This window comes from Cydia strobilella, chromosome 16, assembly GCF_947568885.1.
Source record: "Cydia strobilella chromosome 16, ilCydStro3.1, whole genome shotgun sequence".
Lineage (NCBI taxonomy): Eukaryota > Metazoa > Arthropoda > Insecta > Lepidoptera > Tortricidae > Cydia > Cydia strobilella.
The window spans coordinates 3,512,009-3,800,366 of record NC_086056.1 but is presented as its reverse complement, the minus strand read 5'-3'; the positions used below and the strand labels follow the sequence as shown (position 1 = coordinate 3,800,366).

Sequence of the window (288,358 nt, the reverse complement as noted above, 5' to 3'; positions counted from 1 at the left end):
TATTTTCAAAGTATTTTGGTTGATACGCACGCATTTAGCAATCACGTAATATAATATATATAAAAACATATTTCTAGTTTTGCTACTCGCCACTAGGTGGCGTTTGGAGTAACGCTCGCATATTTTAATTTGACGCAGGTGCGAAAATGTGGCTACAACAAGGGTGCATATTAATCGCTTTCTGTCCCGTACAACATCTTTATATATTAACATAATACTGAAAGTGTACAGATGCGTGGCTCGTAGAGATTTGATTGCAGTTTAACTTAAAAATTCAAAACAAATTGACTTTATATCCTAGCAAGTATATTAAGTTCATTTTGAGATCTAAGGCACGGTACGTTTTGGTTTGCTTGGTATAGTTGGTATCTATCTATCTTTCTATTTTAATTATATATTGTTATGATGCGTTATTAAGTACCTTAATACCTTGCCTTTAATACCTTATCTTGCATTATAATTAGGTAAGTAATGGAATAGTCTGTGCGGAAAGAGAGGAGTCGTGGCAGAAACGGAAACTAACTGAAAAAGATTTTTCGGGTTCCGTACCCAAAGGGTAAAAACGGGACCCTATTCTAAGACTCCGCTGTCCGTCTGTTCTGTCCGTCTGTCTGTCTGTCCATATCTCTTGAACCTTGAAATTGATTTTGAATTTTTACATGGTACAATTACGGAGTCTACATGAAAAATGGATTGTATGACGACGGCTAAGTTCTTGTAATGTGACTGGCATTCAGCTGAATTCTCGTCTAAGTAATTTTCAATTGTTTTCCAATTAAGAAATTAAACAGCCTTCCTACGTTAGACATAATGCGTAAGCGAATCGTGAAAATGTGTATAGGTTAGGTAGACAAGACAACACTAAAATACCAAATCAGTATCTATGTTTACAAAAACAATTAGGAATAATTAAAGTTATACAATTAAACTTGTACAAATACTCCAAAATACGTCTACAATTCTATCTTAATACGAAACATACTAACTTATTAGGAAATTCCGTGCACTTACGACCTTCTGATCTTAGAGCGTCGAATACAATGCTACAACTCCATTTAACAGGACTCGCTATTTACACATTTTATTGCCACCACCGCTACAGCACAACTTAAACTAGATCTTAAAAACATATGCATATGACTCAAATTCATCTGATTGACATTCGAGAGCATTATGCGAATAATTTACGCAAGCTCGCAATTCACGCCACAATGCACTTGGAAATGAGACGTTATTTAAGAAGCCTGAAGGTTTCATTCAGTTTGAAGTGAAAGCATGGAATGAACCACGAATTGCTTAGACGCGACATGGCGAAAGGAGTTGTTATAGTGAACTCTATCGAATTACTCCGATGTTCTGTGGATATGGGTCTTATTTATAATGTATTTCGTTTCATCCATTGTTTACATAAGTATGAGAAAAAATACATGAAAACACTAATTTTATATAAGAGCAAATAAATATAAACATTACTAAACTATAAAAAAGGATCTAGTTGTTTCTGCTCTGACAGTATTTTAGGCCAACCTAGAGTATTTGGTGAATCTTAAAATCTTAAAGTACACTCTTTACGCATCGCCTTGCGCTCAAATAGGGACAAAGCTAAGGGGCCGGTGCTAAACCCACACGTTTTGCGTAATCATCTTCACCCCCAGCCGGGCTAGCACATGATTGGCGCGACAGTATCTCGCCGCGAGATAGACTACCCGTCCCCCATTAATTCATACAGTTAGTAAAAGACGGGTAGTGTATCTCGCGGCGAGATACAGTCGCGCCAATCATGTGCTAGGCCTACAGGCCCTAGTGCAAGATACTAACTCGTAGTTTGTCGCGTTACAGGGGCCGACAACCTTTTGGTAACACTTTTTAAGAAGAAAAAAAAATCGTTTATTTCCGGTAAATATTCACTTGGATACAGATTTTGCTGACCTCCACACTAGGCAACGCCTGTCCCGTGAAGGAGATTGAAATTTTTAAATAACAAGTCTAAATTCTTAAATAGCTAAAAACGATTAACAAGTTTGAATTATATATTATTACAAAAAGTAATATTAGAGAGCTTAACAAAAGGTAGGTACTGTTATTGCAATAAGTCTAAATACTAAATAAAGGTGCAAAGCCGATTTCTTGATAGGGCAACACGGTGCAGCAGCTGCACAGTGCTTCCACCGCTGCCACTATATTAATAGGTACTTAGTTAATATTGTCTTCGGTTACCGCGATAGTTACTCATGAAATAAAACTATGAAAACGGATTATATCGCGTATATTGAATTTATAATACATCCCGACGTTTCGAACTCTTTACAGCGTTCGTGGTCAACGGGTGACTGAGGAAAAATTACAAAATGCAAAAAAAAAAAAAAAAAAAAAAAATTCAATATACGCGATATAATCCGTTTTCATAGTTTTATTTCAGGTACTTAGTTCTTAAATTAAATTAAAACTGTTAATATTAAAAATATAATAGCTGACTTAAGTTTTATTAAAAAGTAAAGCTGTAGAATACGAGATTGTACTTATTTATTATAATTTAGAGTATAATTGAGTACGCGACAATTAGATTTGCGATGAGGGATGCTGTGAAACGCGACAATTTCATTATAAGACTTTGCATATTTTGTAAATTTCGCCGACGTTTCGACTATTTAATTCTCATAGTTATAACAGGTACTTAAGTTACATTATTGTTTTGAAAAAAGAAAAAATACCGGCCAAGTGCGAGTCGGACTCGCGCACCGAGGGTTCCGTACATTTTTAGTATTTGTTGTTATAGCGGCAACAGAAATACATCCTCTGTGAAAATTTCAACTGTCTAGCTATCACGGTTTATGAGATACAGCCTGGTGACAGACAGATAGACGGACAGCGGAGTCTTAGTAATAGGGTCCCGTTTTTACCTTTTGGGTACGGAACCCTAAAAAACAGCAAATGACGTCAAACCAGGACTGGCAGATCACCATCTGCCAGTTCTGTTTGACATCATTTACTGTTTTTACGTACGCCTACTTCTGGTGCGCTTTTATTATAATAATTTAAAGATCTCTGATTGATACCAATGACATCCGCTAAATATTGCAGATGTCCAAAAACTTTATGTAACTTTAACGTCACTCATCTACAATCATGACTTTCCATATAACATCCTGCCTAAAGTATCAAGTTTAGAAACGTATTTTTAGAAAAGGGACTTTATTAAGAGTACACGTACAATCTGACATTTTGCGCACAAGGGAAGGGATAGAAGTAATCATTATTTAACCCGAAGGTTGGCGTCCCCTGCGAAGTAATAGGTGTCCGTGATCAATTAATCATCTTCTCGCCTCGTCATGAGCAGTACATTATGTACATTTATATAAGTAAGTGGTGTCTCTGTAGGCGAGAAATCTCGGGTATATAAACAAGAAAAATGTGCCCTAACAGTGCGCGGTTGCACGATGCGGGTGAGCGGGTTCACGAAAAATTGTATAAGCAACGCCATCTAGCGGGGACGCGGGCGACGGATTTTAGAATTTACCTGCAATGGCACCGGCGCGCGTGCGCCCGCTGCGCGCCAACGGACGATCAAAGATTATTACATTTTATTCTAATATACGATGTTTGATAGGGATGGCAAAAAAGTTTGAAAAGATAAATACCCAAATTTTTAAACAAGATTAAACTTATTTTAAAATACAGGGTTACCCCAATCCAATAATACGTTGTCAATTTTTTTTACTGTGGCATTTTGTTGGGAATTTTAACAAACGTCATCAATGAATCGTAGTACATTTTTAATTTTATTTTGCAAAAAAACGTTTACAAAATGCCTTTTTTTATCCGTGTATAAGCTTAAACTCTGCGTCTGACCCGCCACGTCCCGCCCGCCCGTCTAACCGCCGGGCGTTTTACCCGCCCGTCTGCACCGTCACCCAGCACCCACGTACCAAGATCATTATCTGGCCGAGAAAGTTGGGAGGAATCCAGTTAGTCCCTCCCCAAACTTGTTATGGCCAGTTTAGGCCAGAGTTTAGCCCACCTGCGTTACGGGCGGCCTTACTATTGATTAGTGGGCTTGTTTAGGTAGAATGGTAATGTTGTTATGGTAGTTTTAAATGAGTTATAGGTAGAACTGGATGGTAAAATAAAGACGAAGATCCAATCAGAATGGTTTGGACATTTTTTAAACATAGTACCTATAGATTCCGACGAATTCAAAACCTTATTTTATTGAAGTCGGTTAAAGTGCAATGAGTTCAGGTCCTTGTTCGAACGCAGCTCGCTGAGCACTGAGTGGACGGCCGTGCATGCCCGCCATCGAGTATATCATTGATAGTTTTAGTAATTTTTAACTTTTAATCGTTGAGTTTGATCGAAAATAACATTACGCATTTTTATAAGCAATTTTCATGTTAATAGCTTTTGTGTAAAAATAGTTACAATTTTTTTTAATGGTGCGTTTTATTTTATTTTCTATCGAGCGAAAGTTGTTTAGATCAGCTTTCGAATCGAAGAAGTTACTAGAAAAAGCCCTCAAAATTGCCATTCATATTTTTTTGCCACCGTATTGTGATCTAAAAAAGTGCTACGATTTTCCAAAAATTGCCCAAGTGCGAGTCAGACTCGCGCACGAAGGGTTCCGTACCATTACGCTTAAAAACGGCAAAAAAAATCACGTTTGTTGTATGGGAGCCCCACTTAAATATTTATTTTATTCTATTTCCAGTATTTTTTGTTATAGCGGCAACAGAAATACATCATCTGTGAAAATTTCAGCTGCCTAGCTATCACGGTTCATGAGATACAGCCTGGTGACAGACAGACAGACAGCGGAGTCTTAGGAACCCTAAAAACTGATGTGTGAACCCATTGCACGATTAATCGTTGGTTCGATCCACGTTCGATCCCACGCAGACGAAGTTGCGGGAAGAATCTAGTTTATTATGAGAGTCCAAGAGACACCATCAATTTTTAATTCACTGGAGTTTTCTATTTTCACCCGCTAGACTACAAATTAAATTTTCTAAAAGAATATGCTAGAAGAATATTCCGTACGTGCTGTCACTGTATCCAAGTCCATTCTATATTAAAAAGTAATAACCGAGTATCAAATAATTAGACACTTAGGCTGTTATTCCTTCAAAGGTGTAGGTGTCTGGCTCATGAAAATTCTATTTATGTCGCTATGTCTGCTATCGTCTGTGATATAACTGAGATAATTGGGCTTCATAATTATATCGCTTTTCATTTTATATTATTTTGGTCTGAGAAGGAAGGGAAAAGCACTTTTAAGTGTGCACTGAAAGTATTCTCTTGTAAGTAAGTAAGTAAATATTCTTTATTGCACCAAAATTATACATTTTACATACATGTGAAACTACAAAGAAAAATTTAAAGAAAAAAAATAGAACCAGGTAACAACAGGCGGTCTTATCGCTAAAAAGCGATCTCTTCCAGACAACCTTTGGGTAGCAGGAAATGTAGAACTCATACAAAAGTCAACAGGTAGTGCAAAGAGCTAAATATGGAGACTATTAAACACAAACACATACTACAATTACTACTTATACATATAAGTATTAAAACGAAACCTAACACACAAATAAATATACAATACAATATATATTATATATATATATATATAATATAATATATATTTATACAAGCATATATACAATATATAAAATGGCAACTTAAGGCAGAGATAGAAAGTATAGTTTTAGCTGATTTTTGAATATGGGGAGAGATTTAGCTAATCTAATCTTGTATTTTTCTAATATAATTAAGTATTTAGTTGAGTATTAGATACAACTTTCACATGCAGAAAAGTTTTTTATTGCTGGAGAAGACGCTGAGGCCGATTTTAATTCAACGATTTGTTGTGGATTTGATCTTCTTTTAATACAACCCTACAATAACTTTGTGAGAAAGAAATTGGAAGTCGCGTCTCGTGTCTAGAAACTTATCACACTGACGATTTACGAGAGAGTTGAAAGCTAGGCGAGTGCGAAACGATTTCGCTAGCGTAGCTCGCTTTCAACTCTCCCGCAAATCGCCAGTGTGATAAGACTCTTATTGGTGCGCGTGAGATGCACTGCTTCGTGTCAAGGTCGCATCATAACAAGATCAAAACCATGACAAATTGGTTAATTGGAATGGGCCTCGCTGACCACACTGAACCTTGAAAACGTTTCAATTGTTTTTCTTCAGCAAGAAATCCCAAATAGGGTATTTGACTACTAGTCAAATCAGTTTCTTTTTGAACTATTACTACTATAATTACTATTATTACTACTAACTATTTGCTACTATGGAATTTAAATAATGTTATGTAAATACCTAGTCATGACGATCATAATATAAATTCATGTAGATTAGTCTAGCATAATTTATAATGTAATTTCATATTATGAGAATAAATATCTTATCTAATCTAATTTATATGAAACACTAGCATGTGACGTCACTATCAAATTACTTACTCATTTTTATAATGGTTTTAAAATAGGATTTGTGTCTTAATTATTTCTTATATTATTCCTAGCGGTACCGGTACGCTCAAGGCGGTACCGGTACCGCTTTACGCGTACGCGCCCTAGCTTTACACTATGACGTAATTACTCACGTTTTATTGCGTCCGAGATAAGCACGGTTTCTCTATCTAATACTTTATAGCAAAGAGAATAGAGTGTATAGAGGGTTATTGTCATAGTAAATTTTGTAGTCACAGTAAATTTACTGCCATCTTTCGACACAGGATAAAAACTAGAAATGGAAAAATATAAAAAAATATACATATATATTATACATATATGGATAACTATTTTATTATTATTAATATTTTTAGAACACCATATGACTTTGACCCATGTTCTTCCACATATGTGTTAAAATTGTAAAATATGTATCGGTGTCGCCATCTACCAAAGTATAGGCAAAAGGTGTGACGCCATCTATTCGAGCATAAATTTTTCTTGATTTTCCGAGGCACGTTTTTTACTTACTTATCTTATACGGAGTTAATATATATTTGCTTTATAGCTACGCTTCAAGAATAAAATTAAATAGTCGTATCGTATAAGTGTGGGATAATAGCGTTTATACGACGGTTTAGTTGCGTGAAGCTGGTAATAATGGATATAAACGATGCTGAGATGTATAGGGGTTATAAACTACATCATCATGTAGGTACCCTTTTTGCAGGACATTCTTAGCAGAGAGTACATGCCATGTTTATATAAGAAAATATTTCTTAAGCGCCACTTGCACCATCTCACTAACCCGGGGTTGACCGTTTAAACCTGGAGTTACCAGAAGTACCAGAGTAGGCATCAGAAAAGAATTGCACCACCCATGCACCACCTTATCTCGTCCCGTGCCGTGGGTGTCGTATAAGGCGACTAAGGCAAAACTGGCGGCAGTAATGCATATGAGCAAGGCTCACCCGTATCCTTCGCGGGATCCTTGCTCACAAGACCTGTGCTCGCCGCCACCACAGTAAAAACAACCTGAAGTTACCATGGTTAACAGTACAATTTGACACTAAGGTTAACGTTTAACCGGTTAACCCCGGGCACAGGGCGGACACACACACACAGCACAGACAGGACAGGCGGACACGGGGTCAAAAATCACTTGCGTTTCTATGTGTGAACGGCACGTACACGCAGAATGCGTCATTGTGTGAGTAAGTTGCTTAAAAACAGTACTGAGCGGTCGGCAAAAGGTCGTCAATCTGCTGTCGCGGGGCGAGGTAATTCGAATCGGGGCGGGGCGGTGCTCGGCCGTTCTGTATGATAATACTATTACTCATTCTGTTCCCCGGGTTAGTGGGATGGTGCAAGTGACGATAACCTAATTAACATCAGAATAATGTTCAAAATTGCTACAGTCACACAAAAAATCTATGCAAAAAATACTCATAAGCCTTCCAATAAATTCGAAGTTTAAAATAGACATTCAAAGTAGGCTAAAAAACAAGGCTATAATGGCCTGTATGTAGGTTCAAACGAGAAAAATTCAGGCTCAACATAAAATTTCCAGTAAATTAGAAGCTAAAGAGTTACGCCTTATTAGGCATGCGTAGGATGAGACTGTCTCGCCGAAGTAAAAACGCGTAAGGACAAAAATAGCAAGATATCACCCTTCGTCCGGATGGATGGTTGTGCTCGGCGCTCAGTCGCTCACGCCTCACGCACCGTTTCGAAGCAGACTTTATAACATTCAAATCCTTCGCGCTTTGAACACATAATAAATCACATTTATAGTCGGGTCTATCGCGAATTTATTTTGTTACCTTTATTTACCGACGGTTACAGGTTATAATGGCAGGCTGTGTCGAAACGTCGGTAAATAAAGGTAAGAAAATAAATTCACGATAGACCCGATTCAAACATCAAACATTTATTCAGCAAATAGGGCACAGGGGCACTTTTACATGTCAATTTTTACAAGCAATAAAATTAACCTCTAAATTAAATTATTTTTTAAATTATAGTATTTGTTGTTATAGCGGCAACAGAAATACATCATCTGTGAAAATTTCAACTGTCTAGTGAGTCCCGTTTTTACCCTTTGGGTACGGAACCCTGAAAATGCTCCTCGTTATGGAGCGAAGCATGTCGAGCAATCATCGACTTTATAAACGTGAGTAACCCGGTTTAATGTATTTAATATACCGTCAACTAGGGTGAATAGGGATGGCTGAGGTGAATAGGGACAAAACTTAAAATGTGTTTTACAGAAAAATTTCTTTAAAAATACCCACACAAATTGTATCATTCGATTGAAAATAATAGTAAATTTTGTATGATACTATTTGTGTGGGTATTTTTCATGAAATTGTCAGGTAAATCACATTTTATGTTTTGTCCCTATTCACCCCGGTTGACGGTATCGTAAGATATTCCTTAAATTTTACGTAAAACAAGCACTTGTAAATTTAAAGACAATGCGAGAACTAGTTAACACTCGTATAAAGCGCATACTAAACTGCGGCCAACTGCACTGCTAAAGCGAGACAAATGCAACGCTATACGGGTCTTGGTATGGGAGAGAAAGGGATGGACTGTGCAATATACTTGGAGTGAGCTCTAGGGAGATAGTCTTTTTGATGACACTCTTGTGTGTTGGGGCTAAGTTAGGATGGAAGGTTTTTTTTTAATATAGGCAAACGAGCGAATCCCCTGATGATAAGCAATTACCGGCGCCTATGGACAACCGCAACACCAGAGGGGTTGTGAGTGCGTTGCCGGCATTTAAGATGGGAGTACGCTCTTTTCTTGAAGGTTTGAAGGTCGTAACGCTCCGGAAATACCGTAGGCGACAGTAACGCAGCGAACTACGTGTCGTAGGCGAACAACACGCGAACGCGAAGCAAAGCGATGCGGCGCGGGGTGAATCAATCCTTTGATACCTATAGAAGTGTCCTACGTGGGCGATCTTGCGAAGCCGAACGCCGTGGGCCCGCCGCGCCACTTCACTTTGCGTTCGCGAGTTGTTCGCTTACGTAAGACGCAGCGTTAGTTCCACACTATGTTACTGCAAAGTCTGCCAGTCTGTGCTTTTTTTTAATGATGTATAGGCAGGCGTTTGACCACGATCCCACCTGAAGGTAAGTGATGATGCGGTCTACGGTGGAGCACGCTTACCTATGAGATACCTATTAACTCTTGCCTTGAATAGCCCCAGATTGTACTCTTGCGGAAACACAGACTCGGGCAGGGCGTTCCACTCCTTGGCAGTTCGCATAAGAAATATGGAAGCAAAACGCTTCGTGCGTATTTTTGGAGTTCCTACCATGAAGCGCGGCGGAGTGCCGTTTGTCTTGTAGTCCGATGGTAAAAATGGGACGGAGGAATAAGGTTGTGCAGTTCCTCGGCACACTCTCCGAAATGTGCCCTATAAAAGATTGTTCATACATGTTCATACTAAAGACTGGTCTTACGGATCCCCACCATTTGTGACGTTTTTAACCAAAAGGTACCACATTGTCGCTTGTCGATAAGGTTGATTTCGAATTGAAGTTATATGGAAATAGCTCCTTATTGACAACCGACAATAAGTACCCTTTTGGTTGAAAATGGCACATTTGGAGGTTAAAAGCCTTTGCCATATTATCTAAGCGTTATTACAGTCGGCAGTTCGTACAAATTTGCATCGCAGACGAAATCGAGCAGTTAGCGAATAAAACGTAAATATTTGTCGTCGCGATAAATTATCTGTGGACTAGCCAAGTTTCCTGGTTTATCGCCATGGACTTGGATTACATTATTACTATAGATAAATAGACAAAGAAATTGTAAGACGAATGTAGTGGAGTAAAATGTTTCAACCTAATCTAGTTAGCGGACATTTATTTACTTAATTTAAAAAAAATTGGGTGCGCATATTTTTTGGCCACCCTGTATAAATTATAAACTGAAATAGATATCATTGTGACCAGTCTACCGGTGGCCGAGGCGGGAATCGAACCCGCGTCTTCAGCTTACGCGGCTAACATCCTGACCACTAGACCACACCACGGTGGTACCCGTCCCAAATTATCTGGTGTATGCTATCTTTGAAAGGCTAGGCGCCTTTGACAACTCAGGACTTGGTCACTTTTTCTTCAGTGTTATCTATTTCAGTCAGGGGTGCGAAACACCTCGCTTCAAGCAAACCCGAGCCGGGTTTGCCTGAAGCGAGGAGTTTCGTTTCGTTCGGCTCAGCATTGCTCCGAGCAATTATTAGGGTTGGCACAACTTGACGTCCCTTTGCGTTCACGACCACAGATAAGATAATGACTTGAATTTTGACAACCCTAAATAGCCGAGAGGAATACTGCCATATATTAGAAAGGGATAGCATGATTCGACCCTGAACCGCTGTCAAACTTCGGTTTTGTAGGAAGTTTCCTTTCTGTACGATAGTAATAGTATTCATTCTGTGTTTCAGTTCATATAAAAACTGTTGGCCACATTTTACAGTACCTACTCTTCAAATGGATAGTAACGGAAGTAGGCAGTCATAGTGGTACCTAGCGTGACTGTGAGAAAGACCCAATCCCAACATAGTTACGTTCCTCCTTGCGAGTCATTTCCTGAAGCAAATTGTCTGCCACCGCGCGCCCGCCTACCTCGCCTTGCCTCGCCTCCTAAGTTCTAAGTACTAATTGACCGAATGAAGCGATCTCTGCTGTAGCTTGGACAAAAAAGCTTTCGTATGTGTCCGAATGTTGTTTTAGTTATTCTTCCATTTCAGCTTAGGAACAAATGTTTTCGTAAGGGGAGACCAAGGAGGGTTAGGAGAGTTGTGACTGTGCTAGTTTTCGTACATTTTCTCATAAAATATAATACTTTTATTCATGTTCGTAACAGGTTTTGGAAAAGTATGAATTAAGCCACACATTATTATAAACTTCATAGTGATGGTATGCTTTGTTGCTGAGATATGTTGGTTAAAATAAAAATTATCACAACGCTCAGTCTCCCTATTATCCTAATGGAGAACATTCGAAATTCTCTACAGGTCGGATATCTCAACCGATTCTTTTGAAATTTCCTGAGCAGGTTCGTAATTATTCAAAATGGCGAACCCGTGGCGGTTTGCGAAGTCTATCAGTATCTTTGAGACAACCATATACTTACCTTTTTTATTTAGGATTCGAAAGAAGCGTGCACCTACCTTAGTTCTAAATCAGGTTTTTTGTGCTCAAAAATATTGAAGTAAATAATGAATAATAATTGTGCTAGTTGATAAATATTTAATTATAGGTATCTAATACCGCAGTGTGCCTGAAAAATTCATGGGTTAGTTGTATCAAAGTCAAATCGTTGACAACGCTTAGTCGTGCCAACTGCATTGCTGAGTGGAGACCATTTCAACCTCACATCCTTATCTGTTAGTTTTGTATTTTTCACCTTTGTTTTTTTCTTTCTTGTTGTTGTTAATGAATGTTTGTAATGTAATAATGATGTGTTGCCTGAATAAATATTATTCTATTCTATTCTATTCTAAATCAAACATTTATTCAGCAAATAGGCCACAAGGGCGCTTTTACATGTCAAGTTGATTACAATTACAAGTATCAATTTAATTAATTATTCGATAATTACTTAGACATGTATACAGTCTCTAAATGTCGAAAACACAAAAAAACTATAATTTAAAAATAACAAACACAGTACCACAAACACAGTATTCATAGCTAAAGTAAAAAATGTAATACATAAAAAAAACTATTACCTATCAAATTATCCTTCTATTTAGGATCTTTGAATTCGTATATAATTAAAATGTAAGTATGTTTATACTTAATGGCTTGCATATTGAAATTCCAAATTAACCAACCCGTCGATATCCGTTAGCAAGTCGGACGGCCGGGTCCCACGGCACCGGCCAGACGCTAAAATGGCCGGGTCAAAGTGGCCAAGAGTTCACATTCGGCCGAAATCGCTAGGGATGCTGCGCGTGCGTTCCCGTTGGTTGCGAGTCGAATTTCGAATTGGACAAACGTAAGGTGACCAACTGACCATTTAAATCTGAAATAAGTAAAGTGGAATATAATAGAAATAGCACATTAACAAAAATGCGTCTGGGTTAGCCTTGTTCATGATTATTCCAAATTTCAAATCGATAGCGTAAGTAGTTCTCGGCATATTTAGCAATGTCCACGGACAGAGTCGCGCCATAAGTTCCTTCTTACCTTTTTAGTACGGAACCCTAATAAGGAGTAGCTGATTTGAACCTCATTTTTTTTATACTACGTCGGTGGCAAACAAGCATACAGCCCGCCTAATGTTAAGCAGTTTCCGTAGCCTATGTACATTGTATGTGTATGTGTCATTTGTTATAATTAAAAAAGATTTTAACTAAAAATTGATACAGATACAAGTTTTAAGTGAACAAAGAGGCATAGCGTCATTTCGTTCTTTAAACAGTGCGTGATTGCGTAAAAAAGTATCTTTAACAGCATTCCGTACTAAGCAATATTGATTAAGTTTACATATAACAGCTGTCTATTTTTTTTATGCCCATATGGTCAACTTTCTCCGATTAGTACATGATCACTGTACCGTTATCAAGCCAGGCAATGTTTGGCATTGGTAGGCAATGAGGGCTATCGTTTTTTTGCTCACCAGTTGGCGCCTCTGTTTATGGTGGTCCAAAAGACTAAAGAACAGCTGTCAGTCATTGAAGTGACAAGTGACATTTGACATTTCGAACTATGGAAAAGACCACCATCTACACTAGCGCCCCTAGCGGCGAATTCATACGCGTTAGCCCTCATAGGCATTGTTGCCAATGTTGCCATCAGTAGGTATACTAATAGTCAGCACGTACCTATACTGGTTCCCATAACACTTCGACTCACTCGAAAGCGATCGAAACACCCTGCATCGGATTCATTCCGTATGCAGACACCTTTACTTTTCATACAACTTTATAAATGCAGTCACTAAACTCAAACCCATCAGACTTTGAACCTTAAGTAGAAGGAAATAAGGGTGTGGGGTGTTTTTAGGAATATTAAAGTTACTATGGTCTCTTACTCAGCACCCTTAATTTAGTACAGAAAACTGGTTTTTTCACAATAGATATATTAACATAACTCCTTGACCGGACATTAGTTAAACTGGACACTTATAAATATTTATCATTGCTCCAGATGGATTGTTATTGAGATAGTTCAGTGCGCGCTCAGATGCTGTGACGGTTGGTCAGTTGAAAAAAGTTCTAAATTCAAAAATATTAATGGGAAAAATGGAGAATCGATCTGGTAAGTCTTTTATTTATTTATGGAACGTTAATTTATTTATTGTCATCGTTTAAAAAAGACATTTAACTGTCTAGAGTCCCTGTTTACCTAGGCCTTCATGTTTGTTTTTTGGTTTCCAAATTACTTAACTTTTTTTTCATGTCAAATGTGTGGAAGTGCTATAAGATAATAACATACTCCATAATCAGAAAATCGCCTACTAAATGACATTTTTTTTTCGAAAAACAAATCTTATATTCATATTCTCTAGTCAACAGCTGCAATATATGAAAAATACCTTAAATCATATTGGCTGAGGATAGGGGAATCCATACACACGTATTCCCCATTTTCCTCCCTGGATATTGACATTATGGAAAATATTTTTACACAATTTGATGTATTTAAGCCATACTTACTTACTTTTTTTTACTTTATTATAAGTTAGGAGGAAATAAACGAAATAAATATCATATACAAAGGAAAAAAATACCAAGGCCTCCATCATCCTTCATCATCGGCCTTGGTAATTTTTTCTTTTGTAGGTATATAATATTTATTTCGTTTATATTTTAAATAGTAGTGTGACTACTTGTAAAAACACAAATTAAAATATTTTCATAAGAAAGTAATTTATGAGCTTTTAAAAATTTGTATGAGACCTGTTTTTCGCTCCTAGCTCTTATAATAATTAAAAACTCGAAAAAAATCAAACGGTCGGGCATAGCTATGATTAAAATACATCTAATTGTGTAGAAATATTTTCAAAAATGTTAATATCCAGAGAGGAAAATGGGGAATACGTTTGTATGGAAAACCGGTTTCGAGCCGGTCGTCGCCTTTCGTCTAGGTATAGGTAGGCATTTACATACAAAAACTCGCACATTTAGATAATATTTGCAACGCATGTAGTACTAAAGTACTAAAGATACCGCAAAGCAAATGGACACAAATTCACGTTTAAAGGATTCGTTTTACCGTATATCTAAGTGTTATTTCATAACACAGTCTAAAAGCATCATTAAACTGCTTGTTATAAAGTCTAAATTGCAACGTCTAAATGCATGAAGTTATTTCAAATTTCGAACGAAGAAGCGCAAAGAATGCGTCAAACTATTCCATTCCAATTTCAATTAGGAACTCGCGGCGTGTGTTTTTAATATAAACCATATTTAGTATACATTAAGGTTGCTTTTGAGTTGAATGGGAGAAATCTTTAGGTGATGGGTAGCGAAACTATCAATAAATCGATGCGCTGGCCGGTTCATCAGTAATTTACAATTTTATGGCTTGTGGGACGGGGCGGGCGGGTCGCTGGGCTCCCGCGCTTAGACCCTTTTGGAGGGTGTGCAAAAAAGGTGCGGTTTAGTAGTGCGATTATTTATTCTGGTTTATATACTATCGTTGGCGTATTAAGTGTATTGTAAGCAATCGCTTACAAATGGTCGAAGAGTTTTAAATAAAACCATTTATGATTTACATTGTATTTAGTAGATTTTCTGTCTGAGTGTTTGCTGTAATGTCCTTCTGAGACTGAGTAGAGAATTTGGTGACATTCTGTTATAATATATTTTTATTATTTTATTTTAGATGAATAGATAAATATACATATTGTTAAAATCCTAACTTAAGAGGAAAGATAAATAAAAGAAAATAAGCAACTAAAAATAAAATTAATCATAAAATCAAATGTTCTAGAATCAATAATGTAAAAAAAAGATCTAATTAAAAATAAAAATGTTCTAAAACTTAACTAAAATCTAAAATATGTTGTATATAATACTAGGGCTTTCCTAGGTAATAAAACGTCAAAAGTCATAAAATAATGTTAAAAATCATTACAGTAAAATAAAAATAATAATCGAAATTTAATGCCAAGTAAAATATTAATATGTGTATTGTTCACTATAGTCTTTAACTGAATACAGCGATGTCGATAATAATAGTTCTATAATGTCTACTTGCACCATTCCACTAAACCGGGTTAACCGGTTAAACCTACAGTTACCATGGTTACCAATTGCTACCAGTACAATTTCATCTTCCCGTTGGTTCGGATTTTTGCCACGGCTTTTGCGAGCCTGGGGTCCGCTTGACAACTAATCCCAAGAATTGGCGTAGGTGCTAGTTGTTACGAAAGCGACTGCCATCTTACCTTTCAACCCAGAGGGAAAACTAGGCCATAGATGGATTAATTCGGTTTCCTTCGCCGAAAAACGACTGGCAAACATCAAATATCGTACATAAGTTCCGAAAAACTCATTGGTATCTACTTATTGGGTTTGAACCTGCGACCTCCAGATTGAAAGTCACACGCTCTTGCCGCTAGGCTACCAGCGCTATTTACTCATTTGTATGAATTTATTATGGTAGCATGTATCTATTAATAGAATTTATTTAAACAAATAAATAGCTAACATATTAGCCGCTCGAGGGGATATAAAACTTAAAAACTAAAAATAAATAAAACTAAGCTTAAAATAAATAACTAAAACCTATTCCCCTGCGGTATGGTGCCGTAGATGCTGGCAGCATTTCCTCGCTGTATCGCAATGCTTGCTCTTTGTTATTTAAATTTATAATTAAAATTAAATATCGCTTTTTTGCAAACCGTACTTCCACGCCTCCTAACAAGAAACGCGTGCAAAGGAGAAAGGAGAAAACTGAGACCGGTCAGAGAGGGAGATCTTTAAGATACGTCGCCATGGCAACGCGCGCACACACCGACACTCGCCTAGGGTTGCCATGCGACAGGGTGTCCCCTGACTTGTCGGGATTTTTATTAATTTATTTCAACTTTATTGCACAAAATACAAACGAATTGTAGTTGTGTTGTGTGTGTGTAGTTGTGTATTGCGGACTTAATGCTCAAATTGCATACAACTGAAAATAATAATAAACTGCCTACAAAATACCCAATTAAAAATACTATCATATATAAAATTAATATACTACCATACTTAATAATTGGACAATATTTAAACTCTTGTGTCAGCAGATACTTAGGCGTTTTCTAAAATAAATATTGAAAACTAGATTCTTTCAAATCTGGACAATCTTGGGCTCATTCTACTCAGAATCGACAGCATTCTCCATCCTGCCATTAAAAAAAGATGTCCCAAAATGTCCATTCCATTACGTCACGTTTTAGTGCTTTTTTACTTGTATGTGCGTGACGTAGCGGAATGTAAAATTTTCATGTCATTTTTTTATCATCAGGATTGAGTGTGCTGGTGATTCTAAGTTGAAATAACCCAATAACACCAGGATCTGTGAGAATCAGGTTTCAATATTTATTTTAGAAAACGCCCACTTACGAGTATACGGGACCCGGACCCGGGTATGTCCATAAACTACGTCCGGACCCGGGTATGTCCTTAAACTATGTCCAAAAGAGAGGTATGGGCACTGCGAATGACATCTCGCTTTGTGTAGTAGGGACAGCGGATGTCATTCCAGATCTAGAGCCCAACTGGGGAAGTACCTCCACCTTACAGAAAACCGCAGCCAAATAACACTAGACCCTACTCATAGTGTTGTGTTCCTGCCGGTGAGTAAGGTTGCCAGAGCTCAACGAGGGAGACGAGTCTTAGGGTCGGCAACGCGCATGTAACTCCTCTGGAGTTGCAGGCGTACATAGGCTACGGAGACTGCTTAACATCAGGCCGGGCCGTATGCTTGTTTGCCACCGACGTAGTATTTAAAAAAAAAACCGCTCTTGACTCTTGAGACCAAGCTTGCTCGGTCGGCAGAAATTTTTGGTCCATTTATCAAGGATTACGGCCGCGGCCTTGGTTATGATTTTTTTGTGTGAAAACCCTTAAATAACTGCTAGAAGCTAGCTAAAAGTTTGGGTTACACAGAGGAAATGGAAGGGAAAGCAATAGCTTCAGCATATCGCGGCGCGTTAATGAGCTAGAGTTAAACCAAGAAAAGTATGCAGGTGTTATTTTAAACGTCAAACTTCTATAAAATTATGACGCTTAAATAACACTGGCACTGCGTGTGCTGTCAAAATCTCTGCAAACTTTTCTTGGTCTAACTCTAGTAACCCACCAACGTTTTTGAAATAAGATATTTTTTTAAATATTTTTTTTAATTCCACTAGGTATGTTTGTTTGTATTGTAAACCAGAGAGAGAGTTTGAAGCAATTTTCTTCCACAATGACTATCCTCTTAATTTCTCTTATAAAATATGTCAGGATTTTTAATAAGTCATACTTTTAGAGCGATGGGACTTTTGTCAGGATTTTCCTCTTTTTCATATGGCAACCCTGCTCCCACCCCCGAAGTTTTAGTTATTAAGCAAATGCTTTGTAAACATTTTGGGCCGGGCACCTTTAGTTTTGCTTATAAATAGGTTGGGTGTTAAGTTTAAGCTGTGTATTAGAATTCAGGGAAAGGTTTGGGTGGAAGGTCTGGGTGGGCTACCGAGGCTTATTCCCACTGTTACAAATACCTGTTAGAAATTTAAGAATTATTCACTGTATTATATTCTATTTTATAAATTCTTCTAGTATCTATAATTCTATATAAAACGTTAAAAAAAATCAATATAAAAACTACTTTACTGTGACATTAAATCCGCAATACAAAATTGTAGTAATTAAATATTTTAACGTAAATGCCATGAAAAATTTCACTTTGAAACTAAAGTTGGTCAAACCAAATTGTCAGTAAATAACAAAACAAAAAAAACTATACTCATACTTTTATTTTGGGTGCTAGTACTAGTGTAAAGGGGCCCACTGAGTATCAGTCCGCCGGAGGATATCGGCCTGTCAGTTCGGAACGGTCAAATTTTTGTTCTAACTTACAGGCCGATTTCGTGCGCCGGACTGATGTCAGTGGGCTCCTTAAGACAAATATAGTATGATTCTGTCTATGTTTGAAATGAGTCCTTTGACAAACTATGTTTGCAAGGGCAGACTCCAAAAACCAGTCATCATCATCATCAAATCACCCTGTAAATAAAAATAAATAGTTAAGAGAGAAAACCCAGGTAGCAAAGTGACGTCAGCGACGTCATAATGACGTAACTATGTCGTCATAATGACGTCGTTGACGTCATAATGACGTATAAATGCTGTTAGGGAAAGCTGATTCCATAATTACTAACACAGCGCCTACTTTTGTTAGGCCGGGATTACACTTGTAAGTTTTACTTACGTAAGTAGGGACACAGCTATACTACAGAACGAGATATGAATATCGTTATCTCATTCTAGCAAATAGCTTTGTCCCTACTTACGTAAGTAAAACTTACAAGTGTAATCCTGGCCTTAGGTACAGTCAAATAATTTATTTTCCTTACCATTTCGTACCTTCTTGTCACAGTGACAGTAATTATGAAAGTCGATAAGGACCTCCTACTATTGTCACTGTGACAAGGTACGAAATGGTACAATCCTTGACCGCACCTTACAAAAAAAAACGTAGTATTAGAGATAAAGAATAACTGGTCAATTCGAACAACGTGATAATACGAGAACAATACGAGATCTGATAGATAAGTTATAGTTTAGTTCTCAACTACATAGTTATCTTTTGCAGTTCGATTCGAGAAACCAATTGTCATTTCACGCTACAATTATTGCGACGTCTTGGGATATCCATTAGATATCCATTGGATGTCTAAGTAATATCTTAAGCAAATCTTAAAGATATCGTTTAAGAGGACATTCGGAATCGCGGAAATGTCAAATTTGACATGACTTTCTTAAATATCTCGTTATCGTTTCTGTTTCATATCTATTGGATATCTAGTTGAAAACTAGATCATTAACTAAAATTACGAACGAGCGTGTAAAAAAATAATAACAGTAACTATTACTCTAGGGTTGGCACTTGTGTATTGTGAATACAATGGTAGTACAGGGTTGGCACTTATCTTTACAGCGCGCAATATTCATAAAGCGACGCGCCAAGATTTTATTACGACGCCTCGAGCAGGCGCTGTAAACTGAGCGCCGCTGCCCGATAAACCACGCCAGGGGAGACCAACTGTTTTGACTTATGTTCAAGTTAGAATTTTAAATATTTAAAACTGTGAATAGTTAAAAAGGGTAGTAGATTTCAATGGTATGGTACATACGGGATCCCATTGTTTGACATAATTATTGAAAGTCATAATTCTGAAACCTTTAACTTTTCAGGATTTTCGTAAGACGTTATCCTTTAGATAGGGTAGGTTAGGTTAGGTCTATTTTATGGCAATCCTGAAAAGTTACGCGTTTCTGAGAAAAACCAAATTATGACTAGCGAAAATGTGAACAAACAATACATTTATGACTTAAAACTATATGGGAAACAATAGAGACCTGGTACATACATTAGGTTTTCTCGACGGGCTATCTTATAGGGTTCATCAAAAAAGGAGTGTACAGGTTTTTAAAGGGTCGGCAACGCGTATGTATAACCCCTGGAGTCGCAGGCGTCCATAGGCTACGGTGAACGCTTACCATAAGACTGACCGACGACGTGGTATTAAAAAAAATGGGGTGATCATTCTTAAGCATGTGCTTAATTTTAATTTGTTATGTCTTTAAAAGTGTATCGCAAAAAATATTTGAGCAATCCATATACAAGTAGCGAAATATCTTTAGATAATTGGAAATGGATTTAAAGGTCGTCGGTCTTCTTAGAAAAAAAATGATCATAGAAAATAAAATCGAAATGTTTTATATAGTCCAAATTAGTGACTATATTAGTTCATTCTCCAGAGGAAAGCCTATATCGATACGAGTTCACATCGTACTAATTACGCGGAATCTTTGGTTGTAATAACAACTTTACGTCTGTGCACTATGGTACTAATTTCAACAATTTCTTTCCGTAATTAGTACGATTGTGAACTAGGGTAACGATATATAAGTTATTTGGTTATTTTTTCTCGTTAGATTGAACCGAGAAGATTATACACGTTACAGTAAAAAAATCGCTATGACAAATAACAAAAAAACTTCTACCTACTACCTACTAAAATGTGTCCAAAGGTTGTCCTTCGCTGCGATCGATCGCCGGCGGAAGATCGCACGCTTTCTACTCGGCGATTAAGTCTAATTGCTCTAAAATTTATCGCCCACTGCAGGAGGATCTCTTATTTACAAGTGCCCACGCTGTAAGTGCTTATAGAGAATTTAGAGCCGGTAATAGCTATGTCGCATCGGGCATTATATTTACGTAGGTAGGCGTAAATAGATACGTGGAAGCAGGAGTAGCGACAGTCTCATCTTACATGATGATGAATATGTTGTTAAATATTGCTCTAAAATGTATCGCCCATTGCGATAGGATCTTTTATTTACAAGTGCCCACGCTGTAAGTGCTTATAGAGAATTTAGAGCCGGTAATAGCTATGTCGCATCGGGCATTATATTAACGTAGGTAGGCGTAAATAGATACGTGGAAGCAGGAGTAGCGACAGTCTCATCTTACATGATGATGAATATGTTGTTAAATATTGCACTAAAATGTATCGCCCACTGCAATAGGATCTTTTATTTACAAGTGCCCACGCTGTAAGTGCTTATAGAGAATTTAGAGCCGGTAATAGCTATGTCGCATCGGGCATTATATTTACGTAGGTAGGCGTAAATAGATACGTGGAAGCAGGAGTAGCGACAGTCTCATCTTACATGATGATGAATATGTTGTTAAATATTGCTCTAAAATGTATCGCCCACTGCAATAGGATCTTTTATTTACAAGTGCCCATGCTGTAAGTGCTTATAGAGAATTTAGAGCCGGTAATAGCTATGTCGCATCGGGCATTATATTAACGTAGGTAGGCGTAAATAGATACGTGGAAGCAGGAGTAGCGACAGTCTCATCTTACATGATGATGAATATGTTGTTAAATATTACTCTAAAATGTATCGCCCACTGCAATAGGATCTTTTATTTACAAGTGCCCATGCTGTAAGTGCTTATAGAGAATTTAGAGCCGGTAATAGCTATGTCGCATCGGGCATTATATTAACGTAGGTAGGCGTAAATAGATACGTGGAAGCAGGAGTAGCGACAGTCTCATCTTACATGATGATGAATATGTTGTTAAATATTACTCTAAAATGTATCGCCCACTGCAATAGGATCTTTTATTTACAAGTGCCCATGCTGTAAGTGCTTATAGAGAATTTAGAGCCGGTAATAGCTATGTCGCATCGGGCATTATATTTACGTAGGTAGGCGTAAATAGATACGTGGAAGCAGGAGTAGCGACAGTCTCATCTTACATGATGATGAATATGTTGTTAAATATTACTCTAAAATGTATCGCCCACTGCAATAGGATCTTTTATTTACAAGTGCCCACGCTGTAAGTGCTTATAGAGAATTTAGAGCCGGTAATAGCTATGTCGCATCGGGCATTATATTTACGTAGGTAGGCGTAAATAGATACGTGGAAGCAGGAGTAGCGACAGTCTCATCTTACATGATGATGAATATGTTGTTAAATATTACTCTAAAATGTATCGCCCACTGCAATAGGATCTTTTATTTACAAGTGCCCACGCTGTAAGTGCTTATAGAGAATTTAGAGCCGGTAATAGCTATGTCGCATCGGGCATTATATTTACGTAGGTAGGCGTAAATAGATACGTGGAAGCAGGAGTAGCGACAGTCTCATCTTACATGATGATGAATATGTTGTTAAATATTGCTCTAAAATGTATCGCCCATTGCAATAGGATCTTTTATTTACAAGTGCCCACGCTGTAAGTGCTTATAGAGAATTTAGAGCCGGTAATAGCTATGTCGCATCGGGCATTATATTTACGTAGGTAGGCGTAAATAGATACGTGGAAGCAGGAGTAGCGACAGTCTCATCTTACATGATGATGAATATGTTGTTAAATATTACTCTAAAATGTATCGCCCACTGCAATAGGATCTTTTATTTACAAGTGCCCACGCTGTAAGTGCTTATAGAGAATTTAGAGCCGGTAATAGCTATGTCGCATCGGGCATTATATTAACGTAGGTAGGCGTAAATAGATACGTGGAAGCAGGAGTAGCGACAGTCTCATCTTACATGATGATGAATATGTTGTTAAATATTACTCTAAAATGTATCGCCCACTGCAATAGGATCTTTTATTTACAAGTGCCCACGCTGTAAGTGCTTATAGAGAATTTAGAGCCGGTAATAGCTATGTCGCATCGGGCATTATATTTACGTAGGTAGGCGTAAATAGATACGTGGAAGCAGGAGTAGCGACAGTCTCATCTTACATGATGATGAATATGTTGTTAAATATTACTCTAAAATGTATCGCCCACTGCAATAGGATCTTTTATTTACAAGTGCCCACGCTGTAAGTGCTTATAGAGAATTTAGAGCCGGTAATAGCTATGTCGCATCGGGCATTATATTTACGTAGGTAGGCGTAAATAGATACGTGGAAGCAGGAGTAGCGACAGTCTCATCTTACATGATGATGAATATGTTGTTAAATATTGCTCTAAAATGTATCGCCCATTGCAATAGGATCTTTTATTTACAAGTGCCCACGCTGTAAGTGCTTATAGAGAATTTAGAGCCGGTAATAGCTATGTCGCATCGGGCATTATATTTACGTAGGTTGGCGTAAATAGATACGTGGAAGCAGGAGTAGCGACAGTCTCATCTTACATGATGATGAATATGTTGTTAAATATTACTCTAAAATGTATCGCCCACTGCAATAGGATCTTTTATTTACAAGTGCCCACGCTGTAAGTGCTTATAGAGAATTTAGAGCCGGTAATAGCTATGTCGCATCGGGCATTATATTTACGTAGGTAGGCGTAAATAGATACGTGGAAGCAGGAGTAGCGACAGTCTCATCTTACATGATGATGAATATGTTGTTAAATATTACTCTAAAATGTATCGCTCACTGCAATAGGATCTTTTATTTACAAGTGCCCACGCTGTAAGTGCTTATAGAGAATTTAGAGCCGGTAATAGCTATGTCGCATCGGGCATTATATTAACGTAGGTAGGCGTAAATAGATACGTGGAAGCAGGAGTAGCGACAGTCTCATCTTACATGATGATGAATATGTTGTTAAATATTGCTCTAAAATTTATCGCCCACTGCAATAGGGTCTTTTATATACAAGTGCCTACGCTATAAGTGCTTATAGAGAATTTAGAGCAGATAATATATGTATAGCTGAGCTATGTCGCACTGCGCTTTATAGCTAAAAATTCACTAAAAAGGTAAGATTATGTATAAAGTTTTCGAGTTTTAGGGAAAAAAGATGATTTAAATATTGATGTTCTTTTTTGATTCAGAACTAGTAATATGTCGAACTAAGATAAGTATATTATTTGTCGCCTCCGCCACCTACAACTTCAAACTATTATAAATCATCTTGAATCACTAGAAACACCCACAGCCTTAGTACGGTTCGAATCGGGGCCGTAATATGTTTGTTTAGAATTTCAAAGTACCTTAAATGGTTTTTTACACTGTGTGTTTTCTGTCAGTTTCTGTATACACGGTGGCAAAAAAATAAGTGTATTCCCGTTTCCAGGGAGATTTTGGGATTATACTGAGCAACTTTTACTATGGGACCAACCACGAAAACGCGAAAAAAAATTACCCTCCCATAGAAAATGGACCAGTCAGAATGTATGAAACAGCCAATTTTTTTTCACGATTTCGGGGTTAGTCCCATAGTAAACAAAAATTGCTCAGTATAATCCCAAAACCTCCCTGGCAACGGGAATGTACTTACTTATTTTTTGGCCTACGTGTATAACGCAACCGTTTTATATATTATTTAGATCACTGAATACATTTGAAATTCAAATCTCATGAAGATAATACGAAATCTAAGTTCGCATACAATACGATCTAACTTTGAGTCCTTCCGTGAACACAAAGCCTTTTACGGGCGACCCGGTATCGTAATTATTCAAACACTAAAACTAACGGAAACCCGCGGGTTTCGGCCAAACTAAGATCATTAAACGGTATCTCCCCCATCTATCAAACCCCATCTTTTGTGTAAGAAATTCATACGTACAACCCCGCAAACAAGTTTCGACGCCCGCCGCTATTCAAACGTGAACAGCGTACAGAGAAACTTGTGCTGCGGTGTTCTTAACTCGGGTGCTTCGGAGTGGTCATTCTGGGAAAATTGGAAAATTTTCTTGTTTACGACCAGAACCCAACCTTATTCTCTTACATTTAAAGTTAAAATCCAAATGTTCGCGACTCCTGCCTGGGTTAAAACTGTTCAATGTAAAATATGCTTTATTTACTGATGTTAAAGTATATTTTTGGTTGTAGGGTGATGTAACAGTTTCCCGGAAGGGTAGAGTCGTAAGGAAGTTCGCCGATTATGTTTAGTCAGCAGCGCTGGGTAATGGCAAGGAAGTAGGAATTGGGGGTAAGATGCGGTCGTATAAGGCGGCCATTTTACCCCCGGGGGGGTGTGGGGGATTTGTTTGTTTCTAAGGCTGGGGGGATTTTAAACGCGTCCTTGCCAAATTACGGGGTGTCTTTGTACGGCGTGTGTCTTGTATAAAGAGGTTTTCGTTTGTATTGTATGAGGGTTTGAAAATAAATCAGGTTTCTAGTCGAAAAACAAACTTGCAAATTGTTTGAATAAGTTAATAATGCGCAAACAATGTGTAGGCACTTTTGTCTTGCCCTTTACTTACATATAAAATGTAATATATAATGATAATGTTTTCCGTATATACAGGGTGGCTAAAAAATAAGTGCATTCCCGTTGTCAGAGAGGTTTTGGGATTATACTGAGCAACTTTTACTATGGGACCAACCCCGAAATCGTGAAAAAAAATTTGGCTGTTTCATACATTTTGGCTGGTCCATTTTCTATGGGAGGCTAAATTTTTATTAGCGATTTCGTGGTTGGTCCCATAGTAAAAGTTGCTCAGTATAATCCCAAAACCTCTCTGGCAACGGAAATGCACTTATTTTTTCGGATATATCATATGTTCGTTATCACCAAACACAAGACTACCAACTTATCTAAACAGACAGACAAGACTACATTGTCTACCAACTTGCACTGCAGTTAGTTCAGTTCGCAACTAAATGTGTTCGAACAATGTAACTGGACAAACAGACAGTTGGACGTACGTGGTTCTTACTGACCATACGCTCGAGTTTCTTCCTCGCCTACAAGTTGTACTTAATACCATAGAGTTATATATAAGTAGATCGGACGATTTTATAGATATACGAGTATGAGCGAACAAAAGAGATATAATTATTTAAATAACGACAACCCCACATAACAGTTTTGAATGATTCACGGTTAATTTCACTAGACTTATATTGACCGGGATATGGATATATATTTCGACGCAGTTACATGCATCTTGTTCACGGGTTATAATCTATCTATCTTTATAGCGGGTGGGTGTCAAAGATGTAACTGCGTCGAAATATCGGGAGCTCGAAAACAATAAGTGCAAAAGGGCCATATCCCGGTCAATATAAGTCTAATGACAACCCACATCTTATAATTTTCAATCCCATTTTCGTTTCCTTCATTATGTGCTGAATTAAAAAAACCTTTCTAAGCTGGGATCTACAAAATGTGGCTAATATTTTGTTTGAAATTTCAAGGTTACTGTTTATGTACGTAACGGACTTTATTGAAGTGGTGAAGTGAAGTTTTGTTAGCCACAATAGGTTGTAAGAGCATTAATACATACACATACCTTTATTTAGTTTCTAAAACTAGATTCAATCATATCAAACTACGGCTTCTTACACCCACATAATGTAGTACACTAAATATATAATACATATAGATACACCGCTGTAAACAGACGATCGACGAAGCCATGCAAGTTTTAATGAAAACGCTCCTCCGCAAACATACCTACTATGTGTACACTATAGCTAACTATGCCGGTATGGGTAGGGATCGTGTAGCTTACGTCAGCTTGGGCACTTAAAAAAGAGCTTAAAACTGTTTCTTTAATCAAACGCGCCTCCGCAAACATACCTACACTACACTATAGCTAACTATGCCGGTACGGGTAGGGATCGTGTAGCTTACGTCGGCTTGGGCACTTGAAAATGAGCTTAAAACTGTTTCTTTAACAAAACGCTCCTCCGCAAACATACCTACTATGTCTACACTGTAGCTAACTATGCCGGTATGGGTAGGGATCGTGTAGCTTACGTCAGTTTGGGCACTTGAAAATGAGCTTAAAACTGTTTCTTTAATCAAACGCGCCTCCGCAAACATACCTACACTACACTATAGCTAACTATACCGGTATAGGTAGGGATCGTGAGCTTACGTCAGATTGGGCACTTGAAAAAGAGCTTAAAACTGAACGCGCCTCCGCAAACATACCTACACTACACTATAGCTAACTATACCGGTATAGGTAGGGATCGTGAGCTTACGTCAAATTGGGCACTTGAAAATGAGCTTAAAACTGAACACTCCTCTGCAAACATACCTACACTAAACTATAGCTAACGCCGCTCACGCGAGGGTCCTATTCCTGCGTAGTTTGTCCTTCGGACATCTAAAGAACCCTAACGAACCTAACCTACCTACTATTTAAATAAATCTATATCTATAATTAGTTTCTTTTATAAAACCGTTACCCTACTGGAGGGGGCTCCTCTCCTTCGATCTCCTCTTTTATACGGTCTTTGTGGTTATGATTATGACTAAAGTAATATTTGCTTCATGGGTTCCTTACAACCATACATATTTATTATTCATGCATTGTAACATTTATGAAAAAACATATTATGACCACTAAATATATGACTAATTTTTTTATGCCTATATTAATACTATGCACTGCAATACTTCGAACGAAAAACAATTATGGATATCAAGCAGATGACTTAAAATTTTGTGCGAATAAAATTAATGACATTCCGAAAAACTCATTGATACGAGCCGGGGTTTGAACCCGCGACCTCCGAATTGAAAGTCGCACGCTCTTACCGCTAGGCCACCAGCGCTTACGCAACAACTCAGCAATAATACATGGGCGCTCAGGAATTCAGGAATAATTCTGACTAAAGATTTTTATGGCTTACTATTTTATGCATACAAAAAAAAATACAAAATACAAAAATCTTTATTTGTTTTAAACACAAATTGCCATGATTTAGGTGATGGAGCCGCCCGGTAAGCAAAAAATTGCTTGTGTCGGGAGGCACCGCTCTTCCCTAGGTTAAAGCAAACTATTTGTACAAATAAAAATTTAAAATCTAAAGATTAATGTAACTTAAATAATTTATAATAATAACTATAAATGCATGAAAAACGTGTGTGTGTGTGTGTGTGTGTGTGTGTGTGTGTGTGTGTATGGGTGTGTGTGTGTGATACTGTTCTGTCCGTTTGCCTATTATTATTATTTTAGTATTCTGATATTAGTAGTTTTTCCGTTTCTTCGTATGATTTTGTTTTTGCATAAAGTGTTATGACAATTAAAAATATGACAACAGTTGTTACTCGATCAGAGGGAGTCCGGGACACTGTTGTGGGATACCTGCAAAGAATGTTATTTATTCATTCATTCATTCATTCATTCATTTTAACAGTGAAGTGTCTGCCTATAAAACTGCTGTGGCGATAGTTCGGACGCGGGTAGAATTACCACAAGATTACTCTCATTCTTCAGCGGACCCTTGCCGCGCCCTAATTAGGGTTGATGACTGCTCAGGTAATTTGAGACGCTTTTGACGAGTTATTTTATGTACCTAAACATGTAAGATATAAATAATTAATTACGCTTACGTTTATAGGTAGAAACCTCCGGTTCATTGTTTCTGTTTTATACATTATTTTATACTCATTTCCAGAATTAGAAACAGTTTTTACGTCTAAAAGTTAATTAGGTATTATATTTACGTGGCCCTGTCCCTTTCTAATCATATTTTTACATAAATTTGCCTTAATCTATAACCTGCCAATTGAATTGATGGTATTTTATAGCATTCTACATATATGACAAAATGGCAAAACATGAGTCTTTGGCAAAGAATTTCCCAGGCGATTCTATTACGTACCTATCCATTATTTTTTTGACATCTTACATCATCTTAAACTTTTTTGGTTTTGTATATATTTTTATTCGTTTTTGCGCCAGTAAAAGTACCTACTCTAACCTAATTTTGTCATTAGATTATATACCAAAATTATGACGACTAACGGTCCAAATCAACTAGCAAAGTAACCCTCGCACCTATAACCCTCGATTTTACACAGATTTTTCGCTCTATTTCTTTCCTTTTTTTCACTCAAACTAACCCAACTTAAAGGGCCCTACGAGCAAGAGAGTACAATAATATCCTTACCCAAAAAAACTTTCCGCGTGCGTTCCTAACTAGGCCAAATAGGCACCCTAGCTCGACCTTCCCTGACTAAACATCGTAACTGCCAAGGATGTTCGTGCGACTTACGACGTTTAGTTAGAAACGCGTTACCATATCGCCGTAGCAAGTAGCCATGCCTTCCGTGGCAAAACGTCGTAAGAGCCTCAACTCTCATGTGACATAAGACATTTTTACTTAATGGGGCAAAGCTAGGGACGGTCCCTTCACGGCTGAAGGGCCTGCTCAAGAAAATTGGGTCATTTCATTTGTCCCTTTGCTTGCCTATTAGGGTGTATCGATTTTTTTCTTGAGCTGTTTCAAATGATAATCGAGAATACCCTTTTAAAGGGAATACGACATTGTATGGCAAAAGGCAGCCACTACCACCACCCACCACTTTGGCCAACCTTTTGTACAGTCAAGTGTAAAAATACGGGTGAATGTAACTTACTCAAAAACATGTCCTATTGTTCTTAATTCTCGAATTTAAACTGTTGTGAGACATACTAACATTAAATAATTTCACGGTGCTGCTCGCACTATTAGTGCTTGAGAAAGGAGACCTAGGCTCTCCGAAACATGTCGCGCGAGTGACTAAAACAAGTGTCTAAACCGTAATAGTACATTTCGATGCTAGTGCGGATAGTATGTCATTACTTCACGAGTACCGAGGGACGAGTGAAGAATGACATTTCCGCACGTGTATCGAACGACGTTTTTTAATACAGTTGCGAAAAAATAAGAAAAGCAACAAAAGCAAGCAAGAAATGGAATTCGAAACTTTTATATTATTCATTCTGTGAAATCATTGACATTGACATTATGAAGATGTGTTTTTATACAATATCGAATGTTGCCTTTGGAAACTTAAAACATTCTTGCAGTAAGAAAATACGCCTCTTCTTTGACAGGCGTTCCGTTCCATTCAGACAACTTATTAAGAACGGTTTTTCAACATTAAAAAATAAACGTGTTATAATACTTATAATGATGAAGAGGTAAGTAATAAAATATGAAATATGCATATTTCTTTGTATTCTTACATTAACAGTAGGTTTTTATGTTAATTACGACGTTTAAAAGAAACTAATATTAACACTCATCAATAAGTAGTCATGAATTGGAACAAGTAAAAATTTAAAAAAATTGGAAAAGTAAAAAGCACTAGTTCGCGAAAACCAACTTTCCGCACGCTAAACAGCCACGAAAAGTAGCACTTTTTGAGCAACTGTATTAAAAAATTATTTAATGTTCTTAATTCGCTGACATAAGAGCTATGGAACATATCTTTGAGTATGATGTGTGTGTGAGAGAATTTGGTACAGTCAAGTGTAAAAATAGGGGTATATTCTTACACTTGACTGTACCTAATTCTCTCCTATAGAATTTTCCACTTAGTTGTACCTATGTAACGTGAAAGAGAATTCGAGTAGTAAGAAGAACATAATTTATTTTGCTCGGGGCAAGAGGAACCGTATCAAGAAAGTCCCTCTACGGAAGAATTATTAGAAAAATATTAAAATCACTACGGTTTCATTCACTGGTATTTTGAGTCTCTTTCGGCGACATGTTTCGGACTCGTCCGGAGTCCTTCCTCAGACACGAGTGTCCGCGACATACCAATGAGTGAAACAGTAGTGAAGTTTATAATTTAATTTAGTTTTAAATATCTTTAAGTATCTCTGTTTATTTTCCCTACAAGTTTTTTTCTTGTCCCATAGTTCCTCTTATCGCAACTAACCTTATCATATTATAATGTCGCTTAAATATCATATGAATTGTGTTTTTCCTAAATAATTTAATAGTTAAGTTCAGTAAGTAAGTGTACCACACAGAAATACACCCCTGACTTATTTCGCTGCTATGTAGTTGATAATGATAACATTTTAATTTCTAACTACTTACAACTTAAGTATAATCTAGCTACTGAGGCTGTAGGTACGACCAGTTTTTTTGCTCGACCAAACTCAACACTATTTGTCACCTCTAAAACCTTGCCCCAATTGCAATCCCCTTTTTAAAGCCCTTACTATCGACCTCGTCATCTCGCCAAACTTGTTTTGCATAAGTTAGCGCCCCCTCCCTGGGGTACATTACCCCCTCGGCCCGCCTTCTTACCCCCTTCGATTAGGTATTTTGACGTCAATCTGAAGGCAGCAGACTGCAATAACTGAATTAGTTGGACGGATTTATTGAAGGAAGGATTTGGAATTAAGCTTTTAGAGAAACTGACCGATTTGATGGAATTATAGGTGCTGGATAAAGTTGTTTAGAAAATATAGAATACTTAAGCTATTTTTTCTAGTAAGTCATCGATAAATAGTTTTCCTTCAACCTTAACAGGATTTATCTAGGCTGTCTATAGTAATCCAGCGTGTAAATGTTGCAAGCATCATGGGCACCTTCCCACCGGGAACGGCAGGAAGCGGAAGCGGAAGCGGAAGGATTAATTTAGTTACAATTTTTAGTTGCAATCTTTTTATGTGTTGTACCTACCTATACTATAGAAAAATCAAAATATTCACAACGACGGGACTTAATCGCGTAAAATAAGTTTTAAATTTACCTCCGACGTTTCGAGGTCATTGTGAATAATAATGAATAAAAATCGTGAAAGTTAAAATCAGTGTAAAATCAAAATATTTTAATAATCATCCATACCCAAATTAAAAAGTGCAGTGCTATACATATAAATATACCTACGAAATAAGTTAGTGACCAAGGCCTCCAGTGCCCAGGGCTAGAATTGAACTGCAGCATTCGCGACTGACGCCATTATCGGCGTTAGCTCAGTTTATTTCTCCAGCATCTTCTTAGGATGATTGTATTAGGTACCTATTGGTATCCTATATCCTTCCTCGGGTCTTAAACGATCTCCATATCAAGTCTCATTAAAATCGTAGAGGTAACAGACAGACAGACAGACATTTACCTTTGCATTTATAATATTAGTAAGGATTAAGCTTTAGGTTAGCTGGGTCGATTTAACCCCAATTTTTTACATTACTCTTGCCAGTAAAATCCAATCCAGTACTGTCTGTAGGTACCTTTCACTGCGATTACACTCCAACTATTCTACATGCAAAGCCATCTTAATTTTCCCAAGCACATCCAATACTACACCCTCCTAACGACCTCCCCTAATACACCCCTGGCTTAAGGCGCCCTCCCCCCAAGACATATTTCATATCCTTTACTGCCGGCCGAACTTTCACGATATTTCACACCGAAATAAGATACGGCGGGCTTGGGGCGGCACGTCCTGGCTTAATAGGTACCTTAGATGAAACAAATACTATTCACGGGTAGGTAGTCAGTCACTTGCAATAACATCAAACATTTATTCAGCAAATAGGCCACAGGGGCACTTTTACATGTCAATTTTTACAAGCAATAAAATTAACCAAAAATTACAAAAAACAATTACAAATATGGAATCAATTAAATATTAAATAAACATTTATTTACATACAAGATATATACAGTGGTACTACGTAAACGAAATTAATAACTAGCTTAAATCTAAAATAGGCCCTTGAGGCATTGTACCAAGGATGCTGGTGGCATTTCCCCGCTGTATCGCAATGCTGATACGTTGTGCGAGAAAGCCGCCAGCTCTTCGGTCACCAGTTACGTCAACCAGACGCTTCGCGATTTCTGCAAACAACTTATGCGCGCTGGGACCCCATGGACCTAGAGTTTCAACTCCAAATGGAACGAAATGATACTCTCTACCGAAAATAAAATAAATATTAAATATTAGATACTTTGTTAGAGATTAAATGTTAAATTACACAAAAAAACTAATAAAAAAAATACAAACAACAAACAATAAATAAATATAAGTACAAAAACATATCTTGTGCAGTCTAAAACAGTCTAAAACACAAGAGTGATATGAATTTTGTCTTAGTGTTTTCTCAGGCATGGGCCGGTTGGCCTAAAAGTTAGCATAAAAAAAACAACAGTTGTAAGTACTATATTAGCGGTACTTAACCAGCGGGCTTATTTAGGTGGCCCGCCAGGTGCTCCTGGTACCTATAGATTACATAAATACATAGGTAAACTTGCATTATTTGGTGACACGCCTAATTCGGTGATACAACTTTTGAAGCATGACACCCAGGAAAGCTAGTGAATTAGGGCCTTTTAAATGGGCTTCACGGCTTCGGCGGCTTTGCCGTGTGGCCTTCTGAACGTCTGAACGTCACCTTTAAGCAAATTCATCTTGCGGCCCGGCGCTACACGTCTATGTGGCCCTTGTAAAAAAAGGTTGGGTGTGGCTGGATTAAAGTGTTCAAAATATACTGAACGGCGTTTTGCTTTCTTCTTCGTTTCATTTAATTCCAGGCGTCATAATAAAATCTTGGTGCGTCGCCTCATGAATAATGAATATTTTCCGCTGTAAAGATAAAGTGCCAACCCTGGCGTACCTACTACTGTTGTATTCACAATATACAAGTGCCAACCCTAACGTAATACCTACTGTTATATGTACTGGCTCCACAACTAAAGTTTTTCTTCGCGTATCATACAAACATTTTATTCAACAGCGGCAAATCTATATAATATACTTACTTAATCAAAATTTGCGGGGCTACAGCTCCGATCAATCATTTCAACGGACTTTAAAATGGTTTTGGGCAAAAATTTCATTTTTGGTACAAGCTTTTATCGCTGACTGTACTTTTTTTCCACAGGCACTCATCGGGACAACTAAAAACCCCAAACACAATTAGGTTTCGTTGTTTTATCACAGAGTTCCCTTGGGCACCTCCTGTCTTCATCATCAGATCAGCTCGATGGTACCATAATATTGCATTATCACCCAACTTACATATGTATGCAAATTTTCAGCTTCAATAGAAGTCGGCAAGTGGGTTTTAACTTGCAAGATTTGACCCGTACATACATACATACATACATAGGTACATTGCAACTTGTAAAAATAGGAGCTTCCATAGAAAAAAAACAGTTATAGTTTTTCAAACATTTTATATTAAATATAAATTGTAAACGTTAACCCGTTCAATGTTTGTTGGTCATTGTAAGTACTGACCCATGGCATGGTTGACCCGCGCGACCCACAGTCCCACACCATCGACAGGCTTACATTTATCTATTATCATGGTGTACTGAACGTTTTTATGATAGTAGTACATTGTTACGATATCTTACGGTATTATCATACATGTTGGCTGCTTGTTTTTTTTTAATGCAATTGCAAACAAATTGTAACTAGTTATATCTGTGAGCTGTAGACCTTGCGAGCATAGCTTAAAACTGAATCCGCCGTTTAAACAAAAAAAAAAACGAAAAACTGAATTGACAAAAAATCATTTAACTATCAAACCTGCTCCCAAAAGCTCAAACATCTAAAACATGTATTTAATCACTTTCTTTTCTACGCTGATTCCAAATGGGTGAAAATATAGTGAAAGCGTAAACTATCCAACCCTTCAAACGTCCCGTAACTATTGACCTCGGGTCAGAGCTGACCCGGGGACCCGCGTCATCAATGGCTCCCTGTTCCCGGTACCTGTTTAGTTGAAAATGTGTTTCCCACGACTGACATGCCTGCGTGTGCGTGCATCTGAATTTGTGTCTGTTTGTAAATGTAACCGCTGCCTCTGTCTAATAAGTCAAAAATATAAATTAAATTAAATAAAATACATATATGTAATTAACTTATAATATAGTATTTCAAATTTACCTATACAGGTGAATTTCTATAATATGAAGTCTTTTAATGAAAGGCCTAAGTTAAATTGTTCGTAATCGTATACGTATTTTCTACGTAAAAAAACTTACCTCGCTTTTTATAGTTAAATTAAACTGCATAAATATAATGATTTCATCAGGAGCTTCTATAAACTATTAAGAATATTATTTACGAGAAATTTTAACGGTCTTCTTAAAATCCGGTTCAGATGACCTACGGGTCAAAATGACCCTACTTACAAAGTTCCCACACAGCGTCCGAAGCATTCATCTCGCATCCAGTTTACATGACCTAGGGTCACCATGACCCTGCCGGTCTCACGCAGTATTCAAAGAGTTACCTTAGCCGAATTGACCTAGAGGTCAAATCTGGAAGATTCTAGCGTCTGGTCCCGTTCTCACGCAGCATCCAAAGGGTTACCTTCCCCGGATTGTCCCCGGGGTCAAATCTGGAAGATTCTAGCATCTGATCGCGTTCTCACGGCGTCTGAAAGGTTGAATTACAGGTTTTAAGACGTTTAAATATTGTTGTGTGTTCATTATTATTATCTTTTAGGTTTCTGAGAAAATGAATTTACTGGATATTTCTGACCGGTTGGTGCAAAATTGGATTTGTCTTTATCCGTGATTTAGATTTATCGGAACATTTCAAAGACCACAAGTAAATAAAAACAGATACTAAAATAATTTGATTGGATAACTTACTACCAGGCAGATAAGTTTGACAAATTAAGGCAATTGAAATGACTGATTTAAACTTTCACGATTTTTACACATTATTAAAATTTATTAATATTTATTAATATTTATTTACTAATATTTATTAATATTTATTAATATTTATTTACTAATATTTATTAATATTAATTTATTAATATTTATTAATATTTATTTATTTTGTTTTTTGTTACGCGATTTTACGCGATTAAGTCCCGTCATTGTGAATAATAATTGAAATGACATTGTAATTTTTATTCTTATTTTATTCTATTGATTTGTCATATTATTTTATGAGTTTTAACATTATAATACCTAGGAAAGCCCTACCTATAGGTATACGACATTCTAGATTTTAGTTAAGTTTTAGGTCATTTTTGTTGCTTATTAACTTTTTATTATTACCTACTCTTCTTTGTACACAACTTGACGATCTTTTTGTGAATTTCAATCAGAAATTAATATATCTATCTATATACCTATCTATCTATCGTTTTAGTACCTAAGCTATCTAGGATAAAAACAAGGTTTGGAACGCCCTGCCCGAGTCTGTGTTTCCGCATGAGTACAATCTGGGGCTCTTCAAGGCAAGAGTTAATAGGTATCTCATAGGTAAGCGTGATCCACCGTAGACCGCATCATCACTTACCATCAGGTGGGATCGTGGTCAAACGCCTGCCTATTCATCATTTAAAAAAAAAAGTTTAGTACTCACATGTGCCCAGCCGCTCATTGAGCTTGCCTCTCCCACGACTATATTCCTGTATACATTAAACTTTGCATCGTTACCATGCTATCCGTATTAGCAGGTATTAATAACTTGTGTTGCAAAGTTATAACTAAAACCAAAACACTAAACTAAGCTCATAACCCCGCACAGGGGGTGGTATATACTTACATACCCCTCTAAGACGGGGTGGAAAGACACCGGGCGAAGATGTGGAAATACACATGCTGTATTTTCAACCCTCAGCTATATTTTGCGAGGTAAATATACACGGTGGCTAAAAATAAGTGCATTCCCGTTGCTAGGAAGGTTTTGGGATTATACTGAGCAACTTTTACTATGGGACCAACCCCGAAATCGCGAATTTTTTTTATCTGTTTCATACATTTTGGCTGGTCCATTTTCTATGGGAGGGTAATTTTTTTTTCGCGATTTCGTGGTTGGTCCCATAGTAAAAGTTGTTCAGTATACCTAATTCCAAAACCTCTATGGTAACGGGAATGCACTTATTTTTTACCCATCCTGTATTAATTTAAGTCGCACTGAGCAACTTTTACCAACAACCAACCCTGAAATCAGGAAAAAAAGTTGGATCTTCCATTGACATCATATAAGCCAAAATACTTGAAACACTCAATTTTTTCACGATATCGGGGATAGTTGCTTAGTAAGACCTATAAAAATAAATCCATCCATACTAATATTATAAATGCGAAAGTCTGTCTGTCTGTCTGTGTGTTCCCTCTTCACGCTTAAACCGCTGAATCGATTTAGATGAAATTTGGCATAGAGATAGGTTGAGTCCCTGAGAAGGACATAGGATAGTTTTTATCCCGAAAATCATCCCTTAAGAAAGTAAAAAGCGGGGTGGAATTGAGATAATTAATGAAGTGTCTGCTAATTTGTGTGCATAATATGCTCAAGTTGAATAATTGCTATAAGACTTTCTCCAGGCGCTATTCTTACTCTTGCTGGGGTTACTAAATCCACGCAGACGAAGTCGCGGGCAAAAGCTAGTAATAAATAATTTATTTACTCAGACAATTTACAGTCCACATTTTGTACCTATAAATCAAATACTTGTAAACTAGGTTAACTCTACTTAAGTACACAGACCAAAATTAGATAAGTAGGTATTTTAACCCTTTACCGCATACGAAGCCGTATATGGCGGATATAATATTCAATCTTTCCGTCTTCCATTACACACTCAGTCACAGTCACATACACACACACACGAACACGCACACACAATCACTCAAAACACACACGTACACATGTTATGCAAGCCATATCTAGTTTGTATAGAATGCTTTTTTACTCCCTTCTTTTTTTTGTGTTTCCACTTAGTTATTGCATGTTAATTGTACTTTTGTGGACATCTGTTATTGGCTATGTTTTTTTTTCACTATGATTTGTATTAATTTTTGTATTGCTGTTGGTGCCCCAAATAAATAAAATAAAATAAAATAAACTCTATTGACAGCTATTAAAGTTAGAATTTAAAACAATTTTTTTTTTTATTACAAGCAGTACGGGGTTAATTTAAATAATAAACATCCCCAGAATGGGGGTTTATTAGTGCGGACATCCAATGTCTATGCAAAAGACTGTCTGGCCTATGCGCTAACATATTTAGAATACTAAACCTCGCAAAATATTGCTAAGGGTTGAAAAAATATCCTGTATAGAGCAGATACCCGCGAGATAGAATAACTCCCACTCATATGTATTCAAGGGGTGGTAGGTATATAACCCTAATACCCTTACAAGACGAAGACGTGGAGCTATATAGAGTTGCCCGCGATAGTTACACTAACTCCCACTCATATATACATACGAGTGGGGGTGGTATATACGCGATAAGACGAGGTGGGGGCGTGAAGACGGCGTGTGAAGACGGGAATGGAATTATAAAGAGTGGTACCCGACCGTTTTTTTGTGCTGGGACTAGGGCAAAAAAGTACTAGGGGGAAAGAAAGTCAACATATACATATAATGCCGAGAACCAATAAAATTAGTAGGTACATATATTAAGACATACGCCCAATACTTTGAACTTTGCAAAACTCAAACGCAAGCCGAGAACACCATTAACAAATGCTGTTGTCGAGGAGTAAATGTAAATGTCAGTTAGTTAGTAGTTAAATAGGTTTTAGGTTCAGATACTTTTTTATAACTGTTTAAAAACATAAGCGCGTCTTATCATCAAACGTGAAAAACTCAATGATTGTTCTATAGGTATCATCAATGAACTTGTTATAATTAGTTTTATCATTTTACTAAGTATATTGGTTGTGGGGGATAAACCTATCACTATTTAGCAGAGATCAACACAGTGAAACCAAGAAAGTGAATACTTGTAATTTATTCAGGCTTTACATGAGGGCTGTTATTGACCGACTGACTTATCTAAACGTAAACAAACAATTCTGGAACCGTTGCTATACAAATACAAATTTGACAGGGTTCCATCTACTGCCAGTACTATGGCTTCTTAAAATAGGCGCACATACAAATAAAACATTAACATAATATTTCAATACGCCCCCTTAATGTGCATATTCAAAATAAATTGGAACACAATAAAACATACAAACAAATCAAAGTGACATCAAAGAACAACTGTAAAAATAAATAAACAATTAACAAGCAATGCCTAAACCGCGCATGCACGTATAGTGCTTTTCTCTAGGCAAAGCCTTCGTTAATATGTCGGCAAGCATTGAGCTGGTTGGTAAGTACTTTAACTCAATACTTTTATTGTCCTTTAATACACTTCGTACAAAGTGGTACCTTATGTCAATGTGTTTACTCCGAGAATGGAACATTGGATCGCTCGCAAGACAAATCGCCCCCTGATTATCTACATGTAAAGATAATGGTGCAAACTTACATAACCCAATTTCAGTAAGCAAGCTGTTCAAGTAAATTGCTTCCTTCATTGACGAGGCCAAGCTTACGTATTCGGATTCACAGGATGAGGTACTGACACATTTCTGCTTCTGCGACTTCCACGACACGCATCCACCTCCTAACATAAAAACATAACCGGAGTAAGAACGTCTATCTATCAAACATCCTCCCCAATCAGCATCCGAGTAACCATGCAATGATTTACCTGTCTTTTTGTAAACAAGTCCATATTGTTTTGTATGCTTTAGGTATCGCAGCACACGCTTTGCAGCATTCCAACATTCCTCATTAGGGCAATCCAAGAATTGACTCAGTACAGCCACGGTATTCGTAATGTCAGGTCTCGTTCCCGTAGAGAGGTACATCAACGAACCTATAATTTCACGATATGGGTACTGTTCACTTTCACTGCACTTACTCGCAGGTTTTTCCATCTTTTGCTTAACTTCCATAGGCGTAGATATTGGTTTACTTTTATCCATATGAAATTTAATCAATAAATCATCAATGTATTTTTCTTGTGACAATTTCATGCCTTTGTCACATCTGTCAAACTCTATGCCTAACATATATTTCGCAATGCCATAATCTTTCAATTCAAACTTAGTGGCCAGTTCCTTTTTGAAATGTTCAATGCATTCACCTCTTTGCGAAGCGACGAGAATATCATCCACGTAAACTAATACAAGGAGTTTAGTTTGCGAATCTATATTTTTAAAATAAAGACACGGCTCATTTAAAGATGCTTGCAATCCCATGCATTTCAGCTGTTCGTCCAGTCTGATGTTCCACTGTCGACCAGCTTGCTTAAGCCCGTACAGCGACCTTTTGAGCCTGCACACACTGCCTCCAGACCTCAGGTCGCATAACATCTTGCTAGCTCTTTCATGCAAAACTGAACCTGGCTGCTCCAATCGTGTTAGATCTTGCAAACATTCGTCTAGAAGATCTGGCACCTTCATGTATATCTCCTCTTCTAGTAATCCATTTAAATATGCCGTATTAATGTCCAACTGATGAATTTCAAGATCTAGTTCCACTGCAAGTGCAACTAACAATCTTACCGAGTCAAGCCTAGCGACTGGCGCAAAGGTTTTCTGGTAATCGATGCCGTAACGTTGGCTAAAACCTTTCGCGACTAGTCTGGCTTTCTTCTTCTCAGTTCTATCGACATTCATCTTCGTTGTCAATATGTAACGGCAACCAACAACATTTCGACCCATAGGTTTCTTGACAACATCGAAAGTATCGTTTTTGATTAAACTTTTTACTTCTGAGATTATTGCGTCTTTCCATCCTTTTCGCTCATTACCGGATAAGGCCTCCTTTAGTGTTATTTCGGCCACTCCAACGAAATCCTCGCAGTCTGCATACTCATCACTTATGGGTGAGTCCACTGATGAGCCATCAGTCGACTCAACGCCTTCTTCCAAGGAAACCTGTGGCTCTACGTCAACCATGTTGTATATTTTCCGTGGACGCCCAATATGACCTCGCTCCAGTCGCGGTCGCCCTGGACCTCTCTTTACTATCCTCCCCCCATCAACATGAACGTCGTCTTGATGAGGATCATGTTGAGATGATTCCGCGATAGTAGCTGGATCGTCTGTCATTTGGCGGACTTCAACGGGAACATCGTCTCCTCCCTGAGGTTCTGGATCACGACCACTCGATGACTCGATGCACTCATCCTCGTGATTGGAGATATGTACGACCGGATTTCCACTAGTTTGAGTCGGATGGAATTCTATATCTACCGTTAAAGGTTGATTTTGAATATTTACTGATTCACTCTTATCGATTTCAAAGGGGTCAATCTTAAGGTTTATGTTTTCTTTATCTTCACTTTTCTCTTGTGATGCTTCGTGAAATTTCACATCTCTAGACATGATAACTTGTCGTTGTTTCGGTATCCATACTCTGTAACCCTTACGATCTCTGGGATAGCCTACAAAGATACCTTCCAGGCTTCTTGGTGCGAACTTATCTTTCCCGGTTGACTTGTCCAAGACGTGTACCTTAGATCCAAACTTGTGTAAGTAGTCTAACTTGACAGGTCGCTCAAACCATTTCTCAGAAGGTATCTCACCTTCAAGACTTCTGGTCGGACAACGGTTTCTTACGTGGCAAGCTGTTGCTACAGCATCTGCCCAGAAACCCGGGGAAAGTCCTGACGAAATCAGCATACATCTCGCCATTTCTACCAAGGTCCTGTTCTTTCTTTCCGCTACGGAGTTCTGCTGGGGTACTCCAGGAATTGTCAATCTTCTTGCTATTCCTTCTTTCTTCAGGAACTCATCGAAATCTCGATTACAGTATTCGCCTCCGTTATCTGTATGAAGATAAGTTATTTTACGTCCGAATAGGTTCTCTACGTGATTTTTATATACCTTGAATGTAGTGAAGACTTCACTTTTCTTGCTAAGAAAATATACTTCACACCATCTCGTATGATCGTCGATAAAGGTTACGAAATATTTCGCTCCATTTATTGACGTATGCTGCATAGGTCCTACTACATCAGAATGTATTATCCTCAACTTTTCATCGCATGGCCCACTCGATCTAGAAAAAGGCAACCTACTCATTTTTCCTTTCGCACAAATGTCACAATCGTACAACTCAGCTACATCTGTCATTTTTAAGTTCATGCCAGATTTGTTTAAGACTCGGACAAGATCTTTCGCATTTAAGTGACCTAAACGCTCATGCATCAACCATACGTCAACCTTTCGCTCAGAAATCGCTGACACTCCATCACAATGTTCCTCAACGTAATATAGATTACCTTTACGATTCGCGACAAGTTTAGTGTTACCATAGCTATCTTGAACACTAGCTATGTTTTTCTTGAACGTAACGCTATACCCTAGATCAGTAATTTTAGCTACAGAAATTAGGTTACATCGCAAATCCGGAACAAATAGAGTATTTAACAGTTGCACTTCAGTTTTAGAACCATTATCACATGAAGAAAATCTTACTGTCCCCTTACCTTGTACGTTTGTGCTCGAATTCGTCGCTAAATTTAGCTTACCGGACAACTGTATTAATGTAGTACCAAATTTATCTGCATCATTGCACAAGTGTGACGTACACCCACTGTCAACGATCCAATCTCCATTCTCGTTGCAAACAGCATTAACATCTGAAACACAATTGAATGTTACAAAATTGGAATCAACATTTGGTAAGTCACTTAAGTTCGACACATACTTTGCACTATCATTACGTTCCTTCTTCTTTTGTGTACACTCAGAGGCTTTATGCCCATGCTGGTGACATTTAAAGCATTTATACTTGAATTTCGAACTAGCCTGCCCAGAGGCATCATATGCTTGACGTTGCTCTATACTACTCTTGGGTTTAGAAGATCTCTTGCCTTTTACAAGAAGTGCCTTATCTACACTTTCTTTTTGGTTTCTGGAATGTTCCTCTTCTAATATTTTAATTTTCAATGCGTCTGGTTTTGGCAATGCATCTCGAGATTCTATGGCACATCTGAAATTGTCAAAACTGGACGGCAAACTATACAGGAGCATTATAGACGTCAAATCATCATTCATTTCAATATCCATGTCTGCTAATTTGCTTATTACATCGAAAAATCTCATGACATGTTCTCTTAAGTCACCACCTTCATCCAATTTTCGCAGCAACAACTCTTTTAACAGTGTAGCCTTTTTCGCAGGTCCCTTGGAAGCATGAATATTCTCTAACTTTAGCCATACATCTCGCGATGTCTTACATCCTCTCAAATGTCTTAACTCGCTTGGGGTTATCGATAAAATTAAGTCGGACTTAGCTTTAGAATCTCCTGTTTCCCATTTTGCTGCTTCGGGTACTGTCTCTGGTTTCTGGATACTCCCATTTGCGTATCCCCAGGCGTCGTTTTTTATTAACACTGCTTCAACTTGGATCTTCCATGTTTCATAGTTACTTTCGTTGAGTTGATCAATTTTAACAGTAGTACTACTCATTTCGGCTGAAAAAATTCTTCTTATTACCGTCAACACTATTCTTGATCACTATTCGTGCGTAGGCCCCATAACCATTGTGGGGGATAAACCTATCACTATTTAGCAGAGATCAACACAGTGAAACCAAGAAAGTGAATACTTGTAATTTATTCAGGCTTTACATGAGGGCTGTTATTGACCGACTGACTTATCTAAACGTAAACAAACAATTCTGGAATCGTTGCTATACAAATACAAATTTGACAGGGTTCCATCTACTGCCAGTACTATGGCTTCTTAAAATAGGCGCACATACAAATAAAACATTAACATAATATTTCAATATTGGTAACTTTTTACCTTGTTTCAGGTACTGCAGAAATGGGGATCAAAATAAATAAAATACTGTAACTGGTATTTAAAGCAGCATCGGCACTATTTAATAATAAAACAAAGGAATCCCATTAACAACATTTAAATACTTCCTTCGATCATTTTCATGCAACATGCAAAAAAACATGCTTCCGTACAAGACAGCTTGTGGCTTACGATACACCCCGTTGTATCATCTCGAGACATGTATTTTGGGGCACGCTCGACAGAAGCTACTTTCGAGGGCGAAAGCAGTTTGAAAGTCGGCGGTATTGATCGAGCGTCTTCCCCGCGCCCCGCCCGCAATTTTAGGGTGCTAAGAAAATTACGGTTCACACAATTTTACACTTATTTTAGCTTTGTACGGGATAAATATAACCAGTTGTATGACCTAATTACGAAGATAAGAAAGAGTAGCAACTGTGAAAAGTCAAAAATGTTTTTAGCGTTAAACAATAGACATTATTCCACTTTTTTTAGATACTTTTTATGTTTTGGCAAAAATAACAATAATATTGCAAACACAATGAACTAGGCCTGCTATTTGTTAAAGAATTGACCAATCAATAGGTACGGATCACGTTTAATTATCAAAACATATTCCATTCCACTAGAATGTCGCTTACGAAATGCCATTCTTCTAGAGTTAGACCAAGCTAAGTTGGCAGCGATTTTGATAGCATAGACTGTGCAAGTGCTATTTTAAACTTCTATGAAATTATGACGTTTAAAATAACACTTGCGCAGTCTGTGCTATTAAAATCGCTGCCAAATTAGCTTGGTCTGACGCTAATACTTCTGAGAGCGGATCAGCTACACGCTAATAACGCGAATTAAAAATTGCCTCCTACAGAGCACACAGTCGCTGTGGCCGAAATCGGTCAGGAGAGCATCATCAATACTTCTGAATATGCTGAGAAAGCGGTATTTGGTCTGGTAATATTTGGTAATAAAATATACAAATCGGCAGTATATTCTCGAGCTTTAGGCATTTGATTGAGGTTACATAGCTGTCATTAACATTTCGCATTTCGTAAGCGACATTCTTGTGGAATGCCCATATGAACTGTAGCATGAGTGAACAAACAGTAAGTACAGTCGCCATCAGATATATCGGAGCGGCCAGGGTGCTCACAAATATCTGAACACGCCTCTATTGTCAAGGCGCTAGAGTGCGTGTTCACATATTTGTGAGCACCTTGGCCGCTCCGATATATCTTATGGCGACTGTAGTGTACAGTCAGGGACATAAGTTGAAGTTTTTGACAAAAAAACTTATATAACTCAAGAACGGCTACGCTGTGATTTTAATGAAGTTTGATTTGTTGGATTTGCCTTTGCCCCGATTATAAGAATAGCTATTAAAATCATGAAAGATGATGAATAAAATTATGTCTGATATGTAAATAGCCAGTATTACAATAATATGTTTATAACGCCCACATTATATAGGCATACAGCGGCAGCGGAAAATAATCTATCATATGTTTTCAGTTAGGTACATTTGCATATTTATTTTGGTAATTTTTTTTTTATTTTTTTTTTATTTTTTTATTTCCACACATACAATTATCATTACGGGATGAACCCAATGCGATAATTTAGCAAAAAATTAAATGTATAAACATACAAAATACAAGTACCTATATCTAACAAAACCATTTTTTTCCTACATAACTACCTATTCAATATAACAAAGATTTAATATAGGTAATGCTACTTTTGTGAATTCACTCATCGTACAAGAGAATAGGTCTATATGCGTGGCTGAGGTTCCGGGAACGCACGGCGCGCGCCATCGGCGCCTCGCGCAGCAGTTTGGTGCGCCCGCGCGGCACGGCCAGCAGCCCGGGCTGACGGCGCGCCCCGCAAGTGCGCGGAACACAAATACCCACCGACCCCAATATATCTGCATTGTATATCTTACCCCTAAGCAGCTTAAAGATATATGTAACGAGTGCTAGCTCCCTTCTGATTTTCAGCTGATTGTATCCGACCATGCCTAAAATAAACAATGTCGGATACATCAACGGATAAATTTCTCAAAAATGGCTCCAGCGATTTGGATGAAATTTACAATATAAGGGGCGTATGAAAAGGTCAATTCGATCATACTAGGGTACATTTAAAAAATAATTAGTTTGCCCGAGTTTTCGCGGTAGCCCGGTGGATATTAAATTATAAAGTAATGATTCGATTTAATTTTCATACCAGCTAACGAGGGTGAAAAAGGTTTTATTGTTCAATATTTATAACATACATTAATTGGTGTGTGAAGCCCCCAATCCGCATTGTGTTAACGTGGCTGCCTATGTTGCCACGTGCAGTGGGACGTAAAGGGGCCCACTGACTATCAGTCCGCCGGACGATATCGGCCTGTCAGTTGTTCGGAACTGTCAAATTTTTGTTCTAACTGACAGGCCGATATCGTCCGGCGGACTGATAGTCAGTGGACCCCTTAAGTATATATACAATGTGTGGCCTGTAATAGGAGTAAAATTTTAAACTGTAGGCTGTACTCCTCATACCGACCAACATTTGTTCAGTGTCTTTTAAAAATAACTTGCGTTTTTATTTTTAATACACTTTAAAGTTTTTTTCCAAGACGCAATGTATTGCGAATTTTGTTATGTTTAAAATTTTTATGGTGTGACAGACGACAGACAACGTCAATCACAATGATAATGGCGTACATTGAAGATAATATTTATTTTGTATGAAAAATACGAAGTCTAAAGTCTTCATTATTTTTAAAAGTCGCTGAACAAATGTTGGTCAGTTTGAGGAGTAGAAAATCAGGAAAATTTGATTCCCGATCAGATGGCGCCACTAGCTTTGGCCTACTCTCGTATAGAGGGCGTTGACGGTTTCGTTTGATATTTATAATTTTAACGCATATCAGTGAAAGAACATGGGTCAAAATCATATAAAAATAAAAAATGCAAATAAAAAAATCATTTAAATGTACATATTTAAATACATTTTAACGTATTTTTATAAATATTCATTTTTAGTTTTAAAGGTCGATAGATATCAGTGAATTTACAGTGGTTACAAAATTTACTATGACAGTACCGCTCTATCTTATTATATCCTCTTTACCCCAACGCACCTTATTGCCGCTACTGTACCTACACCTACATGTCATTATACCCTTATAAATAATCTTAGCTTCAGCCCTATTAACAGGACACCTGAGCTGAAATATAATAGGAGATGAATGGCTAGGGTTGTCACTCGCCTCGAATTTACCAAGAGCGGACAATTCTGGTTAGATATTTAGAATATCTTTTGTCATTTATATACGACTAGCGACCCGCCCAGGCTTGTCACGGGTGCAATGCTGATGTATTATACATATAAACCTTCCTCTTGAATCATTCTATCTATTACAAAAAACCGCATCAAAATCCGTTGCGTAGTTTTAAAGATCTAAGCATACATAGGGACAGACAGACAGCAGGAAGCGACTGTTTAATATTATGTAGTAATGTAGTGATACTGTCTTTGGCCCTCGACTTTGTCAGCTTGGAATGATGATGATGATTGACAAAAACTTTCCCGGGACTCACACTTTCTCAATACCAAATTTCATCTAATTCTGTTCAGTGGTTTTAGCGTGAAGAGGTAACAGACAGACAGAGCTACTTTCGCATTTTAAATATTATAAGTAGGGACGAAGTGTGAAGTATATACTTTCAGAATAATTCAAACGGATTACAAGGAAAATAATTTTAAACGGTCTTTTTTCCGTTTAGTAGATTGTTTTTAGGGTTCCGTACCCAAAGGGTAAAAACGGGACCCTATTACTAAGACTCCGCTGTCCGTCTGTCCGTCCGTCTGTCTGTCACCAGGCTGTATCTCATGAACCGTGATAGCTAGACAGTTGAAATTTTCACAGATGATGTATTTTTGTTGCCGCTATAACAACAAATACTAAAAACAGAATAATATAAATATTTAAATGGGGCGTACCATACAACAAACGTGATTTTTTTTGCTGTTTTTTCTCCGTAATGGTACGAAACCCTTCGTGCGCGAGTCCGACTCGCACTTGGCCGGTTTTTTTTGTATTTAGATAGGAGATGACTTATCGATGTGATGTCTTATCGAGTTTAGACGGTAATAACTAGAAGACTCCCGTAAGACTTGAGGCACAAAGAGCAGTAGGGTGCGTTGGGGTAAGATTGAAGAGTTTTTTATTGAGGGGTAAGATGAAAAGTCGTCCGTAATGCTTTGGCATACGGATTTTTTTTTGTGAATCTTACCCCAACGCACCGTATGGTTTTAAAATAATGTAAAAAATAAAAAACCGGCCAAGTGCGAGTCGGACTCGCGCACCGAGGGTTCCGTACTTTTTAGTATTTGTTGTTATAGCGGCAACAGAAATACATCATCTGTGAAAATTTCAACTGTCTAGCTATCACGGTTCATGAGATACAGCCTGGTGACAGACAGACGGACAGACGGACAGCGGAGTCTTAGTAATAGGGTCCCGTTTTTACCCTTTGGGTACGGAACGCTAAAAAAGTAAAGTAAGTTTTTATCAATCCTCATCATTCCACGCAGACGAAGTCGAGGGTAGAAGCAAGTTTCACATACGTCTTTATCGTGGTACTTATTTATTCTGTAACTGATACGAGTACTTGTACTTACCCTGGCGCCGTAGGGTTGGCAACGCGACACCGCCCCCGCTCTTCACTTGATAAATGACCACTCGAGATCGCCGTCTAAATATGAGTTCGCGTACGACTCGCGGGCGCGGTAGCGGGCGCGGTAGCGGGCGCGGTAGTGGTCACAGACACAGAAATAAATATACCATAGAAGACGCAAATGCATCTACTTCGCGTGTCCGAACCCCGACCAAGCGTCGAGGTTGACCGTCGCTCTTTACAGTCCACGCGCGTCAGTTGTTGCAGGCGTTGCAGCCGGACGTCCGTGAAAACTTGAAAAATGCTTCGTTGCATGATAATTAACTACAACAGCCCAAAAACTGCGAGCACCCAAAGGCAAGAACATATTTCCTATCACAGATAAGTAATTTTAAAATTATATTATGCGTAAATTTTGTATGAAAAAGTCGGCACGCTTGGTTTCAATACAAATCGTGGTATTTGCGTCATCTAGCGTATATATTAAATCTGTGGTCACAGATGATTAGGAGATTACAAGTGAATACTTACAGAGGGCCTACCGCTAAAACCGAAATTCGCGAATTACGTGGATCTTTCTCTTTTACTCCAATGAAGACGTAATTAGAGTGACGGAGAAAGATGCCCGCAATTGAAAACCAGGATCTTGAAAAGGTAGCCGTCATGTGTGGGTCGACAAAATAACGGTCCGAATGAACTCTACGCTGGTGCTAGCGTTTTCACTCGAAGCGTTTTGTCATAGCCCTCGGGTTCTAAGCTAATGCCTAAGAACTATAGGCCACTTTCAAGCGGCTGCCTTTCTTCAAGGATCACCCGACATCCAATATTGGATCGACTTGTTACTTAAAAAACACATATCAAAATATTTAATAAAAATAATTTGATTTATTCCCTAGTTCATCTTTCTACTTACAAATTATTTACCAGCGTTACCCGGGCGCCGTAGGTAGTAGGGTTGGCAACGCGACACCGCTCCCGCTCTTCACTTGATAAATGACCACTCGAGATCGCCGTCTATTCATAATTATCACGATAAATATTAGACGATAAACACGAGGTTTGAGTTACGTCTGGAATTGTGTACATATTATATAAAGGGCTGTGGAATTATTTAATTGGAAATCAATAGCAGTGAATGCCAGGTTTCATTGAGTTTCGTTATGTTGACCCTAAAATTTGATTCAGAAGTTGACTGATTTATTTCCTTAAGGATAAAGTTTACACAGGAATATTATTGCTCAACTTTTTGTTTTGGTTTAGGTTTTTAAACAATGCATGAATGTGTGCAACGATTCAATTCTTTCCTAGTTAAGATTTTTTTAAAAGATATAATTTAATCAATATGAGAAGTCATTAAAAATAAATGGCTACACACTACGTAGACGCAAACCTTGATTCCTGACCCACTGTGAGACCTCTTCACATTTACTACGTCATTGGACTCATTGCCATATATCACATTGATTTAAAAAGTAAAATTATTGTATTTAGATATTTAGTGATGTGGACCAGCCCTAAAATCTATAACAACTTTTAAAAACAAATTCAGAAAGTCCATTCTCAAATTAAACGTTATTCACGAATTTAACTACAAAGGCGACCTCGCGGCGACCCATTAACCGTTCGGATTGGTTCCCCGAAAACATTTCAGTCTTCGCATAAATAATGGACATCCTACAAAGTGGGCATTAAGACGGGGCGTGGATCGATAGCAGGGTGACCACACTTTAAGGTTCGTTCCTTGCGGGGGGACGGGTCGGGTCTCTGCGGTTGTGGCGGGCGTTTCTTCTTTCGTTCCTTCGGCCCCGACGCACACATACAAGCAAACTCCACGACCAGTTTGCGAAGAACTTTGACAATTCATTCCGTGGCTGTGTTACTGGAGGGAACTTTACCCGCACGGGGGATGAGGTAGCTCTTATTAAAATAGTCGAGTTTATATCTTCTTCCTTTCCTTTAGTAGGGTGGGTGGGGGTGTTTATGTGTGTGTGGGTGGGATCCGCAACTTTAAGACTGTTAGTGGGGTCGCAATCAGAACTAGTGCTTTTCATTAGAGGAGATGGTTATCGCTGAACGCTGGTACGTGTTTTGTTTGACGAGAACGGCCGGGTATTTGCGCTTTGTTGTTTTTTTATTAAGATATTATAATGGAACTATAACAGTATAGGATGAAAGTTAGGAATGCGAGAGGGTTATTAAGTAGATGAATTAGGTTTAACTTTAACAATGTACAGTGAGCTGCGAAATTGCATGAAGAAATTATGAGTGAGTTCATTGATAAAGTCGCCATGCACTTTTAAGGCTGATTACATCTAGTTTTCGACCAAAAACCATCTTCTCCTGAAAAGGTTCTCATTTGACATTACATCTCTTGATATAACATCTCGCCTTCTTAAAATATATTTTTCTACTCCAGCACTCTTATTTATAAATTAAATGACTGTTAGGAGGATTGAAATCAAGTTCATAAGAAGCGGGGCGCGCGGGGCCCCGGCGCAGTGTTCTTAGGATCCTACAGCAGTGTTCTTAGGAATATTCATAGAATATTATGCAACTGTTTTTTTTTATTCTGACTTCTAGGCAAAGATCTACAAACAGTTATTTACTTTGATTTTATTTATAATTTTAGGTGTTTGCTGCTGTCTTAGAAAAAAATATTGTGTGCAACGGAAGGTTACCGTTGTACATTTATTATGTAACATTTTTGTATAATGTAATTAGGTGTTAAAATTCAGGGGCGTAAGTTAAAAAACGAAAAGAAGTTGAATTTTGTAGACAGGCCCTTGAATTTTAAGAACCCTTATTATGTACCTGTTGCACAAAATACTATTCTTATTCTCGTCCTGGTCCTGGCAAGATTTGAAGGAAGTTTCAATTCCTGCCCAATGTTCCCAATAAAGGACATTTTTATTTTAATGGATTATGACCACGGTATTAAATTTTAAAAGGAAGGAAGGAAAACAAATACATGGTATTAGAATTAAATTCAAATTCAAATTCAAATGTTTTATTCGTGATAAACTTAAAACTAAAATTACAGATATTAACTATCTACTAAATTGTTAAATTTGAAATTAATTTCGCCTTTCGGTTTGCCTTTGTACTTAGCTTTTCCTAATTATAAGTTACTTTTATTATGTGCTTTTGTACAATAAAGAGTTTACTACTACTATAGTATGAATTATCTCAGATGATTTTTTTGCGCTCGGGTCCTAATCTGTTAAAAAAAAAGCCTTTGTTTCTTTTAAGAGCGGTCTTCAGCACGTGCCAAAGCATCATGCCATTTAAAAATCAACTATCGTGATAGTATTAAGGTTCAAATTTATGTGACAGCTCATTCAGAGAACAATCAGGGTGGTCTTTTCTTTAACAAAACGTGTTCTCTCCGAATGGGCTGTTTCATGAATTTGAACCATATAAGAATGGTAAATTTGCTTTTCAAACGAGCTTGTTTCCGTTACTTGTTTCGGGGCTATTAGCAGTAAGCAGTGTAACCACTGCATAAAGGAAATAATACCTTTACAGTGCATATGGTGCTACTTTCTCGCACTAGTGCGTAAAAGAGCACTTTTCGTGCATATGTCGAAAGTTTAAAGGGCCATATGTACTGTAAAACGTTGTAAGATACACGTGCGAATAGGTAATTCGCAACTCGTGTCGATTTAAAACACTCCCTGCGGTCGTGCTTTAATTTATCGCTACTCGTTTCGAATTTCCTCTTTTCCGCACTTGTATCGTAAATAACTATTTTTATACAGATTATATAGGGCCCGAGCCCGAAAAAATCATCTGAGATAATTCATACCTACATAATAATTCATACATTCTGTACCTACTTTTGTATCCCAAAATATAATTACTACCAAGTCTGCTAACTCCTAATATTGCAAATTGCAAATATCATATTAATAGAGGGGAGAAAACCCATTCAAAAAATTAAATCCTTCATGAGACTAAGTTGAAAAGCCATTAGAAGTAGAAAAGGAAAGTAAATTCTCGGCAAAAAGAAACTCGACGTGTCTGGAGTCGGGAAATAGTTAGGGACGTCAGCTTGCTGCTAGGGTTGCCATTGCCACCCATGCGCTAATTTACTAAACCATAAAATCACACCCGTGGAAGAAATTATAAAAATATAGGAAAGTAAAAGACACCGTTTTATTTTACAAGAAAATTATTTTAATTCAGACAACGTCCATAGGTATGTTACACATTAAAATTAGAAATAAAAAATTACAATTAGTTACAAATAAAATAAAATAAAAATTGCAATTACAAATTATTACTAGCTTATTTACACAAATTAATACAAATTATCACATTAACATTAGACGCAATTTATACATATTATTCAATTCAACAACATTTTTACAATTATTTATTGATTTATACTTTATTGCATTAAAGAAAAACTTAGTGTACAAAAGGCGAACTTAATGCCATGAGGAAAAATCGATGAGATCGATGCAGGTATCGATGCGAAAAAGAAAAAGAGAAATGTGTTAAATACTTCCTAACCTAGACTTATCCATAAAACCAGTAGGTATAACAAAAGTTATTGATATTTCATATCAGTGACAACCCTAGCCGTGCTAAGTCCTAACGGTAAAAATAGTAGGAAGTTAAGCATAAAATTGTCTTCTTATGGCGGCTAACACCACGTGATAACTGCAATTAGTAAAGTTTTCAGACTAGACTTTAATTCTTTTGTCTCGGCTTTACCTAAGGTTTTTAAATCATAGTTATTAGAAGTTTCATTGCCTTTGATAGGGAATAAGAAAAACATTCCATCTATCTGTCTGTCCAAATAATTTCAGAAATATTGTGAAAATATTTATTAAGCTTATTAAGCGAGGTGCAGGTGTTATTTTAAACGTCAAACTTCTATGAAATTATGATATTAAATAACACTGGCACTGCGTGTGCTGTTAAAATCTCTGCAGACTTTTCTTGGTCTGACTCTAAAGCGATACACTCTCTACTGAGGCAAGTTATTGGTCCGAGCGCAGCGAGGACCAATATAGTCGAGGATAAAAATAGATATAAATGCCTGAGTTATACACTGCTTTTCATTTGTTACTTGGGCTTCATAGTCGCCTCCAACCTCCCCTTATAGCGACCCCTTTCCGCACACTAAGTTTACCTTAAGTTCATATGATGAGTGGTTACACTTTCTCGTAACTTAGGTACAATGTGTTCTATAATTCTAAATTACTAATATCTTGGGACGAAACCCTTCGTATAATTATGATTGAACTTCACTTACATTAGCCATGAACAATTCCCTCGGATCACTGTTGACACTGAATACTGATATCACAATGAATGTTAGTCACAATCTACAAGAGACACCTCATTATTCTAATAACACCATAAGAAAGTCCTTGAATAGATCCTAAAGCAAATATCACTCTTCCCGTAGCTTTGTTCGCACACAACCTCCTTTTCTTACTGTCGTTCGCGCGTATACCCTCTTGTTTTACCCTTAAAAATCACAACAACCTAGAAGCGGTTATTTCACTTAAACGTGACTACGAGCGCCATGACGTTGGCAGATATTAGCCGATTCGTGATATTCGCCACACGCCGGTCGGGAGCGCGCCGGCTGGCAGTTTGTATGGCAGATTTTGGACTTTATTGCTAAGTCAATAAGGGTCGTAATAGATATTACTTTATGCACTAGAGCTTAAAAAACGATTTCATATCGTCTACGCCGTCGAACTTTACGAGCATGAGAAGTGAAAAATATATTTCATATTTTACTTCTCTGCGACAACCCTAGCCGCGTTAAGTCCTCTCGAACGTTAAAAATTGTGAAAGTAGTAAGATTAGCATAAAATAGTCTTCTTAATGCCACGTGATAACTGCAATTAGCGCCGTTTTCCGTCTAGACTTTTATTCGGTCTGGGACTAGAATGTTATGATGTGGATTTAGGTTTCAAACAATCTTTAGCTCAACTTTACTCGTCTAACAGTCCAATTCGAGTTTTAGTTATTAGATCTCATTTCAATATGATACTGATTTGAAACTGATCTGATATAGTTAGACCAAGAAAAGACTGCAGCGATTTTCACACGCAGTGCAAGTGTTATTTATGGGTCATAATTTTATAGAAGTTTGACGTTTAAAATACCCGTACCCCGTACCATGACTCACTGACAGTGTCAAAACTGACATATACTCTAACGTCAACGTAATTTACTTTCTATACATCTCGCTCGCACTAATATGTCAGTACGAGCGAGATGCATAGAAAGTACCTAAGTTACGTTCACGCTATCGTTTATGTCAGTGCCGAACTGATGGTAGCCGTACTGATCTGTCAGTGTCAAAAGTGATGCTTTGGCACAGGGCGGACACGCTATACATCAAAAATAACTCGCGTTTCCATGTGTGAACGGCACGTCCGAACACGCGTAAAACAGTACTGAGAGTACGCCAGAAGTCCGCCAGATTTCTGTCGCGGGGCGAGGTAATTCGAGTCGGGGCGGGGCGGTGCGTGGCCGTTCTGTATGATAATACTATTACTTAATCTGTGCTTTTGGTTGAAGGTTGACATAATGCGCATGTGCGGTTTAGGTCCTCATGTCAGATATCTAATTGGGATCTAGATAATTGCACACAAACACACTAACACAGTACATCTCACCTTAAACACACAAACCTCCGTGCCATCGTAAAAAGCGAGTCAAGAATGCAAGCAACCACTAATGAGTTTCAAATAGTCGAGCGAGGCCGGGACTCGCGGTTAGCACTTTTATGTTATCGGTAACATAAACTACATCATCGGTGTTGTAGTTTTTAGGGTTCCGTACCCAAAGGGTAAAAACGGGACCCTATTACTAAGACTCCGCTGTCCGTCCGTCTGTCTGTATGTCTATCTGTCCGTCTGTCACCGGCAAAAAATGGGCAGGATCTCGTATTTACGTACGTCGCTTAGACACAGTTAGAAAGTTTCACTCCTTCTGCTGCACCGACCCTGTAATGCAGCTTACGCAGCGTACTACGTAGGCAAACAACACGCGAACGCGAAGCGGCGCGGCGCGGCGCGAGGTAAATCAATCCTTTGATACCTATACTGCGAACGCCTCGGGCCCGCCGCGCCTCGCCGCGCCGCGCAGCGCCGCTTTGCGTTCGCAAGTGTTCGCCTACGTAACACGCAGCGTACCTTTGTGGAAGATTTATAGTATTTCTATATATATAATTATGTAGATTGAATATTTTCCCCGCCTTATTTAATCCGCCCTAAATCATGGAATTTATGGAAAAAAAAGTATTTTACTTTTTTTTTTTTTTATGAAATAGGAGGCAAACGAGCAGACGGATCACCTGATGGTAAGCGATTACCGCCGCCCATGGACACCCGCAACACCAGAGGGGTTGTAAGTGCGTTGCCGGCCTTTAAGATGGGAATACGCTCTTTAACTAACTACAAACTACATAGTACATACATCAATAATCATCATAATCAGAATCGTTTTTAAATTACATAGTTATTGTCGCCGCAATGTCGCGAACTGTTTATAAAACATACAGCAACTACGAGGTCCGCATCTGGGAGGTCCATATTCCTATATCTATGGGGAGGTCTGAGGTCATATTTTCATTAATGCGTGTGCCCCAGGGGCGCGGGCTTGTCCGCTGAATCCCAATGTTCGTAATTCGTATTAAGTATATAAAATAATTTCAGGCGAACTTAGTTTCGTAGTAAGATTTATAGGTTTATGGCGTTATTCATAAACGCGTTACTGGCCTGAATTAGCTATGAATCGTTTGGTTTATCTCTCATCTTGACTTATGTATTTGTAAGAAAGGGATAAAACATAATTTAACTAAAGAATAAGAAGGAGAAGAAGAAGAAGATAGGTGTTTAGGGCTAAGGCGAATACGACTTTCTTTCGAGCTTTGTTCAACGTAAATATATCATCTTCCCCGCGTTATCCCGGCATTTTGCCACGGCTCATGGGAGCCTGGGGTCCGCTTGGCAACTAATCCCGAGAATTGGCGTAGGCACTAGTTTTACGAAAGCGACTGCCACTGACCTTCCAACCCAGAGGGTAAACAAGACCTTATTGGGATTAGTCCGGTTTCCTCACGATGTTTTCGTTCACCGAAAAGCGAATGGTAAATATTAAATGCTATTTCGTACATAAGTTCCGAAAAACTCATTGGTACGAGCCGGTTTGAAACCGCGACCTCCGGATTGAAAGTCACAAGCTCTTACAGCTAGGCCATGAGATTAATGCGTATAGTTGAGAGGAAACTATCAGGGTGCCTAGCCAAGATGCCAATCGTTTGCGCTAAGGCAAGCTAAGGTAACACACTAATATGTAAGAGTGATAGAGAGACAGAAAGCGTTTCGTTGTCGTAAAGCTTTGGCATCTTGGCTAGGCACCCTGGACGGAATAAGACTTTTCTTCTGTTCCTAGGTTCTGGCTTTTGCCCTTCCATTATTATTTTCATTTCATATATTTATTGCTATCATATTCATCATAATACAGGTGTTACAATAAATACATTTGTAGGTACATGACACCCTGGTAGGGCACTGCAACATTCTTAAATCTAGGTGTATTTTTACATTTGTAGTACTAATCATAATATGTATTCAATTAAAATAATATCAAAATAAATAAATAAATATAAATTGAATAAAAATCGAATTATTAAATATTAAATAATTAAGTATGCGTCAAAATATTGGCTTACAATCTTTATTGTTCATTTACCACACCAGCTCGTAAAGGCTCTCTTTATTCTTCAAAAACTGATGAGAAATTTTCATTTTATCCACAAGTCGCAAAGTAATTTGAATTTTGTAATTGTTTCCTCATATTGGCTAGTGGAATTGACTATTATGTTATTATTTTGAATCGTACACATTTAAATGCGTTCATTAACATTTAATTTGTTATGTTTTCCATTAGTATTTTCCTCGTGTTGGTCCGGTGAAAATTTTTGTGCTTCACAGCCTACTCAGTAGCAGTTTGTTAAACCTTGAAACCCTCGCAAAGCGCAAGACTCCACTTTTCATTTTGGAATCAATCGCTTGCTCGGGTATTCATTATATGGCCTATATGGGTATACATAGGATTCGAAATTAATAATAAATTTAACTAACTTAGTTTAGTCACTCGCGCGACATGTTTCGCAGAGCCTAGGTCTCCATTTTCAAGCACTAAGCGCTGTTGTTGTAGGCGGGCGCGATGGGCGGGATGTCACCCAACACTTGTAGCGAAACATGTCGCGCGAGTGACTAAAACACTTGAGTGTAACCGCTAAGTTAGTTAAGTGTTTGTTTTTTTGTTTCTTATCTTGTCTCACGATAGTTTAAATTCGATTAGTAATAAATTTACACTGAATTAGCCAGAATACTTACGAGTTTTAAAGGTGTGAGTTTCGAGATTTGACGTTCGACGAAATATCATTCGTAAAGAATTGTGCAGAAGCTAGTTTGTGGTAATTAAAATTGTACTTCAAATATTCCATTACAAAAAGCAATAGTTTCAGCCATATTATCTAACCGTCCAACTAAAAGCTAACAGAACATAATATGCCGTAAAGATAACCCGTCCAACTTTATATTGATAGAGGGCCAAAATTTAATATGAAATATTTCCAACAGAACTATCGTACACTACACGCACACATACAAGTTAAGTACAAAGTGGGGTGTCTTTGTTGTACATTAAGGAAGGGCTGAAGATGGGGAGGGGAGGGGGTGCGTTTTGTATTCGGCGCCCGTTTACGATTCGCGCCCGACGATTTCATGGCGTCACTGTTGGTTAGGAATTTCTTTATTAAGTACTGATGTGGTTAAATTTTTGGGGTTCGGGATCGATAAATTAATTTTGTTTAATCAAATGGTGATCGGTTCAAATTCTACTTAGTAGTACTAGTATGTAGTAGTAGTACTTTATAAAAACAGACTATAGGTATACAGTCAAGGTATTAATATTAATAAATATCGCCACGGACAGTGTCAAAATATGTACTCACTAGCTTAATATATGAGCAATTTGGTCGTGTCTACATATTTTTGGCACTTTGACCATGACGATATTAAATTTACCTAATATCTTGATTGAAAATAGTGGACTTTCCACTTTTTTCAATTAAGTACATACCTTATAAATAAAATTAACAAAGAGGAGGTTTGATTAGTGTAATTAATTAATTATGAATTAAGTATGAGGTATTTCCTGCGTAGCTTTTTCGTACAAATTAATTTATAGTTTATATTTCTAAAATTCTAGTTCGATTCCTTCTCTGAATCCGAATTTAGACCTTGCGAAATATTTATTTATATATGTACTTAAGTCTATTTTATTGATTTAAATTTTATTTTTAGTCATATGTACTTATAGTACTATGTAACTCGCACTGTGTAATTCGTACTTACCTTCTTCTGGTATCTATTGTAAAATCAGTTCTAGATAGGTACTAACCAGCGTGGTTAGCTGTAGTCAAAGTTAGTAAAATTTTAAACTTTAGGTACCCAACGCATATTATTTAGCAAGTTTATTGTGCACTTATTGCCAACAATAAAATAAATTGTAAACGCAAACGGGATATGTTTGCGTTTACTTTGTTACTTAACTTCTTCAAAGTATCGGAGAATAAAAACCGGCAGCCGCGGAAAGTTTCGCGGTCAGCGCCGCGTATTTAAAACTCATTAGCGGCCGGTCTTACGAGCGGAGTTTGCTTGTTCCAGTTAGTGTTAGCATAGCCTCGTAAGTCTCAATGTGCATAACAATGTACACTCCGGTTCAATCTAATTAGAATCTTTCATAAACCTAATAAGGTGGCATTTATTTTGTTTCAATGCTTTCTCAAAACAAACGGGGAAATTTTAGCTTTTTGTAGCAATTGGTCTATTTTTTGTTTCAGTGTACGTAATTAGACTGATAGCTTTTTTTGACAATACCTTCTTGCATTGGGAAGGTACTGCGTCCCTAAGAGCATTTTCACAGTGTCCGATCCAATATCGGATGTCGGGTCTCGGATACGACCACAAATAATTAGTGTCTTTTTTATATTTTTTTATCCATGTTTGTGACTTTACGCACTCTCTAGCGGTTGTGTTTTTCCACGGGTAGTAATACCAAAATCATATATAGATTTATCTTTTCTAAAACTTTGCTATAATGTTATTACAGCACAGCAGTACTTTGCTACAGTGGTATTATAATATTTCGTATCACATTTAACAAGCATTAAAAATTCAATATAGTATATAAGTAGATATATATAAACAACGGCCGTCTAGCTAAAAAAGTTGACGGTAAAATTATAATAAAGGCAATATCATTCGTATTAGGGTATTAGTATTTTGATTCCTGATACGAAATCTTCACACAATTCAAAATAAACCACATTTATAAGTTTTATACATACAAAGGAAGATATTAACATTTAGTATACTTATTACCATTTTTTTCGCCACTTTCCCAGTTTGTGCTCCGTCGATTTTCGCCCTCTTTCCGGAGTCATTATGCTAATAATGTATACAGAGGACAATACCCTTTATAAATTATATGGAACATAATACGAATGTTATATAAATGGGTGAAGGTATAAATGACACTACAAACGTAATTGTGAAATTTAAAATCATTCATTTACATACAAGATGTATACAGTGCTACTACTAAACGAAATTAATAACTAGCTTAAATCTAAAACAGGCCCTTGAGGCATTGTACTAAGTATGCTGGCGGCATTTGTCATTTTTTATCCAATCAATTTAAAAAAATATATATATATTTAATTTAATTTAATTTAATTATTTATTGTAATTCTATTTTAATTGTAATTTTATATTTAAACAATGCTATAATTTTAATTCTAATTTTAAATTTTATATCTAAGTTTTTAAAAGTTGATTGTTTTTTAATTTTAATTTTAATTTTAATTTTAATTTTAATTTTAATTTTAATTTTAATTTTAATTTTAATTTTAATTTTAATTTTAATTTTAATTTTAATTTTAATTTTAATTTTAATTTTAATTTTAATTTTAATTTTAATTTTAATTTTAATTTTAATTTTAATTTTAATTTTAATTTTAATTTTAATTTTAATTTTAATTTTAATTTTAATTTTAATTTTAATTTTAATTTTAATTTTAATTTTAATTTTAATTTTAATTTTAATTTTAATTTTAATTTTAATTTTAATTTTAATTTTAATTTTAATTTTAATTTTAATTTTAATTTTAATTTTCATTTTAATTTTAATTTTAATATTTGATATGTAAATTATATATGGATTCCGAATTGTCCGAAATAAATGAATTTTATTTTATTTTTATTTATTTTATTTTTTATTTCCTCGCTGTATCGCAGTGGTGATACGTTGTGCGAGGAAGCCGCCAGCTCTTCGGTCACCAGTTACGTCAACCAGACGCTTGTAAAACAGTTTTGAATATTAATTATTCCACATTTACGAATGAGTACGACTGTCGGTCTTATTGCCTATGGTTGAAATACTTTATGTTTTTTTTTTTACCGAAACCGAAATTGGTTTAATTACTTGAAGGATATAATTTATTGCTGCCAATAGACGGTACTGATTTGGGGCAAATTTTTTATTTATAGTTTATTTTTAAGTTTAGTTTTTAATTTTAGTTTTTAATTTAGTTTGTAATTTTGATTTTTTTATACTACATGTTTAATTAAATAATTTCAATAGTAAAAAAAAAAAGAAATAAATATTTTTAGGATATAAACTATATTATTATTCCGCTAAATGAAATAATTACAACATGTGAATTGGAGACAATAAGTTATACTTTTGCATGTCATCCCAAGCTAACTCTGCATGGCATTTGCAATGACAAAGTGTGGCAATGTCATGTCATCATTAATGTCAAGTTTCTTTGAAACTATGCCGTTTACAATGACACTTCCTCACTTTTTTATATTCAAGACAAAACAATTCAAAGCATGGACGGACCTTAGGTACCTAGTTAATCTTGTCATATTATGCTCGTAAAAGTAACTATACAAATAAGTAAAACCAAAGATAGATATAACTCCGTAATAGATGGATACAGTCTAAGGAAAAAACGTGCCTCGAAAATCAAGAAAATTTGATTCTCGTTCAGAGGGCGCTACTAGTTTTGGCCTACAGCCGTATAGATGGCGTTGACGGTTTCGTTTGTTATTTAACAATTTTAACGCATATCAGTGAAAGAACATGGGTCAAAATCATAAAAATAATTAATGCAAATAAAAAAAATCATTTATCTATATTTAAATACATTCTATCGTATTTTTATAAATCTTCATTTTTAGTTTTAAAGTGTGTCGACAGATGGCAGTGAATTTACTGGGGTTACAAAATTTACTATGACAGTACCGCTCTAGCTAGAGATGAAGACGGGTCTGGTTTTTAACATAGAATTGCTCTGTAATGTAATTCAATTAAATAATAATTATCGATATACGGATAATCACCTCTTGCAAGCATTTATTGAGCAATTTAACACTACTTACTTTCTTACTCGTCTGGCGCAGCGACCCAAAGTGTGTAGGCCTCCAACATGACTGTTCGCCACTAATCCCGGTCCTATGCAGTTTCACGCCAGTCAAAATAACAAACAATTAACAAATTTGTGAGCAATTTAACAAAGAACAAAGAAGATAGGTCTTTGGCTTATAAACAGCTACCGAAACAGTGGTATTTTTTCAATATTTAGTACCTACTCGCATTATCCAAACAATCAATTCTTTAAATGAACCTCCAGGTGAAATTTTCGTCTTGTTTTTATATACCAAAGCAAAGTTGCGTAGATAATGCATAGACCGCCTCCATTTTACACCTGTCCACCAACCTGTAAACAAACGAGTAACTATGATCTCTACTACCATGTGCTAAGGTTGTTCCAGTCTAGATAGTACGAAGCGAAAATGAGGTATTTTCGACAGGTTCCCTCGCTAATTTTCTTTAGAGCGCTCCGATGGTGCGAAAAATTGAGTTTTTCAAAGGTTTTCGACGAAGATCGGATTGGACGAGTTATGTAAGCGTTCAGGCGAATCACTCGTATGGGAAAAATTCTGAAAATAGTTTCTAAAAAATATGGTTTACGGACGATAATTTTGCGTGATAACGTCATAAGAAAACATTGATGCACATATATTATACTCTTTGCATTGATGTAAAGGCCGTAACGTTACCATGGAGATCTGTCCACAACGTGACACTTTTTCGTGCATGCTACCATTGCTACCGGTTATGGATGGTATAGAAAGGATCGCAATCTCTTATGGCAGAATTGTTGTAAAAGTGACCGCGTTAAGCTTTAAATAATAGTTCCTAATTTCTCCGGTGGCGCTAGTTAGGCTCTGGGACATGAGTATAACATGAACCATATAAGGCAACAAATAACCCGACCAAATTACGTAGGTTGCTTTTGGTAGTATTTCGGTGTATGGTGGCGCCGCCTAATTACTGTTTTTTGATGGACACTTTTCATACATAGAGATTTGGCTCCTTTATACAGTCTCCATGCTACCGGTGTTCATCGATTTGTAAGATGTTAGCACGTCAATAAACGCTGAAAATAGTGTGTGAATAATAAAAGTTGCTACAAACTAAATTAATTACTTGTGGCGCTTTTTATGATAGATATGCAATTTAAATCTAAAACATATTCAGATTCGATTTATTGGGATGATGGGATTTTTGAAATATCTATTTTAAGACACATGGCTGTTATTTAACTCACTTCACTCTTTATTAGAACCTATTTAGAATATTTAAAAATAATATTTCGCGTCTATATTTCATTGGTTTTCAATTTTCTGGTTTATCAATATTTATCTCATCTTGTATTTAAAATGTATGCAGTGTTTTGTCCATTACCTTAAAAAACTTATGAAGTATTCCTAAAATAAACTGGTGTAATAAACTAGTGCATAGCACCATCTGTTATGGAGTAGTCAAAACTTTGAGTTGTAATCTACTCGACACTAGATGGCCAATGAACTAAAATTAATTCAGTCGAATTCCCGCGGGTAGCGCTATAGTCGCGTGCTTAGCGTAACGACGCCATCTTGTGTCGAGTAGAAATATTAATATCTACAATTGTAGATTTGAAAGGGTTTATATTTAAATGTAATAATTTTTAGAAGGTCAATCCTTCTTGATGAATTTGTATTTTCGATACATTCAGTAATTTAATTTACTTTTAAGTACATTAAATTACATTCACTCTATAAATATTAGGTATTCAAGTACAGGTAAACGGTTGGTTTGTAATGCATTGCTTAATTATACAGTGTTTCCAGTTTCCAGTTGAACCAAATCAACTAATGTCTAATATGTTTTGCTATATGTATTTACATATTATGCCTTTGCCTTTGCCTTTTCCTTTTATTCTTATACCGGGTTGGGCAAAAAAAACTGAAGGAGATGTATTACTCAAACTGATCAACATTTTCTTCAACGTCTTAATCTCTCATTTTAACTTATGTATATATATGTAAGAAAGGGATTAACATAAAGTAAATTATAGAGGTTTGTAAAGTTTTATGAATAAGGGGGTTAATAACAAACTTTCAGTCCACAATAATTATTAAAAATCCTTAATTAACATTACAATTATTGTTCGCGTCACACATTTCTCGTTCTATGTCGGATATATTTGAGATGAGTCCGGCAGCTGCGAGGGACCGGACATGAGTAACTGGTTTGCATTGTAACCATCGAATTGGGGTGATCGGAAATACTTAGACAATGTTTGGAGTAATCTAATTTTTAAAATTTGGTTTTGATCGAACTTTTGAAATTTGGTTTGGATTTTACATTACTGCAATACAATACTTAAAAAAAATATCCGATAGAACACCCAAACTCCATGGTTTTAGTTTGTGCTATCCCATTAATTTATCCCATAAGTTTAATACTTACTTATACACGCTATGGCGTTATTTAATAAACGAATTTAATGTTCGTTCATATCATACAAATAATGGCACAATGGTGACCTCCATTAAGATATAACTGTGACTGTGACTGCGGTGGTGCGGTGGCAGGACCTTCAGAACATTCCCCATCAGCTTACATAATTTGAATCGATTGTGGATCTTACAGGTTCTGAGAAAAAGCAAGCCAAAGCTTCGGTTTGCTCAACTGCTATGCACGGCGTGGTATCACTGGTACACTCAGCTTCAAAAGTAGAGGATCAGACTACGCGTATTAAAAAGTAAATGTGTAGATTATAGATGGTCCCTACGAAAATTGTAGATTATAGATGGTCCCTACGAAAATTATTTTTTATATGGTGTAGCTGTTACGTAAAATGTTTATAGAATTTTTTTGGAAGATTAGAAAATGTAAAGTTTTTTAAGTTCCGTAAAATTAGTTAACTATAGTCCTTAAGTACAACTAAGCCTTTATGATTTGTATTCGTTACATTTATTTTGGAGCTTAGATACACTAATGCTCTTTCTATATTATATATATACTTACTAAACATAATTTGAAAAACACAACATAAACATTATTTTATTGGAACTTGAATATGGACCATACTTGTAAGTTGTGGACTAAACTTACCTGATTTCACGGTACCTACTTTGTTTTGCCATGTTGCTATTGGCTAATCTTGAAAAAAGGGGGTTAATTCAAACTTTCAATGTGACATCACTGACATCAAAATAATATCTACTCTACTCTATCTACAGTCGCCCGTGCGTCTCGCTTGCGCCAATATATGTACGAACATAGAGTAACTTATACTAGAGCGGTACTGTCATAGTAAATTTTGTAACCCCAGTAAATTCACTGCCATCTGTCGACACACTTTAAAACTAAAAATGAAGATTTATAAAAATACGATAAAATGTATTTAAATATAGATAAATTCTTTTTTTATTTGCATAAATTATTTTTATGATTTTGACTCATGTTCTTTCACTGATGTGCGTTAAAATTGTTAAATAACAAACGAAACCGTCAACGCCATCTATACGACAGTAGGCCAAAACTAGTAGCGCCCTCTGAACGAGAATCAAATTTTCTTGATTTTCGAGGCACATTTTTTCCTTAGACTGTATCCATCTATTACGGAGTTATATCTATCTTTGGTACGAACAAGTACGAGCGACTGACATCATTTGTGACTGATGTACAATTAAGTTAGAATTGGCCTCCATGTGTCAAATCATGCATGCAACAAACAGACCACAAACAGACTAAACTAATCCGTGTTGAACTTGAACCACCGTGCCGGGCCGTACCGGGCCGGGCCGGTTCATATAAAGGCGCTGACATCGGAGTAAGAGTAAAAAGTGGACGGTACTGTCGCATGCGAAAGCGTTGGTGTAACCCTCGATCTGCGGCGGTAGCACGGTCGCATTTTTATCGTTCACCATGCCTGTCACGTTCTAACAAGTATGTAAGTTCGAAAGTGACAGGCATAGTGAAACCATGAATGGAACCATGCTGCCACCGCTAAACGCCGCGCCCGCGCGTGCGCGGCGCGTCATCATGAATCTTGATCTTGGACTATATCTTGTTGTTGTTGATCTATAATAATATAGTTAGACTTAGTGTGATACTGTGATATTTATGATTATGATGTATAATATGTTTTGGTATAATTTAGGATATCAGTTGACATATAAATAATTGGCCTTTGATTGTTGATCTTGAAAAAAAAGAGTACCCAAGTTAGAACTGAATAATACCTAAAGTTTTCAATGAATGTAACATATTGAAATGTAATTATAATCTCAGAGCGAGATGGATACCATAATTATTTCTAAGTAAAATACATAATTATATTAATAATTATTACAATGTTAATTGCTATTTGATGTCTAAGGTGTAAGGTGTAACATTTTATCGATAAATAAATTAATGAAAACAATTTAATTTACAATAATTTTATTTATTTTTCATTAGAATAACCCTAAGCACGGTATGGTAAACATAAATTTATTGAATTTGAAAACTTTAATTCGATTTCGCATTGTCTACAGATAGAATATAGGTATTATAAAATATTAACTACCTAATTGGAAAGCTTAGCGTTTTTCTTTAAATAAACACTTAAATATTCATTTTATTCTGTTTTTTTTAGTATTTGTTATTATAGCGGCAACCGAAATACATCATCTGTGAAAATTTCAACTGTCTAGCTACCACGGTTCATGAGATACAGCCTGGTGACAGACGGACAGACAGACAGACAGCGAAGTGTTAGTAATAGGGTCCCGTTTTTACCCTTTGGGTACGGAACCCTAAAAATCGACTACTTAAACAAAAGTTGGCCCGTTAACGTATCCAAACACTTCTGTCCCCGCCGCTACCTGTTGAGCTCGCATCTTTTTATTCCCATACACGCGCCACTAAAAATCGAATAAATCAAAATAACCGATCACCGCACAAAAGCTCATTCACAATTTAAACCAGTTTTATTCCTTTTTAACTGAAACCACGCAGCATCCGCGACCATCTGGCCAGCTATTGTGCGTAAGACAATCTCGCGATAACCGGTTTTTCTTTTCACTATTATCCTTTTTATTCTTATTTTAAAGCTATTTAGGGCAACGGCCAGTCAGTGTGTGGTGGATTTTGAACGTGGAACGGTTTGTTTTTGGTTGAGTAAAAATTAAAAAAAGTGTCGTCATGAGAGTTAATCAAAGATCAGTTGATTCTTTTCCATTGGACACGCGGCTGTGTGGTAAGAACATTCTATTGATTTCCTCTTACTAAAATCTGTCAAACAATTTCCGTCAGTAGAAAAGAGCGGCAAATTTCAAAAATGTTATGAGTACTTATGAGTTATTGTCCCATAGAAAATTTGAATTTCGCGCCTTTTCTACGGACAAAGTTATCTGACCGGCTATAGTTCCGGGTAGATAGTTAGATACACATCTATCAGTTAATTGGTAGGTACTTATTAATTTAAATACTAGCGGGAAACAGATCCAGAAACTTGAATTGAATTTGGACCATAGTTCTGGACTAAAGTTACCTGATTTTACGGTACTTACGTACAAGTTAGACTAACTGTCCAACGTATGGTGATTCAGTAGAGGCCACTTAATATATGGTAACGGTTGTCCGTGTCGTCTTGCTCAGATCTTAATTAAAATCGACCCTTCATCGGCTATTAGGTGGTAGTATAGCCTATAAGTATGTATAGGTATCTTCTACAGACTAACTGGTGTAGTCAACGCTAAATATCTAGTTACTATAAGTCAAAGTATTCTTTATTCAAAAAGGCCTAACAACAAGCACTTTTAAATTGTCAAGTTTTACAAATATTACCTTAATCTAAATATCAGAGCAATTTATTGATGCAGTTATTATTATTCTTAAAAACATTGAATTATTATAGATATGTCAAGCTTAATAATAAGAATTCACAAAAGGATCGTCAAACACCAAAATTGTATAAAAAGTACTAGTCTAGAAACTTTCTAGAATAAAAATCTAAATGTCAAAAAATATGGATTACCTAATATAGGTATTCATTGAATTATCAATTTCATTATTATTAACATAATAATAAATAATTAATTATATTCAATCACAATCCCACGGTGTTTCATCATTCATGTAGTCTTGTTTGCTATAATAGGCTTTAGAGATAAGTTTACGTTTTACATATTTTTTAAATTTATTAACAGATAATTCAGTAATGATATTTGTAAGTTTATTATAAAGTCTTACTCAATTACCCATGAATGATTTTTTAATTTGATGGAGATTGCGAGCTTATGCTGAGCTTAAGCTGATAAAAACGAAAGTAAAATGTGTCTGTTTGCTGGGTACGTGTGCTCTCAGTTATTATATATGTAAATTATATTAGAACCTCATTAAGTGTTAGTAGTGATATATTTAAATTTTGGAGCAAACTAGACACATTTTACGGGATCAGAAATATGCATTTTGACACCGCTTTACGGTTTTACTTTTTATCCGGGAAGATTCATGAAATCTCCGTAGATTTTTAGGGTTCCGTACCCATAGGGTAAAAACGGGACCCTATTACTAAGACTCCGCTGTCCGTCTGTCCGTTTGTCACCAGGCTGTATCTCATGTACCGTGATAGATAGACAGTTGAAATTTTCACAGATGATGTGGCCGCTATAACAACAAATACTAAAAGTACCTACGGAACCCTCGGTGAGCGAGTCCGACTCGCACTTGGCCGGTTTTTTTCTTAGACGTGATTTAAGCACTATTTTTGCTTCACTAACTGACCTGTAGTGTCGTCCCGTTTTCTTATATTGATTTGAAATGGACAACACTACAGTATTGCCACTTTTTAATTTCTACAATTTCTTTGGGGGCACTATTTCTTTACATATTAAAAAGGTTTTTCTCTCGTTTAATATTGATTGATTGAGCAAAAAATATATTTCTGAATGCCTATGTTTATTATCGGAATAACCTTTAATTTAATGTTGGATACTTTTCAAAAACGTAAACACGAGATCTTATCATTTGATCCTTTACCAACCTCCGTTCGTAAGGGTGGTATACCACCTGACCAATTTGTTAGTCCAATGTGCATTGCGTCTCACTCTCTCATTAAGCTAAATGTGAGACGCAATTACACATTCGACCAAGATATTGAACAGATCGAGTACCATCCAAACACACCACTTACCGCAAACGATTCGAATCCCATCCCTACCCAGGCAATAAGCAGCCAAAAAAGTAAATCGGCCGATACCGCCGCCATTTGACTATCGATTTTGAGTCCCCTTTCTCTTATTATTATTTTTTTACATAACAAAGAAGAAAATATAAAGGAGGAGTCTAGGGCACGCGCCCCCGGCTGTGTCTGTGTGGGTGCGTAGTGCGATAGTGGTGGTGTGTCTGTGTGCGTGAGTTGAGACGATCGGCCGCGAGAGCGAAATTGGGGGAGTGATTTAGAAGGCGAATGAGTGGTCTTGATGGTTGTAATGCATTTTGTAATAGGAGCCGTTCATTTCAATATTTTCAACACTGTGTGCGAGCCTGATTCAGATGTAACAACTTGTTACAGAGGCCAATTCGAACGTACACTTGATATCAAAACGGTATCTAAATGATGTCAGTTAGTTATCATTCGCGCGTTCATTTCGCTTGGACTTGTCCGTAGATCTATTAGCGCGAGCGAGACGCACGGGCGAACGATAACGATAACTAATTGTCCGAGTTGACCTCACAGTTTTGATATGAACTAGGAGATCTCCTGACCTACCTATCCTACCTAGCGATCGCTAACGGTGTTTGGCGCATGCGAAACGAAGTAAGTCGTACGTGAGATGCGCGCTAATCGCCAAGACGATAGTCAAGGTCGTATCAAAACCAGTTCATAACCGTAACAAGTTCAGCTCATCCAGCTTGACCTTATCAAAACGCAGCCTTTCACTGAATTATCTACAGTAGTTGTGTAACGTAAGCTACGTTATAATGTGATATGCGACGACGTAGATCGTAGCATTGATTTTACTACGTAGCAAAATCCAAAAGTTGACGGCCTGTTAGCCTAGAGGCCATTTAAACTTATATTGTGACATCAAATTTAATGATAGTGACAAATTATATCTAATTGATGTCACACCCCCTTGCGTCTCGCTCGCGCCTATACATGTACGAGCAAGTCCCAGCGAAATGCAATATCATTTTGATGTCACAATGTAAGTTTGAGAGGTATGGAAGAAAAAGATGCTGCGCTGACCCCAAGTGAATGGGACAACGGCAAGCGAATGATGAATGTAAGTTTGAATTGGCCAAAGTGGCTTCAAATAGCTTGACTATGAGTTTGAATAAATATTATTTGATAATTATATTATAATCCATATCATATAAAAGACATACTGCGGCGACCCCAAGTGAATGGGACAAGGGCAAGCGAATGACGATGAATCCATATCATATAAATATCAAATCCATATTTACGTAGTACCACTGTATATATCTTGTATGTAAATAAATGAGATGTTAATCCATAACCGATTTTTTAAAATCTGAACAACTTTCTTATATTTAAAATAGGAACGAGAAAAAAGGTATGATTCATGAGGTAACTTTTCGTAAGTATTTATGAAGTTAGCGCCTTGCTTTATGTAAAAGTAACTTGTATAAATAGATATGTACGTAAAATCCATACCTATCAGCTAAAAACATGCACAAACATAACTGCATTCTCGTACACGACAGGCACTTTTTCAGTTACTAAAACACCAGCATAGCAACTATCAAGGTGACTCGAGCGCTTCATAAGAAGCAAGGAGCCGAAGAAAGCATCTCTTGGCTCTCCCCTCCTTGCACACACACAAGTCATACAACTGTGTTTGTGTATTTAAAAAAATACTTGACACGTACACGCATAAGCGCAGCTACCAATAGATTCATTAGACACATTTCTTTGATACAGCCCTGCTTTTAGCGATCTGTAAAACCACCTTACGTTTTCAGTTTGAAAAAGGAATATCGTGCGCGTTTCAACCTTAATGTAAGGAGAATAAGTGTTGTTTTTATTTTCTTCAGTGGTATTAGATAATGCTGTCGAGGAGTAATTGCGTCTTTGGCTGTTTTTTTTTTCTTTTCCCTTTTTGCTAGGGTTGGGACCCTACGTTGAGAAGTTGTTTGATGTGAGCACGTCTTAAGATGAATGCCGAGGGTTATGAAATTTTGATTGTTGTATGTATATTTTTGTATAGGTATATTTAGCAAATGTCTGGCGATTATGACTGACAAATAGTAATGCGGTGACGTTTGCGGGATTATTTTGCAGACTAAACTGCGAGCATGTTAGCTTTTTAGGGTTCCGTACCCAAAGGGTAAAAACGGGACCCTATTACTAAGACTCCTCTGTCCGTCTGTCTATCTGTCACCAGGCTGTATCTCATCAACCGTGATAGCTAGACAATTGAAATTTTCACAGATGATATAGTTCTGTTGCCGCTATAACAACAAATACTAAAACGTTGATCCGTATAAGTCTACTTAATGTTATGTACTTATGTTATGTTCTTATGTCGTCATATTGTATCTCTTTTTGTATTAGTTTGTGTAAACGATGTGTAATTTTATTTTTCGCCATATTTTATGTCTCTTTCTTTTATGTTGCTTTCTTTTTGTCTGTTACCTTCCGTGATTCTCACCTGATGGTCTCATCGGAAGATCAGCGCTGGAAGTCGCCAGCAGCATGCTGAGATGGGGCCATTTCGTGACACTTTATTTTCACTATGTTCTTTAAATGTATGTCTATTGTCTGTGTGTTTACGAATAAAAAATATTCTATTCTATTCTATTCTGAAAATTACGCAACCCTCGGTGGGCGAGTCCGACTCGCACTTGTCCGGTTTTTTTTACTTAAATGTATGTTCTTGTCTTTAACAATGATTGCCGACCGATTACTTACCTACGTCTGTTGGTTGTGAAAAATATATACTATTTACTACTAGAAAGCAAAGATATAATTATAGAAGTTACTCGTATTAATGTTTCGGAATATAGAACATATGTAGTCCGTCGAAACGTTACAATTCTCAACATTATGTGTATGTTTGTCCATGATTTCCTAATAGCAAAATTTACTATAACAATTTCATGATACCTACCTACTATATAGTTTTTACACGAATCCAATAAAAAAAAAAAGCTGTAACCCGAGTTATATGGCTGTTCTTATCGTATCATATGTGTTTATCGTATCATTCTTCAAACTTCCTATATCTTACAAATTATAAAACCACTATCATTTGTTTTGGTTTTGTCATAGTTATAATATCGGACAAAGATAACAATGTGGGAATGTCATAATATATTTATTTAATAATTAAATCATACAAAAAGGTAATCCGCCACATGCTTCGTCAAAACACAAACGTAATCCGCACAAGCCTCGTCCTGAACTTATTCTACATTAAAGGGGGCCACTGACTATCAGTCCGCCGGACGATATCGGCCTGTCAGTTAGAACAAAAATTTGACAGTTCCGAACAACTGACAGGCCGATATCGTCCGGCGAACTGACAGTCAGTGGGCCCCTTAACACTAATACATAATTGATGTGATTCATGTCATAATTGATGTCACAATGCCAATATCACGATTTTAATGACACTCCCTCACTTTGTTCTGTTCAAGTCAAAGTAGTTCAAAGTTAGCTTGGACGGACTAGATAACAACTATAATTCTTCTCGCCATATTACACACCATTCTAAAACTGTAAATACATTATAATAGATAATATCAATTCTGATTTCTGATATTATCATACTTTCCTAACCAATGATAATAGTTAGGTAGGTACTTATAATAAAATAGATTTCCCTACTGCCTAAACTTAATAAATTCCTTCATTTTGAATAAAATTCCAATAAACACGAACAGACATAAATCTTCATGTATCAATAGTTCCTAAGGGGAGGGGTGATCAGTTTCGATATTAGGGTAAGATGGATAAACCGCGGAATGCGGGGGATCGCATTAGATGCCTTGTTTATAATAACATTCTCAATTTTCTATATATTTATACAATATATAAGTACATAGCTATGGTTTGTACAAATGTAGCAAGTTATAGTTAGCGGGAGGGACTAATACAGCTACCATCAGTTTGGCACTGACATAAACGCTGGCGTAAACGTAACTTACTTTCTATGCATCTCGCTCGTACTGACATATTAGTGCGAGCGAGATGTATAGAAAGTAAACTACGTAGACGTTAGAGTATATGTCAGTTTTGACACTGTCAGTGACTCATGGTACGGGTACAGGACATTACTACTTATTGCTATGCTGTTGGAGAAAATTATATGCATGTCGCAGCCATTTGGTTAAATTAGCCAGCTAGTTGTCTAATTATTACGATTATAAGCCTAAGCCGGCCGATAGTTTTAATAACAAAACTTCCGTGAGACACAGACATATTAATAACGGGTTGCTCACGTGTTTTAAGTCGAAAACGCTCGACATGTTTCACTCCGTACCGAGGAGCGTCATCAGGAGCTTGCGTCGACGGTGACGGACCGGCGCAGACTCTCAGGGTTCAGTCTGCGCCGGTTAATTGAACTAGAATCACCAGAGTTTATTTTCATATTTCATAATTTCAAGCGACATTTTTTTATATGCGATTTGTTGATAACATATCAAGCTTGTGTTTCTAACCCTGCGGATGCCACCTGAGCGTAAAACTTGTAATTATCTGTACAATAACCCTCTGAATAGTCTCTGTTATTGAAACCAGGCTACCCGCTGAGACGAGCTGCTTGGACAATAGCCGGCGTCGCAAGTGATAGGCGAATACGGTCCTAGCAAAGTCCGAAATTTACCGTATTAAGGATGACTCACGCTAGACCGGGCCGGGGCCGGGCCGGAGCTTCCGACGCTTCGTTTTCTATGGAAAGCACCACGTGATCACTGATCAACCGTCATAGAAAATGACATGTCGGACGTCCCAGCCCGGGCACGGCCCGGTCTAGCGTGAGTAATCCTTTAAACATACGCTAAGGCCGCGGCCTGGGGGCCTAGCTAAGATGACAATCGTTGATAGAGAACGGCAAATGAAACTTAAATAATGTATGAAAATAATTACGTGACTTCGATGAAAAGTCATATCATCATTTTCATGCATTCTATACGTTTTGATTGGCGTTTTATATAGGACTAGATTGTTTCTTGGTTAAGCCGCCATAAGGCCAATTCAAACTTACATTTTGACATCAAAATGATATCTAAAAGATCTCATTTCGTTGTCATTTGCGCGCGCATTGCACTCGTACAGTCAACCAATTTGATTCCTAGGCCATTATAGAACCTTGTCGCTTTGACTACTAGATACATGACATACATCACTCAATAAGCACATTAAGCATAACTGAAGGTCTACCGCGAACCACGTTTACGTGTTGCCTCTCTGTCGCACTACAAGTGTTCTACTACACTACAAGTTCGTATGTAAGTGTGACAGGGAGGCAACACGTCGAACCGAATAGGCCCTCTGGTTCTATAGTGGCCTATTAGGAATCAAATTGATTGACTGCACATGCATTGGCGCGAGCGATACGCAAGGGCGAATGAGAACAAAGTGACATCATTTTGATATCACAATGGAAGTTTGAATTGACCCCTCGCCCCTTGGCCTCCATGTCAGATACCGTGACCTCTTGTAACTCGGCCCACACAGAAGTTTATTTTCACTCGTGGCTGACCACGTTATTTATCTGGCCCGGACATGTTTCGACAAGTTTATTTATTTAACTTCATATATTTATTCTGCAAAAAAAGCTGAAAAAGCGCTGGTGGCCTAGCGGTAAGAGCGTGCGACTTGCAATCCGGAGGTCGCGGGTTTAAAGCCCGGCTCGTACCATAAGTATAAGTATAAGTTTTTCTAAACTTATACATAAGTTCATGTACAAAATTATCATTTGATATTTACCAGTCGCTTTTCAGTGAAGGAAAACATCGTGAGGAAACCGTACTAATCCCAATAAGGCCTAGTTTCCCCTCTGGGTTAGAAGGTCAGGTGACAGTAGCTTTCGTAAAAACTCGTGCCCACGTGAATTACTGGGATTAGTTGCCAAGCGGACCCCAGGCTCCCATGAGCCGTGGCAAAATGCCGGGACAACGCGAGGAAGATGATGATATATTTAATATTCTGCGGATACTACGGATAATCATATTAAGAGGGGGCTAACGCAGATGTGTAGTTGACATTTAATTTTTACACGTTTTAATCAAGGGCAATTGCCATGAAACAATTCACATGAAAACTAGACCATACTTCCTAGGGCAGACTCCATCCAAAACCTTAAAAGGTTAAAGTTGGCTTGATGAAAAAAAAAACAGAAAACATTATTTTTTATTATCAAAATGAAATACAAGTAAAACATTAGGTATCTACCAAAGATAAATATAAGTCCGTAATAGATGGATACAGTCTAAGGAAAAAACGTGCCTCGAAAATCAAGAAAATTTGATTCTCGATCAGAGGGCGCTACTAGCTTTGGCCTACTGTCGTATAGATGGCGTTGACGGTTTCGTTTGTTATTTAACAATTTTAGCGCATATCAGTGAAAGAACATGGGTCAAAATCATAAAAATAATTAATGCAAATAAAAAAAAATCATTTATCCATATTTAAATACATTTGATCGTATTTATATAAATCTTCATTTTTAGTTTTAAAGCGTGTCGATAGATGGCAGTGAATTTACTGTGGTTACAAAATCTACTATGACAGTACCGCTCTATCTTATTATATCCTCTTTGGTATCTACTTAACGTTTGTATTGTACCTTAGAGCATTTAGCAACTTAACTGGAGACGCCTTGTCTGTCATTTTCTGTACAAAACAGTCTGTATATTTTTGCGGGGGAGGGGCACGTCAAATATATGGCTATTTGTACGTAAAGTGAGCGTTTTCCAAAAAAATTACTCAATTAATTTTTTTTTTTTTATACTACGCCGGTGGCAAACAAGCATACGGCCCGCCTGATGTAAAGCAGTCTCCATAGCCTATGTACGCCTGCAACTCCAGAGGAGTTACATGCGCGTTGCCGACCCAAACACTCCTCTCCCTCGAGCTCTGGCAACCTTACTCACCGGCAGGAACACAACACTATTAGTAGGGTCTAGTGTTATTTGGCTGCGGTTTTCTGTAAGGTGGAGGTACTTCCCCAGTTGGGATCTGCCCTTGATCTGGAATGACATCCGCTGTCCTGTGCCCTACCACACAAAGCGAGATGTCATTCGCAGTGCCCATACCTCTCTTTTGGACATAGTTTAAGGACATACCCGGGTCCGGACGTAGTTTATGGACATATCATTTTATTCAGAATCATTTGTACATTCACGCCTCATATGTGAAAAAATCTGTCCCAAGATTTCCTTTCCAGATCGTCACATTTTTGTATGAATAATTTATTTATTCGTATGAACGTGACGCACTGGAAAAATATTTTTTCATACAAAATTTTGGGACACGTTTTTTCATGTATGAGGCGTGAATGTGCAAATGATTTTGAGTAAAATGAACCCAAGAAGTTAATATTTTGAAGATATGAATAAAATGTATCTTTTTTTGGAAAACGCTCACGTACAAATAGTCATGTCAAATAACAAAAAGTATGCACAATTGTGCAAGGTTTTCGGCAGAGGGGTAAGCTGAAGGCGACTCCGGTTATTAAGTGCTCTAAGGTTACCTATCTTCTTCTTGTTGTGCCATGTCCTCATCGGACGTCGGCGACCATCTCTCGGAAATTATTCCTATCCCGTTCCATTCTGCTCAGGTGGTTCGTCATTAATATGAGTCCAGCTTTTAATATTATCCATCCGACCTAAATGGTCGCGTACTGTGCGGTTTAAGAGGAATTTCCTCCCGCAGACGATTCGGCTGTGGAATGAGCTCCCATGCCAAGGTTTTCCGAGGGGCTACAGTATGGGGTTCTTCAAAAACGGAATGTATAGGTTTTTAAAGGATCGGCAACGCGCATGTAATATATCTGGTGTTGCAGACGTCCATAGGCTAAGGTGACTGCTTACCATCAGGCGGGCCGTATGCTTGTTTGCCACCGACGTGGTAATAATAAAAAAAGGCTAGCTTCCTTCTTCTACTTATTTTACCCTCTATTTCTAGGCGGTAGTTAATATTTTATTTGTCTTAATTTTCTATGTTTAATAATGTTTGTATTTTTATGTCAATGTAAATTTATTTGTGTGTCGTTGGCGTACGTGTTGCCATTATTTTTTTAGATTAAGCCAGGTCCCCCAAGAAAACCAGCGCCACGGTTTGCCGCGGCACTATGCTGAGTGGGGATCCTTTTTGGCGTCCAAATGTTTTTTGTCTGCATGCTTTTCTTTTTTATGTACTATGTTGTGGCGTCAAATAAATGTATTTTCTTTCTTCTTTCTTTCTTTCTTTCTATTTTGCTTTCTTACGCCATGAAATTAAAGGTAAAAGTGTATTTAGATACTCGTACACATTTTTTCATATATGAGGCGTGAATGTACAAATGATTCTGAATAAATTGAGCCCAAGAAGTTAATATTTTGACAATCTTGTCAGTAGAAAAAGGCAGCGAATTTAAAAAATGTAGGCGCGAAGGGATATCGTCCCATAGAAAATTTTAACTTCGTGCATTTTTCTACTGACAAGATTTGCTTGACCAACTATACCTATAGATACAGAGTACGTTGGGCGGCTAGGGCGGGCCGCGGCGGGCGGGCGGCTCCGCCGGAAATGCTAGTTACGTCACGTGACATGGACTGCAATCACTGCTCGGTCCGGCCCGAAGACGAGTTCCTAATTAGTTTACAGGGCATTAATACTTTATACAAATGCGAGAATATATTGACACATGTTGAATTTTATAACTATAAATAATTTTATTTGCAGAAAAAGGGTGTCTTAAAATAAACTTACGAAAAAGTAAAACTAAATGACAACAAATACAATATAACCCCCCACTCTGATTATCCCCCGGATCAAATGTGCCAAAAATACTAGCGGCATTACCTCGCTGAATGGCCAGGGATATCTTTTGGACCTTTTGGACAAGGAAAGAACCAGAGCGAGGGTCGCCGCCCCTTTCCCTTAAGCGTCGCTTAAATAAAGTATTTAACTAAATCTAGTTAAATACATAGAAAATGAGCAATTTATCACAATAAATTGGAAACTTAATAAATGTATGGGAATAATAAAAAAATAACCCAGTTCCGAATAAAAACTTTTTTTTACTTTCAAATAGGCCAAAAAATAACGGAACCATTCGATTCCTTACATTTTATTTAAAAAAATATTATATGGCAACAATATACATAACACATTTCACGGCCAAAATCGCAATTTCCTTGTTTTCCATACATCGGAACGGCTTTTAAGCAAAGCGACACAGTGACGTCACAATGTCTTGCCATTTATGTTAGAGCGTTTGCTCAGTAAAGTGGCGATGCCAGACTTTGACCATCATTTGTGACTTTTGTATTGCTTTAAGATAATGGGTCCCATACAGATATTTAGATACCAGTAATAAAAAAATTGTCAACTACCCTATTAATCTAGAACTACTTAGTGGCTCTGTGAGCTGTAGACCTCACGAGCATAACTTAAAACCAAAGATAGATATAACTCCGTAATAGATGGATACAGTCTAAGGAAAAAACGTGCCTCGAAAAATCAATAAAATTTGATTCACGATCAGAGGGCGCTACTAGCTTTGGCCTACTGTCGTAGAGATGGCGTTGACGGTTTCGTTTGTTATTTATCAATTTTAACGCATATCAGTGAAAGAACATGGGTCAAAATCATAAAAATAATTAATCCAAACAAAAAAAAAACATTTTTCCATATTTAAATACATTTTATCGTATTTTTATAAATCTTTATTTTTAGTTTTAAAGTGTGTCGACAGATGGCAGTGAATTTACTGGGGTTACAAAATTTACTATGACAGTACCGCTCTAGTATAAGTTACTCTATGTTAAAACTGAATAAATGTATGGTTCAGACATTTTGAAAAATTCCTAAAAAGTGAATCGACAAAATTATATCGGTTCATCGAACCTGCTCACAAAATTTCACGAGAATCGGTTAAGAATTGCGACCTGGGGGCCTACCGCGAAAACCGAAATTCGATTTTCGCGGTTATAGCCCTGTAGAGGAGAACATCCGCACGTACGAAAGCTTTTTTGCCCAAGCTGAAACGGAGACCTTCGCTAACGCTCGGTTAATAAAACTTTAAACTACTCTGAATATTTGGGTACCTTATACGACGATTCATTAAGCAATCGATCGGAAATTTTCAATATAATTTATAATAGCCTAAATCTGGAAGCCAATTCTACGTTCAAAATCTTAACTTGTTTTGTTTTTGTTATGATACGACCTTGACACGACTCGCAGTGCATTTCGCGCGTACTAATAAGAACCACGTAAGAACCATCCCACTTGCCCTTCCCCGGCTTTCTCGTACAACTCTTACAAGCTGAGACAAATTAAGACCGCGTGTCCATGTCCGTTAGATTACGGAGACCGTGTCAGTTTGATTACGGACGGATAGTTAGTTAGAGCGTTAAGGGGCCCACTGACTATCAACAAAAAAAAAATTAGAACAAAAATTTGACAGTTCCGAACAACTGACAGGCCGATATCGTCCGGCGCACTGATAGTCAGTGGGCCCCTTTAGACTTAGGACTTAGGACACCCTAAAATGTTTATCTATACACGGGTAGTTTGTGAGTAATTCAATAAAAATTATTTAATTTAAACAGTGATTAAACTAAATCTAAACCTAAATTAGCCTGAGGCATTGTTCCCAGGACACTGGCCGCGTTCCCCCTCTGCACAGTGAGGCTGAGCTTCTGCGCAAAAAATGCGCCAGCTCGTATGTCGCCAGACACCCAGACTAGTTTGGTAGAAATTTCTTTTACTAGTTTTCTGGTGTCTGACGACCAAGGACCGAAAGTTTCAATCGCAAGTGCCGCAAATATATAATTAGTTTTTAGAAATGCATATTTGCGGCACTTGGCAATTTGGGCGTCGTCTGCTGCCGACCCTGGCTTCCTGGCAGAGCGCCGGACGTGAGATGGGGCCAGCGTGTCAACGCATGTTACATCCCACGCCAGGGGCCGCCCCAGGAACCAAGGTACGAGCGAGCAGCCGTCGGACCTTTTAGTTAAGTAGTTTTGGTTAAGTACTTGTACTTTTTATAATGTACGTGTAATGTTACCCAGGTACTTACAATCGCGGACATTCCCGGTGAACCTTAAGGGTAATAATCATTTTCTCAAACATGCTATGTAATATTGATATTACGTTCTTTATATTAGGCTGGGAAGTATCACGACTCCGGCGCGGCTAGACGAGGGGCCTGTAATGAAATTTCATACAAAGTTGCAGGCCTAGGCCGGGAAGTGGCTCTTTTTTAATTTCCATTTCACATATATTTGAGACACAGCATCATGGCATTCAGCCAAAAAAAAAAATTATAACCAATATTTGCTTATGGTTCGGAATGACATTCTGCCAATACCCCTTAAAAAAAACAATAAACGATTATTAATATATTTTGCAGTTTTATTTGTATCAAATTTACAAAAAATATATAAATAAAACATTATTAACAAATTCCAATAATATTTAATTACAAATTTACCTACAAATACAGATTTAAAATATAGTTGGTCAAACCAGTTTGTCAGTAAATAAGAACAAAAAAACTATACTCATCCTTTTCTTTTGGGTGCTAGTACCAGTATAAGACAAAGATAGTATGATTATCTCTGTCTATGTTTGAAATGAGACAGTCCTTTGACAAACATATTTCATTTAAATATTAGCGGTAAAAATGTCTACTCAAACACGCGTTGGTGGTTTTTTAATCGTTTTGGAGGTAAAGTTGAACATTTTTCATTGTGTATCTGTAATTATATTTTATTGGATTTATTGTGCGTTGTTTATTGTGTTATTTAATATGAGTTCCGACGAAAATATTAAATGAATACCTGTTAATTATACTCCATGTTTAAGGCAACGATGTATGTGAAGCATAATATCAACATAAAAAACGATGTAATCTTAGTTATGTGGCTAAAACTACAGTCAGAAGGATACAAGGCGAAAAATCAAAGATACATAAATATACCTTTGAACATTTGTGTAATAAATTGATTAACTACATGTGTAAAATATACGACACGTGTGATAAAGATAGGTACAAGTGGTAGTTATATTTTGTGCCTAGTTTACTTTTAGTTTCTTTAGAATTAAAACTTTGATTTCGTGGAGATTTCTTTATTTATTTCATTGCATGTTTGAGAAAAGCACTATACATACATCGGCGTGAAAAGGGGTTGTCGGCCTCATAACTATCCGGCCTCACTACGTTCGGCCGTATATATGCATTCGGCCGGCAACCCCTTACTTCCCGGCCTCTGTAGTAATGTACTATTAAACAGCTCGAAGACGGTCACGCATTATCATAAAAGTGATAACCAATAGCATGGCACTTTAAAATGTGTGTTGAAAAAAAAGGTTAGCTCAGGTAAAATTTATTACCGTTCATTGGCTCTGTTACGGTCGGCATTTGCATACTAAGATAAGGAATCGTAAATGCATCCTAATTGGTTATCTTAATGGGAAGGCGAAGCTTAGCCTAAACAACAACAACAAATATGTTGTAAATGTGTTGCAATGAGTCTATTAAAGTTTGTTATGAGAAATATATTGTATTTTGTATTCCTCCTTGATAAGTATACCAACCCAAAGGAAACTTAAACAATGCAGCCGCCGAAACCATTCAATTTCCGAACCGTGCAAACTTGCCAGCCTCAAAAATTCCGTTATTATATTCCTATCGAGAAGATTCCGAATTCGAAATAACGACGCCCCGGAGCGCGGCGCCGGGAAAGTTCCATGAAAGTTCTTAACCTCATTAAATATCCAATAATTCACGAATTTATGTCTTAATTTACATAAGGAAAAGATAAAGACAAGACGCCCCTCCGCCATTTTTATTTTTACCGAGGGGTTTGCGATTTCGCTCGCTCAGCGCGCGGTCTATTGCTTGATTTCGGCCATTTTTGGAACCCCTTCGAATTTCGAATTTGAAGTGCATTATTTATTGCGAACGCGGTATTATTATATTGTCACGGTGGTTTTTTTGGAATTGCAAATATTAGGGTTGGTACAAATATATCAGATTGAAATTTAATGACATTACTATCGTGAGTAATGAGATTACTTTAAAGAAATTACATTGCCCTTCAATAATAACCAAATTAAGTATATAAATATATTAATAGTTTTTGAAAACTGTTTGTGTGTGTGTTAGTTTTAAAAACTGGACGGATGCTGCGGTTTATCGGGAGGATTGGAAGTCTAGGGGGAGGCCTTTGCCCAGCAGTGGGCCACTTTATAGACTCGTTAAAAAACAAACAATGGTTTTTAGAAATTTTAGGTATGTCACATAATAATTACTATAAGTATCACACGAATAATACACGTGCTACCGAGAGTTTATTCGTGTACCTACTAGTAATAATGTAATTTGGTGAACGGCGAGAGAACTAAAGTCTTAAAACAAGGCCCAGGCGGTAAGCAAGCCTTAAGTTATTAATACTTCCATGTGTTGGTTTCGTAGCGAAACTCAGATTAACGGGTCAGGCGGAGAAGGTAGCATAAATACGAGTATTATACGTAACGTACGTACGTAAAAATAAACTAAATTAGTGCAATAAGCCTAAAAAATGTAAAAATAAGAAATACTTCGTCGAGTCATTATCAAAGCGAACTCACAATGGTCTTAATCTTGTCTTAATGATCAAATCGGTCGATTTGATCATACCATACCGTCTGGACTCCACTTGAAGTTCGATGATTAAATAGTTTTTTTTTTGTATTGAGCTTTTGTATTTTTTTTTTCAAAATGGCGGATCCGTGCATTTATTCAGTTTAAAGCTAAATTAAGAAAATATTTTAATTAGTGTTTTTTCCTTTGTATATGATATTTATTTCGTTTTCGTGCAAGACTAATTTAAAAATAAAGAACTTTTTAGTGTACCCATATCTTTTCGTCGTCTAATTTTCACTCTCCATTTGTCATACTCAAATATTTTGATCAGCAAATTTTCACTTCCACCGTTATCAGTTGGTCGGCGTCTGTCGGAGCAAGTTGTGCCATCTCAGGTAATAAGTAAGCTACTGTTTCAGCTTAAACGATCAGACTTGCCGCGCAAACAAGGCCCGTTCCTAGTGACGGGGTGTGGGGATATCGATAAAAATCTTTGGCAAAAATTGCAAAACAACATGCACGTTAATTGTGCCATCTCAGGTATTAAGTAAGCTACTGTTTCATCTTAAACGATCAGACTTGCCGCGCAAACAAGGCCCGCGTCTAGTAGCGGGGTGTGGGGATATCGATAAAAATATTTGGCGAAAATTACAAAACAACACGTTAATTTAAAAATATAAGTGAGATAAGTGTACCCTGTGTACCTAGTAGTAAAGTTATTAATGTTTTTTATTGAGCAAAACACATTAATAACTTAGCAACAATCGTCTTTTCGCTAACAAGACTAAAAAATATCTTATAAGAATAGTAGATGTAGAATTTGTAATCTCTTTGATAGTTCAAATATACCTGTAGCAAGAAAAAACGGCGATTACACTTGAATCAATGGTTATTATAAAAAAGAATAGAATTTGTTTCGTTTTTAAAATGTTATCAACCAAATATGTACAACAAACGAAATCTTTAACTTAACTAAAAATTTTATATAACGAGTATTTCTCTCTTTTTAGCCCTATGGTTCTCTACTAAAAGATAACATTAGGCGTAAACTACGTCATTTGTAAATTTCTGTATTTTGTGCAAAGCAAGGTAGACAAATACTTGCTATAATTTTTAGGTGATACAAGATATATGCACGCGATTGCACTCATTGCTATCATTATATTTTACTGTGGCAGTAAATAACCCTATAAATGACAAAAAACCTGGTCTCCATACATTTGTCGAATTGAACATTAGTATGGATCACCTGATATTTTTATTGCGTGAATCGCTTGCGGGTTGCTCTCATCTCATAACAAAAGTTGCTCACAGTAATGAGTAAAGTCGCGTAGGTATGTTATTTTGTCACCTAAAATGTTACAACCCGTCATTTAATTTCTTTAATTATTATATAAAACATTACACCCCGTAAATATCGATATTGCTGTCGTCCCAACCCTAGGCCCGGTCAGCCCGAGTTATACTTTCTTCGGCCATAAGTCCGGTCTTGGTCGGCAACTTGCAATTTATTGAATACCGCCCATAGTTGCGGATTACAGTTTGTCTTGGCAGAATGCGAAATTAGCGATATTGTCTAAATATTTGTCGATAAATCGTCGAGATGACTTGGAAGTTACTTGGATTGTTCGGTTTTCATTTGAAGGGGACAGTTTTGATTGCGCGAAGATTTCTATAGCGATTAATAATTGCGGCCAGGAATGATCAAATTACTTATTACGTGGGGCTCTTGGCCTAAAGGTGACGTTGGGAGGTCAACCTTACTGCAGCTACATTAATCAATCAATTCTCATCTACTCAAAGGTTAACTGGAAGAAATCCCTTAAAGGGATAAGTTCGCCTTTGTACTGCCTATTTCTGTGCCATATTTGTGTTCTGTGTTTTGTACAATAAAGAGTTTATACATACATTACTGTTCCGGCGTCGTTGCCGCCGCTGGATCTGTCAATTTCCTTGATAAAATGAGTGACGATCGCCGCCGCATTACTGCCGCAGTTATGACGTTCATTCCGTCACTCACGCCGCTGCAGTTGACATGCGAACATCACCTTAAGATGACAATTGTTTATCAACAAGCGCCAATCGATTTCCATACGTTATTTAAGTCTTAGTTTTCTAAAACGGTGTTTTCTAAATAGGTATTAAATACACGATTCTTTCAAATTTGGACATTCTTGCGCTCATTCTACTCAGAATCGATAGCATTCTCGATCCTGCCATAAAAAAAAGATGTCCCAAAATGTCCATTCCATTACGTCACGTTTTGTGTGTAATTTTTTTTTCACTTGCGCGTGACGTAGTGGAAAGTGGAATGTACAATTTTCATACAAAGTTTTGGAACACTTTTTTATCATCAGGATTGAATATGCTAGTGATTCTGAGTTGAAAGAACCCAAAAACACCAGGATCTGTTTTTCAATATTTATTTTAGAAAACGCCCAAAAACGATTGTATACCTACTTATACAGTAACATGCAACTGCATAAGAAAGTTGTTTGCAGGGGGGTCAGTTATCTCTGCAGCTTACCTACTGTACATTGGCTAAAAGTTTATCTTTTGTATTTTGGCAGTGGTGTTATTTTAAATATGGTATTAAAATAATAATGTTTACACACAACCATATTTACTATGCAAATAATTTACTTTTGTATCTTCAAAGCATTTCATATTTACCTATCGAATAGAAAATACCCCGTTGTACGTAAAGACTCACAACGTTTTAGAAATTAGTTTAACATAACCCAAGGAGGGCCTCGGCTAAAAACGGCCCCCGTACAATGCGACTTCGCAAATCCATTCACGATCCAAGGAAGTTCTTAATATATTATCTCAAGTGTGCGCCGGAAGAAGCTGTGTGCCCTTTAGCGGGTGTTTAGGATAGAATAGAATAGAATAGTTTTTATTCGTAATCGCACAGACAATAGACATACATTAAAAGAACATAGTGAAAATAAAGTGTCACGAAATGGCCCCATCTCAGCATGCTGCTGGCGACTTCCAGCGCTAAGCTTCTGATGAGACCATCAAGTGACAATCACGGAAGGTAACAGACAAAAAGAAAGCAACATAAAGGAAAGAGACATAAAATATGGCGAAAAATAAATTACACATAGTTTACACAAACTAATACAAAAAGAGATACAGTTTACAATTTTCATTTTCAAAAAACCGGCAATGTCTGGACTTGCCGCGTATTCAGGAACTTAGTTTAACATTTTTATAAATTAAGAGGATACGAGAGCTGAATATTTTAGCTTCATATATCCGTCTCGCTAACGGATGCGGCTCCTAAAACTAGTGCGATAAGGACAACGCCAGGTTAGGCGAATCCTGCTTAAAAATCTCCAAAAACGAGGTTTCGTACTCGACTGTTTCCTCCTCCAAAACTTAACCAAATGTAACGAAATTTTAAGATCTAAATGGTAATAAAATTATCTGTTTTGCTTTTTAGGCTATATGTATAAGATGATTATCTTGCAGTAACTTAGTAGTTTTGTATAAGTCCATATTATATGTACCTACCGAATATGCTAATATGTTCGCAATAAATGCTTTTCACCTTTTAATTTGACTAATTTTCGTTAGTTTTAAGAGCTTTGTTTTAGAAACCCCCCTGTAAAGGCGCACAACCACTGAATGTGGTGACGTCACGCCGGAACGAGTAAGACTTCCGCCGAGACATAAATTGTAGAATTTGGCAACCGCGGCTGAGACGAGCACACAATTGCTTTGTCTTAGTTTACTATTGCTTATGCTGGCATTGTTCAACCGTGAACAACAAACTACATACTTACATAATATACATAGATATAGTTACATAGAGTGTAATATAATAGCAGTTTATTTAGAAAATATTACCTCCATCATAGAGTAACTTGTACTAGAGCGGTACTGTCATAGTAAATTTTGTAACCCCAGTAAATTCACTGCCATCTGTCGACACACTTTAAAACTAAAAATGAAGATTTATAAAAATACGATAAAATATATTTAAAAATAGATAAATGTTTTTTTTTTATTTGCATTAATTATTTTTATGATTTTGACCCATGTTCTTTCACTGATATGAGTTAAAATTGTTAAATAACAAACGAAACCGTCAACGCCATCTATACAACAGTAGGCCAAAACTAGTAGCGCCCTCTGAACGAGAATCAAATTTTCTTGATTTTCGAGGCACGTTTTTTCCTTAGACTGTATCCATCTATTACGGAGTTATATCTATCTTTGCCTCCACAGAAGGACCTATATGACATCCAGGCGGCTGAATGGCGTCGGATCGCACAGGAGGATAGGAACGAATGGCGAAACCTAGTATCGGAGGCCAAGATCCACTTCGGGTCGCTGAGCCAGCGAAGTAAGTAAGTACCTCCATTTACTGTACCAAATATTTGGTACAGTAAATACCTATGTTAGAGACAGTCACGGTTTATTTAACTGAAATAGATGGTGACCAAGTCCACCGGTGGCCGAGGCGGAAAACGAACCCGCGTATTCGGCTTACGCGGCTAACTTTCTGACCCCCTTCCTGACCCCACCCGGCCACGACGCTATACCTTTACCAAAGATAGATATAACTCCGTAATAGATGGATACAGTCTAAGGAAAAAACGTGCCTCGAAAATCAAGAAAATTTGAATCTTGTTCAGAGGGCGCTACTAGTTTTGGCCTACTGTCGTATAGATGGCGTTGACGGTTTCGTTTGTTATTTAACAATTTTAACGCATATCAGTGAAAGAATATGGGTCAAAATCATAAAAATAATTAATGCAAATAAAAAAAATCATTTATCCATATTTAAATACATTTTATCGTATTTTTATAAATCTTAATTTTTAGTTTTAAAGTATGTCGACAGATGGCAATGAATTTACTGGGGTTACAAAATTTACTATGACAGTACCGCTCTAGTATAAGTTACTCTATGCACATACACACCTTTCCCACGGTCCTAATACTAAGTAGTACAAATTAGTAATATTCAATGGAACCGAGTTGCTTTTGTTTTGTTTCGTTTAAAGCAAAATTAATTCAATTACTTACCTATATTTTATACTTTACTATTTATTCTAGTTTAATTGCCAATCTTTTGTATAGTAGGATTAGTAGGCTACTAGAGGATAATGCATCGTCTACATGTACTTTTGCACTGAACTTGAGGTTACAATATTCTGAACTAGTAGTCGTACCACGAGTAGACACTTGACATTTAAGTTAGCGACTCCATAAACTCGGTCGCAGTCCATCTCGCTCGCACCGATGGATTGGTGCGGATAGGGATGGAATACGATCGAGTTCACGCAGACGCTAACGTAAGATGTAAATGTCAAATGCCAACTCGTGGTAGCCGTTCAGCTATCAATCAAGCCATTAAAATTTACCCATTAAGTTGCAAGACCCTATAAAGGTACTGCAGATAATTTCAATTACATCTTACAATTCAAGTAACCCCAATGCATTCAAGAGACCCCAAGATAGCCATCAACAAATTAGACCAAAAGATAACTTTAACATCATTCACAAACTCATATATTACCAACATGACAAGGAAAATACCACCTTCAAGCATTGAAATACAGTCTAAATTCAGATCCATTGCCAAACGGTAATTAGACATTTTCAAAGTTACTTCGTAAGAGCATCGATATGTACAAGGACGAAAATGTTCGGTTTGGGACGTTGTCATAATAAACAAAGGTTGCGAGTGTCAACGCCGGAGGAATGTCGGGAGAAGCGTTTGGATACGACAAGGTTCTAAGTGTGCTATTTAGGACCGGACGATAGATTTCTAATCAAAGATGCGGGTGAATCTTAGCAAATTAGAGGGGAGCTACCCTTTTGCGGATAGGGCTGGCGATACGGTAGACGATATTTTTTCATAGTACTTATGAAATATGAAGAATCTTTAAAAAAGGGGTTCGCAAGGATTTAGGGTTTGATAAATTAACGTACTTCTTAGCAGTGTATGTTGAAAGAATTTTTTTTCTTTGTTTTTTTTTGTTTATTTACTTATTTCTACTTTTTTTAAGTATTCGTTTTATATGAAAATGTAAGGAACAAAAACCACATAATATACCTAGTCACAATTATATAATTTTGTTTTATTATGCACATTTTTTGTCAATTCACGGCATAATTGTTTTTTTTTTCTTGTGATCTTAACGAATCAACTTCAAAGGCGTGTAGCAAACCTTAAAACTATTATCTTCTTGAGTTTCATTTCCATACTTCCTACTTTATTTGATAATTTTATATGTAAAAAAAAAACTTTTCTGGCGAAATAAATCCTATTTTTTCATGAATTCTTTTTGTTGACAGAGGGGACTCGATTAAAACACAGATGATTAGTCTTAGCTAATTAGTTGCCTAGTTAATTATTAAGTACATAGCTACTACTATTACTACTTTTAAAAGTGCAAAATAAAATACAAGTGCTCGATATACACGCATCAGCTCCAAGAGCTGCTAGTGTATCAAATAAATAATAAATAAATAGCCTACATAGGTACATCTTATTGCTTACGGTGGTAACTTTTTTTTTTTTTTATAAACTGATCGGCGATTGGCCCTAGTCACACCTGATGGAAAGTGAAGACAGGGCCTAAGATGGAGCTCACCGGTTTAGTAACAGCATAGAGTAACTTATACTAGATCGGTACTGTCATAGTAAATTTTGTAACCCCAGTAAATTCACTGCCATCTGTCGACACACTTTAAAACTGAAAATGAAGATTTATAAAAATACGATAAAATGTATTTAAATATGGATAAATGATTTTTTTTATTTGCATTCATTATTTTTATGATTTTGACCCATGTTCTTTCACTGATTCAGTTGGTCGTGCCGGCGTGTCGCCTCGCGAAAACTAGGAAGTCTATGCATGTACTAGGAATCAGACTGTACAACATACTGGACGATGAAATAAAGCATGCTTCTAGCGATGCAATATTTGTCCGCAAACTGAAAGCCGTACTATTAGAAATGGCTTGCTATACCATTGACGAGTTCTTCGATAGCCACGGGTCATTGGCTCAATCGCATATCTACTAAATTATATAGGAATATAATAAATGTTTTGTTATTAATTGTAATAATTATGTTTTCTAATGTTATTAACTGTTATTGTAATGCTTAATTGTAGAAATGACGTGTAAATGTAAATATTTACCAATAAATATCATATCATATCATATCATGATATGTGTTAAAATTGTTAAATAACAAACGAAACCATCAACGCCATCTATACGACAGTAGGCCAAAGCTAGTAGCGCCCTCTGAACGAGAATCAAATTTTCGTGATTTTCGAGGCACGTTTTTTCCTTAGACTGTATCCATCTATTACGGAGTTATATCTATCTTTGGTAACAGTCTATTCACTTTTGTTTTAAAGAGACCGAGGTCATATTGATCAGGGAATACAGATGGCGAGAGCGCATTTCATTTCTTAGCCGTCCGTACCAAAAAGGAGGAGGTAAATTACAAATACAAATACAAATAGTTTATTATCATAAAAGTTGTTTACATGTGTATCGATATATCCATCAGACTCCAAACTAGGCTGAGCCTGTATCTTGGAAGTCTGCGAGAGCGATTGACAATTATGTCCACGTTATTAAACATATCTTAATACTAAAAGTAATTACTACAATACAAGCTAAAGAATACAGAAACTAAACTAAAAGATCTAAACATGATATTCAAGTTTGGGTGTGAGCGTGTGTTTGTGTGGGTGGTGGTGAGTGTGCCAAAAAGGAGTGTGTGCATGTTTGCAGGTTTGTATTATGTGGGAAGGTTAAGCCTTCGTTGTCAGTTTTTCCGTCTCAGCATAAGATAAAGTATTCAACCATCTTGTCACTTTAACTTTGACATTGTGAACCGACAATGATTTTATATCTAGAGCCCTACAAATATTGTTATAGGTGTACGGATGTGCGAAGTCTGGAGACTTTCTGGACAACGCAGACCTAACTGGGGGTAGACGGGCTTTGAAGGTTCTCTTTAGTAGCATCTCCTTATATGACGAAGAGTTAAGTAAGGATCGGTGGGTACGCGTGACTGCTTTTAGGATGTAGAGCTGACGCACCCTTAGTAACTTGGTCTCAGAGTACAGCCGATTCGTAGGGAAACGATAGCGTTTTTTGTACATAACTTTTATCACGGCTCTTTGTGCGCGTTCAAGTATTATCATGTGGCTTTTTGCTGTGCTACCCCAGACAGCCACTCCATATTGTATAACGGACTGGCACAGTGCAAGATATACGATGCGTAGCACTTCACGAGGCGCGCAATCCCGGAGTCTTTTTACGACGTAAATTAGTTTCCTCACTCTTGCGGCAAGGGTGGTAATATGCTAGTTGAAAGTGAGATGCTGATCAAATAGTAGCCCCAGATACTTGACAAATACGCGCCTCTCAATTGCTTGACATGAGCAAGGTTGTTCTGGTGAGATAGATGCGGCGACAGGGTTTGATAGACACGTGTGGTATTTAATGACACGATCTGCCGAGGGAGTGGAAGTTCGCGTTTTTGAAAATGTGACGAAGTTAGTTTTGTCTACATTCAGTGTGAGCAAGTTATTACTTAGCCATGAGGCGACTTTAATAAGTGCATTTTCCGCTTGACAGAAGGTTTTGTCCCATGTTTCGTCGTGAACCAGGATCACAGTGTCATCAGCGTAGCATAAAATATCCGTGTTTTTAAGTTTTATGTCGAAAATGTCATTGATATATATAATGAAAAGAGTTGGGCCCAAGATGCTCCCCTGTGGGACTCCAAATAGAACTGGAAGTTCGTCGCTACTGTGTTGGTCAATTTTTACCTTTTGACGGCGGTCGGCTAAGTAGCTAGCAAACCAGTCAAGCGCAGTGCCCCTCACACCCATGTGTTCCATTTTTTTCAAGAGCATAATCGGTGAAACGGTATCAAAAGCCTTGGCGAGATCTAAAAATAAGCCTATGCACATATTGCCTTCGTCGAGGTGACCAGATATCTGATTTGCAAGGAGAATGGTTGCATCTTCTGTCGACTTCCCAGTTCTGAAACCGAATTGGCAATTGGAAATCAGGTGGTGTTTTTCAACGTATTTTATTAATCTTGAGTTAACAATTTTTTCGAGGACTTTTGAAAAAACACATAGCAACGAAATAGGTCTGTAGTTACTAGGTGTATCTTTAGTTCCATTTTTATAGATAGGGGTTACAGAAGCAACTTTCCAACTGTAAGGGAAACGGCCGCACTGCAGACTGAGATTGCAAATAAAGGTGAGAGGTTCAAGAATAACTTCTTTCATTTCTTTTACAAGCCAAGGTTTTACGCCATCGGGACCTGGTGCGCTATTTGGTTTAAGGTGAGAAATAATTCTATCTACTTCATACTTATCCGTAGGATGCATGAAAAATGAATGTACAGCTGTCTGGGTGGGTTTATACTTGGCTGCTAAGGACTCTTGTGTTTCTGAGAGCTTGGTTAATATATTGTCAGCGAGTTTCTTCCCGTTTTCAGCAAAATACTGGTTGCAATTATTGAGGCACTCCAGTTTAGATTTTCCACTACCATACGTGAGATTTTCAGCATCATTCATGCGTTTAGGATTCTGACAGATAGTTTTAATTGATTGCCATAGTTTTCGGGGGTTGTTCTTGTTGTTTGTCAGTTCTTTGTTTTGGTAGTCGTTTTTTAGTTTGTATAACAGGTTATCGAAGAAGTTCCTGTATCTCGTGTAGGTTAGGCGTAAAATCGGGTTTTGTGGGTCCGCTCTAGCTCGTGAGTGTAACCTATCTCTATGCTTCATACTTTAATTGAAATTAATTTAGTTTAATAGATTTAGGTATAAGTTTGTCTCCTTGTAATCCCTACTAATATTATAAATGCGAAAGTAACACTGTCTGTCTGTTACCTCTTCACGCTTAACCCCTAAATGCATGATTTTTATTTTTGGTTGGAATAAATGTTTAGCTTCAGAAACTTAAGCTTTTTTCTGTTGAATCTGTGAGCTGTCCAATGCTTTGTATACATTTGGCAACAATATGCATTTAAGGGTTAAACCGCTGCCGCTGGACCGATTTAGATGATAGTTTTTATCAGTCATCATCATCAGACGAACCCGCGATCAGAAGCTAGTAAGTATTTAAATAAAATTAAGATAAAACTTAAGAAACATACCAGAAGTATTAAATCATATTTATACCGGGTCTGTCGCGAATTTATTGCGTTACCTTTATTTCCATTCCGAGTTCCGACGTTTCGACACAGGTTACCACGGGGTTAATTTTGAAACTTCGAGCGCTCGTTTCCGTGACTGGCGTGAGCTGTGAAAAATGGCGAAATGCTAATTTATAAAATACGGGCGATATACTTTGGGAATCAGTTTGCGCTTTAAATATATATTAATATGTGTTCAATACGCGGAATTCTTAAATGTTATATATGTATAACATACTAGGTTAAAAAAGTACAATATTTAGAATATAATTTTATTGTTATTATAAACCGGTTATTGACACCCCTGCATATTATAACCAAGAAACTCGCTCGACATATCGTCTTAAGTGGAAGGCTCTAATGTCCAATATGGCTATGTCTGGTTCTTATGTGTGTGTATGGATGTATGTCTGTTAGGTGACTCATGGAAACAGCAACTCCATTAGTTAGACTAAGTAATTTATTTCTTGTGTCTTGTCACTTTAGAGATTTCTATTATATTTCTTGTGTAGATTAGGTACTTCAAATAAGGTGACACATTAAATTTTATTACAAAAACTATCTATCTAGATAGAAAATTAGCAATTTTTACAATTTGGATAGAAAAATATATGAAAACGAATCGAATCGTAAAATAAAAGTAAATACTTGCTATTGTGCAATTTTTTTCTGTGGATTAAAATATTAATCATTAAATCTCACGTACTAAATTAATTAATAACCGCACTCATTAGCTTTGGTTTTCTTTTCAGTTAGTCACCTAGCGTCAGAGACGCGAACTAACGAAAAGTGAACATTAGTACCACTTGGTACCACCAGCCACCGCCATCTAGCGTCGAGTAGAAGCAAGCACGCTTTTCATAGTTCTGTTGTCGGTTTATCGTAGTTTTCAGCCCAATTTACTTTATAAATGTCTTGTTTGCGTATGTTGGAACTATATTTTTTTATTTACATAATATCAGAATATTGTTTATGTAAAGAAGTCGAGAATATTTACGACCTATTCATAATAAAATTCTGTCAGAATTAAGAAAAGAAATTTACGTCAACGCTTGTCAATAAGTAATATGAGAGTTTAGCATTGTTTTTCGTAGTAAATTATTAACGTTATAATTTATAACGTATTTAGTATTTAAAAGAACATGTTCAGATGTAGAATAGCGTGGCTTGTAAGTGTTTTATTTTGTAAGAGTTATAACTTAGTTATAAATAGGTTTAGTACTTCCCAACTAGGGTTTTATCACTGGAAAAATACTGGAAATGAGTAATATGACAGTTTAGCATTGTTTTTCGTAGTAAATTATTAACGTTATAATTTATAACGTATTTAGTCTTTAAAAGAACATGTTCAAATGTAGAATAGCGTGGCTTGTAAGTGTTTTATTTTGTAAGAGTTATAACTTAAGTTTAGTACTTCCCAAATAGGCTTTTATCACTGGAAAAATACTGGAAACGCAAAAGAATGAATAGGGTTCGTTAATAAACACATCTTGTCTTGAATAAAATGAAAAATGAAAAAAAAAAGGAAGGCATCACATTGATACAGTATGATAAGTGTTGCAATGCTTAGTTATATTACATTGCATGAAAGATAGATATAACTCCGTAATAGATGGATACAGTCTAAGGAAAAAACGTGCCTCGAAAATCAAGAAAATTTGATTCTCGTTCAGAGGGCGCTACTAGCTTTGACCTACTGTCGTATAGATGGCGTTGACGGTTTCGTTTGTTATTTATGAATTTTAACGCATATCAGTGAAAGAACATGGGTCAAAATCATAAAAATAATTAATGCAAATAAAAAAATCATTTATCCATATTTAAATACATTTTATCGTATTTTTATAAATATTTATTTTTAGTTTTAAAGTGTGTAGACAGATGGCAGTGAATTTACTGGGGTTACAAAATTTACTATGACAGTACCGCTCTAGTATGGGGGTCCTTTTTTCGTCCGCTCCTTTTTGTACACTCTCTTATGTAACCTACCATCATGTGACGTTAATAAATGTATTCTATTCTATTCTTAGATATAGTGCATAATTATTTTCTATCGTATTTTCATGGAAACTTACGAACGTGTCCAGCTACAAGTCTTGGTACAAAAAGTACTGACATTGACTGAACTAGCATGACAATTACGAATGTTTCCGAGAAAATACGTTGAAAAACCAATCATGCGCTACATCTGTAGAGAAGCTATATTTTCTCAAACATATACTATAAATATAATACCTACTGATGAATATAACTGTTACAAACAAGTAATTTATACAATCACATGTTATTTCTGAATTCAATCCTTCCAGTGATACTTGACATCATTCCGATTTTCGCCGCACTTTTGATTGTTTGACATGCAATCTTGTACATTGTAAATCTGAGTACCGCGAACCACGTTCGACGTGTTGCCTCTCTGTCGCACTTGTAAATTCGTACGCAAATGTGACAGGGAGGCAACACGTCGAACGTGGTTCGCGGTAGGCCCTCTGTGGTTAAAGACTAATTGAACTGCAGCTATGCCAGCTACCCCTTTCGCGCTCTGTTTACAAACAAGCGTAGTGAGATATCGCCGCTATACTTACTCAACCTCGTATCTGCAACACTCATTTGATGACAAAAACACCCGTATTCCGAATGAAAGAAAAGCGACATTTCCATTGTTGCAGTTATGAGGTTGAGTAAGTATAGCGACGATATATAGATGACTAGCTTCTTTCCGCAACTTTATCTGCGTGGATTGATGATGGTCATTAATAAAAACTATCCAATGTCCTGCCCCGTGCCTTAAACGATGTCCATACTAGATTTCATCTAAATCAATTCAGCGGTTTAATCGTGAAGAGGCTACAGACACATATACTGAATTTCTTTCCCATTTATTATATGCTATGCTTATAGGGATGCTGCAGATATACTTTTTTTGAGCATATTTTGCAACATTTTATATGTTTACAGATAGTTGGAGGTCAAAAAAACAGATGGGTTCATTTACATCAGGCACAGAAATTCATACCGCGAAGCAGTTATCAGAACATTCACACGACTCACAGCCATTTATTGAGGTATGAAATTGTAAACTTATGTGTTAAGATTAAGGTGGAGAAGACCGACATATAACATTTTTGGTTGGGAAGACCGTCATAGGGCAAGAACGCTCGTATTTGTAAGTACGTATGCCGCTGACACAGTCAGAAAGAAAAAGCTTCCTCCTGCTTCCTGCTGCTTTTGTTTTCGCTCCTTCTGCTCTACCGACCTTCTGTAAGTGGAGTATGTGTACAAATTCAAGAGAAAGAAGTGACGAAAGAGCCTGTAGATGGTCTTACCTGATAGACTCACTTTTATCATAATAACGAAATTATAACGTCAGAAATAAAAGCCTCAAAAATTGGTGGAGCGTACTCTGAATGTCTGACACTTGCTACAGGTAAGTATAGGTAGAGTCTCTAGAGTCATAACTACACTCTGAGAGTCTGTGAGTCTGTAGAGTTATGACTCTAGAGACTCTACTTACCTGTAGCAAGTGTCAGACATTCAGAGTACGCTCCACCAATTTTTAAGGCTTTTATTTCTGACGTTATAATTTCGTTAAAAAGCTTAGTCGTTCTTTCTAGGATTCCGTACCCAAAGGGTAAAAACGGGACCCTATTACTAAGACTTCGCTGTCCGTCTGTCTGTCACCAGGCTATATCTCATGAACCGTGATAGCTAGACAGTTGAAATTTTCACAGAATATGTATTTCTGTTGCCGCTATAACAACAAATACTAAAAAGTATTGAACCCTCGGTGCGCGAGTCCGACTCGCACTTGGCCGGTTTTTTGGAATGTTTTCTACGGAAGACAATCGTCTAGGTACCTTGACATTAAGCGAAGTAGAAACCTTTTCAGTGACGTTATAAGTAAAATGTTTTTGTCGTGTGCAAGTTTTTTTGCAGCTTAAGTCCTAGATACATTTTAATACTTCTTATAAAACCCTTTTAATAAAAAGAAACATGTGTCAACAGCCACTCAAAGTTGAAATCGAGAGCAGCGCTTCGGTCCATCCACTTCTCTGTTGCGCTGCGGAAAGAAGAGGAAGTGAAAGCGCCAAATTTTCCCGACTCGGTTACCACTGGCGATGTTAAGTAAGTATAGTTATGCCGTTCTCGAGAACGTTCTCCGTTTAGTCGTTTACTATGGGAAATATTCTTGAGCGACGTTCTTCATACAAAACAGAGAATGTTTTCGAGAACGGCACAACTATAAGTATAAGTTTACGGGTGAGGGGTAATCCCTCTGGGTCTTGGTTGGTCCATCAAGTTTCCGTCGCCATACAGCGTGGGAATGCTGAAAGCATAATGGAAACTTTTGGACCGTGCTCGGTGCAGGGTGGCCTCCAACACAAGTGCACGCCATCTGCCCGGTCTAGAGCGATATCACGCCAGCTTTCGCCAAGCTCACGGAGATCCGCCTCCACTCCATCCGCCCAACGATATCTAGGGCGACCAACAGGACGGCGTCCAGTTGGTCGATCCAAGTAAGCCCTTTTGGCTGTCCGATCTTCACCCATCCTTTCGAGGTGGCCAAGTAAGCGGAGACGATACGCTTTGATCTCACCTATTATATTGGAGGAGCTGTAATATTATGTGAAACTTCCACAGGTTTTTTACGTAAGTAAGAAGTAGTTTCACTGCGAAGCTAACAAGCCAATTCGCACTTCGCACGTACACTTGACATTAAAACGATATTTGTAACTACATGGGTTATTTATACATGTACACGCAGCTGCAAAGGTCACTTTATGAATGGAATTCATTCATAAAGTGAATACGCACTTTGGCAGTAGGGTTCACATGTAAACAAATTACAATGTCTTTGACAGATATATAAAGAAAGAAGGCGACGCAGTAGCCATGGATGAAGTCGTAATGGAGATTGAAACAGACAAGACGGCGCTTCCAGTCATGTCCCCAGGTCATGGGAAGCTCTTGAAGTACTTGGTGAAAGAAGGGGAAGCTATCAAGTCACAGCAGCCATGTTTTATAGTAAGTATGTCGTCAGTCCTCGAAACAGAATGGTCAGTCTTCAAACCTTCAAGAGAGCGTACTTACGGGCATTTTCACTTAAAAGTGTACTATTTTTCGAAAAACCATATACTTTTGGGTTATTTCTACTCAAAATCTCGAGGATTATCGATTTACAAAGGAAAAACAAAGTGTCTCAAAAAAATGACAGTTCTGTGACGCATTTTCGCGTACATTTTGTATAGACCGTTATAATAGGTTAACACCCAGTTTTATTAAATTTATACTATTATATTGCAAATGAATTCAAAGATATACACTTGTGCTACCATAGGTAGATGTAACCGGCGTGGCGCCAGCAGCCGCCCCCGCCGCCGCGCCCGCTGCCGCCCCCGCCGCCGCCCCCGCGCCCGCCGCCGCCCCCGCGCCCGCTGCAGCGTCCGCCCCCGCTCCAGCGCCAGCCGCAGCCCCCGTTGTGTCCACGGTCGCAACCAAAGCTAAAGTAGCAGCGGGGCCTACTGTAAGAATCTAAGAATATTTTTATCAGTGTTAATTGACTTTAGCACTAAGGGTCGGTTGCACCAAACTGTTTGTCATCGTTAGAGTTTAAATTTTATTGTATGGAAAGTTTCATAGTAAACCGCCGCGGCGCGCCGGGTGACGTGGATCAGTCTGTCAAGTGCGGATGGTGCAACTGGCACTAAGTACCTAGAATCTCTGGGAATCACAACTTTTTCTAATGGTGGTGTGTTGGGCTGGGTAATTGGGTATTCAAAGCTGTGGAAGGGGTAGGCAATATTTATGGAGAAGGGATAACTTTCAGTGATATGTATCAAATAAATGTCAGTTACATGGTCCGTTTTTCGAAGTCAAAAAAGTACTGATAGCTTCGTCTTTATCTGTATAAAGACGAAGGTCTCAGCAGTACTTTTTTGACTTGAACGCAGTTTTATTTCTTTTAAAAATAAAAGAATGTTTCCTTAAGTAAAATGAGCTAACTTAAGGTTTTAAGGCACTTTCCCTCCAGGGCCCATGATTTTTTTCCACGCAGTATATTATGTCGCCGATGAGACAAGAGCTCCTTTCTCAGACCAAACCTCTTGTTAAAAAAATGGGATTGCTTTTGTTGCAGTCTTCACACGGTTATTTTGTCTATTTAGATTTCACACTCAACTAATACATAATGTCGACGTTTTTGTTTACATAGGACAGGTCCTTTACAGATTTAAGCAAAATCGTCGAAATTATGTTTCTTAATTTATGATATCGTAAAGTAGAACCTTCGATATTTTATATATAATAACCTGCAATAATATGTTACTCTTCGAAGGCCGCAGAAATATGTGACACGCTCTTATGGCTCTACAAATAAGATCGTGCCAGATATTTTTGCGGCCTTCGTTGTTTAACACACCTATTATTGCAGGTGACTGATGATGTACAACTCCCCGGCGACCACCTCACTTCAACTCGAAACTCAATTTTTGCGTCTAAAATTAATTACTGCTCACATTTAAAATAAATTAATTTCAGTTAGCCGCACAACGTCTCACAGATCCCACGAAGACGATATCAGGCACGCGCACCGAGCATCCCGTGCCTATGAATAAGATGCGTTTGCGCATTGCACAGCGGCTGAAGGAGGCGCAGAACACAACGGCCATGCTTACTACCTTTAACGAGTGTGATATGGGGTATCTACCAACTTCGTATTTTCGAGAGGTTCTCGATTCATCGGGAACTTTATGTATAAATGAATTTTTAACAAGCAGAAACGTCTGGGAACGATGCTATTAAGCTTAGAATAAATATAAAAGTGGAAAAATTACTGCCTTGGGTGTCTGCCAAATTACTCCAGCGCTCTGCCAACTGAGCCACCAAGACCTCATCCATACTATCCATAGTCAGAAAATCTTCCCACTATATGGGTCTAGAGGACTACTTATATGGGGGGGAGGGGGGCTTTTCCATATTGGAAAGGTTTTGCAATATTCGAATCTTCGTCGGCACATGAATTGTCGTACCATTAGAATATGTTTATGTTCAACACCACAATCAACGAAGAAACATTTAAATTTTTCTATGATATTGCACACATTGAATAAGATTTTTCTTACAGGAAGCTCATGGAGTACCGCAAGGCCAACCTAGCCGCGTTCACGAAGAAGTACGGCGTGAAGCTCTCCTTCATGTCCCCGTTCCTGAAGGCTTCTGCCAACGCGCTGCTGGACCAGCCCGTCATCAACGCGGTCATCATTGACGGCAATATTGTTTATAGGTAAAGACAAACCTAGATGCTATGTAACATGTAACTAAGAAAGGCGTGAAGCTCTCCTTCATGTCCCCGTTCTTGAAGGCTTCTGCCAACGCGCTGCTGGAGTTCGTCAACGCGGTCATTGTTGACGGCAATATTGTTTATAAGTAAAGACAAACCTAGATGCTATGTAACATGTAACTAAGAGCGGCGTGAAGCTCTCCTTCATGGCCTCGTTCTTGAAGGCTTCTGCCAACGCGCTGCTGGACTAGCCCGTCATCAACGCGGTCATCATTGACGGCAATATTGTTTATAGGTATTAGACACTTCAAACTAGACCTGTTGTAATGTATGGATCAGAATGCTGGGCGACGAAAGTGACGGATGAAAGAAGAGCATCCACATCCGTCCAATATTACGTATTTAGTGGAAGTAACGGATAACGGAGAAGATGAGAAGTAGTTGTAGGTTAGCCTGGTATGGGCATGTGAAGAGATGAATGCCATATAGGCAAAATAATGTTAGGGATGAATGTTGATGGACTGAGGGCGAATGCTAGACCCAAAAAACGATGGCTGGATTGTGTGAAAGAGGATATGAGAAAGAAAGGAGTGAGTGCTGAGCTGACGAAAGATAGAGGAGAATGGAAGAGAATAACATGTTGTGCCGACCCCACATAACGTGGGATAAGGGCAGGAATAAGAAGAAGAAGTCACTTAAAACTAGATGCTACAACTAAGTACGGCGTGAAGCTCTCCTTCATGTCCCCGTCCATGAGACTCGAACTGCGACTCTGAATGACTAGCTAACTGAGCTACCGAAACTTACAATTACAGCGAATATTTCCACCATATGCACCTTAGGGAGGCGCCTAGCGACATCTACCGTAAGAGCATTATGCTTCTTAAACGGCTACCGGAGTTCCAAGTCATGTTGCACACGCTTTTGTTGCTGACGTACCCCCTGTACTTATTTCCGATTTTTTTTCTTATTAGCCCAAACTCAATGTGATTGCGATTGGGTGTACATAACTTTAGCCACCTTCCGAATGCACCTTCAGAAGTGCTCTGTTAGATAATCCACGAAATTATAGCTATCGGTTTTAATAAACTAAATTTAAAACGTGATTACACGTAAAAATGTAAACGACACTTTTCATGTGAACGTCAGAAACGTTCGATAAAAAGAACTAGGAAATCTCCCAACGCTTTGTTCAAGCGAACAATTGCAGGGTTTATCAAAATTTCTAGAGGATTTTAATTTCACAATGATTTCACAAATAAACTAGTAGTTTTTATAAACTTTTTCCTATCTATTATTTTGATGTTACAGGGACTTCGTGGACATCTCAGTAGCAGTGGCAACGCCGCGAGGGTTGGTAGTACCGGTACTACGAAACGTGGAATCCATGGATTACCCGAAAATAGAGCTCACTATAAACGGAATCGCGGAAAAGGCGAGGAGCGGTTAGTGCCAGAGCATTTAACTGCAGTTTCACAAGACATTTTGCATAAACTGCAAACCTTTTTCGGAGCTAGCTCTTCATCTGAAAGTCTTCACATAAACTATAGTAAACATTATATAATCTAGATAATCTTTACGCATATACCCACACCTAAGAGGCTTCCAGCCAATGGAACCTTGCTAGTTTCTGATTGTGTAGTAAGTATTATGTGGTCTGCAACCAAATTGTATTGCTCATCGACCAACGTCATGGTGATATTAGACCGTCGGAATGTTGATTACCATTTACCCTTTATTTTTAATATTTCAGGCAAACTAACCCCAGCGGACATGCAAGGCGGCACGTTCACGATCAGCAACGGCGGCGTGTTCGGCTCGCTGCTGTCCATGCCCATCATCAACCTGCCTCAGTCCGCCATCTTGGGCATGCACGCCATTTTCCAGCGGCCTGTCGCTGTCGGGAAAAAGGTTAGTACAGAAATTATTAGCACTGCGCCGAAACCATTGCTGCCCGCATCAGTGTTGACTATAAACAGTTTCCTAAATATATGTCCTGCCCTGTATGTGTGGATTATGTGGTAAATACGACTTCGGCACTTTTCACACAGGCTCTTTTTTCCCAACTGAAAAGTTTTGCTGGGCTCTAACCTCCACCGATGAACAGCTACCCCTGACGCCTGGATCCAGTAATACGATAGTATAGCAATTAAGCCAACTGTCGTTTTGTTGCTCAAGAAATTGATTATGATTTTCACTCTTTCCAGATTGAAATCAGGCCCATGATGTACCTGGCACTGTCCTACGACCACAGACTGATCGACGGGCGCGAAGCAGTGCTCTTCCTCCGAAAGGTCAAGTCAGGAGTAGAAGACCCAACGTCCATCCTCGCGGGAATGTAGCGGAAGACCCAGCTTGGAAATCAGTGATTTGCTTTCAAGACATAGCCGTGTGATATAATCTTAGAATAAAGCCTAGAAGCTCAGAGTTTATCTGGATATATATTCAACAACGCTATACCCATGCGCACTTATTAAAAATGCTGTGTCAAATATTGAATAGCGCAATCGACCTAATGTAAACGAGCACTTGATACATGGTTACTATACTCTGGCACACTCAGTTTGTCAATAGAAAAAGGCGCGAAATTCTAATTATCTATGGGAGGACTACCCTTCTCACCTACATTTTTTTACCTTTTTCTAAACTGACGACTGGGTGTGCCAGAGTATAGATAAGATTTTTTATTTTGTTTTTAAGACACCTCTACTAATTATGGTCTATGTCACTTATGGATTATGAAAACCTATTAAAATGAGGTATTTGCTTCATTTAAGACTTGCATATGAAAGTGTATGGATGGTTGTATAAAGCCCACTTGCACCATCCCACTAGCACGGAGTTAAGCACCGTTAACCCAGTGTCAAATTGTATTGGTAACCATGGTAACTCCAGGTTTAACCAGATAACCCCGGGATAGTGGAATGGTGCAAGTGGGCCTGCGTATAATGTCCAGACAGCCTAGCCTATATACTTTAATAATGAAGTCAATATATATACGTAAATTTGTTACGCTCTCTGTTTTATTTATTTCGTTTGTGGATCGTCCATGGATTACGTAAGGTGTTCAGGGAAGAAAGGGTCCAAGCCGAATGTGGGGTAGTCTCTGCATGTATCACATAATTTTCTTTCTGGCAGAAATAGTGAAAAAATGCGAGAAAATTATATCAAACATGTTTTAGACTAAAATATGGCGAAAACTGGCATAATCTTCCTATAAATTAAAATCAAAAATGTGGTTTCCGATTCCTTAATGGTAGAAACATGGAGGTAGAAAAACAAAAGTAGGCAGTTCAAATTTCTAATAGGGTATTTTCTGGGCTAGTCAAATCAGTCAAATTAGAGGTACCTCAAACGGAGTAGCCATTACCAGACGTTCCCCTCTGTCGAAAATAGCAGTGGTTGGAAACTCTCCTGTTACGAACAAATGTATGGCAAAGATATTTGTCATTACTTGTCAGTGGCGTGGCGTTGGCAGCACTGCTGAAATGAAATGCCAACTTGACATTAATGCGTATATACGAGCGGCAACCATTTTGAAATATAAAATTCGTGTGCAAAAACTGCAAAATAATATCAGTTTTCTAAAATTGAGTTGAGCACATTTGCTTCTCTTTTATATTATTGTGTGTACTTAGAATTTTGTGTTTTTGAAAAAGAAACCCAAGAAGAATTATAAAATAGTGAAAATGGCCGGCAAAAACTGATATTGTGAAATATGCGGTGTCAGAGAAATCACTCGAGGAGGATTCTTTGCCAGATTTCCCAAGCATGAACAGCGGTAAGTCAAAAAGTTCCAAAATACAACTAGGGAACAAGTTATTTCATTAAACATTTTGATTTTTCAGCCGCGTAAGCTGAAGGCCGACCGAGACGCCGATTCAAATCCGGTGTCCATCTCTCCCTAATACCGTAATAGGAGGACAAGCACGTACTGCTCGCCCTTAGTGTCGGTCAAAGACTTCCTAGGCATTTAAAGATGACGTCTATTTCAATTTATAAGTTCCTTAAAAAATGTTATTTGCTATTTATGCGGTGTGTTATTTGAAATTTGAATTTGCTGTTTGCTTAATAGTTAGGGTACAGGGTACTTATAAACCGACACAACACATTATTCATCATCATCTCATACTCAATCAATCAATTTTTGGGTGTTTTTGGCTCCATCGATATTGTTGATGATTCCGCCAACGTCAAGGTTTAGAAAGGCACGTGCTTTAGACAATTGGCCGCTGAATATCCACAACGCAGTTCACTCAGATGAGAATCAAATGTAGATCTACCTACAACCAGGATGTGCCACACTGTCCCAATCACTTTAAAGTACTTACTTACTACTACTATCTTCCTCTTATGTTTGCGATTCTTATTGATTTCATTTGCATCACTTGTGCCCCTCAATGTTATGTTTACAGTAGGTACCTACACAATTAAAAAGAAGCCAAAACAAATTTGCTTACAGGTGTAAAACTTGGCGTAGACAAGTTGGAAAAGAAGATCTTGTTCATTTACCCATAGAAAAGTTGCATGAGATTCGTCATCTTTGTGGCGATCATTTTGAACGGAGAGACTTTGGCAAGACAGGAAATAAGTATCCAAATTAAGAGAATTTCCTCAACATGTTGCAAGTAGACAAGGTAACTTTCTATTAGCCATAATTAGTCATTAGTTTTAGTTGTAGCCCACTAAGTGATTAAGTAATAAACACTTTATTGTAACTTTATTACAGACCAGCACAGCAACAGATACATTTTAAAATATAAATATGAAGTTATCCCTTCATCCAGCTTAAACCCCAAACAAACTTGGAACCGAGCGAGACCTAAAATCATGATAAAAAAAAATAGATGATAACACACACATTTATAAAAAAAAACCTACATAAATATTAAAAAGTCTCAGTGTAACTGAATGTGTAATTGTATATTCGACCTGCAATGTAACCTGATTCTTATATACAATAAAAACTTACTTACTACTTACTTACTACTTAAAAACATGTATTAAACGGCGGCATACACCTACCTACCGTCTAAAGAGGTGGTGCTATGCATTCAACAATTTTACTGAGTAACTTGCTCAATACATATATAGTTACTTAGGTAACAGTAATCTAAAAATGGTTACTTCATTTTTTACAATATTTTAAAATTTCAGCTGCAAACCAGATTCAGATTAGATCTATACATGCCAGAGTACCTGTGTCGGCATCAAACAGTGAAAAAGGTATTTATAGAATAGAAGATGCTTTATTCAAAAACGCTTAATTTAAACTTAACTAATGATGCTGACATAGATTACTATACTAGTTTTGTTTTAAGTCTTTTCACACAGATCTCAAGATAGTTTATCTCTTCGAAACCGTCCAATTTGTAAACGTTTTTAGGGTACCATACCCAAAATGGCAAAAAAGAAACCCTTATAGTTTCATCATGTCCGTCTGTTCGTCCGTATGTCACAGTCATTTTACAATACAAATACAACTCAGCTGTCCGTCTGTCCGTCTGTCTGTCTGTCCGTCTGTCTGTGACCAGGCTGTATCTCATGAACCGTGATAGCTAAACAGTTGAAATGTTCACAGATGATGTATTTCTGTTGCCGCTATAACAGCAAATACCTACTAAAAAGTACGGAACCCTCGGTGGGCGAGTCTGACTCGCACTTGGCCTGTTTTTTTTAATATGATACAGGAGGCAAAGGAGCACACGAATCACCTGATGGTAAGAGATTACCGTCGCCCATAGATACCCGCAACACTATAGAGGTTGTAATTAGGCAAAGGAGCACACGAATCACCTGATGGTAAGAGATTACCGTCGCCCATAGATACCCGCAACACTATAGAGGTTGTAATTAGGCAAAGGAGCACACGAATCACCTGATGGTAAGAGATTACCGTCGCCCATAGATACCCGCAACACTATAGAGGTTGTAATTAGGCAAAGGAGCACACGAATCACCTGATGGTAAGAGATTACCGTCGCCCATAGATACCCGCAACACTATAGGGGTTGTAAACTTGTAATTTCATTGCCGGCCTCTTTTCTTGAAGGTTTGAAGGTCGTAATGATCCGGAAATACCGCACGCGACAGTTCATTCCACAGTTTGTCTGTGCGAGGCAGGACCAGGACGTTTCTGGAGAAACTCATAGTTGATGGTCTTCGCGAGTTCGCATGCTCCTTAATAGTTGAGGACTCTTTACTAGGTATTGGGTAGTATTAGATATGCGAGATTTGCTCTCACGCGGACGCCGATATGCATGCCTTCAAGCAGGTCATTAGTAGGTATTTACTAGATCGGTATAAAACAGATAAAAAGTTCAAAGTAAGATATTTAAACGGTCTAAGTACCTACTTGGCTAACAGCCGACTACGACTGACAAATAAAAATAAGTGATGGTGCTAACTGATGTATTATGTACCTATGTTTGCAATTTATTTTTTAAACTTATTTTAACGTGTGAAATGTCTTTAGATTATGTAGTTATGTATTTTTTGGGTTTCAGCACATACTTCAGCTGCTGCATCTGAGAGTACTAGCCAAGCTTGTCTGCAAACTGGAATCATAAGCATTCAACCGGATAAAGGTACCTTTTTAGGGTTCCGTACCCAAAGGGTAAAAATAAAAACGGGACCCTATTACTAAGACTCCTCTGTCCGTCTGTCTGTCTGTCCGTCTGTCACCAGGCTGTATCTCATGAACCGTGATAGCTAGGCAGTTGAAATTTTCACAGATGATGTATTTCTGTTGCCGCTATAACAACAAATACTAAAAACAGAATAACATTAATATTTAAGTGGGGCTTCCATACAACAAACGTGATTTTTTTGCCGTTTTTGCGTAATGGTACGGAACTCTTCGTGCGCGAGTCCGACTCGCACTTGGCCGGTTTTTTTAATACCACGTCGGTGGCAAACAAGCATACGGCCCGCCCTATGGTAAACATTCATCATAGCCTATGTTTTTTTTTAATACTTCGACGGTGGCAAACAAGCATACGGCCCGCCCGATGGCAAACAATCTTCCATAGCCTATGTTTTTTTTTAATACTTCGACGGTAGCAAGCAAGCATACGGCCCGCCTTATGTCAAGCAGTCATCGTAGCCTATGGTTTTTAAGGGTTCCCTACTCAAAGGGTAAAAACGGGACCCTATTACTAATCCGTCCGTCTGTCTGTCTGTCTTTCCGTCTGTCACCAGGCTGTATATCATGAACCGTGATAGCTAGGCAGTTGAAATTCTCACAGATGATGTATTTCTGTTGCCGCTATAACAACAAATACTAAAAACAGAATAACATTAATATTTAAGTGGGGCTTCCATACAACAAACGTGATTTTTTTGCCGTTTTTGCGTAATGGTACGGAACTCTTCGTGCGCGAGTCCGACTCGCACTTGGCCGGTTTTTTTAATACCACGTCGGTGGCAAACAAGCATACGGCCCGCCCTATGGTAAACATTCATCATAGCCTATGTTTTTTTTAATACTTCGACGGTGGCAAACAAGCATACGGCCCGCCCGATGGTAAACAATCTTCATAGCCTATGTTTTTTTGTTATACTTCGGCGGTAGCAAACAAGCATACGGCCCGCCTTATGTCAAGCAGTCATCGTAGCCTATGGTTTTTTAGGGTTCCCTACTCAAAGGGTAAAAACGGGACCCTATTACTAATCCGTCCGTCTGTCTGTCTGTCTGTCCGTCTGTCACCAGGCTGTATATCATGAACCGAACAGTTGAAATTTTCACAGATGATATATTATTATTATTCTGTAAGTATATATAATTATAGGAGTAGATATAATAATATAGATAAAATTAGTTGCCATTGTCTTAATGTTACATTTAATTCTATTCTTTGTTATTCTTTCTTATTATGTTGAAATATTTACTAAAGACTTTAGTACTTAATATCAAAATAACTTATTTGCTACACCCTGTCAGGGTTCATGTTTCACATATATGTAACTTTGTAGTTACTTAATTATAATGTTGTACATGAATGCAATAAAGAATGATTATGATTTCTGTTGCCGCTATAACAACAAATACTAAAAAGCACGGAACCCTCGATGGGCGAGTCCGACTCGGCACTTGTCCGGTTTTTTTAATACCACGTCGGTGGCAAACAAGCATACGGCCCGCCCGATGGTAAGCAGTCACCGTAGCCTTTATACCACGTCGGTGACAAACAAGCATACGGCCATGACCCGCCTACAAGGCGCATGATTCTCATCTTCCCCCGCTCCCTCGGCATTCGTCCTTAGCGTGGACAGCGTAGGTCGCAGTGGGGCTTCGTCTGCCACGCGTGCTAACGTGTACGTGGGGGGCGTTTCGGAACAAAGGGGCCTACCGCCGCGAACACCGAAGTTTGCAAATTGCAGGCATCTTTTCTGTCACTCTAATTACGCCTTAATTTGAGTAAAAGAGAAAGATTTTTTTTTATATGATGAAATAGTCAGGCGTTTGACCACGATCCCACCTGATGGTAAGTGATGATGCGGTCTACGGTGGAGCACGCTTACCTATGAGATACCTATTAACTCTCCACTATGTCCGCAATTTGCGAACTTCGGTGTTCGCGGTAGGACTCAGGCAGGCATATGCTGCAGTAACGGAGGGATTTAAATACGGCAAACAAGGCAATATTGAGCAGGCGTTGCCAATATTGGAAAAAAATGTTATTATCTTGTATCACAAGTAAGAGATATTAAGTCTGAACAGATTTGAATTACGAGGTGTGAATTGGTCCCTAGACATTCTTTAACACTATGCATTTTGCTACTGATTTCAGATCAAGTACAAGTACGAGGTACGAGTGTAAATGAGTGCCGAAGAGTACTTTTTACAGTAAGAAATCTCCAGTTAGAGAATCTGCCTCCAATGGAAGATGCGCTACGTAAACATATTCTCCGTGCAGTTTACCAAGGAGGAGTTTGGGGACAATTTATAGCCCGCAGCAACACAGCAACAGCGTTCAGAGCGTTAGAGTGCGTGTTCAGGTATTGTGAACACCACGCCCGCTCCGATATATCTGATGGCGACTGTACCTGCGCTTGTACCGCACAGCGCGATGCGCTCCTAGCAACCACACTGAACATGTTTTGCATGTTTCTGTTTTAGCTGACACACACCACTTTTGATGTAGATTGTATTTCCACTGGGTATTTACTTACTAGCGCGGCACGATTATATTTATTATTTTTTCTCACTAACTTATTAATTTTGTTTTGTAACTGATTGTTGTTTTTATTCTCATGTAAGTGAAAAATTGTTATTCTTATGAGAAATAAAGATCTTTTAACCGAAACATTACAACCTCGAAAATGCATAAGGAAGGTAATAGGGTTACATTTTTTAGCTAAACAAAGTGATGTCTGCAGCTTTTAGTTTGAGGTATGTTGGCTATTATACGGATACACTTTTTCTGGAGTATAAAGAGGTCGTTTGCGTTTGTCCTATTATTTTTTTATTAATAAAATTAAAATTTTACACATAGTAATTTACAATGCTATTCTAAATTACATTATTATTCACATACATTAAATTATTAAAATTACAATGCATTATTATAAATTCGGTACACAATTGTTAACCAAATGTTTATTATATATAATATTATAATGTTTTAAATATGCAGGACTCATGTGACATTCTATTCCTATCAGAAGAATTCGTTTAACGAGTAAAAGGCAGCAGAGACTAGGTATAGTATTTTTTAAGTTTGAGTACGAAAGAATTGTAGCTATTCGCAGTTTTTATGTCTTCAGAGACTCGGTTATAGATTTTAGGGCCAATTGTGTGCAGACATTTTTTAGATTTAGCCATCCGTGTGCGGGGTGGACGAAGTCCGTGGCGGTGCCTTAAGTTGTATTTGGGTTCCGCAGCGTTAGACTGGAACTGTTCGTAATTAAACCTTACCTGTTTAGCTACCTCTAGGTTATAAAGGCAGGGTAGTGTTAGTATTTTGTTACTAGTGAACAGTTCTTTGGCAGGGTGGTCCCATTTGACACCGGCGACTACACGAATTGCGCGCTTCTGTAGTTTGAAGACTTTCGCGCTCCCCGGCGTCACCCCATAGGTCTATACCATACGCCCATACACACTGCATTACACCACATCTTAACCAGGCTTGCTCGTATGCATAGTAAACAGACAATGTACATTTTACATCCTGGGTTTTGGATTTTAGTATTCTCAAACCGTAAACAAATGACAGGGCCGGATTTAGGGGAGGGCAACCGGGGCAGTTGCCCCGGGCCCCCACAAAAGAGGGCCCCCACAATATATCCAGGGATATAACCAGCTAGAGGTTAGAAGGGAATTGGCAACTAGCCTCTTATATATTTAGATTAGTGCGTGGGGCGGTCAGTAACCCAGAGTTACTAAAGTCAATAGGTTTTTACGCGCCTCCACGGTACGTGTGGCGGAGGCGCACGCGCAGGCCGCCCCTGCTGGCCGAGCCGCACGCGCGCACCGGGTTGATGCGCACGGCCCCTTGGACGAGAGCCACCAGCACATTTAACCAAGTTGCCAATCGAACTGACGTATTTTATTGTTCCGGGAGTGAATTTGTACAAGTTGCATTGTTCGTGTTGTGTTATTCTTAGTTATAGTATGTATATACCTAGTTATAGTAGTAGTATAGTTATAGTAGTAATTAATTATTTTTTAATGTTAATAGCCTGTCTACACTATCGCATTGGGAAACTGTAAGGATAGCTGTAAGATTTATTAAATAAATAAATTATTGACCAAAAAAAAACTAGAGATTTCGGCCCCCACAATAGAGATTTTTTTCAACATTTAAGTTAGATGAGAAGTCGTTTCATTAACGTTAGATCTATGGGCTCTTTTTGGTAGGATCTAAACTAAATGGAGTTTTGTTTTATTCGTATTAACTTGGAGATTGTGATTCTGTGTAGCCATTCTGCATCAGGGGTCAATAAGGATCAGATCATAGCGTAATAACAGTACACACACAGCCCACAGCAGATCCTGCTTAAAGCTAGTTACCTGTAGTAGGTAGTACCTAAGTTCGACTGTTAAGTGTGATCGTAATGAGGGCTACCGTTTTTGTGGTCACCAGTTGGCGCCACTGTAGATGTAGGTCCAGAAAAACAGATCTCAAATTTCTTCTATGGTTATTTTTATAAAATCAATACGTTCCAATAATTACAAAGGTATTTTAACGTATGTGCCATTTATTCAACCTGTTTAATTTTGCATATATTTTAGTTGGCACTTTTTTAAACCACTAACATTTATTGAGCTATATCTATTGTTTACCATGATTAATCAAAGGTGGACAAAGATGAATAAGGAGTGAATATTAACGATACAAAAGTTTAAAACCCCCAAAACTTCTATGCATTTGACATTTTGAAAGACCTCCATCTACACTAGCGCCCCTAGCGGCGAAATTAAACGCGCTAGCCCTCATTTAATCAGTTCCTACTTCCTTCCTACAGTTATATTTGTGTTTACCAGAACCTGTTTAAATATATTAATTCTAAGAATAGTTTTTTGAAAAAACCTTCATTAGATTTTCTTACGAGTACAGTGTATCCGTTTGTAATTTCTACCAGAATATCTTTTGTACAGTTCAGTGTGTAGAAATATAGGTGGGTACAGCATATACGTACATACTTAAGAAATTAATAAAGTGTTATAAAATCACTGGTGTTTTATTTTCTAGGATAAAAAATATCAGTTTAGGATCATCATCATCACACACGGATGGTTTTTATCGGTTAAGGAAGTCACTATTATCGATTTTTCGCAGCACTACTTTCTATCATGTCGGTTATTATCGTTTCGAGAACTCACTATTATCGATTTTTCCCAGCACTGCTTTCTATAAACCATAGACAAATATATAGATAGTATATAGCTTTATCTGTGCTATAAACGAGTTTCTTTATGTTGGTAGGAAACTAATATCATGGTCAAACTAAAACGTTTGACAAATACGTACTATGGAGTTCCGTCTCTTAGAACGTAATATGCTCTTTGGAAAATAGGCGGCCAATGGTCATACGGTCATACACATAATGTCTTCTTCTTCTTTTAAAATTATGGCTTCAGCCCAGTGGGACTATTTCGCCAGTATCAAGGTATTGAGAGGTTTACAAACGACAAAAATTGTACGGTTGTACAAGACAGTGTACGGTGATTTGTTAGCTCTTGTAAATCGATAGCTAGACTTTACAAGAAGCACGTGGACTACCGGCCGTTGACTCCAAGATGGTGGTTAAACGCGCTTCAAAATTAATTCTCCATTCACTGCACACTACCACATTAGTTTACTGTATAATAAGCTATCGATATTACACTTTAAACAATATTAATAAGCAAAAAACAAAGTAATTAATCACGATGCTAACTATCAAGATGACGCTCGAACCGGAAGTCCATACACATAATGTATGACCTTACGTTTTTCTGACATGGTTATTTTTACGTTACGTCAGGGGTGCGAAACTCCTAGCTTCGGGCAAAGGTAAACTCCGTTCGGCCAGGCGCATTGCTCCGAGCAATTATTATAGGCTTAACACACCATCGCACCGCACCAAGGTCATTGTGCGACGCACTCATAAGTAAGAGCGAGAAAGAGATATCGCTTTCTTGCTCTTACTTATGGGTGCGTCGCACAATGACCTTGGTGCGGTGCGATAGTGTGGTACGACCATTAGGGTTGGCACAACTTGACGCCCCTTTGCGTGCACGACCACAGATAAAATAATGACCTGAATTTTGACAATCCTAAATAGCCGAAAGAGATAGTGCCATATATTAGAAAGGGACATCATGATTCAACCCTGAACCGCTGTCAAACTTCGGTTTTGTAGGAAGTTTCCTCGTTTCCTTTCTGTACGGTAGTACTATTATTTATTCTGTGGTTACGTATACACTATACATTTGACGTTCCCCTTCCCCGCAAAAATCGGTAGACTGTTTTGTACAGAAAATTATAGACCTAAGCGTCTCCGTTTGGTTATATCCTCTAAAGCGAGGTTTAGACTATTAAGAACTTGCATGCAATTTACTTTACATTGCCGACTACTAAAGTAAACTGCATTCAAAAGTTTGGACAGATACCGCAATGTAATGAAAATTGCATGCAAGTTCTTGCTAGTCTAAACCTCGCTTAAGAAGCCTGATACCAACTACGAAACATTTTTTTAAGTTACTCGATTTCAAATCGATTGCGAGAAAAACATTCGATACAATGGCAACATTGATAACTGTCAAATTATCAACTAATAAAAAAAAAATTGGTTGTAGATACCTAGATACGGATGACGGAAACGTTTGCCGTGTATTTTTTGTTATTTAAGCAGGATTACTTGTTTATTGACGCGTTATATCTAAGTTTCGACGCTAATATAACGTTTCTCTATAAATAACAGTTTTATTTCTCGGTTCCGTGCTGTGAATATGTGGTAAAACCGTCAAAATGAGGCGAGGTCATTCTGGCATCGGTGGATGGCGGAATGAAAATCCAAGACATTTTTGGCCTCGCGGAGGCGGTGTGCCTCGGCATGGACCTCCTCAACTATACCCTCTACTAGACCTACCCACCAAGTAAGTCAAAATAAACGCTCAGCAGTAAATAATTGGATTGCATCATATTGCGCGCCTAAAACGTGCCCCCGTGTTTTTTTATTTACTTACGTTTTTCTACCTACATCTTATCGTAATAAAATACTAGCTAATCTTCTAGCTAGTAATTAATTTGAAATTATAGACGTGTAATTTTTTTTGTTTAAAGATATGGAGGGCCAAGAATGAACAGAGGAGGACAACATTACAATCCTCACATGGGACCAAACCATAGAATGCGGGGAGTTGACCGTCGATCATTTGGACCGCACGATAATCGGCCTCGATTTCCAGGGCCCTCTGACCGGTATAACTATCTAGCACCCCATTTAAGAAATGATGACACCAGTGATAATTACAAAAATTTACTGAGTTACTGTGAGAGCAGAAAAAATGACCAGAGCCACATTAATAGTATGGGTGACGTAGACCACAGGCAAACCTTTAATTCGCCTCTTACTCAAAAACCCTATGGCCCACGTCCTATTTCACCTTGGGCTAACCCTCCAACCGAAGATAGGAGGCCTAGTTACGATGACAGAGGTCACAGACGACCAAGCCAATACCATGACAATGTGGATGGGAATATTATTCCCAATTTTACAAGCCATAGACCACCTTCATCTGACCATTACGGAACAAATGTAGCATCGGCTATAGACAACTCGAATTCATTCAGCCGCTCTGTTGATGACACTGTAGATATTGTCAGAAAAAGGCTATTAAATCGGAATGAATCTCATAACAATACGGATCCCGATCCTCCTGATCAGAACCCGAGCACAGACTCCGAGGCAGCGTCAACAACCTTATACCAAAGTCAACCACAGACACCTCCAACCAGAAAGAGGATACAGAGACAAAGACAGAACACTCAGTCTAATTGTGATAAAATTAAAAACAAAATTGTTCACCAGTTGTTCAAAATGGACAAGAAAAAACTTAATAAGTTGATGGACAATCCAAATTCATCTTCTAAGTTTGAATATGCCATTAGCAGTCTCATAACAGAGTCTCAAAACAGCTTGGACAGACATTTGAGGTCTGTTGCAGAGAAGTCCCTATGTAGCTCAAGTACAGAGTTTATACATGATGACAACAACACTATTTATGAAGATACATTTTTGAAACAAATGCAGTGTATCCTAGAACCTCAAGATACAGTTCTGCTTGAAGATATCAAGCCGCTGGTAATGGCAGAGTTAAACAAAGTTCTGCAATTAGACGAATTTGATCAGAGATTTGAAAGAGGTGACGAAGAGCCTAATTACTACCCATTGGAAGAATTTACTATCGATACAGACTATCCTAATAACTATGCATATGATAATACAGATTTCAGTAATGATGTACTGCCAAACTACCCCGAAGAAGAAAACCACTCTTACTACGAAGACAGGCATTTTTCACCAACCAATTTTCCTGAGCAAGACACTCCAGAAAGTCCAAGAGGGCATGAGCAAAATGAGCAGTATAACTATGACCAGACTGCTAAATTATTTGAAAGAAGAGATGCTAGAAAGAGTTGTGACTACAGTCAGCTCAAGAAGGAAAGTGCTGAAAGTCGCAACCAAATGAGACGCAGCATTGATGAGGAACGGAATAGGTTTAATGATGCAAGACGTAAGCTAGTGACTCCACCACCAGTGTTTAATGCAAATGTAGAGCAGCTCTCTGAAGAAGAAGATCCTTTTGCAGACTTAGACAAGCAGTATCATGTTGCTGTTGACCACAATTTTATTGAAGCCGAATTGGACAAACAATACATGGCTGCTAATGAAAAAAACCTTGTGAAGAATGATAATGATACTAAAATAGAACTAAAAAGCTCTGTTAAAGATATTTCACCAAATAAACCTATCATAAAGGAAGTTTTGCTTAGCCCAGAAATAGATCCAGCTTCTATAAAAAAGGAAATTGATAACCAGTTACTGAATATTGCTAAATCTCCCTTAAAATTATCTTCTTCCACTAATAAAGCTCGGAGGAGTCATAGAAAGAGTCATTCAAAAAGCGAAAAGAAAAAAGATGACAGTGATGTGACCATTCATGACACTTGTCAAGGCAAAGATGATTATCAAGAATTGAATACTGAGAATATAAAGCACGAATACAATCCAGAGGTTACAGACAGCCAAGAAAGTGTAAAGTCAGAAAACTCAAATACAGTCAAGTCTACTATTGCACCAAATTCTCGAAAAAGATCCATTGATCAAAAGCCTTCTCATCGAAAAGAAAAGCGCAAAAAGAGTGACGTCAGTCCTGAAGCCAATAAACAGATATTAAATAAAAATATTATCATAAATGTAAATGATTGTGCATCAAAGTCCACAGAAAAGAAATGTGATGCGGGTAAGTCCATATTCAATTTATTTTTCTCTAAGGACGAAAGTGGAAAAGAGTTACCAAAAGAGGGCAAAACTGTTGAATCCAGTGATAAAGCTTATTCAGATAAATATGTTAAGAGGAAAGAAACACCAAACAAGAAAGATACTGGAGATAAGAGGAAACGTTCCTCAAACAGTCATTCCATTGTTAGCCCTATAGAGACCAATAATAGTTCTAGTGAAGCACAACCCAAAACGGATAGTAAGAATAAGCTTAAGACAATAGATATGTTTCTGACTCATCCAGTGAAAGTATCCAATGTGCACCAGGCATGTAGAAATACGGCACAAGCACCAGCTTCTAAAAAAGAAGATAATATTGACAAAAATACACCACAATCTACCAAGGTGATCAAACGCAGTGTGGGGACACAAATGATTCATAAATCACGTAATAAAGAAACACAGACAGCTTTGTCCAAAACTTCTGTATCGAGACTATGTCAAACAGAAGTAAAAAAATTGGCAACAAGAGCTATTCAAACAGATCCTGTTGTTATCGAAAAGTCGCATATTAAATCCAGTGACACGTTTGAAAGGATGAAAGAAATTGATCTCGAAATACAAGTATTACTACAAGAGAAGTTTAAACTGTACAATTCTATTGAGACAAAAGAATCAAGTTCTAATGCTATGCAGAATTTGGGTATGACTGTCTTAAATGTTACTCCTAATGAAGATAGTAAGGATGATGATACTATTGATAATGGCTTATCAGAAGACTCCATAGTGGATAATTTTACCAGTATTCCAGTGGAGGAATTGGAACAAATTGCACTTGAGAGTGTGGAAGAGATACCTATTGAATCCCCTAAAAAGACTAAACGAAGTAAACGTCGTGCAGTGTTAGAGAGGCAACGGAAAAGCTCCCAAAGTCCTACTGTTTGCAATAAAAGCAATAGGAAATCAGCTGCTCCCAACATATCATTAATAGAGCAGATTATTACCGATGACCGACCATTAGAAGATATCATATCCCTTGACGATTTTGAAAATCCAAGGGAAGCCCCAGTCACAAAGAAAAGCAAATCTAAAAAGGCACAAAAATCTAAAGCTAAAAAACAACCAGCAAAGAAAACTAAATCTATCAAACCTGCTGTCAGTCTCTCTGATGTCATATTAAAAGAATGTCAAGTAGTTTTAACTAGAGAGGATTTCAGCAAGTACCTTTCTAGTTCTAAGAAATCAGTTGAACCACCTAAAGACCCTGTTATAGTTAATGTGGAAGTAAATGAACCTCAACCTCGAAAAGTAGTAACAGAAGTGCCAGATGTAGTAGAACAGACAGTTGATCCTACTGACATGTTAGACATGTTAGATGTATCAGAAGATATAGTTATCGGGGACAATTGTGAAGTTAAGTCAGGAGAGAAGGAGACAGAGAGAGTATCGATAGGTGATGATATAATTGTGGACAACAGTCAGTCGTCGTCAGATGATGTGGTGGTAGTAGAGGGGCAATGTGAGGATGAGTGTAAGATGTTCGACTATTCGTCAGATGAGGCCCTGAAGCGGGAATCTATCACGGTCACTGGAAATGCTGATGCTGTACTGGCTATAGAGGTATGTTTATTGAATAAACGTCTGTATTTTGAAGTCTACCGCCCAGATCTGGGGGCCTAGTCAGGATGTGAATCATTGATAGAAAACGCCAATCGATACTTAAATAATATATGGAAATAGTGACGTGACTTTTGTTAGCATCTGTCATCCCAATACATTTTTTTTTCTTCGTTTGCTGTTTGTCAATGTACAATTGTTATCTTGCCTAGGTCCTAGGTGGCGATGGCGTCGCTATAATGCGCCATTTGCCAATATTACCTTTTTATAAACACTATTATTTATTGCCGAATTTACTTGACGAGGATAGTGGACCGCTTCCCCTTAAACGTAGTCCTCATTTTCGTCTCTAGATAAAGACATTATAGAAAAAAAATTATACAATTTATTGTCTACTTCCCATAGCTATGCCCCTTCTCTAGACTTATATCATAACCTTATCATTACCTTTACTTTTTGTACAATACAATAGGTAATCACGGCCCATATCCCGGTCACCCATATAAGTCTAGTGAAACTCACCGTGAATCATTCAAAAGTTTGACTTTTTTAGTTTTTTTTTTTTAAGAAAGCTTTAAAGTTTCTAATCTTTTCAGGCCATAGACAACAACTTCGTAGCAGCATGCCTAGACGGCAATGTGTACCATTTCAACAGCGACGGTCAACTATTGACCACATTACGAGGGTCAAACTTGGCGGTGACCTGTCTCATCATCGTCAAGGAGAAGTATGGGACCACTGTGTACACCGGCTCTCTGGACTCGAGAATACGATACTATGATTTAGAGGTGAGTTCATTAAATACTAGTACCTCTATGAGCTGTAGACCTCGCAATTAGCTTAAATCACTATCTTCCTTGCGTTGCAGCGTTGTCCCGGCTTTTTGCCACTATTAATTTTTGCTTTTTGAACCTAACATTCGCTTGGCAACTTATCCCAAGAATTGGCAGTCACTAGTTCTTACCAAAGATCGATATAGCTCCGTAATAGATGGATACAGTCTAAGGAAAAAACGTGCCTCGAAAATCAAGAAAATTTGATTCTCGATCAGATGGCGCCACTACCTTTGGCATACTTTCGAATAGATGATGGTTTCGTTTGTTATTTAACAATTTTAACGCATATCAGTGAAAGAACATGGGTCAAAATTATATAAAAATAATTAATGTAACTTTTTTTTGTATGTATGTATGTAAACACTTTATTGTACATAAGACAGATTACAAACACAATAAAAGAACATAAATATATACAATGTACAAAGGCGGACTTATCCCTATAAGGGATCTCTTCCAGTCAACCTTTGAGCAATTGAGAATGAAACAATAAACAGATCAAGATAGACAAACGAACACTATGAACAGAAAGTAAATTATGGTTCAATTATTACAAACGTAAATAATTAAAACCTGTAATCTAGAATATAAAATAAACATATATATACAATACATATCCATATAAACACAAATATATACCCATAAATACATATATATACATATATATATATATATATTATCACAACTAAATAAATAATCTTAGTACTCAACTAAGTACAACACAAGTCATCAGAAAGCCACAACTTATGTAATTTTCCCTTGAGTGATGCTACCGACTGGGACTGTCTAAGGGATAATGGCAACTTATTTTGTTATTTTTATTTTTAGTTTTAATTGTGTGTTGATAGATGGCAGTGAATTTACTGTGGCTACAAAATTTACTATGACAGTGTCGCTCTATCCTATTATATCCTCTTTGTTTTTACGAAAACGGCTGCCATCTGACCTTACAACCCATAAGGTATAGGCCATAGGCCTTTCATTATCATTAGTCCGGTTTCCTCACGATGTTTTCCTTCACCGAAAAGCGATTGGCAAATATCAAAAGGTTATTGTTACACAGCAAGATTGTGAGTTATAGAAACATATTTATTGTATATCTTTTTGTTACAAAGTTGTTGTTGTTGTTGTGTTGTTTGTGTGTGTGTTGTGTTGTGTGTTTGTGTATCGCGGTAACCGAAGACAATATTTTTGTTACAAGTTATGTCCGCTTAGCGGGTGTGGGTAAAATTACATATGTCTTAAAGATCTAGTAATTTAATCTATGTGTATATTTTAAATATTAGGTTATGGAGGAATTCAGAATTCATTCATAACAAAGGAGCCCTAGGAGGAATTGTCCGCTTGCTGACGCGTTAACCCTCCTTAGCTTATCTATATATGGTACTTCCCCGATTCTTGTGCCCTTGTGCTGAGCAACATTGGGTTGAATTGACCGTATGTATGTAAGATTGTGAGATTTATATGTCATGCAAGCCCGCGGTATCGAATAGCCGACCGCGGAATCAGCGGATATTGACACCAGTATTTTTTTTTATTCTCGTGAGTCTAAATGTATATTAAAATGTACATATTCATTGCAATTTAATTTGTACCTTTTGATGAAACAAATAGAGTAGCATTTCTTTTGTTTCACTGCGTTGTAAAACAAACGAAATTCGTTCCAATTTACTTATAGAACAAGGTTCAAATTAAAAATTGAAAAACTTTATATATGGTGGTTCTTACGAGGTTATATATTGATGCAACTAAACATTCCATTCCGAAGCATTGCAAATTGCTGAGCCTTTGTAAAATCTTGTATCATTTGAATGCATGCGATTTATTTATGTGAACTCGGCAGAAAGGCGAATTGTTTAAAATTGTTTACATTTTGACATAAGTACATTTACATTTTATAATTTGTTTATATAGTCAGGCTAAGCTAACTCTGCACCGTGTTTGATAGCACAAGAGTGTGCAAGTGTTATTTGAAACTTTATAATTTTATAGAAATTGACGTCTATGATAACACTTCCACGCTCTGTGCTATCTAACATGGTGCACAGTGCTTCACTATAGGCCATAGGAATAAAATTTATTTTTAGTGTTTTGCGATAATAGAAACACATTAGAGTACCGGCAACCGGGGTGAATAGGGATGGCTGGGGTTAATAGGGACAAAACTTAAAATGTGATTTATCTAGCAATTTCTCAAAAAATATAATAATATAATATTGTATCATTCGACTGAAAATAATTAGTAGATTTTGTACGATACAATTTGTGTGGATATTTTTAGCAGGTAAATCACATTTTAAGTTTTGTCGCTATTCACCCCAGCCATCCCAATTTACCCCGGTTGACGGTATGCATTATAAATTATTGAAAATCGCCAAAAATATGTGACCTATAATGGAAAATAATTATCTCAATATAACTGCACCTAGTTTGGTGAATGGGATTTTAACTGATTATTGTTTGTGGCGGAACGACACGTTATTTTTATTATTATTTCATTTTATTTATTATAATCAAATGTTAAAAATTACAATTTAACAAAGCTCCACAAAACTGTAATTAGTTTGACTGTGGAGTCAAGTATCAATCTCTTTTTACACTAATGTCTATAATTAGGTATTACGTTATATTAGTACTTAAGTACTGGACTTTTCGTTTTTCTATAAAAAAAAAAATGCAGTTACGATTTTTAATTATTTTTTTCAGACTGGGTTGGAAAAGGGTCCCGAATGCAACGTGCTGAGCCCCATCCAGACCATGGACCGCGCTTGGGACACCGTGTACGTGGGCACCAGGACGGGTTTCGTCACGCAGTATGAATGCAAGGTATGCAGAAATAGATTAGACCTTAGTAGTCTCCAGTTGGGTCTCCAGTGGTCTCCAGCGTTGTGTTCTGAGAACAGCGACACATTATATGGAGAGATGGCAGCACTGTCTAGAAAACAAAGATAACATAAGAAATATTAAGCACTAAAAAGTTGCTTAGTATACATATTAGTATTTAATGGAATATAGAAAATTGCGCTAAAAGGCCTTCACTCAGCCTGATGTAAGTTTTAATTAAAGACTCCCGTGAGACTCGAACATATTTAAAATGGGTTACTCGTGTATAATTAAGTCGATTAAACGCTCGACATGTTTCTATCCAATTTTCGAGGATCTTCTTCACGGAGCACCGACTGCACGCCTTTACTGGTCAAGCGTGCGACGTGTACTGCGTCCAAAGCCCGCATCGGTAGGATAATTTGTAAGTGTCCTAAAACTGTTTTCTCATTTCAGAACAACATGCTAATACCGCGGAGTACGATGAAATTCTCGGAGCAGTCTATTCTGGCCCTTCGCGCGCTGAAGGAGGGTCCTCGGAAGGTAAGATTGTAGATATATTCGGCTCGCAATGAAATAATAAATAATAATATGGCCCATTTTATTAAATTGTGAAACGGGAATTAATCGCGTATTTAAGTTTAAAGTTTTAAGAAAACTTAAATACATGATTAAGTCCCGTTTTACAATTTAATAATGTGTAGAAATCGTGAAATTTTAAATCAGTGTATTGCCTATTTTTATACGGTAGTTGGATTACCACCGAATAACGAGTAAATAATAATAAATAAATATGTACCTATTAAATCACATTTAGAAACGGGTCTATCGCGAATTTATTTACCGACGTTTCGACACAGATTTCACTGGTCGTGGTCGCGGCTAACTGACGTCCCAGCAAAATGTCAAAACAGAGATTTGTGTGACTACCCCACGAAAAGTGCATTTAAAGTTCGAGGTAGACATCACATTTTCAAACCACCCACTACACATAAAAGTTAATTATTGTCAATAGTCCGACACACAACACTCACAACATCCGCGCACACATCCGAAGATAGATCCCTCGGCTTTAACTTCTGGATCACTGGTCCCCAAGTTGCCGATAAGTTAAAACCATCTTCCCTATTAAAATTTCTGGGGTGCTTCTTGATTTCAATCGCTTCTCGCACAACTCGAGGATAATAATCGCGGACTTGTTTACTTGGCGATTTTTTACTGCCGCTATGTGTTCTTTCACTCTCTCTTGCACACTTCGTTTGGTTTGACCAATGTACACACTTCCGCAACTACATTCTATTTTGTAAACGCCCGGATTTTGGTACGGAATGACATATTTTGGACTGCGTAAAAGATCTGCTACTTTGAATAACGGCTTGTATACAGCCTTGATGGACCCGTTTCTAAATGTGATTTAATATGTGTTTAAACCGCGAAAGTTTTAAATGTTAAATATGTACCTATTTGGAATAGCCTAACTAGGTTAAGGCGGTTCCCTGAGCCAGAAGGCGAAAGATCTCCTTATATGATCATGTTTTTCTAAGAGGCGTTGATATTCGTAGACGTGGAAAAAATATATGTAGTTCTTGACTATATTATCTTTAACAACATAGCTTCCGATACACGAATTATGACACTTCGCTCGATACAATTAATTCCCAAAGTAACCTCTAACTCGGACTTTTAATCCTACTTTACTCGGTTATTTATTATGTGATACTATAAACAAAAAAAGAAGAAAAAACAATCTTAACGTAAATAGTAATTTCATAGCTTTAGAATTTCGATATTGTAAGGTAACGTTTTTAAAATAATTAAAACCGACAAAATTCGATCAAAATTGACACTTGGCGCATATGTTCTTTCCCGTTCTTTCTTGCGAAATGTGACAAAGACAGCGGCAAACCGATGGAACGGCCTTAAGGTTCCGAGATTAAAATTTTAAATTTGCAAGTGCGCCACGGACTGAAAAATATTGGGAACCCCTGGTTTATACAATACCACAGAATAAATAATATGACAACACAGTGTTTCACTCAAGGGCCTGACACTCTGTGATAGAGAAAGATAGTCTTATTGCGATTCCTACAAGAGGAAAGAAAAAATAGTGCCATGCTTTGTCCTTATCACCGACCGGGTGGCATCATAGGTAAGAGGCGATGGCGAAATACAGAAATTTATAAGAGTTAAAAAGAAAAAATCCTATGCTGCCCAAATTTTATATATGAATATTCTTTCTCTTACCCCCGGTCGCTGTGGCGCGTACTATGTCTATGGTTTCACTAGATCACTTTGTCCTTTATTATTACACAAGTGAAGTCTGAGGGCTAAACAAAATATACATATTCTTTTTTCTTTTAGGTGTTGTTAGTAGCAGCGCGGTCCGAAAACGTGACAATCAAGGACGCCCAAACCGGGCTTTTAATGCGGACCCTAGAGGGTCCGCGCATGACGGTCTACACGCTCGTGTTCGAGGAGGGCAAGGTCTACTGCGGGACCTCCAGCCACCAGATACACGTGTTCGATTATAATGTGAGTATAGAGTGTTTTGCGATAATAGAAACACATTAAGAGAGTACCGTCAACCGGGGTGAATAGGGATGGTAGGGGTAAATAGAGACAAAACTTAAAATATCATTTACCTGACAATTTCTTAAAAAATACCCACACAAATAGTATCATTCGATTGTATGTAGATTTTGTATGATACAATTTGTGTCAGTAGTTATTAAGAAACTGTCAGGTAAATAACATTTTAAGTTTTGTTCCTATTCACCCCGGTTGATAGTACTTCTTCTTCTTTTAAGAAATAGCAATGTCTAAGGCAGCTATCACATTGGATGCGTTTCGCACGTCACTCCGTTGTGCGAGCGGGATTTTACGAATACGCGCATAGCGTTGTCTTCCTCACACGTCGGAGCGACATGCGAATCGCATCCAGTGTGATAACCGCCTAAAGTGTACTCGTAGAGCGTGATGTTATATACAGGGTGGCAAAAAAATAAGTGCATTCCCGTTGCCTGGGAGGTTTTGGGATTATACTGAACAACTTTTTCTATGGGACCAACCATGAAATCGAGAATTTTTTTTTTACCCTCCCATAGAAAATGGACCAGCCAAAATGTATGAAACAGTCAAATTTTCTTTTCGCGATTTCGGAGTTGGTCCCATAGTAAAAGTTGCTCAATATGATCCCAAAACCTCCCTGGCAACGGGAATGCACTTATTTTTTAGCTACCGTTTATGTATTGTTTACGTGCAACCTTGAAAAGCGCATTGTGGTTGGTATGGTGGATGGAGGACGGGGTAGTGGACATCCACCAACCCGCTGGGTGGACACTAAAGAAGACCTGCCAGGGATCTATCTACACATGCAGGCGCCTGTCATTAGGAAGGCGGAAAATCGTGCAGAATGGAAAGCCTTGGTGCACAAAATAACGACTTCATGTGGTCGCGACCCTCAGTCATGAGGAATCGAGGAAGAAGAGAGACATGCACTTGGCGTTGATGACACTTTATTACTTCATTGACGTGGTGGTGAAAAGGTTACAGAATGTTTAAACGCGTAATTGTGAGTGTTGTAATCAAAACAATCATTACTATCATTAAAAAGGTGTTATTTAATGTTTCAATATGTTTTTTATAATTTAAATTTCTTAAAAATTGTATTTATTCAGGTAAGAAACATAAAATAGTAAATAAAGTAGTACATAGAAAGTCCATCCATAGTTCGTGATCAGCAGCGCAGGCTTCGTCAAGTGGACACAAAAGCAAATCAGCTACATGCTTCGTCATCTACTTACAAATGATGTAATCCGCAAGAGGCTTTGTCAATCTTAATCACTAAATTAAACCAGACTATGGTGCCACCCCGGACCGTAGCCGGCCCAAATGTCCCCATGACAACAAGAGCGTTGTTCCTTTAAACTGCCAAGGAGATCTGTTGGACCAGGTACGTTCCGGAGCGAGGATCGCAACCCCTATCTCTCAGTCGCCGACCCAATTCCCTCACGAACTCCTTAGCCCCCAAAGTTCCTGCAGTCTCCACCGCAACTGGTATAAAATAATTTAAATTGTTTATAGGTAGCGAAGCGCATATAGGCAAATACCCTATAATGCTATAGGGTATTTGAATGTATTTAAAATAAATTATTTTACACCATGCATGAAATAAATCACCAGAAGATTAATAGAGAAACGTAGACAGCAGTTATTTTTGGACACAATTTCTATTTTAAAACCCGTATAAAACTATAAAGAGTAGGTAATTTGATCGTTACGTCACATGCTAGTGTTTCATATAAATTCTATAGTAGCAAAATCGTTTTGACAGTTCGAAAAAAGAAATTGATTTGACTGGTAGTCAAATACCCTAGTGTATATAGCGATAGGACCGTGATGCGTTCTTGCTTTATTTCACTTGAACTATATGCGCGCAGCTACAACTGTTGTTATAATTTGCAGAGCGGCTCCCACTGCGGCACGCACGAGGGCGGCAAGGGCGCCGTGTGCCTGCGTGCTACAGGGGGACTTCTGTTCGCGGGCTGCTACGACGGCTGCGTGTACGTGTACCGCGAGGGCGGCGCGCGGCCCCTCGCGCAGCTACGCGGCCCGGGGCTCATGCTGCTGTCGCTCGCCGTCGTCGGCACTAAGGTGAGCAGACACGTGTAGCACACACGCGGCCGCTACAAGTGCTACGACTTAACACGAGTGCGCCGCTACAGTACCCCGCTCGTACAGTGGCATTGGCCGCTGGCATCATGGGCGGGACAGCTATGTACGAAATTATTCGCGCTTAGCGTCCTTACTTTAGCTTGGTACTGCTAAAAGAACGATAATTCTGTAATGACTCCTCTACACTATCGGCGATGATAGACGGGCCCATGACTGGCGGGCACGATATATAGACTACTAAATTTGATATTTGAAAATAAAGATATTTGATATTTGAAATAGATAAGATAAGATCGCCTATCATCGCCAATGATCGCCTGCGACCCGCGAGTTGTCGGTTTTTTAGGCACGCATCAAAGGGAATCGCCGTGTGGTTCCGTTGACAGACTTCTACAGGCGATCGTGTGGATGCTTGCACGATGTTCTTGCCGATGATACAATCAACGATCATCGCCGATTGTGTAGAGGAGGCATAATATTTTGTGATGTTATGATGTAATTTTTTTTTTGTTGCAGATCATTGCCGGATACAAGGACAGGAGTTTGTACATATGGAAGATTCCACTTAGCATACTAAAAGAAATGATTTTGTAAATTCTATCGTCTACCATACTTAGTGTTGTAGATGTTTTGCACTGTTTTAACCCGTCGAGCGGCAAAGAAATATTCTAAATTTTCGCGCCGTGCGGCGCGCAGCCGCCAGGGGGCGTGTTTTCCATATTAAAAATGGCGGCCCGCCGCACGCGCAGTTGTCAGAGTACGTCCCATTCGAAGTAGCTTGCCGCCCTAAGGGTTCTGTGTGTTAGGTTATTTTAGTTACGGGATAATGTATTTACTTTACTAGATCGTAATGTTTTAATTAAAGTTTAATTAAAATGTTAATTGGTTCTAATGTATTTGTTTTATTTATAAGAGGACTAATATTAAAAATCTGCTATTAATTTTGTCTTATTTTTAAGCCATTTTCCAAAGGAATAGTGAGAGTTCTTATTTAATAAAGCAATTTAGAGTTTGTCTATTCCCAAATAGCATATACCTAAGTCTATGCTCCTATTTGGGAATAGACAAACTAAGTCTTCCAAGATAAGTCTGCAGCGATTTTAATAGCCCAGACTGTGCAATTGTTATTTTAAACTTCGAACTTCTTGTGTTATTCATACGTCAAATACTTGCAGTCTATGCTGTCCAAATCGTTGCAGAGTTATCTTGGTCTAACTCTAGAAGGAGTCACGGGTCATAACCTGATGCACCCTACAGTTTACAAATAACTAATAAGGACAAAACAATATTTAGAAGTGATCTCCCTCGTGTCCCACATATCCTTGTGAGATCCACTACACAAAATTTTCCTATTTTTTTGGGATGAATTTTGTTTGTGAAAGCAATGAAACAAAAGAAATCCTATTATTTAGGTATTGAAAGGTTCTAACAAACTCAATCCTGGATTTCTTCTCCAGGTTTTCCTTTATAATCCCTTATAACCTAAATAATTTGATTAACCTCTCGTGCCTGGATTATTTTTTTCTAAAAGTTTCCTCATACGCGGAATCGCGGATACGAGGGCATAATCACAGATTATATAATACTATAGCATAATGAAATTAATGAACAATTGAAAATCCCAAAAACGTGAAAAGCACGTTATAGAAAGAGACGTATAATATAAATCACTTTCTTTCTTTTTAACCCTAGTGTTGTCCTAATCGGTAATAATCGAGTGAGACACACAAATAACAAATATCGATTCTCCATTTACTTTTGTCACAGATTATATAATACTATACTAGTCTTGTTATTTATGAACGCAGTTTACTTGCTGCCAAGTGGCACTCCTGTGAATACGTTCTGACTTACGTCAGTGTGGGTGTTTCGGTTTCAGTGTGGCGGCCATTATACTACGTTTAATTATTTAGTTTTTTTGCTGTTTAGTGCTTTACCAAACAAAGAACTTGAATATTTTAGATATATTCTCTAAAGCCATACTTTTGGACAAAATACGTTTATAGTACAAATATGAATCCAGAATAGTAAGTACCAATTCCATATCGTGGCGATTGAAAACAAGGCAGGGCATAAATCCGTTCTATTTCGCACATTCATTGTCTTTCGATACAATTTTTCTTTCACTTTAAACAATTTTTCAACGTAAACCTTTCTTTTAAAATGATATTAAGCTTAAATATTGATAAATGATGTGGTGACTCATTGTGTTCGTGTTAGGTACATTCGAGGAATTTATGGAGAAAAAAATAGTTATCATAATCAAGTGTAATATGAATGGCGCACTTGCTAACGGAGATCATGAGACGGCCACGATTACACTCTGAACTCTGCGCGTGCTCGATTTGTGATGAAATATTTTCTCTTTGTTACTCGTATACGCCTCCTTTGTAATGGCATATTTGTAATCTATGTCATTTCCAAGTTTGCTCACGTTTGTCATTCATTCTACGAGTATCACATAAACGATAGTACTGTTTGACTTACACTAATATGGGTCTGATTTGCATTGTCTTCATTGTAACAATCGTTATTTTAATATTTGTGAGCAATTATTCATTTCAATATTATCCTTTCCAGCGACTATCTGTTCAAGCTGCTCCTTATCGGAGACTCCGGAGTGGGCAAGTCCTGTCTCCTACTCAGATTTGCCGATGACACATACACAGAAAGCTACATCAGTACTATTGGTGTGGACTTCAAAATTAGGACTGTAGAATTAGACGGCAAGACAATAAAGCTACAAATATGGGACACGGCAGGTCAAGAGCGGTTTAGGACCATTACCTCGTCATACTACAGAGGAGCACATGGCATTATTATTGTCTACGACTGCACAGATCAGGTCAGTATTCTGATATTTTCTTGGATTTTGGGTCAGTCAACTGTATTTTGTTATTCTGTGCCTTTGTATGCAGGCAACTTTCAGGATTCCTTTGAAAAATAATTAATAATGATTTTTTTACATTAATTGAGTTTTAATAGTGACGCAAAAGGCATAGTCATGGCAACAAAGTTAGCAAACAACAACAAAAAATGGATTGACCCTTTCATAATTTTCTTATTGTTCTGGTAATGTGAAATAATAACCAACCTCAAATCAAATTCATTTTAAATGAAAGCTTGATCAGTTCTTGATATGTATGAAACATTTAATGAATAAATAAAAACAACCTAGCTGTTGTTCATTCATACATTCATTCATATATTTAGTGGTTTTTATTTTATTTTATTAAATATTAATTTTTTAATTAAAAATACATAGGAAAGAAACTTAGTAGACAACAAACAAAACTTAGTAAATAACAACAACAACACAGTAATAACAACAGGCAGTCTTATCACCAAAGACACCAAATAGAAATCTCATCTTAACGAGAAAAAAAAATATGCAGTGCATCTTCTTCTTTATCCTCTCCTTATCCCATTATTTGGGGTCGGGTCTCCTCACTTTTCTGCGCCAAGTCGTACCATCTTGGGTTGTCTGCTCAGGCAATTGGGCTTTTTTGAGGTCTCTTTCTATGTTTTTCCACCATGTGGAAGGGGGGCGACCTCTGCCTCTCCTTGTCTGTTCTGGTAGGTTCAGCGCAATTTGTACCACATGGTCTTCTTCTCTTCTTTTGACATGGCCATACCAATGAAGACGATTTTCAAGGATTTTATCCGCGATCGGTGCAACTTTGAAACTACCACGTATGTATTCATTTCGGATTCTGTCCATTCGGGTTACACCTCCCGCCCACCTGAGCATCTTCATCTCATTGGTATGTGCCTTTTGTTCGTGCGACTTCTTTGTTGTCCAACATTCAGTGCATGGTTGAGAAAAAATAGATAATCAAAACAAAACATGTTGTATTTTGCTAGTTTGCCCTCTTCTGTTTTCTTATGTTTACAAATTATTTGTAGATAAGCTAAAAAATAGATACTGATGGTTCAACATATCAAAGCCCTACTGTGACTCAAGATTGAGATCAAGTTCAATATTTAATTGATTCAATACGAGCATGAATAAATTTGCTCATGACCTTTATCTGCCAGACCATCTATTGAATACATTGAGACATAATTACAATCTATATTGTTTGATAAACTGAAATAAATGTCATATACTAAGAAAAAGTGACCAAGGCCTCCAGTGCCCCAGGCTGGAATCGAATCAGCGTCCTCTGCTATCGCGGCAGGTGCCTGTGCCATTCGGCCACTGGGCCACAGCGGCATAGGTCGAAATTTTCCAAGTATATGCACTTGTTACTGAAGGCTATGGCATTTATTTCAGTTTAAAATTTATATAGTAGTGTTTCTACTTGTAATAAAAACAAATTAAAGTATTTTCTGAAAATAATTTATTTTGTTCTAATACTTCTAACAGTATATAGTTTAATTTCCAATACAGTTGGGGGTTTCCCATAATTTATCTCAGTTTTGGCCCCATTGTGGAGCATTACCAGGGTTTTTAGGGTGAATCAAAACCCGGACACTATCTTTATAAAAAAATATTTTTAAACAATAATGTTTTTCTGTGTCCAGCTGGGCTAGCACGTGATTGGCGCGAGAGTAGAATAGAATAGAATAGAATTTGTTTATTCATTATAAAAACACAATACAAATTTGTATCACAAACTTATACGTATTTTAAATAATTATCGTCAAACATCATAATATTCATAATTATATAAGTACATATGTACATTACAATTTATTTGAACTTAAACTAAGTATCTCGACGCGACATAGCCTACCCGTCCCTCTTTAATTCATACAGTTAGTAAAATACGGGTAGTCTATCTCGCGGCGAGATACTGTCGCGCCAATCATGTGCTCGGCCTACAGAGAAAACCCACCCATTTAACCCTTAAATGCGTATTGTTGCCAAATGTATACAAAGCATTAATATATTACAAAAATTAATATATTTATTTATATTTAAATTTTATTAAATTTAGTATTTTGTGTTAACCCTTAAATCATGCATTTAAGGGTTAACTGAAACATGGTGTTTTCCCTAGTGTAAATTTAATTTGATATCGTGACGAGCGTTTGCGTTATGTCCATGTGTATTGTATGGGATTTTGAACAGCGCACCAACCGGGACGTTTTGTAACTAAAGTCCCATACAAAATGACTTGACGTAAACTCGTACGTCACGTCACGTCACGCTATCGAATGAAATGTACACTAGGGGTACAGTCGACGTCAGATATATTAGAGCGGCCAAGGTGCTCACAAATATCTAAACACGCCTCTATTGTCAAGGCGTTAGAGTGTGTGTTCAGATATTTGTGAGAACCTTGGACGCTTCGATATATCTGATGGCGACTCTACAGCAACACAGACGGTAGCCCTACATAAGAATCAAAGAATTCATGTTAATTTTATGAATTATACTATAGCAGTTACATTCTAGAAAAGACTAACAAAACAAGTTACTAAGCAACTGATCTGTTAAATCAATAATTTACCCTTTATGACTGACTTAAATTTCAAGACATTGGGCCTGATATACACTATCTAATATTTATTTATTTTGAAAACCTAAAACATATGTTAACTAGAACAAGAACAATGAGATTATATTTAAAAGAATCTACTTGACTTGATCCAAGTAGGGAAATCCTGTATCTATTTTCATAATAAATTGACACTGTGGAACTCAAATCAATTTCAATTAAATGTGATAATGTTATCTATACTCCAATCAAATACTGATTAGCATAATTTATAATGTCAAAAAATATATGGGCTTCATATAATCCTACAAAAATTACACATTATTTTAACTCTCATTAATTTATGGTTTGATGAAATTTAGTATTAATTCTATTCTAAAGTAGGTCAGTGAAAGTACAGATTACAGAACTAAAATTGTATGAATGTTTTGTGTCGTGTTTGTGTTTTGTTGTTGTTGAACTATTCTATTCTATTATGACCACAAATCATGACTTATTCCATATTATATCATCACCTACCATTGGTGGACGACAACCGCTTGCTCCCTGGATATTGACGTTATGGAAAATATTTTTATGAAATAATATGTGTATTAACCACATGGAAAACCGGTCTAACAATTCCTCTCAAGTTTTACGAATTGCTATTATAGTTTGAATCTTCTCAAATGATTTTTACGCCAGACCCTAATCTGTTAAACAAAAGAAACAATGGCTTTTGTTTAACAAATTAGGGTCTTTGACGTAAATAGCATTTGAGAAGATTCAAACTATGGATGGTATAGAAAGGATCGCAATCTCTTATGGCAGAATTGTTGTAAAAGTGACCGCGTTAAGCTTTAAATAATAGTTCCTAATCTCTCCAGTGGCGCTAGTTAGGCTCTGGGACATGAGTATAACATGAACCATATAAGGCAACAAATAACCCGACCAAATTACGTAGGTTGTTTTTGGTAGTATTTCGGTGTATGGTGGCGCCGCCTAATTACTGTTTTTTGATGGGCACTTTGCATACATAGAGATTTGGCTCCTTTATACAGTCTCCATGATTCAAACTATACCAGTGTGAACAATGATTTAAATGCGCAATTAATTGTCTGTCAGATGAAACAGGATAAAAAGAAGAGAAGGAAAAACTGTATGTTAACTCTTTACGCTTAAACCGCTGAACCGATTAAAATTCATTTTGATATATATATCGTTTGCGTCCCGAGATAGGAATTATGATAGTTTTTATCACGGAAATCATCCCCTAAGGGAAAGAAAAGGGGATGGAATTTACTATGTTAGTGGGATATGGAAGTAATAATTCTACACAGATAAAATAGAGGTCAGATGTTAGTTCTGTTCTAAATATAAATGACCAAACATCCAAAAGTAGGTAAATAAGTTTTTCTCTGTATCTCGGTGACCTAGCGCCCAATAATTGGGTAGCCTTCAAGATAACTAGTTTGCGCGTTCAATACACTTTGTTTAATAAATATGTACAGAATTTAAACGTCATTGATAATCTGCGTCTTAATTGTTTATCTATTGTTCTATGTTTTAGCGGTTCGCACGAAATATGCAATCTAAATGTTTTTATTGCAGGACAATTTATTACATATTATTATGGGTTATTCTTAGATAATACAGTCGCTATTAGATATATCTGAGCGCCCAAGGTGCTCAAAATATCTGAACAAGCACTAACTTGATATAATAGAGGCTTTGTTCAGATATTTGTGAACACCTTGGTCGCTCAGATATATCTGATGGCGACTGTACCTGGATTTTTGTAAGAATTTTCAGTGTTGCCTATGTATAAATAGGTAATACAAGGTACCGGACAATAGATTTGCAAGATTCGTAAAACAATTAAACAAAAGCGAACGCAACTTTTTATTTATATATAATATTCCTTGCAGTAGCTAAACGCAGCCGTCGGGCTCGGTTAGTATCCGGAGGCTTTTTTAAAGCACCAATTGGAGCGCTCCACATAAACTGTATCGCGGCCAATTAGATGCACCTAAATTTAAACCACCCTCGTTCAATTTTGCTAGATCACTCTCTCATAAGTCTCCATACCATAACCAATTAACCACCACTTCTACACCTTTTAACCGTTTTGTCAAGGAACTCTTTTTGTAAACCAGTATATTTGAAAGATTATATCAGTTTACTTCAAATCGAAGTCTTTTTATTTGAGTCGTCGTGACCTGCACGGCGGCTACAGTTAGTAATACATTACAGTGCCAGCTCATTAGTACTCAAGTACGTATAATTTGCACTAAACCCGCTTGTTTGGCGGCGCGCCAAGCTCGCCTAACTTCAATATGTAAACAATGCCAGGAACCACTAATTACATAAACATACTGACGTCTAAACAGTCAATGCTAAGAGCATAAGTTTAGGTTCAGATATTGTGTCATTTTCTCAATAATAAAAGTACATTTGGCATCGTCACGTAAATTCAACCGACAGACGCAACCTTTGTCAATTGTCAAACGAATTCTGGACATATGGTGTGTCTTAAGGGGCCCACTGACTATCAGTCCGCCGGACGATATCGGCCTGTCTGTTGTTCGGAACTGTCAAATTTTTGTTCTAAAGAGGCCCACTGACTATCAGTCCGCCGGACGATATCGGCCTGTCAGTTGTTCGGAACTGTCAAATTTTTGTTCTAACTGACAGGCCGATATCGTCCGGCGGACTGATAGTCAGTGGGCCCCTTTACCGACAGGGTGATATCGTCCGGCGGACTGATAGTCAGTGGGCCCCTTTACCGACAGGGTGATATCGTCCGGCGGACTGATAGTCAGTTTTAACCTTTCAAGTGGAATACGTCATTTTTGAGTTGAAGTAATTTCTATTTTATTTTAATTAATCAAATTCCAAATTTAAATGACAAATTGTCCGCGTGCCATTTCCTGCCACTTCAAGGGTTATATACAAATAATTATTTAATAAATTATTATATATTTATTGTATAATTTCTCATAGATACGCGTGCAAACTTAACCCATTCACCGCTATCACGCCTATCACGAAGCCGAGTATTATTTGACAATAGTTCAAAATATTTGTGAACTCTGTTACGGCTATCATGTGTAACTAATCGCCATAATTACTGAGAACTGATAACACTGCTTGTCTATGAGCTCGGGGTCAATGACTCATTATCAAGCCATTAATGTCACCTGTGGCCGTAGCACGGTCGCATTTTTATCACCTGTCACCATGCCTGTCACGTTCTAAGAAGTATCTTCTTCTTCCTACCCTTATCCCACGTTATGTGTGTCGGCACAACATGTTTTTCTCTTCCATTCTCCTCTATCTTTCGTCACCTCAGCACTCACTCCTTTCTTTCTCATATCCTCTTTCACACAATCCATCCATCGCTTTTTGGGTCTACCATACGCTCTCCGTCCATCAACATTCATCCCTAAGAAGTATGTAAGTGCGAAAGTGACAGACGATAAAAATGGAACCATGCTTCCACCGCAGATGTGTGCGGCGTGGATTGACTGAAGATGCCTGCGTTATCGTAGTTTAATCAAACTACTCTCGCGTCGAATGATGGACCCTGTTCCTAGAAGTCTCTTTTGGTTGGGCTTAATTAAAAAAAAACCGGCCAAGTGCAAGTCGGATTCGCGCACGATGGATTCCGTACCATTACGCAAAAAACGACAAAGAAATCACGTTTGCTGTATGGGAGCCCCACTTAAATATTAATTTTATTCTGTTTTTAGTATTTGTTGTTATAGCGGCAACAGAGATACATCATCTGTGAAAATTTCAACTGTCTAGCTATCACGGTTCATGAGATATAGCCTGGTGACAGACAGACAGACAACGGAGTCTTAGTAATAGGGTCCCGTTCTTACCCTCTGGGTACGGAACCCTAAAAATGATGAAATATGTTTTACCGTATTTTTATTACTTAAATTACACTTCTAAATAAATAAATGTGTTAAACTTTCAATGTCTCCAAACATTTTACGTGACAGCTACTCCATATAACAATGATCTTGTCATAGGGACCATCGTCCGACGCGAGAGGTAGGTATATACAGGCTCGCTAAAAAAAGTGCATTCCCGTTGCCAGGGAGGTTTTATATGATTTATATATAATATATATAATAGTAAGGCGCTTCTGCCATAAATATTCCTTAATCCTTATATATTCAAATTTTACACAATATTTTAAGGACACAGTACAATAACCCACACAAAACCTGTTTTAGGTGTCGAAGCGCGACATTCCATTACAAGACAATATCTGTTGTTAATCTGACCCGGTTCTTGTTCTTAAAATGATTTATTTCATTCATTCATATCAGTGAAATTTAATTCCTTAGTATTACATATTTGTAAAGCGATAATTAACACTTTGACCGCCAAAGACGTCTACTGGCGCGCGCGGCTGCAGCTCAATATCAACCTTCGTGTATTCTGACAAGGTTAACGATGACGTGCCGCACACGATAGACTTGGCGTTTAAAGGTTTTGCCACACTGGATGCGCTCTGCGGGCAGCGGTCAGGTCAAACTTCAACTTCAAAGGTTGCTGTCAATGTTGTTTCATACATAATGCGGGTTTGACCTGACCGCTGCCCGCAGAACGCATCCGGTGTGGCGAATCCTTAAAGGGTTAATATAATAGTAATATAAATCAAGGGATCTTGAATATTAATGTAACTAACGCTTTTTTTTTTCGTTACTGCCCAGGATTCGTTCAGCAACGTGAAGCAGTGGCTTGAAGAGATCGACCGCTACGCGTGCGACAACGTCAATAAGCTGCTAGTCGGCAACAAGTGTGATCTCACCACCAAGAAAGTGGTCGATTACACCACGGCCAATGTGAGTGTATTACTACATAAAATAACTGGTTTACCAAATAAGCTAACTTGCTGTGTTTCCGATATTCTGTCAAGTGAATATCAATGTGAATGTTGGCTCATTATGTTGGTATCTTTCATCGGAAATTATTAGTCATTTTTTTCGGAATTGAGACATTTGTTAATCGTAGAAAGAATGCTCTGTAAATTAAATGTTATGGGATTGAAATCAACAAAGTTTTAAACGAAACTTTAAGGTAACCTAGGTTCGGGATACTCGAATTAGGCGAAAATAGGTCTACATTTTTAAAATTTGCCGCCTTTTTCTACTGACAAAGTGGGTGTGCCAGAGCATATAATATAAGAATAGGTAAGAGAATATCCATAACTTGACAAATAAACATCTACGCTCATCACCCAAGTAAATGCCCTCATTAGCCCTTATTTGACCCCAGGACCACTTCACTGCTAACCGGCAGCTTTGGGCGTATTTACCCTAGGGCCAAGGGGGCCATGGCCCGGGGCGGCAAAATAATATATTATTTTCCTCATATAAGATACATTATCATCACTTAATGGGACGGCGAATCTAACTGGCTCGGGGCGCTAAATATTTAAAATACGCCTTTTCCCGCAGCCATTTAACATTTTGTAACCACCTTCCAGCAATACGCGGAGCAGCTCGGCATCCCGTTCCTGGAGACGTCGGCCAAGAACTCGACCAACGTGGAGCAAGCCTTCATGACCATGGCGGCCGAGATCAAGGCGCGCGTCGGCCCGCCCTCCGCCGGCGCCGCGCCCGCCGGCGCCGCCGTCAAGATCGAGCAGGGCCGCCCCATCGACACCGGCAAGTCCTCGTGCTGCTGAACACCACACCGGCACAGTGAGTCTTCCTTACACTACACTATACTACACTACACCTGCTCTCTATCTTGCTACTTCAAATTACCGTGACTATATAACTCGTGCACCGTGTATGTGGACCCTCTGCGCTCCGGGAACGCTATGTGTATTGATTCATTTCTGATATCTACTTGGTACAGTCAAATACCGATAGACGACAATCAGTCCATGCAGGGGGGGTCACCTCTCTCTGCATCTGACAGTACAAAGTTTAATATTAACATTTATAAAACTTTCGCGTTTTCAACACATATTAAATCACTTAAATCACATTCACAATCGGGTTTAACGCGAATTTATTTTGTTACCTTTATTTACCGACGCTTCGACACATGTTTCACTGGTCCTGGTCGCAGTTACCTGACGTCTCAGCAAAATGTCAAAACAGAGATTTGTGCGACGAAAAGTGCATGGAAAAGTTTGGGGTAGACATCACATTTTTAAACTATCCCCTGCACATAATCGAAACGTCGGTAAATAAGGGTAACAAAATAAATTCCCGATTGTAAATGTGATTAGTTTAATGTTTCTACAGAGTAATGTCGTGGCCAGATCTTAGAATTGATAATTTCGTGATGTTGCAATCATTTCATGAGATCGATACCACTTTGTATTGTTGCCCAGCTAAGTGACCCACATTGAGAGCCTGATACGGAGGATTAAAATGCATTGAGCAATAACAATGTATTAACTTTTAATTACTGACGTTTACCGGAACTGCGACTTTTTCTAATTGATTATTATTTAAATTTTCAGGCTGGGCTGGCTTGGCTCGGGCGCTGTGCGATGCGCCGGCCGCACCACACATAACAAATGCAATTACCACAAATCGTTTCATCGCATCGTTAATTATATAAACTAATATAGTGCCCGACCGGCGGCGGCACAGTACGTAAAAGGTAATAAAATAATAAATACACTTGTACAATCGACAACAATATTTGCTCCAACATGTTTCCTGGCCGGGAAATAGGGCATAATAAATAAGTAATTAAAATCAATTTAATAAATAACGTTCAGCATTTTAAATCTATTTCTATGTGCTCTAAAATTCGATTTATGCTTGTCTCATTTATTAAGTTTTCTAACCTTAAAATTTACATTACTAAAATTGCTATTATATTGTGAATAAATGTTTTATTTACAAGGAAATAGATTTTTAGTATAGTAAAATATAAGGTTAGAAAATTGTTTTGATAAGATAAATATACTTATCACTACCATCTGAATGAATGAAATACTGTCAAAGACCCGAATGATTCACGATCCAAAACCGCACCAAGCACCAACTAATGTTAAAATTTCCACCAGTGTATAGTTGGTTCCCTGAACTGTCAAGTTGAACACACAAATTATCTAGAAGCAAGAATACCATAGAGATGTCATAATACCAAGCCCGAACGAGATGGCCTTATGGAACTTTCAGCAGGAGTAGCAGGAAAAGCGCTATTATCGTTTATCTTTCTTATAGTTCAGCTAAGAAATCCCACGTGCAACGTCAAAACGGTAGGTGTCTGAGGGCCTACCGCGAACACCGAAGTTCGCTAATTGCGGTTATCTTTCTCTGTCACTCTAATTATTACTCCTTAATTGAAGTAAAAGAGAAAGATGCCCGCAATATGCGTACTTCTGTGTTTGCCGTACGCCCTCTGGTGTTCCACACCAAAGCTTGGCGGGCAACAACTTAACTAAATTGTGTAGGTATTGGTATGTTGTCAGCAATGTTAAATTCTTATTACGTGTGTTTTGTCCCACACGGACGCACGCATATAGCAATTCTATGGTATAATTGCTTTTAGCAAAATATCTCTGAGAAAAGCGCCATCTATCGGTAGTGTCAAGCGTTATAGACGAGTCAAATAAGTGTTTATACCCGTACTGTGCCGCGTGTGGTATATAAATAAGCTGACTTAAGTTGCTATGTCCGAATATCTTGATAGTTAAAGGGAACGAAATGGATGGGTGTATGTTTATACATGTTTATATATAATGAATATCGTAGGTTAATTTTGTGCTGTATCCGCGAGGTCAAGATTTCAACTTAGGTCAAATTTGTATGTGAGGGCTCGTTTTGTATGTTCTAATGTTAGTGTTAGATGTGGGGGAGGTAAATAGTTTTTTTACACAGTGATGTTCAGAATTGCATAGCTAGTTGCACAGACGCTTGCTGGTACTGTCGCCATCAGATATATCAAAGCGGCTCAGGGGTTCAAAAATTATTGAACATTCACTCTATCGCCTCGACAATAGTGTGTTCAGATATTTTTGAGCACCTCGGCCGCTCCGATATACAGGTGGCTAAAAAAGAAGTGCATTTCCATTGCCAGGGAGGTTTTGGGATTATACTGAGCAACTTTTACTATGGGACCAAGCATGAAATCGCGAAAAAAAAATTACCCTCTCATAGAAAATGGACCAGCCAAAATGTATGAAACAGGCAAATTTTCTTCGCGATTTCGGGGTTGGTACCATAGTAAAAGTTGCTCAGTATAATCCCAAAACCTCCCTGGCTAACACTTGACAATATGTTCAGATTTTTGTGAGTATCTTGGGCGATCTGATGTATATGATGGCCACTGGACATAAAATGCTAATTGTTTGCAAGTGATCATCAATCATTAAAGATATTTATTGAATCAGTAATCATTAAAATAAAATACGATTTAAACTCACGTGTTTCGTGAAATGTTTCGGAGAGTCTTAAGTCTCCTTTCTCAATTTTCGCGCGAGTGAATAAAAACAAGTAAATATCGATTTCCCATACAAACATCGTCCCCCCTTCTCACCCCCTTAAAGGACGATTCCTGGGATAAAAACTACCCTATGTCCTTCCCCGGGATTCAAACTATCTCCATACCAAATTTCAACTAAATCGGTTCAGCGGTTTAAGCGTGAAGAGGTAGCAGACAGACACACTTTCGCATTTATAATAATTAGTATGGATTGCACCAATAATTATACATTTTATTTTCCAGGCAACAAGTGAGTCTAAATCGTAAAATTATTTAATATTGAATCAATCCACATGAATGTCACACGCCTATCGTACGGCGCGTTATACTGAACCTTGTCGCGATGCAGGAAGGTTGATATTGGGCTGAAGCCGCGCGTCAGTTGCGTCTTTGGCGTTGAAATTGTTTTAAAGGTGCTCCAAAATGGCAGATTGTCATAAAGATTGTAAAGGTCCCCGGGAAGCTCGGTTCTCCATACAAACGTAGTTACGCTATCATTTTAAAATGACTAGCTAGATTGCTCTGAAACTATACTTACAATAGGATAAGGTTTATCTATGTCTGTAATACCATAGTAAAAAAAATACAGCGAAGTTTTTCATAGAAAACTTGTTTTTGCTCTATTTCGTTTGTTTTATAAACTGGAGCTATATAAGCTTATTACAGACCTAGATATACCTCATGTCATTGTATATGCAAAGTTTCATTAGAATCCAACACGTAGTTTTAAAATAGGAACGAAACTCCGTTTGTATGAGAAGGTGAAATTCGGCCGAACTTGCCGGGGACTTTTAATTGCCTATGGCTTGATTTTTAAGAGAACACAATATCACTGCTGTAAAAGCGTTATTTACCTTCAGGTTCGAATTCACACAAATCAACAACTAGATGTTAACAATGATTTCATCAACATTGTAATGTGTGATCACATACAATCATGAATCTTCTATCGAAAATATTGATAGTAGACCAAGATAAGTCTGCAGCGATTTTGATAGCGCAGACTGCAAGTGTCATACTTCTACGGAATTATGACGTATAAAATAACACTTGCACAGTTCGCTGTCAAAATCGTTGCAGAGTTATCTTGGTCTAACTCTATCTTATGTTGACGCATACCGACTGAAAAATCCATATAGGTACGTCAAATTCCAATATGACTGTTATATATGGTAGCACTGCCATAATTTTTCGATGCCGCAGCGATTGTTATCTGAGACGGAGTCTTCATGTCGATATATTTGTAAGATCAATGGTGGTAAAGTAAGGATGCTAACCACGAAAAATTTCGTACATCGACCCGTATGTTCCTATCTCTATCGCACGCGCATAATTATATTGCTGTCTCGCTCGCACATTGGCATTGACCGACGCAATAATTAATTATGCGCGTGCGATGGAGATAGGAACAGGCGGGTCAATGTACGAGATTCTTTCTTGCTTTAACTTGTAGATTTGTGTGCCGTCGAACAAGTATCATTCGAGCTAGCTAGCAGCGATCTAGTTATATAAGTCTATACTTATCTGGCCCGTCCGAAGGGCCGTTTCGTTTATACCCGCTGATTTCACTGAGGTACTAATTTTATACGCACTGTGTTTAATACAAGACCGAGCTGTGTTGAATTTTGTGTTCAAATATATGTTTAACACAAAATTGTAGATATAGCGTTATGGCCTTAGAAACGATATTAGCATCCGTAGGCAGAGGGGATATAGTATTAAAAGACATTACATATATCATCGCCCACACTGTTAACTGACAGTTCTTAAACTTTATTACAAAGGGCATAAGGTCCATCGATGGACAGTTATAGTCTGCATCTTCGCAAATGATTTTTACTTCTAAGACCTAAAGTCTTAGACGTAAAAATCATTTTAGAAGATGCAGACTATAAGTGGAGCTGTTTGTACAGCAGTGTGATAGTTTTAAAATTAAATGTGACGTTTTCAACTACAAGGTACCACATTGTCGCTTGTTGATATATGGTTGATTTCTAAAGCTATATGGAAATAGCACCTTACTGACAAGCGACAATAAGTACTCTTTTGGTTGAAAATGGTACAAATGGTTTTTTATTCTAAACGCCAGAATGAATTATGATTTCGTCCTTTTATTTAAAGTAATTAAAGTATTATATTATCGCTGGTGTTTAAAATGATGGGCCGCTAATTTATTTTTTAAATCTATAGCTGACTCATTTATGTGGTTATTTTTCTACATCAGTTAGTTAACCAAATCAAGCGCTGACCCACTGTAATTCTGTATGAGGGTTCTTAGAAATTAAAACAGTATGCTAATAAAGATGTTTTATTTTAACATTATACATAAGACTCCTTAATTTAAGCTGAGGTTGAGGTTGTAAATAAAATTGTTCTGTTCAAGTTCGTGCAAAGTTAGCCTCGATGGACTCCATTGCCTCTCTAATCTCTTGCTAGCAAGGGCATAGCCAGCCAATGGACCAAAGAGGATATACATATAGGATAGAGTACTGTCATAGTAAATTTTGTAGCCACAGTAAACTCACTGCCATCTATCGACACACGATTAAAACTAAAAATAAAAATGGTAAAAAATACCATAGTGTATTTATATATAGATGATAAATGATTGCATTTATTATTTTTATATGATTTTGACCCATGTTCTTTCACTGATATGCGTTAAAATTGTTAAATAACAAACGAAAACGTGGTGGCGCCATCTGTTCGAAAAACAATTTTTTTTATTTTCGAGGCTCGTTTTTTCCATAGACTATCCACATTATCTTATGCGGAGTTATATAAATCTTTGCAATGAACTAAGGGGGGCAGGGGCAAGTTGATATCGCCGTAGGCCTAGGGGAGGGGAAAAAGGGCACACTGTATGGCCAGCTGCCTGTCTCTGCTCTCCCCTACCTACGTCCTTGGTTGCTAGCAGCAGCACCGCATCATATATTCGTAGTCGTGGCAGAGCCCCTGCAGGTTCAGGGGGCACTGGAGGAACTCGGGACACAGCACTGGTAGTTTGTCTGGAATACAATATTATCATCTAATAAGTATGAGAGCGCGACCACAGAATAAGTAATAAATAGTATTATCATACAGAACGGCCACGCACCGCCCCGCCCCGATTCGAATTACCTCGCCTCGCGACACCAGATTGACGGCCGTTTGCCGGCCGCTCAGTACTATTTTTAAGCAACTTACTCGCACTATGACGCATTACGCGTGTACAGACGTGCCGTTCACACATAGAATCGCAAATTATTTTTGATGTATAGCGTGTCCGCCCTGTGGCGCGACTGCTTTTCAGTTACGTTTTAGTTTACGATCTTGTATCATAAAGTGGTGTTACCGACGCGTACGCGCAACCGCCATTTATTACCCATCTAGCTTTTGCCCGCGACTTCGTCTGCGTGGAATCAGTAACAGCAGCTAGAGCAAGTTTAGCGCCTGGATAAAGTGTAATAGCAACCATTCAATTTGAGCATAAAATTAATTGCTTGACATAAATTACCGGGCAATTCATGAAATTTCTCAATTTCACCCCCCTTTTCACTCTCTTTAGGGGTGATTTCCGACATAAAAACTATCCTATGTCCTTCCCCGGGACTATTTAACTATTTCTATGCCAAATTTAAACTCAAATCGATTTAAGCGTGAAGAGGTAACACACAGACAGACAGACTTTCGCATTTATAATATTAGTATGGATTACCGAAATAACCCGAATACACACTACTAAGTACTAAAGATACCTTAGTAAGGGCAAGTTCCCTTTTAATACACTAGACGGCGCTGTTATTACTTCCAGTGGGTCTGTGAGCTGTAGACCTCACGAACCACCATACCTTCGCCATTTTGAAAAATTTCTATAAACTGAATTAACAAAAAAAATACATATATTTATAGGTTTCTCACAAAATTTTATGAGAATCAATTGAGAAATGAGAACAGTCGGACATACGAAAGCATACATTTTCCCAAGCTGAAACGGAGACCTTCACTTCCGCTTAATTAGAACCCTACCTAAAGAATAAGCGCAGCCGCAGCAGTACCCGTGTATGATGGCGTCATCGTCCTCGCAGCTCTTCGGAGGGCAGCCGTTGCACCACATGCCGATACCCAGCCAGGGCACGTTCCCTTTTAACAAAGACATGCTACACATGGTTATCTTATTGATGCAGAACGCACGCCGCTCTGGTGTGTGTGCGAAACAACGTTATGTGGATACTATCATAGATTTATGAACAACCTATAAGTATTAGGCCCCATTCGCACGAGAGCTTAAAAAGCGTTGCGTGTGTGACGCACCCACATATGAAAAAATTAAAATGAAAATGAAAAAATGTTTATTGGTTCCTTACAAGTAGTTTACAGCATATAATATATACTTACATCGTGAGGCTTTCCTAAGTCCATCTAGCCCTGTATCAGTCGAAGAAGGCCACAGCATCCCCGCCACATTCCCTACAAGACACACCACAAGCAATAGGCACGAGATCCTGAGAACACCCATTTTGTGTAAATGGATCCTAGTTGGCTAAATGTGGGGTTTTAAATGGGTTAACTTTATAATTAGTGGTAGGTCAGTGTCTGATAAGTTAATTGGTTAAGTAGTTGGAAATAGATAACTAGATTTCTATGAGTAATGAATGCTAAGAAGATATTTAGTTGTCTCTGGACAGCAGTGCTCATGCTCAGTATTATTGACATACCTATCTCAATACAATGCCCATTACATTCTCCAGAGTCAAAGGCATTTTGTTGTTTTAGAAAACATTTGGGAATAGGCCAGGATTAAAAAGGACTTCATACATTCAGTGCAAAGAGGATATAATAGAATAGAGCGGTACTGTCATAGTAAATTTTGTAGCCACAGTAAATTCACTGCCATCTATCGACACACGATTAAAACTAAAAGTAAAAATATCAAAAAATGTATTTATATATGGATAAATGTTTTTTTTTTATTTGCAATATTTGCATTGATTATTTTTATATTATTTTGACCCATGTTCTTTCACTGATATGCGTTAAAATTGTTAAATAACGAACGAAACCGTCAACGCCCTCTATATGAGAGTAGGCCAAAGGTAGTGGCGCCATCTGATCGAGAATCAAATTTTCTTGATTTTCGAGGCACGTTTTTTCCTTAGACTGTATCCATCTATGTATTACGGAGTTATATCTATCTTTGATTCAGTGCCAGCGCCAGACCACGGGAAAACCCGTAGGTATGTAGCGAAAAGCATACTACGAACAGAGAATCCGCCTAGCGGGTCGCTCGCAGTAAATTAGTTAAAGGGTAGGCTCTGGGAAAATGCCTTAACCTCGTAAGACCCACCATAGAAAGTTTTTTTCAATTTTTAATTTGAACCTTGTTCTATAAGTAAATTGGAACGAATTTCGTTTGTTTTGCAACACAGTGAAACAAAAGAAATGCTACTTTATATGTTCCACTAAAGGTTCAAATTAGATTGCCATGAATATGTACATTTAGACCAAAGATAGATATAACTCCGTAATAGATGGATACAGTCTAAGGAAAAAACGTGCCTCGAAAATCAAGAAAATTTGATTTTCGTTCAGAGGGCGCTACTAGTTTTGGCCTACAGTCGTATAGATGGCGTTGACGGTTTCGTTTGAAAGAACATGATTAAAAATCATAAAAATAATTAATGCAAATAAAAAAAACCATTTATCTATATTTAAATACATTCCTATCATATTTTTATAAATCTTCATTTTTAGTTTTAAAGTGTGTCCTGTCGACACACTTTAAAACTAAAAATGAAGATTTATGTAGTGAATTTACTGGGGTTACAAAATTTACAATGACAGTACCGCTCTAGTATAAGTTACTCTATGTTTAGACTCAAGAGGTTAATACACTTTTGCGGATAATAAACCGTTTTCAATAGGGGATATTACTGCAATGTTCTGCCACCAAAGTGCAGTACTCGCCTTTTTAGTAAACCATAGAGTAACTTATACATACTGTACCTTTAACAGGTTTTTGACAAGTTTTCAGAGATAATAAATTATGACATTGATGCATCAAGGCGGTTTGCTTACAGAGGACCTACCGGGAAACGCAAATCCGAAAATTCGCTATCTGCCTCTTTATCGCTCGAATATGCAAGAGTGACAGAGATGTTAAATAAAGAAATTTTCTTGTTTCCCGTTAGACCCTCAGATTGTGGTAGTGGTGCCCTGATGGCGCCCCCTACGCAGAGTTTCGCGTAATATTAGAACAGAATTACTTTGCATTACTTTTGTTTCGTTCAATTTCAAAATAGAAGAAATTCAGTTTTTAATGATTCACGGTTAGTTTCACTCGACTTTATTATATCGACCGGGATATGGACCGTTATTACCTTTTGTATTGTTTTCGAGCTCCCGATATTTCAACGCAGTTACATCTATCTTGTTCACGGGTAATTACGGGTAGGTATAATCACGCGGTCCATATATCTACCGGTCGATATGTCTACTAGAAGAAATTCAACCGAATTTCCTACACTATTTCAAATTCAACTGCCAATTTTTCTTGTAAGATGGGCCTTTTGGAGGATATAAATAATAAACTTAATTACACAAAACATTTATTACTAAACATTAGTACAATAAAAATAAACATTAAAAACATTAACATTTTTATGAAATAAGATTAAATTCAGCAATAAAGGCCCACTTGTGTTGACTAAATTATTAAACAACATTAAAGTAAATGAGATCAAATTAATCACAGATTGGTTGATAAGATTAATTTGTGCTTAAAGTATGTTGCAGTGATTATAATTATATTTGGCTAAGTATGCATTTTATAATATTTTGTGCAATTATCGATTAGACAGAAGTTTCAATCCATCAAAGGGAATAAATAATAAGTTTAGCCCTTTAAGTGCCAATCACGACACATTGTCGTCAAGCAGGTGCAACCGTTAGCAGGGACAAACTGAGCCCACGTACGCAACGCATACTTATGCGTTATGACAATCTGAACCCTACCTTAACTTGTAGCACAGTACCTAACAGAATTATGGTGCTAAAAAACATGGTAAAACAGGTTATAAAACCTGGTAAGTTGTAGCACAGTACCTAACAGTATGATGTACCTGGTGTTAAAAAACATACGCAATGATATTTATAAAACGCTCATAGAATATAATTTTGTCGCTTTATCGGACATTACGTCTGACGTTAACGACATTGTGTCGTGATTGTTTGGCTTGGATTGTTCAAACCTGTCTCAAAAAAGCGAGAGTATGCATAGGTACAGTTTTATTAAATATGACTAGACAAAGAAAAACGTAGACAAGATGTTTAAAATAAATTAAGGTTGAGAACATTTTTTTTTATTTAAGTACCCCGTTGTACAAACTACAAAAATAACTGACTAATAAAATATTCCTAAAACAATCAATTTAACTAAAAATCACTATGAAAAACAATTTCAACTTCTGTCATTATTATTACAATACATGAAAAATGTGTATAAAATCTTTGCTTAAAATACCTATCTGTGTTTGTCATACCTAATTTATTTATTTAGCTTATTTTAAAACCAGACTTACTGTTTTTCGTTTGTGATTAATGTTACTATGTTATTGACTTTCTATTTTATTATTTTATTTAGAAAACATACTAGAGTTAGACCAAGATAAGTCTAAAACGATTTTGATATCACACGCAGTGCAAATGTTATTTTAAACGTCAAACTTCTATTAAGTTATGACGTAAAAACTATCAAAATCGTTGCAGAATATTCTTAGTCTAACTCTAATAAATCTTGAGAACTACGGAGTAAAAATACCACAAAAATATTATTAACAAGTAAAACAATTAAAAAATCTACCAATACATACTTTGTTCTAATTGCATATATTAGGTATTTTGGCAATATTTAACCACGAAATTACGAGTATCTTTGGCACGAAACATTTTAATAAGGAAGATCCGATTTTTAATAACCAAGTTAATAATTAAATATATGTAGGTATATAAATACTTGTAGTAAGTATGGTAGAAAAATCCTATTTACATTAGGTACAAGAATTTGGCACAAAAACATACTGATTACTACATTCACATCACGTTTGGCTTTTCTGTTTGGAAACTACTTAAATACCTACCTGTTAATACTAAAACAAAATGGAATAAAAATATTTCATCTTACAACATTTGATATAAATACTTAAGTTAAACAAATATGCTTTTTGGAAATATGAATGAGTATCTTATTTATTAAAATTTTAAATTGCATTTATTAATAAAAAAGGGAAGCCCTACAAACTTTAAAGAGTAAAAAACCGGCCAAGTGCGAGTCGGACTCACACACGAAGGGTTCCGTACCATTAACTATAAAAACGGTCACCCATCCAAGTACTGACCCCGCCCGACGTTGCTTAACTTCGGTCAAAAATCACGTTTTTTGTATGGGAGCCCCACTATATCTCTATTTTATTGTTGTTAGTATTTGTTGTTATAGCGGCAACCGAAATACATCATCTGTGAAAATTTCAGCTGTCTAGCTATCACAGATCACGAGATACAGCCTGGTGACAGACAGACAGACGGACGGACAGCGGAGTCTTAGTAATAGGGTTCTGTTTTTACCCTTTGGGTACGGAACCCTAAAAAAGCACGGTTAGTGCATGACAACCCTAGAATAAGTTAAAACCAGTAGCTTAGGTTACACTTGGTCATTGGTTTATTTCCAAGCTCTGCTTTTCTGCGCACAGAAGTGCGCACAGACTAAGTTCCTCCTTTTGCTAAGTTCGGCATTTGCACTCGATCACACTTGACCACTGGTTCAATTCCAAGCTCTGCTTTGCTGCAGCTCGGCCTTAATCTTGTAAAGAACACGCCGCTAGAAGCCTGGACGGAGCTCGGCCTTCGGAGCCCCGCTTGGCCCCTTCTGGCCGTTGATTCGTGACCAAACTCTACTAATAGTGTTGTGTTCCTGCCGGTGAGTAAGGTTGCCAGAGCTCGAGGGAGAGGGGTGTTAGGGTCGACAACGCGCATGTAACTCCTCTGGAGTTGCAGGCGTACATAGGCTACGGAGACTGCTTAACATCAGGCGGGCCGTATGTTTGTTTGCCACCGACGTAGTATTAAAAAAAAACTCCTTCTGAAGCTCCGCGCCTTGGTCTATCCACGAGAAGTTTCACGTTTTCCGATTGCATACATACCTGCACTTACCAGCCTACCCAATTTTAACTATATTTTGGGGTGCTCAATAAAAGACCGCCCTGGTACCAACTTGCGTTACGCCGCCACTGGTTAAAACTCTCTGGTTTAATAATTTCAAATTCTTTTATCATCGTCATTTTAGTATTCATTTAATACTTTATTTTAATTTTATTTACAATTACGTTAAATTCGACGCCGAGGCGAGGTAATTATAATTAATTTACATCTCTAATTATTGACTTCATTCAATTTCTCAAGTAACTAACGGCGTTTTATTACTTTCCTTTTATCTTCATCTTTTACGCTTAATCTAAGTTAAGACAGTTATCCTTATTTATTACCATTTAAATTTTAACTATATTTTCCAACATATTCAAGATTTTAGGGAGCCGGTTTCGAGTGCCTCACACGACCATAGGCTTTTAGGTGTAATGCTATCTAAGATACTCATACCCGCCCAGAAAACGGAAGTAGGCAGTGGCGTAACTAGTGGGGGGGGAGGGGGCAAGTGCCCCGGGCGCCATCCAAGGAGGGGCGCCAAAATGGGCAAAAGGCGAAACTTTTGTCAGTCGTGAGGGGGCGCAAATTTGGTGACTGCCCCGGGCGCCATATCCTCTAGCTACGGCCCTGGAAATAGGTGTCAAACTATTCATGTATGTGTAGTTAAGGTGATGTTCTTGCAATGAATCTCACTCAGCTCCACTGAGTGGCCGATTCTCCGATGCCATGTGTTCAGACGGAGGCTCGTTCAAGTATCTCCAGTGAGCCCGTGTGCGTGGAGGCGGGCAGCAGCTCGCCCTCGCACGCCTTGCTGCCCAGGCAGTTGCATGAGCACACCTGCACCGACAAACCAATAACTTTAGACAGTCAGACCAAGCTTAAGTTGGCGCAGCGATTTTAATAGCCCAGACGGCGCGAGTGGTAACGCCGTAACACACCATCGCACCGCACCGCGACCTTGGAGCAGTTCTAGGAATAGGTAGTACTGGCGTGGGCTTCCACACTATCGCACCGAACCGTCAAAACGGTGCGATCCTACCTTACAGACCACACACAACGCCACACGCCACACGTGCGCCAGTGTTGCCAAGTGTCCCATATATCCATGATAAAAAATGAAAGACATGGAAATATGGGACACTTGGCAACACTGGCGCACGTGTGCGGCAGTCTGTAAGGTAGGATCGCACCGTTTTGACGGTTCGGTGCGATAGTGTGGAAGCCCACGCCAGTACTACCTATTCCTAGAACTGCTCCAAGGTCGCGGTGCGGTGCGATGGTGTGTTACGGCCTTTAAGTAAACGTAAGTTTTTACGCGATTAAGTCCCGTGTTAATTTAAAATTATGAGTGAAAATCGTGTTAATTTAAATCAATATATTGTTAAGCGTCATAAAGGTTTGCCGTTTAAAATAATACTTGCACCGTCTGCATGGGTTATCAAAATCGCTGCCAATTTAGCTTGGTCTGACTACAATGCGAGTATACAATGTCCCGCAAACCAAACTTGCGGTATTACTATCCCTTTTAATCTTCTTAGGGTCGGTTGCACCACTTGCACCAAAGTGTTTGTCATTGTTAAAGAGTATCTACGCTAAATTTTATTGTATGGAAAGTTTCATAGTAAACCGCCGCGGCGCGCCGTTGATCAGTCTATCAAGTGTGAATGATGCAACTGGCACTTACAGTGTTGTAACTAGGGGGGGCAGAGGGGGCAAGTGCCCCGGGCGCCATCCAAGGGGGGGGGGGGCGCCAAAATGGGCAAAAGGCAGCAGCAGGGAAACTTTTGTCAGTCGTCAGGGGGCGCAAATTTGGTGACTGCCCCTGGCGCCATATCCTCTTTCTACGCCCCTGGGCACTTGGACCATACAAGTTTGGTTTGAATGAAATACAATACAGGGGGCGTGAAGTCCGTTCGTCAGATCTGACGAATGCGGCCACGTAACTATTTGCGGAAGGATTACTAACTGCACTGCATTTCGTAGTAAGATCTGCAGGGTGCGTGTTATGGCGAATGCCGGACAGATCTTACGAGAGGATTCAATAATATTTGTTTATAACTAGGTTACCTGTAGTTTCTCGTAGATATAAGTAGAATGTAGAATGAAACGAATAATAAAGCTTATGCTCGTTGCGAACAGAAAAGGGTCAATGCGGATTTGCACCTTCCACTTCCAGCACAGCACAGCACAGGCTTTGCACAGACTAGCACAGACTTAGGCTTTGGACAGAGTAGCATGGCGGTCTTTGGTGTCGGAGGCCAAGATCCACTTCGGGTCGTCGCGCCACAGCAGAAGTAAGTAAGTACTTCCAGCACGGTGACCTCGTACCTTGCTCTTTTAGTCTTTTAATAAGAATAGAGACAGACAATAAAGTTAGAGGTAAAGGTAGAAAGTGAAACTAACGTCGCTTACCGAAGCCTGGTCGTCGTGGTGCCGGCCCTCGACGCCGTGCGCATCAAGTTGAAGTATGGTTCGGGCGGCTTCTTTCTCTTCGTCGCGGGCGTTTTCTTCTGCTTGCCTGTTGATAAAGAGCAAGCAATAAAACTTAACCTCGAAGGCCCACCATACAAAGTTTCCCTATTTTTAATTTGAACCTTATCGTATAGAAGATTAGGGTGACTTTCGTTTGTTTTAGAAAACAATGAAACAAAATAAATGCTACTTAATTCAGTTAGTGTAAGGTTCAAATTAGATTGAAACAGAGTGTACATTGTAATGCACATTGGGCCTTGCGAGGTTAAAATAAGTTATACAGACAATAAACATGTTTGTAGAAGTGTTTGTAGAAATGTTTGTAGTCCTAATTTGTAGATTTTTTCAAATCGGTTCAGCCGTCTTCGAATAATCGAACAATACTCTTTTTTGAAGTTCTAAAAACAACTTACATGGTCATGAACCGAAGCACCAGCAAGTTAATACTAGCAGCTACCACCGCAAGACCGAACAAGATGAACACTAAGCTCAGGGCTACATAGCCTGGCTTACTAGTCAACGCTTGGTCGTTCTGAAAAATAAAAACACAATTTTTCTAGACACTACCTTTCGGAACCCTAAAAATACATGAACGGACTTGTTATTGGGTCACATGACATACAGTTAAAAGTATTCGGTACAGGATATCTGATTTAAAACAGGATAGGTATACAATTTACAAGCTTTTATGAAACGGGTATCTATAAAATTAAATATATTAGCTATATATTTAATTTTATAATACCCGTTTCATTTTAAATGTGTAATCATTCTTCTTCCTCGCGTTATCCCGGCATTTTGCCACGGCTCCTGGGAGCCTGGGGTCCGCTTGACAACTAATCCTAAGAATTGACGTAGGCACTAGTTTTTACGAAAGCGACTGCCATCTGACCTTCCAACCCAGAGGGTGAACTAGGCCATGTTAGGATCAGTCCGGTTTCCTCACGATGTTTTCCTTCACCGAAAAGCGACTGGTAAATATCAAATGATATTTCGTACATAAGTTCCGAAAAACTCATTGGTACGAGCCGGGGTTTGGACCCGCGACCTCCGGATTGAAAGTCGCACGCTCTTACCACTAGGCCACCAGCGCTTCTTAAATGTGTAATCATTATAGATAAAATATTAATGTTCTTTTTCTTTGAGTTTGATGGTGAAAGAATTTCTAACATTAAATATTTAGTACGACACAGTAAAATTAAGTGTGAATGTATAAGTTGACTCACGAAAGCTGGCACGAATGGAATGAACGACAATTTCATTGTATGAGAGACAGCATAGACATAGTATATACAAGTAGTTATAGACGCGCCGCCGAGCGACCGGGGGTAAGAGAAAGAATATTCATATAAAAGGGCAGCATTGGATTTTTTCTCTTTCACTCTTATAAATTTCGGTATTTCGCCATCGCCTCCTACCTATGATGCCACCCTGTCGGTGATAAGGACAAAACATGGCACTATTTTCTCTTTCCTCTTATAGGAATCGCAATAAGACTATCTTTCTCTATCAAAGAGTGTCAGGCCCTTGGTATACAGGCAGAGCCACCATTTTATTGGTTAATGTGATACACGCATAGATGTTTTCATTCACTCATTCATTCCAATCGTGCCAGCTCTTGTGAATCGACCTGTACAAATTTCTTCGCCCGCACTGTAACAAAAAAAATGAAAAATAACCTGTAAGGCCACATAGTCCCCGAACCCGATGGTTGTCAGCGTCACGAAACAGTAGTAGAAACTGTCAAAGTAACTCCAGCCCTCGTAACGAGAGAACACCGCGGCACCTGGAACAATGTATTGTATATGGCTAGTGCCAATGACGACACGTGTGCGTTAAACATTTTGTCATTAAATAAAATTATTGTAGTACTTAATTTTATTTAAAAGGGATCATTTTATCATTGTATTAGATAAAACTTAATTCGCAAAACGATGGAAGTAACAGAGATTAGTAAAAAAATGCTTTTCGACGAATTGTTATCTACCATTACCACCACAATAGACAAGCTAATAACAGAAAATGGGTAAAAAATCATACGAGATTAATAATTATCCCCTTAAAAATCCACAATTCAAGCCTCATCTGGCTGTTCTAAAATATCCGCATTTAAGAAAATACAGATGATGTTACTAAGTAGTCATTTTTGCCTTATATTTAATGTAGATTAGGTAATCATAACACTAAACTCTTGCGTTTTGAACACATATTTAATTACACCCCCCGGCGGGAAGGGGTTCCCCCTTTAAATTAAATCGTGGTAGACCCGTTCGTGTAATATATAGATTAGGTACGTCCTATAAAGAGTTATTGACTAGGTTCCAGACTATGCTTGTAAATATATACTTAAGCCTCCGGCGGAAAGCCATCAGAGCAGTTCTGCGGTTTTAAATTACCTGTAGTAATAATAATACTAGACAGCATTCCGGTGGCGAACATGAGGTTCATTTCTGTGGCCTCCGTGGTCTCGCACCGCAGATAACACTTAGCCCTGCGTATCACAACTGACGCGAACTTGTTCAAACGCTCGCCTATGCTCTGGAACATCACAAGTCCTAGGGGAATGCCCACCTGAAATTAATTATGAAAAAAATATAAGAAAAAAATTACTGACAGGTTGATTTCGAAGTACCTAAAGAAAATTATGAATTATTAAATTATTATTATGAAGAATTTTATGAATAAAGGAATATGAATATGAAAGATATTAAATAAGTGACAGGTAGATTTCCAATTCCCATACCTAAATTAATTGTTCTATACATTAAAATATTTTGATAGAAAACTTCAGGGATTCTTTTGCATGTTACTTTGGAATTTTTTTTTTCATTAATTTTAATTATTTTAGCCATTGACTTTAGCACTATTTATTTCTAAAAAATGCATTCTCTATCTTGAAGATATTTTTAGCTCCAGATCAAAACCAGACCTCAATAATTTAGGAGGTAAGTACTTAGTATTTTTTTTAACTATTCTTTAATAAAGCATAGTAATAAAATTAAGGTATCAGCAATAATCATCAAGACTGCCTGGTTGCTAAATTATGTTTCAATTTAACTACCACTGTTATTTAGCCCAATTCTGGCTGTTAATATCCCATTTCCCATTTCTGGCCCATTTCTGTCGGGTGACAAGCAAAAGTCACTAAGTACCACCACAAGTTCATAGCCATAGTGAACCATATTATTCGAATAAGGTTGATTTTTGTTTACTTATTTTTCGGTAAATAGTGACTTTTGCTTGTCACCAGACTATATTTAATTATTCAATAGGTACTTACCATAGCATAAGCCATACAAAACGCTTTGCCCCCAACAGTCACAGGTGTGGAGTGTCCATACCCGATCATAGCCAACACAACAGTTGCAAAATAGAATGCGCCAGCAAACTTCCACTGGGGACCCGCTTTGTGCGGCTTGTTTTCTATTATAACTATCTCTATCATGTGGTAATCTTCAGGCGTTATGTTGTATTTGCGCATAAGACCATTTCTCATGTCTGCAATAAAAATAAATGGTCATAAGAACATGGATAAGCTTTAACACATTCACTGCCAGACAAAAAACGGGGCACTACTCCAGAAACTGGTTGGCTATAGCTGCGTATAAAACAACCCACCCATCGGGTTGTCCGGCATCTGAGCAAAGTTCAGGAGCGCCCACCAGGTGGGTTCCGGACAGTGAATGTGTTAAGGATCATGTATGGTTCAACAGAGGAAATGTACAAGTACACATAATTACAAACTAAAATGAATAGATGTTGTAAATGAAAGAAAAAAAACTATATACACAATTCATAATTTATACACATTAGTTTGACACTTATTTGTATTTTGATTTGTGCTAAAATTTTGTAATATTATGCTCGTGTAAAACAAGAATTGCGTAATCACGACAATGTGTCGTGAATATAAATTTAAGGTGCTAATAAATTACTAAATAATATATTAAATTACTGGATATATTATCTGAATTGTCTAGCATGATTATTTAAAGAAAATTATAAAAACTGTTGACAATACTCACCAGAAAGAACTTCCCATCTTTTGCTCTCAGTTTCAGATTCCAAAGCGTCAAAAACTGCTGCGCCGATCAGCAAATATGTAAACGTGCACACCACCAGGGACAGAGTGCGGACGTTTTGACGCTTCATGATGCCACCAGCAATGCACCAATATGCGGCAAAATAATATTTATCGCACCGAGGCGCACACCTATAAAACAGTCGTAAATATTATCAAAATTAATATTATTCATAAAAATTGTAACAGAGTAAAGGAAATTGGAAATACTGCATTTACCGTTTTATAAAAATAATTTGTGCGAATTACGATAATGTGTGAGGTATTTAAATTCTGCATTGCAGATTACGATAAAGAAAAAATGTAAACGACGTATGATTAATTTGGCTTTCAACAGTCTTCTAATTAAAGTATAGGTATAGAAGGAGCTATTATAAAAGACTCGACGTGCTAATTTTAATTAATAAAGTAAATAAACTGTTTGTACAAAATCACAGCACAAATGAATACAATACATAGCGATGGGCGATTGGGCGAGTCGAGTTGTCTGATTCGAATGATTCGAATCACATTACAGGCGAGTCAACTCGAATCAAGTCTCCGTGCAATTCGAATCAACTCGACGTAGCGATTTCCACGCGCGAACAACGAACATTTGTTAACCGATCCGGTGAGTCGGCGATGCCGTTCGAATCGCCAACGCCAACTCGCCGAGCCGGGCTAGATGCGAATCGGATCGAACCAATTCACAAATGAAAACTTACCTACTTGCCTTACACTTACAACTGGCCAGCGTTAAGTGACTCCTCTGATCATATACATATTATGAAAAGAGGTGTCAAACAACACTGGCTATGCTCACAGACGAGAGAAATTTTTAGTGAATTAATAGCGTACTATCTGTCGCCGTCGCCCCGTCGCTTTCGCTCCTACTAATGGGAGTGATAGTGATGGCGATAGGATAGGTACACGAATTTTGAAAATACTTGACTATAGTCGGAGAGTCCGAGTAAGGCGATTCTCTCATCTCATCCGTTATGCATTATTATGCTTTTTTAAGCAAATAAATGATTACATCGAAAAAAAAAACATTTAAATATCACTGCAATGGTTTACATTGGTGAAAAGATTTTGTTTGTTTGGACACTTTCTTTACTATGGCATAAACAAAAAAATATTTTCTAGTAATAAGAAATGCATCAATAACAAGAAACATTTTAAAAACGAAATAAAATACGGCCCAAAATGGGGAATTTCCTTTTTATCGTTTCTATTTTGATTAGTTTCTTATTACGGAGAAAAATTCATCAAAATTAACAAAAATGACCTGTAAACTTTTCTCTGCGAATCACAATTGCACACATATTATATATACTTTTTGAGACACATATAAGGATCTTTATCTATATATTAACCACATGGAGCTACAATTTCTCAGTCCACACATTATCTAACATACTTACTACACATAACATACGTCTTAGATTGAATCAATTAAGAGGTGAAGGTACGTAAAAATTAGTTATCGTTTCTTAGACTATGTCCTTGACCTTGTTAGGTCTGGCGATGTCCCTTTTACTTAATCTGATATCTCTGTGTACCACTTGACTCGCCGTTACAACTCGAGTTTGCGGGCCTTATCCGTGCACGTTGGACCCGGTTGCCGTGTCGCTAAAGAGTCTAAAGACGCGAATCACGATCCTTCGATCCTACGGCCGCCAACCAAACATTTTCGTCGAGTCGAATCAACTCGAGTTTCAATTCGAATCAGCAGACGAATCGATTCGAATCATTCGAATTGGAAAAAAGTGGACTCGTCCCATCGCTAACAATACACAAATCGGCAGTCGATGTTTCTATTATAAAAAAAAACTTTTGTCAATAATAGTATTGTACTATTTAAATTCTTATTATCGGTTTCTTATTTTGGAATTAAATCGTATCCACACGATCCAGCATTGCAGAATGCAAATCAAAGAAGCAGATTAACATTCGTGCACTTGTAAATCGGAAGAAGTTCCAACATGTTTCGTTACGAACGAAGTTAAATGAATAAAAACGCTTTAAGAGCGTCCACTGTCACTCTGTGCTGTGTTTGACAATTGACATTGACAGTGACAGTTCGTCGTGTGCTAACGTGGGACGGCTACGCTGTGCATTTTCCTTTACGAAAATTTTTTAGGATCGGCAGCCAAAAATAGCGACACCATGAATATCTCCTGCAGTAAATCTAACCCGCCTTTAGGTAAAATATATCAGTTTCATACAATAAAGTTGCGTTTTCCCTCACATTAAGAACAACGTGTAATTAAAGTACTTTCTCTTAAATTTTTAGGTGGTTTGCTGGCTGTAGAGTTGTACCGGTCTGCCGGGAAGAGTATCGAGGTTTCATGGGGAGCTGACTCCACCGTTACCCTGCCTAATGGGTCTAAAACCGTGCCATATGGAACTAGTAATGATTTGATAAGAATACTAGAGAATGCTTTCAACAAAGCTGCTGGACCGCTCCAGAAGGTCACAATGAACCACTGGCTATCGTTGAGCCTCATTTTGGACGACGAGATCCCGAAATCAATTGAGTATCTGGATAAAACTTTAGGTGCATTGACATATCTAGTAGGAGAAGTCTTATCAGTCAGTGATTTGGCTGTGTTTAGTGTGCTTCACGGTGAGTTTTTATCAAATGTCATAAATATAATTTATTACAGCTAAGCCAGAACTGTAGAGAAGTTTGTAGGCATGGAGCGCCTAAAAAGTTTATAGCGCATGATGTAAGATGCAGTAATTATGACTCAACATAACAGACAATGTATGTAATAATGGTAATTAAGGGTTTGTGTAGTGTAAATGCGTCACTTACCAACTAGGGAACAAATCAAATTTACTTTTTGATATATTTTTTGATTTGTTTCATTTTATTTATTCATAAACAATACAATTATGTCTGAATGTTACATTATTACCTAAATAAATCATGCCTAATTTACTATTAATTTACAATTTAAAGATGAATATTTACAATTTTACAATAATACCTAATTGAGCCTATTATTAATACTTATATAAAATTATAAAATTTATATATAATTAACATTGAATACTGAGATTAAATCTCATCAACACCATAGTAATTGTTTTTTCAACAAATATACACATACAACAAATTTTTTTTTTTAAGTAGTCACTACTTTATATAAATTATAAACTGAAATAGATATCATATTCCCGCCTCGGCCACCGGTGGACTTGGTCACTTTTTTAGTGTATGATATCTATTTCAGGTTATAATGCGTCACTTTCTTTTGCCATATAAAGAAAATAGTTGCAACACAAATTCCGATAATAATTTTTGGATTTAATCAAGTTTAAACTATTCTGAATGAATGTCAAATGGATTTTCACGGTTGTTTTATTGTGTTGAAACCATACCAAATAAATAATCAATTATATTTCTATTTACTCCACAAAGTGAACTGTGGCAACATAATATTTATTAAAAATTCTCATTAAAAAAATTATAATCAACTTTGAAAAAAATAAAAAAAAACATTTTAATTTTAATTATGTACAATCTTAATTGCAAAAACATACTTTTTCTAACACTTGCTTAAACAGGAGCCCAAAAAATTTTTTTTAAAACCAATTGAAAATGTATCTCTTGAATGCTGTATAATATACAATTTATGTTAATCCTACATACTCAAATTTTAATTTATGTATTATGGCAGAATATTATAATATTAATATACTTAAGTAGAAATGAGTGAAAACTATATTTAGTTTGACTGTGGGTGACCCACAAACTAAATATAGTTTTGTGGAGCTTTATTATAACAAACAATTGTAACAGTCCAACTAAAAAAAAAACAATAATTCTACAAATTACAGTATCAAGCAAGTTTAAGGAGATCTCGAAATCTGGTGCCCCGGCCAACATTCTGCGCTGGATGAAGCTGATACAAGCCCAACCGCCCGTGGCTAAAGCCTTGAAAGAACTGCCTGCAGACGCCCTGGAAAATCTCTCCAAGGCTTCTTCTAGGTATGCTTTAGTTTGTTTATTCCATTTTTTTTTTTTGTTCAACAGTTTTTAGGTACCCCATAGGCATTTACTGTTGATTTATTTTATTGGCAGCAATGCCATATCAATTATTTTATTATTATTATTATTTAATTAGCAGGCAGGCAGTTATGGCAACTGATATGGCCTGTATCCAGTAATAATAAAGATATATAGTTATCTTGAACGAGTATTAGGTGTAGTGTGTAGATTTTGGTTTAGAATAAATAAATTCTAATTGTAATTTCAGGAGGTCACCACCAGCTGGCGATGCCTCGGGCCCCAAGCAAGAGGGCAAGTTCGTGGACCTGCCCCACGCCGAAATGGGGAAGGTCATTGTTCGATTCCCACCTGAAGCATCAGGGTAAATAACATATGATAAGGCACCGACTAAAAGACAGTATTAAAGTAACTTGAATTTCATTCTAGTCAACTTTTCGACCGACACTTTTCACGTCTCTGGCGTTACCACGAAATCACGTTACCAATTCAATATTTGTCTAAATTTTAGGTCTATCATACAGCAAATCGCTTCTTTTAATGTATCACACAAAATTATATAGTAGTACATTACGATACAAGTACGAAAAATAGGAATCACCTATTCGCACATGTATCGTACAACATTTTACAGTACAATAAAGTACAGTTATGGCAATTAAAATTTTCGAAATAGTTACGTAATATGCTAATTATCGCACTAGTGCGGTAAAGTGGCACCAATGTAGGTAAGTACTGTAAAAATTATACACGGTGGCAAAAAAATAAGTGCATTCCCGTTGCCAGGAAGGTTTTGGGATTTTACTGAGCAACTTTTACTATGGGACCAACCCCGATATCGCGAAAAAAAATTTTGGCTGTTTCATACATTTTGGCTGGTCTGAGAGGGTAAATTTTTATTCGCGATTTCGTGGTTGGTTCCATAGTAAAAGTTGCTCAGTATAATCCCAAGACCTCCCTGGCAACGGGAATGCACTTATTTTTTAGCCACCCTGTATATTATATATAAGCAAAATTTTCGATTGAAGTTTAGTTATGAACAGATTAGTGTTGGTTCAAAAGTTAATTAACGTCGTTGTAATGCCACAGCAAGGCAAAATGGGTCGACGATGTTGTAACAAAACAGCTGGTAAAAACTGGATGACCACAGCTCAAGACAGACAAACATGGAATAAGATGGAGAAGGCTTTCTACCCTATAGCCATAGAATAATATGTATATCAACTAAGTATTTCAAATGTGTAACTAAGTGTATGGATAAATGTGACGTTTTCAACCAAAAGGGACCACATTGTCGCATGTCGATAAGGTTGATTTCTAATTGAAGCTATATGGAAATAGCGCGTTACTGTCAAGCGACAATAAGTACCCTTTTGGTTGAAAATGGCACAAATAAAGCTATAATAATAATAAATGCCACAGCTACCTGCACATTGGGCACGCGAAGGCTGCGCTTCTGAACCAGTACTACCAGCTAGCGTTCGAGGGTAAACTTGTCATGAGATTTGATGACACCAACCCCGCTAAGGAGAATGTCGAATTTGAGAAGGTATGTTTTATTTACTTTCTAGCATCTACCCGCGACTTTGTACTAATAGAAGTCATTAACTGTACAGTATATTACTCGAACATTGTTTTTATAACATAAATGATATAATACAACATTTTAAAATTAATAACTTAGATATATAATTTAGCTAAGTACCAAATTTGACATTTGATTCGTTTTCTTTATTTTACATTATTCTGTCATGCTTCTTTTACCTGTAATTTATTTTTATTTTTGTGCTTAATAGAATGCTGAAGCCAGACATGTGCAGAACTGTACAGTTTACTGTTGGAAAATTGTTTTATGACATTAATAATTAAATATAACTATTTAAAATTAATAATTTTTAGATAATTTAGTTTAGTAGTTTGACATTGACACACATTGACATTTTTTCAACATTTTTCTGTACTTCTTATTTAATATTTGTAATTATTTTTGTGATAAATATTTGAATGCTGAAATTCCGGCCAGACATGTAAAGAACTGAATTTGTACATATTAACATCCTATATGTAACTCGTGTTTTATCAAATAAACGATTATCTTATCTTAAATTAAGTTAAGGCCCCGTATATGTTCGTGTTCTTATCTAACTCTCACTGAGCGTGAACCAGATGTATGTGCATGCTCGGGAACGCGGATATCATGATTTTGAATCTTAATTTGTTGTTTTAACGAAAAAAAAAACCGATGAGTTGAAAATAATATTGTGCATTTTAAAAGTAATTTTTACATTTTTAGCCGTTGTGCACAAATTGTTACAAAATCTTAGTGCGTTTTAGACACTACATAGGTTCGTGATTATTTTCTATCGAGCGAAAGTAAAAAAATCAGGATTCGAATCGATGAAGTCACTAGAGAAAATCCTCAAAATCATGAGGATTTACTCTAGTGACTTCTTCTCTAATAAAATTTTTGGCAATCATATTGTGGTCCAAAATAGCGGTACGATTTTTTTAAAACTCCGCTGTATGAACCTGCTTCTTTTTGGTTGGTAATATATTTTTAAGGTTTGTTTTTTCTTTACACAATTTCATAATTACTTTCCAGGTGATCCTCGAAGACGTAGAGATGCTGGAAATCAAGCCGGACCTCTTCACCCACACGTCCCAATACTTCGACCTGATGCTCCAATACTGCGAGAAGCTTATCAAGGAGGGCAAGGCTTTCGTAGACGATACTCCGGCGGAGCAGATGAAGAACGAGAGAGAACAGAAAGTTGACAGCAAGAATAGGAACAACTGTGAGTGTACAAAATACCTTTTAATAACCCAGATTCTAAAATTATAGTGCCCTAAATTATCCAATATATCCGTCATTACAGTTTATATTCGGTATAAAAACACGATGGTTGGGTAGTATGGCCAATTTGACCGTAATTTTAGTATCTTGGATAAAAACAGTTTAGCTAAGCTCTGGCTGCCAGTGCAGTAGATACAAGGCAGCATTGGCGGGGTCGCCATGAAACGTTTATGTTTAATGTTGCACTTCATAAGTTCATACACACGTCTCACTTAGACCTAATGCTGCAATACTGCTAGAAGCTTATCAAGGAGGGCAAGGCTTTCGTAGATGACACCCCGGCTGAGCAGATAAAGAACTATGGGTTAGTTTTTCGAAACCCTATGTCACCGTTAAAGGGATCGCTAAATTTTATTGTACGCTAGTCGCGGTTGGTGCACCTGACCCTAGAGCAGTCAGTCAGAAACGAAGAGCTTCACTTCTTGTGCTCTACCGACCTTCTATAAGTGTGTACAAACTAGGGTTTGCTCCCGGGAAATACCGGTACTGAAAGTACCGGGAATTTCCGGGATTTAGAGTCAAGCCAAGAACCGGCATTTTAATTTTGAAATCGCGGGAATTCCCGGTACCGAAAGTACCGGTATTTCCCGGGAGCAAACCCTAAATTAATAAGGTTTGATTAAAATCTCGCACTGTCATATCTGTTTTAGTAAGCGCAACGACGATATATATTATTAATATGTATATCATTTTTTATTTATCACAAAGTAGCACAAACGCAAGAGCGACGAAAGAGCTTGTAGACAGTCCTACCTTGTAGACGGTTTTCTCCACATTGACATTAAATCAGACAATTTTAAATGGCTACTTTTCTCCCTAGCGGTGCAAAAGAACATGCAACTCTGGGAAGAAATGAAGAAAGGATCATCCACCGGTGTCCAGTGCTGCGTCCGAGCCAAGATCGACATGCAATCAGCCAACGGATGCATGCGAGACCCCACCATCTACCGCTGCAAGCCTGAGCCACACCCCCGGACCGGCACGCAGTACAAGTGAGTCTCTGTCTACTGTGCGAGCGAGATGACATACAGTCGATCAACGGATGCATGTGAGACCCGACTATCTATCGCTGCAAGCCTGAGCCACACCCTCGGACCGGCACACAGTACAAGTGAGTCTCTGCTACAGATAAGTTGGTATCGGAGGGTCGAGTGGAGTTGGTTTGGGATACCCTGGACAACGTTCTTCTTTCTTCGTACTCTTCTTAACACCCCCGGACCGGCACACAGTACAAGTGAGTCTCTGCTACAGATAAGTTGGTATTGGAGGACCGAGTGTAGTTGGTTTGGGATACCCTGGACAACGCTCTTCTTTCTTCGTACTCTTCTTAACACCCCCGGACCGGCACACAGTACAAGTGAGTCTCTGCTACAGATAAGTTGGTATTGGAGGACCGAGTGTAGTTGGTTTGGGATACCCTGGACAACACTCTTCTTTCTTCGTACTCTTCTTAATTAAGTTTCTGATTCTTGGTCATCTTTTTCTTTCTTTAGTTTTCAGTGTTTTAGAATGCGCGGGAAGTTTCTTTCTTGAAAATGCGTGGAAAGGTTATTTCTTGAAAATGCGTCAGGAAGGTTCTTCGATCTAAATCTTCATTAGGGTGATCTTCTTGTCTTGACTTCTTTCTTCATTTTTGTATGCGATGTGCTGTGGTGCTCTTCATTTTCCTGGTCCTCTTCTGGTATGGATCGCCATCAGATAAGCTGGTATCGGAGGGTCGAATTGAGTTTTAAGTAAGTTGTGTTATATTGTCGGTGTTCAAGTATAGAGAGCAAGTTAATCTAAACATTAGTTATTTATAGACTATTATTGCTTACATGCTATTTATGCAATACGGTATTTGACTACTAGTCAAATCACCCAAAGGGTAAAAACGGCACCCTATTACTAAGACTCTGCTGTCCGTCTGTCTGTCACCAGGCTGTATCTCATGAACCGTGATAGCTAGACAGTTGAAATTTTCACAGATGATGTATTTCTGTTGCCGCTATAACAACAAATACTAAAAACAGAATAATATAAATATTTAAATGGGGCTCCCATACAACAAACGTGATTTTTTTGCTGTTTGTTTCCGTAATGGTTTCCCTTCGTGCGCGAGTCCGAAAAATAACTGCTGTCTACGTTTTTCTATAAATTTTCTAGTGCTTTATTTCATGCATGGTATAAAATAATTAATTTTCAATACAGTCAAATACCCTATTCCGTGCGTCGCATATTTATGTTGCAGACAGTAACTTATAGTTACTGGTAATATGTTAATTTAGACATATAGTACAGTCTACTGTGTGAGCGAGATGACATAAATACTGGGCTATGAACTATGGGATACTCATAATTACTAATGTTAATATTTTATTTTTATTTTATTATTTAAGGAGTACCAACAGCTACAAAATCATTTATATCATTTGTTGACTTAAAAACCCATTTATGATTATTTATTAAGTACTAATGATGTACATCATTTCAGGGTGTACCCAACGTACGACTTCGCGTGTCCCATAGTGGACGCCGTGGAAGGCGTCACGCACGTCCTCCGCACGATGGAGTACCACGACCGGGACCCGCAGTTCTACTGGTTCATCGACGCTCTGGGGTTGCGGAAACCTTACATCTGGGAGTATAGTCGGTAAGTTCCAGTAGGGTCCATCTGAACCAGGGGTGCGAAACTCCTCGCTTCGGGTAAACTCGGCTCCGTTCGGCTCAGCATTGCTCCGAGCAATTATTAGGGTTGGCACAACTTGACGTCCCTTTGCGTGCACGACCACAGATAAGATAATGACTTAAATTTTGACAACCCTAAATAGCCGAAAGGGATAGTGTCATATATTTGAAAGGGGGTCCCTTTGTTTGACATAATTATTGAAAATCATAATGTAATGAATGTCATATAATCATTAGTCATAATTCTGGAACCGTTAACTTTCAGGATTTTCCTCAGGTTATCCTATAGATAGGTTAGTTTAGGTTTGTTTTATGGCAATCCTGAAAAGTTACGCGTTTCTGAGAAAAACCAAATTATGACTAACGAAAATGTGGACAAACAATACATTATGACTTAAAACTATATGGGAAACCATAGACCCATTTGAAAGGGACAGCATGATTCGACCCTGAACCGCTGTCAAACTTCGGATTTGTAGCAAGTTTCCTTTCTGTACGGTAGTACTATTAATCGAATTTAAACTTTCGTGAGACATATTAACTTAACTAACTTAGCGGTTTCACTCACGTGTTTTTAGTCACTCGCGCGACATGTTTCGGAGAGCCTAGGTCTCCATTTTCGAGCACTAACAGTGCCTGAGTGAGTAGCGGTCACGACGGGTGGGCGTCACGTACTGCGGCGCGCCGCTCCGAAACATGTCGCGCGAGTGACTAAAAACACGTGAGTGAAACCGCTAAGTTAGTTAAGTTAAGGTACTATTATTTATTCTGTGCCCAAGCTGAGACTGACTTCGCTAACGCTCGGTAAATAATAATATATTTTATTCCAGATTGAGTATGACCAACACGGTGCTGTCAAAGAGAAAGCTGACGTGGTTCGTGGAACAAGGGCTCGTTGATGGATGGTATGTAGACATCATAGAGTAACTTATACTAGAGCGGTACTGTCATAGTAAATTTTGTAACCGCTGTAAATTCACTGCCATCTATCGACATACTTTAAAACTAAAAATGAAGATTTATAAAAATACAATAAAATGTATTTAAATACCCATACATATAAAATGATTTTTTTATTTGCATTAATTATTTTTATGATTGACCCATGTTCTGTCACTGATATGCGTTAAAATTGTTAAATAACAAACAAAACCGTCAACGCCATCTATACGACAGTTGGCCAAAACTAGTAGCGCCCTCTGAACGAAATTAAATTTTCTTGATTTTCGAGGCATGTTTTTTCCTTAGACTGTATCCATCTATTACGGAGTTATATCTATCTTTGGTAGACATTCTAGTAAGCGGGATTTATATTAGGAAATAAGTGGCGCGAAATAGGGAATATTATGCGAAACTATGCGAAGGGGGCGCGGGGCGCCACTACCACAATCTGAGGGTTTATCGCGAAACAAGAAAATCGAAATTTCGTTATCTAACATCTCTGTCACTGGCATATTCGAGCGATAAAGAGGCAGACAGTGTAATTTCGGATTCGCGTTTTCCGGGGAGGTCCTCTGTAAACAAACCGCCTTGATGCATCAATGCCATATTTTATTATCTCTGAAATCTTGTCAAAAACCTCTTAAAGGTACAGTATGTATAAGTTACTCTATGGTTAATTTTTAACAAGCAGAAACGTCTGCGATCGATGCTATTAAGCTTAGAATAAATTTAAAAGTGGAAAAATTACTGCCTTGGGTGAGTTCAAGTCTCACCCAAGGCAGTAATTTTTGCACTTTTAAATTTATTTTACTCTATGGTTTACTAAAACGGCGAGTACTGCACTCTGGTGGCAGAACATTGCAGTAATATCCCCTATTGTTTTCGTGGCAGTAGTTTTACCAACAGTTTCACGTGTAATTTAATATTTTCGTAATGCATTCATTTCATGAAAGCAAATAAATTTTGCGCCCCGCACGATTTTTTGGTGAAATTAGTGTCATGCAATTAATTTCGTAGTGTAAATGCGACGTGAACAACTAGTGTCGCGAAAGTGCCTGCGATACTGTGAATTTCACGACACCAATTATTTCACGAAATTACTTTCGCATATATCGAAACTACTTTCGTGAAACTGATTTCAACATGCAATGACACTAATTTCGTAATGTAAATCCCGCTTTACAGTACTAACAGTTACAACCTCAAATCTAGAGTTAGACCAAGATATCTCTGTAGCGATTTTGATAGTAGACTGTGCAAGTGTTATTTACTTCCGTGGCAACGGGAATGCACTAATTTTTTAGCCACTGTATACACTTTTTTTCATATTTTTATTTTTAATCGTGTCGATAGATGGCAGTAAATTTACTGTGACTACAAAATTTTACTAAGACAGTACCCCTCTATCCTATATCAAAGAGGATATAATAAGATAGAGCGGTACTGTCATAGTAAATTTTGTAACCACAGTAAATTTACTGCCATCTATCGACATACTTTAAAAATAAAATGAAGATTTATAAAAATACGTTAAAATGTATTTAAATATAGATAAATGATTTTTTTTATTTGCATTAATTTTTTTATGATTTTGACCCATGTTCTTTCACTGATATGCGTTAAAATTGTTAAATAACAAACGAAACCGTCAACGCCCTCTATACGAGAGTAGGCCAAAACTAGTGGCGCCATCTGATCGAGAATCAAATTTTCTTGATTTTCGAGGCACGTTTTTTCTTTAGACTGTATCCATCTATTACGGAGTGATATCTATCTTTGCCTACATCTTGTGTTTGGTAGTAAGTAACTGTTGTTCCAGGGACGACCCGCGCATGCCGACCGTGCGCGGGGTGCTCCGCCGCGGCATGAGCGTGGAGGCGCTGCGGCAGTTCATCCGCGCGCAGGGCTCCAGCAGGTCCGTCGTGTTCATGGAGTGGGACAAGATCTGGGCCATTAACAAGAAGGTATGTTATTAAATACACTCTAGGCGTGTTCATTTTGTATGAGAAATAGGGCGCTGGGTGCTGAAAGTACTAAATAATGCAATCCAATCGTCAGAATGTGTCGCCATTATAATGAATTGGTATTCAAACATAGAGAAATTGACATTTTTGACTCGCGGCAGGCAGTATTTAGGAGGCAGGTTGTTAGGGCTCTCAGCCATCATCACACTTCCCAATAATATTAAGCAATTTGACATGTAATAATTATTTGTGAAATGTTGTAATTTGTAATTTAGTGTAATTTTGAGTAGTTTTAGGATTAAATACTGTAATAGATGTCATATATTACAGTTTTTAATTTGATGATGATGACTGACTGATCAATGACTACTTAAAAAACACAAATCAAAATATTTAATAAAATAATTTGATTTGTTCCCAAACTTGTTCATAGTTTTAGGATATTTTTTATAATTTTAGGATAATTTTTGATCGTTATAATTTTTTCTTACTGTGCATGCTTGCTTTGGATGGCATTCTTATGACCTACCACTTAAGTACTCTTTGTAACAATGTTGAATGTTGTCTGTTTAGTGTGCCTTTTAAATAAAATAAAATAAAAAACTTTTCCCCAGGTCATTGACCCCATCGCCCCGCGCTACACCGCGCTCGAAGGCCACCCGGTGCCCGTAAACCTAAAGGGCGTAAGCGCCGACTCCACCCTCACCGTGCCGCTGCACCCTAAGAACACGGACGTAGGGTCTAAAGTCGTGTGGGTCTCGAGAAGGCTGCTGATCGACCAGGTGGACGCGAGGACGTTGAAGGAGGGCGAGAATGCAACGTTCATTAATTATGGGAATGTTATGATTGATAAGATTCACAAGTGAGTAGATTTGATTAGTAATATTTATCAAAGATAGATATAACTCCGTAATAGATGGATACAGTCTAAGGAAAAAACGTGCCTCGAAAATCAAGAAAATTTGATTTTCGTTCAGAGGGCGCTACTAGCTTTGGCCTACTGTCGTATAGATGGCGTTGACGGTTTCGTTTGTTATTTAACAATTTTAACGCATATCAGTGAAAGAACATGGGTCAAAATCATAATAATAATAAATGCAAATAAAAAAACTCATTTATCCATATTTAAATACATTTTATCGTATTTTTATAAATCTTCATTTTTAGTTTTAAAGTGTGTCGATAAATGGCAGTGAATTTACTGTGGTTACAAATTTACTATGACAGTACCGCTCTAGTATAAGTTACTCTATGGTAATATCATTTAAGAGTCCCCGGCAAGCTCGGCCGTATTGCACCTTGCCATACAAACGTAGTTTTATTTTATTTTATTTTATTCGAGATGCTTACTGCCTAATATACATAGGTTAATATACTTATCGTTTTAAAATGAGAGCGGAACTGCGTTTGTATCATAGAGTAACTTATACTAGAGCGGTACTGTCATAGTAAATTTTGTAACCACAGTAAATTCACTGCCATCTATCGACATACTTTAAAACTAAAAATGAAGACTTTTAAAAATACGATAAAATGTATTTAAATATGGATAAATGTTTTTTTTTATTTGCATTAATTATTTTTATGATTTTGAGCCATGTTCTTTCACTGATATGCGTTAAAATTGTTAAGTAACAAACGAAACCGTCAACGCCATCTATACGACAGTAGGCCAAAGCTAGTAGCGCCCTCTGATCGAGTATCAAATTTTCTTGATTTTCGAGGCACGTTTTTTCCTTAGACTGTATCCATCTATAACGGAGTTATATCTATCTTTGGTTTGTATGGATTACCGCGCTTGCCGGAGACCTTTAATATAAACAAAAATAAAATGAATAAATTGCCCAAATATTCTAATTATTAACTTGTCACCAGGTCTCCCGACGGCACAGTGACAAGTATCGACGCAACCCCCAACCTCGACAACAAGGACTACAAGAAGACCCTCAAACTGACCTGGCTGGCAGACACACCACAATCTCCCCCCCTCGAAGTCTACTGCGTGTACTTTGACCATATTATATCCAAGGCTGTGCTAGGAAAGGATGAAGATTTCAAGCAGTATATTGGGCATCAGACTAGGGTATGTGTCATTTAAGTCCTCTCAAATACCACAGTTCAGTATCGAGTCAGCCTAAAATCGATCTTCGAACTTAACATTTAAAATTGAATTGCACTTGGGCTGATCCAATATCGAGCTGGTGGGAATCTTATGCTACAGGTGTCATGTTATAGGCCAAAAGTCTTATAGTACAGGTGTCATGCTATAGCCCAAAACGTTTTTAAGTGTTACCCTCAATGCTATTAGTTTTTGCGACTGACAATTAGGACTACAAAAAACCCTCAAACTGACCTGACTGGCAGACACACCACAATCTCCCCCACTCGAAGTCTACTGCGTGTACTTTGACCATATTATATCCAAGGGTGTGTGCTAGGAAAGGATGAAGATTTCAAGCAGTATATTGGGCATCAGACTAGGGTATGTGTCATTTAAGTCCTCTCAGTATCGAGTCAGCCTAAAATCGATATTCGAGCTTAACATTTAAAATTGAATTTAGAGTTAGAGGCGCTTGGGCTGATCCAATATCGAGCTGGTGGGAGTCTTATGGTACATGTGTCATGTTATAGCCCAAAACCTTTTTAAGTATGGCATCCGCTGCTATAGTAACCCTCAATGCTATCAGTTTTTGCGACTGACAATAAGGACTACAAAAAAACCCTTAAACTGATCTGGCTGGCCTATATACCACAATCTCCCCCCCTCGAAGTCTACTGCGTGTACTTAGACCATATTATATCCAAAGCTGTGCTAGGAAAGGATGAAGATTTCAAGCAGTATATAAGAGAGAAAACTGGAGTAAAAGATACAATATACGCAATAAAAAAGAACAAATGGGCCTGGGCTGGCCATATATGTCGAACAACGGATAACCGGTGGACTAAACGTGTCACAGAATGGTCACCAATAGGAATAGCGAGAAAACAAAAAAGACCAAATAAAAGATGGAGAGACGAGCTAGTGAACTTCGACAGATACTGGTGGAGAACCGCACAGGATAAGAAGGAATGGGAAAAACTGGGGGAGGCCTTTTCCGCTCAAGCGACATGCAAATAATAAACCAATAATAATTGAAATTTATGTAATTGTAAAAAAAAAGAAGCATGAAATAAAGGCTATTACTATTACTATATTGGGCATCAGACTAGGGTATGTGTCATTTAAGTCCTCTCAAATACAACAGTTCAGTATCGAGTCAGCCTAAAATCAATCTTCGAACTTAACATTTAAAATTGAATTGCACTTGGGCTGATCCAATATCGAGCTGGTGGGAGTCTTATGCTACAGGTGTAATGTTATAGGCCAAAAGTCTTATAGTACAGGTGTCATGCTATAGCCCAAAACGTTTTTAAGTGTTACCCTCAATGCTATTAGTTTTTGCGACTGACAATTAGGACTACAAAAAACCCTCAAACTGACCTGACTGGCAGACACACCACAATCTCCCCCACTCGAAGTCTACTGCGTGTACTTTGACCATATTATATCCAAGGCTGTGCTAGGAAAGGATGAAAATTTCAAGCAGTATATTGGGCATAAGACTAGGGTATGTGTCATTTAAGTCCTCTCAAATACCACAGTTCAGTATCGAGTCAGCCTAAAATCGATATTCGAGCTTAACATTTTAAATTGAATTTAGAGGCGCTTGGGCTGATCCAATATCGAGCTGGTGGGAGTCTTATGGTACATGTGTCATGTTATAGCCCAAAAGTCTTATGGTACAGGTGTCATGTTATAGCCCAAGTCTTATGGTACAGGTGTCATGTTATAGCCCAAAAGTCTTATGGTGCAGGTGTCATGCTATAGCCCAAGTCTTATGGTGCAGGTGTCATGTTATAGCCCAAAACGTTTTTAAGTGTTATGGCGTCCGCTGCCATAGTAACCATCAAGTTTTCGCGACCGACAATAAGGACTACAAAAAAATCCTCAAACTGACCTGGCTGGCCGATATACCACAATCTCCCTCTCTCGAAGGTTACTGGGTGTTCTTCGACCATATCATATCCAAGGCTGTGCTAAGTAAGGATGAGGATTTCAAGCAGTATCTTGAGGGCTTCAAACTAGGGTATATTCGATGTGTAAGGCAGCGTACTACGTAGGCGAACAACACGCGAACGCGAAGCGAAGCGATGCGGCGCGGGGTTGAATCAATCCTTTGATACCTATAGAAGTGTCCTACGTGGGCGATTTCGTTGCGAACGCGAACGCCGTAGGCCCGCCGCGCCGCACCGCTTCGCGTTTGCGAGTTGTTCGCTTACGCAGCGTTAAAGCCCACCCGTGGACGGCTTGAATCCTTGTCTCAAATGCCTCTGCTCGATACTGGATCAGACAAAAAACGACTTTTTACGTAGGTAAAATCCGTCGCACGCATCCGCCACAGTTGGCGATCCGCATACTATGTTTAGTTAACCCGCTTCATGCAACCGCGCCAGCTAGGGTTCATCCGTTAATTACATCATACAAATTTCTAGGTTTATTACCCCCCCCCCCCTCCTTGTTACACTTGGTCACATTTGGCACACCCCCCCCCCCCTGGTGTGACGTCAAATTTTGTCAACGAAATCGGTAAATCAAATTAAGTAATTATTAATATTTTATCAAAATATTTTTGTCAAAAAATATAAGTAATTTTATAACCCAAAACTGATTAGGCAAGTAAATAAAAACGTTTGTCGTTCTAAAAACTAGTTATTTAACTGTACAGCGGATAAAATAATTTAAATAAGTTAAACTGACGTCACATAGTTTGTGACGCCCCACTCCCCTTTGTCACAAAATGTCACATTTTCTTGACCCCTCCCCCCTCCTAAACATGTGATGTAATTAATGGATGACCCCCTAGCGGATGCCCTAAACAATGGATGTTCTTCCAGTGGGAAATCCCCATGATCGGCGAGCCTGAACTCTCCAAGCTGAAAGTCGGCGACATCGTCCAGCTGCAGAGGAGGGGCTTCTTCCGCGTGGACGCCGCGCCGGCGCCGCCCTCCGCGCACACGCAGCGCGCCGCGCCGCTAGTGCTGCTGCACGTGCCCGACGGACACACCAAGGACATGCCCGGACAGGTTAGTGTTCAAACACGTCGTATCAAACACGTGTGCATTGGTCATTACACATCGCTTCGAATGTAATTACCAACTTAGCACACTTGTATCACAATAATGTACTATTTTTGATCATCACGATTGTATTAAGTTATTGACACAATTAATGCGTAAGCTTCGACAAACGGCAGAAGTGGAAACGTTTCGCAAACGCTGCAATAATCATGAAATAAGCCGAAAAAGATGCCTAGACCAGGGATGTTGCGGATGCCGATTTTTTGACATCCGCGGACGCGGATGCGGATTTTTAAAGGCTCACATCCGCGGATGCGGATGTCGAGATTAGGCACATAAAAAACGTCAAATATTACACTTTAGTAATTTTTATTTAAAAAAAAAAACAAAACTTTTAGTATTTGAACAAGAATATAGGTGCCCCACAATCGCATTACTATACTAAAGTCCAAATAAAACAAACTTTTCACTTCTTGTCGCTGTCCGTCATAAGCTAAAGTGCTCGATCGACGAATCACAAAAACGAAACGAGATTCCTATTGGCTAATGACGAAATTACCTAGCACTTACGCCGCCGCTAAGACGTTCCTGTACCTACCTGTTCCACATCCGCATTAAGCTCCGCATCGATTTTATGCGGATGCGGATGTTGAAAATAATGCGACAGTTCCGCGGTTGCGGATACGAATATTCGCAACATCCCTGGTCTAGACATAGGCAGTCTATGATCTTCAGAACGAGCGCGTGTTAGGCCGTTTTAGGTCAGGTTTTATTCTGAGTCCACTGACTTAAGGACCATCTTTCTATACAGGACGTTTCTCTTTTAGCGTAGATTAGCTTAAAAGTATCTATTAAGTTAGCAATATCGTCCAATTGCAAAGGAGATGTTTCTTCCGCGTCGACGCCGCCCTCCGTGCACACTCAGCGCGCGGCGCCGTTTGTGTTGCTGCATATGCCTAACGGTTAGTTGTATTCATTTCCTCTCAAGTGTGTTAAAACGTCGTATGAAACACGTGTGCATTGGTCATTGCACACATCGCCTCGAGTGTAATGACCAACGTAGCACATCTCGCATCATAATGTACTATTATTGACCGCGCGAACGCAAAGCGTCTCCGTTTCCGTTTGGACTAGAATTATTTCGTACGTCTGTGCTGTTCCCCTATACAGGTCGCATTTCTAAACTGAATCTCGTGAATTTTTGCAAGTTCTATAATAGGGAATATTACGCAAAACTCCCCCTACGCAGAGTTTTGCGTAATATTCCCTATTAGGTGAATGATTGCAGTGGACACTCCTCCTTTCGGGTAAACTCTGCTCCGTTCGACTCAGCATTGCTCTAAGCAATTATTAGGGTTGGCACTTGGCACAACTTGACGTCCCTTTGCGTGCACGACCACAGATAAGATAATGACTTGAATTTTGACAACCCTAAATAGCCGAAAGGGATAGTGCCATACATTAGAAAGGGACATCATGATTCGTCCCTGAATCGCTGTCAAACTTCGGTGTTGTAGGAATTGTTCATTCTGTACGGTAGTACTATTATTTTATTCTGGGCTGATGGACACAAATAAGAAATGCCCGTACAGGTAGGTAGGGGTAGAATAAAATTATTGCTTATAAATCTACCACATTCATTATTCAAATAGGGCTAGATTGGCCCTAGCACTATGGCACTGAACTTGTGGTAGTAATCGGGTATTTGACAGTATGTAAAATAAATTATTTTACACCATGCATTAAATAAAGCACCAGAAGATTAATAGAGACGTAGACAGCAGTTATTTTTAGACACAATTTCTATTTCGCGGAGGTCTTTTTGAATAAAATATTTTAGTTAGTTTTGTAGTTTATTGTTTAATTCCATTTTTTTTTATACACTGTAATGTCATGTAAATGTGTTTTCAATTAATTTCTATTTTAAAATCCGTATAAAACTATAAAGAGTAGGAAATTGATTGTGACGTCACATGCTAGTGTTTCATATAAATTCCATAGTAGCAAAATCGTTTTGACAGTTTGAAAAAAGAAACTGATTTGACCTATTAGTGAGTTTTGGTTATCATCTAACGATTTTATATATCAAGGAAATGTCCGTTAGCATATGAAGCGTCCGTGTATGGTATAAATTCTACCTGTTCTTTGAATGATCTTGGTTGCCGACTTGACCGGTGAATCGGTTACTTGATTGACCGGACCGGGATATGGACCGTGATTACCTTTTGTATTGTTTTCGAGCAAGCAATCACGGTCCATATCCGGTCAATATGTCTAGTGAAACTAACTGTGAATCATTAACCTTTTGGACGCCAATGACCAATATATACGCACCGTAGGTTCAACGCCAAAGGTCGATTAATCGGTCATAGACCACAGAGCAACATAAGGTCTATGCATAAAGTTCAATTTCAGTTTTGACACTTCGGTGATGTGGCGTCTGTATGGCAGCTTTTGTTTGACACGGCGTCAAAAAGGCAACTATGATGTTGGTTAATTAACAAATTTGGATAGGTACGTCGAAAATAAAACAGGACAAATAGAAAACTAAACTTATAATCTTTTATTTTAATCTTCATATAACAAAATTAACCTTTCGTATGCTTAGTAGCAGATCTGCTCCGTATTATATTCAACTTAAACATGAAGTTCGTACCAATGCGGACCAATCAGTCCATACTGGAAGAGCTGCGCATTAAACGCCGGCTGTCAACAATATGCCAGGACCAAATGCTCACTTACTCCGGAAACCTCTCACGTCGTTCTATGGAGGAACCTGGTCTTCAGCAGAAGGACATGATGTCACGATCCTCAGTATTGAGGGACCGAAGAAGAAGAAACATAAAGTTGTCACGATTGCTATTGATATGGCAATTTTTTGACAGCGCATACGAAAGGTTAAACAAATCAAACGTAAACATTTTTCTATAATCTTCACTTAACTAATTACTCGTAACAGTCATCAAACGACTCGTAAATAAAAGGGTTAGCGAACACAAATTCAATGGCGATCCTGCACCGCGGATGCATAACTAACATATTATTGAGGAGGTCCAAAAACGCACGGAGTTTCATCTTGTCCTCCAGCTTGCTCGTCTTGTCCCTCTCTTTCCCCCAATCGGCGGCGTAGACTTGGAAAAGGCTGGAACCCAGTCTCCCGTTGAATTCTATCTCATTTATTAAGATTTTCTGAAAAAAGAATAGTTATTTTATTTTTTATCTAAACAATAAACATAAATATTTAAAGGTATGAATTTACACCTCTTAAAATAATCAATAACTGTGCAGTGTAATTAATAAATAATTTATTTATTATTATTTTTATTTGGGATCACCAATAGACAATAACATCATGAAAAAACCGGCCAAGTGCGAGTCGGACTCGCGCACGAAGGGTTCTGTACCATTACGGAAAAAACCAGCAAAAAAATCACGTTTGTTGTATGTGAGCCCCATTTAAGGTGGTTCGACTAAGTTACCCAAAGCTTAAACCCCGCCAGATGGCGTCACTTTCGCAAATTTTCAGGTTTTATTTTTTTGTGGAATAGTGTTGGTATCTGTATACTTAAAAGTATGTTTAGCGCACTCTTTACATAAATATTGAACTATTATAATAAACATTGAATACTTCATTAGTGTAAAAAACACTTTTAAAGTCGACAGAGTGTTTCTGTCATGCTATTACTCACACATGCAAACAGTGTTTCCGTGATTGCTTGTAGTAGACAATTTCATGCAGTGTAAGTATGCTGCAATGGCGTTGCGGTATGTTCGTGGAAATACGTGCAAGAGGATTCTGGTTCGAGACTGGTACGTCAGGGGTACTTTTTTTTGTCCTTTTTGTGTTATCTTATCTTTCTTATACCTTTTCTTCTTCGAATTCTTGTTCGATTCCGATATAACCGAAATATATTTCAGTGATATCGGAAACGGCTCTAACGTTTTCGATGAAATTTGCTGTAAGGGGCTCGATCTAGCTAGGTCTTATCTCTGGGAAATTTGAATCGCTTGAAATAGTTATTTACGATACAAGTGCGGAAAAGAGGAAATTCGAAACGAGTGGCGATAAATTAAAACACGACTGCAGGGAGTGTTTTAAATCGACACGAGTTGCGAATTACCTATTCGCACGTGTATCTTACAACGTTTTACAGTACATAAGGCCCTTTAAACTTTCGAAATATGCACGAAAAGTGCTCTTTATGCACTAGGGCGAGAAAGTTGCACCATATGTACTGTAAAATACTTTTTAGTACATATGGTGCATATACGTGCATATGTCGAAAATGTAAAGGGCCATAATTATGTACTGTAAAACGTTGTACAATACACGTGCGAAAAGGTAATTCGCAACTCGTGTCGATTAAAACACTCCCTTCGGTCGTGTTTCAATTTATCGCCACTCGTTGCCTATTTCCTACTTTTCGCAATTGTATCGTAATGTACTAATAATAAAATAGTAATTGTAAAATAAAATTAAAACTTTTTTATATTTTTATTTTTTTGGATTCAAGTACAGTGAGTAACATTGCATGGCCTTTTAATTATAACTATTATAGAAAACGGGATATTTTTCATGTTTATTTATATTATTTATTTCTCGATATTTTGGCGAGTCTTGCAAGACCGGTCGTTGTGGAGATCCCTGGGGGAGGCCTATGTCCAGCAGTGGATGTCTTGTTGGTGTAGATGGATTCACACAACAAATGAAATAACATTTTTTCATATTTGTTATCCGTAGTTGTCCCTGTACCTGAAAGAAAAATAATATCATGATAGCACAAAATCTCTAATGTTATAGGAAGAAAGATGATGCAACAATATGGATTCTAATAAAGTTATCTTACCTGGTAGTAATAATTGTGTTTTTCATTCATATACAAAATTCCATCATTTTCAACCCCAGGAAAGTTTCTATTTTATTGCAGTGAGGATGTCCTGATTTTTTCTGGCTAATGAAGGAAAACATTTTATTTCCAAGAATGCCTCTTCATTTTGCACAATACCTAAAAAAACCTAGAGTTAGTGACACATTGACTATTTGGCAACCAAAACAGTAATAATTACATTATATAGGTATTGTTCACTGCTTATTATCCTACCATTACGGAAGAAGTGAGAATTATTTTCTAAAAAGATCGGCACGAGAAAATTACAATGTAGAATGAAGGAGTGAAACTGTACCTTAAACTTCACCATCATGAATTCCGCTTCAATTGAGTCTGAATTTTCCTGGATTTTCGCGGACCAGAATACCGATGATTTTTGTAACTTGATTTAGACGTCGCTATCATTTTCAATTTACACAAACAAATTGATAAGTCACAATAAACATGACCCTATGTGTCAGTGTCAACACTGTCAACAAAAAATGCACTAACCATGACGGAACTGCAAATCCTGCCAGGTCGGCCAGGCAACGTCGCCAACGTCATAGAGCGGCAACGCCGCGCGTAACGTATTTGTACACGACATTTGTGACACACACATACGTAAAATTGATGAAAAGATTACGTTGATTTATGTATGATTTCTGTATGAAACAGTTTTTCTATTAATTTAGCGCAAACGAATATTCGAAAGTAGATAAATGAGCAAATATTTGTGTAGTAATAGTGTGTAGTGCCTTAAAGCCGATTGAATTTTGTATGAAAATCGGACCACCTTAAATATTTATATTATTCTGTTTTTAGTATTTGTTTTTATAGCGGCAACAGAAATACATCATCTGTAAAAATTTCAACTGTCTAGCTATCACGGTTCATGAGATACAGCTTGGTGACAGACAGACAGACGGACAGCGGAGTCTTAGTAATAGGATCCCGTTTTTTACCCTTTGGGTACGGAACCCTAAAAACCATCTGTAGCTTACATAACATTGAGGTTAGATGTTTGTCCAATTATAGGTAACCACAGCTTATACCAGTAGCTTATACAATATAGGTACATTACATTATGGGACATTCCTACACAAGCTCAAGAAAGCTTGTGTTGTGGGTACTCAGACAACGATAATATATAAAGATTTAAATAGATAGTGTGTTTAACCATGACTCAGGAACAAATATTTGTGCTCATCACACAAATAAATGTCCTAGCGGGATTCTAACCCAGGACCATCGGCTTCAAATACAGTAACTACCGACTCGGGCAGACCGAAAAAAAAAATAGTGTGTTAGAAAAACAATACCTCTTTAGTCCCAACTATTTTCACAAACGCCGTGCCCCTAAAATGCGCATTCCTGAACTTTGAATCTATCAGCATCTCCATAGGTATAGCACCGAGCGAGCACAACTGCTGATACAGTATATTATTATTATAAACCCCAGGGAAAAGCTTCCTATTAGTCGCCATCTCGTACATCACTAGCGCCGTCGACCATACATCTATCCCGTAGCCGGCGGGATAGCCTAGTATGAGCTCTGGTGCCCTGTAGTTGACAGTGCCGGTGTTGGGTAGAAGGTTGCTGTCTTCGATGTAGGTTGCTTGGTCGAAGCCGCAGAGTTTAATTCGGGTTTGGGATGAGTTTATGAGGATGTGGCTTGGTTTTATATCTGCAAAAGATGAAACATAGAAATAACATCGGAATACGGTCGAGGGAGTCAACGGGATCCCTCGCGCGGGCAGATTTCTCGCGCAAAGGCTATCGCGATACAGCGCTGGAATGCTGCCTGCGTGATGGGCACCTTGCCAAGAGGCCAGGGTGTGTTATAGTGATTTTTTTTTCTAGATAGGTTTAGTTTTAGTAGTTTCATTTTATATGTAGTCATAATTTTGTTTTATACAATTAATGTAACTACTTATTATCGTTTTGAGGGTTCCGTACCCAAAGGGTAAAAACCGGACCCTTTTTTTTTTTTTTATAGAGGGGGAATGCGTTACGCATACCACCCAGGCGCAGGGACGGGCCTGGGATGGTTATGTGGGACTCCCATACAGGTTAATGGGACCCATGGTTTACCCACTAAACCCCCTCTGTTGCCGCCTCACTGCTATACGGCAAGGTCCCAGGAACGCCGAAGTACTCTTCCGCAACCTCGCCAGCGGATCTTCCGCAACCTCGCCAGCGGGTAAAAACCGGACCCAAGCCAAGTGCGAGTCGGACTCGCGCACGAAGGGTTCCGTACCGTTACGGAAAAAAACAGCAAAAAAAATCACGTTTGTTTTATGGGAGCCCCATTTAAATATTTCTATTATTCTGTTTTTAGTATTTGTTGTTATAGCGGCAACAGAAATACATCATCTGTGAAAATTTCAACTGTCTAGCTATCACGGTTCATGAGATACAGCCTGGTGACAGACAGACAGACGGACAGCGGAGTCTTAGTAATAGGGTCCCGTTTTTACCCTTTGGGTACGGAACCGTAAAATTAAAAAATAAACATTTATTCTGGCGAAATAAATTTTTACATTAATTCTTCTGCCAAACTGCAAGAGTTTGGTGGCAGAGAGGGGACTCCCTTAAAACACAGATGGGTAGTCTTAGCTAATTAGTTGCCTATGCACATGTTTTATGAAAAAGCGAAACCTATAAATCTATTTTTAACTCCTAGTCTTAGCTAATTAGTTGCCTATGCACATGTTTTATGAAAAAGCGAAACCTATAAATCTATTTTTAACTCCTGACCTCTTTGCCAGGCAAGTAACAAACGAACGACACAATGTAGTGCGTAACTAATCTAATCTATTTGGGTGAACCAAGTACCTACAATGGGACATTATAAGCAAGAAAGTACCCTTTACACACGCTCTAAACTTGAAACTTTAAGCAAACGTATTGAGGACATTCCTCGTAGTTGGAATAGCCGTGTATATGTATATAAAAAAAATCGGCCAAGTGCGAGTCGGACTCGCGCACGAAGGGTTACGTACCATTACGCAAAAACTGCAAAAATTATAATTATAAAATAAATATTTAAGTGGAGAAATATTTTTTGCGTAATGGTACGGAACCCTTCGTGCGCGAGTCCGACTCGCACTTGGCCGGTTTCATATAGTAGCTGTCATGTAAAATGTTTGTAGACATTATGGGCAATTCAGCGCATTAGAAAATGGGCAAAAATCATATTTTTTCGATTAAGCCCAACCAAAAGACTTCACGGAACTGTCATAGAGACAGCGTGCAGCCTGAGATAGCGGCGTTGATTCGACGCGAGAAGTATCAGTCAATACCAAAGTAAAAGTAAACGCATACCTGAATGTATGATGTTATTGTTCCTCAATATAGTAACAGCAGAGACCAACTGTCTACTCAACATCTGCACATGATCAATGTGAAAACTTCGTTTGTTCTCAACAAAGGCTTGCTGGAGATTCATGGGATAATACTCCATCAAGTAACACCATAACCCAGAGACCACAAATCCGGTGATCAAACGAACACAGTTGAGATTGTTCTCTGGAACGCCGTTTTGTAGTTCCCTCATCATGTTTTGCTTCCGAAGGCCTACGTTGTAACCGTCGAACTGTTTCCTGAAAGAACAAAGATAAGATTGCAATGATTCGGATCCCATTTTGATAAAACATGTCGAAGAACCACCGCTAGTAAACCTACTTTTAAATATAAAAAAACGCGTAAACTTAACAACTTTACGCTTAAACGCTTTTAGATATTTTAAATATAGTAGTGTGACTACTTAAAAAACACAAATCAAAATATTTAATAAAATAATTTGATTTGTTCCAAAAGTTGTTCATAAAAAAGCGCATTCAAATGCGCATTCAGAGCAGTAACCGAATACAATATTACATAATCATAATATATTTTCTTTTTTTTCTCGCAAGTGTGTTGAAAAACGTCGTATGAAACGCGTGTGCATTGGTCATTACACACATCGGCTTTCTTATTGCGCGCTCACTTTCAGCTCGCGCGCACAATATCGCCTCGTGTGTAATGACCAACTTAGCACACTTGTATCATAATGTACTATTATTGTGATTATAGGCAGGGTTAAAAGTAAGAAGTGTTTGTTGCAAATAAATGAAGTAGGGTACCAATACTTTTGAAGCTTCCAGCAAAGCTATAACTATAGTACATTGTGCAACACGGGGCGTAAGTCAAATATTGCAATTGAGAGTATAGTTAAATCGCGACGGCTTGCCGGAGCGATTTATAGACTCGAGTTTGCAATATTATTACGCCCCCGAGTTACAATGTTTTTCATCACACTTGCGATACAAAAATGAAGTATAAAGACAAAAAACAGTTAATTATAATACTAGAAAATTCATAACTCCCTAGGGAAAACGCTTTTTCTATAGTTCCCGCTAAACCTGCGTGCAATTCGACATTTACTGAGCGAGTGTGATGAAAAAATACTTAAAAGAAAGACAATATGCACTCACTTCAATGTTTTTATAGCGTAGTCCTGTTTGTATGAAGTTTTGCAACGATATATTTTGGAGAATCTTCCATCGCATCGTATAACGTCTGTAACTGTGCATTTTTGTCCCAAAAAGAAAAACAACTTTAATTCCAGTGTTTTTACAAATTTGTTATTGGCTATACAGCGGCTTATTTCAACTCCCGAGTGTTCACTATCTTTGTCAACTTCTTCTTTTTCTTTATTGTGCGCCTTTGTATCAACTTTTGTGCTAACATTTTGCGTTTTTGTATTTATTGGAACTGTATTTGGTGTACATTTTTCGGGAATATCGTCCGTTCCTGTTGTTTTTTTACTTGGAGGCTCATCAGATGTTTCTGTATCAGTTTTACTGGCTACTTTAGCTGCAACCTGTAAATTATCTTTCTTATCTTTGCTATTATGTATATCTGTGTTTGCTGTTCTAGGTTGTGTTTCATTTGTTACCTTATCTTGGATTAAAGTTTTTTCACTTTCCGAATGAATTTCAGCATTCGTAATGGTTTTAATTTCGATGGAAGTATCTTTCAGTGCTATTTTGTTAGGTTTGCTTTGTTCAACCATAACTATATTTTCACTGTTAGCGTCCCGATTACTTTCATTTAACTGGCTAGTATCAATAATATCGTAGTCTGTGTCTAATATTGATACTGATTCTGAATTTACGCCCGTTGGTTCAATAACTATTACTTCATCTGATTTCACTTGGTAAGTTTCCTTACTAGACGGTAAGTCTTCTTCATTTGTATCTAATATTAAAATTGATTTAGAGTTTTCTCCAGAAGGTTCTATAATTCTTACTTCGTCTTTTTTATCTGATGAAATTACCTTGCTAGGCTGTATGATTTTTGCATTTTCGTCTTTCGTCGACTGTTTGTTTTTAACTTCTGTTTCATTTTCGCTGTCTGAATCATCAATTAAAATAACATCAGGATCTGGTTTGATGCACGTCAATATTTTAGTTGTATTATTGTCAGAAGTCATGACTGTGTCCATTTGTTTAATCTCAGTTTTGTAAGGCGTATTCAAATACTTCGTTACTGTCGACGACACGTCAACTTCAGAATGTTTTACATTATTTTGATCGGTATTATTGTTCATAGAGGCAATAAAGGATTTAATCGCATTTATTCCTAAGTTACTATTATCTTGAAGAGCATCTATAAGATCGTTGTGATCAGAGTAAACAGTATCAGAATTCGACATTGCCACAGGTATTTCAGAAGATGTTAGATGTTGTTTATAATTTTTAGTATCTTTTATTTCTGAATGGTCCATTTTGTTTACTAATAGTAAACCGTTATCTATATGTGTTGTCTCAGCTCCATCAGATATATTCTCTAGCATTGTAATAAAATTTTTATTATCGTTTATTTCCATATCAACATTTGTTTTACTCATATTCATCGCGGTAGATTCTTGAGCTTTATCAATTGGTATATTGCTATTGTGATCAGAGTCAGTACAATGCTCAGAACTCGTATTTACCGGGGGTTCTTCCGAAGACAGAGCCCGTACGTTATTGTCTTGAGAGTTGTAATTCTGAAATATATCCGTTTTGATTTCAGTCCTGTCGCTTTGTTTTGTACTTATATTATCTAATCCTGTACTTCTATTCGACTTAATTGTGTTTTGGGTTTGCTCACAGCAGGCACTGTAATCAATGAAAACAACCAATAAAATAAAATATAGAACATTTGGGTTATTTACAGTTTTAGACATTAACAAACCAACCTAGTTTTATCAACTGTTGACTGCAATGCAGGTTCTTGGCGATATCCTGTTTTATTTTCGGCAAACACATCTTTACACGTGCTTTCATTTGTATTAAATATCACACTTTCTTTATTAGCCATAGCTTCTATTATCTTATTGTTGTTTGATATGATGTGTTGTGCGTTGATATCAACAACGGTTTCTTCCTCATTCGTTTTTCTGGTACAGTCTTTACACTCATTTAGACTTTTAGCTATTTCATCTACATTGAAGTCATCAAGGAAACTAAGGTCCATATCTTCCATCGTCTCGACGCTCGACTCAACCTCACCTTTGGTAGATTCTTCATCAGTTGTATCCCCATGGCCAAATACAATATTGATTTCTAGCTTTATTTTTTTACATTTTTTATCTTTAGGTGACGATTGCTTACGCGCCAATTTCTTTACCGGTGACTTTTTCATTGTGGGTTTTTCTTCATTGTCGTCTTCCGCATTAAATGATATAATCAAATTTTCCTCGGGCACAAATCGGTCCCCGTTTGGCACTGCAGCAAACTTATGTTTCTTGTAAATATTGTTCCAGTTGTAGTCTTCTTCGATTTTAGGATATTTACGCTTAAGTTTTGATCTTAAATCAACGTCTGAACCTCTTTGCACATGTTTTTTTGAACTTTGACAGTGATAATCAATTTTTTTGCCCGGTGTTTTTTCATAATGCGAGTGATAATAGCCTGACTCTTTATGGTAAAACTTTTCAGAATTATGAGATTGATGGTCTGTTTTTATTCGGGAAACGACGCTTTTGATCGGGGAGATGCTTTTACTTAATCTTTCTTCATGGACCGATTTACACGTTGTCATTTTGGCTGTGTTAGTATCAGGCGAAGACAATTTAATTTTTTTAGTCTTACTTCCCGAATATTCACCTTGACCCGTTATTTTTCCTGTGGCACGTTTCATTTTTAGTTTTTCATTAATATCTTCCTTTGTTAAAAGAGTTCGCGGCAAATGCGTTTCTTTCTTTATTACTGCCTTGTCCTTAGGTTTTTTTGACTGGATTTCTTGGCTTCGGTTGTCTTTCGATTTAGTATGTTTTTCTAATTTAGTGTCTTTTTTAGATATATCTGACATATGTTCTTTTTTTGTATTAAGTTTAGTAGAAAAAGTAGGCTCTTTTTTATTCTTTAATTTATACATATCTTTAATAGTTTTAATATGAGCAATAATAGCTTCATTTGTTTCACGAGTTATATTTTTGTTTGTGTTTCTGGATGGGCAGGGGTCTTTATAATCCCTTGGCCTAGTTGTATCTTTGATTGCTTTGCGCTGTTTAATTACCTTATCATGCTTTGGTTGATCGTTTTCTTTGTTGTTTACCGGTTGACTTTGATGAGTTTCTTTATATTTAGGTGGCATTCGTTCATCACATTTTGTTGTATATTGTTTATCAATGTGCTGAACTGTAACATTCTTTTTCACCTGTTTTATTTCATTACCATTTTTGAGTTGTTCGGTATTTTTGTTTATCTTTACCTGAGCTTTGTCTTGGTTATTTTTGTACTGGCTATTATTTAAATCAGGTTTTAATTGATTTAGCTTTTTATTCTTATTTTGGTCTGCAATTTCTTTGGTTGCTGTATTAGGGGTCGCAGTTTTATTATGGTTTGTTTTAATGATCTCATCATTATTTTTTGATGATGATATTAATGCCTGTTTTTTCGGTATAGTGCTTTTTTGTGTGCAAATGCTATTGGTAATATTTGGCCTAGCAGATTCTTTGTCTGTTACTGGGTGAATTGAAGGCTTATTGTATTTTGATTGCATGGGTATCTTGTAATTTTTTGGCAAAGACGGTTCTTTTCGTACATCTGCAGTACTTGTTGATATCTTATTGTATGTGTTACAATTTGGCTTAATAGTTTCTTTGGCCATGGTGGGTTGAGGTACAGGTTCTGGTCTTATAAGATTGATGTTAATCTTTGGTTGAGAAGTTTCATTCTCCATTATTCTCAGATCTGATTCTGTGTTAGTTTGTTGTTGATTAATAGTATTTGGTAATGTAGTTTCTTTGTTTCCTGGTATGGTTTCTGTATGTGTAAAGAGGGACGTTGGTTTTGACGCCAAGGAATAAATCTGTCGAAAAAAAGGGAATTACGAAATGGTGAATGAGAAATATTTCAGATGAATTATTTTCTTCATTTTATATACTGTCACAGCATGGTTATATAAAGGAATATTTCATAAATAATAATTTTTGGTATATTCTACTTCTTTCATTTTGTGTAAATATAGATAATTTATTTCCGACAAACAATAGAAAAAATACATTTAGAAGCTAAAATGACTTTTTCATTTGTTAGTTATGTTAGCATCATCATACAACATACATACATAACACACACATGGGAATCATAAACATACTGAAAAAAATATCCTGAATAAAACTTATCTATTAAAAAAAAATATTCTAAAGATGATGATGGATTGATGGAATATTTTGTCCAATAGCAAAAACAAATATTCTGTACAGGGGGGGGCCTAGTCAAGATAAAAATCGTACATCGACAAACGCCAAACGAAAATAATGTATCAAGATGACATGCTAGGAAAAGTTACGTGACTCCCATACATTATTTAAATTTCGATTGTCGTTTTGTATTGACGATTGTCATCTTGACTAGGCCCCCTGTTATGAAGCATCTTTTCTTACTATACAAAAACCGGCCAAGCGAGTAAGACTCTCGCACGAAGGGTTCCGTACCGTTACGAAAAATCACGGTTCATGAGATACAGCCTGGTGACAGACAGACATACAGCGGAGTCTTAGTAATAGGTTCCCGTTTTTACCCTTTGGGTACGGAACCCTAATGATATAAAACAGAGGTCTCCAAACTATATATCTGGCCAGAGAGCCTACCTATTTGAAATCTGCCAAATTCTATACATACGGCCTGTGAAAAGGTAGAGCGGAGGCCCGGCTATAGCCATCGGATCAAAAGTTTGAGACCCCTATATAAAATATTTGGACTCAAAGTTTACCGTTCTCTTAAACTAAGCATAAACTGCTTGTGCATAAGTTTCAGGGCTTCCAAGAATTTCATTTAGGTTTTAATATTTAAGGTTCCGTACCATAAAGGTACCAAAGGACGTAAAGGAACCCTCATGGTTCGACTCTGTCTGTCTGTTTTATAAGGTCAATATGAGTAATTGTAAGTGTGACTGCCCTTCACACATTTGCCACTAAAGACAAGTAGCAAATGTATGAACTCGCAATAAACACTAATCATCTGCCTGTGAAGCCGATGGTCCCGGGTTCGAATCCCGGTAAGGGCATTAATTTGTGTGATGAGCCTGGATATTTGTTCCTGAGTCATGGGTGTTTTCTATCTTTTTAAGTATTTATATATATCGTTGTCTGAGTACTCATAACACAAGCCTCCTTGGGCTTACCGTGGGACTTAGTCAATCTGTGGAAGAATGTCCTATAATATTTATTTATTTAATTAATGCCGTCAGATGGCAGTCGCTTTCGTAAAAACTAGTGCCTACGCCAATTCTTGGGATTAGTTGCCAAGCGGACCCCAGCCTCCCATGAGCCGTGGCAAAATGTTGGGACAACGCGAGGAAGAGGAAGATGATGAAGTCAAGAAAATGCGAGACTTGGTTAATTAATTTTAATGCAAGAAGGTTTGTTTTGTATGTCTACTTCTTGGCACACTGTGTAACGGTTACACATGTATTGCATGTACCTGTGTATGTGTATGGGTTACACTGTAACCCATAGTGATTTATTATATTTTTCTACAGATTACTTTTAGTTCTTGGAATAAAATAACTAAGGTCAATACAGGTAAAGTGGCATTATGGTTAAGTGTCTTCATATTAGGGCCTGTTTACCCATTGATGATATACATATATATAGGACGCCCAGGATCGCGCAAAGTGAAGAAAAGGCTAGTAGGAATGCGTACCCTGGCAAAGGCCGGGATAACGCTAGGTAGAAGAAGATATACATATATACAAGAATTGTTCATTTAAAGGCATAAGATTCATAGAATTTATACCATAATTAGGTAATTTTATTCAATCGTCAGTTAAAACTGTTTTGTATTTTTCTAGATATTATTGTCTTCTGCGGAAACCCAGGTTGTGTCTGTTAAAAACCGGCCAAGTGCGAATCGGACTCGCGCACGAAGGGTTTATTTTATTTTTATTTTCTTTATTTAGGATTACCAACAGATAATACATCTTACATGCTCTTAAATCTATATAACAATCATGACTGATGCTTATCTAATTATAGGTAACCACAACTTATATAAGTGTCTTGTACCTGTGAACAATAGTGAACATGCAGTAAACTTATGGCTATATGAAATTAGTACATTACATTAACTAATTACGGGTTCCGTACTATTACGCAAAAAAAACGGCTAAAGAATCACGTTTGTTGTATGAAATATTAATTTTATTCTGTTTTTAGTATTTGTTGTTATAGCGGCAACAGAAATACATCATCTGTGAAAATTTCAACTGTCTAGCTATCACGGTTCATGAGATACAGCCTGGGACAGACAGACAGACGGATAGATGGACAGTGAAGTCTTAGTAATAGGGTCCCGTTTTTACCCTTTGCGTACGGTACCCTAATAAAAACTGTTTAAAAGTTGACTAGTCTATCTGGTATTTGGTAGTGAATGAATTCATGTCTCAATTCTTACTTACAATTCATTGAAATATTATAGTCCGCACTTCTATGGGCTGGAACTTCACATACACTTTTGAATTACACAGAAGGCAACTGGCAAATGTCAAATGACATTTTGTACTTTGGTCCTAAAGAACTTAAGATATGTGCCCAGGTTTAAACCTGCACTCTAGGTTTATGACCTCTTTGCTAAGACCTTAGCAATACCACTAGCAACACTTTAAAAAAAAATTCGATTGCTACCCCTTCTATCTTTATAATAGTTGATCTTAGAAAAAATAATACATAAAAAAAGATACTTTTTTTAATATTTCTTCCATAATGAAGTAATGAAAGTTGGTGTTATGTTCGAAAAAAAATTACACAGAAGGCTAGTCCTGCCATTCTATAGACATAGTATAAACAAGTAGTTATAGACGCGCCACTGAGCGACCGGGGGTAAGAGAAAGAATATTCATATAAAATGTATACTATGCAATTTATCCCCTTTGCATGTCCAATGTCTTTTCTCTTTCAATCTTATAAATTTAGGTATTTCGCCATAGCCTCCTTGCTATCATGCCCACATGATGCCATAAGATGAAAAAGATGGCATCGCTTCTGAACAGAATATGTGACAGCCCAAACAGCCTCCTGAAGACAATAGCTGTAAGGAATGAGTGCTCAATAATGCAACACTTAATTAAAAATACGTTGTCATTAGTGAGGTACGAATACTAACATAGTTTTTAGGTTTAGTTTGTAGAGTACTAACAAAAATGGATCTTGTTATCTAAATAAATAAACGTTTTATTTATTTATAACCCTAAAGACAAAGCATGGCACTATTTTCTCTTTCCTCTTATAGGAATCGCAATAAGACTATCTTCCTCTATCAGAGAGTGTCAGGCCCTTGTGCCAGCCCAACTCCTCAAAGAATCCTATCAAACCTGTGATGTTGAGAAGGACCTCGGGGAGATCTCTCGGAGTACCAAGAGATTTTGCCCTATATGGAGCCACTCCGCTATATTCCAGCACCACATGGGCTGTCTCTTTCTCTATGCACCCTCACCACAGCACACTTATCATTAACTAAGTTATCACAAACTTACTCTGTCAAACTTTGTTGAAGTCCCACCAATACTCTGAAGATAGTTAGTTGCCCAACTTGTCGGTGACCTTTGAACTTTACGTACATCAATTAGAACATCACTATTTCTGCCACTGAAATTCAGTTTTGCACTAGATTTTCTTGCAAAACCCCTAGTATGACTAATGCTTGGGGTAGGAGCAGGCAAAGGAGCATCACTTTCTTTGACTTTCTTAGGTGACGGTTCGTAGAACGTATCTATGTTATCAATAGGCACAATCACAAGATTTGGACTGTCCTCCTGGGTAACGTACGGCTTCTTCGACATTTTACACAGAAATGGAAATGAAAAGTCACGATTGCAAGACCCGCTCGTTCATTTGTTACTCGATGTTCGTTAAAATCAAAGAAGGTAGGTAAACAAATTCGTTCTGTCAGCAGAAATAACAGTTTCGCAGTCTGACTTAAAATGCTGAATTTTGACTTAAATTAGCACTTTTCGTAAATAAAACGCTTGCGTTGGATATTTTCATACAGCGACATTTCATATTTCATCATTCTTACATTTTAATTCACTAAAGTCGTTTAGAATATCAAAAAAAGAACTAACAGAAATGTTTACGAGTCAACTTTTTTACGACTGTCAGTCATGGTAGATTTGAAATACGACTCGCGCACATTTTATAACCTTTCCGAAGCTAATTACCTGTCTTAGTTTACGAACTTGAGATATAATTAATTAATGTTTATATTGACAAAGTTCTTTTTTTCTTTTCTTGATGGACTTGAGGGCGGTGTTGCCCGTAGCCAATGTCACGTAAAAGGGTAGGAACAAAATAAATGCTCTTAGAGCACGACGCTGTTCGGTGGTTGTTGTAGTTGTCTCGTAAAACCGATAACTGGATTTTACGAGAAGCACGTGGACTACCGGCCGTTGACTCCAAAATGGTGGTTAAACACGCTTTGAGATTAATTCTCCATTCACTGCACACTACCACATTAGATTATTGTATAATAAAGCTATCGATATTACACTTTAAACAATATTAATGAGCAAAAAACAAAGGAATTAATCACGAGGCTACTATCAAGATGGCGTTCGAACCGGAAGTCCATTGACAAAGTTATTATCAATCTCAGAATAATGACTTATTCTGAGTTATCAATACTATAGTTAGTTGGTGTTGCCAGGTTTCTTTCTCCATTCCCTCAAATTCTTCAGCAGTTATAGTTGGTCAAGCAAATCTTGTCAGTAAATAAGAACAAAAAAACTATACTCATCCTTTTCTTTTGGGTGCTAGTACTAGTGTAGTTTTATTGTTCTTATTTACTGACAATTTGGTTTGACCAACTATAGTTACATAATCTTTATATCCCAAAAAAATACTAAAATGACAGTTCGTTGTCTCATTTTTTGTTAAAGTAAAAGAATGTCTGTCGTTTAGGTCTCATACGCATCAGCGCTTTTTCACCGCCGTTAAAAAGATTCACACGATGGCGTTGGCGCTTTTTATCAAGCGTTGTTGGATTTTCGACTTTAAGCCTTGGTCGTTAAATCGAATTTAGCGTGCGGACGGATTCAAGCGCTTTTTTAACGCACGTTGAAACAGCGCTAGTGCTAATGAGGCCTTAATTTTTTTTTTCTAAAATGAGAGAATCTTCCGATTGTGCATTTGGCCAATCGAATTTTCGTATTGGTATTTAGGATATAAAACTGGGTCGTTCACATTAGGCTCTAATTTGTCAATCGTCGATCATACAACCAACTAGGGTATCATAGAGAAATATAAGTAATGAAAAAGTGGTAACTCCATTTTTCTTACCTAAACGCGAGTCAAAGATAGATATAACTCCGTAATAGGCGAAAAAAAACGTGCCTCGAAAGTCAAGAAAATTTGATTCTCGCACAGATGGCGCCACTACCTTTAGCCTACTCTCGAATAGATGGCGTTGTCGGTTTAGTTTGTTATTTAACAATTTTAATGCATATCAGTGAAAGAACATGGGTCAAAATCATATAAGAATAATTAATGCAAATAAAAAAAATAATTTATCCATATATCTATAAATACATTTGATGGTATTTTTATACATCTTCATTTTTAGTTTTAATTGTGAATTTACTGTGGCTACAAAATTTACTATGACAGTACCGCTCTATCCTATTATATCCTCTTTGACGCGAGTTATTTCGTAGTCGACAAGTGGAATTATCAGTGCCGCTACTTGATACCAGATGTCACAAGTGTCGCTACTGACAAAAAATGTATTGCTAAAACAATTAACAACTAATATTACAAGCAGAAGGAGTTGAAAATAGAGTTCCAGAGAGAGAGAGAAAATAGATGTCGACTACGAAAATAATAGTCGTTTTGGTAACAAAACTAATGTATGGAGTGAGCACTCTAATGCTTACTTATTTCTCTATGGTCTAACTTTACTTATTATCTTCTTCTTCTTCTTCTTCCTCGCGTTATCCCGGCATTTTACCACGGCTCCTGGGAGCCTGGGGTCCGCTTGACAACAAATCCTAAGAATCGACGTAGGCACTAGTTTTTACGAAAGCGACTGCCATCTGACCTTTCAACCCAGAGGGGGAACTAGGCCTTGTTAGGATCAGTCCGGTTTCCTCACGATGTTTTCCTTCACCGAAAAGCGACTGGTAAATATCAAATGATATTTCGTACATAAGTTCCGAAAAACTCATTGGTACGAGCCGGGGTTATACGGACAATAAATAAAATTGAGTCGCATAGTAATTTCAGAATACTAATTCCGTTTAGTGACTACACCAGCCAGCAGTTCTGCTGCAAGGACGCAGAAGCGTTGGTCACACAAGGGAGGGAGAGACGGAGAGGCTCGTCGAGCTTGCTCAAATGCACGTGCTGGTACGATCCAGGCCGTCGGTTAGAGGCGTATGCTACGGTACGCTAACGACCTCCGTCCAGACAAACCTGTTCCGAGGCAGGACGTGTATTCGGGCCTACTCGTATACACCTCCCTTCATCTGTCGCCCCGGCATGCTCAACTGACCCTCCTGCCCGAGACACCGGTGAGCCAATAATACAGGTGAGGAGTGTGGGGCTGTTGCAGTCGAGGATAGGAGTTGACGGGAGTTGAAGAACCAGACCGAATACCAGCATCGTGCCCAGTTTAGGGAAGATATAGATAAATATTAGTGTAAGTATATACGAAGGGATGGTGACTGCGATTAAGTTGAGTTCATTATTCGAAGGTTAATCGTCTCTCGCTCTCGTCAGGCTCGTAGTCAGCAGCAACCGAGGCCCCTTGATAGCTTTCGTAAATGACTTTTCTTCAAAAGGCCTGCATTGCGTTAATGAGTGCTTTCGGAAAGACAGAGTAGTATCTTCATATTATTATCATTATACGGCCTTCACTTGTGGGGCCCTTAAGTTTATCCTGAGTCTCTTCCACCCATATGCTTATACCACGTCGGGCTCGATCACGCATGTGCTACGCGCGCACTAGGCTGTCAATTTCGTAGGTAATCCGCATCTGTCGGGTCTATCCTGTCCTGTGTTGGCTGCCACAATAGTTCGCTTTGCCGAAAAGTCGTGTGTTGCCCGCCGACGCCTGACATCTTGGGGTTGCGATTTTGCGAGTAATCTCTTGTCGCCTCGTAATAAATAGTATTATTTTGGTCGCTGATGATGATGGCACACAAAATTAATAGCACTTAACAAGCAACACTGGCACGAATCCCGGCACCTCAGTATCACCAGACACAAATGACACAATAAATATATTAGGTAATATAAAATACACCAACACCGTCAATAGACACCACTAAAACCCGTACGTAATTAATTGCTAAAATTTGATATCATATAAATAACTGCTCAAACACCTATAACATTGTTCCATGGACCTTGTGCTTGCCCGCGGCATTCTTTTCTCCTGACTGATTTATTATATCTCGTAAGATTATTCGCTCGTGTCGTCTACGTCAACACTAAGAAATAGTCAGTTTCAACATAGTAGTTTTAAGCTGGTAAAAACAGCACTACAAATATTATCCATACTTATGCACCAAACCAAACACTGTCATCGGTAGTTATGTTTTCGCACAAATAAAAAACACAAAGACACTGACACTGTCATAAACAAATCACTAATGTCCGGGAATGCTAACAAAAAAACCTGTTGGACCAATTGTGCAATGTGTCGATCTGCCTTTTTTATGGTTATTTGGTCAACAGATGTGTTTAAGGGAAGTGCATTGTTTTTGTCTACGACTCGGCCTCTGTTGTAAAGCTGCATATTGCACCACAATTTAAAAGTCGTTTCCCATAATTCAACGCACCCCAGGCGACGTCTGAGCCCCAGATGGCCGAAGCTATAGTCTAGGCGAAGCTAGATGCAAGTTAGTAGGTATTTTAATCCAATAAAACCAATTTCAAATATCTGTCTAATGACCTAATTAAGCCGAACACGAACCATTAAGATGTCACTACAGAGTTAGATGAAACTAGGTATTTAACTGAGATAGACTATGAGAACTGCGATCGTTTCGATACCTATTTAATACAATATAATCACGCTATTAGACAACGCTGTCTCGTAGATGGTAGGATGGTATCTACTCTTCGGGGGACTGTTGTAGTTTTGGCTCGACTAACAATGGAATATCTTGGGATGTTAATACTGGGGCTAAGAAACGTATCAAGGACCGATCTCACCAATTTGTCCGTCGTGTAGGCGGAGCCGGCAGCAGTACCGCGCCTCAGCGATGGGCCGCAGAGCTGATACATGGCGCAGACAAGGGCCACACGCACTTGACTCAATTCACTCATGGATACACATAAATATTATTTGACCGCGTTTCACTATTAGGGATATTTATGAACAGCGTCCCGAGAGTCTGTGTCGCGTCGCGTAAAGGAACTTGAACCGACGGTCGGCCAGTTGTCGCATGTGGCGTTAACGCGGGCTCTATTGTTTTGTCTGGGATTTTACAACCGGGAAAGAACAAAAGGGCTCCCAAACGTGCGTCCGTCTCCCACGGCGTGTCAGACGAGACTCCCTAGTAATTTCAGAATACTAATTTGTTTAATATTTTTTGTACCACGACGATGACAAACAAGTGTACAGCTAGCCTGATAGTAATCGAACACCTGAGCTTATGGACGCTAGCAACTCTAGAGGTGTAAGGCACGTTGCTGCCCCTTTAATATCTATCTTTAATATCTATTGTACTATATTATTACGTTTACGTTTTAATTTTTGATACAATTTCACATTTATATTGAATTGTAAATTTCAAAAGTCGCCATGATAAGATCTAGACAAAGCCAAGTTCAAAAGAAGAGAACTAGCAACGCAGCGGCCGTTTATTTATATTTCTCGAACCATATGGAGCCACTTAAGCCACTTTTAACCCCTGCGTACTTAGAGGATATTAACCAAGCGGAGTAGCCATTAACAGGCGTTCCCCTCTGTCGAAAATAGGCGGCCAATGGTCATACACTATGTATGGACTGACGTTTATATGACATGGCTATTTTTACGTTACCTATACATTTGACGTGCCCCTCCCCCGCAAAAATCGGCACTGTTTTGAACAGAAAATTAAGGACATCACGTCTCCGTTTGGTTATATCCTCCAAGCCTGCTTAACCCAACATATAAATCAAATAAATAAATAAATAAATATTTGGGAACAACCTTACACAGATCGACCTAGCCCCAAACTAAGCAAAGCTTGTACATACGATGGGTGTATATACATATGTATATAGATAAATACATATAGACCGCGGGCCAGGAACAGATTTCCATGACCAATCGCCTCCCGGGCGAAAACTCGTATAGTGGTTAACGGCTATGTATGATGAACCCTCGTGAACGTCAGCTGCCGCTCCGTTGGTGGGTTGAGGAATGGCAGCAAATAAAGTCTATAAAAAAAAATTTGTCGTCGCCTCCCGCTTGATACTTTGTCAGATGATAGTTTAGATGCTATTGTGAATAAACAAAATCGTCAGCCGATTGTATCGCTGTGGAAAGACCGTCAGCTGGTCACATGAACATGTAAAAAAGAAAATTCTTTTTAGGCATCGGCGTCATCTCCTCCCGTTTGATACTTTGTCAGATGATAGTTTAGATGCTATTGTTAATAAAACAAATCGTCAGCCGGTTGTATCGCGGTGGAAAGACCGTGTTACGCGTTTCGGAAGCTGCCATTTCTCAACCCACCAACGGAGCGGCAGCTGACGTTCACGAGGGTTCATCATACATAGCCGTTAACCGCTATACGAGTTTTCGCCCGGGAGGCGATGACTGACGAAATTTGCGCCTGGCTCGCGGTCCACATGACTCAGGAACAAATATCAGTGTTCATCACACAAATAGATGCCCTTACCGGGATTCGAACCCGGGACCATCGGCTTAATAGGCAGGGCCACTACCCACTAGGCCAGACCGGTCGTCACGATGATATTTGGTTTAATTAGTTTTACTACTTACTAGCTAAGTCAATTCCTGAACTTTATTTACAGCCCAAGTGAACTAGAACTTGGCACTCATATAGATATCAATTCTTTTGCCGGCGAAGTCAACAACGACAACGACCCATTCTTAATGTTGAACTTGGCTCTCATTTCAAATTTATGTTTTTGATGGGATATATACATAACAGGACGTAAAATATGCTTCGCAAATGCCATATCACAAATTTTGGTTCTGTAAATTAAATATTAGCTAGATGTCTGTAAAAATACTTACCATCACAACACAACCTATGCTTAGAGCTTTCAGTCTTTAACTCTTTACCCAGAATACTATAAAGACGTACACTTTTCGCATTTTCACACACGGAACATTATAGTAAAGTTATTAAGAAAGTTTTAAAAAGATTGAATAATTCCTTTTTGCCCAATTGACCGCACATTAAGGAAGCGTCCAGGACTGAAGAACGACTGATTTCGGCGACAACTGCGACAAGTCAACGTTTTCATCTCATAACAATGATTTTGGCTCACTCAAGTGTACCGGGCGAAGCGCGCTCTCGGATTACGTATAATTGTTTCCGATAATAAGGTCACGTTACACTGGTGCACTCAGAACAAGTTGCCTGCGCTCGCCCAACCAATCAAGGCATGTCGATCGCAGATGGTGGGGGCAAAAAAAGGTTAGTCAGGTTAATGTAAGCCCCGATAATGAGAAATTGATAACAAAAGGGTCCTTATGCTTTAAGTCAAGTACAATAAGGTCCTTTTCATCAGAAATTCCGATAGGAAGAGGTCCTTATTACACATTTATCAGTTGAAAACATAGCTTAATACCCTGTCAATCCTAGAATTGTGTCAAATTTTTGTTTTTTTTAATGCCCTGGATGCCAGCCCTTTAACCTTTTCGATGCCGTGTCAAACACAAAAGCTGTCGCTCGGACGCCACGTCATCACCTAAGTGTCAAAACTGAAATTGAACTTTATGCACATGCACGTAGGTCTATGTTGCGCTGTGGTCTGTGACGGATTAATCAGTCTTTGGCGTTGGACCTGCTGTGCCGATATATCCAGCATTGGCGTCCAAGAGGTTAAGCCAAATCTCATAGAAAAAGGGGCAAGCTATGATGGCGCCATCTCTGCAAACCTTTGACCGTTGCCAACCCCAATTGCTGGTAAAAAACAATGCAATTTCACGTGCAGCCAATTCTATACCAGGATACGGAACCGGTCTCCGGAACCCTACAGTGAGCATGGCCCGACATGCTCTTGGCCGGTTTTTTAGGGTTCCGTACCCAAAGGGTAAAAACGGGACCCTATTACTAAGACTCCTCTGTCCGCCTGTCTGTCTGTCACCAGCTTGTATCTCATGAACCGTGTTAGCTTGACAGTTGAAATTTTCACAGATGATGTATTTCTGTTGCCGCTATAACAACAAATACTAAAAACCGGCCAACAGCAAAAAAATCACGTTTGTTGTATGGGAGCCCCATTTAAATATTTATATTATTCTGTTTTTAGTATTTGTTGTTATAGCGGCAACAGAAATACATCATCTGTGAAAATTTCAACTGTCTAGCTATCACGGTTCATGAGATACAGCCTGGTGATAGATAAACAGACGGACAGACGGACTGCGGAGTCTTAGTAATAGGGTCCCGTTTTTACCCTTTGGGTACGGAACCCTAAAAAGTACAGAACCCTCGGTGGGCGAGTCCGACTCGCACTTGTCCGGTATTTTTTTTAATGTTTCATCAGCAGGTCGCTAAGCTTGCTTATTCTAAACTAAATTTTTAATTTATGATGAAATTGATGAATAATTACGAAAAACGACGTTTTCTTAAATCGTCTATTTTTTATCTTTTTGTTAATTTTAACAGCCTGTAGCTCCTAAAGTATTGATAGTGGAGTAAAAATAAACATAACTAAATTTGTAGGTTTTTTTGGGGTACCTTTACGGTACGTGTAGGGGTACACGTAAAGTTAGATTTTTTGACACTTCAACTGTGTCATTACTCTCATTAGATAGGTCTTTCAAGACTGGGGTGTTCAAAACAACTTTCTGATAGTTATTCTTTTCGGTAGTAACCGCTCTGAAATAAAAAAATGTCCTTTCCCCTCTAACTTTTAATGGGTTCAAAAAATATGCAAAACCCTACTATAACTATATTATAACTACGAAACCCTACACTGAGCATGACCCGACATGCTCTTGGCCGGTTTTGAACTTTATCGTGTCGACGTAATGATCGTAGTCCATGGGGTGTTTGCCTGCCCGCTTTACATGCACATTGGGCCAACGTTGGACAATAACGGCGGTTAAAACGCTAGTCTGCAACCGCCCTTAGGGACGCAGCTATACGCGGTACGGGGGTAGAACGGGATTGTTCCCTCTAACACATAATTAACTGCGTCCCGTAAATTGACCAACGTTGGCCCAATGCAAGCCCAATGTGTATATAACTTCCTTTACAAACCTCAATTAAAAGAATAAAACCTACATATAACATAAGAACCTACGTCAAAGAACGAAATACTAGGAAGCTAACTAGAATTTTGACTGTGACAGAATGTCAATTACTTGATCAACAGAAAAGTTATATTTCTGTGTTACCTTTCCTGTAGAAATATATTATAGTGTTTTATAATGCCAGTCGACTGCCAAAGATTTACCTCAGGCGGTAAGGGGAATTTAGGAATGTTTATAGAAAGAAACCCTCATGTTTGCGCAGCCGGCCTACCATCGGCTCAACCAGATTGTAAAATGGCAGATTGTATGCAGCATTACCTCTTAAAAGAAGAAGCAGATGCTTTAATTCAGGATGCGATACATCCACCAAAACCTCCGCGACCACTGCCTCCTTTACGCAAACCCTTCCCCCAGGATTATAGAAATGCCGCGTTTTTTACCGAAGTCAGAGAAGTAATGTTTTCGAAAAAGGACACGAAGTACCAATCCCTAGCCGAGGATTTCAAATCCACCGTATATGCTTCCTATTGGAAACCTCTTGGCCAAAGCAGGGATCCTAATCCTATGCTGCCAGGAGGTTTCGATAAAAATACAACTTTCGGAAAGAAAACAGATCAATATGTGTCGTTATACGATGTAGTCATGCCCAAGGTTCCTTTACCAGACAAGACCCCGCCTTTCAAACAAGCTGGTATTCAAAAGAAACGCAATTATTGTGAACCATTCAACCCCGACGCGTATTTCGGTGGCAATACTGGACTCAATAAGACTGGATTATACGCAAAGAAATGCCTGACTGATGACAATGTAGAAAATGGTATCACTGCCGCCGTAGTTACAAGTGGCTATGAAAACTATTTAAACGCTACCCATCCACGGGTAGGAAAGGCCCCTTACGATAACATAAAAGAAGTACCAGAAGGCAGCAGCTTTGGTGCTCCATCCGGAACCCAAAAACCCTCCGTGGAATCTTTCACTTCCTGTAACCTGTACCCAGAAAAAGAATACATCAAGAAATGCTTTGCTCATCTCAATTGTGTAAGAAAGGTCTTAGCCAAACTGTTCTTACCGGATTTCTTCGCTAAATTCTACTTACTCCTTAAACACCTGGATACAGAAAAGTCTGGATGGCTGTCAAAAGATATCGTTTACGAACAGTGCCTTATAAAGAGGATCAAATTCGATTCTTTCTTAATCGAAACTCTACTAGCATTGTGGAAAGCTTTCGACGGATCCCGAATAGAGTATAAGACATTCGTCCACGTGATAAATTATAGAGAACCGTCGCCAGAGATCCCGAAAATACCTGACATACCACACAATTGCCTAAACTACCAATCGACATACATGGCGTTGAGCGAGCCAAAATGTCCTGAAGTAAGCCCAATGGCGGGCACTCCATCCGGGCGATATTTCGACTGCGACTATCCAATAACACCGGAAAATTGCTGCAAGGCGGATAGATCTACTCTTCCGCAAGAATCTGACGCTAAGTCCTGCTTGAACCCAAGCGTCTTTACCAAGTTTAACGTCAGCCACCGTGACATGTACGCTAAAAGAGAACCTCAACTGGTTAGAAAAGTATTTGAGAAGAGCGGGGAACGGTTTACAGATGACACATTTGAGAAAATTTGGCAAGAAGCTATGAAACAACATTCTGAGGGATGGGTGTGTTTTGAAACGTTCAGGCGCGCATTGATTAAGCATCAAAATATAAAATAGGTTCTCGTTAAGAACAATGTAGGTGTTACAATGAACTTATTCATAGTTAGCATTATATCGCTGAGTATGATAACTATGAAATTTGATCTAAGGTTTGTGCTACAAGTACAATTTTCGATGACTGATCTGATGTTTTGCAAACAACATGTACTAGGTAGATACCTATTCAGTTGCGTAATAGGCAGGGCAAGCGTAAGTAGATAGGTATTTATAAATGATATTAAGTATTTCTTTCTAGTATCTATTTAGATAAACAGTTTTAGTTTAGATGTTCTGTTTACTTTTAAATAGGAGTTTATATTAATATTAATTAATAAACTATATTATTCTTAATACTTTTTATTATACAATAAAGTATCAGTGAAGGAAGAATATAGAACAGAAATCTTCAAAAACAACGACTCCCAAATAATTATACACAAGTAAAACCCGAATCTTCCACAGCCAGATCAATATCTTGCGCAATATTAGCTGCCACATATAGTCTGGCAAAAAAGAGTAGAAATTAAAAACTGGCAACACTGTAGTGTGGTCCCGTTTTTCTTAGATTGATTTGAAAGGGACGACACTACAGTGTTGTCACTTTTTAATTTCTACTCTTTTGTCCCAGACTGTAAGTTGAAAGGGAGTAGGAAAGCTAAATTGAGCAATAAAATTGATTGTCTAAATCCTGCCTAGCCATAGACAAACTTAGTTCTTCAGGAAGTCTTCGAAAGACTTGTGGTATTTCCCGTTGGGATCGTATTTGGAGACCAGCTGTTTCCATAGGTCAGGGTGTTTCTCCTTGAGCTCCTTGACCAGCTGCTTGCCGACGCTCTTCTGCTTGTCTGTGCACTTGGCGCAACGGGTTGCCAGGGCCTCGGGAAGTTTATCTGTTAATAGAATACATTTTTTTAGGGTTCCGTACCCAAAGGGTAAAAACAGGACCCTATTACTAAGACTCCGCTGTCCGTCTGTCACCAGGCTGTATCTCATGAACCGTGATAGCTAGACAGTTGAAATTTTCACAGATGATGTATTTCTGTTGCCGCTATAACAACAAATACTAAAAACAGAATAATATAAATATTTAAATGGGGCTCCCATACAACAAACGTGTTTGTTTTGCTGTTTTTTTCCGTAATGGTACGGAACCCTTTGTGCGCGAGTCCGACTAGCACTTGGCCGGTTTTTTAGAATCGGCGTACCTATACGCCCTTGACAAACGCTGGTGGGAAAGTGCTCAAGACACGTGGAAGGGTTATAGGGAGGCCTTTACCAAGTAGTGTGGTGGGGCACTCTAGATTCGTAAAGACTTGTAATATGTATTATACATATACTCGTAAATATATAGCATACGCTTACACACTTGCATATCTTGAATAACACAATGGAGTCAATTAACTTTAGACTAATTATTTACAGGTCCTTTAACCATGTAAAAAAAAATTGCAATTCAATCACAACATACCTTTTAGCTGCTTAACTTCCGGAGTGCACGGGCCCTTGTCCACCAAACAATTAGTATAACCCACCAACAACCGCTCGTTTCCCAAGACCTCCGACAGATCTACATCATCATGAGACGAGTCGTATTTAGTCTCCGCGGCAACGTAGGCGATCAAACAGGCTAGCAGTACTGTCTTCATCTTGAATTATTCTCATCTCTTGTTACTGCGATCCCGTATTTATATGCGAGGAACTTGGGTAGGTAATCTAAGTTGAAAAGGACAATGTCGTATGTGGCGGTTACGACTTTGAATTTAGAACACGTTAATTTAACAGACGTAGACCTTATTCAGTTGTAATAAGGTTTACGAATTGGCGTAGTTATTAGATTAGTGGATTCATTATATTTTTATTACCTGTTATATTTTCGATTTATTTGTGACTTTTTATGCCATTCGATTAAATAAATATAGGTAAGTGGATTCATAAGCTTTACAGAGTCGAATTTTGCACAGGGTGAATTTGCCAATGTCGGTTTTTGACTTTCACACGTGAGGAGAATGTTCGGTATTCTTGCGAGGATGTGGTTGGTGGTGGTGTGGTGGCGTAGTAATCTGTTCGCCCATACATTTTTTAGGGTTCCGTACCCAAAGGGTAAAAACGGGACCCTGTTACTAAGACTCCCTGTCCGTCTGTCACAGATGATGTATTTCTGTTGCCGCTATAACAAAAAATACTAAAAACAATAAAATAAATATTTAACTGGGGCTCCCATACAACAAACGTAATTTTTTGCCGTTTTTTGCGTAATGGCACGGAACCCTTCGTGCGCGAGTTCGACTCGCACTGGGCCGGTTTTTCTTTTCGTTTGGCGTTTGTCAATGTATGATTATCATTTTGGCTATGGATGGTATAGAAAGGATGCCAATCTCTTATGACAGAATTGTTGAAAAAGTGACCGCTTTCAGCTTTAAATAATAGTTCCTAATCTCTCCGGTGGCGCTAGTTAGGCTCTGGGACACGAGTATAACATGAACCAACAAATAACCCGACCAAATTACGTAGGTTGTTTTTGGTAGTATTTCGTTGTATGGTGGCATTGGTGGCGCCGCCTAATTACTGTTTTTTGATGGACACTTTTCATACATAGAGATTTGGCTCCTTTATATAGTCTCCATGATTTTGGCTAGGCACCCTGTAAAGACTATGCGTACGTAAACGTTATCGAAACGGAAACGTGGTTCTTCTGTAAACACTACAGATCATCTATAGTTTGTCAAGGGACTGTCTCGTTTCGGGCGTAGACGGAGAAAGTCATACTGTCTTTGACTTGCACTGGTGCTGGCGCCTAGAAGAAGGGGATGTGTAGTTTTTTTCTTCTTATTTACTGAAAAGGTTTGCTTGACCACTATATCTCCATTTCTATCGATTGGAGTGACAGAGATATAATAATGCATCTTCGAAATAGACCATCTGGTTCTCTCTACTAACAATCGATTGAAATAACAATCAAGTTTAGAAGAACGCCGTAAGTGCCAGAAGCGTTGTGGTGGGTTTTCCTATGCTTTACGGAAAGCTATAGGTATTAAGATGATGTATTTACTCGTAGTAATTGTTAGCATATTTATCTAGTAGTAATTGCGCATATTAAATGTGTCGCTGTACTGATCTATTTGTTCGATACATGTCTGCTATGGCATAAGGATATATCTGAGAAATCAGTTTTATCGATGAGCTTTCGAAATGGACTACTTACTTTGTTTTCTGCTGATCTTCATTCGGTAAACTCAAGCAGGCTTGTGATGTGGGTACTCAGACAACTTATGTACATGACTCAGGAACAAATATCTGTGCTTATCACACAAATAAATGCCCTTACCGGGATTCGAACCCACGACCATCTGCTTCATAGGCAGGGTAGACCGGTCGTCAACTACCGGACACTAAAATAATTGTAAACTACCCTCGCTTTAATAAGACCAAATAAGGCGCTTTTCCACGTGAGTGGCTAACAAACATACGGCCCGCCTGGTAAGCTTACCGGAGCTTTATGGATATATATATATATAATTATATATGGGATTTTTACACGACTGCCTAAAACATAACGCTCCTTTTCTAATTTTTATAAATGTGTCGTTTTCAATCAAAAGGTATCACATTGTCGCTTGCCATAAGGACGCTCTGACAGGTTATTCGTTATAGATACAATCTGTGACGTTTTCAATTAAAAGGTACCACATTGTCGCTTGTTGATAAGGTTGATTTCTAATCGAAGCTATATGGAAATAGCGCCTTACTGACAAAGGACAATAAGTACCCTTTTGTTTTGGTTGAAAATGGCACATCTAATTTCGTCCTTATGGTAAGCGACAATGTGGTACCTTTTGATTGAAAATGTCACAAATAATCCCAACATTTACAACGTTTTACGCAGCGTACTACGTAGGCGAACAACACGCGAACGCGAAGCGAATTTTGATACCTATAGAAGTGTCCTACGTGGGCGATCTCGTTGCAAACGCGAACGCCGTGGGCCCGCCGCGCCGCTTCGCTTTGCGTTCGCGAGTTGTTCGCTTACGTACGACGCTGCGTTACACTAACTAGGCATGAAGTGGGTCTACGGCTCTCAAATTACTAAAAAAACGAGTTGCATCTTTTGGCATTCAATCCCAAACAATATACCTACTATGTAGTTCCTTTGACCACATAGTTAAATCAATAATTGCATGTGCGCTGGCGCATTGCGTCTTGATTACCATTATTATATGTCTATATCTGGGTTCCGTATCCAAGGTGTTTCCTCACTTGATATATTTAATCGATAATGACAAGATGAGGACAAGGTGTAAGATGCAAACTATACGAGTAAAGTGGGCGGCTTTGACCTAATTAATACCTATAGTAATTATTCATTGACATTGTTATTATCGTCTACGACCTACGAGACGATATACTACTGTAGTTTCCAGGCTAGATGTGATGTGATGACGTATTGATACAGTTTGTCTGTGACAACCCGAAAGGTTATTTTATGCTGTTTTTAACAAAATAGTAGATTGTACAACAAGGGCATAAAGCGATCCATTTTTACCGCGAGGACCAATATAGTTTATATAGTCGAGGATAAAAATGGACATTTATGCCTGAGTACACTGCTTTTTACTTCGATTGTGAGTAAAATATACATACAAATATATCCAATATTGTAGGTTATTTTACCGTATTTATTCAAGACTAAAGAAAATTGTTCTCGGTTGTGTCGGGGGCGCGGGGCACGTCGGTCGAAGGCGCGCCGGCAGTTTGTATGGCAGATTTTGGACTTTATTGCTAAGTCAGTAAGGGTAATAGATGATTTTATTTTATGCTCTAGAACATAATAAGCAACTTTATGTCGTCTACGCACGACTTAAAGTCGAACTTTACGAGCATGAGAAGTGAAAAATATAATATATACATATTTTTTCACCACACCTCACGGTACCTTAAAAAGGCTCTCTTGATTATTAAAAACTGATGAGAAAGTTGAATTTTATCCACGTGTGTGGCAAAGTAATCAGATATAAATTTTGAGTTGTTTTCTCATGTTAGCCAAGATAGAATTGACTTTTAAGTGATGATTGTGAATGATAAATATTTAATAACGTTCATTTTAATTTGATTTCTAATGTTTTAAAGTTTTCTTCGCGTTCGTGAGGTGAAATTTTTTGTTACATTCGGGAGCAGTTTGTTTAACCCTCGTGCCTTGAAACCCTCGCAACGCTCAATAATGAAGATTCGCTACGCTCGTTCAATCTTGTTATCTTTCGTTCGCTCGGATATCAATATTAGCACGAGGGGTTAAACAACTACTAAGTCTCCTTGTAAAATAAATAACTAGGTATTAATTTAAGAAACATATGTAATGAATAAACATAATTATTACACAATCGTATAATTCCAATGAGGTGTTTTTTCGGTGAAGAGTATTTTGAAAATAAAACCATATTATGTCTAAGTAGTAAGAGGTATAATTTAATAAAGAGACATAATTTGTTTAGGCACGTTCTCTAAATCAACTAGCAAGAATCATGCTTCGAGAAAAAAAAAACTTATTTTTAAACAGGTATGATGAAATCATAGTAATAATATATTTTAAAAATATATTATTTATACATTAATATAATCCGATATAATCCGCGGTAACTAAGAAGGAATTCATGCCACATGGTAATATTTTAGAATCTAAAAACTTATTTTTAGGTAATAAAACGAATAAATATTAAATGTACTGAATATTAAAAAGTCATGTGTTTGGATCAACTTCTTAGCAACATGGAACCTAAACACTTAAACCTAAAACCACGTTTTCATAAACTTTCTACCTTCAATAGTCTTCAGATTTAATGTTAACATTATTCTGAAATACAACTGAGTCCGAAACAACATTCGTATATTCCTCTTGTTCAATTTTAACAACTATTTCATTCGAATCAGCTTGACTGTCTCCCTTTCTCATCAGCCCTTTCATTCTTACAGTGAATTGTATTGACAGTATCAGTAGTGACCATTATATTCTTCACAAGTCTCCCTTTTTATTAAATCCTTACTCAAAATAGTAGAATTTGGCGACCTAGTATAATTATTAATTGTAAATTCAACATTTATATTCTCTTGTTTAATCATTGTTGTAACAGAATGCGTTACATTTGGATTATTCTCACTGTCCATTTGTGTGGTAACTGCAAATTTGTGGAAATCTGGAGTAACAGTAAGAGAATTAGGGGAATATCTAACGTTTTCACATGCATTCATATTAAAACTATCATTTATATTAGTTTTAGGTTTTTCCATTCCAGTCATTGTAGGCGAGTCTGCCTTGTTTCCATTAAGATTGTTGCTCGTTGTGATGTTATCTTTTTCCATTTTAAATAAAACAGGTGAAAATATAGATGGCGCATTCATGTGACTTGGTTCATAATCTATTTCTATACTTTCCGGAGTAAACGTAGGAGAGTATGGCACATTATCATCAATACGTACTGGAGAATAATCCATATTCCCCATTTTGATTAAATCAGGAGTCATTGTAGGAGAGTAAGGTAGATTAATATCAATCATATCATTATTGACATCATCAAGTATTGCATCTATAGATGCAGTTGGGGAATAAGCTTCGGAAAGTGGCTGTAGTATCATAGTGGTGTCAGAGTGTATTGATTTTTTGTCAGTATCGATACTATACGGACTTGGTGTGGGTATATAGTCGATTTTTGACATGGGTGTGCTGGTGTACTCTCGTGCTGGGTAGAAATGGTCGATTTGTTTTTCTCGCTGAAATAAAAAAGAGGTCAATGTGGAGAAGAGTGGCATATAAAATTGTTGGGTCAGGGTTGGGAAGACCGCCCTAGTAGTCCTCAGAGACAGATGGAAAGGAAGAGCTTCGCTCCTTCTGCTCTACCGACCTTCTGTAACTAACCTAGTGTAACATTTATAGAGTCTGCATTGTGGCAGTGGTATACACTCAATTTTTCGACCGCGCTCGGCTAGCCGCGACTGCCCTCAGCAGTAATTGAGGTTCAGTTTAGAAATGAAGGTGTCTCGCATAAGTGAGGGACATATTGTGTGTAGCTGTCAAACATCAGTTTTGAAATAAAATGAAATATTTTTAGGTTTCCGTACCTCAAAAGGAAAAAAACGTCTCGTCTGTCACAGCCTATTTTCTCCGAAACTATTGGACCAATTAAGTTGAAATTTGGTATACATACATATATATATATACATCCACACACATATACACACATACACGCACATGTATATTTACATATATATTTGATTTGTGACCCAAAGACGGGCATGTAACGTAAACAAATGAATTTTAAACATGGGGCCAGTTTTGGGGGGTAAATGAGAAAGTTAAAAAATAAAGTTTTTCAAACTGTAGTGTTACATATCGAATGAAAGAGCTCATTGTGAGAATCTTAAATATATTTGTTTTATAATTTTAGGATAAACAGTTTAGAAGTTATTCAATAAAATGGACAAAAAATTACCATTCCCCTCCCCCCCTTTATCTCCGAAACTAGTGTCTATTGAAAAAAAAATACACAAAATAGTTATTTACCTATAGATGACAGGAAAACTTAATCGACATGTGCAGTCAAGTGTGAGTCGGACTTAACAACTTAGTTTTTGATCCGATCCCTACGGGTTTTTTAAAGACATTTCACTCACGTTTCACATAAAAAATACATTGTTTAAATCGTGTAATGTACGGAACCCTTGGAACGCGAGTCCGACTCGCACTTGGTTTTTTTTTTTATTTCACGCAACTTATGGCCCATGGATAAATAACTTAAAACTAAATTCAGAAAAAATCTGAACATAAGGCATAAATCGATAAAGAAGGTAGTTATTACTTTTCTTCGACCCAAACTTATTTGTATGGAACCCCGTTTCTTGGTAAACTGACCTTATCATTCAATACCTTATTAACTATGTTGCGAATGTATTGCTCGATGTAAACTTGTGACGTCATTACTACCAGTAGTGGAAAGAAACGAGATCAATGGAAAAATTCTTAAGCCAACTTAAAGCCCCATTTAGACGGTTCAAGAACTTGCATGCGATTCTACATAGACATAGAACATTTTTATTCAACATCACATGAAATGGCAGAGTTAACAGATAGCATAATACATTTTTTACAGATAAACCTTAAATTTAGACTTACAAAACTAATAATTTGAGTTGCACATATCAGAGAGAAATATTCATGAGTGTTAAATAGGAGCTTGCCTCGGCATAATCAGGGGGGTGTCACTGCGCAGTTTAGGTATATTTGGCCGGCGCACCGCCCGGGCAGGTGTATGGCAGTGGGCTGCCGCTCGCGCAAAATTGAAAATACGCAATGGCTTCGAAACCTAAATCGCGATCTAATCTGTATAAAAGATAATGTTCTGTTTACGGATGTCTGAATAAACGGAAGAACAAGGAAGCAGAAAAAACATTTTTTATAAATTCCGGACTATATTGACCGACAAATTTTCAAAGGAATAAGTACTTCTGTGGCATACCTACTTCCGTGAGAATCAGACATACTATCTCCGGCTAAAAATTGTATGTTTACAGAATCAACGTTTGTAATTCCTACATATTTATCTTAAAAATAATAAATCGGTAGGTATAGGTACAAAAACTTGTCAAGTGACAACCCCGTGCCGACACTCGCAGCTCGGTCATAAAACTGCGGCGCGCAAAGAAGATTCACGGTTCGTGCGCGGTTATAAGTTTCAATTTTGCTTGCAGGCGGCGGGCGTAGGTATAATTTTGTACCTAAATCTGGCTTTTGTGAAGGAGTGAATTTTCTGTACGGTAGTACTATTAGTTATTCTGTGGCATAATGTTGCAGTGTATTTACTACAACGCTGGTTTTCAGGCAGACCCTTAATACATTATCCCTTACTCGCTGTTAGTCGATTTTCGTTTCATTGCGGTATTTGGTCGAACGACTGAATTCATTGTACTCTGTACCTATAGTTAGCAATGTATCGAATATTGCATGTAAGTTCTTGAATCCATATGGATTATTTATTGATAATTAATTATTTACCTGTTTAGTGCGTTTAATGAGCGTGTCCAATTCCTCAGAGTCACTCGAGAAGCTTCCATTGCTCACGTCTTCGTACGAAATGTTATTACATGGTAACACATCAGTTAAGGCTATAGACGATACCGGGGAGAGACTTTCGTTCGGGTTACGATATTTCTAAAATGTAAGAAATCGAAAATAATTTCAAACATTAGAAAGACAGAGATGTCAATTGCTAAGTAAATCGGGTTAGTCCCACTAGTTACCACCAAGTTTTTTTTCCCAACAAACCGAGTTGGTGGTAACTACTGGGAATTTTTTTCCCAGTAGGCCAAGCACATGATTGACGCGACAGTATCTCGCCGCGAGATAGACTACCCGTCTTTTACTAACTATATGAATTAAAGGGGGATGGGTAGTCTATGTCGCGGCGAGATACTCTCGCGCCAATCATGTGCTAGCCCGGCTGTAGTTAATACCACTGGTAAAAGGTGGAAAAAAAATTCCCATTAGTTACCACTGGTGGTACTGGTAACTAGTGGGAATAACCCAGTAAATCAGACAACAGAAGTGACGACGTTGTAAATTCGAAGAATTCGTATAAAAATAGCAGCTTATCTAGGTGGCGCTAATTACGTAACCGCCACATACACATTAGGGCGTCCGTTAGCTGGCGCGCCAACGGAAGAAAGCATACAACTTGGCATGTAGTTTGTGTAGGTAAGACAAAAAATAAAAGGGGAAGCAACTTGTCAAGTGGGTATTTCCCAATGTTTTCCCCGCTTTTGTGTCCTATTGCAAAACTGCATTTTTTTAGGGTTCCGTACCCAAAGGGTAAAAACGGGACCCTATTACTAAGACTCCGCTGTCCGTCTGTCTGTCTGTCACCAGGCTGTATCTCATGAACCGTGATAGCTAGACAGTTGAAATTTTCACAGATGATGTATTTATGTACCCGCTATAATAGCAAATACTAAAAACAGAATAATATAAATATTTAAATCGGGCTCCCATACAACAAACGTGTTTTTTTTTTGCTGTTTTTTTTCGTAATGGTACGGAAACGGAACCCTTCGTGCGCGAGTACGACTCGCACTTGGCCGTTTTTTTTTATGTGAGCAAACGAGCAGACGAGCCGAGCGAGATGAATTTTTATTTTTATTAGAAAAATGGTTGAAGTTACAACAAGACTGTCATCATCATCTTCCTCGGGTTGTCCCGGCATTTTGCCACGGCTCATGGGAGCCTGGGGTCCGCTTGGCAACTAATCCCAAGAATTGGCGTAGGCACTAGTTTTACGAAAGCGACTGCCATCTCTGACCTTCAAACCCAGAGGGTAAACTAGGCCTTATCGGGATTAGTCCGGTTTCCTCACGATGTTTTCCTTCACAGAAAAGCGACTGGTAAATATCAAATGATTGAAATGATATTTCGTACATACGTTCCAAAAAACTCATTACTACGAGCCGGGGTTTGAACCCGCGACCTCCGGATTCAAAATCGCACTCCCTTACCGCCAGGCCACCAGCGCTTTCGCACGCCTTTACGGCCTGGCCACGCCTTCGCGCGGCGGCGCGGCGGCAGCGGCAGCGGCAGCGGCGAGCGGCGGCCATAGGTGGGAACAAAAGGTCCGATCGCTGTGTCTCGCTCCAAGCTATGGCCGCCGCTCGCCGCTGCCACCGCCGCGCGATGTCGTGGCCGGGCCGTTACCGCTAGGCCACCAGCGTTTCAAAACTGTCAATAAACAATATTATTCTTGATCAAATTATCTACAATAGTTGCGTTTGAAATATGTTACTAGGAGTTACAGATAGATTTTCAGATACTAAATCGTCTGTTTTATTTAACAAATTCAACTTACTCTGCTCAATGTTGACCTGCAACAGTTGGAATTATCAGAACACATATCTCTCAAACATATCGGCAAAATCCGTTGATAATAAGCTTCCTTCTTACACACGTTATAAGCAGACCTCACAATAGACCCTGAACTCTCTTCACATGTGTTTACATTTAAAACACATTTACACTTTTTCTTTTTAATCTTTAACTTCCTGGTGATTAATAGGTTATCCATGTTGTAAATATAAATTTTCCTTTTACATTTTTTCTTAGATTTTTTATGTTTTTCTGGAGTGGATGTTATTGAGATAGTGTCGGGTATGTCGTCGCAGTTGATAATGTTGGAGTCATAATGGAGGTCTGTTTGTTGGTCCATTTGTGCATAGGGCTCTTGAATGCTGGAAAAATAGAGTAGTAGTAGTTAACCATTTTTAGGGTTCCGTACCCAAAGGGTAAAAACGGGACCCTATTACTAAGACTCCGCTGTCCGTCTGTCACCAGGCTGTATCTCATGAACCGTGATAGCTAGACAGTTGAAATTTTCACAGATGATGTATTTCTGTTGCCGCTATAATAACAAATACTAAAAACAGAATAATATAAATATTTAAATGGGGCTCCCATACAACAAACGTGCTTTTTTTGCTGTTTTTTTCCGTAATGGTACGGAACCCTTCGTGCACGAGTCCGACTCACACTTGGCCGGTTTTATTTTGTACAATAAAGTGATTTACTCTCAGATATAAATATACCGTGGATTTACTACTACTACATGTATATAAAAACATTTTTTATTGGAATATCTACTACGGCACCTGGGGGTTAACATACAATAAGCATAAAATAGATAGTGACTGCAAAAGTCGCTGAATATATACATATTATTGGAATCCCAGTAAGGGCATTTATTTGTTTTGTTTATAACAGATATATGTTCGTGAGTTTCTTTTATATAGGTGCTTGTTCAAAGCAAATAACATAATTTTATTGCCTATTTTCTATTAAACTAACTAAATAACATGGCTCAACGACCCAAAGAGGGTCTTGGCCTCCGAAACGAGAGCACTCCACTTTTCCCGATCCTCCTCCGTTTTTTTTTCGATTTAATTGGATTTTCTATTAAGCTATTTTTTTTATTACATGTTTATGATTACTCTGTAAATGAACCCCCATTAAATTATTGATTTTATTACTAACAATATTATGGTCTTATTTACAAAAGTAAAAAAAGTAAATATACTTTTTTTTTATACTACGTCGGTGACAAACAAGCACGCCCGCCTGATGTTAAGTAGTCTCTGTAGCCTATGTACGCCTGCAACTCCAGAGGAGTTACATGCGCGTTGCCGACCCTACCACTCCTCTCCTTCGTTGAGCTCTGGCAACCTTACTCACCGGCAGGAACACAACACTATGAGTAGGGTCTAGTGTTATTTGGCTGCGGTTTTCTGTAAGGTGGAGGTACTTATGTAAATAAGACCCCATGAAAACCAAAGTTCGTCTAACAGTAATATAACTTATGAATAAAAATGCAACCAGAACAATTTTTTTATAGCCATAGGTATTGTTGTATTAAAATACAAGTATTACTGAATTTAGGTATTGATGTAAAATATTTTAGAGCCAGCTATAATTTTTGCTTAAGATTTTATATTTTATGTTGACTATAATTGTATGTATATATTTTTCAAGTACTATTTCAGTGATTGTCTTAATTTTGGATATTTTTCAATGAAATAAAATTTATCTTATCTTATAGATAACAAACAGAACAGTCAGACAAGAATTTAAAAACTTCAAAGTCATTTTACATAGCGTTAACCACTAACACCCTTATTCATAAAACTTTACGGGTTTGATTTAGTTAAATTATCTTTTATCCCTTTCTTACAAATACATGTCAAAATGGCAGATAAAGACAAACGATTCATAGCTAATTCAGGCCAGTAATGCGTTTATGAATAATGTCATAAGTTTCTCCTACTTCCTAAGTCTCCTTTTTAGGGTTCCGTACCCAAAAAAAAACGTAAAAACGGGACCCTATTACTAAGACTCCACTGTCCCTCTGTCTGTCTGTCACCAGGCTGTATCTCATAACCCGTGATAGCTAGACAGTAGAAATTTTCACAGATGATGTATTTCTGTTGCCGCTATTACAACAAATACTAAAAAGTGCGGAACCCTCGGTGCGCGAGTCCGACTCGCACTTGGCCGGTGTTTCTAAAACTGCCTTCAAAGTACCTAAGGCAATTATCACACTGATGCAGGATCCGAATGCGGCGCCCGTGTGATAACTGCCTAAGTCATTGCGTTCACATAACCGCGTGGTGTCAGTTAACCGACAGTGAATACGACACATCGAAATATGATTCCCATAGGCCGAAATTCTTAATGAAGGTTGTTTGTCGGTATTTGAATAGGTATCTTTACCATAACAATAACAGTAAAATAAAACTACATCGTGGCGAGGCTTTTAACTATACTGAATTCATTGCAATCTGTTTTTCTCATGTAATTTACACTCGAAAAGTTTTAGGTGTTATTTTGAAATGGGTTTTTACGACTAATTAACGTAATATTTTTGTAACTTACCTTTGTTTACTTCAGTAAAATTGCAGATAATTTGATATGTATACTTGTATACACGAACAATCTACCCACATTACCTTATTGAACATACAACTTCCCTAGGCCTGCAAGTACCTAATACAATTAAGTAAAACAACACGAAACCATAAGTCACAACTACAGTTTATCGCCCTTTAAGTAGTAATACTAATATTCTATCACAAACATTCATTTTAAAGCTGATTAGAGTTGAAAACATTCATTTCGTAATCCAGATCACTCGGAGAAAAAATCGCGCCGAAATCGCCGAATACCCTTTTTGAAGGATTTTATTTGACAGCCCTCACACTTGACACTTGACTGACTTGAGATGAGATTGCGTATTGTTTCATAGATTTTTTGTATCATTTCATGCACTTGTCACCGTTTTAAAATATGAATGACGGAACTTTTTTAAATTAATAAAATTTAATAGTTTAGGTACAGACCAAAGAGTAAAGTAACCTGCTTATATCTGCCCTCGCGTACACTCAGTAAAATGGGATGCGTCTTTATACTACCGCTTATTAACAACAAATGAAATTATTTTCGGGCTAATCAAGTCTACATGGCCCTTTGTCTTTATGTACCCTTGTTTTTTATGAGGCCATTTGAGAATCGCCGGCATTTTGTTTATGTTTTGATTCATATTTCACGCCGGGTCGGTCACTTAAAGTTATACGCGTAGTACCATGAGCTTACCGCGGCCGGTTACGTTAAAAGCCTGCGTCACTCATTCTCAGTGCATCTCGCTCTTACATCAACGAATACGAATTAGTGTAAGGGAGATGAACTCCAAGTGAGACGGGTGAGTATCTAAGAGGATATAACCAGACGGAGCCGCCACGTCTGTAATTTGCTGTACAAAAAAGTCTGCCAATTTTTGCGGGGGAGGGGAACGTCAAATGTATACGTAACGTCATAATAGCCATGTCAGATAAATGTCAGTCCATACATTGTGTATGACCATTGGCCGACTATTTTCGACGGAGGGGAAAGCCTGCTAATGGCAACTCCGTTTGGTTATAATAATAATAAAACAAATAAATAAAGTTTTATTTTCAGGCAACACGTACAGTAAATAGTACACCCTCCAAAGGTTATATCCTCCAAAGGTAGTGTACACGTTTTAAAGAGTCGAAAACGCATTGTGACACCTCTGGAGTAGCAGGCGTCCATAGTCTACGGTAACAGCTTACTATTAGATAGGGCGTATGCTTGTTTACCACCGCCATGGTATATAAAAATCCGCGAACGAAATAAATACAAAAAAAAGTACATGATTTTGTTTATACTTATTGAGTCGTAGGTACATAGAATTAATAGGAATTAGATGTGGTGCAAGTAAGCAGACGATGTAGCCTATATACCCCGGCCACACACTCGACGAGTGGCATGGGAAGTAGGCAGAGACGTAGTGTGGCCGCGCTACTCGTCATGCCCATCGCTCCCTATTTTGTCGGATTTTTGGCGCGAGTCAAAGGACTGGCAATATGAAGTATGGACCGTCGTGATTCATCGCGCGAGTAGGACATGTGGCCGAAGCGGGCAACATCTCGGCAGCGCGAGGAGCAGAGCGAGAAGCGGAAGGCTTATCACGAACCACGTTCGACGTGTTGCCTGTCTGTCGCACTTGTAAATTCGTAAGCGTGACAGGGATGCAACACGTCGAACGGGGTTCGCGGTAGGCCTTCAGCGCGAGGATCATAGTGTGGCCGTAGTAATACAATGTCACACATTTCACGCAAATCATTTGTAAGCTAACATTGCACCGAAGTGAAAAGAACAATGTGAGAGAGTGATATGAATAAACGTAATATTTTCATAGAAGTTATTAATGATGACATTGCCACAATTTGTCATTGCAAATGCCACGCAGAGTTAGCTTGGTCCGACTCTTCTCTAGCGAAATATACCTACCTATTATCTTACTAACGACAGTTTACTTTTCAGCCTAAACCAGTGCAATCAACTCAAGCCAAGCAGCCCGCTGCAAACGACTCTGCCAAGTTGAGTGACGAAGTCGCCAAGCAGGGTGACCTGGTGCGATCACTGAAAGCCGCCAAGGCTGATAAGGCCAAGGTTGACGCGGCTGTCAAGGCGCTGCTTGAACTTAAAGCCAAGTACAAGGCAGCTACGGGCCAGGTAAAGAACATCTTAAATAAATCACTATCACCAAATTGACTGACGAAGTCGCCAAGCAGGGTGACCTGGTGCGATCACTGAAGGCTGCCAAGGCTAACAAGTCCAAGGTCGACGCGGCTGTCAAGACGCTGCTTGACCTTAAGGCCAAGTACAAGGTAGCTACTGGTCAGATAAGATTTGAAGAAATCTTTTAAATATTTGTAAAAGCAACAGTTTTTGGTAAATAGTACAGATTTTGCCAGAGCCAGGCCCTTTTTGCTATACCGTATCAACGTTTACGTAGTACCTACACTAGCTTGAAATAATAAAATAACTTTAGAACTTTACAACATAGCCAAAGCTGCTATTCGGCCTTATTAAGTGTACATAGTTTCATATAAACTTAACACGCTATCAGGTCAATAAAATCTATTTAATATGAACAGGACTGGAAGCCGGGCGCTGTTCCTGCCGCGGCCCCTGCTGCATCAGGTGACTCCTCCAAGTTGGGTGACACAGTTGCGAAGCAGGGCGATCTTGTGCGTTCTCTCAAGGCCGCCAAGGCTGATAAAGCCAAGGTTGATGAGGCGGTCAAGACGCTGCTCGACCTTAAGGCCAAGTACAAAGCTGCAACTGGACAGGTGAGAAAAAATAATCGTTATCTTTATTTGCAATTTCGGTTCTATTTATCTAATAAAAAAAACAAGAATGTTAGTTTTGGTTTCCAACTGTTGGCCACCATTTTACCTAAGAAAAAATATGTTTATAAGATATATAGGACCTTAATATTCGTAACTCTTGGACACTTTACAAATTAAATTTACAAGTGACTTAGTTCCAGCCTTGAATGATCTTGATGGCAGAAAGTGGTAGAGAAAATGTTTGAAGCCTCTGATTCAACGCTTCTTCAGAATCTATGCTTACTCGTAATATAGTATCATTAGGTAAATGTATATTATTGTACCAAACAGGAATGGAAGCCCGGCGCACCCGCTCCTGCACTCGCCCCGGCAGCATCAGACGACGCCGCCAAGTTAAGCGACGACGTTGCCAAGCAGGGCGAACTCGTGCGTTCTCTCAAGGCCGCCAAGGCTGACAAGGCCAAGGTTGATGAGGCAGTCAAGACTCTGCTTGACCTTAAGGCCAAGTACAAGGCAGCTACTGGTCAGGTAAGAAGCATCTAAAATTACTTGGCGTGACTGTCAGTTTGGACTTTGGACTAATTTATTTTATTTAGCTAGCTTGACCGTATTTCTGCAAACTGCAAACATTCGATTCGTTGCATTTATTTGACGTGACACGGTACAGATTACAAATTAACAATTAAATATCTGCTATTGGGCTCCTCATAGACGCGACGTAAATTTTTCTTTGTCACCATTGGTGCAATTCAAGTGCGTTTGGTAGCTCTAAATAGCGCCAATAAATATCATCATTTATTCCTTGGCGGAGTTCCGTCCATCTGCGTCGTAGGTACTTTAAAGTTTAATAGAAAGTATTAGGCCGCTTATAGACGTCCGGTGTTTTCGCCGGACAATTAATGTTCGTGTTCGGCGACGATGTTTTCTTGGGTGTAGCTGTCGGTAGATAGTAGCCACATACAAAACTGGACCTACGCCCGCGTTACGCGACTACTCGCGTAACACGGTCCGTTGTTTCCGCAAAAACACCGGACGTCTAAAAGCGGCCTTATCGTAAAAATCAAACATATAGTTGGTCAAGCAAATCTTGTCAGTAGAAAAAGGCGGCAAATTTAAAAAATGTAGGCGCGATGGGTTATCGACCCATAGAAAATTTGAATTTCGCGCCTTTTTCTATTGACAAGATTTGCATGACCAACTATACTTCATAAATTTCTCACAAGTGCTTTAGCCGTCCATAGTTTCTTATAATCTGTTACATTTAATATATTTTTTTAAGGAATGGAAGCCAGGCGCGGTCACAGCCCCAGCGGCCGTACCATCGAACGATGCTGCTACATTGAGTGATGACGTCGCCAAGCAGGGTGACCTTGTGCGATCGCTGAAGGCTGCCAAAGCCGAGAAGGCCAAGGTCGATGAGGCTGTCAAGACTCTGCTTGACCTTAAGGCCAAGTACAAGTCTGCTACTGGACAGGTAATACAATCTATTATTAGGGTTCCGTACCCAAAGGGTAAAAACGGGACCCTATTACTAACACTCCGCTGTCCGTCTGTCCGTCAGGTCCGTCTGTCTGACACCAGGCTGTATCTCATGAACCGTGATAGCTAGACAGTTGAAATTTTCACAGATGATGTATTTCTGTTGCCGCTATAACAACAAATACTAAAAAGTACGGAACCCTCGGTGCGTTAGTCCGACTCGCACTTGGCCGGTTTTTAGACCACTTGTTACTAGATTATATGATGATACATTATTCTATAGTATTCACATCATGTTAGTATTAGTGTTTCAAACAGCTTGGGTACGGTTACAGAGATCTCAATAAAATTTTGCGAGATTGCGTTTTAAGGTTATAAATTGTAATGGAGATGACATCTGTCACCTTACCCAAGCGTTTTGAAAAATATTAGTAAGGGAGCACCTGTATGTGCGTACAAATTGAGATTTAAATAAAATAATATTATCTACAAATAATCAGTTTTTGTGGTTAACAGTTACTGTTATCTTAGGTTCGGTTGCACCAAACTGTTTAAAGAGTTCGCTAAATTTTATTGTATGAAAAGTTTCATAGTAAATAAACCGCCGCGGCGCGCCGGGTGACGTTGATCAGTCTGTCAGGTGCGGATGGTTCAACTGGCCCTTAGTGTAGGATACAACTCGGTTATGCTACTGGTGGCATAGTCGCTTGCCCTTGTCCCATTCAATTGGCACTGGTGGCATAGTAATTTACAATAATCTACTTGAAGTAAAAGCAGTAAAACTCCACATATGTGTGGTGAGACTGTGTGTGGTTAAGTATAGCCAGTATAGGTGCTGTAAGTTGTACTAATATGTAGGTATGTAGCAAAAAGGATAGAGCGGTACTGTCATAGTTAATTTTTGTAGCCACAGTAAATTCACTGCCATCTGTCGAGTCTATTGACACTACACGATTAAAAATAAAAATTAAAAATATCAAAAAATATATTTAAATATGGATAAATGATTTTTTTTACTGCATTAATTATTTTTATATGATTTTGACCCATGTTCTTTCACTGATATGCGTTAAAATTGTTAAATAACAAACGAAACCGTCAACGCCAGCTATACGAGAGTAGGCCAAAGGTAGAGGCTCCATCTGATCGAGAATCAAATTTTCTTGATTTTCGAGGCACGTTTTTTCCTTAGACTGTATCCATCTATTACGAAGTTATATCTATCTTTGTATGTAGCAAGTCCTACAAAAAATCAGGACGTACAATATTATTATAGTTTATAAAATACAAATATACACGACTTCAAACAAAAGACCTACCTTTTGTACGTTATTACGTCACAATACGACCCAACTGTATAAACACATTCATGGCACATTAACGTTTATCAGTTGATCAGTCTTTCCCTATATCTGGAGCATATTCGGTCTGTAATAAGTATTTTTTCTTACTTACTTACTCACTCACTCCTCTGGCGCAGCGACCCAGTATGTGTCTTGGACTCCACATTGGCAATTTTTCTTAGAAATTATAAACAGTAAAATGACAGTTGGTGGCGTGTTGATCCGATTTTTTATGCCTCAAATCAAAAGTGTGAAGTGTTTAGATATTTCTGACGATATGGCATATTTTGCATCATTCGATTTGTGTTTAGAGATGCGAAATTCGTAGAACGGAAATAGAAAGTTCGATAGCGCAAATCGTGGTCAAAATGTCAACTTTTGTTGCCTAAATTCACATTCTTATTGACATGCCAAACGTTAACTAATCCAGCCTAAAGAGGGCGCCACAGTTGCACATAGTCGTACAACTAATACATTTATGAATTACAATATATTTTCTCACACAATAATTTCTATCCAGGACTGGAAGCCCGGAGCAGCCCCTGCCCCAGTCAAAACCAAAGCCCCAGCCCCAGGGTCAGGGTCAGAAGTAGCAACAGTGCTCCAGCAGATAGCTACGCAGGGAGATAAGATACGGAAGCTCAAGGCGGACAAAGCTGAGAAGATTGTCATTGACACTGAGGTAAATATTGGGAGTAAATAATTATAACAATTAAATAGTTTTCACGCCTTATTTCGTAGTCGACATCTTCGACAACGATTTTCAGCTAATATTATAACCAGAGTAACCGGAACTCTAGTTTCAACTCCTACGGTTACTTTGGTTATAATATTAGCTGAAAATCGTTGAGCATTAGACTTTTTGTTTGCCGCTACATCTATTGTCGAGTAGCAGTACTGAGAGTTCCGCTACTTGACGATAGATGTCCACTACGAAATAAGGCGCGTTCTGGTAAGAAAACTGATGTATGGAGTTACCACTCTTTCTTTACTTATGCTGCAAACAGAGTTGCCAACGCGCCACGGCTCGCTGGCATGCTATTGTTTCGTGGACCGTCCTGACTGATAGTCCGCAATTTTTGTCGAACATTTTTTTATTCACGGACAACTTTAGGTGCATACAGGGACTAACGGTTAAGAACTACTGATTTACACACTCAATTGTCACTCAACCACCTCCTTAAAGACCAAAGCGTACCTACTATTTTTTTGTTTGAAGTCACAGTTGGTCCCATCCCATTGTGATCAAGTCAGTTCTGATGTCTGACTCTTCAGTTATTATAGCTACCCCTTTATTATTTATAGTAACATGTGTTTCATCTCCATATCAAAAGGAACCTTATATCGCGTAATAGGTACGCATTAGTATTGGCGCTCGCCGCTAGTAATGGCGTAAGCGCCCACTAAGCGCCGACCGCCACAAGGTCCCTTTTGATATGGACTGTCACATTTGATCTCTGAAACTGGCATTTCATAAAGTGGAACTAATGACGGGAACCATATAATATTGTTTTATGCACATTTTATGCAGTCTTTTTTTTTAAGGTTATTTTTTTCGCAGGTGAAGAACCTTCTGAACCTGAAGGAACAGTACAAGTCCATAACCGGCACCGCGTGGACTCCTAACGCTGCCCCGCCTGCCGCATCCCCCGCACCTAAAACTGAGGTACTAGCATTATATCATCATAATCGTCGTCATACGTTCAATTACGTTCAACTGTGCAATTTATCACAATAATGTGGATATTAAAATAATATATCGAAATTTTACAAAAACACAGGACCAAACACAGTTTCAAAATTTAAGTTTTTCTTTAACTTCCAAAATGGAAAAAAGTAAGGGTACCGTTCGATTCCTTACATTTTATCCAAAAAAAGATTGTATGGCAACTATATACATAAACGCAATATTTCACCGACAAAAACGCAATTTTCTTGTTTTGTCCATTCTTCCAAATGGACTCTCCTGTGAATGTGACTTATCGTTTTGTTAGGAGCGTTTCGCGAGTGAAGTACGACTGTCGGACTTTGACTATCATTTCTGACTTTTGTGTTGCTTTATTGCAAATGGGGTCCCATTCCCATATAGACATTTGATCCTAAAAACAAACCTGATCGAAGCCTCTAGCTAGCCTAAGCAACAGGCGGGTCAATGTACGAAAATCTATCTGGAAAGCGTCTCTGCTTTAGTCAAAATGATGTGATGCAAATCTTGAGTTATTTCCTTACTTTAGCCACAGAATAACTAATAGTACTACCGTACAGAAAATTCACTCCTTCACAAAAGCCAGATTTAGGTACAAAATTATACCTACGCCCGCCGCCTGCAAGCAAAATTGAAACTTATAACCGCGCACGAACCGTGAATCTTCTTTGCGCGCCGCAGTTTTATGACCGAGCTGCGAGTGTCGGCACGGGGTTGTCACTTGACAAGTTTTTGTACCTATACCTACCGATTTATTATTTTTAAGATAAATATGTAGGAATTACAAACGTTGATTCTGTAAATATACAATTTTTAGCCGGAGATAGTATGTCTGATTCTCACGGAAGTAGGTATGCCACAGAAGTACTTATTCCTTTGAAAATTTGTCGGTCAATATAGTCCGGAATTTATAAAAAATGTTTTTTCTGCTTCCTTGTTCTTCCGTTTATTCAGACATCCGTAAACAGAACATTATCTTTTATACAGATTAGATCGCGATTTAGGTTTCGAAGCCATTGCGTATTTTCAATTTTGCGCGAGCGGCAGCCCACTGCCATACACCTGCCCGGGCGGTGCGCCGGCCAAATATACCTAAACTGCGCAGTGACACCCCCCTGCTTTAGCTGGTGGAATCGACTTTAAAATGATGGTTATGAATATTTGATATTGTTTATTACGATTAGGCTAGTTGTAAACTAATGTTTTCCTCGCAGCTAAGTATGTCCTCCTCTATCTCCTCCAATTCTTTGAATTGATACACTATCGCAACGCTGAAGATTTCACTCGTTAAATTTTGAGACCTTTCGCGTGCTTAGGTCTTAATATGTACTTATTAGCATGAGTAAACAACAAATTTGATCCTTTGTCAAATTAATATATTTTTTTATAGGCAAGTACCACAATGAACGGGGGCGAGAAAGCCGCCGCACTCGCGGCCGATGTCGCAAAACAGGGCGACCTTGTACGGGACCTCAAAACTAAGAAGGCTGATAAGGTACGGATATACCCGATTGTAAAATTGTTATGGAATAAATTAACTTTTCTTATTTTATCTTATCTTATATTATATTATCTTATCTCATCTTGTCTTATCTCATCTTATCTTAACCCTCTTCGCTCTTTACAGGCCACGATAGATGCCGAAGTAAAGAAACTTCTAGAGCTAAAAGCCAAGTACCAGGCCGAGACGGGGACGGCGTACGTCGCTCCTGCAGCGCCGCGCGAGTCCAAGCCTAAAGAGAAGAAGGAAAATAAACCTAAGGAGAAGAAAGAAAAACCTAAAGAACAGGTAATAAACCCTGGGTTGCTGATTGTGTTTAAATATTTTAATTTGTTAGCAATTGAATAATGCCTGAATAAAGTATTACCTATGAATAAATGACTATGACTAATTAAATTATAAACTGTAATAGATATTAAAGAAAAAATGACAAAGCCCTCCAGTGGTGAAGGCCGGATTCGAACCGGCGTCTTTAGCTATCGCGGCTAACGCCATGAACCCCTAGGCCACCTCGCCACGGCGGTACCCGTCACAATTTCTCGACTATATGCCATCTTAGTAAGACTAGGCGTCTTTGACCAATTCTAAGGGCGAGCGGTTACTTATACAGTTTATAATCTATAACACAAATCAAAATATTTAAAAAATCTATTTGATTTGTTCCCAAAATTGTTTATGACTAATTAAATGTATTTAACATTGCGTATTGTTTATTTCAGTCTCCAAAGCCCGCCAAGGAGGAATCCGCGAGCGGCGTGAAAAAAGTGACTCGACTGGGACTCGAAGCCAGCAAGGACACCGACCTCTCCGAGTGGTACTCGCAGGTCATCACCAAATGTAAGTTCAATCTCAATTGACCATTAAAGACCTTATTGTCTTTACAATATGATTCACTATAGCTCGCGATAAGAAAATAGTGACTCATCGCTGTTATTCGCCTTAGCCACGCCTCTCGACCAATAAGAGGACTGTAAGTTAGAAAGCCGTGTTCACGTTGACCCGTTGAAGTAACTTCAGACAAGGGCCTGACACTCTTTGATAGAGAAAGATAGTCTTATTGCGATTCCTATAAGAGGAAAAAGAAAATAGTACCATGCTTTGTCTTTATCATCGACCGGGCATTTTTTCTTGGTCGGGTTAAAGCATCATAGCAAGGTGATAGCGAAATACTGACATTTATAATAGTGAAAAAGGATTATGCTGCCATACATGAAACTGTCAATATATGACTATGTCTTTCTCTTACCCCTGGTAGCTCGGTTTCATGTCTATGACTTCAGACATCGGTTGCGTGTTTTGTCAATTTTAAAAGTATTTCACCTGCCTATTAGTAAAAATAAAAGTGCATCAAGTCGTGGGGAAAAGATGGACACGTAAACAAAGGCATGGATAGGTACTTGGGTAGATTCGATTTGGTTGGCCGTTCGAAGTACTTTACAGATGGCGCCAGCATAAAGTTTTACGTGTCAGTCCTACGAATAGTGTCAAACCCCTTTAAGCCAAGTTTCATTAAATAAATTGTCCTATTTATGGACACAATTCATTAATTAAAGAAATACATAAAAATTAGAAACTAAAACCCATTCTGAGCCATGCCGGGTCCAAAGGTCCTATCACACTAGCAGCGTTACCCCGCTGTCTGGCGATGGAGACTTGTTGGACAAGCCATAACCAAAGATAGATATAACTCCGTAATAGATGGATACAGTCTAAGGAAAAAACGTGCCTCGAAAATCAATAAAATTTGATTCTCGTTCAGAGGGCGCGATGGCGTTGACGGTTTCGTTTGTTATTTAACAATTTTAACGCATATCAGTGAAAGAACATGGGTTAAAATCATAATAATAGTTAATGCAAATAAAAAAAATCATTTATCCACATTTAAATACATTTTATCGTATTTTTATAAATATATATTTTTAGTTTTAAAGTGTGTCGACAGATGGAAGTGAATTTACTGGGGTTACAAAATTTACTATGACAGTACCGCTCTAGTATAAGTTACTCTATGCCATGACTCAGAACGGGGGTCACTCCCTTTCTCTCTGAGGCGCTCGCCAAGCTCTCGGAAGGCCCAGGCCAGGGCTCCAGGGCCCGGCTGTCTCGACGGCGACGGGCACGAAGTCGTCCGAAGGCTTCCAAAGCAGAGCATTTCAGAGCTTAGCAGTATGTCCTACATGGGATGCAGCAAATGTACTCACACAGGTTGCATCCCATATAAGACACCGCCCTCTCTGCCAGGGAACCAGCGTCAGCCCGTCGGGTCGTTTGCCGTCTGTTCGAGACAGCCCTCGTGGTTCCGGGAGGCACGAAACACCTACCGAGAGCATCGCCGGGCGAACGATTTCATTTAGAAAAGAAAGAAAGAAAGAAAATACATTTATTTGACGCCATAACATAGTACATAAAAAAGAAAAGCATGCAGACAAAAAAACATTTGGACACCAAAAAGGATCCCCACTCAGCATAGTGCCGCGGCAAACCGTGGCGCTGGTTTTCTGTGGGGACCTGGCTTAATCTAAAAATAATGGCGACACGCACGCCAACGACACACAAATAAAATTTACATTGACATAAAAATACAAACATTATTAAACAGAAAATTAAGACAAACAAAATATTAATAACCGCCTTTTTTAAATATATTTATAACGATTTAAAGAATTGTCCTTATTTTGTGCAGCGGAAATGATCGAGTACTACGACATATCTGGCTGCTACATCTTCCGGCCGTGGTCGTACAGCATCTGGGAGGTGATCCGCGAGTTCCTCTCCACCAACTTCAAGAGGCTCGGCGTTAAGGATTGCTACTTCCCCATCTTCGTCTCTAAGGTAGGCGAAACATCGTGTTGCGCTGGCAATGGATTCTTGTACAACATTGCCGGCCTAGGCCGCAGCATGACACGACTCGCGGTAAATGCGCTGTTTGGTCAGAAAAGGAACCGCCAGCCCCGTATCCCTATACATTCTTATCGTCTATATCTACTAGGCCGTCAATCCCTAATTTCTTGGTCACTTTGACTACATAACATCACTATGTACTTATGCGCGGCTATTCCAAACTCATGTGTTTATAAAACAGAGTATACGAGAAAATGAACCAAAAAGCAACTTCGCCTTTAAGACTTCAGACTGACTAATTGCCTCAAACACAATGTTTAATGCTTTTATTACTGACTGTAGTCATTGCCCTAACATAAGTATTGGGCATGAGCACCTGGATGCCAGCTTGGACCCTTCGACTCAGTCCAAAGGCGCGCTGTTATGTACGAATAGTCGAGGATCCCAAACTCACAAGCGGTATTGAACGGTCTAAGGACAGACTTTACCTCCTTGCGTGTGTTCTACCGCTTGTACCATTGTACAGCCGATTGGCTCTGAAGAATTGTTTGACATGATGCCAACGGTCACTTTCTATCACCGCACCGCTCGCCGTCGGCAGGGTGTTCATCCTCACACCCTAGAACCTAAATGGTCACGTACTATGCGGTTTAAGAGGAATTTCCTCCCGCGGACGCTTCGGCTGTGGAATGAGCTCCCTGCCGAGGTTTTCCCGAGAGGCTACAGTATGGGGTTCTTCAAAAAGTGTACAGGTTTTTAAACATCAAACATTTATTCAGCAAATAGGCCACAGGGGCACTTTTACATGTCAATTTTTACAAGCAATACAATTAACCAAAATTTACAAAAAACAATTACAAATATGGAATCAATAAAGGGTCTGCAACGCGTAAGTAATATCTCTGGTGTTGCAGGCGTCCATAGGCTACGGTGACGGCTCACCGTCAGGCGGGCCGTATGGTTGTTTGCCACCGACGTCGTATAAAAAAAAGTATGCGCTTACTGTAAAAAAATCTTTTTTCTAGGCGGCCCTAGAACGCGAGAAGACTCACATAGCCGACTTTGCCCCAGAAGTCGCATGGGTCACACACTCGGGGTCATCAGAACTGGCCGAGCACATTGCTGTCCGTCCTACATCGGAGACCGTCATGTACCCAGCTTACGCTAAGTGGCTTCAGACTTACCGAGACTTGCCCATCAAGCTTAACCAGTGGAACAATGTTGTGGTAAGGAAACAATCATTGCTTGCTACTATAGACGTTTTACGGAGTCTATTTTTCAACCTTCTGATACATTTAAAGATAAAGATAAAAGACATTTATTCGTGACGATCACAACACAAGTACGAACATGTACAGACAACAACAGCAAGAAAAAGTCTGTCAAGTGCACTTTGTCTCTGCAGAGTTAAGTAACCGAAACGGAATCTAATAGAAGCTTAACGAAATACATATTTTATATACACGGTGGCTAAAACATAAGTGCATTCCCGTTGCCAAGGAGGTTTTGGGTAATGAAAAATTTGGCTGTTTCATGCATTTTGGCTGGTCCATTTTCTATGGGAGGGTAAATTTTTTGGTCCCATAGTAAAAGAGTTGCTCAGTATAAATTTGTGTATTGTTGACAGCGTTGGGAGTTCAAGCAGCCGCAGCCGTTCCTGCGCACGCGCGAGTTCCTGTGGCAGGAGGGCCACACCGCGTACCGCACCGCCGGGGAGGCGGGGGAGGAAGTGCTCCACATACTCGGTAAATACTTACCGAGTACCAATTTAAGGACTTCCAAATTGGCCAAGGTTGATTTAGATAAATAGATATTTTTTTATTAGTTCAAACAATTTACACAGCATTACAGCGAACTAATACACTGAGAAATCTATAATAGAAAGTATTTATACAACTAGGTACATGATACAGTCTAGAAAGGACAACAGAACAAATGTAAGAAAGAAAAACTAATACAAAACAGATGATTCACGCTTATCCATCGCCTCACAGTACTTCATACATTTTTTACACAGATCCATCCAACTACTTGCAAATAAATCACATTCCGGTGCTGATGCGAGGAGCGCGTTGATATACTGTAGAGCGCGGACAAGTGGTGATTTGCTATGAGACATAGTGCGCGTTTTAGGCACAGCTAATAGGTGAGGACTTCGCGGTCGTAAATTAAATTGGGCCTTAGCTATAGATGGAACGAACAGGCGTACGAGCTGTGCAACCAGTTCAAGGCAGTCCGAGTTCCCCCGTAAGACATTACAAGATATAGATCTATTTATCTAAATCAACCTTGGCCAATTTGGAAGTCCTTAAATAGGCTCAGGTTCCAAGTTGCTGGATCTGATGGCCCCTCTAAACTATCGGCGATGATCGTTGATAGTAGATATGCTTGCACGATGATCTTGCCGATGATAGATGATGATACTATCAACGATCATCGCCGAAAGTGTAAAGGAGACATGACGAGACAGCGGGGTCTGTTAACAGCTCTGCCTACTGGACATCCATCGTATGAAAAAGGAACCTCGACACGAAATGAAGAATCTCCTGATAGTCTCAAGTCTTAACGGGCACTGTCAAGTGCATTTGGTGCAATACCTAACGACGTACCGTCAACCGGGGTGAATAGGGACAAAACTATAAATGTGATATTTTTCACAAATTTTTAAAAAATACCCACACAAATTGTATCATTCGATTGAAATAGTAGACTAATTGTGATACAATTTGTGTGGGTATTTCTTAAGAAATTGTCAGGAAAATCATATTTAAAGTTTTGTCCCTATTCACCCCAGCCATTCCTATTCACCCCTGTTGACGGTAACGAATAATTTGAGTAGATAGAAATGTTAAAATTAGGCGAGAGAATGTTTTGTAAGTGTACTTATTCTGTAGTCATATATCACTCGAATTTTAACATGAATTATAGGGACCGTGCGCCGCGTTCCAGCTCTTCTCGCTCCCACGTATGCTATCTCGCTCCCACGTATGCTATCTCGCTCCCACGTATGCTATCTCGCTCCCACCCGTGGCCGCCGCTCGTCGCTGCCGCTTCCGCACCTTCTCTTGCCACGTTAAAAAGTCTGCCCCATCTTGGTGTAACATGACATGAAAACGCAGATGACCATAAAATGATGCCATGTTTGATGATTTTGTATAATATATGAAGATCACGGTAAAGTGCAGAAATATCACTCAACGTAATACTGAATTACAGATCTGTACGCGCGCGTGTACGAAGAGTATCTCGCCATCCCTGTTATCAAGGGGCGGAAGACAGAGAAGGAAAAGTTTGCGGGTGGAGACTACACCACCACTGTAGAGGCTTACGTGCCGGCTAGCGGTCGAGGCATTCAGGTAAGGGGCCACACGGATTTTCCTCAGATTTTTGCTGTGAATCTTTCAGTACCCATGGACAATAATCAGACCCCATTGTCATTAAAAAAAAATGTTGCCATGGTTGTTGGTTGTTGACGACCGGTCTGACTAGGCCAGACCGGTCGTCAACAACCAACAAGGTAGTGAACCTGCCTGTGAAGCCGATGGTCCTGGGTTCGAATCCCTTTAAGGGCATTAATTTGTGTGATGAGCACAGATATTTGTTCTTGAGTCATGGGTGTTTTCTATGTATTTAAGTATTTATATAAATATTATATATATATCGTTGTCTGAGTACCCATAACATAAGTGGGACTGTCAATCTGTGTAAGAATGTCCTATAATATTTATTTGTTTTTATTTATTTATTTATGTTTAGACATTTTACGTCAAAAATGTGACAGTTACGTAGGAAGTGGCGCCCTCAATAATTTTCTACAATTTCTTTTCGGACTATAGTGGTACTTTCACACTTTGTCTCTGCAGAGTTAAGTAATCGAAACGGAATCTAATAGAAGCTTAACGAATAACATCTTTTATATACACGGTGGCTAAAAAATAAGTGCATTCCCGTTGCCAGAGGTTTTGGGTAATAAAAAATTTGGCTGTTTCATGCATTTTGGCTGGTCCATTTTCTATGGGAGGGTAATTTTTTTGGTCCCATAGTAAAAGAGTTGCTCAGTATAATCCCAAAACCTCCTTGGCAATGGGAATGCACTTATTTTTTAGCCACCCCGTATATTTTTAATTTAACAGGGCGCGACGAGTCACCACCTGGGTCAGAACTTCTCAAAAATGTTCGAGATCGTATACGACGATCCAGACACGCAGGAGAAGAAATACGTGTTCCAGAACTCGTGGGGTCTCACCACCAGGACTATTGGTAAGTGGCTATATTTAAGAGGATTATTAAATCTACTTCAGCGGTTCCTAACCTGGGGGTAATTACCCCCGCGGGGGTAAACCTGGCATTTTACGGGGGTAAAACTGGTATTTTATGGGGTTCAAAATCAAAGATAACAAAGACCTATCTATAAGAAAGAATATTAATTATTATGGAGGAGGGGTAAAATCGAGTTCCCTAGTTAGTCAAGGGGGTGACAGTACTGAAAAGGTTAGGAACCACTGATCTACTTGGTCGCCGGGGCCGGACGGACGGGGCCATTGCCATGGATTTCTTAAGGCCGGGCTGAGCTTTAGATTGCATGAGTTCCCGTTTTGATATCTAGGAATTTTGGTAAGTGGGTAAAATGATATTAAGGTACCTATAATGAAACCAATTCTAATTCTGGATATCAGCAAAGAGAATGTATAGGATAGAGGGAATGTCATAGTAAATTTTGTAGTCACAGTAAATTTGCTGCCATATATCGACACACGATTAAAACTAAAAATGAAAATGTATAAAAATACCAAATAAAATATATAAATGATTTTTAGTGTTCCGTGCATAACTTTGTTTTGACAAACGGAACACTTATTTTATTTGTATTTATTATTTTTATATAATTTTGACCCATGTTCTTTCACTGATATGTGTTAAAATTGTTAAATAACAAACGAAATCCTCAACGCCATCTAGCCGAGAATAGGCCAAATGTGTAGGCGCCATCTGTGCGAGAATAAATTTTTCTTGATTTCTGAGGCACGTTTTTTCCTTAGACTTTATTCATCAGGAGTTACATGGGTCTTTGATTTCAGTATAATCCAGGGTTCAAAATTATCCAGATAATTACAGTCTTTGATAATTATCACGATAATTATCCGATAAATGCCGGATAATTATCCCAGGTATGGATGGTGTTATATTTATTTTCTTTGAAATCTTTAGTTTTTAGGTTAATATATTATCAAATCGATAATTAAAAATCACGATAATTATCAAGATATATCATTGATAATTATCCTTTCGGACCCTGGTATAATCTGTGTAATCATTGATCAAGGTTGAATAGTGCTCTTAATCCACGGCAAATACGCTGACACCTTAGTGTATACTCCGGGCACGTTCACCAGGCCGCACGGCGTGGGGCCGAAACTGACGACACCCACTATCTCGAACCTGTCCGTCTTGGCGTACATTAGAGGTCCTCCAGAATCCCCTGTAAACGAAAATAAAGTTTAGTTCAAAGTTCAAATATACTTTATTCATAGGCCTAGCAACAAGCACTTATGAATGGTGAATAATATATACATATATATTATCTTAAGCTAATTATCAAATCAATTTATTAATGTTAATGTGTTGTTGCACGTGTTTAGTCGCACCAAAGAGCAACTGTACAATTTGCTAGCCAAGCGAGATAGGTATGGTATGTGCACGTGCTAACGAGCTCCCGCACACGTTAATTATTTTTGTTGTCTCTAAAACACTGATCATCATCTTCTTCCTCGCTTTATCTCGGTTTCTTTTTCCGGCTCCCATGAGCACTGGCAACTTGGCACGGTTTTTTCACGATGTCTCTAAAATACTGATGAATATATTTCTAAAAACATATCAAGCACTAGGCAGTTTACCTTTGCACGTATCCCTGCCCTTTTCGCCTCCGGCGCATATCTGGTTGTCCCACAAGGTGACGCGGCGTTTTGGCACGTCGTAAACTGGTTGACAGGACTGAAATTATTGAGAACAAAAATAAATCTTTACAACCTAGGTCCCTGGAGATACATAACTATGTTATTATTTTAACGGCCTCCTAGGCCTCCTAGCCCATTAACGGCCTCCAAGCCTAGTCGGTAATTTATTTGTGTGGTCATCATGAATGTTTGTTCGTGTGTTGTGGATGTATAGCCCCCAGCCTGCCGAGCCTCTCGGTGGACGGAAAGATGGCGGTAACATAGACACACATTGTCTAGGCCGGCAATGTACGTAAATCTATTGCCGCTGTCTCGCTTAGGCGCACGTAACACGCTTCGTAACCTATTACTACGAACGTAATGGCAATATTTCCAGGCATGTTCGAGAAAATAGTAGTTTTATTTAGTACCTCAATGGTCTTGTAAGGCAAGTCGACGTGCAGCTTGACTTCACTGTTTGAATGCGTTTCGTTATTGGGCCCCCAGCCTGCCGCGAATAGCCTCTCGGTGGACGGAAAGTGGGCGGTTGAATCGCTCGTTGGGAGGCAGATGGGCCTGATGAAATCTGAAATTTGAAAATAATTCTCCATAGCCGTGTTTGGGTAACAATTATTTCAGCTTTATCTTTTGTTAGAGGTGAGTACTTGAATGGGTTCGAAATAATATGTGCCATTCTCAACGAAAAGGGTACTTATTGTCGGTTGTCAATAAGGCGCTATTTCCATATAGCTTCAATTTGAAATCAACCTTATCGACAAGCGACAATGTGGTACCTTTTGGTTGAAAACGTCACATATCGTGGAGTGTAAGGGTCTTGCGTTAAATCACAGCATACAAAAGACACTATTGGCCGCATCTTTGTATATACCTACCATCCTACCGTGACTTGACAAAAGATAAGAATTGATCCACTAGAGAGGCCGAAAGAACGTAGGTTACGTTGGTATTCCACCTCTAATATCTTGGTCCAATGTGCACCGCGTCTCACTCTCTCACTAAGCAAAATGTGAGATGCAAATACACATTGGACAAATAAATTGGACAGGTGACATACCACTCTTAGGTAGTAGGTCCCTTTCGAAGGAGATGATCGTGCCGGTGATCTCTATGCAATTCATACCCTCTTTTGTTTACCTGTATAAGGTGCAAGTCTCGACAATCTCAACAAGGCGAGGTCGTTCCTTCTTAATCGATTAGTCGGCTCGAAGCCTGGATGTGGTATCACCCTTTCGATAGGTATGACCACCGGTTCTTCGGTGCAGTCCATACCGTCCCCCCCTTCGACGGGCACGCAGTCCGCACCGGGGTTTGATATGTCGTATTCGCCGAGCCGCACGTTTGCTCTAGAAAGAATAAAAAAGTGTTTTTCATCACACTCGCTCAATAAATGTGGAATTGCACGCAGGCTTAGCGGGAACTATAGAAAAAGCGTTTTCCCAAGTGAGTTATGAAGTTTCTAGTATTATAATTAACAGTTTTTTGTCCTGTATACTTCAGTTTTGTATCGCAAGTGTGATGAAAAACATTGTGTGTAACTCGGGGCGTAATAATATTTCAAACTCGAGTCTAAAAATCGCTCCGGCAAGCCTTCGCGATTTAACTATCGTTTGCAATATTTGACTTATGCCACATGTTGCACAATGTACTATATCATACGGGTATAATGAAGTACAAGTATAAAACAGATTTAATTAATATGGACAAATATGACCTTGCATGGCGACCCTGTCATAGCTAAGGAAAGTATCTTACGGCGTCCCAGCGTTTGTTCGAGTCCAAGCCCTTCACTCAGTCGCCCGACGTCAGTACATAGCGTCTAGAAATGAGCGCACCCCCGCAAACTACCCTGGTTATGGTTAAATCGCTTCTTTTGTTTTCTATCACCCTGTCATGAACTAATGAATGTATCTTACGGTGTCCCAACGATAGAGGCCAAGCCCTTTACACAGTGGCCCGCCGTCAGCACATAGCGGCCGGAAATGAGGGCGCCCCCGCAAACTACCCTCGTTATGTCACTCCTTTTATTTTCTATGATCGCTAACCACGGGTACTGTTCGATGGATGTTGCGTTTCCGCCTGAAAAAAAAAAACTGACTAGATTTTTTTGCCATTTTTATTGAGCACTTTCCAAAGCACGGGGTCCTAAATCTTTTTGCATGCTTTTCCTAACCAGAATTATTGACAATACTGAGCATCATGGGGGCTTAACCTATTGTCTTTTTTTAGGTATTAAAAAAAGTTATGACCAGTCTTAACCTCCGGGCTGTTTTTTATGACTGCAGCATCGGCAGCTGCTTATCTAAGCAAATTTAGAAGTCTTCAGAGGCTTGAGATCTTTTAGCAGTCATATTACTCACTCACTTGACAATAGCCCTCTTCTGCAACGCTAACTGGTGCGGATCCATACGCGGATTTTACCTAATGGCACCCGCGCGCGTGCTCCCGTTCCGTGCACGGGTACCAGCTAGCAGACGCCCCTACACAAGCTTCGAAATCACAATGACTAACTGACTGACTGTCTCGTTCACGCGTCGTGACCAAAACCGCCTTACCCACTATTTTGTTGCCGCTGCTCCCATCAATCCCACAGCATCCGCTGCTAGGGTGGGGAGGTGCCGCGGAGGGCACACAAAGGCCGGGCTTCGACTCTGGCCCGCAGCACACGAAGAAGCCTGTGGGGCTGTGACATCTGGATGGAAAAAATACATACTTAAACTGAAATAGATGTCACATACTAAAGAAAAACTCACCAATTTTTTGGGCGACACTTACCCCTCTGATCTTCTCTGGGCCTCCACTCAAGGTTTTCCTGGTCCATCGTTCGGCGTCCGTACGTGCGATTATGCCGTGGCTTAAGTACTCGTATAGGTACCCTAAAAAAATTCAGAGCCGTCTATCCATCAATACCGAAGCTTACCTTATACTATTAACATAAGCTTTATCCTTATCCGAGACAGTCGGAGATTGCAATCTCATCGCTATATGCTGACATTCGAACACGCTTATACATTGGCCTTCGCTGCCCTCCGGTGTAAGGCAGGTGTTGGTAGTTGCGCAGCACACCTGTCATTAAAAGACGTAAATCACACGATACCACAGAGTAAAATACACCACACTACACCAAACCACATCACAGAGTAAAGTTTTGAACTATGTTGTCCTTCTCTAACACATTCTCATTACTTTAATTACTGGTCAAAGCAACCACGAACGATTTAAAAGGCCTACTCCACTTATGGTTAGGGTTCTTCAATATAATATGACCCCAACCGACATAAAGCGTGATACTTGTGCATCTTTGTGAGCTCTGATAAACCGTCAGGAACACACACTTACCTAGTCGTCTAATACGGGTAGGTGTAAGGACTTCCTCAGTTGGGCTGTTCTACGGTTCGACCGAAGACATTCTGCTGTGCTATCTTGTTTCGGTAAATGTCCATCCCGAACATCCGCTAAGACAAGACAGAGGGCACTAACCTTTAGTGGAGCGTTCGTATTTTGTTATAGTTAATTATTTGAATAAAGTACCTTAGGAAGGCCGCCTGCGAATCCACATCCTGATCTCATCAGAAAGTCCGACTCGTAGGGAGTGATTTTTGTCTTGTTTACTATTTTCCTGAGCTCTGGGCACTCTACTATACTTCTACATTCACCGCCTTTGCCGTCAGGAGTTAAACACTGAGATTCTGTACAAAATAATAAATTGATATTATTTGTTTGAAACTATGTACTTAAATAACTCAGAAGCAAAACAATAAGGCTTTATTGGGAATACTTCGGTTTCCACACAATGTTGTCCTTCACAGAACAGTGACTGATGAATGTTAAAGAAATATTCTTCAACCGATTTAAAGTCTCTTATTTTACTTCTAGCTAGACCTACTCCTACACGAAAATTAACATCGTCATTTTTGGTGTTGATACCGTAAACTCAAAAAAACATAACTTAAAACTGGTTTACTTACGCCCTTCCACAACATATAAATAAGTCAACGTTATAACAGCAAGAAGCCATATTGTCGGCATTTCCACTTCTCACTCACAGGTCACGGTATTTTATAATTTTATTTTATTGCTTGTGTTCGGCAGTCGTTCACTACAGGGAGAAAATTAAATTGTATTGTTAGCCTCTAATCTTCTATAGCTTGTATGTATACTCGTAGATAGTTTTAACACAGTAACCAGTCAAGCAAGATGAGGTCATCTTCCGCGGCGTTATAAGACCGGAATTTTGCAACTGCAATGTGCCTTGCTAAAGCCGAGCGCTGGCAAGCTGAATAAAAAAAAAACCGGGCACGTGCGAATCGGACTCGCTCACTGAGGGTGTACTTTTTAGTATTTGTTGTTATAGCTATCACGGTTGATGGGATACAACCTGGTGACTGATAGACGGACAGTGGAGTCTAAGAATAGGGTCCCATTTTTACCCTTTGGGTACGGAACCCTAAAAATGTAGATACGTTGTTGTGTCTGTGTAGATATGATAAAGATCCTGACCATTCTTTTTGCATGTTATTGGCACTAACGTTTGATTCCACTATTTTGTACCACCACTCACATAAGTACGAAAGGTTAAAGAGACAAACAATGATGTAATTATGAGATTTATTATAGACAAACGAATGAAGTCCCTATGGATGTATTAAATACTTGTGTATCAAAGCATGGAGAAAAACACACATTTATTTATAGTGATATTTTATTTCACCTTGTATTAACTCTAGTCAGGCGTAGTCTATTGGAATATACAGGATATCAGCCAGGGCTGGTCGATGTAATAGATGTGCATTGTGACAACTCCAGGGCTCCCAGCTAGCGCGTAAAGGCAGTCTGGGCCAGAAGTGACGATCGCCTAGAAGAAAACGTAGTTTACTTAACTTTTTTTAATGAATTCAAGGATTCAATAGAAGAAAAGTATTTCTGTGGGTAATATGTTTAAGTATACGAGCTTCCGCCCGCGATTTCGTCCGCGAAGAAGTCGTTTAACACTTAAAATCTCGTTTAAGCGTTTCTTAGTTAATCTGTACAATAAGACTATTTCATATTTTATGGCTATTCCTACCTTCAATGATTTAGGTTGTGCGTTATCTGTTTACATAAATGTAATGGGATTAGCCACTACTATCTAGATTCCTCGTTTAGGCGGTTCACCTTGCAGTGATTCGTCAAACGTTAATCGTAAACTCAGTTATTTGTGCTGTCAATCAAGTTACCTTCACAGCAGACTCGCTAGGGTGCTCAAACCAGTTCCTAGCATCACTGTCCAGGTTCAGCACGCCGAAGACCATCAGGCCGGTGGCAACGAGTTCACCAGATTCCACGATAGGGAACCACGGGAAAATAGGCTCGTCGCAGCTCAAGCTGGGGTCCATCTTGTAGTAGTAGTGGCGGCCTGCAAGAAGAAAGGCATTGAATTTAATGACGGATGTGCACGAACTTTATTTACGATGTTATATGCCATCTTACCTTACCCTATCTTTCCCAAAAATGCGTTTCTATGTGTTTTTTAGGGTTCCGTACCCAAAGGGTAAAAACGGGACCCTATTACTAAGACTCCACTGTCCGTCTGTCCGTCTGTCTGTCACCAGGCTGTATCTAAAGAACAGTGATAGCTAGACAGTTGAAATTTTCACAAATGATGTATTTCTGTTGCCGCTACAACAACAAATACTAGAAAGTACGGAACCCTCGGTGGGCGAGTCCGACTCGCACTTGGCCGGTTTTTTGTTTGTTTGTTTGGGTAAAGCGTAAAGCATAATGAAACGACTTCACGTGACCAACAGTCGCCAACGATGCTACGTAATTTCTATAAATGTTCTGTTCTTCTGTTTTTGTTACCCGTACATGTTCGTACATGTTTGTGACTATCAGGAATAAATGTCTTTTATCTTATCTTTATCTTAACTTAAATACAATCACTCCAACAAAGAAATCTTTCCTGTAATGTTCTTTTTAAAAAAAAAAAAAAAACCTGATCCTGGCAGTCGGCTCATTACTTTCTATAGTTTCTATTGGTTTTTCTGGCCGTCCATTTTTTCTATTTTTATTCCTATAGTAGTTTAGATTCTTCAACCGATCAAGCATCTACACGGACTGGATCAAGTTCTGATACTGAAATTCTGCTCCCACAACCTTGATGCTGGCAAAATTGTCCCAATGGACAGATGCCATAAGAACCAAAAACTGAACTGAACTGACTGACAGCTGTTCTTTAGTCTTTTGGACCACCATCAACAGAGGCGCCAACTGGTGAGCAGAAAAACGATAGCCCTCATTATGCCAGGATCGCAAATAGTAAAAATGCATTATAAAATTTACCCGCCCTTTCGAGAAACAGGCTTGATTGATATCGATATGTCAGTAGTACCTGATCTTTGCACTTACCCATCCACGGAATGCAGGCCTGTTTGGTGAAGACACCCTCACTGACGAGCTCGTTGGTGGTGTTGGAGACTTGTACGACCTCTTTATTAGTTCCCACAAGCCACACGCCGCCATTCTCAATGATCTTGTTCTCGTTGGCACGCGTAATAGCGCGGCTGCTAAGGATTTCTGAAAAGTAAAGGGCACAATGTTCTATTGTATGTAAAGGCCTTTCCACAAATGAATCCCGTGTATAGTTAGATATAGTTTTATGTACAAGGCTTTCAAACGTGAAGTGAAAAACGAACTAGAATAACTTTAATTAAAAGTCTGACTAAAAAAGCTCAGAAATGACTTCTCGCATGGTCCGACAAGAAATTTTTCTCAAAAATGGACGGCAAAGTCGACGTTGCCGGTTAAAAAATAGGTCGCGAAGTGCGTAGTTTATGGTCAGTCAAAAAATTAAAAAGTTGAAAACATTGCAGTCTCGATTTCGGGACTGCAATGTTGCATACAAATTCCATTATTTGTCGAGTTCCAAACTTTTTAAAAGTTGAAGTGGCCATATCAAATGAAGGCATAGGTCCATGAAACAGCCAAACAGATGATCAGTACTTATTATTATAATGTTGGTACCGCGACTATTTAGGTGTCTCAAATAGGTTGGCGTATTTTCAGCAGAAAAATACACTTCTATTTTTAATTAAAAAAATAAAAAGGCGGCAAAGCAAAACATTTCACTTTTTTTCTGTAAAAATATATACATAAGAACGTTGTTTCTGTAAAATATTGCTATTATATTTGTATTTATTGCGCCATTTTTGAGAAAAGCACTATATATGACTCGGCTGGAAGGCTATTTGCAGGCTTCGGATTCAATTAAACGGACTCCCAAGGTCGTCCGTTTAAAACGAATCCTTAGCCAGCAAGTAGCTACTTCCGAGCCTCGACAATAATGTACTAATAAAATATATATTCAGGGCGCCACTTACTACGTAACTGTCACGTTTCTGACGTAAAACGCGCGATTTCGTGGTTGATCCCATAGTAAAAGTTGCTCAGTATAATCTCAAAACTTCCTTGGCAAACGGGAATGCACTTATTATATGGCCAACCTGTATATTCTGTAGCGAGCGACTTAACTGCGCGCGTACAGTGCGCGTACAGTGCGCATGTTGACAACGTTAAGTATTTTAATGCCGCGCAAGAACACAGAATTTTATAAGCCAACCAAAACTTTTTTAATAGCCAGAAATTGTGTATTGGGCAATATTCAAAGGTGCGGGGTGTATTGGAAATGTATAGTGGACATTATTAAAATACCTTCAGTGGTGAAGTACTGCTGCAAAGTGTAGTATTCAACATCATCCACTGTCCAGTCCGTGAAGCCCACCGCATCCATGTCTTTGTAGTAGGGAGTGAACTTGTCTTTCGGCAGCTGTAGAAGAAAACAATCAGTTAATAGTGTTCAAATTCAATTCAATTTCAATTTATTTATTTCGCTTGAACATACACAGTTGTTATGTGTAATGGACGGATATACATATTTTTAGGAATTTAAGACCGGCTGCTGAACAAACCGACATCTGATGACACTGGAAAAATATTTTGTAACCAACACCTACCCTAAGGTTTTGTAATGGTTTTGTAAGTTTTTGTAACGCAAAAAAATATTGATGATTTTGATAAAAATCTAACATTAGGTACCTAATACCTATCAGTTATTCATCATTTGATGGTGAATGGTGTTATCGAATAAGGAATAAACGATGGGTTTAAAAACGCACCAAAAGTAAGAGTATCTGTGGTTCCTAATAATCTTTTCTAGTTAGTCTTAAAGCTTGCGTTGAAATGTATATATCGGTACATTTTCCTTTTTGTTAAGCTGTTAGGAATTCGCTACTATTATTGATCCTGAATGTAGTAGATTACAGAAAGAAACTGACGGGCAGCCTTTTGGTCTGCGACTATGTCTGGGGACATTGTATGGAAGGAACTTACAGCAACTTGCTTGTCGCTACATCGCCGTTGGAATAGAAGAAGCAGCACACGATATTGCCAGAGTTCATGGTACATGGAGATATAGATGACGGGCAGCCCGTTGGACTGGGCTTGAAACATCCATTAGAGACATATCGTGAACTTACAGCAACTTGCACGCCAGCTACATCGCCATTGGAATCGTAGAAGCAGCACACGATGTTTGTCAGAGTAACAGTACATGGAGATATAGATGACGGGCAGACCGTTGGACTGGGCTTGAAACATCCATTAGAGACATATCGTGAACTTACAGCAACTTGCACGCCAGCTACATCGCCATTGGAATCGTAGAAGCAGCACACGATGTTGTCAGAGTAGCAGTACATGGAGACAGAAGTGACTGGCAGACCGTCGGCCTGGGTTTGCGACACCCATCCTTCTGAGACGGCGTTCGTGAGTGTGCGCGGGATGTCGAAGAAGAAGGTGCCGCCGAAGTTGACGCCGATATCAAATCTTACTGCAAAGTTAGATGATATATTTATTATTATAGTCAACTTCTAAAACAAAACAACTGTAAACAGAATAGTAAAAAAAAGCTTACTTCTCAATCCGCCTTTCCATACGCCTGTAACATAATAAAAATTAAAGATTACCTAATGTAAGGATATAGGTTGCGTAATATATTTTATGTATATTCATAATTTTAAACTAAGTATCAAAAACATATTTATTTATTAAGTACAAATAATTAAAATGACTTACTAGAGCTGCCCACAGCTATAATAGCGAATAAAACCAAAAGTTGCTTCATTTTGACACTACACCTGATTATAGTGATCGAGATTTATTTTCCATCTTTATATATAAATACTCACTATCTTGCTAATTTCTGATTAAATCTTCTTCCTCTTTGATTAAATTAATGTAGGTAATTTCTTGACACAGCAACATACTTTACTGGTAACGGTGTACCTTATACCTTTACGATAAGGATTACGAATCAGTGTAGAGATTGTAATCTATCTATAATGACTACTTTAAAAAACTAGCCTATTGTTTGCACATACAAATACAGAACACAAATAAATAAATATTAAGGGACATCTTACACCATATATTTCTATGTCTTACACAGATCAATCTAACCCCAAACTAAGCAAAGCTTGTACTATGGGTGCTAGGCGACGATATACATACTTATATAGATAAATATATGACTCAGGAACAAATATTTGTGTTAACCACACAAATAAATGCCCTTACCGGGATTCGAACCCAAGACACTTCACAGGCAGGGTCACTAGGCCAGACCCGTCGTCAAAGGAATTTAAAGGTACAAATGGTTTATTCGCAGTAATATGGTTACAATGGTCTACAAGGAACGTAGTCCATGGAAGCAGAATTTGAAAAACCAAGATTGATAAAACTACATTTAATTTAAACCGATTTATAGAATGAACAGTCGACGATATCCATTCAGGAACTATTATTGTTTATTTATTTTATTTATATTGCACAATTTAACAAAAATGGCGGATCCTTTAAGGCATTCTCTACCAGTCCAGTTAACCATTGGGCTAAACGCCAAACGGAAACAGGATTGGTGCAGGAATGTAGAAAGACGGGTAGGTGTATTTTCATTTCGCCCCGACTTACAGCGGCGGCGGTCACGTGGGGCGGAAACAAATAGGAATATACACCATAAGACGATAAGAGAGTAGACATGATGATTACCAGGATTTAAACCCGGGACCTCCTACTTTCTAGGCAGGGTCACTACCGAAGTACCGGCTAGGATAGGATTAGATAATAAAATTCAATTGTTTCATCATCCTGGGTTAATCAATGAAATCGACGATTTGTTATCAGAACCCCAAGTGAAAATTTCATTCGATAGCGTGACGAGCGTTTGCGTTATGTCTATTTTTGTATGCGATTTTGAACAGCGCGCCAAGCTTAACGCAAACGATAATTACACTAGGCGTACAGTTGTGAAAAATAATGAAACCAGGAAACCACTTACAGTCTTTTAATGATATGACTTCTGTAATAATGTCTTTATCATGTTCAAAATGTATTAAATAAGATCATTATAATCCAATAGATAAGCACATACAGATTTAACACAACAACAATAACTGTTGTTGGCCTTATTTTATGTAAGCATTAATATGTCTTAGTTATATTTACGGCTGTTGTTATGCTGAATACCAAAAAAATCAAAGTGATATAACAAAACAGTTTCTTGTAACATTACTATTAATTTTTAAATAATTAAAACGATGAGCCTCGGAAATAGATTATTATGAACAAACGCAAATTATTATTTAGCTAATCCAACATACGTACTGCTAGCTAATTGCTTGATTGGGTTAAATTTACCGTTTTTAGGGTTCCGTACCTCAAAAGGATAAAACGGAACCCTTATAGGATCACTTTGTTGTCCATCCGTCCGTCCGTCGGTCTGTCTGTTAAGGCCCTTTATCTCGGGAATGCGTGGAGGTCTCGAGTTGAAATTAAAACTATATACCTGGGTAGACCTGGGTGACCTGGGTCTACAGTCCATTAAAGCTGTGAAAAACTTCTAAGTTAACGTAAACTCACTTCTCTAGTAGCATTTCCGTGTCCGGGTCCGGGTCTGAGTTCGGATCCGGGTCGTGGACCGGGTCCGGGTCTAACTGAGTCACTACTAAAATACACAAAATAGTTCTTTACCTGTTGATAACAGGAAAACCTATTAGAAATGTGCAGTCAAGCGTGAGTTGGACTTAATTACTTAGTTTTTGATCCGACCCCTAAGGGTTTTTTAAAGACATTTCACTCACGTTTCACATAGAAAAAATACATTGTTAAAATTATGTAATGTACGAAAACCTTGGAACGCGAGTCCAACTCGCACTTGGCCGGTTTTTTTTATAATTCTGAGAGATTTGCAAACGACAAGACTTCTAGTAAGTAACACAATGACATAAATTATTTCTCTGGCGTCCATATGTAAACCCTAAAAACCTTTTTTTCCTTTTCATTCTTTCAGGTGTAATGATCCTGGTCCATGGCGACGACCGCGGTCTGGTGTTGCCTCCCCGCGTAGCCGACATCCAAGTAATAGTGGTGCCTTGTGGCATCACAGCCAGCACTGGTAACGAGGATCGTCAGAAGCTGATGGACGAGTGCAGCAAACTGGTTGGAGAGCTGGTGGCCGCTGGCATCAAGTCTGAGGGCGATTTCAGGGATAACTATTCGCCTGGATGGAAGTTCAACCATTGGGAGCTTAAGGTAAGCTAGCTACTTTACCGGTGTTGCCTCTCCGCGTAGCCATCCAACTTATCCTAGTCATTGTGGTGCTGCGGAATCACGGTTAGCACCACCACCACCACGAGGATCGCCAGAAGCTGATAGACGAGTGCAGCAAACATGTTGAGAATTGGTTGCCGCTGGTGTCAAGTCAGAACGTGACTTCCTGACCTCAGGGAAAACTATATCTACTAAAATATCAACACCAATATGCACACAATGGTCTCACAGTCTTGCTTATTCCTTTAAATCCTTATTAAGGATTACAGAAGCCAGTGTCAGCTAAAACATAAACATTCCATCTTACGTTTGTACCAATCTTTTCCCATCAGGGTGTTCCAGTCCGCGTGGAGTTAGGACCCAAAGACCTGGCGAAGGGCGAGCTGGTAGCTGTCCGAAGACTCACGGGAGAGAAGCTCACGTTCAAACGAGCCACGGCTCCTAAGGATCTGACGGATCTACTTGAGAGGACGCATCATGAGATGTTCGCCAAGTTAGTATTACACCTAGTCAAGTTGACAGTAGTTATTACGTAGTGGTAGTGGTATTAAACTGTGCAACTCGATTTCGCGTGGAACTGGGAGCCAAGGACCTGGCGAAGGGCGAGCTGGTAGCGGTCCGAAGACTCACGGGAGAGAAGCTCATGTTCAAACGAGCCACGATGGCTCCTAAGGATCTGACGGATCTAAGTACTTGACAGGAGTGACAGGACGCACCATGAGATGTTGGCTAAGTGAGTATTATCAACTATCGTCCACTATCGTCTGTCGCTTTTCCTCCATATCGTCCTCATTTTCCTCCCTGGATATTGACATTATTGAAGATATTTTACACAATTTCATGAACATTAACCATAGCCATGCTTCGTCCATGTTCTTTAAACTTTATACAATTACTAGCTTTTGCCCGCGACTTCGTCTCAGTGGAATTAGTTCCAATGGTTCCTGCAGTTAGAGTAAGTATAGCGCCTGGATGAAATCTAATGGCAATAATTTTGAGCATAATATGCTTACACCAATTAACATTAATGCTTGATTGCCACCGACGTGGTATATAAAAAAAACAGGCAATTTATTAATTTTCTCATTTCCACCCCCCTTTTCACCCTCTTTAGGGATGATTTCCGACATAAAAACTGTCCTATGTCCTTCCCCGGGACTCAAACTATTTCTATACCAAATTTCAACTAAATCCGTTCAGCGGTTTAAGCGTGAAGAGGTAACAGACAGACAGACACACTTTCGCATTTACCTATATAACATTAGTTGGATTTCTGGTGAAATTGGTACAAGGCATACTTATATTATACTGAACAACTTCTACAATGGTATCGAGCTCGAGGTTGATCCCATAATGAAAGTTATTCAGTTTGACCTAAACATTCACCTCGCACTATATGATTGATTTAACCTATATTTTGATATTGTTCGCAGAGCCACGAAGGAGCGCGATGAGCGGCTGTCGTCGGTGACCAAGTGGGAAGACTTCACGGCGGCGCTCGAGAGGAAACATATCCTGCTCGCGCCGTTCTGCGGGGAAATACCGTGCGAAGACAACATCAAGAACGACAGCGCTAGGTACATTTACCCTATTAGGACCAAGGCCACTCGAAACTTAAACTGACTCACTTCAAACCTCAATATTTTTTTGAAAAACAAATCCAAATGAACGTTACGAAATATTTATCATCCAAAAGAATTAAGTCAATCCTACCAGCCAACAAGGAAACAACTCAAAATTAGCATCAGATTACTTTGCCCCACATGTGGATAAAATGCAACTTTCTCATCAGTTTTTGAACAATCAAGAGAGCCTTTTGAAAAAATACTAATGGCATTATTCATAAACGCGTTACTGGCCTGGCCCCGTAGACAACATGCCAATCGCTAACGCTCCGTAGCGAGCGAAGCGCAACTCTCACCGTCACACTAACATGGAAGAGTGATAGAGAGACACAAAGCGATTCGATGGCGAAGCGATAGCGATTGTCACCTTGGCTAAGCCGCCTGAATTAGCTATGAATCGTTTGTCTTTATCCGTCATTTTGACTTATGTATTTGTAAGAAAGGTATAAGAAAGGGATGAAACATAATTCTAAATCAGGGCCGTAAAGTTTTATGAATAAGGGGGTAAATACAAGTTTATTTCGCAGGACGGATGACGACTCAACAACGGACGTGAAAGCCCCCGCCATGGGCGCCAAGTCGCTCTGCATCCCGTTCGAGCAGCCGCGCTCGCTGACCGCCGCCGACCGCTGCATACACCCGGCTTGCAACAACAAACCCAAGATGATCACGCTCTTCGGACGAAGCTACTAATTTAGATTAACAGATTTAGTTCAAGTTTTATATTCAGTGAATAAATTATTGATTATTCTATAGTTGTGTTTGAAAGTCCCATCCGTGCATATAATCTGCAGGCTAAAGCGCTTGCTAGACGGTCGCCGATAAGCTCCTCGGATCGCGTGGCCTTGGTCTGGACGGACCGTGTAGACAGTTGTTTCCAACAAAATAGTATTATATAATCTGTGGCCCAGCCATACAAATGGGAAATCCAAAATTGCCAACTGAAATTTGAACCTATAGTCCAGGGAATAGAGTTGGTTTTTATTTAATATTGTCTTCGGATTGGTTTTTATTTGTTTGAAAATTTTACGAAACAAAAGAAATGCAACTGTTCCAATTGAATACCTATGGTTTTTCATCGAACTGAAGAAGAACTTACAGGTAGGACCTTGGGCCTTAGAGGCTATACAAAATGAATACACCTAGTATGTGGCTGTGGAAAGTGTTAACTATAATAGTTTCAATTGTTATTATAAGTATGCATGGACTTTTTATATACTGGCAACAAAAAATGTATACAAATTAAATGCTTGTCTGTTGGGAGTTTAAATGTTAAGGGAGCCATTCTCAAAGTGTACTCCGTGGACCCCTGGGGCTCCGCAAAGCCTCAGTTGGGGGGGCTCCGCGAGAATACTTGTATGAGAATAAGAAAACCAGCTCTTCTATAGGTATATCTGGTCCACAGTGAGTCAGTGACGAACGATTTTTTTTTATTTGGGGCTTCAAATATTTCGCTTACCAAATGGGTTGCGTCACAAAAGTTTGAGAACCGCTGTGTTAAGGCATCAGTTGTAGGGCATGCCACAGGTGTTATGACATTCAGATATGTACTCTCTTTGCAAATTTTTCAAAATGGCGGAACCATGGGGGTATGCAAGGTCTACAGACTAAAACTCACAGTACCACTAGTTTAACAACAGAGTACAAGTGGGTTCAGTGTTTAGTGAACAGAGTAGATGACTTTTACACTATAATGTGTAAAAGGCACTGGTCGTTTGTCGGGAGAGTGAGAGTGAATCGACGAACAGCATTGTTAACGTAGTGTACACAACCTGCTACTGTATGAGCAAGGCTTCCGCTGCAACTATTTAATTAATGTTATAGCTTAGGTATTATATTTCAGTTTAGTTTAGAAAAGTTAAATTTAATATAGATAGCATGTACAAATTAGAATAATTATTATTTTAATGTAATGGGTTGGTACCTAAATAAATAACTTTTTTTTTAACACATTCACTGTGGGAGGGGGTTGAATGACCCTATGCAAAGTATGGTTAATTACGAGTTACACTAATTGCCATAGCGGAAGGTGATCTTTGTTGAGCACAAGAGAATCTTAATGTGAAAAAGGCATACACAAAACCTGTCCACTTTTTATTAATGAGGTAAGTATGAAAAGTTCGATTTTTTTATTACCAGATAATTTATTGTTTGCATATGACCAAAATGTTCTTTTTTTATAATACACACTCATTAAGTGAACCTTTATTTTTACATTAACATGACATCTTTGATAAATATTACTAATCTACATCAACAAATCATAGATCTCAAAAACAAAAAATCTATTGTCTATTCCTAAACTGAAGAAAAAATAATAATACAGTTTAATCTATACAGATGTAGGTTAGTATTTCAGAATTTAATAATAAGTTTCAAATAAATACAGACATTTTTATGGGACATATCTGTGGGACACTCCAGTAATTTTCTAGTAACTGACAATCAGTAGTCTGGCAAAAAAGAGTAGAAATTAAAAAGTGGCAACACTGTAGTGTTGTCCCTTTCAAATCAATCTAAGAAAAACGGGACGAAACTATAGTGTTGCCACTTTTTAATTTCTACTCTTTTTTGCCAGACTATATATTTAAAGAGATCACAGATAAAATAAAAGTAATTAAAATTTCTATATGTAGTTGGTCAAGCAAATCTTGTCAGTAGAAAAAGGCGCGAAATTCAAATTTTCTATGGGACGATATCCTTTCGCGCATGTTTCGCGCCTACATTTTTTAAATTTGCCGCCTTTTTCTACTGACAAGATTTGCTTGACCAGCTATAGTTTAAACATTATTTCCTTGAGTGAACTTCTGTATATTTTCTTCAAGTAGCTCTATTCTCCTCTTCTTAGTATTCAATATCTGAACAAACTTCCCATACAACACAGACTCTAAAGTGGTCTTGATGTCTACATATTTCTCCATTTCCTGCTTGCATTTGTCTAGCTCTCCAGTCAATATGTTGGTCCTCTCATTATAATCTGATATGGCTTGCTGTAAACTCTTATTTTCATCCAATAAGAAATCTATCAAAACGTCTTTGGACTCGGGAGCATCCAGTTTCAAGGACACCGATCCATGGCTTCTAGTTGCAGTAGAACCTACGAATTTCTTCTTCCAAACGAACGTTGCCTCATCATCGCCGGTCTCACTAAAAGCGTAGGTAAAATCATCACTGTCACCTTTTAAACTCTGTTCAACATTTTTCAAGTATTCTGGTTTAGTTTCGTCAAAACCGTCCCTGTATTTCTCAGCAAACTCGGCAGAAAATCGCCCCGACCAAGTGCGTTCTCCTTCGTACAGTTTTAAGCGAAATACGTCTGTTTCGGTATCTTTCCACGAGACTTTTATGTAAATACTTCGATTGTTTATGTTAAATTTTGTTACGAATGTAGTATTTTGTTCATTTATATCCATTTTTATAACATTTTAGTGGTGCTATTATTATGAAAAAATAGCATGTGATGTGAGTGACACTTGACAGTGACATTGACATAAGACATTGACGACATTGACTTTGACCGCTGGACTTCCGGTTCGAGCGCCATCTTGATAGTTAGCATCGTGATTAATTACTTTGTTTTTTGCTTATTAATATTGTTTAAAGTGTAATATCGATAGCTTATTATACAGTAAACTAATGTGGTAGTGTGCAGTGAATGGAGAATTAATTTTGAAGCGCGTTTAACCACCATCTTGGAGTCAACGGCCGGTAGTCCACGTGCTTCTTGTAAAGACTAGCTATCGATTTACAAGAGCTAACAAATCACCGTACACTGTCTTGTACAACCGTACAATTTTTGTCGTTTGTAAACCTCTCAATACCTTGATACTGGCGAAATAGTCCCACTGGGCTGAAGCCATAATTTTAAAAGAAGAAGAAGAAGACTTTGACCGCTCTTCCGGTTCGAGCGCCATCTTGATAGTTAGCATCGTGATTAATTACTTTGTTTTTTGCTTATTAATATTGTTTAAAGTGTAATATCGATAGCTTATTATACAGTAAACTAATGTGGTAGTGTGCAGTGAATGGAGAATTAATTTTGAAGCGCGTTTAACCACCATCTTGGAGTCAACGGCCGGTAGTCCACGTGCTTCTTGTAAAGACTAGCTATCGATTTACAAGAGCTAACAAATCACCGTACACTGTCTTGTACAACCGTACAATTTCTGTCGTTTGTAAACCTCTCAATACCTTGATACTGGCGAAATAGTCCCACTGGGCTGAAGCCATAATTTTAAAAGAAGAAGAAGACTTTGACCGTTGATGACTTCGGTTGACGATGGGTTGACGTGATCAGCGTGAACTTGCCAGAACTTGTTTAACCTCTTAAGGTTTCTACAGACGGTGCAACAAATGGCAATGGCATACGATTTTTGATGATTGCGGGCTAAGCTCCTGCTTAGTACAATCTGGCAAAAAAGAGTAGAAATTAAAAAGTGGCAACACTGTAGTGTCGTCCCTTTCAAATCAATCTAAGAAAATCGGGACGACACTACAGTGTTTCCACTTTTTAATTTCTACTCTTTTTTGCCAAACTACCGAATTCAATCGATCGATCAAATGCCGCAATGTATTCGCATGCGAATATTTATAATTTTTGTAGAGGCTTTAACACACACAACTTTGCGATTTATCGGCACAGCGGCAGCTGAATTGCTGAATATTGAATATTGATAATAAATCGAGCAAACGAAAGATTCCAAAATTGAAATGAGCGTTGTGAGGGTTTCAAGGCATGAGGGTTAAACAAACTTGGCTCCCGAGTGAAACAACATTTTTCACCACACCAAAGTGAGGAAAATACTAACCATCACTTTAAAGTCCACCCCAAAGAGGAGGTATAATAATATATGTATGTCCATCCTACCAGCCAACATGATGAACAACTCAAAATTTGCATCAAATTTCTTTGCCACTCCTGAAGATAAAATGCAACTTTCCTATACAATACAATACAATACAATCATTTATTAATAAAATTAAAATTTTACACGTCATAGTAATTTACAATGCTATTCTAAATTACATTATTATTCACATACATTAAATTATTAAAATTACAATGCATTATTATAAATTCGGTACACAATTGTTAACTAAATGTTTATTATATATAATATTATAATGATTTAAATATGCAGGACTCATGTGACATTCTATTCCTATCAGAAGAATTCGTTTAACGAGTAAAAGGCAGCAGAGACTAGGTATTTTTTAAGTTTGAGTACGAAAGAATTGTAGCTATTCGCAGTTTTTCTGTCTTCAGAGACTCGGTTATAGATTTTAGGGCCAATTGTGTGCAGACATTTTTTAGATTTAGCTAGCCGTGTGCGGGGTGGACGAAGTTCGTGGCGGTGCCTTAAGGCCATTCCGTCGGTTTGCCGCTGTCTCTGTCACATTTCGCAAGAAAGAACGGGAAAGATCACGCGCGCCAAGTGTCAATTTTGATCGAATTTTGTCGATTTTTATTTATTTTAAAAACGTTACCCTACAATATCGAAATTCGAAAGCTATGAAATTATTACTTAAGTTAAGATTGTTTTTTCTTCTTTTTTTATTTATAGTATCACATAATAAATAACCGAGTAAAGTTGGATTAAAAGTCCGAGTTAGAGGTTACTTTGGGAATTAATTGTATCGAGCGAAGTGTCATAATTCGTGTATCGGAAGCTATGATATTAAAGATAATATAGTCAAGAACTACATATATTTTTTCCACGTCTACGAATATCAACGCTTCTTAGAAAAACAGGATCATATAAGGAGATTTTTCGCCTTCTGGCTCAGGGAACCGCCTTAAGTTGTATTTGGGTTCCGCAGCGTTAGACTGGAACTGTTCGTAATTAAACCTTACCTGTTTAGCTACCTCTAGGATGTAACCTATCTGTTTCTGAAATATAAATAAGAGCCTTTACGAGCGCATGGAGTACTATGAAGAAAAAATCCCCTTTTTGGGCGACAATACAAGCGTAGGAAAAAAACAGCACCTACGGCTCTAATTATGCTCCAATGCCAGCGCCTTACTAAGTATAACATTCACAAAATATGAAAAAAAAAAGCATGTGTCAATAAAGAATTCTTTATTAGACATTATAAAATACTTCGGAACAATACCTATTAACAAAATACAGCATAAAGTCCTTGTAGCAAGTGTAGCAGACTACAGTTTCTATTTCTTGTTGATGAATAGGTAAATTTTAAAGTCATGTTTGACTTTACCCATTTCGAATTACCAAGTAAACTGCAGTTTGAATTATACATACTTGTATTTTTGCTCAAAAACTCCCATTAGTGTCAGTACTGTAATTTCTTTTGCGCCATTCGTGAGCTTATCGAGTTGAAGAATGACCCTGTGATAATGTATTACATGAACACTAAAGCAAGCTTTTGTGCAAAAACTAAAGGACTTTAACGATTAGAAGGTGTTACCATATTTTTTTATCGCATTTTTAACAATCTCAATCCTTACTAATATGGACGTGGTTAGATTTTTGGATGCCGAATGTACAATATGCATAAATTACATAAATGCTTTTTTGAAAATCAATTCATAATTTTGTCTGGATAAATCTTGCTCAAACGATTAATAAATAGTTTGGTGTTAGCGCATACTGCGTTCGAAGTTTTGAATGAGTCCACTTCAGATTTTTTTACACGAATTGTGTTTAAAAATCTACTACAAAGTGCTTTCTCCATTTCAATTTTTAAATTGAAAAATTCTTGAGTGTCTTTTAAGCACGTTTCATAGTCTGATTTAATTGTTTCATACTCAGTTTTGAGTGTGTTTACTTTATACTTTAGTTGCTTGTTTAAAGTCAAAAGAACTTCTATCAAATCTGGACGAGTATTGTTTGAAGAGGTATCCAATTCAACTGGCAAAAATCCTCGAATTACGGTCATATCTCGTTTACTTTCTTTTAATCCGTTTGGAATTTTTTGTTTCCAATAGAAAAACCCGTCCTTAAGTTCATAGTGGTAATCTTTTCTCTTTTCAGATAAACATCGTTTTATACTGGTAAAATACTCCTTCTCGGTCATGTTAAATTTTTTACTAAAGGTCGCTAGTCTGTTGTACGAAAATTTGCCTTTCCATACAACATCTGAATGGTATAGATTTAGTTTGAATGAATTTTCTAGCCAACCGATCATCACATACCATCGTCTACCATCGATTTCTAATGGTGTAATAGTAATAGCATCATCTAAATCCATTGACTTGTTGTATATAGTAAATGTGGGTCCGGTTTTTGTTTTGGATATTTTTAGAATTTGTATGGTCTATTTAATTTCCATGATTTTAAAACGCATTCTTATATTATTTATTAAAGACAACAAGAAAGTGACAAGTGCCAGACTGTCATTCTTTTGATAGCATTAAGGCCCCTCCAGACTATGTGCGTGAATCGCGGCGCGACTTCGCGGAGAAAACAAGTCGCGACGTTGACGTATGACTTCACGGCGATTTCGCAGTTTGGTTCTCGCCAATATGGCGGAAAAGCATCAGCTGATCGAGCTTAACTGCTTGTTATCTATGGCATCATACGTGATTTACCTATTTTTCCATTTTGTTTTGTTGTAAAACCGTAAAATATAGCCGCTTTATATAAAGGTTCCTCCACACTCGTGCGCGAATCGCGGCGCGAAGCCGCGAAGTCTGGAGCGCGCTTAATATAATTATTATTTATCTTGCCACATATGAGTCAAAACAGTGTGTAATGTGGAGTCTTGCCAGTTCGCGCTTCGCGCCTCCTTTGACGCGGGCTAGTAAACCGACAAAAAACTAGGCGCGAAGGCGTGAACAATCTGCGAAATCGACGTCACACTTACGTTCGCGGCTTCGCGCCGTGATTCGCGGCGCATGAGTGTGGAGGGCCCTTTAGATAAATTACTCTGTCCTGTGCGGAAAGAAAAGAGTCGTGGTATGTATGGGGCCCAATACATAATACACAATAATGGAGTGGGCGTCTCAGATCTGCGAAATCGACTCCACACTCGTGTTCGCGGCTTCGCGACGCGATTCATTTTCATTCAAAACATTTAAATGTTTTGAACGCTTTAGAGGCCGTGTTGTAGTTTCTAAACGCAGCTGTCATGTCACTGTCAACTGTCAATGTCTATCTATTTGCATGAACTCAGAAACTCGTCTCTCGGATTGCAATTCGTTTCGTTTTGTTATTGTAATTTAATAAAAGAAAGCCTAGACTTTCTTAAAGCTAATGATATATTGTGAGACGCCATATAAATAAGAATAAATAATAATTGGTTTGTAACTTAGTATAACTTTGTATGTGTAAGATTTATTTTCTGTAAGTTTGCCGGTCAAAATGTTACGTACCGAATCGACTCTTTAATTCCATATTTAAATAACTGATCAATATGGATTACTGTTTACTGTCCTATTAGTTTTAAGACATATTGTTTTATCTCATACTTGCCCCATTTTTGGAGTAAACTCTTAATTTTACAGCAACATTTTTGATATTTTATATTACAGAAAGAGATGGAAATCCGTTTAGAAGACTTCAACCGTTGTTGTCGCTGCTGCCTTGCGATGGTGCATGCAATGAAACCTATATTTGGTGCTTGTCTCAATGATATGCTTACAAAACTAATGGGTTTTCAGGTATATACTTTTTATAATGCTTATTGTAATTTTAATCAGTGTCTGTCGCTCCTTTTGTGACATGGAATGTGTAATATTGTCTTAGGTTTTTTAATTTAATAATCACGGATAAGATTCTGTGTCCCCCTGTGTCTCAAGCGCAAACTCATCGACATGTGTATCCTGCCTATCCTAACCTACGGTGCTCAAACATGGTCATTAACTGAGGCGTTAAAGTCCAAACTCAAGGTTTGCCAGCGAGCGATGGAGCGCAGTATACTAGGTGTTCGCAGAACTGATAGAATCAGAAACACGGAACTGCGCTCCAGAACTCGAGTTGTAGATGTAGGTGTCCAGACTGCTAAGCTTAAGTGGGACTGGGCTGGGCATGTCTGCCGCATGCACCCTGAAAGGTGGGCCAAAATGGTTACCGAGTGGGACCCACGGAACACCATAGATGGTGCTGGCCGGGGTGCAGGCAGGCCGAAAAGGAGATGGCGGGACGACTTGGACGCATTTTATCCGGATTGGCGGGACACCACAAACGACAGGGTCGAGTGGAGGAAACGAGGGGAGGCCTTTGCCCAGCAGTGGGACACTAAATTAGGCTAGTAAAAAAAAAAAAAAAGATTAAATGAAAGCATTTATAATAATAATTAATTTCCAATCCCTCAGATAGTGCAGGATGATGGGTACCCGCAGCAAATGTGTACTCAATGTGTACTCAAACTGAGCTCTTCATACACTTTCTACACAAAGGTGATGAGAAGTCACAAGACTTTAGAAGAAATATTAAAGGTATATATTAATGGCCTCATAGCCTAGTCCTGTAGTAGGGAATGCAAAACCGGTTTTTATTTGTATGAAAATTCGGTTTTGCATTCCCTAGTCTGTAGTGACACTGCCTACGGAGCAAGATGTTTTGGGCTTCAATCTAGGGCACTTATTTGTGTGTTATATAACACAAATATTTATTGCTGTGTTATGGATGTTTTCTATGTATTTAAGTATTCACCTATATATACACATTACCTAGTCGGCTCATAAGTTCTGTCATATACATAGTATCAAATAAAATCAAAAGTTTAAGTTTATTCCGTATATTCATATTCATATTCATATTTATTTATTGCATCCATGGTACACAGGTGTTACACATATAATAGTTTCACATGGGCCCTGGTAGGGCAAGGCAATTATCTTAAATCTAAAGATTAATTTATATATGTACAATATATTTGACAGTGTCTTATTTAACTTTTAATAATTTCATAGTTGTATTATATAATATATAGTTACTTCTAAAGTCCATAACTGATTTTATTTTACCAAAATTTATAAAATTAAAATTAAATATACAATAATAATATACATGCTTAAAACGATTTTAAGTTGATGTCAAAAATATCGATACCTATATAATGTCAATTTCAAGCTTAAATTAAAAATTGTAAAATGAGACATGTCCAATAAATACACTAAACTACAAAAGAATTACATTTCATCTTCCAAAAAATCTTTAAGCCTATAATAACACTTATTAATTAAAAAGTCCTTTAACTGCTTATTGAATAGCGTTTCTGATGTCTGCAATTTAATGTCGTCGCTGATTTTATTATAAATTTTGATGGCCATCATGTTTGGGCTTGATTTATGTAGCTTTAGTACAGAACTTGTCGGTGGCGCCAGGTTATTCTTAAATCTACTTTCAAAACGTCGAGGACGGTCGGCAATTTTTGGAAAGAATTCCGGGTGTTTCCTGACAAATTTGCATGCTGTATAATTTGTACAGCGTTTGAAAGCTTATAAACTAGAGAATCTAAATGTATAACATTTATTCAAAATGACCGCCATAATTATCTACACAGGCTTGAAGGCTTCGTGGCCATTCGTCAATGGATTCACGCACCACTTTCATGTCGATATTGGCCACTGCCGTAGCAAGAGATTTTTTCAGCGAGTCTAGATTTGCATGAGGTTTTGAGCACACCTTTTCCTCTAAATACTGCCATATTTTATAGTCTAAAGGATTAAGATCTGGGCTAGAGGAGGGCCAATCTTCATGCCGTATAAAGTCGATTTTATTGGAGGCGAGCCAGGCTTGTGTAGACTTTGCCTTATGGGCTGGAGCAGAGCCCTGCTGGAAAACCCAATGCTGGTTTAGAAACATCGTATGGGATAGTGGTTTCACAATATTAGTCAACACCGTGTCTTGGTACACTTTGGCACTAGTTTTTACTCCTTTCTCACAAAAATGCATACTAGTGACGCACGCATAAGAAACTCCCAGCCAAACCATCACAGATGAAGGGTGATGACCTCTTTGAATACGGGGAATGCTATTAGACGCTTCTTTACTATTGCGAGCGTACACTCTATCATTTTGTTTATTACAGTTTTCTTCTATGTCAAAAATTTTCTCGTCCGAAAACAGTATACAACGGTGCTTATTTTTAGCGTACTTCTTCAATAAAGCTTTAGATCTTTTAAGCCTTAAAGCTTTAAGCCGACCATTGAGAAGATGGCCAGTTTTTCGTTTATAAACACGAAGTCTCAGGTCTTGATTAAGCACTCTTTTCACCGTGTTTTTGCTCAAACCCATCTGGAGGGCCATAACTTTTTGTTTCCTAGCGGGATTTCTGGCAATGCGTGCCCTAATTGCTTGTACAACCGCTGGAGTCCTAGCTGTACGCGGACGACCGCTTCTTTTCTTGTCATTTAAACTAGAGACCTCACTGTATCTTTCTATGGTACGATACACAAATCTTAGAGAGAATTTTAAATTTTCAAGTAGCTTAAAAATTCTAGTCGGTGAGTGACCACAACGATATAGAGCAATTATTGCGGTACGGCTATCTTTAAGCGTCCACTCCATGTTGAAGAAAACAGAAAATTCCAAAATTATACTACTCAAATATTTAATAAAGATTCGAAATTCAAATGCAGAACGGTTTTTGTTTTAGGAGTTCCAAATTTAAATTTTAAAGGCCAGTGACAGAACTTATGAGCCGACTAGGTATATCATCAGCCGGGAGGCCGTGTACTACATGGAGGCGATCAGTTGAGAAAGAGGCTGGCTCAACTGGACTCGACTGGAAAGAGCTGGAAGTAGCCACTCAAGATCGTGACAAATGGAGGATTCTTCTGCGAGCCCTATGTCCCTAATGAGGGATAACAGGAATACATCATCATCATCATCATCATCATATCATCATCATCATCATTGTATATGCCCACAACACAAACCTTATTGAGCTTACTGTGGAACTAGATTGACTTGTGTAACTTTATTCCATAATATTTATTTATTTAATTGTATGCTAACTCACAGAATAAATAATAGTACTAGGTATAGGTGATTCACTCTCTAACAAAACGCGTGTATTACGACAGATATGACCGCTAGGTGGCACAAGCGCAAACAGGCGTCCGTTCCGTAGCGGTGCGCGGCAATTAATATATTTACTATGGCACTTATGGCAGCCGCATGTACTTGTAGCGGCGCGACGACATCGCGGAGTGAGTCACGCCTGGCTAACTCTACGATAATACTGTGATTTAAAACTTTTTAAAGATATTTTTTCTAATGCTATTTAGTTTTAATTTAGTTTTTTGCACCTAATTGGTTAATTTATGAGTTTCATTTCTCCGCTACCTAAAGGTTGTCTGAAAGAGATCGCTCATTAGCGATAAGGCCGCCTGTTGTTTACCTCTGTCTTCATGTATTATTTGTGTTTCCATGTACATTTATTCTGAGGTTATGCAATAAAGAGGATTTGTATTGTATTGTATAATCAGAATTAGAAGAGAAAATCTTAATATACGAAAGGCGGAATTAATGCCATAAGGCTTTCTCTACCAGTCAACTGAGCTCTTATGTCAGCGAATTAAGAACTATGGGACATATTTTTGAGTGAGCTATATTCATCCACATTTTTACACGACTGTACCATATTAATTTGAAATTGTTATACCTATTTCAGACAGCTGAAAAAAACGGAGGACTATCTGCTTCAGCAGAAAACAAAGAACAAAGGAAAGAGAAAGTATACACTGAAACAGAAAAGACAGAAGAAACTACATTCACATCAGAGAAAGGTTACATTCAGAAGACAGTGCCTTGTGATCAAAATATCAATCCAAGTGAGTTTAATAATGTTTGTATTTTTATGTCAATGTAAATTTTATTTGTGTGTCGTTGGCGTACGTGTCGCCATTATTTTTAGATTAAGCCAGGTCCCCACCGAAAACCAGCGCCACGGTTTGCCGCGGCACTATGCTGAGTGGGGATCCTTTTTGGCGTCCAAATGTTTTTTTGTCTGCATGCCTTTCTTTTTTATGTACTATGTTGTGGCGTCAAATAAATGTATTTTCTTTCTTTCTTCTTTCTTTCTATTTATTTATTATTATTATTTAATAATAGAGGCAGACAGTTATGACAACTGATATGGCCTGTATCCAGTAATCATAAATATAGTTATCATGAACGAGTATTAGTTATAGTGTTATGCTTGTCTAATTTATTTTTAAACTGGTTCACATTTTGTGCTGAAACCACGTCTTCTGGGAGTTTGTTCCAAGCCCTAACTACTCGGTGGCTCAGAAAGTGTTTGTAAGGGTTACTGTGCCTTTCTAGCTTTAAGTGATGACCTCAATGAGTATGGGTCGAAATTTTAAAATATTTTTCGCACATCTCTTTATTGTGAGATCAATGGATATCTATTTCTTGGTAAAATTATTATGACTATGAAAATTATTATGAACGAGATATAAATATAAATATGAATATATCATTTGATATTCACCAGTCGCTTTTCGGTGAAGGAAAACATCGTGAGGAAAACGGGATTAATCAAAATAAGGCCTAGTTTCCCCTCTGGGTTAGGTCATGGCAGTCGCTTTCGTAAAAACTAGTGTCTACGCTAAATCTTGGAATTCGTTGCCAAGGGTACCCCAGGCTCCCATGAGCCGAGGTTTAAGCCGGGACAACGCGAGGAAGATGATGATTGAGTCTAATTATATTTCAGAAATGACTGCAAAGAACAAGCCTATAATATCGGAATCGGAAAATAGTGAGGGTTCTGATAAAGAAGACGATTATCACTGTTCACAGTGTGAACATACTTCAAAGAATCAGAAGACTTTTGAGGTTAGTCGCAAAGATTCATAATAATATCCTCATGCTGCCCACCATACAAAATTTTAGCTTTGAATCTAGTTGTACTTTTAACCCCGTTAGGCTCAATGTACTACATATTCGTTCCTATCTAATTAGAAGCTTTCATGAACCAAATAAAGTAGTATTTCATTTGTTCCATTGCTATCTCAAACGAATTTCATTCTACTAGGGGTATTTATCATTTATTCAATTCAAATTTAAAGTTAGTATAACCACAGAATAAGTAATAGTATTATCATACAGAACGGCCACGTACCGCCCCGCCCCGACTCGAATTACCTCGCCCGCGACAGCAGATTGACGGCCGTTTGCCGATCGCTCAGTACTATTCTTAAGCAACTTACTCACACTATGACGCATGACGCGTGTACAGACGTGCCGTTCACACATAGAAACGGAAGTGATCTTTGATGTATTGTATAGCGTGTCTGCCCTGTGGTATAACTCAAAGACAGTTTAAATTCGAATATTTTTACTATTAACAGGTTCATTTACGAACACACCTTGCTGGACCTAAAAATATTTCGACACACCTAGACGCCTGCACGCAATTATGTAATATCTGTGGTATGTATACTATTTATATTAAATATTTTTTATCTAAATAATAAACTGGAAAAAATCATATGTGAAAGAAAAAGTGCCTAGGGCTGGAATCGAACCAGCGTCCTCTGCGATCGCGGCAGGGCTACAACCGCTCGGCCACCCGGGTCACGGCAGCATGGGTCGAATTTTCTCAAGTATATAATTCCTTAAGCCTGTGGCTTTAATCCATTTTAAATTAATTTTTAACAAGCAGAAACGTCTGCGATCGATGCTATTAAGCTTACAATAAATTTAAAAGTGGAAAAATTACTGCCTTGGGTGAGACTTGAACTCCAGAGGCCGTGAGTTCAAGTCTCACCCAAGGCAGTAATTTTTCCACTTTTAAATTTATTGTAAGTTTAATCCATTTTATTTTATACCTAGACAAAAACAGAATAAAGTTGTATTTGTGTCTCGCGAACCGCCATTTTGATTTATTTTTGCAGGAGCTAGGTTCCGTTTGCTCACGTCGCTGTACAAGCATTTGAGGCGGCATCGCGGCGGCCGATACCGGTGCGAGGTCTGCCACAAAGTGTTCGCCGAGGCCTCCACACTAAATGCGCACATGGTGTAAGTATATTAAATAAATATTTATAATTAGTTCAAAGTTCAAAGTGTTTTTATTTGTGAGTATATGTCAAACTGATTACAGTGGCGGTAAATAAATATTTGTAGCACTATACTCTGCCTGATGGCGTACAAAAACTTGAATAATTTCCTTACATACTAACATGCGAAATAAATTTACATATCTATATAAATACCCGCGATTTCTTCCGCGTAGAAGTCGTATAAATCTTTTGAACTCATTTCGCCTATAAGGATATAAACTTTATCCCTACTAATATTATAAATGTTAAAATATCTGTCTGTCTGTTACCTATTCACGCTTAAACCGCTGATTTAGATGAAATTTGGTATGGGAATAGTTTGATGTTCGAGGAAAGACATGGTACAGTTTTCAGGGTTCCGTACCCAAAGGGTAAAAACGGGACCCTATTACTAAGACTCCGCTGTCCGTCTGTCTGTCTGTCACCAGGCTGTATCTCATGAACCGTGATAGCTAGACAGTTGAAATTTTCACAGATTATGTATTTCTGTTACCGCTATAACAACGAGTCAGACTCGCACTTGGCCGGTTTTTTATTAATCATCATCATCCCACGCAGACGAAGTCGCGGGCAGAAGCTAGTATGTCATTTATCTTTACAGGAGTCACAGCTTAAATCAAAGGCCCTACCAATGCAATACGTGCGGCCGGTCGTTCACTCAACAATCCAGCATGAGAAAACATGCGCAGACGCACGATGCCCGCACCCAAGTTAAGTGCAGCGACTGTGAGAAGAGCTTTCTGCATAAATGTAAGCTGTGAACTTCATACATTATACTGTCCGCGCGCCAATGAGGGCTATCGTTTTTTGCTCACCAGTTGGCGCCTCTGTTGATGGTGGTTCAAAAGACTAAAGAACAGCTGTCAGTCATTGAAGTGACATTTGACATTTCGAACTATGGAAAAGACCACCATCTACACTAGCGCCCCTAGCGGCGAATTCATACGCGCCGCGCGGTGTCGTGGTCGGGCCGTTATGGTCACTATGATAGCACAGAATAAATAATAGTACTACCGTACAGAAAGGACACTTCCTACAAAACCGAAGTTTGACAGCGATTCAGGGACGAATCATGCTGTCCCTTTCTAATGTATGGCACTATCCCTTTCGGCTATTTAGGGTTGTCAAAATTCAAGTCATTATCTTATCAGTGGTCGTGCACGCAAACGGACGTCAAGTTGTGTCAACCATTGCTTGGAGTAATGCTGAGCCGAACTGAGCCGAGAAAACCCGAAGGAAGGAGTGTCCCCCCACTGATTATATTTAATTTAAGCTTGAAATTGACATTATATAGGTATCGATATTTTTGACATAAACTTACAATCGTTTTAAGCATGTATATTATTATTGTATATTTAATTTTAATTTTATAAATTTTGGTAAAATAAAATCAGTTATGGACTTTAGAAATAACTATATATTATATAATACAACTATGAAATTATTAAAAGTTAAATAAGGCACTGTCAAATATATTGTACATATATAAATTAATCTTTAGATTTAAGATAATTGCCTTGCCCTACCAGGGCCCATGTGAAACTATTATATATGTAACACCTGTATACCATGGATGCAATAAATAAATATGAATATGAATATGAATAATTTTTATATGGAGTACCTAGCTGTCTTGTAAAATGTTTGTAGATAGTTTTTGTAAGTTTAGCACATTAATTAATTTAGAAATGTAACATTTAAGTAATCAAAATACGGTATAAACATGTTTCTGTAATTATTTTTTGAATTACGCTAACCAAATGAGACTTAAATTAACTGTTGCATTACACTTTTGCATAAGGCGAAAGATATTCCTTTGTGATAAGGCGAAAAAACCGGCCAAGTGCGTGTCGGACTCGCCCACCGAGGGTTCCGTACTTTTTAGTATTTGTTGTTATAGCCGCAACAGAATCACGGATCGTGAGATACAGCCTGGTGACTGACGGACAGATAGACAGTGGAGTCTTAGTAATATTATACGGAACCCTACAAATGAAAAGTAGTACCTACCTATTTAAATTCAACTTTACAACTTTCTAACGCAGCGTACTACATAGGCGAACAACACGCGAACGCAAAGCGAAGCGATGCGGCGCGGGGTGAATCAATCCTTTGATACATATAGAAATGTCCTACGTGGGCGATCTCGTTGCGAACGCGAACGCCGTGGGCCCGCCGCGCCGCTTCGCTTCGCGTTCGCTTACGATATTTATATATTTATTGTATATATTACATTTATGCATGTATTGATATTGTTATATATTTAGTTGTGCTGATTTTTTTTCCTGTACTTGTTCTCCATTTATTTTTGCTACCCTTATACATATTTCTTCCTTGCGCTAATTTCTACTACCTGAAGGTTGTCTGGAAGAGATCGCTTTTAAGCGATAAGACCGCCTGTTGCTGCTTAGTTTTTTATGTTAATTTGCTGTATTTAATCATGTTTCATTGTGCACAATAAAGAATATTATTATTATTTGTATCTCATATAAACTCACGGGTATATACATCCCGGTCATTTGATAGGCGTGCGTGGGGATACAGATCCAACACGTAGAGGCCCTTTGGAGAAGTCTGCTGTTGTAATTATTAAGACGCAACGTAAGATCAGAAACGTATAAAATACCTTGGTACCCTTTGCTTGAAAAGCACGTTATTTTCCTATTTTATCTAAACTATAAGCATGTAAATTGACAGAATTAATAATATTCAACGTAATTGTTCGTAGATTCACTGCTGAGACACCGTGAAAACGCTCACTCGGCTAACGAGTGTCCGCTCTGCAGAGAGATATTTAGAGGTTAGTATTTTACTTACTCATGTATAGTTGGTCAAGCAAATCTTGTCAGTATAAAAAGGCGCGAAATTCAAATTTTCTAAGGGACGATAACGCTTCGCGCCTACATTTTTTTAATTGTGACGCCTTTTTCTACTGACAAGATTTGCTTGACCAACTATAGATACATTATCATTTTGTTATACTTCTCGCGTCGAATGATCACGTCACACTTGGTTGGGCTTAATTAAAAAAAAACCGGCCAAGTGCGAGTCGGACTCGCGCACGAAGGATTCCGTACCATTACGCAAAAAACAGCAATAAAATCACGTTTGTTGTATGGGAGCCCCACTTAAATATTTATTTTATTCTGTTTTCAGTACTTGTTGTTATATCGGCAACAGACATACATCATCTGTGAAATTTTCAACTGTCTAGCTATCACGGTTCATGAGATACAGCCTGGTGACAGACATACAGACAAACAGACAGCGGAGTCTTAGTAATAGGGTCCCGTTTTTACCCTTTGGGTACGGAACCCTAAAAAATAATCGAAGAAATATGTTTTACCGTATTTTTATTACTTAAAAGTTACATTTCTAAATAGACTAGTGTGTTAATTTCCAAAAAAATGTTTACAAACATTTTACGTGACAAATATAAAATCCATATAAAAATGAACTGCCAGAGGTACTATCATTCGATGCGACAGGTATAATGCCTCGTTTTTGGTAAAAAAAGTTCTAGATATAATTGACATGCGATTGACAAAAAATGTGACATTGGTGTGATTAAGGGGAGGGAGTCACAATCTTTGTGACGTCGCTTTATCTTCATCTGTTACTTAAAGAAAATTATTTCAATCTTATTTATTCGGTGTACAGTTAAAATAGCTAGTTTTTAACTATAAAGCTACCGTTCCGAGACTAGAGCATATTAAAATAATTATTTTATTTTTAATAGCTAGTTATTGTATAGGTAATGATAAATCGTTTTTATTTATGTAACTTTTATTCCTAACCTGTCTTGTTATATCTAATATTGACAAATATGTGACGTCTCACATGAATTCGTGAGACGTAATTTATGGATGACCCCTAATAAAATACATAAATGCGAAATTACTAATAAATGCGTTGTTTTTAGGTAAAAAGCTCCTTGATGCACACATGAAGCTTCATAAAAAGGATACGGAAAGCACAAACACAGAAATGTTGACAGACAATGAAATGGTTACTGGTAAGTATCGTCGAAACTAGTATTTTATACAATCGTGATATAATAGAGAGCTTTTCAGTCGAGTACCTTGTTTAAGCAACGAAGCTTGCTGAGTTGCTTAAGTTAAGGTACGAGATTGAAAAGCTTGATTATATCACTATTGTATACAATACTTTTTCTACGAGACAAAAAAATAATACTTTCAACTAGTAGAATCATATAGGTAAACAAACCAAAAGTATACAGCTAAGATACGCAAGCTGCCGCGGCCCGCGATACCTTCTTAAACTTACGCGCCCCGGTCGCCGGGCCCGGCGCCCCCGGCGGGTTGGTCAACGACACCTCCGAGTAACTCATGAGGCCCTGGTACTTGCTCCGCGCTAAATTCAGTTTTTTTCTCGATTTTGGCCACCGTAGCCTATGGAGACTAACAAGCAAAGCTAAGCGGTTTTCGTAGGGTATAGATGTTGCTATATGAAGGGTGTCACATGCGCGTTTCTGACTTGTGAAGCAATTATTTCTACTACAACATAAAATAAAATGTTTTTGTTGGCCAACCAATCACAAAGCAGATGCGACGCAGCAGTGTGTTAAGTAAGCTAATTTGCATTAAACCGAGTCTCCTTAAACACGAAATATTTTATCGAAATGTATAAAGTTCTATTTTCAAAATTTTTATAATTGACTAAACCGTATCGATAAAATTCTTATGCTTGAGTAGGAAATGCCATAGACTATCCAACGTTGAAAAGAGTAAGGTTGTAGTGTTGCATGTTAAGTTGTAATACACAGATTATACTCGACGAGTAGAAAAAATTGTTAATACGACAATAGGTATGAAATGGCACATAAGACATGTTTAACCTTTTGGACGCCAATGACGGATATATCGGCACCGCAGGTCCAACGCTAAAGACGGATTAATCGGTCAAATACCACAGAGCAACATAGACCTACGTGCATGTGCATAAAGTTCAATTTCAGTTTTGACACTTTGGTGACGTGGCGTCCGAGTGACAGCTTTTGTGTTAGACACGGCGTCGAAAAGGTTAAACTTAATGTATTAAAAAAAAACCGGCCAAGTGCGAGTCGAACTCGCCCACCGAGGGTTCCGTACTTTTTAGTATTTGTTGTTATAGCGGCAACAGAAATATATCATCTGTGAAAATTTCAACTGTCTAGCTATCACGGTTCGTGAGGTACAGCCTGGTGACAGACATACGGACAGACGGACAGACGAACAGACGAACAGACGAACAGACGAACAGACGAACAGACAAACAGACGGACAGACGGACAGCGGAGTCTTAGTAATGGGGTCCCATTTTTACGCTTTGGGTACGGAACCCTAAAAACGAGTCCCATCGGCAATTCGGTAGCAACGTGCAAAAGCAAAGCGTGGGGTTAAAAATAACCAAATAGTTCAATGTTTCCTTTTTTTTATATAATTTAACAGTATTCGTTTTTCAGAATCAATAAATATTCAGACGGTTACGGTGGAATTCCTGTGTCTAATATGCACTCAAAAGTTCCAAAGCAGAGAGAGTCTAGAGGTGTGTTGATAATTACAACAAAAACATACTAAAGCCTGACCAGGAATATATGATCACGCACTATGTTGCGCAATTTCACTGGAACTATTTTTTTTATACTATACTGAACTGTCACCCTATACATGAAAATAACAGCGCCCTCTTGACAATGATCATATATTACTGGTCAGGCTTTAATTCAGTAGTATGTGTCAGATGAGTGTCAGTCATATCAAAGAGAATTAAGAAGACATTGAGTGCTCACTCCATACATCAGTTTTGTCACCAAAACGACTATTATTTTCGTAGTCTACATCTAGCGTCAAGTAGCGGAACTATCAGTACTGCTAGTCGACAATAGATGTCGCGGCGAACGGAAAGTCTAATGCTCAATGATTTTCCGCTAATATTATTTTCGGATTAAAATGGTTGGTTCTATGCTTACGACTGATGCTCGCGTCCACACGCGGATGTCAGTCACAGAGTTAACACCGCCTGGATGAATTGACGATCGCTAACTGGAGTACTCTGTGACACCCGTATGCCAGTGCGAACTAAGGGCAAAATCTACAAGACGGCTGTCCGACCTGTTTATGATGTACGGAGCGGAGTGCTGGACAATGGCAAAAAAGCAAGAACAGCAGTTGCACACAGCGGACATGAAGATGCTGCGCTGGGCAGGCGGTGTTACCCGTCTTGATAGAATACGCAATGAGCACGTGAGAGGCTCTTTCAGAGTGGCCCCTATTATCGACAAAGTAAAGGAAAGCAGGCTTAGATGGTACGGCCACATCATGAGACGAGATGATAATTTCCCAGTTAAATCCGTCTTAAATATCCCCACTAAATCCTTGAGAAGAGGAAGACCTCCCGACACATGGTGGTCCAATATCAAGCGGGAGATGAAAGCCCAGAACCCCTATGACAACCCAGGATAGAGCGTCCTGGCGCCGTCGTACAAGGAGGCCCGACCCCAGATAGAACTGGGACTAAGGGAAGGAGGAAGAAGAAGATTATTTTCGGATTAACCGGAACTCTATTTTCAACTCCTTCTGCTTATAATATTAGTTATAAATTGTTGAGCAATACACTTTTCGTAAGTCGCGACGCATGTGACATCTAATATCATTTAGCAGTACTGATAGTTCCGCTACTTGACGCTAGATGTAGACTACGAAAATAATAGTTTTGGTAACAAAACTGATGTATGGAGTGAGCACTCTATGTCTTCTTAATTCTCTATGGTCACTATTTTTCGGAGTCAAAAATGTATTGAGAGCTTCGTCTTTATTTATTACGCCCCTGATCATATTAGCAAAAATACTAATTTATTTTTATTAACTTCTTTGCAGGTACACATTTGCGCCAGGGATAAAACCAGCTGAAGACTAACTAGAAACTTACTCTTTGTTATTTAAGTAAATATTAAAAAAATGTTATAAATTAGTCTTTCGATTATATTAAACTAGTCTGTTCTATTTAAAAAAAATGTGTTCTCACTGTGTAATATAAAATGAAATACATATAATAATATGAGTGTTCTTTCGTACACAGAAGTTTTGGATAAATTTCGGGTTCTGAAGTTTTTTTTTATTTTTTTCATTTTTTATACTACGTCGGTGGCAAACAAGCATACGGCCCGCCTGATGTTAAGCAGTCTCCGTATGTACGCCTGCAACTCCAGAGGAGTTGCATGCGCGTTGCCGACCCTAACACTCCTCTCCCTCGAGCTCTGGCAACCTTACTCACCGGCAGGAACACAACACTATTAGTAGGGTCTAGAGTCTAGTGTTATTTGGCTGCGGTTTTCTGTAAGGTGGAGGTACCTCCCCAGTTGGGCTCTGCTCTAGATCTGGAATGACATCCGCTGTCCTGTGCCCTACCACACAAAGCGAGATGTCATTCACAGTGCCCATACCTCTCTTTTGGACGTAGTTTAAGGACATACCCGGGTCCATAAGTGTAGGGCGTTAAGGGTTGAAAAGACAACTCCAGAATATACTGTACTGTACTTTGTTGAGTAAAAGACTTGGCTTATATACCTACTATGATTTTAATGGGTTTAGTGTAGTGGAAGTTATGATAAGGTTAATATGCGATTAAACCAAGGGTTATGACATTGTATAATTAAGGTAAAGTGTGCATGTGTGAGTGTAACCACCACTACAGCTCTCCCGTTTTTTTGAGACAAAAAATAGCAAAATACGAAAGTACTGTTTTTTGGCTTAAGTAAACTTAAATTTAAGTATGCTTATGGTGTACATCTGCCGTCTACGATACCGTCTGTCTGTCCGTATGTCTGTCACCAGGCTGTATCTCATGAGCCGTCATAGCTAGACAGTTAAATTTTCACAGATGATGTATTTCTGTTGCCGCTATCCGCCCTCGGTGGGCGAGTCTGACTCGCACTTGTCCGGTTTTTTACGTATCGTAAAACCACCCAACTACAGTCTAGTACTAAAACTATGTTCCACAAGTGTCCGCCGGACGATATCGGCCTGTCAGTTGTTCGGAACTGTCAAATTTTTGTTCTAACGTGACAGGCCGATATCGTCCGGCGGACTCAAGGGCCTGACACTTTGATAGAGAAAGATAATCTTATTGCGATTCCTATAAGAGGAAAGAAAAAATAGTGCCATGCTTTGTCCTTATCACCGACCGGGTGGCATCATAGGTAGGAGGCGATGGCGAAATACCGAAATTTATAAGAGTAAAAGAGAAAAAATCCTATGCTGCCCATATTTTATATGAATACTCTTTCTCTTACCCCCGGTCGCTCGGTGGTGCGTCTATAACTACTTGTATATACTATGTCGCTGCCCCAATGTTACATTTTTAAGATAGTTGAAATTCGACTTCATGTTACTATGATAAAGTTTAAATTTCAGGTCGATAAAAGTGAAACATAGAACCCTGTAATATTGGGCCAGCGATGTCTATGGCTTTTGGACTATAGTAAGGTGGTTTTACGAAAATTTTATTTATTTTCACCTGTTTGTCAATTTGCAAATCTTGCATTGAAACTTGAAAGTTATCTCCCGATTTAGATGAAATTTGGTATTGGGTTTATGTCCAGGATAGTATTTACCAATCATCATTGTCATTCCACGCAGACGATGTTGCGGGCAGAAGCTAGTAGATTATAAATGAAAACGCTCAAGGTCTGTACATTTCGAATGCCTACCTAATGATTTATGCATCTCCGATTAATTTTCACCTGAGCGTTTGTTTTGGTCGAGTTTGTTGTTTTCGTTGTGTCGCTGACAGGTGTCAGTGGCATTCGCTCGTTAGGGTGCTGGTTGCTCCGTTTTGCACGTTTTCCTAGTAGCCTATTATTAAGAGGAAAGGGTATGACGTCACGTGACCGCTTCTCCATACAAATGTAGTCCCCATTTTCATCTCTGGATAAATAATAGGATTAAGATTTACAATGAAACCTATTCTGAACATGGTCGGTTTAGCCGTTTTCATTTTCGCAAAAAGTCATCCCTTTCGTAGTAGAAGGACGTAAGTGCTGAGAAGATACTCCCTTTTGCTTATTATATCCGTAAATACAAAAATGCCCACTTTTAAGTCTGCCTATTGTGACGAACAGGCAACTACGGAACCCTATACCTACTGAGCATGGCCCGACGTGCTCTTGGCCGGTTTTTGTATTTTTCTTAGCCATTGTCTTGTCATTATTCGTATGTGTATTTTTATCCTTAAAAACATTATCACTTCTATGTATAACAAAGAAGTGATAGGTATTTAAATTTACCTAAATTTCTCATATCCGGTATTTGTTCTTTAACATTATATAACATCTATTACGTACCTATGTTCTTGGTTCGTATCGGAGTATCAGAAATCATCTATTAACCCGAGTTCCATGTTCTTTCCTGACACGTACTTAACCTACATCGAAGACGAATTCGAGTCGATTGATATCACAATAGATAGGGCGGGGGCACAATCAAACAATGTCATACACATTTGTTCTCTATATGCCTATTAATAATACCAAACCCAGGGGCTGATTCTGTCTTAACATTTTGATACGGTGTTGAATTATTCATCTCATTTACCACCACCTTCATACCACCACCACCACCACCACCACCACCTTGTGTTATTGGGCATCTCTTATGCATCAATAAGTGGGTAAAGTGCCGATCGCCGTGCCGGCGGTGCCCGCCGCCAAAAAGACGCTCCTTTACAATCGAAGTTAGGCTCTCATTTTAAAAAGACATAAAAAACTTGTCATGAATATTTACGTAACATACTTTTATCAAAATGTTGTCGTTGCTAATAATTTTTATGCAAAAAATAGTACGAGTAGGGGTTTTGTATGTAAAATTCCTAGTCGCTCTAGCTTGTTTGCACTTAACTATATATTAAAACTTCTAGCAACGAAAACTAGTTAGTACCAGACATACCCATGTGTTTAAATCTTTTGTTTCTCTTTCTTCTTGCGAGCGCGTCGCCATTGTGTTTGAGCGCGTGGCCATTGTGTCTCAACGCGCTCGCACAAAAGAAACAATGGCTTTTATTTAACAGATTAGGGTCTGGCGTAAAAATCATTTGAGAAGATAAACTATACTTGGATGTTAATGTCAAATTTCATGTTATTACTGAATGTTGTTTTAAAATAAGAGCATAACTTTGATTGTATAGGGGCGGCTAGGTTTGTGTGACTCTTAAGCAAGGGCCTGACACTCTTTGATAGAGAAATATAGTCTTATTGCGATTCCTATAAGAGGAAAGAAAAAATAGTGCCATACTTTGTCCTTATCACCGACCGGGTGGCATCATAGGTGGCGAAATACCGAAATTTATAAGAGTGAAAGAGAAATAATCCTATGCTGCCCAAATTTTATATGAATTTTCTGTCTCTTACCCCCGGTCGCTCGGTGGCGCGTCTATAACTACTTGTATATACTACTATGTCTATGGGTGACCACGATTGCAGAAAATTAAACCTTTATTTCACAAAATAATAAAGAAAAAGAAAATAGAATAGAATAGAATATTGCATTTCCTCAGCACCAATCAGCGTGAGCCGCTAACGCTGATTGGTGGTCACGGTCAAGGTCGTATCAAAACAATATAAAAGCCATATTCAATTGTCAAAACATAATCGGCCTCCCGCTGATGTTACAAAGGCTTACATGCAATTTAGGAAATATACAGGCAACTAACTTACATTACAGTACTATGGCTATGTTACGTTACAGTACAGTACCTACACTAAATTACATAAATGAAATTACATACTTAATATATTGCAGATTTTAATACCAAAACTTCCGTGAGACAGACATATTAAACATATTAATCGACTTAAAATACGTGAGTGACCCGTTATTAATATGTTTAATATATTGCAGATTATTGTGGCCGATCTACCGAACTGCATGTTTGTAAACATGTAATTCGATATATCGTCCCAAAATAACAGAATCAATTAAAACATTATTTGCTGGCCAAGTGCCTGCGAAACGGAAGCTACGAGGAAAGAAAGCGGTTCGTTGGCAACGCAAGAATAACGAGGAAATTGTAATTGGATATGAACTGGATTCACAATTTGGCTCAATGGGATTGTTAGGTACGTTCGTCTTGAAGGGCGAAAAATGAAACTTTAGTAGCTAAAACCGAAACGCATTTTCTTTGTGTGATATTAACGGCTTATCGTTTTTTAGGGTTCCGTAGTCCACTAGGAACTTATTATAGTTTCGCCATGTCCGTCCGTCTGTCTGTTCGCGGCTTTGCTCTGTATCGTGTGGGGTATCATTGGATAGGTCTTTCATAACGAAGAAGGGTCTCCAACAACCAAAATATAAATATGTCCCCCCCTCTAACTTTTGAACCATTGATCAAGAAACTAATAAATTACTATAACAACAGAGTTTTTCGGCAAATTATTCCCAGTGCCAGTGAATAATAGTTATTAGTGAAAAAGATTTTTAGGGTTTCGTACCCAACGGACAGACAGACAGACAAACAGCGGAATCTTAGTAATAGGGTCCCGTTTTAATCCTTTGGGTACGGAACCCAAATCTTTTGGGTGCTCTGACGAGCACGTCACTGTTTCTCTGTTTAATCGCAGTGTCAGTCGATCGATGAATAAACTGTTCTTATCAGAATCATCAATCGATGTATGTTCTGTATATGTATTTATGTAATATGTTCCCACACCTCCATTCGCAATCAATTACGTTAATTACGTAACGTGCCAAAGAGCTAACCTAATTTCTGTTATTACCTACGTATGTTTTCTGGAGTTTCGTAAATCTTTATTAGTTACCCTACGCCGTTGCTTATTTAAAAGAGAACAAGTATTTTCTTCGAGTTTCGTATTATAATTGGCATCATCTTGAAAGTATAATGTAATTTCTTCTTTACTAAATCAAACTTACAAAATCAAAATGTAATCAGAATGTAATTGTAGGCTGATTACAACTGCCGATCACAGTTCTTTAATATATTTTGAGTAAAAATTGGGTTATGGAACTGTTGCCGTGCGAGTTAGAGCACCTGGATACTTGTTCATTAGCATCGTATTCACCACTTCATTTCAATAAACTAATGAACGTATTCGTATAGCTTTAAAAACCTAATCACAATCCTAGCAAATTTGCAAAAACGAGGCGCCCAGGCTAAAATCTCATTACTCGAGCGTTCCAAATTAGCTGGTGACATAATTTGTTTTGAATTTATATTAAACTCGCCTGGACAAAGGGATGGATGCGTGTCACGTGCGCAGCGATACGACACAGTGTAGCAAAACTGCTTTTGTAACCGAGCCAAAGGAAATTCGAATTTTCGTGCATGCCATTTGGACTACCGAGTGCGCCAACTAACGTGGTTTTCATTCCGGTGCTTTTAGGATTTCGGAACTTTTTCACCATTACGGACGTATTTCGAAGTTGATTTGGACCTGAGTTTTTTAGGCCATTAAGGCAAGGCATAATTATGGGTAGGAATACCTTGTCGAGTGTGAACTAAAATTGAAATGGTAAAGAAATACGACTGTAGGTCTACCGTTTAACCGAAGCGTTTGAAAAAAAGTTATTATGGTCAGCTGCGGACTGGCTACAGGCTTGGATGTATGAAGTTGGTTTATATTATGTTAAATTAGTGAAAATTTAATATGGGTTCCCTTTGTTTGACATAATTATTGAAAGTCATAATGTAATGATTGTCAGATTATCATTAGTCATAATTCTGAAACCGTTAACATTTAAGGATTTTCGTAAGGTTATCCTATAGATGAGTAAGATAGGTTTGTTTTATGGCAATCCTGAAAAGTTACGCGTTTCTGAGAAAAACCAAATTATGACTAACAAAAATGTGGACAAACAATACATTATGACTTAAAACTTTATGCGAAACAATAGAGCCCCATTTTAATATATATTGACAAGTTTTAATCCCAAAACTCAGCTACCTTTTACTAGAAAATCATCGTACAACATCTAGTCCAACCACCGGAGATAAGTTGTAGGCCTATACAATATAGAACAATCAATTGCAGAGATAGTTGACCCCTCATGCAAATAAATTTCTATGCAGGGGGCCAGTTATCTCTGCAGCTGATTGTACATTAATCCGATGTCTGTTGTTTAAAATCGATCATGTTATTTTTTAAATAAGTACGTATCTCATTTTCGGGATGTTTTTGAGGGCAAAGCTCATTTTCCCAAGTTCCATTTTCAAACTATTTTACAAACTAACCTTGGTTTTTAAACCATCATCAAACTATAAAACTTACATCATCATAAAACATTCAATATCCCAGAATCCCCTCTGCCGACGCTACCTAATCAATCACAGCCATATTAGCATGCGCCTCATGCGCGCATGTTATGTCTCCCGCTGTATCATTGATTTTTTTGCCGTCAGTACCTCTTGATTTATCGTTCGACGCTTTTGCATATCTTCCCCTTGTCGCGTTTAACGAGTGGAGTTAGTGATGACAGGAAAATTTATGTAAGGTCAGAGTACTTCATATTTCTGTCGCGGATCAATGGGAAAAAGAAATACAATTAGATTTTGCCTTCGATTCGTCCGCGCAGAATAGTAATTTCCACCCCCCTTTCACCCTTTTACGGCGGTTCCCTCAGCCAGAAGGCGAAAAATCTTCTTATATATTTAGTCATATTTTTCTAAGAGAGGTTGATATTCGTAGACGTGGAAAAATATATATATCTAGTTCTTGATTATAATTATTATCTACGAATTATGACACTGCGCTCGATACAATTATTTCCCAAAGTAACCTATTTAACTAAAACTTTTAATCCAACTTTACTCGGTTATTTATTATGTGACACTATATAAACAAATAAAAGAAGAAAAAACACCCTTAACTTAAATAGTAATTTTACCGCTTTCGAATTTCGATATTGTAAGGCAACGTTTTTAAAATAAATAAAAATCGACAAAATTCGATCAAAATTGAGACTTGACCTTGGCGCGCCTGGTCTTTCCCGTTCTTTCTTGCAAAATGTGACAGTGATAGCGACAAACCGATGGAACGGTCTTAAGGGATATAATCCATGATGAGAACTATCTTATGTTCTTTACCGAGATTCAAACTATGGCCATACCAAATTATATCTAAATTGGTCCAGCAGTTTAAGCGTGAAAGGGTAACAATCAGACACGAGTTATTTTCGCATTTATATAATTACAGTAGTGAAATGAATATTATAATGAATTTAAAATACTCGTACATTCTGACATTACTGCCCTTTACTGCGTTCGTGGTCAACACTAGACTGAGGAAAATATATTCACCTCTGTCAAAATTACAATGTGCAAAGCTACCTACTATAAGAACTATAGGAAGAGGAAGTTATATCACATTATACAAGGTGTTGCAACACTTGTAACATGTTTTTTTTCTAGTCTCTACTTTCATTAAACCGAATCTAGTTTAACTGAATTCGCAAGTTACATTATGGAAAAGTAATTACCAATACAATTGAAAAGGACCAAGTGATTCATATCATTTCTAGATCTAATTTTAAAGTATGTGATACTTCTCTAAGTTCACATTACCAAAATCATATTTAAAAAGAACCGGCCAAGTGCGAGTCGGACTCGCGCACGAAGGGTTCCGTGTCATTATGCAAAAAACGGCAAAAAAATCACGTTTGTTGTATGGGAGCCCCACTTTTTAAATATTTATTTTCTTCTGTATTTAGTATTAAATTTGTTGTTAATAGCGGCAACAGAAATACATCATCTGTGAATTTCAACTGTCTAGCTATCACGGTTCATGAGATACAGACTGGTGACAGACAGACAGCGGGGTCTTAGTAGTAATAGGGTCCCGTTTTTACCCTTTGGGTACGGAACCCTAAAAAGAGGTTAATTCGCTTCTTACATGAAACGCAGATTCCATCATTAATTATGTAGTTTGCTCCCCCAAAATCCTGCGGAGAAGATAATTAGATTTCAATTACGACAAAAAATCCAGTCGCGGTCAAAAAACGTGTAACAAGGAAAATCTTGAACGTGTAAGTCTTTGAACGGGTAGTATAGTTGTAAATATGTATACCATTTTCAACCTTAACCCATTGGAATAAGGTAATATTTGTACACATATTTATGACCTTGACAGTACGTCTACTTATCCGAAGGCCATTATACGACAAACAACCGACAAGAAATTGAAACATTTTAACAACGCGGCTTTAGAGATGGGGTGCGGACGCCGAAAATCGGTTGGACGAAATTGAAAAATGAAAAATCAAAATAAATCATAAATATATATATATTGAGTTTGTCAGAAGCCATTGAATTTATTTTAAATACACCTGTAGAAACAATGTACCTACTTATTTAATACTTTCAACGATTATGCAGGATGGTTCACGAGACGTCAGGACCAACCCTACGACACTGTAGAGATCATTCACCAATCATCTTCACATTTTAATCAAACAACCACATCTTTTTCTGTTCTTTATTTTTTTTTTGTGAAATAAAGGTCTAATTCTCTGCAATCGTGGTCACCCATAGACATAGTATAGGGTGGGCCAGTGATAAATTCTCTTTTCGTATTGATGTCTTTCGTTAAAATGCATTTATCATTGGCCCACCCTATATATACAAGTACTTATAGACGCGCCACCGAGCAACAGGGGGTAGTAGAAAGAATAGTCATATAAAATTTGGGCAGCATAGGATTTTTTCTCTTTCACTCTTATAAATTCTCGTGGAAAGAAAACTACAGTCAGAGGTAAAAGCTTGTATCAAAAATGAAAATCTTGTCAAAAAAACTTATTAGTATAATAGCTTTGCTTTGATGCGACAATAACGCAATATCCGTCAAATATTGATATTTACAACTTCAAAGCACCGCTGATCAAAGGAAGGTCACTCCGACAGTTCCAGGCACGGCAGAGTGAACAGCCAATTTCCCATAATTTGGATATGCTTTTCAGAAACACTCGCTTGACCCATTAAGATTGTTTACAAACTTTGAGATAGGATATCCCCTCTGAAATTGTCAATCGGGCATCCAAAGCAAATATTTCAACATTTAAAATGGGTAATAACACTTGATCTTGACTTGATCTTATTTTCACTTTGAAGTGTATTTATCAGGGTTCCGTGGGCAAAATGTCAAATGTGGTAATTCAATTAACTCATTTCCAGGCATGGTACGATTTATCGACCACAAAGTGTCAATATAATGTCAACCTCAGCACTTCAAAAAGGTTTAAATGTGATCGCATTTTCGGGAAACTTGACTGGCCTTCAAATTAATCGCTAAAACTTAACAATTTGGAATGTATTTGGATATTTTGGTAAAACTTTATAGTTTCTTGCGGCATGGAAAAGGGTTAAAATGTCTTTAAGTGTAGTCAACATTAGAAGCAAATCCATATTTTTTTTCTAAAATAAGTGACACAACAAGTTTGAATAAAAAATTATCATTTGAGATACCGCAAATTAGCTTAGCAGGGCAGAAATGCGCTGGTACGATGGCATTAAACGAACTGCAGGAAAAAATGGATAGAGCGAGCGGACAGAGAAAGATTGCGTAGTGTGAAGGCCTATTCACAAGGTTGAGAAAGGCTAAAAAAAAGGAAGAAATGTTCAAAACGCGAGTCACAATAGTTGTATCATTTTGTTCTCGTCGATTTTAAAATGCCTCGGCGATCATCCCCGCCCAACAGAAAAAAAAGGGAATGCTTAACTGCAGCACTCTTTGATGTAGGGCTGTTTCTTTGTATTCCCTAATGGAGTCACGCGTCGAGTTAAATGTCTCGATTATGGCCTGATCGCGTTACGTATCGAATCGATGCCACGTCTGGAGCTCTCGACAGCCGTGTTGATTCTTTGTGTTTCAAGTTTGGGACATATTGGATCTTTGTGAGAATAGGTAATGTATACTTGAGTTTGAGCCTTTTTATAGCGCTAAGTGCGTTTCAAACGAGTGTGAGTATCTAATTTTCCTTCATATGGTTTTAAGTTGTTTTGGAACTAAAACATGTTGTTATAGTCGTAAAAAATATAAGGGTTTGGTTTTTACTCGTTTATGACACATTTAGTATGATGTTCATTCATCTGTTTATTGTACGTGTTCTCATATTTCTCTATTGTTTGATTTATGCTTAACAATCGTATGTAATAATACTCATAATTGTAGGTACGTTTGAGTTAAAATATTTACGTCACTTTTATTTCACATGTGGCGAAACCGTCCGTCTGTTCTGTCAGGCTTTTACAAATGATAGGTTTAAAATAAGGCTAATGTTGTTAGGGGCCTATTTGGTTTAACGCTTTTTATTCAGCTCATATATATAGATCTTCTACAAAGGTTAGTCTAGAGGACATCTCTCATTAAAGGGTGACTAACGCTAGAACGGCGTCCGACATTTCGTTTTCAGTGACGGGTGATCGGTAATCTCGTGATTTTTCTATAGAAAACGCCTCGGCTCAGATTAGGACTGTTCTAGCATGTGTTATCTTAAAGCGTAGGCTGTTAGCTGTCTATGAACAATGGTGTTCCGGACATTTGGGAGTCGTGCGCGGAGCCGAAGCCAATACGTAGACGCCATTTTGACACTTCATGGGACGCACGCAGAGGCAGCAGCACCCGCTAGGGTGTAAGCACTATTGAGAGTTGATGGAATCTAAAATGAACTAAGTTATTGGGTGAAAACGATGAACTTACTCGTAATACTGGGTTATGGGATATAAAACCGGATGCCTGCCTAATAAAACTACTATTACAATTATTATTGCTGCTCGGTACAGATTATTGCATCGTATATAATATTAAAGTACATTTAACTTCAAGCGTTGTATTATCGCCACTTACATTGCGAATAAATAACGCATTGGGCAGATTTATAGCGTTTAAAGCGCATTATAGCACCCAATTATGCGTAAACACGAAAATTAAAAGTTTGCGGCTTTAAAACAAAAAAGTCCTAACTTAAATATCCATTATTTCAAATTTAAAACTTACGTTCATATTCAAAAGGGATATGTTTCTTTTTAAATGTATGAAATGGTGATATATTTTTATTGCGAGGCAGTGGGTTGTCGATGGGATGCGCTGCGCTGTGCGATTGCCGCCATTTTGAATTATTGATGATACTTGCATTCACTTTTCTGTAAGTAAATTGGGTCGCTATGTAGGTTTTTCATTTTCATCACACAGTGCAGTAAGAATTCGTTATTGCTGGGGGAAATTTCAAAAAAGTGGCCGATGTAGGGTTCCCAAAAGGCTGGCTGCATCTTATTTATGATACGTCCTATATTTCAAGGATATTACCTAATCACCAAATATCAGGCGACAGTTTTTCAGACTCAATAACTTAAGATGAAAACACGCTTTGTTTTTGTGTAATAAATGAAATAAAAGTACTCGTCCAACTAAAGTAACTTTCAAATATGCCATAGATGATTGATTCGCCTTAACATGCACCTTAAAATAATTTAAAAAACAAGTGAAACCTACCAATAAATAATACTAATTCTAACCAACGAATATTACATAATAAAAGTCCACATTTTTGGCAATAACAACACTTAATTCTCTTGTAAATCGCAAACGGTGAGCGGGTTTTGATTGTTTTAGTTCAACCATTGTACCTATTATAATAGGTACGGACTTTAACCATTTATTATTTTCTCCATACATTTAACACAGTACACACAAATCTCAGATCTAACCAAGAGGCATAAACCCGGGAACTATTCAAAGGGCCGAAACAATCAATTATTACTGGCGACGTGACCACTCAAACTTGGATTTAATGAATTTAATTCAATTAATCCGACCCGGGCTTAATTAGTCGTTTTATAAATTTAATTATAGGTTTGACAACGGGGCGTTTTTAATTGCTTGTTATTTGCAATGGTCGCCTTGCAAGTTTATTCTTTTTGAGTTTTGAATGATACACGGCTAGTTGTATTATTTATAATACAAAAGGGAATCACGGTCTATATCCTGGTCAATATAAGTTTATTCTTTTTGCTCATGGTTTTGTAGGAACTTCTTTATGGGCAGTTCTTTTATCGGCATAAAACGGGTCTGCAAATAAAGGCTTGTGATGCGACCTAGCAGCTAGGGCGATCTGTGTAAGATTGTCCAATATTAATATGTATTTTATTTTTTAGTAGAGTTTAACACAATGATGACGTGAAATGGAAATGCCTTTTTTAATCATCTTCTTCATCACAAGCATTTCTTTGCACTCCCATTTTATGCCGATAAAAGAAATGCCAAACTATAAAGGCGATGATCTTATACAAATCGACCTAGTCCCACAGTTCAATACAGCTTGTGTTGTGGGAATTAGACAAGGGCCGGACACTCTTTGATAGAGAAAGATAGTCTTATTGCGATTCCTATAAGAGGAAAGAGAAAATAGTGCCATGCTTTGTCCTTATCACCGACCGGGTGGCATCATAGGTAGGAGGCGATGGCGAAATACCGAAATTAATAAGAGTAAAAGAGAAAAAATCCTATGCTGCCCAAATTTTATATTATTATTCTTTCTCTTACCCCCGGTCGCTCGGTGGCGCGTCTATAACTACTTGTATATACTATGTCTATGGTATTAGACGACGATATATATAATAGTAGATATAATGAAATAGATAGAGAACATGTATAATTCAAGAGCAAATATTAGCACACACAAATAAATGCCCTTACCAAGATTTGAACCCGGGATCTCCCGAATCGCGGCCGCGGGAGAAATGGTGTATTGTGGGTATTTATGGAGAAGGGATAACTTTCAATGATATATGTTAGATAAGTGTCGGTCATATGGACCGTTTATCGAAGTCGGAGTTTATAGAAGGTTAGACCAATATCTTAACAAAGTCTATTATTAGTTAGTTTTTTAGTTATTCAAGACGTTAAAATATAAGATATTTTTGAGCACCTTGGCCGTTCCGATATATCTGATCGCAACTGTACTAAGCTTCGTCTATATAAATATTCCGTCACTGGTCCCGTGGCTGTATACTTCAGCCGCATCAGCATTCACTCCTCGTTTAAGTAATTAGTCCCAGTTTTTGCACACACGGAGGTAATTGCGCGAAGGAGCTGCGCAAGACAGCGGGTTATTAATGGCGGGTATTTACAGGTCATTAACCTTACATACCCCGATTTCAAGATAATACTAACTTCGACCGGTACGTTTAGACTCTTGAGCGGCTTCGGACGTTGAAAATTTGATCTTGTCTTGATACTTATAGTGCCGCTCCTTGTAAAGTGCTCCTAGCACTGTCCCGGCATTTTGCTGAGCATGGCATTTTGGGGGGCATGGGGTTCCCTTGGCAACTTAATCCCAAGAATAGACATAGGTACTAGTTTTTATAAAAGTAGTAGTAGTAGTAGTAAATCACTAAAAAAAATGTTAACATAAAATTCATATAAATTTAGGTACAAAGGCGAGCTTATCCCTATAAGGGATCTCTTCCAGCTAACCTTAGAGTAAATGAGTGGAAAATTCGAATTAGATAGATAGACAAACTTACAGAACGTACAATAATAACGAATAATAATAATTGTGAACTAAATATAAAGAAAATTAAACCTTTGCCTCAGCAAGTTATTCTAAGACCACTAAAAGATATTGATTTACTAATATTTAACAAATCTCTTGAATATATTCAATGGGACAATATCATTTCACTATCAACCGTAAATGATATGGTCAATTCTTTTAATAGCATAGTTTTATCTCTGTTCGACTTATATGCACCTCAAAAACTGGTTATTATCAGAGAAAGAAGCTATCCTTGGATAACATATACGATTAGGGAAATGATGCGCCTGCGTGATCAGGCTCATAATAGGTTTAGGGCATCTGGATTAGATGAACATAAAAAATACTACACTGATTTAAAAAGCTGCGTCAACAAAGCTCTATTTAATGAAACACGGGCTTATTTCAACCAAAATATTAACCATAATGCTAGTAACTCTCGGTCTCTATGGAACAATCTTAAACGTACCGTGAAAATAACTCATAACTCTCAGAACCATGAAATTCCTACTCATTTACGTGACCCAGATCTTATTAATTCACATTTCCTCCAAGTTCCAGGCAGTCCTGTAGCTCCACAACCATATCAGGCTTACTTTGAATCCAACCACTATCATACTTCATCATTTAGGTTAGAGCCAGTAGATGAGATCTCTGTGCTTAAAATAATCAGATCACTTAAATCCTCTGCTCTGGGTGATGACGGTATTAACTTAGATATGCTACTTCTAACTCTTCCTCGTTCACTTAGTACAATAACTGTAATAATAAATAAATCCATAACATCATCAGTCTTCCCCGATGCCTGGAAAGTGGCTTTGGTAACGCCTCTTCCTAAAAAAAATAATATCACTAGTTTTAAAGATTTGCGACCAATAAGCATTCTTCCTTGTATATCTAAAATATTGGAACGCATTGTATACACACAGTTATATGCTTTTCTTGAAAGAAATCAAATTCTTCCTATTCAACAATCTGGGTTTCGTAAATCGCGTAGTACGGCAACTGCACTTCTTGATGTAGTAGACAATATACTATCTGCACAGGATATGGGCAGGGGAACTATAATGACACTTCTTGATTTCTCACGTGCCTTTGATGCTATTAATACAAAATTATTGTTATCCAAAATGAAATACTATGGCGTTGAACCAGACTCAATTAAATGGTTTTCGAGTTATCTTAATCGTCGAACGCAAGTTATCAAACTTACAGATAATAACGGTATGTTTTTGAAATCCAAACCATCTATTTTATCTAGAGGAGTGCCACAGGGGTCGATCTTAGGCCCGCTTTTATTTATCCTATATACAGCTGATGTCCGTGATGTAATAAAACATAGTAACTTCCACATATACGCAGACGATATCCAAATCTACATCCCATGTGATCCTGCTAATGTGGCTGTAGCAGTTGCCAAAATAAATGAAGACTTAGATAACATAACAACTTGGTCATCATCGAACTCTTTAGTACTTAATCCTAATAAATCAAAAGTTATGATTTTTGGCTCCAAGCATCAAATAATACAAATAGATAACCATAAACCTATCATTTCCATTTCAGGCGAAGAAATAGATCGTGTTTCTGAATCGCGTAATCTAGGTGTTATAATGGATGAATGTCTTCGTTTTGAAAGTCACATAGCAGATATTGCCCGAAACTCATTTTATAGACTTAAGGTCCTCTATAGAATCCGTGATTTTCTTAGCGTAGACCTTCGAGTCAACCTTTGTGATACGCTAATACTCTCAAAGTTTGATTACGCGGACGTGGTTTATGGACCACGGTTGTTAGCTAGAACTGAACGCATTATACAAAGAGTCCAGAATGCATGTGCACGTTACTGTTTTAGAATCCCTCCACGAACGCACGTGACACCTTACTTAAATTCATCAGGCATTCTTAAAATGACTTACAGAAGAGAACTTCATCTATCTTCCTTGTTGTTTGGAGTATTAAAGTTTTCAAAACCCGAGTACCTCTTCCAAAAGTTCACCTGGCGTTCAAACACTTCTATGAAATATGGTCTTAGATCGGTCAACAACAAATTAGTAACTTTTCATTACTGCACATCCGCATTTCGAGGTAGTTTTAAATACACAGCAACTAAGTGCTGGAATAATATACCTCCGCCATTAAAGATATTAAATTCTCTTAAAAGTTTTAAAACACAGCTTAAGCGACACCTTCTTCAGATTCAAAATGAACTACCTCTTGGCGGTAGAGCAATACCCTCTTATCTTTGATTATAGCCCAGCCATATAATACATACAATAATGACATTAAATATAATATTATTTACAAATACGCACATTCACACTTTACACTTCAGTATCAGTCTTACCTACGTATAAATATATATCTTAACCAACAAAAACACAAAAAATCCTTTATAATTTTATAAGTACTTATAATAATACTACACACTCAACAACACAATGCACACTTTCATTTCATACACCTTCCATATACCTATTCTTTATCTTTCTTTTTCTCATTTAATGTTCTTAATACTTAAGGTTTCTTTTTTTTTCTTTTATCACTTAAAACTTTTTTTGTCTTTATTCCTTTTATTATGTAATAGGTACTTAGTGTTTCTTTTTGTTTATAGGATCCGACTGAAAACCAGCGTTGCAGTAAATTTACTGCAACATTATGCTGAGTCGAGACTCCTTTTTAACATCACGCTGTCTTTAATGCCAATGTCAATTAATTTAGTTAAGAAGTAATGTATCTAGTTAGGTACATTAGTAAACTATTAACCTACATATTTTATGTTTTATGTTTTGTGATGTTAAATAAATTTTCTCTCTCTCTCTCTCTCTCTCTCAATAATATTTAAAAAGGAAAACTACAATATTAACATCTACGAATAACTAAAATACATCAATAGCATTATACAATAAAATAAATATGTACTAGCATACATAAATATATAGTACTAAATAAATATTAAATATATATATATGATATATAAATAAAATATATATATTAGTACTCAACCAAATCACACTTCGTGGAAAAGCCAAAGCTTTTTCAGATTAACTTTGAGTGATGCTACAGACCGGGACTGTTTGAGCGACAGAGGAAACTCGACCGCGTGCACTGTGAATGAATTCCAAATATATTATTGAGAATTTTTAAGAAAAAAAAAACCGACTTCACTGGGGGATGCCGCTGAAAGTTTACTTATTGTTGATAGTGCACTCTTAGATTCCAGACAATGAAATGAAAAAGACAGCATCTTTTGCCTAATTATCCTAATCCATCTTTTGCCTAATTTTGCCTAATTGCCTAATTATTATAATATTGCCTAATAATGTAGAAAAGGAGGTTTAACCACCCACTTTTCTAGTAGCATTTCGTTTTTGTAAGGGTCGCAGTTCTAACCTAACCTAACCCACTTTTCTAGTAGCATTTCCGGGTCCGTGTCCGGCTGTCTGGGTCCAAGTTTGGGTCAGAGTTCGGTCCGGGTCCGGATCCGAGTTGGGGTCCATGTCCAGACCCGGGTCCGGGTCCGAGTCCGGGTCCAAGTTTGGGTCTGGGTCCATAAGGAAGAGAACAAATCGCCAAACTCGAACTATGTGTCATTGAAGAGTTCCATTCTGATCATCATCAGCAGTTCCACTTCATCAAATGTCACTTTTTTAAATGTAAATGCTGGATTTGTTGATGAAAATACAAAAATCACTATATGTATGCCTTTCACATTTGAGGAGTTCCCTCGATTCCTCATGGATCCCATCATTAGAACTCGAGCTTGACAAAAATGTTTCTTGAAAACCTAACTTGCTTAACAAACATAACGAAGAGGACAAATCGCCAAACGTGAACTATGCGTCATTGAAGAGTTCCGTTCTGATCATCATCAGCAGTTCCACTTCATCAAATGTCACTTTTTTAAATGTAAGTGCTTGATTTGTTGATGAAAATACTAAAATCACTATATGTATGCCTTTAACATTTGAGGAGTTCCCTCGATTCCTCATGGATGCCATCATCAGAACCGCGTTTTGACAAAAACGAGTCCAATCTGTATGTAAGAGTTCCGTTCTGATCATCATCAGCAGTTCCACTTCATCAAATGTCACTTTTTTAAATGTAAGTGCTTGATTTGTTGATGAAAATACTAAAATCACTATATGTATGCCTTTAACATTTGAGGAGTTCCCTCGATTCCTCATGGATGCCATCATCAGAACCGCGTTTTGACAAAAACGAGTCCAATCTGTATGTATGTACTTACAATCAAAAAAAGAATTTTTAAAATCGGTCCAGAAATGACGGAGTTATGGAGTAACAAACATTAAAAAAAAACAATCGAATTGATAACCTCCTCCTTTTGAAATCTTGAAGTCGGTTAAAAAGTGATTCATGCCATTGTATTTCCAGATAGGAATAGATTCATTAATTTTGTCAAACCTTTTAAACGTGCAGCCTGTGGACAAGTTATACTAAAAAAGCCTTCAATGCTCTGTGCGTCCAGTACAACAATGGGTTCAGGATGCTGTTGGGACTGCCTCGTTTTTGCAGCGCGTCAGGTATGTTCGCGGAGGCGCGTACGGACTGCTTCGGTGCGATAATACGCAAAAGAACTGCCTCCCTGATGCGTCGCGTGTCGCGTGCGAGACAGTTCCAACAGCCTCGTGCGCCTAGTGTTAGATTCGCCTGCTTGCGCCTTCTGGAAACATTGGGACAATGTACATATGGGATCCAGAGGTGTAGTTTATAAGTTATTATAAGTTAGTATAGGTTTAACTAATATAGGTTTAAGGGAATGTACACTAACACTATGGACATGGTCTGAAATAAAATATATTGAATTGAATTAATTGATTTGATTCGGATAAAAGTAATAATTCAATCAATCAATCTTTTATTGATAAAATATAAGTAAATATTTTACATGTTAATACAATACTTACAGCTAATGGAAACATCATTTTATTATATTTTAAATGAAATACTAAGCGGACTTCCGGTTCGAGCGCCATCTTGATAGTTAGCATCGTGATTAATTACTTTGTTTTTTGCTCATTAATATTGTTTAAAGTGTAATATCGATAGCTTATTATACAGTAAACTAATATGGTAGTGTGCAGTGAATGGAGAATTAATTTTGAAGCGCGTTTAACCACAATCTTGGAGTCAACGGCCGGTAGTCCACGTGCTTCTTGTAAAGTCTAACTATCGATTTACAAGAGCTAACAAATCACCGTACACTGTCTTGTACAACCGTACAATTTTTGTCGTTTTTAAACCTCTTAATACCTTGATACTGGCGAAATAGTCCCACTGGGCTGAAGCCATAATTTTAAAAGAAGAAGAAGAAGAAGAAATACTAAGCAAGAAGAACTTCTTGCCTATTATTACTTTGGCTTCTCTGTAATGCCCAACAACATTCTCTATAGGATTATAAGTTGTATTTCTCTCACGTTTCCCGACATCTCGTTATGCAACTAGAGAGCAACAATTATTTATTTACTCCTTGTATTTACAGCACTCACAGAAACTAATTAAACCACGAATAGTTATCATGCCGGTTAATTCAATTGCGGGAAACAAAAGACGCTGGATTAAATGAAACAGAATATGTTTCAGAAAGCTGTTGTTTATTAAGAAAAAAATCTCTATATTCTTAAGACTCCCACGAACTTGTCGCCAAAGAGCCGCTACCATACAATCGGAGTTGAGGATGACTCACGTTTAGACCGGGCCGTGACCGGGCCGGAGCTTCCGGCACTTACTTTTCTATGACATGACAGGTGATCACGTGATGCTTTCCATAGAAAACGAAGCGCCGGAAGCTCCGGCCCGGTCACGGCCCGGTCTAACGTGAGTCATCCTTTACGCTCTCATTTTAAATCAACATGCTTTAATAACCTGAAACTTAGCACGAACATTTAAGTTACATATATCTCTGTTTGGTACTAGTTTTAGTTAGTAAACATTGTAATAGAAAGAAAATAGACCAAGTAGAAGTTTTATACTTATGTAAAAATTTGTGTCTGGCTATGACTAAAATATACATCAAATGATATATCAATATTTTCCATACTATCAATATCCAGAAAGGAAAATGAATTCACTTTCTTATTTTCTTTTATAAGACTGTATGTCCCACTGCTGGGCAAAGGCCTCCCAGTCTTTTCCAATCCTCCATGTGCTGAGCAAGATCCCGCCAATCTCACTGAAACGCATCCAAGCGTCCCGCCATCTCTTTCTCGGTCTGCCTCGCTGCTACGACTACTCTGGGGATGCCAGCTTGTGGGTATTTTTGCCCATCTGTCATCATTCATCCGGCAGACATGTCCAGCCCAGTCCCATTTTAGCCCTGTGGTCTTCCCAACATCGACGATTCGGTTTTCGGGTCACCATGCTTGGATTTCTCTACAATTTGATTTAGGGAGTGAAGGTGGTCGATTGTAGAAAAAGAGGGATAAATTGTCACTTTCTTTATAACAGAAAAAACCTAAAAGACTTATCTTCCTATACACAATCTGTGGTATTGTTCAAGGCGCGAAGAGCATGCACTTTCAGAATTTATTCATGTCTTACTTGCTGTCTCTTTACGCTCGCTGCCAAATAAATAACAGTAGTTGGTTCACACAGCCGTAATACAACGACTCGGATTTATTTAAGGATCTCAGTGAATTAAGTAAAGTTATAGGGTTACAGTAAAAGTTCTTCAAAATGTGTAATATTCATATTCATATTTTTTATTAGTATTAATCATACATTGTCATGGATGCGTAATTTACATTATTAATATTATTATTTACAATAGATATGTCAGAAATATGTGCAATTAAAATTGGGTTTCATTAAACATTAGAATAACAATAATAACAAAAAATAATAATAATAATTCAATTGTAAATAAAATAATCATACCCCGTTCCAATACGTTAGGAGTGATCCCAATTAGCCTTCCAGAAATTCCTTAACCGAGTAATACGCCTTTTGGATCAGGAAACACTTGAGTTTTCTTATAAAAATAGGATCTGATGCAACATCCTTTATATCAGACGGTAACCTGTTATAGATGCGTGGGCCTATAATTTGGAAGCAGTTACCTGTTTTTGCAAGCCTGTGCCTAGGTATTACTAGTACCTGCGTTCGTCTTGACGACTCACGCATAGTAGAGATGGAAAGGTGTTTCCTGCTCCGTCGGATAAGTTTTCCCACCTCAAATATAAAGAGCAAGGGAACCGTTAGGATGCGTAATTTAATAAAAAGCTCTCTTGCTGGTTCGTCAGGTGGTACTCTGCATATAGACCGGACGACTTTTTTTTGAATAATAAAAGGGCGATCACGGTCTGCAGCTAAACCCCAAATATCGATTCCATAGGAAAGATGGGAGTGAAAATAAGCGTAGTAGGCGGCTAGTAGATTCTTTTGAGACAAGGAGCCTTTGAGTCTGGTTACGGCATAATAAGCAGAGTTTAACCTAGCACAGATGGAATCAATATGCTCCTGCCACTGCAGTCTACCGTCTAGAGTGAATCCCACGAATCTTGCGGAGCTCACGGCTTCAATGTTTGTGTTTTGTATTACTACAGGGTTTAAGTTTGTGGTCTGACTTGTAGCCAATGAGAAGTCCAGAATATTCGTTTTTTCGAGGTTGAGCTGCATGCCGTTCGCAGTAAACCAGTGCAAGAGCCTCACTATTACCGTTTCGACATTGATACGGAGCTCATCCTCACAGTCCCCACTCACTACGGCGCAGATATCGTCTGCATACATAATAAGCTGCGTGTGAGAAGATAAAAATGGCAAGTAATACCTCCGGTGTTGCAGGCGTCCATAGGCTACGGTAACTGCTTACCATCAGGCGGGCCGTATGCTTGATTGCCACCGACGTGGTATAAAAAAAAGTTAATTGTTGCCTCGAAAACAGCATCAAAAGAAATTACTTAACACACATTAAGCAAATGTATGGTGTTGTGTTTTGATATGGTATGATTAAACCCGAGATAGTCTGCAAATGCAATTTTAAACGTCAAATTTGTATGAAATTATGACGTATAAATAACACTTGCACTGCGTGTGTTATGAAAATCGTTGCATACTTACCTCGGTCTAACTCTTACCTCTTGTCTCTGTATGTATAATAAGCATTATTTTT

At 38.1% G+C, this 288,358-nt stretch overlaps 14 protein-coding genes across 16 annotated transcripts; 5 read left to right on the top strand and 9 right to left on the bottom strand.

Moving 5' to 3' along the window:
* Nucleotides 1–95,971: 95,971 nt before the first annotated feature.
* Nucleotides 95,972–102,198, top strand: LOC134748508 (dihydrolipoyllysine-residue succinyltransferase component of 2-oxoglutarate dehydrogenase complex, mitochondrial-like). The gene is made up of 9 exons (XM_063683302.1): nt 95,972–95,991; nt 96,570–96,689; nt 97,427–97,589; nt 97,903–98,088; nt 99,102–99,262; nt 99,688–99,846; nt 101,155–101,288; nt 101,597–101,754; nt 102,051–102,198. The coding sequence occupies exons 1-9, from the start codon at nt 95,972–95,974 to the stop codon at nt 102,183–102,185; spliced, it is 1,236 nt and encodes a 411-aa protein (XP_063539372.1). The 3' UTR covers nt 102,186–102,198.
* Nucleotides 102,199–113,137: 10,939 nt separating this feature from the next.
* LOC134748212 (uncharacterized) lies at nt 113,138–126,667 on the top strand. Its single transcript, XM_063682927.1, has 8 exons — nt 113,138–113,428; nt 113,616–117,396; nt 117,990–118,181; nt 120,936–121,055; nt 121,509–121,595; nt 123,414–123,584; nt 125,517–125,705; nt 126,243–126,667. The coding sequence occupies exons 1-8, from the start codon at nt 113,301–113,303 to the stop codon at nt 126,318–126,320; spliced, it is 4,746 nt and encodes a 1,581-aa protein (XP_063538997.1). The 5' UTR covers nt 113,138–113,300; the 3' UTR covers nt 126,321–126,667.
* Nucleotides 126,668–127,571: 904 nt separating this feature from the next.
* On the top strand, nt 127,572–141,929 carry LOC134748412 (ras-related protein Rab-1A). The gene is made up of 5 exons (XM_063683197.1): nt 127,572–127,753; nt 128,307–128,571; nt 135,883–136,014; nt 136,659–136,875; nt 137,652–141,929. The coding sequence occupies exons 1-4, from the start codon at nt 127,740–127,742 to the stop codon at nt 136,857–136,859; spliced, it is 612 nt and encodes a 203-aa protein (XP_063539267.1). The 5' UTR covers nt 127,572–127,739; the 3' UTR covers nt 136,860–136,875; nt 137,652–141,929.
* A 608-nt stretch (nt 141,930–142,537) lies between these two features.
* On the bottom strand, nt 142,538–144,139 carry LOC134748569 (uncharacterized). Its single transcript, XM_063683360.1, has 3 exons — nt 144,005–144,139; nt 143,636–143,749; nt 142,538–142,635 (listed from the first exon to the last, which is right to left on the bottom strand). The coding sequence occupies exons 1-3, from the start codon at nt 144,123–144,125 to the stop codon at nt 142,538–142,540; spliced, it is 333 nt and encodes a 110-aa protein (XP_063539430.1). The 5' UTR covers nt 144,126–144,139.
* A 4,650-nt stretch (nt 144,140–148,789) lies between these two features.
* Nucleotides 148,790–155,799, bottom strand: LOC134748359 (two pore potassium channel protein sup-9). 2 transcript variants are annotated; one of them, XM_063683138.1, is made up of 8 exons: nt 155,577–155,799; nt 155,302–155,489; nt 154,557–154,774; nt 153,673–153,847; nt 152,956–153,062; nt 151,690–151,808; nt 151,208–151,322; nt 148,790–149,641 (listed from the first exon to the last, which is right to left on the bottom strand). In XM_063683138.1, the coding sequence occupies exons 2-8, from the start codon at nt 155,426–155,428 to the stop codon at nt 149,537–149,539; spliced, it is 966 nt and encodes a 321-aa protein (XP_063539208.1). In that variant the 5' UTR covers nt 155,429–155,489; nt 155,577–155,799; the 3' UTR covers nt 148,790–149,536. The 2 variants fall into 2 exon arrangements, with proteins under 2 accessions (XP_063539208.1, XP_063539209.1); XM_063683139.1 differs by having other exon boundaries at nt 151,217–151,322.
* Nucleotides 155,800–157,411: 1,612 nt separating this feature from the next.
* On the top strand, nt 157,412–245,466 carry LOC134748337 (bifunctional glutamate/proline--tRNA ligase). Its single transcript, XM_063683107.1, has 31 exons — nt 157,412–157,542; nt 157,633–157,965; nt 159,186–159,336; nt 159,605–159,718; nt 160,777–160,903; nt 161,957–162,149; nt 163,029–163,200; nt 164,682–164,840; nt 165,706–165,780; nt 167,637–167,781; nt 168,396–168,643; nt 169,657–169,864; nt 172,717–172,905; nt 215,814–216,005; nt 216,431–216,625; nt 216,956–217,153; nt 217,905–218,099; nt 219,968–220,129; nt 221,009–221,113; nt 222,543–222,647; nt 222,780–222,941; nt 223,373–223,490; nt 225,337–225,485; nt 226,520–226,720; nt 227,122–227,239; nt 228,711–228,850; nt 229,628–229,754; nt 242,829–243,070; nt 243,421–243,581; nt 244,522–244,665; nt 245,241–245,466. Exons 1-31 carry the CDS (start codon nt 157,506–157,508, stop codon nt 245,404–245,406), a joined length of 5,031 nt encoding a protein of 1,676 aa, XP_063539177.1. The 5' UTR covers nt 157,412–157,505; the 3' UTR covers nt 245,407–245,466.
* LOC134748338 (uncharacterized) lies at nt 175,440–190,541 on the bottom strand. The gene is made up of 6 exons (XM_063683108.1): nt 189,780–190,541; nt 183,997–186,113; nt 182,246–183,916; nt 181,095–181,372; nt 179,090–179,454; nt 175,440–176,088 (listed from the first exon to the last, which is right to left on the bottom strand). Exons 1-6 carry the CDS (start codon nt 190,083–190,085, stop codon nt 175,846–175,848), a joined length of 4,980 nt encoding a protein of 1,659 aa, XP_063539178.1. The 5' UTR covers nt 190,086–190,541; the 3' UTR covers nt 175,440–175,845.
* Nucleotides 200,737–202,070, bottom strand: LOC134748367 (allergen Tha p 1-like). Its single transcript, XM_063683152.1, has 2 exons — nt 201,864–202,070; nt 200,737–201,285 (listed from the first exon to the last, which is right to left on the bottom strand). Exons 1-2 carry the CDS (start codon nt 202,039–202,041, stop codon nt 201,104–201,106), a joined length of 360 nt encoding a protein of 119 aa, XP_063539222.1. The 5' UTR covers nt 202,042–202,070; the 3' UTR covers nt 200,737–201,103.
* On the bottom strand, nt 205,826–214,224 carry LOC134748351 (uncharacterized). Of its 2 annotated transcripts, XM_063683129.1 has the most exons (4): nt 213,846–214,140; nt 211,273–211,651; nt 209,433–209,588; nt 205,855–207,154 (listed from the first exon to the last, which is right to left on the bottom strand). In XM_063683129.1, the coding sequence occupies exons 2-4, from the start codon at nt 211,627–211,629 to the stop codon at nt 206,378–206,380; spliced, it is 1,290 nt and encodes a 429-aa protein (XP_063539199.1). In that variant the 5' UTR covers nt 211,630–211,651; nt 213,846–214,140; the 3' UTR covers nt 205,855–206,377. The 2 variants fall into 2 exon arrangements, with proteins under 2 accessions (XP_063539200.1, XP_063539199.1); XM_063683130.1 differs by lacking the exon at nt 209,433–209,588 and having other exon boundaries at nt 205,826–207,154; nt 213,846–214,224.
* On the bottom strand, nt 230,791–235,501 carry LOC134748214 (phenoloxidase-activating enzyme-like). The gene is made up of 9 exons (XM_063682929.1): nt 235,414–235,501; nt 234,977–235,134; nt 234,366–234,511; nt 234,001–234,137; nt 233,362–233,524; nt 232,583–232,791; nt 231,859–232,013; nt 231,389–231,485; nt 230,791–230,973 (listed from the first exon to the last, which is right to left on the bottom strand). Exons 1-9 carry the CDS (start codon nt 235,472–235,474, stop codon nt 230,813–230,815), a joined length of 1,287 nt encoding a protein of 428 aa, XP_063538999.1. The 5' UTR covers nt 235,475–235,501; the 3' UTR covers nt 230,791–230,812.
* Nucleotides 236,142–241,519, bottom strand: LOC134748484 (uncharacterized). The gene is made up of 8 exons (XM_063683285.1): nt 241,451–241,519; nt 240,396–240,447; nt 240,106–240,311; nt 239,135–239,249; nt 239,043–239,047; nt 237,833–238,118; nt 236,662–236,840; nt 236,142–236,300 (listed from the first exon to the last, which is right to left on the bottom strand). Exons 1-8 carry the CDS (start codon nt 241,517–241,519, stop codon nt 236,184–236,186), a joined length of 1,029 nt encoding a protein of 342 aa, XP_063539355.1. The 3' UTR covers nt 236,142–236,183.
* A 637-nt stretch (nt 245,467–246,103) lies between the features above and the next one.
* LOC134748284 (DNA repair protein XRCC4-like) lies at nt 246,104–248,180 on the bottom strand. Its single transcript, XM_063683017.1, has one exon. It carries the CDS (start codon nt 248,124–248,126, stop codon nt 247,494–247,496), a length of 633 nt encoding a protein of 210 aa, XP_063539087.1. The 5' UTR covers nt 248,127–248,180; the 3' UTR covers nt 246,104–247,493.
* A 3,014-nt stretch (nt 248,181–251,194) lies between these two features.
* On the bottom strand, nt 251,195–251,981 carry LOC134748390 (uncharacterized). The gene has a single exon (XM_063683171.1). It carries the CDS (start codon nt 251,923–251,925, stop codon nt 251,257–251,259), a length of 669 nt encoding a protein of 222 aa, XP_063539241.1. The 5' UTR covers nt 251,926–251,981; the 3' UTR covers nt 251,195–251,256.
* Nucleotides 251,982–252,838: 857 nt separating this feature from the next.
* Nucleotides 252,839–266,692, top strand: LOC134748354 (zinc finger protein 501-like). The gene is made up of 12 exons (XM_063683133.1): nt 252,839–252,975; nt 253,208–253,336; nt 253,991–254,113; nt 257,299–257,458; nt 258,343–258,464; nt 258,980–259,061; nt 259,526–259,649; nt 260,292–260,440; nt 262,419–262,490; nt 263,613–263,705; nt 265,155–265,237; nt 266,569–266,692. Exons 2-12 carry the CDS (start codon nt 253,214–253,216, stop codon nt 266,599–266,601), a joined length of 1,164 nt encoding a protein of 387 aa, XP_063539203.1. The 5' UTR covers nt 252,839–252,975; nt 253,208–253,213; the 3' UTR covers nt 266,602–266,692.
* Nucleotides 266,693–288,358: the final 21,666 nt, after the last annotated feature.

What these genes read in the sequence shown, in the direction of transcription:
- LOC134748338 (XM_063683108.1), bottom strand. Translation starts at nt 190,085, where the DNA reads ATGTCGAAGAAGCCGTACGTTACCCAGGAGGACAGTCCAAATCTTGTG. An exon ending in TCAACAGTTGATAAAACTAG is followed by an intron (nt 183,917 to 183,996) that starts GTTGGTTTGTTA and finishes CATTGATTACAG; the next exon opens with TGCCTGCTGTGAGCAAACCC. An exon ending in TACGCTATAAAAACATTGAA is followed by an intron (nt 181,373 to 182,245) that starts GTGAGTGCATAT and finishes TTGTTCTTTCAG; the next exon opens with GAAACAGTTCGACGGTTACA.
- LOC134748359 (XM_063683138.1), bottom strand. Translation starts at nt 155,428, where the DNA reads ATGAAGCGTCAAAACGTCCGCACTCTGTCCCTGGTGGTGTGCACGTTT. An exon ending in TTTGTATGGCTTATGCTATG is followed by an intron (nt 153,848 to 154,556) that starts GTAAGTACCTAT and finishes AATTAATTTCAG; the next exon opens with GTGGGCATTCCCCTAGGACT. An exon ending in GTGCTTCGGTTCATGACCAT is followed by an intron (nt 151,323 to 151,689) that starts GTAAGTTGTTTT and finishes CTTTATCAACAG; the next exon opens with GCAAGCAGAAGAAAACGCCC.
- LOC134748354 (XM_063683133.1), top strand. Translation starts at nt 253,214, where the DNA reads ATGGAAATCCGTTTAGAAGACTTCAACCGTTGTTGTCGCTGCTGCCTT. An exon ending in AGACAATGAAATGGTTACTG is followed by an intron (nt 263,706 to 265,154) that starts GTAAGTATCGTC and finishes TTCGTTTTTCAG; the next exon opens with AATCAATAAATATTCAGACG. An exon ending in AAAGCAGAGAGAGTCTAGAG is followed by an intron (nt 265,238 to 266,568) that starts GTGTGTTGATAA and finishes ACTTCTTTGCAG; the next exon opens with GTACACATTTGCGCCAGGGA.
- LOC134748351 (XM_063683129.1), bottom strand. Translation starts at nt 211,629, where the DNA reads ATGGACCAACAAACAGACCTCCATTATGACTCCAACATTATCAACTGC. An exon ending in GCAGGTCAACATTGAGCAGA is followed by an intron (nt 209,589 to 211,272) that starts GTAAGTTGAATT and finishes CTTACATTTTAG; the next exon opens with AAATATCGTAACCCGAACGA. An exon ending in TCATTAAACGCACTAAACAG is followed by an intron (nt 207,155 to 209,432) that starts GTAAATAATTAA and finishes TTTTTATTTCAG; the next exon opens with CGAGAAAAACAAATCGACCA.
- LOC134748508 (XM_063683302.1), top strand. Translation starts at nt 95,972, where the DNA reads ATGTCTGACACTTGCTACAG. An exon ending in CACAGCAGCCATGTTTTATA is followed by an intron (nt 97,590 to 97,902) that starts GTAAGTATGTCG and finishes GTGCTACCATAG; the next exon opens with GTAGATGTAACCGGCGTGGC. An exon ending in GACGGCAATATTGTTTATAG is followed by an intron (nt 99,847 to 101,154) that starts GTAAAGACAAAC and finishes TTGATGTTACAG; the next exon opens with GGACTTCGTGGACATCTCAG.
- LOC134748390 (XM_063683171.1), bottom strand. Translation starts at nt 251,925, where the DNA reads ATGGATTTAGATGATGCTATTACTATTACACCATTAGAAATCGATGGT.
- LOC134748337 (XM_063683107.1), top strand. Translation starts at nt 157,506, where the DNA reads ATGAATATCTCCTGCAGTAAATCTAACCCGCCTTTAG. An exon ending in TGTGTTTAGTGTGCTTCACG is followed by an intron (nt 157,966 to 159,185) that starts GTGAGTTTTTAT and finishes TACAAATTACAG; the next exon opens with TATCAAGCAAGTTTAAGGAG. An exon ending in CCCCCGCACCTAAAACTGAG is followed by an intron (nt 221,114 to 222,542) that starts GTACTAGCATTA and finishes ATTTTTTTATAG; the next exon opens with GCAAGTACCACAATGAACGG.
- LOC134748569 (XM_063683360.1), bottom strand. Translation starts at nt 144,125, where the DNA reads ATGGGTGTTCTCAGGATCTCGTGCCTATTGCTTGTGGTGTGTCTTGTA. An exon ending in ACTTAGGAAAGCCTCACGAT is followed by an intron (nt 143,750 to 144,004) that starts GTAAGTATATAT and finishes CTTTGTTAAAAG; the next exon opens with GGAACGTGCCCTGGCTGGGT. An exon ending in CGGCTGCGCTTATTCTTTAG is followed by an intron (nt 142,636 to 143,635) that starts GTAGGGTTCTAA and finishes ATTGTATTCCAG; the next exon opens with ACAAACTACCAGTGCTGTGT.
- LOC134748212 (XM_063682927.1), top strand. Translation starts at nt 113,301, where the DNA reads ATGAGGCGAGGTCATTCTGGCATCGGTGGATGGCGGAATGAAAATCCA. An exon ending in TGAAGGAGGGTCCTCGGAAG is followed by an intron (nt 121,596 to 123,413) that starts GTAAGATTGTAG and finishes TTTTTCTTTTAG; the next exon opens with GTGTTGTTAGTAGCAGCGCG. An exon ending in TCGCCGTCGTCGGCACTAAG is followed by an intron (nt 125,706 to 126,242) that starts GTGAGCAGACAC and finishes TTTTTGTTGCAG; the next exon opens with ATCATTGCCGGATACAAGGA.
- LOC134748484 (XM_063683285.1), bottom strand. Translation starts at nt 241,519, where the DNA reads ATGTCTACTCTCTTATCGTCTTATGGTGTATATTCCTATTTGTTTCCG. An exon ending in CCCACGTGACCGCCGCCGCT is followed by an intron (nt 240,448 to 241,450) that starts GTAAGTCGGGGC and finishes TCCTTACATTAG; the next exon opens with GTAATCTTTAATTTTTATTA. An exon ending in TAGCTGGCGTGCAAGTTGCT is followed by an intron (nt 239,250 to 240,105) that starts GTAAGTTCACGA and finishes TTTCTTCTACAG; the next exon opens with CTGCCGAAAGACAAGTTCAC.
- LOC134748214 (XM_063682929.1), bottom strand. Translation starts at nt 235,474, where the DNA reads ATGCCGACAATATGGCTTCTTGCTGTTATAACGTTGACTTATTTATAT. An exon ending in CAGCGGCAACAAAATAGTGG is followed by an intron (nt 233,525 to 234,000) that starts GTAAGGCGGTTT and finishes TTTTTTTTTCAG; the next exon opens with GCGGAAACGCAACATCCATC. An exon ending in GGGCAGGGATACGTGCAAAG is followed by an intron (nt 230,974 to 231,388) that starts GTAAACTGCCTA and finishes TTTCGTTTACAG; the next exon opens with GGGATTCTGGAGGACCTCTA.
- LOC134748284 (XM_063683017.1), bottom strand. Translation starts at nt 248,126, where the DNA reads ATGGATATAAATGAACAAAATACTACATTCGTAACAAAATTTAACATA.
- LOC134748367 (XM_063683152.1), bottom strand. Translation starts at nt 202,041, where the DNA reads ATGAAGACAGTACTGCTAGCCTGTTTGATCGCCTACGTTGCCGCGGAG. An exon ending in GGAAGTTAAGCAGCTAAAAG is followed by an intron (nt 201,286 to 201,863) that starts GTATGTTGTGAT and finishes TTCTATTAACAG; the next exon opens with ATAAACTTCCCGAGGCCCTG.
- LOC134748412 (XM_063683197.1), top strand. An exon ending in TCTACGACTGCACAGATCAG is followed by an intron (nt 128,572 to 135,882) that starts GTCAGTATTCTG and finishes GTTACTGCCCAG; the next exon opens with GATTCGTTCAGCAACGTGAA. An exon ending in TCGATTACACCACGGCCAAT is followed by an intron (nt 136,015 to 136,658) that starts GTGAGTGTATTA and finishes ACCACCTTCCAG; the next exon opens with CAATACGCGGAGCAGCTCGG.